At 41.3% G+C, this 268239-nt stretch overlaps 2 protein-coding genes and 4 long non-coding RNA genes across 7 annotated transcripts; 2 read left to right on the top strand and 4 right to left on the bottom strand.

Annotated features, from left to right (window-relative positions):
• Positions 1–3523: 3523 nt before the first annotated feature.
• On the bottom strand, positions 3524–5545 carry SMIM32 (small integral membrane protein 32). Its single transcript, XM_086852170.1, has one exon. It carries the CDS (start codon positions 5543–5545, stop codon positions 5225–5227), a length of 321 nt encoding a protein of 106 aa, XP_086708296.1. The 3' UTR covers positions 3524–5224.
• Positions 5546–9599: 4054 nt separating this feature from the next.
• On the bottom strand, positions 9600–14479 carry LOC147650356 (uncharacterized). Its single transcript, XR_015276826.1, has 2 exons — positions 14427–14479; positions 9600–11863 (listed from the first exon to the last, which is right to left on the bottom strand). It is a non-coding gene; the product is annotated as an uncharacterized LOC147650356 (long non-coding RNA).
• Positions 14480–37801: 23322 nt separating this feature from the next.
• LOC147650355 (uncharacterized) lies at positions 37802–52387 on the top strand. The gene is made up of 2 exons (XR_015276825.1): positions 37802–38131; positions 52093–52387. It is a non-coding gene; the product is annotated as an uncharacterized LOC147650355 (long non-coding RNA).
• Positions 52388–53311: 924 nt separating this feature from the next.
• Positions 53312–149282, bottom strand: TRPC7 (transient receptor potential cation channel subfamily C member 7). The gene is made up of 17 exons (XM_086852167.1): positions 149182–149282; positions 131094–131194; positions 128294–128406; positions 125102–125258; positions 123743–124763; positions 115456–116233; positions 96454–96636; positions 82430–82594; positions 77258–77474; positions 72357–72590; positions 70286–70550; positions 63902–64097; positions 60704–60925; positions 58189–58269; positions 56474–56527; positions 55131–55206; positions 53312–54408 (listed from the first exon to the last, which is right to left on the bottom strand). Coding segments are annotated over exons 5-17 (2616 nt in total). The 5' UTR covers positions 123745–124763; positions 125102–125258; positions 128294–128406; positions 131094–131194; positions 149182–149282; the 3' UTR covers positions 53312–54265.
• A 16935-nt stretch (positions 149283–166217) lies between these two features.
• Positions 166218–178660, bottom strand: LOC111935411 (uncharacterized). Of its 2 annotated transcripts, XR_015276633.1 has the most exons (4): positions 178577–178630; positions 177207–177251; positions 169081–169114; positions 166218–168692 (listed from the first exon to the last, which is right to left on the bottom strand). It is a non-coding gene; the product is annotated as an uncharacterized LOC111935411 (long non-coding RNA). The 2 variants fall into 2 exon arrangements; XR_015276632.1 differs by lacking the exon at positions 177207–177251 and having other exon boundaries at positions 178577–178660.
• Positions 178661–179847: 1187 nt separating this feature from the next.
• On the top strand, positions 179848–186597 carry LOC147650354 (uncharacterized). The gene is made up of 5 exons (XR_015276767.1): positions 179848–183699; positions 183802–183993; positions 185102–185211; positions 185642–185907; positions 186279–186597. It is a non-coding gene; the product is annotated as an uncharacterized LOC147650354 (long non-coding RNA).
• Positions 186598–268239: the final 81642 nt, after the last annotated feature.

Genomic DNA, 268239 nt, shown 5'->3' with positions numbered 1-268239 from the left:
TTAATTACTTCATTATAAAGAGTTGTTTGGGTTTTTTTCTTGTAGAATGCAGTAGCCAAAATGGTATCATTTTGATATACTTTGATAACAGAAATACTTCAGTTGGTAGTACAGAAAATTGTTTATCTGTAAGACTTCAGCAGTCTGGTGATTGTTGGGGGTGGTTGGGGTTCTTTTTACCACTGTGGCCAGCTGTAACATTTTGAAACAACTCATTGGGTCTGAATGTGTTGAGCTTTGAACTAATGACCAACAGTGTTTCAGTGAATTGAAGGTTGCACAGGTATCTCTTGTATCATTACTGCTGCAATAAAATGTACATTTAGAACTGTATATTAGCTTATTTTTAAAGATTGAGGGGAAGGCAATTTTTTCCCTTTTTTACCAAAATAGTACAGAAATAGAGGTTGAAAAGTGGTGTACATATATTTTTTTTTTTTTTTGGCAGTGTGAGTAAAAAACATTGAATCCTAGTTCCACAATGACAAATAATTTATTTAGTATAAAACTGAAATGAAAATATTGATACAACTTTGTCCTGTCTGGGCTTCCTGCTTTGGGATTTAATTTTACCAGCAGACTGCCACCTGCAGTAATACTCTGAAATTCTGCCATTTTCTCAATAATGAGTTTTTTTCCTCTCAGGATGAGAATCCTCTGGATTCTCATTCCTGAATGAAAATCCAATCACTCAGGTAAAAAAACTATATTTTTAATTAAACTTGATATTGTACTATTTTTATGGGCTTGCTTCCAAAACAATGATTGTGATGAAAATCCCTGGAAGATTTACTGTGATAGTATTACACAGATTATACAGCCTAATTTGTGAGCAAGATCTCAGATGAGAGATCTTGGTTTATTTGCTTTCCAGAAGCTGGAATTCTATTTTTAAGTAAAAATCAAGAAAACGAAATACTTTGATTATTAAAAGTTTTAAATAATGTCGAGATGAAGAGGGTTTTTTTTTTTTAATCTTACTGGTTTTTCTGAGGAATTTGGAGGTACAGTAACAACTCCAGGAGCAGGTAGCCAAAGTAATCTCTGAAATTCTTTATTCATGGGATTTTCACAGATGGAAGAAAGGTTTTGGGTGAAACACCCCTCTTCCACCCCCTCTCCAACCTTCACTGTGTGTTAAATGTCAGACGCCACTTCTGTTCACTGCTATGTGAAAAGCAAATACCTCAGTGTCATTTAAAGTAATTAAACATGGGCTGTCCTGTGCCCTGGGACAGGAGCAATCCTTGTCCTGGAGGACAGAGCAGGTTTCTGCCTGTTCCATATGGAATTGCTGAGCTGTGTTGCTGTTGGAGCTGCCCGTGCTGTGCTGGAGGGAGCAGCAGAGGCAGCACCCAGAGGTGTCCTGGGCAGGTGTGTCCCTGTCACCACCTGCAGCTCCTGCCCCACACAGGGGCTGCCTTGGCTGTCACCAAAGGGATGCTCAGCAGGGACTGAGCTGCTGCACTGAGTGGGATTTGCACAAACAGGCACCAAAGTGTTCCTGCTACAGACGATGTGGGACAGCGAGGGCAAGGGAGAATTCTCATAACAACAAAATGGTAGGTGTTGTTTATACACACCAGCAGATTAATGGGAAATCTTTTTTATTTCAGACTTAGGTCTTGAAAATAAGCTTCCAACTTGTGTTCAGAAATAAGTGTACTTAGATAACATTTCCCTCCCCAGTGACAAATGCTGTAAAGCCACTTCCATGGAGATGTGAGGTGAGGGTGTTGAAGGGTGACATTCTGGGGGATAGAAGCTGTTGGGTCATCTCCAGCCATTCTGTGTTCCAGCTTCTTGCAGGACTCCTTTTTTCCACAAGACATTGGAAGAAAAACCCCACACCTGTTTCTGTTCTAAGGAAAATTTTACTTTGTTGTTTATAAATATTTTTTTGTTTTTTCCATTCTCTTTTTTGAAATAACTGTTGTTTGCAATAACAGAATTTATTTCCAGGACTAAATTGGAAGTGCTGTGTAACCCAGTCACTCCTGCAAGTCCTGATTTTCTGAAGTCTCTTAGAGAAACTGCTGATGGCCAGCTCAGGAGTCACTTGAGACAGCTTTGAGCTCTGTGTGTGACTTTGACTTCAGACACAAAACAGACAAAACAGGCTCTGTTCTGTAAAAGCCAGATGGAGACTATTTGGACTGCTGGTCCAAAATGTTAACACAGTGTTCAGGCAGAGCAATGGGATGAGCAAGCTCCCAGTTATGGAAAGTTCTTGATGAGGAGCATGGAGCTGGTGGTTTCTCCTTGGTTCCTCAGTGCAGGGCTGTGGCAAACTCCTCATGAGCACTGCCTGTGCCAAAGGCTTGGGCAGCTGCATTCAAAACCATCCACAACTAATAATGTTGTGATTCATTCACAGCAGAATGAAATAGCACAATAATAATAATAATAATCCATTCAAAGGGTGGCATGAGCTTCAAAGTGTCTCACTGCTTCCAGGTGGAAGTGATGAGTTCTTTCCCTGGCCCAGAGGGAGAGTTTGAGCCTTCTTCAACACACAGCTCCTGATTCAGCAGAGCCCTTAGCTATGGATGTGAAGGCTACAGATGCTCCTCAGGGTGTTACAGGAGCTGCTCCTCTTTTGAAAGCAAAGCCGATTATTGAGAATTTCTCTGAATGGGGACCGCTCTCCTTCTCACAGCCTCGTGCCCCAGATTCCTGGAGTTTCACTCAGCTTTCATCTGGCAGTGTATTGACCTCCAGTCTGCCTTGAAGAAAAGCCATCAGGAGGGGGAGGCTGCTGCAGGGCTGTGTTCAGAGGCTCTTTCAAAAGGCACAGTGAGAAAATGGGATTTGGTAAAAGACACAGGGAATGGTGTGTTTGTGTCAGGGGCAGGGCTGTGACTGGCAGAGAGTGAGGGAAAGGGAGAATCCATGTGGGACCCCACACATGTGCATCTAATAAAACTGTGGCTCCCTGGTGTGCCTGTGGTTGGAAAGTGGGTTTTTTGGCCAGCTTGAATTCTGGGCCTGGTGGAACAGAATGTTTTCTATACATAGGTGTTTTACATTGGCTAAAATTGTGGTGGTGCCCCATCCCTGGAAATTCTCAAAGCTGGATTGGAAGGGGCTTGGAGCAACTTGGCATTGGAAAATGACCCTGCCCATGGCAGAGAGTGGTACTGGATGATCTTTAAGGTCCTTTCCAACCCAAACTGTTGTGGGATTCTATGAGTCTGAGTATCATTAATAGAACTTTCTTCTGCAATAGAAATTATGCTGGATATCAATGAGAGCAACACAGGGCGTGGATAAAAGCGTTCCCAGAAAATCAGTTAACACTCTCAGCATGACAGGTTCTTCTGTACTATTACTCCAACCAAGTTATGGAGAAAAACAGGATAATTCTGGAGTTATTCTTGAATGTTTAAATAAAGAATGCAAAGCAACATGTGCTCTGTCAGGTTCTGAGGCTTTTGCCAGCAGAAATTCTTAGACCAAACTCATTATGGCTGGTAGCTGAAAACAAGCTGTCATTGCTTAAAAATAAATAAGAAATGCCTGATTTGATAAAACTTCATTTATTCAAAAAGGGCTGAGAGAAATACACTTGGATTTATTGTTGCTTTCTGCATTAGAGTAACTGCTTGGAATTACACCAGTTAAATTTGGTTCAGAGGAAGTATTGGCCACATAACAAGGAATAAAATACTGAAATCTCTTATGTAGTAGTTCAACTTACTTGAGCAAAATAAAACATGGTAGCAAAGACAGTGACATGGAAGTGTTATCAACTGTTAAATTTTTGGGTTAAAAAAGAAAAAGCTTGTAAACTGACTTCCACATATACACATTTTGTCTGTGTTCTCAAGTGCAAGCCTGTATGTGTGTGTAATTGCATTGTAAAATCTCCTCATTTGGATGAAATAAGTTATGTACACATATTTACATGCAATGCCTCTGGTGTACTCTGCAGGTCAAGAACAGGGTTAGGAGCAGCATCTGAAACCACTTTGAACCCTATTTCAGATGATCCAGTACTCAAAACAGCAGCTAGAATAGGATTTGGGACTGGGTCTTTCTGGATATCTGCGATCCTCCTGTATGTTGAGCCATAAAGAAAAAAGGAAAAGAAAAGAAAAATCCCTTTTCCCACTGTTTGTGGGAATTATGGACACTTTTCCCAGGTTCATGCAGCTTGATCTGGAATTCTGCTGTAACTGCAAGTTTACAAAAAATCAGCATCTCCAAAATAGCTCGTCAGCTACCAGTGTTATACAGAAGCTTTTATTTGCTCTGATTTTAGAACAAAATTGGATAGTTAGTAGTTTGAAATGGTGGAGGTTGCCAGTGACCAGTGTTCAATCAAGCTGTTGCCATATTAATAATTCATGCTTCTAATTGGGCTAGAAGATGAAGAGCAAGGAGTGGGGATACTGTGCAGTAAAGCAACTATTCCTATAAAGCTGTGTTTTATGGCTTTCAGAACTTACCCACTTTGTGTGCCAAACTTGGAGAATTCCCTTCACCCCTGCCATTAGTTTGCATAATATTAAATATATTCATTTTCTTTACCCACTTCTCCCCATCTTGATTATTTTGGTTTCATGCTGTGGCAAATAATTTCCTTCACAGCTTACGAGAGTTGAAAATAAATTCCATAGGTAATAAGTGTTTCACATAAGTAGTAACTTAAGACTTGATCGATGACGCATTCAAACATCAAAAACACCCTGAACAGAATGACAATCAAAAGCCTAAATAAACATTTTTCATTTTCTTCTCCTGCCTGGCAGGCCTCCCACGGCATCACCATGCAGTTCCAGCAGTTGGGAGAAACAGGTCTGGAAAGTAAACTCATCTCAGAGTGGAGCTGTTAGGTAAATACACTGGGTTTTTTACATTTGATGCTTGGTTTCATAAACATGGGGGAACAAGCTCCACCAGATGCCCAAATCAGAGATTGCTGTTAATACAATTATCCTTGTATGGACACTGAAAGGGTGGATGATGACATTTGCATACACACAGAGCTTAATCTGGAATCACGGGGCAATTTTTTACAAAAACCTGTATCAATTTGCTAAAGCATTTTCCTCTGTTGTTAACAGAGCTTTTTATTTACAGCTACTCAGATTGGCATACAGCGTAATTTTCAGCAATCTCCTCGTGCCCATTGCTCCAAAGGGGGTCACATCCATGCACATGGCACTAACACCTTATTGCACAGGGCTCCTGGTGCCTGCTCCTGCTGGAATGAGAAGTGTCAGACAGCTTGTGTCCTCCACGGGTTCCTCGCCTCCCTGAGCGATCTGTCGTAAGGAAGAGTAGCAAAAAAAGAATTTTTCAGCTGGCAGTTTATGAAGAACACAATGAATGTCACAGTCAAGAACAGAAAGAAAAACAGAATTATATAAGTCACCAGGTCTGGCTTATTTATTTCCCCTTCTTTTAACACCCTGGCTGTCGACATGTAAAGAGCGGAGGAGCTCACGGGTCTCGGAGTGCTGCTCAGGTAGGGAGTGTTGGTCTGAATCATTAGGTGAGCTTCAGTGGCACTGGTTGAATTGAGAAATTCACTGTACATGTTCTTGCTTAAATTTCCTCCACGGCAGAAGTAAAGCAGGAGGGCAAACGCAGTCAGTCTTTGGCATAGGAAAGAAATAATGTTCCTGCTTGTAAGAGGCTGCAGCCCAGCCGCATGTTGTCTATACACAAATTAATTCACTTGCATGGCTCAGCGACTTTCTTTTAAGTCTTCTTGGCTCATATTTACAGCATTTATCCACAAGTATTAATCAAAAATGATACAGGTACCTCGAGTCCTGGCCCTTGTTCCCCCAGCACGCCTCGTTTGGGGAGATGCGCTGGCTCATCTGCTGGGCAGCCGGGATGTGCTGGGAGCTCTGGGATGTGCCGGGAGCTCTGGGATGTGCCGGGAGCTCTGGGGATGATGTGCCGGGAGCTCTGGGGATGATGTGCCGGGAGCTCTGGGGATGATGTGCCGGGAGCTCTGGGATGTGCCGGGAGCTCTGGGGATGATGTGCCGGGAGCTCTGGGATGATGTGCCGGGAGCTCTGGGATGTGCCGGGAGCTCTGGGATGTGCCGGGAGCTCTGGGATGTGCCGGGAGCTCTGGGGATGATGTGCCGGGAGCTCTGGGATGTGCCGGGAGCTCTGGGGATGATGTGCCGGGAGCTCTGGGGATGATGTGCCGGGAGCTCTGGGATGTGCCGGGAGCTCTGGGGATGATGTGCCGGGAGCTCTGGGATGTGCCGGGAGCTCTGGGGATGATGTGCCGGGAGCTCTGGGATGTGCCGGGAGCTCTGGGGATGATGTGCCGGGAGCTCTGGGATGATGTGCCGGGAGCTCTGGGATGATGTGCCGGGAGCTCTGGGATGTGCCGGGAGCGCCGTGCCACCGCTGCAGCTGCATGGGGCGAGGCAGAGGCTCTGTCAGCGCCGGTGCAGCCCAGGCAGGCAGCGCTCAGTGTCCGGGAAGCGGGGGCACGGTGCGCTCGCAGCTGGCTTGCAGGAGTGGGATGCACAGAAATCCGGGCTTGAGCGGCACCCGCACGGAGAGGCAGCTGCTGCCGGGAGATGCTGCTGGATTTGCCGTCGCGGTTCTCTGCCTCGGGAGGCTCCGTGCTGCTGAAATCCTGGCGCTGGGAAGCATTAGTTGACTTTCTTAATCCCAGTTGAAGGCGCTCTGTGGAGCCAGCGTTCAGGCTGGGCTTTCTGCTTGAGCTTTCCAGGCACTCCTTTCATGGCTTTGAGGAAAAATAAAATTTAAAAAATAATAATTAAAAAAAAACAAAACAGCGACGTCTCTTTGTTCAAGAACGAAACACCAAAAAAAAAAAAAAGCTTCCCTGGGAAAGGGCGAGGGTCGGCTGGGCTGAGCGGAGCTGCGGCTGGGGCTGTGCCGGGCCGGGGCTGTGCCGGGCTGTGCCGGGCTGTGCCGGGGCTGTCCCGGGCTGTCCCGGGCTGTCCCGGGCTGTGCCGGGCTGTGCCGGGGCTGTGCCGGGCTGTCCCGGGCTGTCCCGGGCTGAGCCGGGCTGTGCCGGGGCTGTGCCGGGCTGTGCCGGGGCTGTCCCGGGCTGTCCCGGGCTGTCCCGGGCTGTGCCGGGCTGTGCCGGGCTGTGCCGGGGCTGTGCCGGGCTGTCCCGGGCTGTCCCGGGCTGTGCCGGACCGGGGCTGTCCCGGGCTGTCCCGGGCTGTGCCGGACCGGGGCTGTGCCGGGCTGTGCCGGGCTGTGCCGGACCGGGGCTGTGCCGGACCGGGGCTGTCCCGGGGCTGTGCCGGGCTGTCCCGGGGCTGTCCCGGGCTGTGCCGGGCTGTGCCGGGCCGGGGCTGTGCCGGGCTGTGCCGGGCTGTGCCGGGCTGTGCCGGGCCGGGGCTGTGCCGGGCTGTGCCGGGCTGTGCCGGGCCGGGGCTGTGCCGGGCTGTGCCGGGCTGTGCCGGGCTGTCCCGGGCTGTCCCGGGCTGTGCCGGGCTGTGCCGGGCTGTGCCGGGCTGTCCCGGGCTGTCCCGGGCTGTGCCGGGCTGTGCCGGGCTGTGCCGGGCTGTCCCGGGCTGTCCCGGGCTGTGCCGGGCTGTGCCGGGCTGTGCCGGGCTGTCCCGGGCTGTCCCGGGCTGTCCCGGGCTGTGCCGGGCTGTCCCGGGCTGTCCCGGGCTGTGCCGGGCTGTGCCGGGCTGTGCCGGGCCGGGGCTGTGCCGGGGCTGTCCCGGGCTGTCCCGGGCTGTGCCGGGCCGGGGCTGTGCCGGGCTGTCCCGGGCTGTCCCGGGCTGTCCCGGGCTGAGCCGGGCTGGGGGCGCCGAGCCCCGGCAGCCGCTCCCCGGCTCTCCCCCGGGCAGGGCAGAGCTGCTGCCGGTGCCGAGCGCTCCGCAGCCCGGGCTGCAGCTGCCAGCCACACCGAGCTAAAAAGGAAGAGATCTTCGGATAAATTCCCGCGAGTGCCTGAGGCTCTGGCTGGAGGTTTGGAGCAGGGGGAGGGTAGCAGAGAATGGGACAAAAAAAGAAGAAAATTACCTCAAAACCTTTCTTGCTTGCTTTCTTTCCTTCCCAGTCCTTTATTGTTTAAATCTAGAGTAATCAATGACCTCCCCCCCTTTTTTCTCCCACTTCTCTGTGATCCCAGCACCCTCTCCAGCCTGACAATTAGCATGTTAATTCTTTTTTTTTTTTCCAGCAAATTGCTTTATGCTGCTATTAGCTCCTGGCTGCTTGCCAGCTTGCTCTCACAATCTCCCATGCATCAGATAAGCGCCGTTAATACTTTTATTTTAACGCATTGCAACTTGTAAAGCGGGCGGGGGACAGAGCTGGAGGCGAGAGGAGCGAGGAAGAGTAACTGGGCAGAGGAAAACATCTTCAGCCCCAGGGTGCTGATCCCAGCAACTGCTAAAGCTGCTTGTGCTGAGCTGTTGCAGCCAACAGTGCCGGTGGTTAAACATTTCACTTAGCATAATAAATATTTCTGCTGAGAGAGGGCAAACGGAGAGAAATCTTCTGGCCGGTTCGATTTGAATCAAATCAAATCAAATCAAGACCCTCTGAGCCCCTCGTCAGCATGTTCCTCATCTCCTGCCAAGCTCCAGGTGCTCCAGTTAAACCCACTGTGCCTCCAGCAGCTCTGCTGGGGTGGTAGAAAGCCAGCACATTCCTGTTCGCATCCTCCTGCATCCAACCTCAGAAAAAACATTACCTGCGTGTTTACTTACGAGTCCTGGGGTCCCCTGCATTCACAGGGACATCTTCCTCTCTGGAAGGTTTTCCTGATTCTTGTTCTTCTCTCTTTCCCCGGTTTTTCAGGCCAGCTGCTCTGACTGCCTCATGCTGCTCCCCAGGGTGGCAGCGGAGGCTTTTCCTGCCTGCCCCAGGGCTCCTCCTGGGAACACATCCCCTGCCCGCAGAGCCACAGGAGTCACACCTCTTTACTCTGCCGGTTCAAAGAACGGGACGCTGAAGCAGGCAGCCAAGGGGGCTGGAAAAATCAACAGAGCCACGGAGTTTGCCACTATGGTGTTGCAATGTCTCCTTTCATGTCTCCTTCAAAGAGGGGAGTCTGTGAACAGCGGCATGGCAAGGCTGAATGTCTTCCCAGCACCATCCCATCTTCAGCTCTCCTCTCCGAACTGTTTTTGAGTTTAACAAAGCTTTATCCTTTTTTATTTATTTCCTTTATTGTTTTGTTAATATATAGGAAAAACAAGAAGGCTTCTGGGGCTGAATCCTACAAATAGTGTGTACAGTCTTAACGTTTAACAGGTTCTCTGCAAATGTTACCAGCTCTGTAATAGGGGGAAGATACTAGAGAGGTGTATAGGGATGTTATGGTCACTGATGTGTTTCCTCCCTGCACACAAGTGTGGTGCAGAAGAAGGGGCTCTGCCGGGGGCTCCTTGGCACCTTTCACCTCCCTCCCTCCCTCCCCTGAGCCAGTGGGGAGTGTTCCCCGAGCCGAAGGATGTGTCCCCGGAGGGGATGGCACAGTCCCGTGGATGGGATGGTTCCCTCGCTGCTGGGACAGGGCAAAGGCGCTCTCTGCTCTGCCTGGTGAGTGCCTCCAAACAGGCTCCTGGGGCTGTGTCCCTTCCCTGCACCCTCCTTCCACCCCTCTTCACATGCAGGCTGCATGCAGACACAGAACCAGAATCTTTATTTTTTTCCCTTTCGCTGCTACAAAATGTTCTCATTCTTGTAAGATTCCTGGCCTGAAGGTGCCAGAGCTCAGCTCCAGTGCCAGTGCTGAGGATTGCTTCCAATGGTCCAGTGCAGCTGCCAGCGTGGGGATAAATCCTCAGGGGTTTTACAGGTGCTTTGTGTGCACACAGGGAGCTCAGAACTCCTCTTGCTTTTTGGCTGGCTGGCTGGTGCTCATATAGAAACTGATGAGAAGCCTTGGGAGTAAATCAGGTGTATTTTCTGTGGCACTGTATCCAGGCTTAATCTTAAAACAGCTTAATTGCCATAAATAACACCTTAATTTCAGAAATAAGAGCTGATCCTTTCCCTTTATTCTCCTTAATTTGGAAGAGCATTTAAAGTCTTCAGCTCCTTGTAATTTTTCCTCATTAACTTATTCCTTATTTAGTAGTTTCACTGGGTTTGTTTCCTGGTTTTTCAGATTTTTTTAATTCTTTCCCAAGGCTGCCAGAATTTAGTGGCTTATTTTGTTAGTTTTTATGTGCACTGCCTTAGTACTGCAAGGACAAACACAGAGCTTCTGCCACTGTCTAGAGTTTAATGATAATAAACCTTAGAGTGTTGCAACCGTTTAGAAACTGGGTCAGCACTGCTGGCCCCAGTGGCATCGTGGGGACAATCCTGAAGCTGGAAAGGCTTCTGCCTTCTCCTGTGTCACCCCCATCTCTGGGTTTGTCTGCCCTCAGCTACATTCAAAAGCAGGAAATTTTGTTCAGATGTGTTGGAGCCCCAGCAGACCTGAAGGAATTGGTTGATGGTTGTGCTCAGTGGCAGTTCTGGTCCAGTCTTGTCAAGGTGTGAAATAAATAATGACATAAACTGTCCAGAGCTGAAAGGAGGGACACAGAGCCTGTGACACTCAGCCCCATCCAGTGCCACTCTCCAGGCTGGCAGGACCATCCTATTTGCTTTAACAATCCTTAAGCCAAGCTCCCACCAAACACAGCAGAAATCTTAGCAGGTGGGAATTGCTGGGCGTTCATCCACACTCTGCAAGGCTGGAGCCTTTCCCCAGTTCCAGCCTGGTAAATAATGCATGATCTCTCTCTCATATGCTTACGCAACCCCTACCACGATAAACACCAACCAGGGGAAATGAAAGTGGAAAGAAACATTATCTTTCTCTGTAATGCAACCATTTACAATCTGCCTTACGATCCTTCTGCTCTGCACAGTGAGCAGCAGTCAGGGGGATGTTTCTATTAGCAGACCAGAATGCAACAAATCATGGGCTGTAACTTTCCAGTGCTACATAAAAGCAGCTTAAAACCAAATAAAGGAAAGAAAATGAAAATAATATACAGAGATTATTTCCCTTTTTGTTCACTCCAAAGGCAAATACTTATTTCCAGGTGCCTGGGATTCAGATATTTAGGAACATATTTTTAAGTGCAGGGCCATAAAACTTAGCACTAGACACCTAATGTGGGGATCTTGCCTTTGGTTCTTAAACATGGGGCAGGATGCCTGAAGAAATTGGCTCAAGTGCAGAGAAGCCTTGAAAATGTTCTGTTTCAGGAGAGTTTGTGTGTGCTATTTCCAACTAACTTTTACCGTCAGGTTTCTCCAGACATGTTTGCACCAGCTGGAGGAGGAGCATTTAGGGAGTTTCCAGAGAAGTCTGAGGCAGTGGGGCTGGAACTGGATGATCTTAAGGTCCCTTCCAACCCAAACCATTCTATGATTCTATAAAAGGGAGTTTGTGAGCATTTGGTCAGTAGTGCATCCAGATCCTTTGTTCTTCTCTAGGCTGGGAGCAGCGTTGTGATTCATCCAGGCATCAGATGGGCAGCGAGCACCCCATACCTCCCTCCATCCCAGAAAGATTTGCCACTGCTCCAGTGGATGTAGGGAAACCCTGGCTGTTCTTGGATGGTGGGAGCACCCCAGCCTCCCTGCCCTGCCTTCAGTGACCCAGCACAGTGGGCAGCTCCAGCAGCTCCACGTGGATTCTGGGGCGTTCCGCAGGGTGAAGAGCGGCACCCTTGGTGAAAGGCTGTGTGTGGTCATGCATGGATTCCCTGGGTCCTGACAGAAATTGTAATTTTCTCTGTGCAGTCGCCTTCTTGGTGTGTTCAGAAGGCAAAGCAAAGCTCGCTGGTTTCATACAGCCAGGAGATGTGGGTGGGCATCCAGTGACGCTCCTGGGGATGCAGCTTCCATACATCCACACATGCAGAACACGAGCAGGAGGTGCTCTGGAAGAAAAAGCAAAAGGTTTAATTGGAGAGAAAGGTAGCTCCTTTACACTTGAACTGATCTCAAGCCAAGCAGCACTGGTTTGTCAGCTGAGCTGGGAACAAAAGGGGCCATGGATGCTGTGCTGGGCTCTGCAGCAGCCCAGCTCTGGGCAGGAGAAAAGCTTCACCCAGGCCAGGGGTGTCAGCTCAGTCCTGGGAGGACACAGCAGTGCTGCTCTGCAGGCTGCAGGCTGTGTTTGCTGAGGACCACGTTAGTCCTGTCCCTGCAGCACAAGGACACTCCCTGGGGCTGGTTCTGGCCCAGCCTGGTGCTCCCTTGGACAGGGGCACGTTCAAGGACAAGGCTGTGTGCTGGTACTGTGTCTGTATTCCCAGGGTTTAACCCCAATTACTGGGGGTTGAATTTTAGTTAAGAAAAGAAAGGAGGAAGGGTTACAACTCACTACAAGGTTTCAGTTTTGAATGTGGTTTGCTTCTGGTGTTAGCAGTTCCTCACCAACTTGCAATATGGATAAAAGTAAATATCAGTCCCATCCTGAACAGATCCTCTGGGGATCAGAAGGAGATCTGGGGAGGCTGTGGAAAATTGTGCTTCTCATCTCTCTCCTATTCATGCCTCTTCTCCAAATGATTAAAAGGAGTTTTTCTCCAGGCTGCTGTACAAAACCCATCCCACCTGTGTGTATGACCTTCCTCCTGCCTGTTCCACTGGTGTGCTACAAAACTTCCTATTAAACTGTGATGTTAACTTCATTGTAGGGAATTCAGATCAGAAGTGGCTGGGGGTCCCCATCACCTCTTGAAAAAGTGGTGAACTTTCAGCTAGAAATCCTCTGGCATTGCCCTCCTTCTCCCTACATTGATTTTGCCAGTCTCAGGTATTTGGGATGAGCCAAGGATTGTTCATGAAGCTTCACAGACCATCACAGGGTTCTTTTATTACCAGAATCTTTGCTTATGGCTTCTTGCTGGTACAAATCATCTGTCTGGTGTCAGAAATTTTTGCTCCTCTCTTTCTGACCCCAGGGCAGGGTCTGTCAATGTGGCTGTGGCTGTCAGGCAGCAGGTGACAGCATGGGCAGATGGGGTTCCTCTTTCTTCTCTGCTTATTGATTTTTGCTCTGTTTTCCTTAGGGTTGATGTTAATTGTAAATTCCGAGGGGAGTCAACACCAAGTAATAAGGTGAGTTATTAAACCAGGGTGATCCCCTAGACATTCAGATGGAATTATTTGTACAAACCAGGGATGTTCCTGCCTTCCTGCATGCATGCCAAGTCTGGATATCTCTGGTCATGTTCTGTGCACCAAGATGCCTATTTCACAATATATTAGTTTTCAAACTCCTCCTTAGTTTGCAAAAGACTTGATAATACTTCCTTACCCTGCAGGGACCTAGGGATTAGTCAGTAAATGTGACAAGGTGCTCTGATGTGGTTAAAAAATAAAAAAAAAAAAAAAAAAATACTAAAGAACCAACTAAAACAGGAAGATGGAAAATGCAGCTGAACCCTGGGGGTGATGAAGCTGAAATCTAAATTAGGTATTGACACTCTCTGGAAAGTTAAACCAACATCCCACTGAAGTATCAGTCCCTCAGTGTGGCTGGCTACTGCTTTAAGACATATTTCCATCTATGAATGTGAAAAAATAAAAGGAAAATTGAACACAGCGTTCCCCAGCAGGCCAGGGATTGGGGAATTTAATTGCTTGTGTGCTGCTTGATAAACAGTTTTGTGGTTTCTGATTTGTCATTCAGAATAGTCTGACTCAAAAAATCATCACATTGCTTGTTTTTAACTCCAGGGTCTTTTTGGTGTTATGATAAAAACCTTTTCTAAAACACACAGAGCTTTGAAAACAGGGCCTGGCCATAGCAGCTGATGTTCTGTCCTCAGCAGAGACAAAGTTTCCATCAGCTGAAATCTTGTTTGTGTCCCAAACTGAAGTAAATTATCTGTAGAACAGCAGAACAAAAACTTTGTTTTGATTTCTTTTTATGAAAGCCTTAATTGAGAAAAGCAGCCTCTTCCCTATTTTTCTGCTCTCTAAAAACACCTGCAGACATACAAGGAATGGGTAAATTTGTCATTTCCATTCCTGCAGAAGAGCTGATCTGAAAGACTTGAGCTGTTCACTGAAGACACTCACCCAAAAAGGGAGACAGAAGGCTCTCAGACCTGTAAATCAGGTTTCTGTGTCTGTTTATTCCTTGTTCTGTGGTGGAGAGTGAATCCCAGAGAAGGATTTGATACATACTGTCAGCACTGTATATTTCATATACATTTTATTATAGAAGTGACAGTACCTTGACCCTCCCTGAGCAGACCCAGCCTTGGATCAGATGAAATTTTTCTGGTGATCCAGATTTCTAAGTCTCTCCACAAACCTTGGAGCACCCTCTCCTTGTGTCTGTGAGAGGTTGCTGTTCAGACCTTTGGGGAGAGTCAGAAGAGAAGAGAACCCAGCTGTCCCTGGAGAGATGGAAAAGAATCCCTGGGAGTGGGAAGCCCTGCAGGAGAGAATCCACCCTTCCTCACCCCCGTGCTTGGCACAGCTTACCCTTGTGAGTCCTCTGTGTCCTCCTGCCAGCCCTGACAGCTCTGGGCTCCTCTGCCTGAGATTCCTGTAATTATCAGGAATCAAGGCAAGGTGCCTGCCCACGCTGCCAGAGGGGAAGGGAGTGCAGCGAGCTGGAGCAGCCTGTGCCTGGGGAAGCCCTGGGGAAACGCTCCATGGCAGGGCCACGGCTCATCCCTGAGCATCCCTGAGGTCTGCAGCTTGTGCTTGTTCAATGTCCCTGGAAATAAAATCTATCAGGGTGTGACATAATAAAAAAGGGTTATTTTAATAATCCGAAACCTTATTGCTTCTGGAACATCTGCTCATTCATGGAGCAAGCAAATTGGTTTTGATTTCATTGCCATAATTTCATGGAAATTAATTTGATAAACTCAGACTCCACTATCAGTTAGAAAAGCAATATTTTCTTTTTCCCACTTGTAACAGTGCTCATAAGGCTGCATGAAATATAAAACCAATAGAAATATTTGCAACTAATTTCTCCCATTAGTAAAGTAAAAACTTCACCTGATTTTTAACTTTGCAGAAGAAATCAGTGTTAGCAAAAGATGGTTCTTATGAGGTGATGGAAGAAGATGTTACTCAGTCATGTTCCTTGCCTAGATAGAAGCAGATACATTTCTGCTGTATTTTAATTAGTTCTAAACCTATGTAGGTGAAGAGTACAGTACAGTATTGTTATTAAAATTCATGTTTTATAATCAGAACAGTTAGTACAGTCTCTGAGAACAGCAAACTAAAGAGCTTTATTAACATTGTTTAATAGTGGAGTTGTCTAACTCCTGCTATCATTTAAGCCATTGCTAAGTTTTTAAGTAGAGAGAAAGGTTGTGATCATAAAGTGAAATTATTGCATTAAGATGATAAGGAGAAAAGCTGTGATCCTTCTCAAAGGCTACATCAGGCCAGCTATTAATTATGAATGCTCATTAATTATAATGGATTTTCTGCCACAAAATCTCTTTAACTGATCTCTTGAACGGAACTTCAGCAGGGCAGCTGTGACAAATGTAGGAGGATTGCCCCTTTTAAAAGGCTGGGGGCTCCTCTCTTGTGGCATCCATCCTGAAACTGAAGCAAAATGACTAATGAAGTTAAGAACCTCATTCTTTAGAAGATCAAAGTCATAAAATTCCATTAATTCCCTTTGAGACAAATATCAATTATAGCAAAGAGATTTTTTTTTTGTTGCATTTTAAAACTCTCTAGTTGTTCCCCAAGACCATCTTCCTTTGTATTTTGCTATAAACTAATTTACTGAAATGTCAGGAATCCAAAAAAAGTATCTCTAGGACAAAACATTATATATTCTTCTTAGAATATATTCTTTTTAGGAATAGAAGTAACACCCTATTCCTCTTCAGCAGAACCCAGCACAGGCTGTTTGGCTACCAGAGAGCTCTGCTGGCATTCAGCTACACAAGATCCATGTCCCTAGAAAAGGGGGAGTAAATTTGGTATTTTTGTTTTGTGTTTATGGTTCTCATCTTCCCCTCCCTGAGCTGCCTCCATCCTCTCTTTTTTGGGGTTCAGGACTCTTTGCTGAATTTTTGTAGGGTAAATGCCAGCTGAACGCCTCCAAATCACCCCTCCCAAGTGTATTTTTGTGTCCTCGTTCAGTTTTGGGGAAACCTGGAAGGTGGGGAGGGACAGAGATGTTTAACTACGTGGTCACAACACAACTAAATTTGGCTGTACTTTTGAATCTCTCTTTAACTGCAGTTTTTAACTCCTCCAGTGCCAGGTTGTTTCTAGAGCTGCTGCCATGGCTTTTCACTGTCTGGTGTTGCATTTGGCAGAAATATCCCAGACCTGTGTGGTTCCCAATCTGTAGCCTGGGGGTGCTCATCTTTCAGTTACAAATTTCTACAGAAGTATTTTTTTTTCCCTTTGATATTTTAGAAAAAAAATCGTAGGATGAAAATGTTTCATCAATATTTTTAATGGTTATTTAGAGAATGAAGTGTTTGGACATGTTGAAAATACTGCTGGGCACCTATTTGCATGTGTAGGTGCCTAAATATCTGAGAAAAAACAACCATCTGGTGTCTCTGGACTCAGATCCTCAGAAAAGATGTAGTCTACTCAAGCAAAGAGAATTTAGTCACATACATTTCTTTTGATGGTTTGCTCAACTCTTAATATCTCCCTCTCTAATGTGCAGAGGAAGAATATGGAAAAGGCTTTGGACTCTGATGCCTTTGTACTGTCTGAGTGTGTTTTACAGATAACATTATGGAAAACCAGCAGGAAAAAACAAATATTTTAGACAAGTATTCTGCTCTCCAATTTCAACATCCCTTAGAACTCTATAAAATAAATAATTACCTACCTGGTGCCTAGATAGCATTGCCAATTATTTCAAAGTCAATTAATTTCTGAAATAATTCTGAGCTACCTCAAATTGTTTCTCCTCCTTAAAGACTCGTTTTCTTCCATCCTGTTCAAGCAGAATTTCAGACTTCATATTTTAATTTCTGTAGAACTCCTGAGTTGTCTATAAGGGAGAATTTGGCCTCAGCATGCCAGAACACAAAGAATACAAACCATTCTGCTGCTAGGAACCAGTCCTGCTTTGTGCACACCTTACCTGGGGCACGAGACAGAAGCATTGGCACTTAAATGCAGAATATTTTCTGATCTCTGCACGGTGTCACTGCTGCAAAACAATACAAAATCCTGAAATTCTGAGCAGAAGACCATATTTTTTGCCAGATTTGGGTGGAAGTTCTTGCTGGCATCAAGGCAATTCCCAGTGGGTGACTGCCAGCAGAGTTTGGGGTTTTTTATGTTTGGTCACTAGATTAAATGGACACCAAGAAACCCTGGTTAAAAAAACCCCACTCCTAAATATAAGAGCTGTTCCAGCTTCCACAAGGCAAAGCCTGGGACAGGGAATTAGTAAAATTATATTAATTTCAATGCTGATTCTTCAAATATAGGGCAATGTCTTGATTCTGCACCTGTTACATGACTTTCTTCCCTCAGTGTTGACAGTATTTAATGCCAAAATTAATGAGATACTCATTGATGCTGGGCCAATTCCCTGACTTGCACATTGTCAATCAGGTAGAAATCCAAATGTTCACCCACTCTCTAAACCATTTTATGTCTGATTCCGTCAGAAGCACATGACACATCTTGTGGATCATGTGGAATAAAATCAGATATTCTTTCCTTTTCACTCTGATGGAAAAGAAAGCACCCCACGATTCTCAACTGTATAATCGTTTCCTATAAAATAAATTACTTTATCTGTCTTAATACTGTCACATTTCTGTTCTCCAGTGATCTACTTCTTCCATCTGTGTGCATAACTGTAATCTTCTCTACACCTACTCTATGTATGCTCAAGTGTCAAAATCCAGCCTCAATCATTCCTGTCATCAGTCTCTTGTTCCTGATGGGATAGCGGGTAAAACGTCACTGCTCCTCAGACTTCTTTGGAGATTTCTGGGCTCACTTTGCAGAGTTTACATGAGCTATCAGAAATACAGTGTGACTGCCTTTTGCTTTGGTTTTTGTCACCTGAAATTTTCCACTTATGGAACGACAGGGTATTTTCACTGCTGTGTGTGTCTTGTTTCCATCATGACTGATGCTGCAGTGAAGCATAATTTCAGGAGGTATCCACATCACCCAAATCCTACGAAGGTTGACTTGCTGTTTCTTATTGAGTAATTCTGTGTGACTCATCCTTTGTTCTCTGACACAATTTTTTTCACTCATTTGCAGAATATTGTTCAGACAATTGAGCTTACTCAAATCACCATCTCTTCTGGTGAGGCAGCGCAATCACTTTTCCCTTTCACAAAGCCCTTGCAAGTTGACCCATCAGTTACCACCATCTTGTTTGCCTTAAAGTACAGATTATACTTGGCCAAACAAAACAACTGCAGGAAGAAAAGAAACCCTTCTGGAAGCTGTGCATCTTCATAGCTTGACGTGACAACGCTCCTCTCCCGCTGAGCCATGACCTACTTTGCTCACAAAATGCTCTCATTACCTTCCCCCAGCCAAACACAAGGCTCAGGAATTCTCTATCTCAAGACCCAAAGTGTCAGTCATTAACAGTCCTGCAATGTGGATTTCCTTGTGAATCCCTGTGTCAGGGGCCATGCTGCTTTTTGTATCTCATGTAAATAAAATAATCTCTCTTCTCCTGCAGCTGTTTGTATCATTTCCTGTCTCTGCTCCAGACTCCAGGCTGCCCTCAGCATCCACTCCTCAAATTCACAGCTGGATAAGTTTTGTCATCTCATGAAAGATTCTGGTACTTTTTTGGACTGATTTTTTTTTTTATCAGCCTAATTAAAATGTTTTGCTCTGGTAGTTAAGAAAAAAAAAATTCTTTTCCTTTTTTTTTTCCCTTTTCCTCTTTTGTTAATGGAAAGGAACCCTTTTTCTCTACCCAATCTATTCTGTGCATCAAAACTTGGTAGGATGCCTTCTCATGGAGAAAGAGGACAAGAGTTTAAGCATCAACAGCTGTGGAAATGACCTACAACATATGGGACATTTGGTAATTATCCAGTCTGAATTATGTAAGACATAATATCATGCAGTTCTGCAAAAACTTGAAAGCAGAGAGAAGGAAAATTATGGCAAATGACTGATTGCAAAGATAAAGATTCTTATCTATAAATTCATATTGTTTGGATCTTAAAAAATGCCTAAAATTTCCTTGCTGAATTCAAGTTTGTTACAGAGCAAAGGCTTGGCTTTGGAGGATGTTAATTGATAAAAGAAGAGATGTTTGAATCATAAATATCCACAGCTGAGAATGATGTACAAATGTATGATTTCAGGGACTGGCTGTGAAAGAAAGCCTGTGCTGGGATTTCTCTTCTCCAGTTGGAGAAGGGAAAATTTCTGACGCGTGTCAGAAGATAGAAGGGTAAGCTGTGGACTCTGAAAACCCTCCCACCCCCAGTGCGTGGTATTTGATGTCCAAATGAGGCAGGCATTTATACTTCCAGAGGGTGAAGTCATCAGAGCAGAACCAACTTAGAGCAGGGAGAACTGTGAAGTTTTGTGCTGAATTGATCTCAGTAATGAAAAATTAAGTCAGCCTGTCCTACCAATTATGGATGTTGAGTTGGACACTACAGGGAAAGACTCTGTGTTAGAAAGGCTAGCCACTCCTGGGATTTCTACAGGGAATTTCTTTCCCCAAAATTATTCAATGTTGTTGACTAACATATTGGAAAACCAGCTCACATGCACAGTGTTTAGGGACCCTGAATGAATTTACAAACTCTCTCTGGGAACTGGTCCAGTATGTAATTTCCTCCCTAACCCTAGAACTCTGAGTAACATTAAGGAGTCTTACTGCTCATTTATCAGCTTGAAATTTGGATACCACTATACTGTTGGGAAGAAGGACTGTTTTATAATAATATAAACCATCATTTTTGAAAACATGTGGCTTTGTAATTAAGATGTGTGCAGAAGTGGCAGAGTGAAGGCCAAGGTATTCAGAGATCCTGTGTTTGATGCTACAGCCCAAATGATGAGTCCTGAAGAATTCTTTTCCAGTAAGGCATAATCTTCCACAATTTTAATGCTCAGAAGTTGCCATTTGCAGTAGTTCTCAAACTCTTTGCTTAGCACTTACAAATTCATTTTGTATTGTATTTCTCCTACTTACAGTATTGCTTTACTTGGATTTACAGAAGTCACCCTTGCATATAGAAAGAGTTTGTGCTGTATCTTGTGATCTGTGTACTTGGGTTAATACATCTTTTATTATTCCCAGTTCCAGACATTCTCCTGGTGAAGCTCAGCAGCTCTGCTTTCTGAAAGCAATGCCTGAATCAAGGATGAAAATTGTCCTCTGAGTTATGAGAAACCCACACAGCCCAGCGCTGCCTTTCCTCAAGAAACTCCCAGGCAGCTGCTGAAGCGTTGCTGTGCTGCCCCTCTACCCTGTGCCACACACTGTGTCGAGAGAACTTTATCAGAAATAGTGACATAGAGTAAATAACTCCTCTCTGAGCTTGCAGGAGCCTCAGGATCTTCTGTGGCAGCAGAGCCAGAAGGTGATGTCCTGTGCTGTTCTTACCAGCTGGCTGAGGTAAAAATATGCAAAAATAAAAAAAGGAGAGGATACTGGTTTGTAGCTGAAACCACAGTCTGCTGCTGGAGGATATTTATTACAAGTGGTTCAGACACTGCTTGCCCTCTTCATTTTGAGTTGTCTTTGCAGTGGATTTTCTCTGCAGTGGAGTTCATTGATTTCATCAAGGCTACTCACACTCTTAAGTACAAAGAGTTCTAAATGAGGCTGAGAGAATTTTACCTTAAGCCTTGGACTGTTTCAGACCTCTCTGTCCATCCCCTAAAAGTTTTATGCCACCAGAGTAAAAAAACTATTTTTGTCAAAAATCTTCATCTTAGATAAGAGATTTGAGTTGCTGTTTAAAAAAAAAAGTGACACTATCTCTCAAAATGCTGCAGATTCACTTCACATATGCAATTTTCATTCTATTGACGTTTTTGACATATGGTTATGTAAAACATCTAATAGCAAACTCTATCCATTTACACCTTCCATAAGGCAGTGACTTCAGGAGTTAATGTGGGATTATTTTTAGCATGTATTCAAGTTTATTCATGCTGAAAGGTAGTACTTATCTTTTGTAATTTTAGAGTCGTTATTTGAATAAAAACATGAGTATAGTTCTATTTTAACTGTCATGTGACATCTGGGAACTGGTTCAAACCTCTCTCTCTCTTGGAGAGGTGGAAATCTTAGCAGTTTTTCTTTCCAACACCTCAGTGGTACACACAATACCTGTGTATGTGTTGAGACCCATGTCTGTAAATAATATGAGTAACAAAATATGAGTAATCTTCTATACACTGAGAGAACATTATAACAGAAACAATGAAGGCATCTATCGACCAGAGAAAGTGCAATTTTCAGTGTTCTTTGTAGGAAAAGCTTGTTGAAGTTAAATTACCCCTTTGAGTACAAATTCCATGTTAAGCTATCACTAGAGACACGGTTAGATAAAAATCTATGGCTGAGTATTTTCCCTCTAGCTGGGTAAATATTTCTGTTAGCCAAATAACTGAGCCCTTTTTCGAGTTCAGAGATGATCTGTGCAGAGGTTGCAAGTTTCTCATGTTTTGGGGTCACTCTTTATATGAGCCTTACTCTGTTTCTATTCTCTAATGGAATAGTGAAAAACAAAGGGTCTGCAAATTTAGTGTGTAATTTTGGTGGAAAGGGTTGAAGTGTTTGTCTGAGAGGACACACAGGGATTTGGCTGGGGCAAGCTAATGCAAAGGCAACAGCAGGAGGTCAGCAAAATTTCACAAAATTTTATTTGTTCCAAGTTTGATTTACAAGAAGAGTAGTATAAACCTCTTACTTAGAGATGATTGTGGTCTGACAGTGGGAAAAAGCTTCAAAGTAAAAATAATAATTAAGTTACAATGATAATGAGGCTGTAGTTGCTCAATACCAAGTGATCTTTTTGCCTTTGCTGGCAATGCATGATTGTACATTTTGATATTCAAGATAATCTGGGTTGCTCCAGCCTTGGGGCCTGCACTGATGCTGTATCATCCTGCAGAAGAAAATACACCTTTATTCACAGAATAATGCCTTTCACAGTCTCTTTCTCAAGGCAGCACACCATATAAGTATTTGTGATACTGGGTCCATTGACAGTGATGTTTGAAGAGTCATTTTATGATCTATTTCTTCTACTGATCTATATTTCCGTTCAGTGCATTCTGAAAGCATTTTCTGAGTCCCAGTGAAGCAGCCCTGCACGTGGCCCTTGCCTGGATGGTACCTCTGACCCTCAGGCAGTGTTTGGCAGCTGCTGTCACACAGCTCAGTCCATCGGTGGAGAGCACATTCACTTGGGAGTGACCAAGGCACAGGAGTGACAGAGTGAGCCCAGCTCACCCCTCCCAGGAGCAGAGAGGTACAAAGGAGCCGTTCCTGCAGGATCCCACTGTTTCCTTAGGCCGTGTGTGGGGCTGGGGCAGGCACAGCAGAACTGTGCTCTGACAGGGGAGGTTGGACCTCAGCTCCTTCCCAAGGGCTGCAGCCACCTCCTGCTGGGATCCCAGCCCCTACACGTGCCTTGAGGTCTTCTCAGCATCTGGTCTGACCCCAAACACATGATGGGCAGAGTGGGTGACTCCTTCAGCTCCCACAATACATGAAACAGCCTTTAGTTTCAGCTGGTTGAACTCACTACTGGCTGCAGATTTGGTGGCAGGATGGAGAGGAAATAATAATTTTGTTCTTATGAGCTGCTAATTTTCACACCAAGTGTGTGTATCTTCTTCTAATCCTTTGCCTGAATGGAATATTTCCATCACTTGTTATTGGAACTAATTCCAGAAGACTATAAAGAGATCCTGAGCTGAGTGATCTATTGTAATTCACTGAGAAAAGACTCAGCAACCTACATGGATACAAAAAGAACTGAAGTAAATCCTCTTTGTCTCACTTACAGGCCTTTTCTCTTGAGTTTGGAATTTCTTAGTGAGAAGAAACTGCAAGAGATGTTCCCTCCCTCTTAGCATTGCTGCTGCATAAGAAATAAACTTTGGTAGAAGTATTTAAATGAAGGAGCCATTTGCATGGATCCTGTCAGCTTTGTTACCATTTCTGATCAAACTGTTCCAGTGGGAGGTGTCCCTGCCCATGGCAGGGGGTTGGAACAGGGTGGTCTGTGAGACCCCTTCCAACCCAAACCCTTGTATGATTCTGTGCTCTTTAACACTCCTCTGACCTACATCTCATTTGAGAGTGGCCACTTGGGCAGGTTGTTCCTGAGAGCGCCAGGATCCAGCCCTCCAAGTTTTGCAGGTGGGATTTGCCCAGGAGCAGACAGAAGAAACACTCTGTGCCCAGCTGTCTCATCCCTGCTGCCAAGTCAGGACAAGCTCTCCCTTGGCTATGGAGAGAAATCAGCCCAATATTTCTCCACTTCCTTTGGGAATACCCACTGGTACAATAAGATGGTGGAGTCTAATAATTCTTTGATGAGAGAAACAGTGGTTTTGTGTCTATCTTCCTTGGGAAGGTGTCACTGCCATTCCTGCTGCCCCTTCAGTGTCCAAAAATGCCCTTTCATCCTCAGGCTGAAAGCATAAACAAATGGGTTTGTCACTGGCCCACCCTCACTGGTCCACCCTCACCTAGAGCCAGAGAAACACCCAGTTATCTGAAGAGCTGCACTTTTGATCCCTCCTTGAGAGCATCTCTTCTCCTGTCCAGCCATCCCTCCTGTACCACTGCTGAGAGCCCAGCACCCCTGCAGGACCCACGGTGGCTGCCACTTGATCCCAGCAGGAGCAGCAGAGCTCAGCAGCAGCCAGAACATTATTTCTTTACCCCCAGGCCTTCCCCAATTTTTTTAATCTGTTCATTGCATTAGTAACTGATAAACTGAGGCAATCTCCTTTCTTCTCTTTCCACCTGCATCCTTCGTTTCCCTCAAGGGCTGTGTCACTGCTCCTGCATCACAACTCACAGAAATTGCTCTGCTCCTACTCTTGGTCTCTGCTTTCAGTTTTTCTGCATTTCTGAAGCAGAGTTTTGGGTGGAATTGCCTAAATCTGGAGGAACACCCCCATGAATCAGACCCATTATTTCCCTGATGTTTTATTCTTTTGTTTGACTTCTCTTTATATATATTTGGTGGGAAGTGACATGATGAGACAGATGCAGAAAGCCAGTATTGACATGTCCCCAGGGGAAGCCCTGCTGCAGCATGTGGCTTACACACACACACTGGGCCCTGTCAACCCCTCTGCTCCTTGCTGCTGACAGTTTTAAGTCTGTCAGTAGTGAAAGCAAGGCAGGAGCTGGTCCCTGACCCTGTTGCAAAAGTCTTAATACAAAAATTCATCCCAGGTGGGCTCCAAGCCCATGGCAACTGGCAGGAGCTGCTGGCAGCAGGTGGACAGCAGCTCTGGGGCTTTGGAGACCTGTGTTACACATGGCTTTGGTTTTTAGCTTTGAGCAAGAGAACAGCCCAACATCTGCTTTTGCAGTGAAAATTATAGGAAGCTCCTGGCAGTGCCATGGTGTTTCTAAATTGATTCTCACTCCCTCTGCCTTCTCGTGTGAAATAAATTGGTATAATTTGTTTTTGAATTAACATAAGGTGGTTTTATGGATACAAAATGTCTTTGCCAGGCTTAATCCATTTACAGCTTGTGAGCAAATTGTTTAATTAGTGGGAAATATTTATTCTAAGTGCATGTGAATACTTCAGCCAGGATCTTGTTCCAAGCTATGTGAAGCCCTGGAGAGCCCAGAGTGAGGCCAGGATAAAGGGCCATGATGGGTCAAATCCTTCCTTGGACATTTTCACTCCAGATGAGATCTGGTGTCTGGTATGTCTGACACAGCTCCCTGTTTCAAAGGTCAGGGTGATTTTTATCCATCTTCATGGCAGTGTCTGTGTGCTGTGCAGGAGTGAGGCTGGGGGCTGCACTGGGAGTGTTGGTGTGTTTGAGGATGGGCAGAGCCCATCAGGGGACAGCCCTGGCTGGAAGGAACAGGGGCTCTGTGCTTTGGGCCTGCCTCAGTGGCTCCCAGTCTGGTTCCCCAGGGGCCCCCAGAGCCTGGGCCATGCTGGGGCTGTTCCCCATGCCCTGGGACACCCCAGCTCCAGCCTCACCCCATCCCCTCCAGGCTGCATCCAAGAAAGGACACAGTGGCATGAGGTAGGAAGGACCCACAGCAGCAAAGCAGATCTGCAGTGATCTTGCAGGTAGAGTCTTTTCTTACCTCTGTAAGACACCCAAACACCTGAGAAGTTTTAGGCAAAATAGAGCTGTTCTCTTAGTTTACTTGCCTCTTTGGTAAACTAAGAAAAATGGGGGAAAAAAATCTAGCTCTTGTTTTTTTTTAATCTATGTATCTGGCTTTATTTATACAATCCATCAAGAGGTATCTCATCAACAACATTATTTAAGCTGAAATAGGACACTATTAGTCTTAAAAATTCATAAAATAAACAGGTTTTGACATTTAATTTGTTGTAGCCAGTAAAAGAATAAATTATCAAGCAAACATTATGAAGAAACATTTAAGCAAAGTAGAAATCAGTGTTCTTTATATGGGAACTTAAACCAGAACCATATATTTTGCGTGTTCTGTTTATTTTTGTGTTGGCTAAGATGAAGTGTGCAGTTTGTATTGTTTGCTTAGGGAATAATTTAAGCATGGCTAAGAATGGAGCATCTGTCGAACAACCCTTTGGTCAGTAAACAGTGGAAGATATTTTTTATTAAACATAGCCCAGCCCTCCCCCCTTGCAGGGATGGATGAGAACAGTAGGCACATGAATTATCTCCAGCAGAAGGACCAGGCTGAGCAGAGCAGGAAGAAATGGCTGCTTTGTTTCAGAGCTATGCAGGTGTCAGAATGAATTGCACTGAGGAGAAAAGAAATGAGGGGTAGAGACAACGCAGCTGGGCTCCAGGAAAAGTAATGAATGTCAAATAAGTGAATGCCTGAGGTACCATCCTACAAAAGAAAGCAGAAGTGGAATTGGGCTGGTGGACAATAGGTTTCCCATTCGTTTACCCAGGCTCATCATTTCACTGAGTTGATTTTGGTACAAAAAGGACAAGCATGTCTCGTTTAGAGATCTGCTGTGCACAGCTGCCTGCTGAAATCCATGAATGGCCAATGCAGAGAGGCCATGCAGGACAAGGTATTCCTCAGGGGGAAACACCTGCACAAAACTCTGACTGTGCTATCCAAGGGCAGCTTGGGACTCCACCAGCTTCATCAGGCAGTGCTTGGAACTGCCTGACTCCAGTGCTGCCTCCTCCTGCCCTGGCCTCCTGCACTGGCTCTTGTGCAGAAAACAGCCTGGCCTCAGTACCTGGGATAAATCAAACATCATGGTTATAATTTTAAATGTATCTTCCTTAAAACTTATGAACTGTTGAGAAATTTTGTTGTTAAAAACAGGTAAGACTGATGGAGGTAAACACACTGCTCTGATTATTTACTTCTGTTAAAATTTCACTAGCTTTTTAAAAGTGTTAATAATGAAAACCACACTTATATAAGTGTTACTCAAAGGGACACATGGGATTTTGCCTGTCTTTCCCTGTTTTGCTTTCCATCCCTCCATTTATTCACCTGCATCTCTCACTTGGTTCTGACCTGCAGAGATGAGCTCCCAGGGTGAGCTGGGGCTCCTGGCTTTGCTGTCCTGCAAATAGGAGAAGACACAGTCAAAAGGTGTTTCCACACAGAGCAGAGCTATTTTGATTATTTCTAACAAAGCATGTGAAACTTCCAAGTTCAGGTACAAATTATTTAATGTGTTCTTCATTTGGTCTAATGGGACCTGTGGTACAAAGGAGAGAGATGAGGCTGGGACTGAGCAGCCTGTGCTGGGATCCCAATGTGGAACAGCAGATGCTGGAAGTTCTTGTTTAATTAGTGGGAAATATTTATAATTAGTTATAATATATTAGTTATATTTATAATTATTTATTTATAATAATAATTAGTGGAAGTTCTGCTGAGAGATTTGATTTGCTCTTCTGCACTGAGTGCTATAAAACTGGGAGCTGGGTGAGGCAGACCAAAGCAAAGAGGTGGAAGATGGGATGAGGGTAAGATGATTAATAGAAATATACTAAGCAGCCTTGTATGAGATCCTGCTGCGTGCTCTGAAATGTGGGATTGTGAGGATCATCTCTGGTTTAGGGACAAATCTGCTTCTCTCTGGTAGCAGTCCCACTGTGGCCTTCAGAAGCACTTGATTGTCCACATTGCTTACCAGGTTGGGAAGTGAAACTGGCAAAGAAAGGAAAAGGAAAAGAAAAGGATACAGAGGAAAAGAGTCTCCTGCTCCCTGAAACAGGCTGAGAAGGAGGGACTGGAAAAGAGGAGCTACAGCAGCAAAGCATTAAATAGAGACCCAGACAGGCATAATGATAGAGATAGACTTTTAAATCAGTAAGAAACTGTGAAGAAAAGCCTGTTCAATAAAAAAACTGCCAACAGGGAACCACAGGGACAGTATCCACTAAATGACATCATTTACCACTCTGCTTGTTATCACTCATTATGCTGTAGATCCTATTATGTGCTGCTTAATGTGACTCTGGCCCCTGCTGTGTCAGGCACAACACACAAAAAGAGGGGAAAAATAATTTCTTGCCCCAAGGAGTTCACAGTGGAGTATAAGGAGTATTTCTATGAAGGGTTGCATTATCAGTTCAGTGCTGGAGGTTCTGGAAGACAGTGACAAGTGGACAATATGTTTCTCAGAGTTCAGAGTTTTATAACAAAAGCAAATTATATATATGTAAAGTAGAAATTACAGTTGGCTGAGTGCACTACAAGAAAACCTTGGAGGTGTGGCAGTTCCATTTTGTTGAAGGGAAGTGATTCATTTTAGTGGCATAGGGATGCTGGAGATTTCATTAGATCTTGGATTTTAGTAGGCTACAAATCTTCACTGTTCTAACTCCTGTGGGATCTGAACTTTCATTTGGAACCTGACAATCCTTGGTAACCACTCCTGCTTTGATATGGTTGCTGCTTCTAATGAAGAATCCAAAAATTCAGCAAGTGATAAATGCCGGCAAAGAGAAGAATTCAGGCAAAGCCTTGTAATAAAAAATGATCTATTTTTAAATAGCTCCAGAGAGGCTTTATAACACCATTGCAGTCTAAGGGAGCAGCAGGAGTCAGCAAGAAGGATTGGCCAGGAGGAGGCTGTAGTCAGCACAGCACCTACATGTTGGCTGAATTTAGGATAAATAAGAGTCTTCACATGTCTTTGGTAGGAGGGAGTTTGAGGGTATGTTGCTGGTTTTAAGCAAAAATTGGGTTCTTTTGTTGGTTTGTGGGATTTTTTTGTTTTTGTTTTTGTTTTTTTTTCAGGGAGCATCATTTCCAGTTAATAGGGATATAATTGATGATAGCAGGGAGTGAATTTGTGAAGCAATGAGTGCCAGCAGATGGCTTGTAGCTACAGGAGGATGCATCCTAAAACTGAAATGTCCTTAACTACCAAAAGTGATGATATTATCCTGAGACCCAAGAAAGAGGGGCTTCTAAATTCATCAATTGCAGTACACTGGGGTTGGGTGTTCTTTGCAATAATGCAGGGTAAGAGACAAAGCTCAACAAATTTCAGGGTATAAATTAAACTCCACAAAGCCTTGTCAGGCTTTTTCATGTGTAGATGTATGTTTAATTCATACATGTAATTGAACAAATTCAGGAATGTGTAACAACAAGGACTAGGCTGCCCTGGACTCTGCTACCAACTCCTGAAAAGAAATCCAAGCCTTAGGCTTTGCCATTTGCATAGAAAATGTATTTTGGAGTCAGACAGTGAATGGGTGTGAAAAAGGTGCAGATATTGCAGTGCAGAGGACTTCAGTGGGAAATTCACACCAGCACCCTCAGGCCTGGTCAGAAGAAAATACCTGCTCAGGGGATAGGGGCTGAGGCCAGACTAAACCCCAGTGCTTAGTTTAGTCACAGGGACATTGCTCTGACTCAGTTTCACCAATTTAGGGTTAATTTGATTTATTTTGAAGAATGTAGCTTATTCCATAGAACTTACCATATTTCATTTATTTCCACAAGTCCCCATCAGCTGCAGAAATTTCCTCCTTTGTTTCACAGCATTTGACAATAGAAGAGAATTTTCCTCTCTCAACTGGCAGAATAACCATTATAGTTAGTGAAAGATACTGTCCAACAGGGTTAAGCCATCCCACTCAGATGGCTTTAACTTTGCCATGCCAATTATTAATTTCCATTAAATTCAAAATATGTTTTATGCTGATAAAGCTTCTTAAAGCATTTTCTCTAAAGCTGTATTAAAGAAAGTGACGCTTACATAAGTCCTTTGGAATACCTAATGTGCCGTGACTTTTGCTATAAATATGTGCCAGTTCATAATTTTCACTAAAGTTCACAAGTGGGGAGGTATCGATTACTTTATAGTTAAAAGGGAAAAGTCTTGGATACTTGCACAACGTCTGGATAAGATTGCAGAACAATCTGCTGTTTTCTGGCCAAGTGGGTGATTATTTTCCTGGATTTCCTACCTTCTCTTTCCTCCTGGGTTTTCATATTTTTTATGCTGGACAGTAATTTGCTGCCTGTGAAAGGCGCTTTACTGATAGGATTCAACTAGAAAACTCTCTCTCCCCCAAGTCCAAATAGGTTTTTCACACCAGGGAAAAACCTTAAAAAAATGTGAGGATGAGGTGGGGGGCTGGAATATGAGTCCTGGCAGCTGGCTGTGGGTAGAGCTGCTCCACAGCAAATCCCTCCTCGATGGGATAGACTGGATTTAATGGATCTGTCTGCACAATGGAGCAGCATCTCACACAATTTTCCCAAATTCGTCCTTGTTCGTCTCTGACTTCTCCCTTAACGCTCCTGCAGCCTCAGGGTGATGGGCTGCTGGTCCAGCATCCACAGCAGGCTGAGAGTTGCTTTGGGATGTTTGTCCACACTGTTGCAACCTAATTAGCCTGTCTGCTAATTGATTCCCTGCTCCTCTCGCTAACAAGCCCAATGAAGCAAGTGAAGGGCTGTCAGCCTGGTGTGTTTTGGGCACCTTGGAGCAAATGCAGTGTTCCTGGCTGCTGGTGAAACTGCTGTCAGCTGAAGGACACCCTGCATGCTGCTCTGTGGCAGCAGCTCTGGGGCACTGGGGTTTGATGCTTTGCTTTTCCCTGACATTTTCTCAAACAGAAATAATTTCCAAGGTCTTGTGCTCTATTATAAAAGTCCACAAAATCATCTTTCTCTGACAAAAATGATTCAACACTGTCCATGGTCTTCTCACCTCTTCCATGGTTCAGGCAGTTCACAGCCATGCTGGATGTGACCTCCAGTTAATCCTGAAATTTCAGAGTGTAATGTTTATTTCTGAACATCAGAAAGGAATTTGCTAAGTAGGGGGAAACCAAGGTCTGTCACACGGGGAACATTTTAAGAAATCAGAAGTGTCATTCTTGTATGACAAATGACACTTAACAATGATAAAATAACATTTCATAGCAGCAGAGGTTATTTGTGGCTGATATTGCAGAAGTCTGGAATTTTGAAGGACTCAAAAAGAGGGAAAAGTAAAACATGATTCTTTACTTAAAATGAGAGAGGGGTAGGAAGTGAAGAAGATGACTCTCCTACCTCCAAATGGAAAGATGTCCAAAGACCCACCTGGAATGTCTGAAGGAGCAGAAGAGCTGATACTGCTGAGTTGCAGTTTTTATACTGATTTCCATCACTACACTTTCCCTCCAGTCTGAAATTACCTTCAGGTCACTTAACCCAGTTTGCTGTGGTAACTGGGTTAGGCTGAGCAGGGAGATACTAATTTTGGTGGGGAGAAGGACTTGAGGCAAACGCTTGTGGCACTGATAATTCACATCCTGGTAATTCACATCCTGGCTGTTTCATATCGGTTTCTCAGGGAAGGAAAGCCCTGGGGATGTGACTTTGTTTATCTGAATTAGGCAGCTCCAGATTACTTTAATGTGGTGCTGACTTCATCTGGAGTGCTCCTGAGAAAGGGTGATTAACCACTCAGCAGAGCATGGCCCAAGGCAGCCGAGATCGGATCAGCTCCAGGTGCTTGGTGAAATGCTGGGAAATTGCTTAGTCTGGTTTGAAACTGCACCAGAGCAGACTGGAACAGCAGCATTTGCTCTTGATGGATGAGCCCTAATTTATTTCCAATGCAAGAGGCTTTGGTGACAAGGTTACCCTATTAATAATGTTCAAATTGTAATTTTATTAAATACCCTTCTCCTGTAGAGGGAAAAATAATTGTTGCCTTCTTTGATTTTTCCAGGTATTCAAGGGTATTCAACTAATCCTCGTGTCCAATGCTATCAGTTATTTTATACAATAGGTCTTATATTTTTGTATAATGTATGAATATATGTATATATTTATTTATATATACACGTACACACACATGTATATAGATGTTTATTTATATATACACGTACACATATGTATATAGATATGTTTATCAGGAGAGAACTAATTCATGGAGTGATGCTTGATCCATCTAAGATCTGAACAGGTCCACCAGAGCCATGGACAGACAGCACAGCTGTACCTGCTGCAAGGTGACAAGTGGCACTATCCCTGTGGGACAGTGTGTGCCATCTTCAGGAATGTGTCATCACAGCATTTGCTTCTAAGAGGATTTCCTCTGGCTCACAAGAAATGGGGAGATGCTTTGTTCCTGGCAATCCATGGACAAGAAGGGGCTGAAATCAGAGACAGCAGTGTGGGGAGGGGAAGGCACAGCCTTGGGTGTGTGCCCCAGTTTCCAGGGCAGGGTGGAAGCTCAGTGGCTTCAGACTGTGAACCTTTTCCTAGAGAGCCTCACCTATGGTTCTGGTTTGGAACAGAAGAAACATGGAGAGATGGTTTCCCATCCTGACTCCCTGATTTCTGATTCTCTTCTCTGGGGCAGGGGGCACATTAAAACCCGGGGCTGTTGCTGACAGCTCCAGCAGCACGGGCAGCGCAGCGGCCGCTGCTCCCCAGCACTGGCTGGTGTCTGTGTTCTCTCACTGTGCCTATGGCTTCATTAATAAGGCACTGACCTTTCCTGAGCAGCCTGTCAGCAGCAGAGGTTTCAGCCTGACACTTGTTGGCTCCCAAATGTTACCTGGTGCCTGGCTGGGGGAAAGGCAAGCTGCAAACACAGCCTTGGAAATCCTTCTCCTTCCCTGGGAGCGTGTGGCAGAGCGGCTGCAGACTTTTCTCTGCTGATTCTTGAGAGTGATGGCTTCCCCAGCAAGCAGCTGGGACCTGACTTGTGTTTGGTTTAAAGGTTTAATTTGTAATAGAAATTTGGCACTTGATTTTGAGAGCAGCTCACTGTGAAAAACCTGCTTATATTTTAAAATTTTTTTTTACTAAAGAATTTTGTTCTTCTTTTGCAGCCTCACTAGGGATGTATCAGTCAGCAGAAGGCTGGCTGATGTCTCAGATCCAGGCTTTTTGTCTTAAAAAAGGAAAAACATTAACATGAAATTGGGATGTCAAAAGTGTGTGTTCCTGACATGTAATTTAAACAAATTTGTGGGGGGGAAGGATATTTAAGTCTCTCTTCAACCCTTCAATAGACAGGTTAGAAACTTTTGTGAGCGGGTTTGCTGCAGCATGATGTGAGCCTGCAGCAGTCCTGCCAAAAGCAGCATCACCTGTTTTACAAGTGGGTGTATGGCAAACACTGTCTGGAAAAGCTGTTTTGAGGGGTGTCACTGGAGGTGTTTCAGGCAGGATGACCCCTGGGGTAGCACGGGGCAGGTTCAGTGACACAACCTGGGGCAGGTTCAGTGACACAACCCAGCTCCTTTCCTGGGCTCGTCCCAGCGAGGGCTGCAAGGAGCAGCTGCTGTGTGAGCACTGCCAGAGGGGTTGGCCCCATGCCCAGCTCTCACCCAGCACCTCTCCAGGTCCAGGCTCTGCCAGGCTTGAAGATGAATCTGCAGGGGTCATCTCCCCTCGGGGATTTTGGCAGCTGCAGCAGACAGTGCCCTGCAGTGAAGCAGGTCTGCCTGCTTTTCCCAGTCCAGGGCTGTATCTCCTCTTAAATCAGATCCAGTCAATGAATCCTGTTTCCCCATGCCCTCAGAGACAAGCACGAAGAGCTGGATGGAGATTTCCTGGGGAACACCAGGAACTGGCAGCAATAATTGCTCAGCACCTCACCTAGAAGACCACCCTTGCTCAGAGGATGTGGAGATGCCCGTGACATGACAAAGGTCACCAGCAGGAATGTGACGTGGGGATGGCGAGTGAGGCACTCCAGACACCTACCCACCTCTGGGAACTTACACTGGAGTGTTTATCCAGACAGAGGGGGAAGCCGTGTGCAGATATTGACAACCATTAACTCAATTCTCACTGTAAAACATTATTTACATATTTACCTCAAAAATCCCCTTCCAAACAATCAAAAAACCTTCGTAGGGAAACCAAGAAATTTCTAAGGGCATGTAGTAATAGGAGGGAAAGGGAATAGCTTTAGCTTAGGTATTAGGAAGAAATTCTTTCTAGTGAAGGTGAGGCCCTGGCACAGGCTGTCCAGAGAGCTGTGGCTGCCCCATCCCTGGAAGTGTCCAAGGCCAGGTTGGATGGGCTTTGGAGCATCCTGGGATAGTGCAAGGTGTCCCTGCCCATGGCAGGGGAGTTAGAACAAGATGATCTTTCAGGTTCTTTTCAATCCAAACCATTCTGTGATTCTACAGTTTTATGAAGCACTGGTACGAAGAGAAGATGCTTGCAAAGGTTAAACAAGTGAGTTGTCCTGCCCTAGAGAGTCAAAGAAAATTCAGTTGGGTCGTAATTGATTTTTGTCCCTGGAAGAAGTCTGAGACAGACCCTGACAGACATTCTGTCTATCCAGACACCAGGGAAGGACTTCTTTCAGTCTCAGGGATGTGACTACACAGGACTCACAGGGCTGAGGGCTTGAGCTCCCTCATTCACTGCAGTTATCTAATGGGAGGACTAACGTGAAAGGTGGGAAGGGTTCTCAATTACCAGTTTATATGGATTAGTGCATTTCTGCCTCTCTGGAGCACTGCTGCAATGACATACCGAGGAGCAAAGTGCAGAAGTTTTGGTTCAGCAGGTCCCATCATTGCTGGGTTAGAAGCCTGGAAAATCACAGGTTGCAGAAGCAGAGTGCCTTAACCTTAACTACAGATGTGCTCCATAATTACAGTGCTGTTTATGTGCAGAACCAAGTCTGCTGTGGGACACTTTTCTCTGCTGGAATTAATGAAAGAATCCAGCAGCCCCATTGACTGGGCAAACCAGGAGTCAGCAAAGTGCATTCTGTCAGCAGAAGGTGATTTTAATACTAGGCTGTGGTCTATCATTAATTGAAATAAACATCTATTATTTGGTTTTGAGATTCTTTCCAAGAAGGAAAATACAGTTTGGAAAGGGTTTCAGAGCTGATTACTTTGCACAGCCTGGACTGTGCTTGAGACAGGCACGAAGAGGATCTGGGAAAGGAAGAACAAAAGGTGTTGAAATCAATGTCAGAAATTAGAGAAAGAACAGGCAGGGAGGGAACAGAAAAAGAAGCAGAACAAAACCAAAGAAGACAGACAAAATGTGATTGATTGGGAGGGAGGGTGGCAAAAGACGGCTGAGTGACTGGTGGGGGTGACAGCACAGCTATGAAGCTGTGGAGTGGGTTGGAGACATTGTCCCAGGGGTCTCCAAGGGCAGCCTGGGGAAGGATTTGCCAGGCATGATGTTGGTGTGGTCATTGCTCTCTGAGGTGGAGGTGGATGAGAGGACCCTGGAGGTCTCCTCCAGCTCTGGTTGTGCTCAGACATCCCATGGCCCCCCGTGCCTGCCCTCCCCTCACCCACAGGGACTGCAGGTGGAGATTTTACAGGTCAGATCTTCTCCTGGGTCTCTTGCCAGTTCACACAGGAGGCAGAGCCTGTGTTCACAGCCTGAGCCACATGTCTCACATGTCATTTGATAAATTCTTGGATAAATTCCTTAACAGTATTTAACTCCCATGAGGTTTCTAGTCTTTGGTGTTGAAACTAATGGGGAACAGTAGCAGAGTGACCACAATATCAAACGTGAGATCAGAGGTGTGGCACTGCTTATGTGCTCTAAACTAGTGACTGCTTTCAGAGTTTTTGCTCAGATGTCCTGCTGATGAGGGAATGTTTTCCTTCCTCCTGTAAATATTTCACACCATTGGGAAATCAAAATCTGCTTTCCAAACAGTGCCAGAGACACTGCCTGTTTTCAAGGAGGTGCTTATGGAAAGATGCTCAGCATCTCTTACGTGGTTCTCTGCTCTCCTTGAGCGGCAGCACCATGCAGGATGAGGCCCCGTGTTGGCATCAATTTCTGAATAAACTGCTCTATAGAAATGGAGCATCTGTTTCTATTAGCAACAGCTGCTTCTGCATGTAAGAGTGTGTTAGTGAATTTAAACACCTCATTATTAAATTGGGTTTGTGGGTTTGGGAAGTTTGGGGTCTATACGGTGGGGAAGGGGCTGGTACAGGAGAGCAGGCTGCTGTCAGTGGGAGAGAAGGGAGAGCACAATTCCTACATTCACCTGTGCAAGAGCCAGGCATCCTCTGCAAACCTCCAGTAAAACCTCCTGTAATACAGGGTGTTCTGTCAGCCAGGTGTCAGGAAAATTAATCCACAAACACCAGAGGTTTATGTCCAAAAAAAGGAGAGAGAGGAGTCCTTTTACTTTATTCGAATAAAGGGAGAGACTGTCATTCCTCTCACAGGGATGTGCCTGGCGGCCCAAGAGGAGCAGAGGCGAGTGTGGCTGAGCCCTGTGCCCAGGGCCCTGCTGTGTGTCCTGCTCAGGACAGACGGACACTGTGGATAGCGAAGGGGTGAGGTAACATGGGAAAGCACTTGTGGGGCAGTTCTCGTTCAGAGCAACAGGATGCTGCCAGCGTGTTCCTGCAGCTATTCCCGGCAGGGACGGGGAGAAGGAAATGCTTTCTGCCGTGATGACTAAAGCAGGGCCAGGAGAGCCACCGGCTTCACCTTGGGTGGGTGGGGAGGGATGGGAGCGGGGCCAAGCTGCTCGTTCCCTCAGAGCTGGGGATGAAGCCCAACATCTGCTCTGCCCCCCGCTATCCACACGTCTGCAGCCTGCTTCCACAGCAGGAAAATAAATACACCCAGCGGAGAGGCTGGGAGAGGCTGGGAGAGGCTGGGAGAGGCAGGGAGAGGCAGGGAGAGGCTGGGAGAGGCTGGGAGAGGGAGCGTGGGATGCTGCACAGCAGCTTCAGCAAAGAGCGGCTCTTGGTCACAGCACAAGGAAAGGCTGGAGAGCAGCCACGAGGCAGCCGTGAAAGTTTTTTCCTATTTAGCTGCAGGGATTTTGTCTCAAGTCTCGAGGAGACTTTTTCATTTCCTTTGGAAAATAGGCTGCAATCACCCAGAGAAATGGCGTGTGACAAGATTAGGGCAGGAATCACCAGTGAGATCAGCATCCAAAGTGAGCCACAGGCTACACGAGCATGTTTCACTAAAGGGGGGAATGTTTTGTTCTGCTGTGCATCTGTTGAACTATCGTTATTTTCTAATAGAAGAAAACAAACCCATGAAATTCGGAGAATATACAAGGTGAAAATTACATTGAGGTTCCTCTCAGGCTCTGAATTTCCTTGCCTACAAGCTTTGTCCAGGCAGAACTTATCATTGTCTGCCATAGAAACGCTAAATCCTTCTGACTCAGAAAGATGTGCTGGAATGACTAAAACTAATCAGACAGGGTTGTTTGGTAGCTTATAGCAAACCTTAAAAGCTGGGCCAAGCTTATAGCAAATTCAGCTAAGTAGATTAACATGTGTGAATGTCTCAAGCTGTCAGACCCTTGCACGGGACTTTGGGCACGAGTCCTGGCACTGCCTGCTCACTCCAGATCCACTGGGCAGGCAAACTTCTCCCTTCTTGGGCTTTTGTACTTCAGCTCGTTTCCATCAGAAGGGGGAAGGGAAACACATTTACGTATCCATGGTTGCAAAATCTGGCATTCCAAAGGCAAATCAGCTCCCTTTGTGTGTTATTGGGTCAGCTGTGATGAAATGAGGGGCAAAGAATGTGTCTGAGTCCTTCAGCTTTTGAATGTGCAATGGGAGAAGCATTTAAATGGCACCAGGAGGTCAGCTGTGATCTTGCTGAAGCAGCTGCAGAAAACCTCTCCACTTGATGCTCACGACTCAGCTGCTAATAACCACTGTCACAGCCAAAGTTGACAAAAATTACATAAAGGCTACTTTTCTGCAGAAAATCAGCTGGTTTATTTTAGCATCCTCCATTGGTACAATTAGTGATCAAACCCTGTGAGCTGAGCCAGGACAGAGGGGTGGGAGGGGGGAAGGTGTGCAGGCAGTGCCCGCTTCTCCAGGTGACAGCAAACAGCCCTAGGGGTGGGGTGGAAGGAGGGCACTCATACAACTTCTTAAATTCCTCTAGGCAAGTCTCCTCTGGAGAAATCTGACATAACATGGATGCTTTTAAGGTGTTTTAGTCATCTTTTAAAAGCAGCACAACGGTGAATGCCTGAAGAGAGCAGCACCTCTGCTGTTTGGGATGTAGGTGGCAGCTGAGTCCTGTGAGTTTCCTGGGTCTCTGAGGTTTGTTCAGCAGGCAGCTTAGGGAATATTTTCTGGTAGGGCTTCTGAAAGATCTTGCTTTTGCATGATGTTAAAAAAATAAGAAAAATTGCACCTCTCATGTACTCTGGCTTTGTTTAAAACTGAATATTTGCTGATTTTCTCTTCCAGTGCTAATCCTGTGTCTTATTGCTGTTTTTTATCAACAGCCCCTCTGATGGAAGCCATTGATACTCTGCCCAGTACAGCAGATGGTAGCCAGGAAAACATACTCCTGTGAGACCCTGCTCCAGAAAAAGACATCCCAGGGCTGTATGAGCTCCCTAGGTCAGCAGTGGAGGTGCTGCCCTCTCTGCTGGCTGTCCACAACCTTCACCGAGGTTGGGAGACAGGGGTTCATGCTGGGAGAGAGCTGGGATCATTCCTCCCAGGCATCCATCTCTAATCACCCTCACCTTCCGCAGTGGGAAGGAACTAATGTTAAAACCTATTTGCCTGGAAATGAGTTTTTCCTGAGCAGCCTAATGCTCAGCTTCTAGGTGAGTTACTATTAATGTGTTTATATTTACCTAATTGCAAGTACTTTCACAAACGATTTTGTTAGCAGTTACTGGGGCTAAAGTAACACCTGAGGTTATAGTAATGAAAATGTAATGTGACACGATTGCATGATATCACCACCAAAAGGACTGATCTGAGAGGGATTAACACCAAGATCCCAATTGTGGCTGTGTAGTTAGGAGCTCTCAGTGCAAAGAACTGCTCTAAAGTGTGGACAGGCAAGGGGCATGGGGAGAAGGGAGATGGTAGGGATGTGGAGAAGAGGAGAATGAGGAGACCAGGAGACCAGGAGACAAGGACCCTTTTTCAGAAGCATTGTCAGGCTATGGGGGTCATGGCCACTAACAGAAAGAAACAATTTTTTTTTCCAAGTGACTGAATAAGGCATCCTGGTTTTACCTGTCTTTTTCTCCTAAGATGACATGAAAATTGCAGGGTAGTTATTACAGAATAAAGAGAGTTTCAGTCTAGAAGCAGAGTCCTTAGAGGGGAATTCTGTGGAGAAGGTACAGAGGAGCAGGTATTCAGCATCACTGGTGCAGGGCACAGCCCTTTGCAGATGCCCCTTCCCAGCAGGTAGGACTGGAGGGTTTTCCTCTGTGGCACGGATTCAGAGGGACCAGGGAAGGTGCAGAGGTGACGTTAACCAGGCAACGGGGACATCTGGCCTCTGCCTGGGAGTGCTTTTGTTTATAAATCAGTATCCACTTCCCAGGAAAACATTTTTGATGTTGACCTCAGATATCCTCTCTGGGAGCTGGCCCAGCCTCCTGGCTTGCCCAAGAGACAATAGAAGGAAAACAAGCACAATAGGTGCATGTGCTAAACACTTTAATGAGCACTTCCACACCATTCTCCTGCATTTCCCTGCATCCCCATGAGTCAATAAGCACCTCATGCAGCTTTCTAGATAGTGTGCAATAAACTGATACAGCCACGGACCAGCCTGAACATCAGCTCTCATTCACTGAATAATTGATGGAGGTGTGATTTTGTGCCATGTGTATTGTCTCAGTGACTATTCCCACTAATCCTTGTGCCTGTGTAAGCTTCCTACAATGAGATTATGCTTAAAATATTTCAGATACAATTATACTCATTTGTGCAAGAGGCACTGTGACAATTTTTGCACATGTACAAATGCCCACTTGATTGGTCTGCACCTGCAAACAGCAAAGGGCCCCTGAATTTGTTACCCTGTGGCTCTGGAGGATGTGTATCTTGTTTTCTCTGGTTCATTTTGAATAGTAAGTTAATGATAGAGCACAAATCCCCAGTGATTACGCTCTGGTCTCCATTGACCAAACAAAATGTCCTCCTGTGGCTCTTTGTGATGATGCTCTGTGATGCACAGGGAATTCAATAAAAAGTGCTGCCAGTTCTGTATTAGAAAGTCAGCACTTATAGTAGTTACTTGGGACAATTTTATCTCCTGGAGACAGGGCTTTTAAATTATGACTAATACATGGTATCTGGGAGTCTTTCATCTCCAGCTCTCTCTCAGATATTTAGCTCAGATATGCTTACATTGCTCCCAAACCACTCAGCCTTTGTCTTCCAATGCACACAGCAGAAATTTTTATGTTTATGTAAATGGAAAATTATCCTTCAGAAAATTTATTTATGTTTTAATATTGTTTACATACAATCAATAACAGGATCTGGACTGAGGTATGTGGATAACAGAGTCTTGTAAAGAGAAAAGATGTGATCAGAGAGGACTTACTTCCCACTCATTTAGACATTAATAAATAATAGACATGTTGTTTTGTGATGAAATTCTGCTTCCATGCCCACTGAGACCAGCTATTTCAATAAAGTTGGTCTGACTCTGAGCTCTGTGTTGGTTGCAGCAGCTCAGGACATGTTCTGATTATTCCTGCCTGTCTGCTGACTCCCTCTGACAGTTTACCAACAGCTTTTCCATTACCTGAGCCTGTGAAAAGCTCATATAAGTATCTGATTTCATTTATTGTTTTCCATCATGCTCTAGGTTATACTCAGTGCTCATTATCTTTGGGGGTTTTGGAAGCATGTGACTACAAACATAACTTAGTGTGAGTATTCAGAATGAGGGATTGTTGGGAATTTTTCAATGAAATAGCTTTGCAGAAGAAAAAGAGTTCTCAAACTGGCAATGCAACACTAAATCCAACAATTGTAGTGGGAAAGGTGATTGCTCAGGGTATTGGAGAACAGGATACATTTTTCAAACTGCCTCCAGCAAACACTCTAACTTGATCTTTGCACATCTGGGTTGGTATCTGAATCAGCTGAACCTATTGGAACAATGTTATTATTGAAACGGGGATTTTAGCCTTAATCTCTTGGACTATACCCATGCTAATATAATCAGCAATACTTCCTTGCTCTGGGCACTGCACTCTAGCAATATCCTTTCTTCTCTCCTCTGGGTATCTGTCTTCTTGCAAAGCAACCCAAGACTGAGGCAAGAGTTTTTCTGCCCTCAGTGAGTGCTGTGAAGTATCTGGTGCACTCTCAGCCGTGTCCCACAACCTGCTGGCCTGGCCTTGTTACTTCTGATGCAGGGACCTTCCATTAATTTCTGTTGGGGAAAATTGAAAAAAAAATTTAGAGAGTTTTTCATCTCATCCCTCCACCAAATCAGACCTTTCTGAGTGTTTTAGATGGTCAGAAGACTTTGGCAGAATGAGGTTGTTTCTTACTGCCCTTTGTAGCTTTAATCACTGTTTTCCCTGTTGTTCATATGATGAACTCCAAACCATAGCTTGGTTGGCAGCTCAGTATCTCTTTAAATCACTACTGGTTTCTCCTATGTCATTAATATTTTATTTATGTTGTATTAAATTCCGCATCAGTCTCCATGCCAACAGTTCATGCCAGCAGCAATGTCTGACAGAATAATTTAAATCCTCAGAGATATGAGCAATTCCTTTTTGAAAAGCACCACAAAGTTGGATTCATTTTGTCCTTGTTTTTCAGTGTCAAAGAGTCAGGCCTGGACATAGAATCAGAGTGGTTTGGGTTGGAAGGGACCTTAAAGATATCTTGTTCCAAACCCTCTGCCACAGGCAGGGACAACTTCCACTCCCCCAGGCTGCTCCAAGCCCCATCCAACCTGGCCTTGGGCACTTCCAGGGATGGGGCAGCCCCAGCTCCTCTGGGCACCCTGTGCCAGGGCCTCAGCACCCCTGTAGGCAAAAATTTCCTCATAATATCCAATCTAAACCTGCTCTCCTTCAGTTTGAGGCCATTCCCCCTTGTCCTAGCACTACAAGCCCTTGTAAACAGCCTCTCTGCAGATTTCCTCTAGCCCTTTCAGACACTCAAAGGCCACAACAAGGCCACCCCAGAGCCTTCCCTATCCACACCGAACAACCCCAGTTGTCTCAGCCTCACAGGTTCCTCCTCTGGCCCATGTGTGTGGGGACACCAACAGGGTCAGCCTTCCACACAGGGAGAGCTGAGCACTAACACTCATCCTGGCATCGAGTGCCATCTACAACTGACACCAAATCCTCAGGGAAAGGCAGAGCCTTTTGCTAGACCAGATGATAATTCTGGGGAAACAGAAGGTTTTGAATAGAGAGTCCCTTCCTCAGGACACTTGCAAACTTTTGTTTGTGGAGTTGTACCATTCTGGCCACACCTCTGTTACTGCTCTCATTCCTGTGTAAATGCAATCCATGTAATTATTTAATTGTTTCCTTGTTGAATGGTATATCTGAACAGTAGGTTCCTATCTGCTTGGCTGCTGTCAAGCAAATCTCTGACACTGGTCTGGAGATAAAGCCAAGGAGAGGGAAAACCAGCAGCCAGCTTAACTCCCCCTTAACCATGTACAGTGTGGTCTCTTGATTTATTTATTTATTGTCATTTCAGCCCTTAGCAGATCTCCAGTAAAGAGCAAGGAATTGCACTCAGTCAAAGAGATTCAGAAAGAGCAGACATATCTGTTGGGACTGTGTGGCATCCATCCTGCCCTCTCTGGGGTGTCACACCAGCACCAGAGAAATGCAAAAAACAATAATAAAACAGTAAAAACTTGAGTAGAAATAAAAAAGAAGAGTAAGCTATTCATGTTTAAATAACAGAGGAATATGCAGGACAGTATAGCTAAAAATGGATGGAGTCTCAAGGGAAAGAGCAGCAAAAAAATCTTGAGTGTGTTTCTTCGTCTTTAACAAAAAATGGATTCAAGGGACCCCTAAAGAATTGCTATTTGAAATGCAAAGTCTGGATAAAATAATGTGTAAATGGGAATAATCTAATCCCACATAGGGAAGATTTGACACAAAACACTTTAGACTCCCGGGGCCCAACAAATTCAAATTTTCTCCCACCATATTCTCAAAATCCCAAATCTGCAAGACTTGGGGAATGCCATTAATCACAGGTGTAGCCAAAGGCAGAGATGCAGGAATCACAACTGCCTTCATAAGCCTCTGCACCAGAGGGGATTATAGAGAAATGAGTTTACTCGAGGCACTGTGGAGTTGGCACATACCATCCCAAGGAGCAATTTATATATTACAATATACAGCGCATCTCTGAGAGTGGAGGGGAAGGAAAGACAGACCCAGGCAACAACTGCAGCTTATGCACATGGCTGTATTGATTTTCCATGCCAATTAATGCCAGCAAATACATCTCCAGAGACCACACAGCACGAACTGCAGGCAAAATTGCCTCTCTCGAGACTGCAGCTGCCTTTGCAGCCTCATGGTATCAACCCTCCTTGTTTGCTTCTGCTTCTTTTATTAAAAACCCACAGTGGGAAAGAGACTGGTGCATCTTCCTGCCCTTGAAATGCGGTTGAGGGAGTATCCATCTGTTTCAACAAGCCAAATCTATCCTCTATCTTGTTATTTTTGTGTTTTGTTATGTCCTTTGTGAAATATAATGAATGGTCTTGCTTATTTCTCCCAGCTAGCAATTACTTTAGAGATCAAATTTCAAGCAGCCTATAACCTTCTGACAGGGCAGGATTATGAAAGACCTGCAGAAGTGTCATGCAGACTCTGCTGTGAAATCTGACAATTTAAGAGGTTCCATCCTGGTCCAGACAGTGATGATTTTTGATACCATTTTAAAATATCCTTATTTTTCTTCTGCTCTTACAGGTTTTGGAGAAATAAATAAAATCTGCAATCCTTTCTGCAGCTGGGAGGGCATTTGACAATTCGCTGGCTTGGAGGGTGCTAACAGCCATCCTTTACATGTCTTGTCTTGGTTAAATAGGTATTTGCAGCTGTGGGATCATTGCTATATTTCACAGTTTTGTTCTATTATTAGATATTGGAGGAATATGAGAACACGGATAGTGCTGTGTTAAACTACCAGTTCCTGCATTTATTGGCACCACCTGGGAGATTAAAACAGCTGCTGTCACTCTGCAGAGTTATCTTCAAAGCAGGGGAGATATCATGAATATGTGATCAAAGCACCCTCACTTTGTCCCATTGTGCAGTAATTACAGATGGAAATGTTCCCTGAAAAGGCAGCCTTGGCTTTGGTGAAACAGCAGACAGAAGTTTCGCCCTGATGTGGGAGAGCAAAGCCAGTCATGGAATCACAGCATATCCTGAACTGGGAGGGAACCACAAGGATCATTGATTCCAGCTCCTGTCCCTGCACAGGACAGCTCCAAAGACCTCACCCTGTCCCTGGGAGGGCTGTCCAGGCACCCACTGAGCTCTGACAGGCTTGGTGCTCTCAGGACCACTGCCCTGAGAGCCTGTTCCAGAGCCCAGCCACCCTCTGGGTGAGGATACCCAACCTAAACCTCCCCTGACACAGCTTCATGCCAGATCCAGTGGCTCAAACATGGGAGATGCTCCAGGCTTGTGCTGGCCTCTTCACAGGCCACAGCAGGAGGGACAGCAGTGCCCTCCAGGGCTTGTGAGTCCTGGGGTAGAAAGACAGCTCCTTAGTCACACTGACCAGAACTACATTTACAGAAAAACTCCTTCGGTGATTTTTGGGCTAATTTCAGCTCATTTTGCTGAGCAAGATCCTTCTTCTCCAGAGCTTGGTTGGGACCTTTCCACCCAAGGAGAACTCTGCACCCGAGGGAAAGCATATTTACCTTGAAAATAGCATGGTAATCTGTCCTTTGGAGGAGAATGGGCAGGAACTGCTGGACTAGGATGGGGTATGAAATCTGTGGCAGAGCCACTGGCTCATGTTCCTTGCACGTATGGGCAAAAGGGACTCAATAAATAATGCAGCAAATGCACAATAAATAATTTAGGCACCATGAGGCTTGGATGAGACACACAAGAACCGCTCCTAAATTTAAAGAGCCTCTCCCTTTCTACATGTCAGGATGGCATCAGCCTCTGGGACCTGTGTTGGTGGCATCCTGAACCTGCCACTGCCCATCATAGCTCCAGTGCAGCAAGTGACACACACTGAAAGGCAGCAATGCCAGCAAAGGCCTGAGTGAGCAATTTGAACGTTAATTTGCATTTATGTAAAGTGCAGCTCTGTCACTGGCTGCAGCCCAGTGCAAGGTGACATGTTCTAGAGGTGTGTGTGGTGGCTCTGGGTCAGTGAGTTTACGGTGGGTCACCTCTGGGACCTGCATGGTGTTGCAGTTCAAAGTCTGATGACAAGTTGTGGTTAATGATAAATGTGGTTTTCCTCCTTTAAAAACTGTGGGAACTACTAAGGGGGATGTGAAGCTGGAGGCCAGTGAGAGAAAAGCAGGACCCAGGCAGGAACTGGATCACCACAGCCCCTGTTTTCTGATGGAACCCTCAGAATAATTATGAATAAAGCACTGTTTTCCAAATCACTTTCTAAAATAAACCATCCAGATGGCTGTAAGGGAAGACCTAGTCATCAGTCTGAGTAATGCTTATTTTGAGTACATTAACCATGAAATGTGTACAGTTGTGCTGGATTGTGCACAATGAGGCTCAAACGGATGCAGAAGCAGGAATATCACAAGTGACAGACAGTGGTGGTTCACATTGTCATTCTGGGCTTGGTCTGTGGGACAATCCTGAGAGCTATTTCAGAGCGTCTCACATGTAATGTGTAGAGAAGAATGTCTTTTCTTTCCTACAGCTCTATAGGTTCCTGGATCACTCCATGTGTATGAGGAGATAGTGCTAAGAAAAGGTAACTGTTGTCTCTGTCTTTTCTGGGAGAGGTGGACAGGAGAGAGATTTTCTAATACTCTGTGAATAAGGTTATTTGGCTTTTCAGACAATACTGGGATTCTTGCCCCTCCTTTACCCCAGAATTCAATTCAAACTTGATAAAAATGAAATCTGAAAAGCAACACTCACACAGAAAGGCAAAACTCTGGTGCTGTGCAGGGCTGTGCTTGATTGCTTTTTATGGGTGCACTCAGTGGGATGGCTTCCAGCAGCATCTGTGCTAAGTGGTGAGGAATTGTCACTAGGCTGAGGAACACTGGAAGGGTCTTTTTGCTTCTCCTATTCCTCAAACCTGGAGTGAAAAGCTCTCCACAGGGAACACCCCCATCATGTTCTGGGGGCTGCTGGAAAGTGCCCCCCAGTGCCAGGACAGATGGAGGGGCCATGCAGAGCCCCCGCCCCACTGGGTCCCTTTCATGGGGCCCACCTGCACACAGCAGAGCTTCAGCTGAGAAAAATACCACCTGAAACTCAGTTTGGCCACTGCACCCTAATTTGCATCACCAGACCTTGTGCTAAAACACAGCCTGAGTAACAGCAACTGCCTTATTTATTTAATTTTCCTGAATGCAATTTTTATTAGCTGTGAAATCAAGCCCTTTCTGGAAGAATGTGAGCAGCCTTCATGCATAGGAAGATTATAATGGTATAGCAGAAAAATCAAGCCATTGGAAGCTCTGGAAGCATAAATTCAAACCCTCATTAATCTCTGTGGGCTGCATCTCTGCAAATCTGAATTTTTACAGAACGTGGGTGGTGTTTTCAAAGTGAGTTGCTGGAACTGGTTGGCTGGGAGGATTGACTTAGATAACAATATGTTTCTGAGCCACAGCCCTGTGCCCAAGCAAGATGCAGGCTGTGCTTCAGGCTGAGCATTCGGGGGGGCCCTGGCGTGGGGGTGGCTCCAGGTGCCCCCATTCAGAGCTGTGGGAAGCACGAGGAGCAGTGGCACTGACATACAGAGCTCTTGATAGACCTGTTTGGATTTTTGTGATCTTCTCTAGTTCAGTTACAGTGTGCTTTTATGTCTGCTTTATTCCTTCTATTTATTTTATGTTATTTATATTATATCTATATATAATATAAATACATAATATATAAATATATTATATATAATAATTAATATATTAATATAATTATTAATTATATATCATAATAATTAATTACAGACAATATGTAGTATATAATTATATAGTTATATATAATATGATATTATATATATTATAATTATATATATATAAAATATTTATTTTATTTATAGTTTATTCCATTTGGCCCAGTCAAAGAAGTTAAATTGTTTCTTGAAAAAAGGAGTAAAGCACTTATGGAATTCAGGTTATGACTGAAGTGCTGTCTTTAATCAAGGATGGACTCTGTGCCTCGAAAGGGGAACAAGAGGATTAAGGCTTAATTCCAGCTCCAAGAAGGATGAATGCTGGAGGGATTCCCCATCAGATTTTGGAAAAAACTGTCAGTCATTCTGCTATCACAAATATCTTGGTACCTCAGATGTAAAAATTGTCCACGTTTTGTTAGAAATACTACTAAAACTGGAAGAATGAATGAAGGAAACCCTGCATATGAGATGATAGCAGAAACATGTTTTTATTTTGTAATTTAAATCAGTTTGGTGTTGGCTTATGTAGGCACAGATTGGAAAAGAACATAACTTTTATATTTTTAAATAAGTTTAAATAGCAGAATCCCTACATTATGGAAGCAGCAGCTCAGGCCACAGTAGATCCTACACACAAAATTCAGCTGGAGAGGGAATTTTCTTCTGGAGCTCTCTGTTTTGTACAGGTACAAATGAGAGACACTGAAAGCTGTTGTCCCCTGGGAGACAACACCACCAACAAAAAAGAGTAAGACAGTAAAAAGCAGAAAACTTCTCTGAGTGTTTCAAAGTTAGCTGAAGATATATTGACTTTCTAACAAGAAATCATCAGTTCAACATTTTTTAATAGCAGAGTTTAATAAGCTCCAGATCCTTGTAGCTTTACGGGCTGTTAAACCATGAGGCAGGCTGCTATAACGAGCTGGAGAGAAACCCTGCAGAAAGAGGAATTATTTTTCCTGTAGCTTTGCTTTTACTGTGGAACATCCCAGAGGCTGAGCTGTGGATTTCTTGTTCATGAGCACAACCTGCTGGCTCCTACTGCAACCAGCAGCAAGAGACACGGCTCCATCTCTCTTCTCCATCCAGAGCAGTTTGCGTTTGGGAGTGCTCTGGGTTGTGTTTTCCCCTTGTGAGTGCACATTCCCACTGAAATCCCTGTGAGACATCCACAGCTTATTCTAAAGCATGGAGAAAATATGGGGGAACTCCTCACAGCTCTCTGTATGTACAGGAGCTTTCAAACAGTTAAAAGCCAGGAAAAAAACTCCTGAAAAAACCAACCAACCAACCAAACAGCAAACAGTTTCTCTCCTCTCAGAGTGCCAGGTACTTGGGGGCTTTATGGGCTGAGGGCTTACTGCAGCCTGTGGCATCAACTGAGATTGCCAGGCACAATTATTCCCATCCCATTATGATGCTGTCTCATAGCCAGGGTCTGGAGTCAGGGGTGGCTTTTGGCAGACTCTGTAGGTGTACCCATGCTTTGTTTGTCCCCAGGGCTTGGCTTTGAGCCACCACAGCTTGGGTGAAGGTGTTCACAGGCAGCAGTTCCTACTGGTGGCTGCAACTCCAGTTGAGAAAGGGCTATTATTTTCTCTTATGCCTGCTGACATCCTTTTTTTCCTCTCCTTTAATTATATTTTTAGTTGCACCTTTCCCTTCTCATCATTTTCACTTTAGGATGGATGCAGAACATGATCACCACCCCTCCCCTCCATATTTTTCTAAATATTTGAAGAAATCCGGCAGTAAAACTCAGAGTGCATGGACTGTAATTCACCCTAAAGGGCAATGAGGCACAGCTCAGTCTCCATGCTACAGCTCAGCTGCCATTAATGCAAATTTCCTCCCTCATTCTCATTCTTCTCCTGCCTGCAGACACCTGCTCCCACCTTGTTCTGCTCTGAAAGCAAAACCTGCTGTAAGTTTGTGGCTCAAGTCTGTAATATCATCCCTTCCATCCTACCCTGGAGGAAAGTGGCAGCAGTTTTGCCCCAAGACCCTGCTGCTCTCTGCAGTTCCTGTGCTTGTGCTGGGCTGCCTCTGTCAGCATTCCCTCCCCTGTTTCCCACAAGGATTCCTGTCACAGCAGGAATGGTGGCTCTGGGGCATCACCACAAATGTGGCTCTGGTGCGATGCCTAGATGGCAGCAGGGACCGAGCCAGGTGTTCCCAGGGACACAGCACACACTCAGCAGTGTTTAATAAGCACAAAAGTCTCTTCTAGTTGTGTCTTTTCTCTCTGCAGTGAATGTTGCCTCTGATGAGGTGTCTGTTACTCATTCCCTTCATACTTTGATCTCACTGAGGCTTTGCCTGAAAGCTGGGAGCTGGAGTACAGCTCCTAGGTGTGCTTAGAGGCTGCCCCTCCAACAAGCCTGCTGGCCTCCAGTCACCCAAAGGCTTGCCTGAGGTCTGTGACAAAAATAATAGTCCCTAAACTATGGGCTCACTTGGCTGGCTGCAAATGCAGAGCTGGGAATAGGAGTGTGGTCTTCTGAGTAGCTTGCTGAATCCCTGTCTGTCTGTCCCAGCTGCCTGCAGGAATGACAGACTAAACCAGTCAGCGCTGCTTCTAAACACAAAACCCAACAAGCTTCTTTTTAGGATGAGCTCAATTTTTTAATTCTGTTTGGGAATCACGATGAAGATTTGGCCCAAAGCATATTATTGTACAGAAAGCACTTTTGCATGAAACCAGCTTTTTAATTTCATGGGGGTTTTCATCTTCAAATGAAAATTTTGGAGTGAGTTACTGCAATCCCTGCTCCAGAGTCCTTGAAGGGATCAGAAGGATGCTGGGTACCAGCACGATGAGACTGGAGCCCTGCTCCAAGGGGAGAGCAGAGCACAGTGCAGGATGCTCTCAGCTGGTGGAGCACAGGGACAGGTTTCTATGGGCCTGTTTGCAAAAGTGCCCTGCTATGGAGTCTGTGTGCCACCCACTGGGATGTAGCAGGGAATAACCCTCATCTCCTGCTCCCTCGCCACACGGGCGTGCTGTGCTGCCAGAGCCGTGCCCACTGCTTTCACAACAGCCTGAACTCAGGGCTGTGACTTCACACACAAATTCATCTCCTCACCACATCCCCCATGCTCCTGCTGTGTAAGCCTAAAACCTAAAACCTTGCAGCACAAGAATTAATTATTAGTAAGGGAATTAAATATTACTCTGCATTACAGTAAACATTAGTTGTATATTAACAGGATCATTAGCTGTTCATTAGCTGCTTAAGCTCTTCAAAATCCCCTTTGTCACACAGCAGGTTTGTGTTGAATGTCTGTCTCAAATGACCTGAAGCAAGTGGCCTTTCACCTGTTGTAAAAGCATCACAAATTCCAGAACCAGTTTAGTTATTTTGCTCCTTTGGTTATAATCTTCCCTTCTATGTGACTTGATTTAAATTCAACAATAGTGAAGACATATGATTGATATAGAGCCATTAAAATCTCCCAGGGATGGCAGGCAATGACTTCCCAAAATTATATATGATCAGTGAGACAATCATCTTTTTTTTTTTCCTGTTGCTCTTGTGCTGCCAGCATCAGGCATTGGCAGATCTCATCCCTCACTGAGGAGTATATGCCCTACAAAGAACATGGACTAAGAGAAGGCAGGGCTAATGAGTATATTTTCATTCTAATAAGATTCAGAACTACAGCCCAAATTTTGTCCCCCTCATTTCATGTCATTAAGGGAAATCACTGAATTTCTCTGCATCTGCCTTCCTTCACTGGAAGCTAAGGCCATTTCATTTCCCCTGTGCAATCGTCATCCTTTCTCAATTAAAATGTAAGTTTTTGAGGCAGTAGTTTGTGCAGGCTGCTGTCCAGCACAGCTCTGCTACCTGCAGGGTTTGCAGTCCAGCCACAGCCAAGGTGAAATAGGAGTAACGGGACCTGCTGCCTGCAGCATGTAACACTGGAGTGGTGAGACATTTGTGGCCAAAGCAGGGGCAGAACTGTTTTTCAGGTCACAGGGAAAGTATTTATAGTGTCTGGAGAGAGGAAACACCTACCCTGCCCATCTGAGCCCAGCCTGCCAGCCTTGGCTATGAAGCTGTGGCTTTCCTTTCCCTGCCTGTTGTTCAGTGAGGGAATCCAGCTGAGGAATGAAATGCCCTGAATGGCACCTGAGGAATGAAATGCCCTGTTTGTCAGGCTCCTCCTGGGCCTGGCAGGCAGCAGAGGGGTTGTGTGGCAGGTGATGCCCACTGTGCAGGGCTGGTCCTGGCTCATCCCTGCAGCCCAGACCTGGCCATGGTACAGCAGAGATCTGCTCTCAGCTGGAGCTGTGTTTGGAACCCTGTCCATGCTGCTCAGCTCTCCTGCCTTTGTGGTGATGGACTGTGTCCTGGCTTGTCTTTACTGAGTGATAATTAATTTCTTGTGTCTTTTAATCAGGGCAATTTCTTTTGGCCTGCTGGAAAATCTTTCCTCACACAGATTAATTAAAAATAAAGCCTAGCTCTGACAATTTAATATGAGCTCTGGTCAGGATGCAGGCAATCTTGCAAGCCACTTTTCATGACACCATTCTTCTTAATATTTACTTTTAAACTATGTTTTTAAACTATGTTTTTTGGGAACTGAGGACAGTATTTGTTAGTCATTGTCCACAAAGTTACAGGCAAAATTAATCCAGTTGGAGAGCAAAGATGTGCATGAAGTATCACATCTGCCCTGTGTCTGCACAGCCCATCTCTTGCTGCTGAAAGCAGGGGCACAGTGCCAGATGTCCTTGGGCAGCTCCTTTGTTTTGGGACTTGCACCTCTGGGGAGCAGAGGCTAAACACCAGGCAGTTCAACCCCATGAAATACCAAGTCCTGTTAATTCTTCCTGCTGTTTCTTCCTCTCTGTTAGCAGCAGCTGACTTGGTTTGGCCTTTGCAAGGTGTGGAACAACTGTCTAGAGACTTGTGCAGTTAATAAATCAATACTGGCTAGTGAATGACTTTGTTCTGATCTTCCTCAGGGTGTCTATTTAAGTTCCAGTTTGATTGGCTTGTGGTATTTGCAGAATTACGACAATCTCTTGGAGGATATTCACCTTTGTGTGGATGACTTCAGATTCGTTTCATTTTTATGTGACCTCTCTTATTTCCCATAAAAAGTTATAATTCTGTATGTACAAATGATTTGGGTAAAGTTCCATCCCTTCACAGTATGAATTTGTCCAAGGGATACCAAAACCTACATTACAAAGCTTCAGGTCAGAGGTGTCATGGACTGGATCAAATCCAGCCCAGCAGGTGGCTGATGTGACACTGCATGGCCTGGAGGTGCCCCTGGAGATGGGAAATGGGAACCCACATGTCTCAGCTCTAATCCAATCTGGGGCTCACCTACCTGGATTTTTCTGCTTCAAACTCTAAATTTTCTCAGGATTCTCTTTCAGTGAAGCTTCTTAATTTTAACTTCTTATGACCTTGGAGAGTAACTCACAGTGAACAATTTCCTTGAGTGTGTTACTGGGACCAGGTGAGAAAAGTGCTCAGATGTAGTGGGATTTTGCCTGTCATGAATATTTATATAAAGTCTCTGGACTTTGATACTCTCAAGAATGTAAATGCAAAAGGGGAGGAAGCTTTTTATATATATATATATATAAATACATCTTTTAGTCTACCTTTGAAGTCCTAGTGAATACTGTGCTCTTTCTTGGCAGATTCCTGAGTGAGAGCAGCATGCTAACTCCCTGTGTCAGGACTGCACTGCTTCACCTGTGCAGAGGCTGGAAGGACAGAAGTTGATGGGCACAGCTGTACCTTCACCTGGGAGCCAAAAATTCAGCAAAGTTATCCAGAGTAGAGTGTTCTTTGTGCTGACCAGAGCATGCACTGAATGCAATATTTAGCAGTAGAACAATATTCCTGTAGGTGTTGCTGTACTGTAGATCAGGCATTTTGCTGAGCTTCATTTAAATATACAAAATAAAAGTGCATCTTAGGACTTCAGCTAAATCTTTTTGTGGGACTTGCATTCAATACCATGAGAAATTTAAATTATGTGGTCCTTGTAAGTTCTACCTAGGACAATTTTCCTTAAACCCCTAAAACAGGAAATGGGAAGGGTGAAGGAATACTTTGATCAGGACCCAGGTGTAGACCTGTAATAAGATTAAATTTTAAGACAGTGCTGTGACAATAGCATTGGTTTTTCTAATGGAAAAGAAGTTTTACACAGTGGCTGGAAAAGTGAGTAGGGAGCAAGTAGTATTGCCATGAAATATATTCTTTCTTCTTATGAGGACAGTCAAAAGATCAAGCAAATATTTCACTCAGTGTACAACAAAATATTATGAGGTAATTTTATTTTTTTTCCATTTTTAGGTAAAAATATTACAGTATACAAGATAATTTTATTAAAGGTAAAAATACAGTATTTTTTCTCTAAACAGAACTACGTACAGTACACTTTTTTATTTTGTTTTCTTTTATTTTTGTACAAATATAACTATTATTCTAATAGGCTATATGTATTCTCATCTGGCACTTAAGAACTGATCACAGGTCACCTTCTGGCTCTGCTTGTTTGTCTCAGCTGAAACCTAGATGTTATGTTCATTTTATAGGTGTCTCATGTAAACAAACAATCCAGTTCCATGGTTCCCAAGTAGTAAGGTGTGCTTTAAGTAGTTGAAATCTTGTAGCCAACCATGAAAATCCAAGCCATCCATGTTTGCAGTTGTGTCGCACAGACCTACAACTTTCCTGTTGAAAAAGTGTGATCCTTGTATTAACACAGCCTTAGAACAGTTTGAATCCATTTCTCATCATCTGTAAGAGCCAAAAACATGACAACAATTTCTGCAACGATTTTTCCTTTATTTTCTTCTTCTTTTTTTTTATTTTCGGTCAGAATGTTCAATTAAAGCCTTTTTGTATTAATTTCAAGGCTGGAAACTACTGGGCAATGTTCATTGTGATTGATCTCTTCCTATGGCTTGCAGTTCGACCTCTGGAATCTGAAAGCTGAGCTCAGTTGCATCGCTGTCTCTGGATTAATGCTGTTCTTTGAACTGAACACATTAGCACAAGGTATTTTATCTCTGGGTATCCTTGGAAGTGAGTTTCACATCATTACGAGTATCTCAGTACACTGTTGTCGGAGATGGGATCGACTAAGGATAAAAGAGAGGCTAAGTGCATACAAAGAGACCATATCCATCAGCAGACTAACTAATACAGCTGAAGAGGTGGACAGGAGTGTTTGGCTGGAAATCCTTTCATCAGGTTAAAGGATATTTTACCCCACAATCTTGATTTTGTTTTTCCAATGTTGTCAGTGTCTACTTGTTATTCACTGCCTTGGTCAGTTCAACAGATGATTTCTCATTAGTTTGTCATTAGCCACAGTGCTCATCAAAGTTATATTCAAGGTTGCCAATGTAAACATAAAAGGAAAGTACACACCCAAGAAGAGGAATTGTAAAAATTTTGCAGGTATATGCTTGGCACATTTTTTCTTCAGACTTCACTCATTTGTGGTCAGTACAGACTGTTGGTGTTAATGAGCACAGTTACATTGTCTTCTCTGGAGTTAGATGAATGAAGATCTGGCTTTTTTTTGCCTTTAACTGGAGGTGCCTTCTCTATGGTAAATATGTTTCTGATGTCAAGGGGCATAGATTTTTACCATTAAGTCACTTTTGTATCAGAAAAGATTTAACTGGTCACTCACCAAGTGCAGGAGAAACGCAAAGTGCTCCTACCAACACTTGCTTGCCAGCAGAAGATGAGTGTGCAGTACTCATCTTTCACATGTTTTTTGCCCTCCTAAGATGCTGGTTGAGAATGAACAATGTTTAGAAAACAAGTTGTCTTTCTCTGTATTCACCATCAAATGTCCTTATTTAAGGTCTTCCCAAACTTGTCACTCAGCTGCTGTATTAGTTTTGCCAGCTCACCAGTAGCTTGGGACTTTTCCTCTAGGAGTTCATAGCGGAGACTGGAAATATCTTGTTTGATTTCTTTAAGTTCTCCTGAAAGAGGAAAATGTTCTTGTTAGCCATACTGAACTAAGTCACTCTGTTTCCAAGACCTAAGAAAGCAATAATTTCAGTGTGTTTGGTCAGGAATGTGTGTGGAGCTGCATTTGATCTCCCTGCATAACACTCTGAATATCTGTAGTTATAAGGAATCACCTGTACATCCAGCAGTGGTACCAACAGCAACAGCAAACCTGTGTGGAGAGTTCATGCTTTCTCAAATTTGGTCTCTCTCCACAAATTGGTCTCCACCTACATAGGGTATTTGCAGGAGGGTAGCATTTAAGAGGTGTTAGAGGTTCTTTTCCATCTGCACACAAATTCCACACGCCACCACAGCAATATGAATCTGGATCCCATTCAAAACAGTGTCCTTGGGGCAGGCCTGGGCAGTGCAGCCAGAAAATGTTTTACATAGACAGCAAGGTGATGCTGGGTATTGGCAATACCCTGGTAGTTGTAAAGGAGGGAGAGTTAGAGCTACAGGGGTGAGCAGGGCTGGGTGAAGATCCTGGGATATGTGTGTTCTGCTAAGGGAAAAAAGGGATCTGGAATTTCAAGGGCACAAGGGTGGACCAGAGTCAGCACTGCTCACCTGAGCAGTGAGCAAGCTCTCACTACAGAGGATCTTAACTAAGCTCAACCCTTGTACAGGCCAGATCAGCAGCAGTAATAGCACATGCTTGTTAGTGGGTCAATTATAAAATTTCACTTGCCTTCATTGACCTCGTCATTTTCCCGGTCAACCTGAGCCTTCAGCACATAGCGCTTAATCAGACGCTTCATTATCTTCTGAAAGGAGAACAGAAACACTCCTTTAGTGGGAGACTGTCCACATTCCAGACTTATTATGAGAAATTCAAACATCTGGTTTCACTAGGGATAATTTATTATTATTATTATTATTATTATTATTATTATTATTATTATTATTATTATTATTATTATTTCCCATTTTATATTGTGAACATTGTACTACAGTAGCTGATTGACAGCCACTCCCTCATGACCCCACATATGAAGCACTTTGGGGTACTTTTTGGGATGCATGTGAATGTAGATCATGTCCCACAGACAGAAAGAAAACACAGATGATCCAATAGAAAGCTAAGGAAATAGGTTCCAGAGCCTTCTTTTAGCATGTTGGTGTCTAATAGTACTTTACAGGAAGAAATAAGTGGTTAATTAATGATGTTAGCAAACTCATTCACAGTGCAGCTGACCTGAGGTTCACAGAAAGACTGCTAGCCTTGCCATTGGGTTTTTAAGAGAAAATAAATTTAGAGAAGGACAGAGAAAAGAGAGGCTGAATGAAGGTGGGGAACTTGGCTTAAATGAGAAAAGTGTCTTACAGAAATGGTGGATTTTAAGAGACATATATAGTGAAAAATATAGAGCCATGTAAACTTACAAAATGGAGATGACTGCTAGGTAGAGTACATACAGAATTAGATGATGGTTATGGATATGAGCTTGCAATGTGCTATTATTCCAAGAATGTCTAAGTTCCATTTATCTACAAGGAAAGTAACTTTGGCAGTTGTGGGCTGCACACTGGGCTACAGCTGACAGCCACATCTTCACTGCAGAAAGGACGCCCCAGTGGGGAAAAAATATAAAAACCTATAAAGGAAAAAGAAATAAAAATATATAAACATAAAAAGAGCTGCTCTCTCAGAGACAGAGATTTAGATCCATCCTCTGCAAACACAGGAGAGCTCGGTATCTTTGATTGACCAGATGTCCAGTATTAAGGAAAAAGCCATTGACAGCATGGACTCACTTCTTCACAGAGCAATCACATCTCTGCTTGGAACATCACTTAAAAATGCTACGTAGGGTGTGAAGGATTAAGGAAATGGAACACCTGCTCTTTTTTCTGAGTAGCCAAATAAGGATTATAGCAGTGCAAAAAGCTCGTGAAGATCAAAGAAGGATCCAGTCATTTGTATATGCCATGCAGCCATGGAATATGGGATGACTAAAACTTGTATGTCAGAGGCATCTGGCTAAGCAGGTGAGTCACTAAGGCAACCGAGATGAGGCACAGTGCACGTACGGTGTGTTGGAGATGGCCAAGGTAGCAGAATCCAGAGGGAAGTAGGGCTGTCACCTGAGAAAACATAAATGAAGTAATGTTTGGGGAAAGTAGGGAAATCCTGGATCCAAAACTAAGTAATTTTTTTCAAGAGCAAAAGTCAGAAGAAATTTAGACTAAAACAATGACTCAGAACACAGGCTCTTATTACCTGGAAAAAAAATGATGCATCACCTCTCTTTATGCCAGTTCCCATATTCTCTTTGACAAAGGTATAGTTTTTCCTAGACTAGTTTATTCCCAGATCATGGCAGCTGTGTTGACTTGTTTCTCATGCTTTTCAAAATGTTTAAGTTGTGTATATTTTTGTTATCCTTCTAGAGCACTGTCCATATGTAGTCTTAAATACACAGACTGCACAGGCTGCAGACACATCACTTGATAAACACTGGAGAATGATAAATGCTGGAGAAAACAGTTCAGCAAGAAGGTTTTCAAAGGTTTTCCCAGCTGTAGAAGAAAAACTTGCCAGCCAGATTACCACACTGTTCCTTCTTCTTTATGTTTAGATAATCAAGACTATTATACTCTCCTTATACTATTTGGGCAATTTCTTCCTGCAGCAACCAAAATGTTCTAAGGTAGTTTGAAGAAGAACCTGGCATTTTAAAAACAAAATAACAGGTACTTATTTTTCTATTTATCTTTCACAGCCGCCTTTGGCTTTTTCAGTATTGGAAATAAGGATCTAATTTACCACAAACACTAGGTGGTCTCATTGAGAAATAATAGCTACATTAAAAGAACCAGTCCAGCAGAGGCTGACACATCACCTGTGGGTTTGAACAATGGGAATGTGTCAGAAGAACTGAAATACTACTTTGAGCAGGACACAATCTCTCATCCTTTTCATTTGATGGAATCAAGCCAACTAACTCCAGATATCAGAGTGAATGTATCCCATTTCTAGCTTAGATTTTTCCTATTGTTGCAGAAAAGTCTGAAAATATTTTAAAACCAATAGAAATTTCTTACTGGTCTGCAAAACAGTTTGGGAGCCCGTTATGCTGGAAGCTGTACCAACACAAGACAAACCACTTCTAGAACTGCCACTGCACATTTTAGCCAATTTAACTATGATTTTCCTCATCTGTCTTTAATGTCTGTCACTTCAGACACATCACTTGTCATCAGATTCTTTTTCACTTTATGTTAAAAAAGAAGGCAAAACTCCTGGGGGACACAGTCTGTTTACTTAATTGCCTAGCACAGGTTTGCACAAGAAATAACACATCTGCTGGCACAACACTCCTGCTGGACAGACACCTGTGGCTCCCTGTGCCACCTCTGCAGCCACAGGGGTTCTGAACCATAGCACATTGCAGGTTTAGCTTGGCAGGATGAGCCAGAGGAAGCACATGCAAATGGTAATGCAGCAGCTGGAGACATGACTCTGAGCCCTGGGAAATGAAATGCTGTCAATACAAGATGGGAGAAGTAAGGTTGGATGATGTATCCTGTATTAAGTTCAACACCCTCGAGTGGAATTAATTAGCATGACAAATGCTAACACGTGCATATTTCCAGGGGTGAGAGGCTGCCTTTGGCTCTGAATACCCCAGCCCAGCCCTGTGCCAATGCCCAGCCTGGCACATCCCAGGGTGGCAGCCTCTGCGAGAAGGCAAACGTGACCCTTGCAGATTCTCCCTTGGCTCTTGCTTTCATGCTGTGATTACCTGGTATCTTGTGGGCTTGTTATAAGCGTTCTTCCCAGAAAAACTCTCTGTGTTTTGAATGCTAGAGTGAAAACGAACTTTCTGAAATTATAAAACATCATGATATGATTAAATCAATGATAGCTTCTCATACCCAGACAGCCCCAAATGAAGCTTTAGGAAAACATTACAAAATGGTTTTATGTACAGTAAAAGCCAGAACATTCAGGCCAAAAAAATAAATTTTTGGAAGACAGAAAAGAATATAAAAACCACATAAATTAATGAAAAAATCTAGATTCTAAATTATCTGGGCAGAAATGGTATTCACACACAGGTTTTAGACAAGGTGTTAAGAGGCACAAAATACTTTTATCGTAATGAGTCTGATGCTTATCAATTTAGAACACAACTTAAGAAAGATAACTACTTCTATTTGGAATGAACGAGACTGTGGTACAAAACCAAATTCCGAAACACAATCAATTTCCACTGGTCCTTCAAAACAGCAGTGTTCTTTGCTACTTCTTTTGGCTCAAGAAAAATATGTATTTTTTTTAAATAGACTATTTTATTTTTATCAGAGGCATGACAGCTGTAGAAGCTTCCAAGGAAACTTTTCTGGACACTACACACAATATTTGTTGGAGGTTTCTTTGACTGTAATCCAAAAACCTCTGAGGTTTTTGGTCCAAGACTAACAAAAAAAAATTTAAAAAAATCACTTATTCAGAGGAATAGATATCATAGACTTGTGCACCTAAATGGAATTCTATGTAGAGGGAAGGCCCTGGGTAAGGGCTTTTCTTCCCTGGTTGAACCAGAGATCCCAATAATTTTTTTTCTTTCAAATCAGGATGTTTATAATGATTTGATTATAATCAAATTATAATTAAATTATCTGAAGTAATAATGTAATTTTTTTAAAAAAATCTTTCTTACTTACAAGTGTGTCATGAGCTTACAGAGACTCTTGAAGATGATGTGTGAACAAAATCAATAGGCAAGCGAGAAATGTCTGATACTCTTAACTGTTTATGCTAAAGCCATGGAAAATATGAATTTTGCATGAGTTCCACGATAAAGGGCAAGCCAGACATTTTCACTCATCTGTCTTGGGGAAGGAGAGGCTTAGAGAAAATTTTATTACTTTGTTTTAGGCTTTGAAGCAGAAATTAAGTTTCAAACAAAGTCAGCTTAGTGCAATTTGATTCAAATAACATTTAAAAAACATTTTTAAATCATTATTTGAAGTAGTTGAAGGAGAAACATTTCTTTCATTTTGAGACTCCACTGTTCTAGTGGTTCTTCCAGTAATCAATAGCAGCGTTAAATGCGTTTGTAGACATGCTTGTCTATCTTGGCAATGCTCCCCATGCTGGTAGTTAAATTATTTGCTAATACAGAGTAAACCCCATGGACAGATTTCTCTTTTCAATTTAGGTGCTGGCAGAGACTGGGTGAGCACCAGACCTGAGCAGTTCTCTCAAACTCCTGGGAGGATGATCCATCCTCCTTGGCGGCCATGGGCTTTGTCTGGAGCTGGACAGCTCGGTTGTTTGCTCCTCCAAGAGATCCAGACGGACCTTAAAGCAGCCTGCATGTCCCAAAGGCAAACTCTGCAACTTCCCTTCTCCTCAGTCTGTGTTTCAAGGTCACAGCTGAGGGTGGCCTGCACACAGGAGAGTGTCCCCATTTCTCCCCTCCCAGGTCAGCATCACGCAGCTCTGCTGGGAGAGCCTGCAACAAGGGGCCTGAGCCAGACAAGCTGTGAGCCTGTTTGTGCCTCGGCTTCTGCCCCTCTCTTTGACCTTGCTCATTTGGCCTTGGAGTGCCTGCTTTTACAAAAGTTTAAAAAGTGCCTGCTTTTATAAAGATTGCCCTTTTCCTTGTGCCTGGTGCAATGAGGCCACTCCTTTGAGAGGACCCTCTGCTTGCAACGGTGAGGCCTGTGAACAACATGCAATGATGAGGTCTGTGAACAACATGCAATGAATGATGAGGCCTGTGAACAACATGCAGTGAATGATGAGGCCTGTGAACAATGTGCAATATGAGGCCTGTGAACAACGTGCAATGATGAGGTCCTGTGAATGTGCAATATGAGGCCTGTGAACAATGTGCAATGATGAGGCCTGTGAACAACATGCAATGATGAAGCCTGTGAACAACATGCAATGATGAGGTCTGTGAACAACATGCAATGAATGATGAGGCCTGTGAACAATGTGCAATATGAGGCCTGTGAACAACGTTCAATGATGAGGCCTGTGAACAATGTGCAATATGAGGCCTGTGAACAACATGCAATGATGAAGCCTGTGAACAACGTTCAATGATGAGGCCTGTGAACAATGTGCAATGATGAAGCCTGTGAACAATGTGCAATATGAGGCCTGTGAACAACATGCAATGATGAGGTCCTGTGAGCAGCTGTGCTGTCCCTGAGGTCCCCGTGTGTCATGCAACCCCCTCCAGAAGCTCCCTAGCATGAATCCTTTCCACAAAGAAGCTGAACAGTGGAGATAAAACATACCCGTTTTTTGGAATTCAGCATCCCCATCTCAAGGTCATTTTCACAGTTTTTGGCCTTAGATTTGCAGAGTTTTATGAGGCACATTTTTATTCTCAGTATGAGATAATAAAATGATTTAGGGCTTGGCACTAGATTAAAAGGAGCAGGTAAAGTCCTTCCTTCATCAAAGTAGGATAGCCAGAGCTTGGCACGTGCAAACTTCCACTCCACATCTGCATCCTCCTTGGGAAGGGAAGAAGGGAAAACAAATCAACATCCAAATTAGGAAATAGAAAGGAATTTAGCTATGACCAGGACAAACATACATGTAGGAGTTAACTACAACCTACAACCAGATTCTGCCTGCCAGATCAAGGCCCCTGCACAAAATGTGTATTTGTAGGCTTCTCTGTGATAATCTCAAAACAAGGAAAATTTAAACTGTGATGCAGAAACAGAGCATATGTGCCTTCCAAATATTAGACTGTTTCCTTGTATATCAAAGGGGTTGTCTCAGTAACAATCTGGGGTTTTTTTGCTATGCTGATAATTGAATGTGTCAGAACATAGAGACATGGAAAGCAGAAGAAACTTTAATGAGCACAACAACAGCAAAGACTGAGATGAACTGCAAAGCTCTGTGTCATCTCTTACAAGATTGTTACCATCATTGGCCAGGAATCCCCTTAGGGAGGCTCAGACACTGCTTTTTCTATCATCAGCTGATTTCCTCTTGGATCCTGTCTGCATTCACCATCGTGTATCCCTACACACTTTAATTCTCCTACTATTCACCTCCTGCCACTGATGAAGGTGGAGAAAAGCTCCATCATTCAGTGTCTGTCACTCTCCTTTATGAATGTCAAAGTAGGCCAGGATCACTTCCAAGTAACAAGGGCAAGGCTAGGAAATATTTTATGGAGGAAATCATTCACTTGGCATTTATACAGCAGGATGATCAGGGCCATGTATCAGGAGCATTTATCAGGCAGACAAAAGAATGAGATACAGCTGCTGTACTGTGTTCACTGGTTTACATGGAGGGCAGAAGCAGCAACAGAGGTGTGGATCTGCCAGCTCCCTGTACTCATGTACATCTGTGTTCTGCTGGAATTCAAAACCTCTGATTACCCTGTACCTCTAGAACCTGGTCAGGAACAGGCATGACAACATGGAGATGATTTCTGCCACAGTTACAGCAATGTGTCTTTACCAGAGCAGCAGCATTCACTTCTGCCATCTGCTGTTCTCACAGTTCGGGGTTGCACCTCACAGAATCCTTCAGGTGAATTACAGAATAAACCACTAGTGAACAGTTCTAATCCCTTTCTGTTAAGCAGTTAAAAGTACTACTGATGGGAGCAGTTCTGTTTCATGGCTAGCAAAAGGACTTTTTTCCATAAATCCAAATTTGTCAGGAAGAACCAATATCTGATAGTATTTTCATAAACAAAAGAAAACCAGAAGCACCTGAAGAGAGATGTTAAATGGAAGGCAGGAAAATACAAGACAAAAGGTCTTGTCACTCCAACTGATAATAAAACATCTGCCCACTGACCATAAAGGAATTTAATTCCCAAGTAATGTCCATCCTAGGACCTTACTGACATTGCTCTGGTCAGATAAACACTTTGGCAATAGGGACTTTCTCTGCAATCATCACAATCCCTGGGGATATTGAAGGATGTGTGGATGTGGCACTTGGGGACATGGTTTGGTGGTGGCTTTGGCAGTACTAGATGAATGGTTGGAGTTGATGATCTTACAGTTTTTTTCCAAGCTACATGACTCTGATTCTATGACTCTCTTTAATCTCACTTCTAATGAGTACTGAACTGAACTAATATGAGAAGAACTAGTTTTTCCTCTATTAGGAGGATCTGGGCCAAAGAGCCCATACTTGTTTCTCTTGCTGATACTTACAAGTAATCTTCAATAAAATTTTGAAAATTTCCATGCAATCAAGAAGGATGATAAAGCAATTTGCCAAGAAAATGGCCATCACAAAGTTTAAACTGGAAAGTTAATATAGGACATCTATTCAGATATTTTCAAGTATCTTTTTTTCTTCAAGAGTATATCTGTCTACTACAATAAACAAGATAATGCAGTAAGAGCTGAGACCCCTTCTGAAGTAAAGCTTGTTTCAGTTGAATAGGATTCAGGGAATTGCTTGATCCTAAGTGATTAGAAACCTTTGGAGAAATGACTCTGCTTTCTGCAGTCCTGAAAGATTCTGGGACAGAGAGCATATGTAAGGTCTCTCTGACATTTAGACTGAGTTACAGCACACACAGGATAGAGTTTTATTTGTACTACAGTTCATGGATGAATCAGACATTACAGTAAGAAAATATTTTCAGCCCTGGCCTTTTTCAATGTCAGGTTCTGAGGGAAGATTAGGACAAGTAATTAATACAAACCCAACTGCAGAAGTTTGACATTTAACAAATTAGAAGTAAAAGGTGACTCAACATTAACATTATCCAATTTTTTTCTGCCTTTATTTAGATTAGCAGGGAATTGTTTATGTCCAAAGCATTTAGCAAATCCACTCTGCTAATAGCCACACTACTGAGCAGGGCTGGGTAAACCCTGCAAATGCCTTTCTGCATAAATCTATTGATATTCCTTGAGGGCTCTGTTTATATGCTTTAAAAGATGTTTTTTGTAAATGTCCACAAAGTCATGTTTTGCAGACCCCAGAGACTTCTCAAAAAAATTGTATCAAATTTTATGCCTGGTAATTGGAAAATATGGAATTTCTAAATGTTTTTATGAATGCATATGAGCTTCAGATCTATGTGGGCTGGAGTGTTTAAGCAGTAGAGAGCAGGGTAAAAAATCAGAAGAAATATTACTCTGTCATAAGTAAGCAATGCAGCCAAGGCAACACACAAGGATAAATTATCATAACTAACTAAGGGATTGAAAAATATCACAAACCACTTTCATTAAATATACATAGAGGAAATTTGATTTACTCACAGAGGGTCATTAGAAAACAAGGAAGCTGAAATAGGTATTGAAATTATTCATTTTTGATTATTAAGTCAGTCATAATTTGGGGACAGACTCAGCCTTAACTCTTATACCATGTAAGATGTTTCCAGGATTCTAACCTTGGATGTCGAGTAAGCTACGGCCTCCTTGGGTTTTTAGCATTTTCATTATCAGTAACAATTAAGCACATTGAGTTTGTAATCTGATTTATCTTACCTCAATTTCCTGATAGGAGTTGTTGATCATGGCTATTAGCATATTAAGCAGCACAACCACCATAGTCACGTTATATACTCCATAGAGTACATATCCAATATTCTCAATGAATTTATGGTCGTACTTCAGCACCACAGATATCACTTCAGATAAGCCAAATATTGACCAGAATAAGGTTTTAAAACTTTCTTCTACCCTAGAAATAAAACAAACAACCACTTTATAGAGTTGACATCGGGTTAGCCAGGCCAGATGCTAATAATAAAAGCAGTAATTCACAAATATAAATATGTCTTGGCATAGTTATTTCAACCCATTATGCATCACCCAGGGAAGTGCCAAATCACATTTCCTGATTTGATAAAGAAATATGATTTCTGATTAATACTACAAAGTTACAGTGTGCCTTGATTTGCTCCATCTATTCTTATCAGGTGCATTACACTTGGATTTTGTATCCCTAATAGGGATAACAAATCCATGGGCAACTTGAAGTTTGAAACTTTTTATGTAGGGCTTTTGCTTCTACACACTCACTCTTTTTTCATCCTGAGAAGATAGAACCAAGTCTGACCTCCTTCTATGCAGTTTCCAGGGCAGAAGAGAAGCGTGTCTTTTACCCAGGAGAAGGGATTGAAAAGTTCTGCTTTGTGGCATTAATATAAAGAACACAGAGTGCAAATATAGTCAGACCATAGTCTGATTTTCTTCCCATTCTGCTTTGGGACTGCAAACATATCAGACACCCAAGCATTTGTAGGAAAAAAATGGATTTAAGGAGTGGTAGAAGATGTTGCAGAGAGGCATTTTGATTTGCTTATTATCCTTGCTTGAAAGTAGAAGAGAAAAAGAGGAAAATTGAAAGGTTGAAAGATAGGGAAAAGGGGAATAAGCCAATGACAAAGAAGAATGTGGCCAGACTAACAGGTCAAAAGGAGACTCACATCCAAGTAGTTGGGGCTGTAAAAGTGGAGGGGAGCAGCCACATCTGAAAAGGACAGAAGGAGGAGGAGGAAGAGGAGGGATGCTGGCACATTTTAAAAGCATTTTGCCTAATATTTAACTTGGAAGGCATTTTGCCTTTGCCGAGCAATCCTTAGCCCATTAACAGTTAATTGCCTCCTTTATCCTCCTTAGTGCTAGGAGGTAACACCTTCAAATGAAACAATGCCATGTAAGATAATTTTGATGAAATGTTTTTTGCTAGGATGGCAGATTAATCCTGCTAAATCTGTTTACAAAAACATCTTATAGACACAAACCATGGCATATTCAACAAGAAAAATAAACTTCACATCAATTTCAGCATCAATTATACCATTCATTAAAGCAAGGGAAATTAATTTCGACACTTGGAAAAGCTGGTGCAGATTCCTGGACAGTTCCTTTCTCCTGAAACAAACGAGTTTTTAATTCCCTTCATAATTTGTGGTACTCCATTTCATTTATAAGTAGTAGTAAAACTACAGTAAAGACTACAATACTTAGGCTATATTTTGTCTTTTGGGGTGTAACCTTGAGTCATGTTTCAAATAATTGTTGCACAGCTTTATTGATCCCCAGAGCTACTGATCCACACTCCCTGACCCCTGTTGCTCTGTGTGGCTGCAGAGATACCTTTGGGGGATGATCTCTAACCGTGCTGTACTCAGGTGCCATCACTGCTCCACCTGCTGTGCATTTCCTCTCCTGTTTTCTGCTGCCCTCATCTGCAGCCGAGCTGACCTGGTATTAATGTGTCAGACTCCCTGCACTCTACAGAGGCAATCTTCTTCAATAGATGTACTTTCCAGTTAAGGAACACATACTACACCAGTGATCTCTGGCATTGAAACCCACACTAATAAAAACTATAACTCCCAGTCTTGAGCCCAGCTGCCCCCTGCTATTAACTTTCCTTTTTAATTTAGAAGGTCCGCTCAGTTTTCCACCCTGCCGGCAGATTTTAATACAATGTGTCAGCTCTGCTCCTTTTCTTCAGCTTAAACATAAACCTCTTTTCTGGAGCAGTGCCAGATTCTCCTGGAAAAGTTAATGAGCAGTGAATGCTGCAAGCAGCGTTGACCTCCCAGAGGTAAGGGCAGGAGTTCCTCTGGAGTGTCCATAAACCTCATTTCCAGGGTCACACAAGGCACCGGTGGCCGTGGTGGTGGGACTGGGAGGCTGCTGGAGAGGTTGGCCTAACCTGTAGCACCAAAACGATGTCTGGCAGTGTCCCCAGGCAGATGCAGGTCTCCCTCTGCCAGAGGAAATGATTTAAGGAGAGCTTGTTCTAGTCCATCACTACCCTTCAAAAAGGCTGGAGGACTCTTTCCTTCTCTGTTTTAGATTGCTGCCAGATTTCACGAGATCTGGCACAGGTTGCAGGGAACATCAGTTGGGCTTTCTGTTTTTTTCAAGAGCTTCTCACTAAAACATGAGCGGGGCGTTGGGAGCCAAGTTCTCAAAGATTCCAAGATGCCAGTGTGTCCCCTTGTTGCCAGCTAAGCAATTTACCCCCTTCCTGCAAGGTCAGCAGGTGTTTTATCCTTCTCAAAGGCAAACAAATGAAGGATTTAGGAAGTCAGGAATCCTGCCCAGACTGACAGCTCCCGGCAGCAGGTGGGGCTGGCAGTGACAGATTGGCTGATGCTCCTTGTGGAGGTGGGTATGCAGCAGTCGCCCTCTTGACTGTGGTAGAACTGACTGCTGCACTGGGGAGACCACAGAGATTTTTTTTGTTTTGTTTCATGACACTTATTTCAGTAAAATTTCAAGATTTTGTATCGAGGAAGGTGATGCTTCCTAACAAACCATGGCCATTTATCTCTGCAGATTTTCCTCTCTTTTGTAAACATCAGTGTGCTGTTCATCAAAAAGGATCATGGCAAGGGTCTCATTTCATATCAGTCTTGTGCCCTCTTATTTAAGAAAGCTTAAGGCATCCTTTCAGATTTATCTCCTTAAATGATGTTGAGAACTAACTCTGCCAAAAAAAGCAATGCAGTCAATGTAATCTACAAAACTATCACATTTTGACAAAACAAAACAAGTAGGAAAAAACCCTCAAGCCTCAAAGCAGCTTTGGCACTGAACAGTGAGTCACATTCCCCTTTGGGGAGACAGACAGAAAACCTTGCCTTGTAGCCTTCAGCCTGATTTCTGATGCAGAAAGCAAGATGAACACAATCAGCCTTGCCTCCATTTCGATTTTGTTTGCATAGCATGTTCTTAATTACAGGCTGTTTCAAGAGCTGTGTGCTGTACACAGCCTCTGATAAACAGATAAACATAGCTGGCATGGTGGCAACTGCTGTGGAAATTGTCTGCTCTTCAGCACTGAAGAACTTCCAAAAAATTTTGAAAGTATGGTTAGTTAAATAATCTCTATATTTAACTGTGTGGAGTAAAGACAACTGCATTATTTCCTTTGCTTCAAGAACATCAAAATGAAAGAAATGACAGAAACTTTGTATAATAACTCAAATCAGAGGCCACTGGGGTGCTATGTGCTTGCTCTGTAGATGACAACAGAGGAGAAATTGAGTACACAGTTTCAAAGTACAGTAGCAAGGGAGGGTGAAAGTTAAACCAAACATTCACCATTATCATTAGAACTAAGCAAGCAATTCCCTCAGCATACACTCTTTATTTCTGCTTACATACTGCCCTGGGAAGGTGTGTTTTTCTTAAATGTGTAATTTGGAGTTATTTTAGTGTGCAGCTCTTTGTTTAAGGTTTCCCACTGAGGCAATCCAGGGAGCTGTCAATGCTCTTTGGAACTGGCCACAGTCAATTACCTGCATAAATCCAACGGGTCTTTTTCTGTCACAACTGTCCAAGTGACCTCTGAGAATCAGGTCCCACAGTTAAAGAGTCACATTTCTGACTACAAAACTCGCTGCAAAATTTCACCCATCCTCATTAGAATTCACAAACATGCCCCCAGGAAATGCCTGCTGAGTTGCTGAAGGCACAGAAGTGTTATGAGGACACCAAGGTAAGCATTACCCCTTTTTGCCCCAGTGATTTTTCAGTGAATGAACAGCTGAGCTCTGTATCCAGCTCTAATACTAAAATCTTCCTCCTTTCCATGACTAAGTTAATGGCAACCAGAGACCACCACCTTCAGCAGGGCCAACAAGCAGTCACAAAAAAAAGAGCAGGAAGCATTGCTATCACTGTTTTCTGTCCATCTGCCAAAATAACCTTGTAATTAGCTTATTAAAATTGTTTGAGACTCTCTACCTCAGGGCTTCTAGTTTGTTGTATGGAATGTCTAAGAAGGATTTTCAGAATGAATGTAAATCTATTCTCTTTGTTTCACACGATGAAAGGGCTCATTTTCACTGATCATCATTTGTCACTCCTGTGTGTTTAAATAATCAGAAGAAAGTAAGTATTTTTAAGTCTCTTCCAAATTCTTGAAAAGGAAATTTATGCTCATGGAAAATTTGCTTTGTAACAACATTAAGTCCCTCCAGGATAAGTAGTCAGCAGGCTGAAGTTAAGGAGGATCTCTCCCCAGTCCAAATATCCCTTGGGCATTTAAAGCAATCTTTACTCCAGTGAGGAGTCATCACTTTAATGAATGTTTGATCATTATTTCAATCAGAAGACAGTAACTACTGGAAGATGCACTTAGATAATGAGTGCTAATAAGAGAGCTACTGTGCTGAATTGCACCAGTGTCTGGAATTTGTCAGTGCTGTTCTCCAGGGATGTGCCCAGGGGATGCCATAAGTGAGGGCTGCTGTGCCACAAGGCAGTCAGGGATGGTACTGACTTGATTCTCACTAAGTCTTGTGCTTCAAGGGCATCTTCTTTTCAAATCTGAAGCCAGTCACATCCCACACACTCAGTTCTCTTCTCCCAAATGACTGAGCACAGATAGATGTAAATGCATCTGGTCTCACAAATCCTTCCACTAAAATGAACCTTGAGACTCTAGGAGAGGTCTAGAAGGCAAATTTGGCTCAACAAGGGAAAATAAACATTATGTTACAGGTTACATGTTGCTCAAGAGGGGTGGTGTGTAAAACTGGAAGACAACAGCCACTTGCAGGACAGAAAGGATGCTGGAAAGGTCATTACTCCAAGAGGAGTGATGAGCCTAGCTCCAGGCTCACTGTGTAACACATTCCAGAATTGACACATTAAATGCAGCATCAAATGTCTGCTGTGCACACAGTAACCCCTGTGGGCTCAGGCACTGTGTCTTTGGAGTGGTTTCCTGCAAGTCAGCTCACAGCAAGGGGAAAACATGACAAGCTTCCTGCAGACAGGTGTGTGGGAAGGAAAGCCCCACCCTGTGTCCCTAAGGCAAGGCAAGGTGGATTTGTGAGACACAAAACTGACAGTGCCAGAGCTGTGCCGGTGCCACATTGCAGTGCAAGGGAGGAGGCTTTCCCCTGGATGCATGGGACACATCCCTCTTACTCAGCAGAACTGCCCCCTGCTCTGAAAACTCCTTCAGGACCCCAACTCTCCCCCACAGGACTGGGACTTGTCTTCCTGGGGTCTTGGAGAATCAAGACTGCATTTTGTCCTGCCACCAAAGGGCTGTAAGTCCAAAAGCAGCCTCACTCTGAACCTCATGCCACTGGCATTTGCCAACCTCCTTCTCTTCCCAAAATCCCTGACAAGGTGAAGGAGGAACACCCAGCACAGACAGCTCTGCAGGGTTGTGGGTGCTGGCAGGTGAGCATGGTCCAGGCAGACCCACTGTGGAGAGGAGCCTGCTGTGATGCTCTGTGCAGCTTTTGCATGGGAAAAGTTCCTGGCCAGGACTTAAACCTCACATCCCAAGAACCCTGGGTGGTTTTGCTGTTTTCAGCACCATGACCAGCAGGTGGCTCTGAAGAAGGGCACCCAATAATCACAGCTGCACTCAGATAATGTCCTAAAACACTTCATACAAACACAGAATATTCTGAGTTGGAAGGGACCACAAGGACCAAGTCCAACTCATTGAGTCCAACTCTTAAATGAATGGCTCAGATGGGAATTGAACCCACAACACTGGCTCTCGGAGAAGCAAAAGCCTTCCTTGTTTTACATACATTTCATCTTACGGGTTTAAGAACAGTAATCTTAGTTTTAACTTAGTTTTAACTTAGTTTAACTTCTCCACTGCTTCTCTTGACACATTGAACTGGACATCTCACAAAACATTTCCCTGATCTGCTATTTTGATTTCCAGAAATAGCCAGTCCTGAACTGCTCCTGTCTCTACACTCAGGCCTAGAGCCCCTGCCAGGGCTGCAGGCTGTGGTACAAGTTTCCCTATCAAAACCTGGGTGTGATTTCCCCACACAGCTGCAGCAGAAACTACCTGAACAGACCTTGCATCAGCAGCAGGCCAGAAGGGGCTGAGAGAACGGGCTCCTTCCCGTGGCTACTCACGTTGTAAACGCAGGGTTGTACTTTGCACCAAGGTAGTAAGAATAAAGGTTGAACATCCCAATCATGAAGGCTAGGAACACCATGATGAAGATGACCATGAACTTGAAGATATCCTTCACAGTCCTCCCCAGAGAGATCTGCAGGGGGCCGAAGCTTTCGTTGGCTGGAAGAATGTAAGCAATGCGGGAGAAGCTGAGTACCACAGCTATGGCATACAGGCCTTCTGAAATGATCTGAGGATCCGAGGGGAGCCACTTGTTCCTGGCTAAAACAATACATGTACACTAGGTGTTAGTAACAAAAAGGGTTAGATGGAAGCTACTATGATACATGACCCTTTTCCAGACTCAATCTTGCATTTGGGTGGGAGTTAAAGAGAAAAAAACAACTTTGGAGCAACTGTTCACTGGACCACAACACGCTGTACAAAGTGAATTAGTTGCATTTTTCATATGACAAAGGCGGGAAATCACCAAATCACAGGGATTTACTGAAGCCATGCAGTGAAAAAACCAGCATGGTTTTAAACAAAATTGATATTTTCTGTTTCCTAATTAAATATCAACTCTGCTGTGCCTTCTCCATTTGATGCTCTTGAGATGGAGAACCAAAACCACAACACAGTGGAGTGTAGCTGTAGATTTGGATACAGGGCACTGTGTCAGTATTTGGAAAGGAAGCATTAGGGAGACCAAGATCTTTATCCCCACCATTAGATAAGAAAGTTAGGATTTGTTCAGATAAAGCAGGTATAAACATTGTGTACCATTTTCATGTTACCTCTAAATTAAAACCAGTTTCTGAACTGGTTAACTCTAGTTACTCTAATATTTTTACTTTAGAAAGTCCCAGATATCCATAATTTACCTAATCTGCTGAAATGTAAATATTTATACTAATATGCCTTATAAGTGTCCTTGCATCAACTGAGGTTCTTGATGGAAAGATTGTGACTCACAGTTAGAACATGTGACATCTTCAGGGCCACAGCAGTACACTTAGGCATTATTTGCAGTAATTTGAGCCAAAGGAAAAGCAGCAGATGGAGGAATTCACAGGATCTCACTGGGATATTCTGTTCTGGACCCCTTGCACCTTTGTATCATGAACTCACTTTAAATGGGTGAGCAGAAAGCCAGAGAGGGAAAAGCCACAACACCATCTCTGTGGCCTCTTGCTTGCAAGGGCAGAGAGGGATGCAAGAGGCTGAGCTGGTGGGGCCACCCAGATCCCGTGGCTCTGGAGCTGCTGTGGGTCAGGCACGTGGCTCTGGGGCTGTGTGGGACTTGTCTGCAGTGGAGGAAATGCTGCCTCAGGTCTCTTCTCTAGCCCAAGCACAGCACTAGAACAACCACCACACAGCCCTAGGGAGCAGGTGGAGCTCCTTGGTGCTCAGTCTGGAGCTCCTGCAGCCTCCCTGTGAGCAAAAATCCCTATGGATTCTGCCCAGGGTGCCATCTAGAGCTTGCAGAGCTCTGCAATGTCTCCTCACACACGTGTGAAGCTCTATTCATTTTTGTACAGCAAAGGAAAACCATTTCAGCCATCCAAAATAACATTTTCAAGGCACTGCTGTGGCTTGCATTTCCCAATGTCAGCACTTATAGGTGATACAGGCTCCACAAAAATGTAGGTTTTGATGAGCAGCAGCTATTTTTATTGCTATTTTTATTTATTTTTATAGAGGTGTTGGATGTAACAGAAATGCAGAGTTACTGCAGCCTCAGATTCCGTGTTTGTTCACACATCTCCTGCCTCTCTCATTTGGAAAAACCAAACAGATTAATTAATCTGTAATTCTGCTCACTCTGAGATTATGATTATCTGTTGCTCAAACTACATTTTCAGGATGTGATTGACCTGAATGTAGCTGTAGCACAAGAGCAGAGGCTGAATGAGGTTCAGATCCTTTCTGACTGCTTAGAAAGATGGCTGGAATGGGCAGATCTAGGGAAAATAATTTGGTTTGTTTAGGAAAAAACTATATAAATAGCAGAAATAAATAGCTTTCAGTAGTGCCACACATTAACCTAACAGAACAGGAAGTATTAGATAGTAAAAAGTATCTTACCATAGGTAAAGTAAGCAACTTCAGGGGGAAGGGTGACATTATTGAGGTCGTCATCTTGAACGTACTGATCTACGTACTGTTGTGCCTCGGACGCTTTAAGAAAAGCCATGAACCTGGCAGTGAACGATGCTACGAAGATGGACAGCATCCCAAAGTCCAGCAGATTCCAGAGATGCACCACATATTCACGTGGACCCTCTTCCCAGATCTCCTTGCACTCTGACCATATCATACCTGTGGAGGGATCAGAGCATCTGTAACTGGCAAACACAGAAGGTGTTTTTGTATTCACACAGATCTGTTTCCTGTTTGCAGTGGCTTCTAAGACTGAAGCAAGACTCTTTAATTAAACAAATTTATTGAGAATGTCACCTTTTCTTAAAAAGTAATACAACCTTTTAGTTAGTGTGTCCTTCCATGCTTATGAAGCAGAAATCTCAAAATGTCACTATATAAGTCAGTGGGAAAGCTGATTTCTGATGATGGCAGGAAAAGCACCGTTCAGAAATTCTGATGGCACTAGAAAATTCTGCTGCTGATACAGTCAGAAAAAATGCAGATTTCCTCTCTTGTCCCCAAAATGACCTTCCTACATCATTGCACTGAAGATGGCACTGCTTGTCTGCTGCTCTTTTCCTCCTTCCCTAAAATAATGGGTGTGTCCATTTTAAGAATGCCAACAGAACAGTTCAAGAATAAGTTTAGTATGATTGAAAAAGGGTAAGACAGAAGCTCTACCCATCCAATTTCATAAGGCTTTCTGTATTAAATAATGAATTTCCATATATTAAAGTCTGACCTACCACTTTGAAAACACTGAATTTAGCCCAAATTTATGATTTCTGACAACAGACTTACAAATGCCAACTTACTAAATGCTAAACCCAGTGAATTCAAGCATTTGACATCCATGCCCTGCTGGGAAGATATGGGGTGGACAAGTGAATTCAGTCAAAGTGCTCAGGTCAGATTCACCAATTTTCCCAAATTTCAGCACCAGCAGGACTCCAGGGCTGAAATCTTACTCCTGAATAGCTAAAGTGCTGGAATATTTAACCCACTGATAAATATTTCCTGTGCTCTACCCAGTCCTGTTTCCATAGCAGCAGCAAAATTCACTTTTAATCAAGAAGGAGCAGCGCCTGCCAATTTCCATGTGACCTCCTGCAATCTTCTCCTTTCTGTGAACTCCTTTCATCCTCCCTGCTGGAAGCTCTGGTGGTGTGGCATGTAAATGCATTTGCTTGGCTACTTCTGAACCTCCTGGAAGCACAGGGTGTCCCCAGAGGTGCTCTGGGAAGCCAGGTTACAGGGAGGGAAACAGGTCAGTGGGAATTTAGCCGGAGGGTGGAGGAGTGGAGTACTGCTGCTGTCACTCCTTGTGCATGGGGAAGGATTTAAAGAGAAAAAGGAAAGCTGGGTTATCCATAGCACCATCAGCCAAGGTCACAGAGAGCCCACGACCTCCACAGCCCTGGAATCTCCCTGGAGATCTACCCTGATATAGGTTATGCCCAGTATTGGTCTGTCTGGGAGAGAGCCTGAGATCTGCAGAATGCTGAGCAGGGGCGAGTGAGACTTAATAAAAAATAGCCTAAGGGAGAAGGTGGGAAAATTGGTTTCTCAGGAATTTTCCTGGAGCAAGGATGAAATATTAAAGAAACATTTCTACTTTGAATAAAAACCATTCCAGAAATGATGGATAGGAGCCATTATCCCTGTGCATTACACATGTGTGCTTTATGAAGGTATTAAAGCACTTAAGGAAATAACACATGCGTGGTAGCATTGCCCAACAAAGCACTTGCTCACCAATGACCAGAAATTACTCCCATCCAAATTTATTTCTAATTTTGCTCACCTAATATACCTAAATCACAGATTAATGAAGTAAGAAGTGTTTAAAACTGAGAAGTCTGAGTAAAATTAGAATCCCTCTGTAAAAGTAAGATGCTACTGGCCTATAATTTCCACTGCTCTTTTCCCCAACTTTGTGGCAATCATTTTTTAAAAATGTCTATTCAGGCCAAGTAGAAAAGATATAGTAATTACTTGGACAGTACTGCTGGGTAATTGAATATACCTTGTGAGAGAGTAATTCAAAGCTTCTCCTTAATAAAAGTATTGAGAAGAGAAAAATCAGGTAAAATGCAGGGGATGGGACATAAGATGAGGTGTAAGAAATAAGGAGAAGCAGTTAGACAAAGCAGCTCTGCCAGGATGTGATTATATTCCAGTGTGGTGTTCCTGAGGCCCCCAATGGCTCTGGCAGGGGTCATTTCCCTGAGTTTGATGCTCAGAGATGCAGGATATGAGCAGCTCCTGGGTCCAGCTTCTGCATGTCTCTTCTTCCCACAGCAGGGATAATCAGAAATGTCACCTTGATGGGAAATTCTGGTTTCAGAAGGGGAAGGAGAGTCAAGATACAGGCACAGACCATCTAGAAGAAAAATGGGAGTGTGCAAGAAGTGCTGCTCACCACCTGTGCACAAAAAGGAACAGTCTGACAGATTTTTATATCCTCTGGCCTGGTACATAAATCAGGAGCAGCTGATGTTGCAGAGTTGCCTTTGAGCCTTCCTGGGCCCACCAAAGGCCATTGGATTAGGAGATTAAGAGTGTTCAGATTGCATCTACCCAGACTTTAACTGCTGCTTTTGCAGTGGGGATTTAGAAATAAATCCCCTTGCTTTCAGTGCACATTTCTGCCCCTACTGCCCACAAGGAAAATGCCAGCCTTCCTCATTTGAAGGCAAGAGATGGGAAGGCCTGGCCACAGGGAAGAGGCAGCCAAGGCATGTAATGAGCCCTGGATGCATGAGCCAAAGCTGCTGTGCACCATGTACAAAGGGATGTTGGTCTTGTTTAACCTCATGAGATCCCCATGGTTCCTTAAACTTGTCTGGATGATGCATCCCATCCATCAGGTGTGTCAGCCCCAGCATTTACCAGCATTTAAGGGGGTGCACTTGAACCCCCTGCCTGTGTCATTAAGGCTGTATTAAATAACACTGCTCCCAGTACAGAGCCCTGAGGGACACCACTTGGCACTGATGTCCATCAGTGGAGAGTGGCTCCACAACACAAAGTGCAACCCTACAATAGCTTTCTTATCCATCTATCACCCATCAAATCCATCTCTCTGGTTTAGAGAGAAGGATGTTGCAGGGATCCATGTCAAAGACTTTACAGAAATCCAGTTAAATGACATCTGCAGCCTGCCCTTGTGCACTTACACAGTCACTGTATCAGAAAAGGCCACTAAGTAGGTCTATGTTGGCCATTTTAATCATATTTCTACTTGCATATAGGTATTTATAGTACCTATAAGATTTTAGCACCAGAAGTTTCTACCCTTAGTGCTTTTACAGGTCCAGGGTCACACACAGGGCCCAACAAGTGCAGGTGTCTGCAGGCCATGTGCACCAAACTTTCACCTCAGTATTGCTGAAACATTACTTGAAGCTTTAAGGAGACAAGCAGGTAAAATGGCCAGAGAAGACTGTCAGTGCAGATGTAGGCAGTCATTAGAAAATCTCATTATATCCAGGAGTCTGTACAATGAATCACCTTTCTTCTCCCAGAAAAGTGAAAACCTTCACTTTAAATGAAATGTTTTTTTCTTCATCTCTCAGGAACTCAACAAGCAGACAGATACCTACTGCCCATAAGAAAAAGAATACCTAGTTTAAAATCTAATCATCTTGTCCAACTGCTTTATTATAATTTTAAAAATATATCTTACAGTCTTACTCTATCCAGTCTGGCATCTATTCAGTATTTTCTAGCCTAATATCCTGTATAGGATTCTGATTATTGAGGGGACGGGGGACAAAGAAACATTGGCCAGGAAGTCATCAGATAGAGCAGCCATATCCTATTTTTCAGGGGAATTTAATGCCATCAGTACTTATGGAACAGTGGAATTACTTGTTGCAAGAAAAGAATGAAAATCATGGTGGTGAGCAAAAATAGCTATAGAGGAGGTAGAAAAAGATTCAACAGAGTTGATAAGCTCAATTTCCTGATAAATTCTCCCAAACTTGTTTAGATTAGTGGTTCAAACTAAGTGACCTGCCATGAGTAAATGATGCCTGAAGGAAAAGTGAGACATCCGAATTTGTCTGAAACTCCTTAGAAATTTAACCTGTGCATGTGGCGCACTTCTGCACTCAAAGGGTTCACCCACATGAATCCTTACTTTGTAATTGTTGAATAACTTAATTTCTTTTATGAGATTTGAGCACTGCACTGTCCATTCTCACCAGCAAAAATTTCATACTAGGAATTTCATAAAATCCAGCTCTTACTTGCCTAGCAGGTTTCGTCACTAGATCTTGGAGTGCATTACAAAAAAAGCAAATGACATTATACTCATTTTGCAGACAAAGACACTGAGGTTCAGTGAATTACAGTAGGATCCCATGGCAGGTTAATTAATCAGACTCATCACACCTTTTTCTGCTCACTTTGTCCCACAGTGAAGCCACAAGTTTCTATTATAATATTACCTTCTTTAAGATGTAATGATTAAACCATCAGAGCTCAATAGGCAACATCTATAGCATTTACAATGGAAAATGGAAAACTCAGGTAAATGAGAATTTGCTAAGCATCATGCAATGATTTCAAAAGTGGTGACCAAGATCAAAGTCTTCTTTGCTCCTCTTTTAGTCAAAACTTTTGACATCAACCTCTAGACTCATAGTGGGAGGTTTCAGTTTTGTGGAGTTTTCTTGGTTTGGGTTTTTTGTTTGTTTAGCTTGGGTTTTTTTTTTGTTTGTTTGTTTGGTTGGTTGGTTTTTTAATTTTTTTTTCTTTTTCTTGTCACTATGTATCATGCTATTCCTAATGAGGCTGAATTTCCACAGAGGACTTGTAGACATTTTGGTTTTACTTACCCAATACCCACTTCATGATCAGCAATTCTGTCCATGAGAACTGGGTTGTTTTGACCCTGAATATTTGTTTTGGATGATCTGTGATGGTCTCATTGGGGAGATTTTTGACTCCTTCAAACCGATCAGAAGCGTTCACTACTAACAGTCCAAGGAAGATTGTGAAAGAAACTGCATGAGCCACAAACTTCATGAAAGGACTCCGAAGGGTACGTCCCAGCTGCAATGGAACATATACAGTCATAAGGTTTTTTATGAAAACACCTCCTAGAAGTTTTTTCACTATAAAAATCTGAAACCTTTTGCCCACGGTGAAAAGGATTCAGTAATTGATTCTGGATCATTAGCTAAATAGGGTTTAGATTTGTTCAAGTTGTTATTTGCTGATACTAGACATTATGCATTGGGTAATTTTCTATGCATGGCAATGTGTTACAATGCCCCTTTAAACCCACATGCAGTATCTCATTGTCCTGGCCATATGGCGAGTGGAAAATGAAGAGACAGGGCATTTATAAGAGAGAGATGTTTGTTTGTGTCTGTGTTATATGAATGTACTAGTGTGTCAATATAAATTCTAATGATGGACACAATTGTCATCCTTAAATCATTGTTATATATTAGGATCTTTTATTAATGGTGAATTCCTCATTCATTATCAGCATGCAAGAAATAGCCTTCTGTTTAAATATTCTTTAGTAATGCTTTTCATATGCTTTGCTATGATAGTCTTCTCTCATAATTAGTACAAAAGCTAGAGAATTACTCCCAGAACACAAGGATTTATTTCAAGACACTAAGCCAAGAACAGGAGCAGCAGGTCTCTTCACTACGGATAATTGTTCTGTTCTTCTTGAAAACGTCCTTCATTAATGAATTTAAATATCACTCTTTTAATTTTACATTTTCTGTGAACTAAGAAAACATTACTCCAGAAAGATAGAAAGCATTTTCAGGAGCACTAGGGCTGAAGCCTGTAGTGTTGGACACAACAGGAGCAATGGAAAAGCTGGCCTGGATGGGGCCTTTCCAAACTCCCCTCAAAGCCAATTGGATTTTTTTTTCAGTATATTACTCATTGATTTATTCCCCTTGATGCCAAGGTATCATCCATTTTTTATTAATATCCACTGATTTGATAATAAAACTTCATAGGAAAAAGGACGTAAAAAGGAAATTACTTGTTTTCATATTTATCTCCAATAGCAGATTAATTCCAAGGAGCCCTGGTCTCTGCTTATGGCAGAACAGGAAATATTTCAAAAGAAGAAGTCTCTAGGTCTAGCAGAAATTCAAAGGAAGTCCTGGGATTCAGGGCTTTATTTATTTTTTTGATTAGAGTTTTTAAAATGTCAATAAAATATGTTATAAAATTGACAGAATGGGAAATCCTGTTGGAAGATGTGCATGTTTCTAAATACTGGAGAGACTTTTCATTAAAGAAAATTAAAATATCTGATCTTTCCCAAGGTCCTTATTAATATTCTCTGAGGCAAATAAGGATATGTTTAATTTGGTAGATACTGCACTGATTTGAAATCCAGGTTTATTTAATCTTGTCTAGGCAGACATAGAAGTGAATGAAGAGTGTTGAAACCAGTCTCAGTGGTCACCTGCAGTGAGGTCACCATTAGTGTAGTTCTCAACAGTTTTTTATGGTTGATGTTGTGTAGATTTATGCTTTGTAGTAGAATTTATAATTCCAGTACTGATGAGGTGATGGGACAGGTCTGAAAAATGTAACACAGTAATATTTCAGATGTTTTCCTCCTATGAGCTGGGAGAGTTCAGATTTCAAGAGTAAAGTGGAACAACAGCCATGGATCCTTAGCATGAAGTTTTTAAGAAACTGCATTTGCAATCTCTATGAGACTCATTTCTACCCTGAAATCACTGAAAGAGAAAAAGCACTACCTATTGCATCATGAATCCTCTCCACATAATTACACTTTTTCTGCTGTCTATAGAAGTGTAAAAAAGAAAGACCTTAGATTAAAGTAGCATAGTCTCAGTTATCAGAGAAATAATCCCATGTATTACAGAACCAAATGAATTCCATGGGTAATTTCCTTTACTGCTCTCATGTTTTAACAGAAATCTGCATTTAGTTAGCGTTCCATCAGCCATTTGTCCCGTTTATTACTGCAGAAAGCTTACCATTATTTTCTTGAGCTGATGCTTTTTATATCTTCTCAGAAATCTGATTTTTAGCTAAGGGCTACAGGTGTTGACTAAAATATTCCATAAAAAATTAATGAAGTGTCAATTCCTCCAGCCAGTCGAATGCTTTATGACAATAAGATTTTTCAAACAACATGATACAGCTAAACTCAAGGTGCGTAACTGCATGAGTGTATCGCTTTCTTGATTTTTTAGAAAATCAAAATACCACCTTTCATCAAACCAGGATTTCAGGGTAGTGTCTGGCTGTTACTACTAAGATAGAAACCCTGACAGCGTGTGAATACAAAGGTTCACTCTTAAGAGAGTAGATAATTTCATGACTTAGTATCGTATCTCTATGATAGGAAAATAATGAAACATACATTCATGTCAAAACAAAAATATGTTGTGTGATATCATTACAAAATTTTCCAAATGCTCATAGAGATGGGAACAAAAAAAGGATAGAAACCTTATAAAGAAAAAAATCCATTACTATGCTCAGAACTACAGCCAGAGCAGAAGCATGAAGGATGCTACTGTAGTGATCTCGTGTGTATTAGGGGTAAAAAGGTGCAGATATGGCTTAGGCAGAGGCAACCATTAAAGTTCCAGTTCTTAAACAGTTCAGAGTCTGTTGCAGTGGGAGCTGCAGCCCACAGATCTGCAGCATGGCTTCAGGAAAATCAGAGAACAGCCCAGACAATGAGGGCTGTCTATGAGTGACCTCTCAGGGTTGCAATGTTTGAACATGAACTTCAACCAACCTGGGAAGAAATAAAACACATCTTGAAGCTCTGCAGACAATCCTAACAGTGCCACTTACTCTTGTCATTGCATTTTCGGGCAACAGATTGTGCAATTTTTCTACCCAATCTCTTTTCTTTTTTGATCACCAATGAAAAAAATTTGGTGTCCAACATAAAAAGCAACAGTTTATTTCAGAGTCACCCAGGCCCTCAGGACATGGATGAGTCAGGAAGGATATTTCAGGATAGGATAGGCTGAAACTTCATGGGTCATGTGAACAGCCTGTGCATCCAGAAGTGAATTAATGACAAACACTAAAACTGGTTTTAATAAAGTCAGCTCTGTGCAACTGAGTGAAAAAAAAAAAAAAAAGAAAGGTTGAGGTACAAACTCCAGTCAATATATGTATCAAATTTTTGTGGGTAGTATTTGGTATGGTACATTCTAATCCCAGAGAGCTTTATTAAAGAAACTTTTCTGTTGGGGAGGACAGGCTTTAAAGTATGTTCCTAGCTAAGATACATCATAAAAATGTGACACGCAGTAGTGCTGCCCAGGACAGCTCCTATTGCAGTATTTCACATTAGAGATTTCCTCCATTTTTCTCACTGCCTTGGTCCAGAAATGAGCTGACTCACGCCCGGGCACCTGTGTGTCTCTGAAGACAGGCTTGATTTAAGTTAAATATCTTAACTGATTATTACTATGGAAAAAAATATTTGCCCAGTTGTGTAACATCAAGACTGCCTCCATCAGTAAAAAGCCAAATAAAACACTTGTAAAGTTGACCAGGACAAAACTGGGCTGCTCAGAGTGGAGATGCTGCCTGTGTAGAATTTTCTGCAATAACACTGTGAGAGGATATCAGGCTCTTGGATCAACCTGCAGCTGCTGAAATTAACAGTGATGATTTTGGGTGAGGTACCAATTCTTAGGGAAAAAATTGCGTTTGTTACTCAGTTATTTCTATCACAGGCCCCAATCAAAAATCAAGAATACATTGTTCTGATCAAGGTAAATGCATGCATTAAAAGACAATACCTGCCTGAAAGAAATTTCAATTGGACTTTGTGCTAGAAGGTTACATGTGGTTTTTCACAGTCTAGTGGGGTGAAAAGGAAGGAACATTGAAAAATGAGAATGCATGAAAGGTTTAGGATAATGAAATCAAAGCTGATGAAAAGTATCTTTCCCCCCTGTCCTGGTTGAGGGCAAATTTGAGAGGAAACCTCTGAATGAGGTCCTTCCAGAAAGCAAATTCAAGCAGTCCCTCCCCCAACTGGTTTGGGAAGAGATTTCCTTGGAGAAAAGTGGAAAAAACTGTTTACCTAACAGAAGTGAAATAATATTAAACAATAAAACTTTTTGCTGTTTGAAGAGATGGCAAACCCAGAAAAGTCCTTTTCATGGGGTGTAGCTCGGCCTGCTCAGTCTCTTATCAGAGCCTCCTGCTCTGGAAAGTGCCGAGGCCCAGGCCCCGGTGGGCCACAGGGGTGAGCTCCTGGGGTCTGTCTGGGGTTTCACTCCAGAGCAGGTTTGAACAGATCCAAAGAAAAAGGGGAAAAAAAACCAGTCTGGGGGATTTCTCTGCCTCAGTTCTCTAAAATCTGACTGCAAGCACAGGAGAGCTGCGTCCCGCTGTCTGTCCTGGGGGTACAAGCATCATAAAGTCACCCCAGGACTCCCCCCCTTTTTAAATTTTAATACACCTCCCTCAAGAAATTAAAACCAAGTAACTTTCTCAATAATTTCTTACTGCTGCTGTAAAACTGTTTTAGTTTTAGTTTTTAATTTTAGTTTTAGTTTTTTTAGTTTTAGTTTTGGGGGTGGAGGTTGTCTCAATTTCTTTCCCTTTAGTTTTTATGTTTTTCTTTTAAATTCTCCACTTATTTCTAGTCTAATTGTTCTTCCCACATATTGCTCACTTCAAATGTGGCTTCTGTAATTCTGAGACTGCACCACAAGTGTTGCTGTTGGCTGGTGTGCCAACTCCCAACACGTTCAACAGGGGTGAAGGAAATTAAACAGCTTCATAAACTTCTGCTAGACTGTGCTCTGACATGAGGGAATCGAGGTGGTAATTCCACACAACAATTCCTGCTACGATCCAGCCAAAACCTGGCTCTCACATGCACTTCTCTGTGAGCACCTCCTGTCTGGCACCCACGAAAAATGAGAGGCCTTGTGTTGATACATTCCAAGTGCTGGGTAAAAATGCCTGGAATGAACCAATGAACCCTGCACAGCACCAGGAGTTTGTACCTTGCTGCAGGGAGCGATCCAGTAGGCTATGGCGAGGAAGGGCAGCCCGATGGAGACCCCAAAGACAGCCAAGAACTTCACAGCTATGGATTGCTGCCGTAAGCCTGAGAGGTTTTCGTACCACATGGTGAGCAGCTGCTGCTGGCAGTTGGGGTGAGCAACAAACTGTGAAAAAAACAGAAATAAGGACATCAATGGCATTGTCTGAAGAGGTTGAGATTTCAGGGAATAACCCTGAACTTGCCCATGGAACATGACAGGTCATGTCTTTGTTGTCCAACAGAGAAACAGAAACCTGCAAACCAGGCACACTGGACCCCCAGGTACTGGCAGAATGTGCATCGCTTCTGCTCCCTGTCTCCTCTAGAGAAAAGCTAGTTTTATATGATTAAAAAGCAGAATGTCTGAGCCAAATCCCAAAATCCATCAGTGGTCAGCACTGACAAAATGCTTCTGAGTAAGTTACCTCTTGGGGTAAGACAGTGTACCCTGAGATTCAGAAAAGACACAGAGGTGCTTGGGAGTCAAGCTGAAAAACACCATGATGACTTTGCTAAGGACAGAGGCCTTTGACACAGCAGCTTAACACAGTGCTAATATTATATTGTTCTATTCACTTTGTAAAGACCAAAAGGGAGCCATTCTGCAGGGCTCTCCTGCAAGTTATGAGATCTGGCTGGTGTTTTGCTACTTTAAATGCTTTATCTCAGAGTACCTTTCAAAATATGACAGCTCATTCTTTACTGATAGGACAAAAGGACAAATTCAAAAGCCGAAGGAAAAGCTGTGGTGCTCTGGTACAGAAAGTACCTGTTTTGTACCCTGTAACTGAGACTCTTCTTCAGTTTACTGTTCAGAAGTAAAAAAGAGGTAAAAGAAAAGGCGAGCGTCAGAAAAGTGAAAAGGGCAATTTCTTGATGGTAAAATTACAGCACCACCAGATCCTACCTAACAGTCTTATAATAAAAGATCAAATTTCTTTAGTTCATATTGTTCTTTGAGGTGATTGAATTTAGAATGTGGCTATCTTTAATCACAAAGAAGGATAATTAAAATGCAAAATAACAGAAAGAAAAAATGAAAAAGAAGTATGTTGTTGATGCAGCTAATTGCATTAGTAGAACCAAGGGTTCCATTTATTAGTTCAGTAACTGAGTAAATGCTCCTAGGAGGGAAATGTAAAATGCTCTACTCTTTCAAAGAGCAGAACTTTCTGGAGGTGAAGGGGAGGATGAAGTTGGTCAAGAAAAGAATGAGAGGAGGAAAGCAGAGGGACCATGCCTGGCAGCTGCCCCTTGCCCTGGATCAGCCCTTTAAGCTTCACCCAGCTGGAGGATTTCAGCTGTCATCTGTAGTTTTCTTGGGACTGAAAAGCAGAGAAAATTCTAACTGTGCTCTCATCTTCACTATCCTGAACCGATTTGGGAACTTAATGGACTCTTTTTTGAGATGTTTGCATAACAAAACTGTTATTGTTCAGGAGGAAATACAGTTGCAAAGTAATTAGGATTACTCTGGAGTAACACTTTTCCTTCATTAATAGCACATTAGCAGCTGTTTAAAATACACTTTTGAGATGAATTAGACTTTGGGGTCTACATTTCTCAAAAAGAAAAAAAAAAACCAAAGAGACTCTACACCTTCCACTGAATAAATCAATCAGAACTAAGAAAATTGATGGGTAGGTTTAACCTCCTTTATCTTTAGAATATTTTCCTGGAAATATTAACATTTTAATATGCTTTTTTTTAAGCTGCTTTCATGAAAAAGAGGGCTTTCAAAAAAAGATTATTATAAGTCATGAGTCCTTGTCCTTCTGAGCATTTAAAGTTTAAGGCTGAGGTGATGACAGGAGTATTACAAGGAGGCATTACATTCCTAATGCCCGCTGTTTATGTTTGTCCTAGTGCTGCTTGGGCTTGTTATCTTCCTGGCAAAGGGACAGAAACATGAAATGGAAGGAAGCTCGTAGAGAATTGATCCCTTTTGGAAATTTTATTTTCAGATATCATGAATTCAACAACACTTGTAGTGACTCATGGAAAGGGAAATGACCATGGTGAGTGTGCAGACTTCTGGGATGAAGGGCCTGAGCAATATCCAAACTTCCTCCTCCTGTTGAATTGATCACTGCATTATGAGAATTGATTCAAACAAAGAAATCCAGTTGTCCTTGGCAATGAGACAGCCAAAGACTTCTGGTTGGCATTTCAGAGCCTTCATCAGACATTTTAATCTGTCCATTTTTTCACTTGGTCTGGAAACAGCTAAAATGAAAATACAAATATAGGAAATTTGAGAAGGAATTGCCATAAAACCCAGTTCAGTGGAACAATTTATTTTGTACAAGGCAATAAAGACAGGCAGAGGGCCATAGAGCCTAGAGGGTGTTCATCTGCCATCTGTTTGGCCCATATCCTCCCATTCCCCACACCACTCAGGATTTTGCACTCCCAGGCCTGCTCCTGGGTCAGGGGTCTCATCAGCTCCTCTGGACATCTCAGCCCTCACTCTAGACACACTGCAGGCCCTACAGAGGAAGCTTACCAGATGAAAACCAGGGAAGTGGTATCCTTAACACTCAGGGAAAACTGAACATTCTCAAAAAGTTGAACAAATTCAAAGGAGAAGAAGGGAAGGAAAGGCTGGAAAGCCTCATCCCTTGCTCCTCCTCTAACAAACTGGGTGCAGTTACTAATAAACACCCAAAACTTGCTACTGGGACTGGGAGGCAGGGCAGGACAAAGAAACCACAGACCGTACATGTCTTGAACAAACTCCAGGACCTTTGTAAACTCCCTGTAAATCATTATCACCATGCCCAGCAATATAGCTATTCTGCCCCTCTTCTGCAAAAGCTACATGTTAGAGACAATACTGGAGCTGTCTCCAGGTGAGAAAAGAAGCCTGGGGACCAGAAAGGTCTTAAAACCTCAAAAAAGCCGAGGGACCAGAGACACATGAAGGCCTCTACCAGAGAGACATTATGAGTTCAAGCAGCATGGATGTGACTGCTTTATCCCAAAACAAAGTGAAACCAAATGCAATCAGTACAGGCTTTCTCCACTTTCTCAAGCTCGATGTTGGCAACCAAAAAGTATTTGTCCTGGTTTAGGGCAAATTTGGGAGGAAACCTCCAAATGGGGTCCCTCTAGAAAGCAAATTCAAGTGGCCTCTCCCCCAGCTGGTTTGGGAAGGATTTCCTTGGAGAAAAGTGGAAAATGTTTATATAATAAGAAAAGTACTCACAAACATGAAAAAATGAATAATGGAATATTCTCGTTCTCGTAATCATGGAACCTCTTGTTGTTCTGAGGAGATGGCAAATTCAGCCAGTTCTGTGGATGGGAGAGAGTCCTTTTTGTGGGGGTGGCCTCAGGTTTTGCTCAGTCCCTCCAGGGGTCAGGTCAGCACAGCTTGGGGAGCCCCAGAGCACAGTGCTGGTGCTCCCAGGCTGAACGAGAGCTGAACAGCTCCAAAAAAACTTCTGGCCTCAGCTAACTAAAACTAACCAAACTAAAATCAAAGGAGAGCTCTCTGCTGCTCCCTGACCGTGCTGCAGACAACACAGTCTGAGAGAGAGAGAGCTGAAGATCCTATCTCTTATGTTTTTGAATACAGATGCAAAAAAAAATCCCACTGCTTTTTCTTCCCCCCCCCCCACCTTCCCTCTTGGATCTAGTTTTAAAGGCTCAAAACTTATTTCTGGGCTAAACAGATGAATGGGGATACAATTCAGCATCATAAAGTCACCCCAGGGCATCATCTTACTCTGATTATTACAAAAATAAGGGAAAGATAAGTTAAGGGTCAGAAAGATCAGAGCATGAATGAGTTTTGATCTGTTATTTGTTTACAGCAAGCAGTACAGTTTTCATTCTTTTCTCTATCAGGCATTAATGAAACACACAGTGACCCTTGGGCACTGCCAGCCCTCTCTCTATCAACATTTCAGAAACTGATCTAAGATCTCCTCAGAGATGTTACAGAGCCATTTAACTTTCTCTCTTCCCTGGGAATGGGCACTGACACCAAGTTAAAGATTACACTAATGCTTTGGTTAGTGACTTAGGCACGGAGGAGAACAGAGCTTGAGACAAAAGCGTCAAGGCAGAATGCTTCAAAGCATAATGACAAATGGTGATGTGTGATATTGAATTTCAGAGGACTGAATGCTGCAGTGCTTTTTCAATGTTCCCATTAAACGTTATTTTCCTTTCTTCAGTGCTGGAAAATGAGGCGAGGAGGCTTTTAGGGACAAACTGTGGATGCTCCTGTGCTGCAGACAAGAAAGAGTGGTGTGACCAGGGCTGTGCAGAAGGGCAGGATAACTCTGATTGAAATGGAAGCACTGGCAGTGGAGGGGATTGCCTGGCTCCAAAACCAGCCACTTAAAAGCATTGAGTGCTTTATCTCCCGAGCAGAGTCAGTAAGGTAATGCATCAGGATCTGCGAGCTCAAGCAAAATGTTTTCCAGTGCTCCTGCATTCAGAAACCACGGTGGGAGCTTTGCTGCTCCCATGGCCCTGCGATCCCAGCAGATGGCAGTGGTTTTTCCTGATACTGTGCATACCTCTCGATAGAGGAAGGAAATTGTTCTTTCCTCCAGAAGATTAGTCACAGCTTTTTTAGTTAAAAAAGGCATAATAAAATCACATATCAATCAGCTCAAATAATGAGGTCACCAAAGCAGCATTTTTGAGAGGCAGTGAAAGACTTAGGAAGGTATTGACACCTCTAAAAGCCCCTGTCATGTGCTAGAGGGGATTAAATGAGAGACGTGAATATTTATCTGGAATATGGAAAAAAGTTTCTCAAAGACTTCAGTGAGTGTTGAAAGGACCCAAAGGAAGAGTTTTACATATAGGAATAAAGAGAGTGTTTCAGAGACCACTGTGGATACCATATTGTGATCACTTTTCAACATTTCTATCTAATTTGATGTGTGACAGCTCTTTCTGGTAGCTTAATGTGTTATATGCATTATGGGGAAACACTTTTGTCTAATGACAGAATGAGAGATTTTCCTGAGCATAGTTGTTCATAAAAGTAGGGGTTTCACTCCACAGATGATAAAGTACTTTCATAAACATATAGAAAGTTACTTCTGATAAAGAACAGTGTAATAGAGAGACTTTTATTTTATTTTATTTTATTTTATTTTATTTTATTTTATTTTATTTTATTTTATTTTATTTTATTTTATTTTATTTTATTTTATTTTATTTTATTTTAGAGGAGAGGAGAGGAGAGGAGAGGAGAGGAGAGGAGAGGAGAGGAGAGGAGAGGAGAGGAGAGGAGAGGAGAGGAGAGGAGAGGAGAGGAGAGGAGAGGAGAGGAGAGGAGAGGAGAGGAGAGGAGAGGAGAGGAGAGGAGAGGAGAGGAGAGGAGAGGAGAGGAGAGGAGAGGAGAGGAGAGGAGAGGAGAGGAGAGGAGAGGAGAGGAGAGGAGAGGAGAGGAGAGGAGAGGAGAGGAGAGGAGAGGAGAGGAGAGGAGAGGAGAGGACTGAAAAATGGTGTCAGCAGAAATAAGGAAACTTACAGCAAGACAGCTAAAAGATAGAGGTCAGCCTCAGATGACTGGAATTAATCGTGTAGAAAGAAGCCAGTATCTCTTTTATTACTGAAATAATTCTATTTCCCTTAAAAGTACAGAAATCTACCACTGAGGCAAAAGAATTAACCACTCAGACAGGATCATCTCACTTTGATAATGTATCCTCCACTGAATAGCCAGGGGCTGTGGTAGGAAGGCAGAACTCATCAGTGAAGCAGTGAAAGCAGATAAAACCCTGCATATCAGAACTAACAACATGAACCTGGGACTATGAAGTCCTGAGGTGCTCCTGTCGTGTCCTCTCAGCTTGTGCCTTCCCTGTCATCCTCATGGCAAATTTTGGTGTGTTTAATCACTGAGTGCAAGCTGAAAAGGAGCTGCATAAATAGACTTTCAGGAGAACATTGGGGATGTCAAGAGACACTGGCAGGGGCAGGGATGAGCAATTTCTCTTTCTATCATGTAGCTGCATTTGTGTCCTTGGAACAACCTTTCTGGGTTCATTATTAAGCATTTATCTTTTGATGTAGCTCTTTGCTTCTGCAGCCCTACATTTATTAACACATTTTAGGCTGCAGCACCTGCTCACAGGAACCCTGGGCTGGGTGTGTAATGCTTCAAATGCCAGAAATCTGAGGGAAAATGCTGACTCGAGTCATCCAAAGGGTTTCAATTGTCACCTTGTGTCCCTGAATTACAAGTGAAAAAGAAGGGGGCAGCAAATGGGCTGCATACATGGCTTTTCCCATTTTTCCAGCCCTTCCCATGGCAGGAGGGTGCTGTCAGGAGCAGAGGAGCATTGCTCCTGCAGGGATCCACACATCAGATGGAGTCTGAACCACACACACTGTGTGCTCTGCAAAGTTAAAAGTACACCAGAATTATCATGAAGATTTCCTGACACCTCACAGACAAACACAGCCTGAGCTGAGCTCGTGTTCCCAGCAGGACCAAAGCCAGGGCTGCTCTGGATGGGGAATTGAGGTTTCCTTGGCAGCTTTGCTGTGCTTGAGCACAACCAGAGGGAGGGAGGGGGAGCTGGGCTTGCTGCATAGGCTGTGCTGTTTCTCCCAGCAGAGCCTTCACCAAAGGAGAAATGAAGCCATCCTTTTCCAGCAGGTCGCTGAAGACTGTGGGAGTATCAGCAAACATTGGCAGGGGTGGAAAAAAACTCAGGGAAAGGTCAAAGCAGGATATTACTGCTCTTCCCCTGAAGGGTGAAAGATACACACAAAGAGGGTCAGATGAATTAAGATGTAAACATATGCCCACATGCAAATGACAGGGGGAAAAAAAATCAATTAATGTATTAAAACAAAACATAGTTTATTTGCTTTCATAACACTTTTCCCTTTTGCAGGTTCCTTTGCTATTTTAGGCATTTTTAAGACTTGAAGCCTAAATAAAGGGTCTGCATTTACACTGAATAAAATACTTTTCTTGAAGTGAAACATACTTTTTTGGGGGCGGAAAAAAAGGTGGATAATGTGTCAAAACTTTTTTTTTTAATCCAGTACAAGTCCCATTACAGACTTGCTTCACTTGATGCAGAGCAGAAGATGACAGAGCTCAGTGGGAATTACTGAAATTTGCTGGAAAACACACAGTTCAGGGAAAGACCAGCCCAGGCAGAAGTGTTTCCTTATCTCCACATTGTACTCTGCTCTGTGAACCTCCGAGTGAACAAAGAGCCCTTTGTTTTGCAGAAACTGTTCTGAGACCTTAGCAGTAGCAGGTGGGATATTCTATCTGATACTATGTATTTATTTCATGCTCTGGAGTGCGAAAAAATTTGCCTTTAGCAAATGCTATTAAATTCTGACAGCTGAAATTGTCAGAGGGTAAATAAGGGCTGTAACTTGGTTCACTCTTTGCTGTTGTGGCTGCGAGAGAGGCAAATAAAACTGCAGAAAGTTTAAGAAAGAAACAGAAAAGTACATGCCCTACTGCTAATGAATTAAAAATAACAAGTTCTATTCCAAAGACCCATGCTGTGACACTGGGACCGTTTCACAAATAAAGACCTGCTCTAATTATAGTTAAATTCTATCCTTGGCCACGGGCCCTGCTTTAGAAACACTTTGCACCAGACTAACCTTACAAGAGAGAGTAAAAACAGGTCCAAATTCCTTTGCCCAGCTGCAAAAGAAAGATTTTCGTGGATGAAAGAAAATTCAGCTGATCAAGTCTCGTTTCAATGGGATCTAACCACAGCATAACAGGAAACACTACGTGACAAAAGTCCTCTGAGATATTGCTGCAGACACCCAGAGAACAAGGAAATGTCCCTGCCCTGAGGATTGCTGCTGCTTTCCCTCTGTCCCTGGGGTTCATTTGACTGTCTAATGGCATCACACAAATATTCATGAGTTTCTTGCTCATCCTGCATATGAGCTATGTGGCAGGCTTGGTGAATATTCAGACCTGCTATCTGGAGTCTAACTTCAGCATTTTTAAACCTGTAGCAAAGGGAAAAGGTTTGGGCAAGGCCCAGATGAGCCAGGGTTATCAGGAAAAAAACCCAACTAATTGTCCAACTTCAGTCTCTGACTTACTTTTTGGGCATAAACACACAAGTATTTAGTGCAGTTTTAGTAATAAATTGCACCTCTCACAAAATCTTTCACATTGTTTCCTTCTGAACCAAAACACCTTTTTTATTAGAGCCATTTGGCAGAGGGCAAATACTTCACAACCCAGGACACTCACACATTCCCCAGTTTTATTAAAATCCAGTATCTGGATCCACTTGCTGGATAGACCTGAGTTATCCAGTACAGAATTATAATTCTGAACACTTAAAACCTTCACATAGCTGGTTTACAGGCACATCTCCTTCCTGTGACTCATTCTGCTCTGTAAAACCAGGAGTGCTTGGGGCAGATCTGCTCCCTGCTAAATCAGAGTGCATTAACAGGACTGGGATCTCCCCTTGCAAAGGTGACAGGGACAGAAGAGGGGCAGTGAGGGCCATCCCAGGGCTGCTGTGACTGCCCCACAGCCCCTGTGGGGCTCAGCTCTGGGAAGATCCTCTTGCATCTGGCATGATCCTGTTAGGATGAGTGACGTGGGTGGAAACAGGCTTTGACCATGCACAGCTTAAAACCTAATAAAAACAAATTAGTCTAATAGAAAACAAAAATAATAGGGTAAATAAAACTGCCAAGACCACTGCAAATGCAATTTACCCATTGACACTAATGTTCTTCAGTGCTGACTGGAAAGGCAAAATTAATAATCATAGTGGAAGGGACTTTTGTTGTTCTGCAGTTGATTTTATACCATATGAAATGAAAAGACAAGACTGATATGTTTGATATGTGTATCTAGAAAACGCAGAGTTTCCACAAGTTCTTTGATTGGTTCAGTTTATTCCTTTCTCTGCCTTAAGTTTCTTTATAATTTTAATTTCCTGAGACAAAGATAGGGCTTTTTTGGGCTCAGAATTCTTCTCTAGGGTAGGGAATAAGGTGGTTGACTCTTTGGAAAACTTCAGTTTCTTCTTCTAGTGAGCTGCATGTTTTCTGAAGAGATTTATTGTTACAGTCTGATTTCTCATTTTACATATATGAATAAATCTTATCACTGAATTATTTATCTGAAAACAAGAAACTGAATTGCAAGTCCCAGCCTTTAACATTCCAGGATTTTCATATCTGTGCAAAATCAAAACCCCTTGAAAATCCTTATTATTGAATTATTCATCTGAAAACATGCCACAATAAAAAATTACCCAACAACAATGTCCCTTCAGAATCTGCAAAAACAGCCACAGAGGGCATGGAAGGAAAGATTTAAAATGCCACAGCTCTTCCTCCCCCAGGAAAGCCAGGAACTATTTTTCCTACATGGTGAAGGAACTGGGCTGGCACTGGAGCTCGAATGGCTCTAGTGCAGATGGATTTATTCCCAGCAGGGCTGATGGGGAGGCAGACTGGCTCCTAGGGTGAGACTCCTCTCTCCATCAGGTACAGAGTCCCAAAAATGTGCCCTAATGCAAACATCACAGTTGTGTGACAAGAAGCTGACACAGGAGAGCCTCACCCTGGGACAGTGTCCATGCACATCCATTTGAACACCACCTGGGAAAAGACACTCAATAACTTGAAATACTGATTCATTTGTATTTATGCTAAGGGTTCTACTCATCCATATCTGAGTTTCCATCCCAAATGCACCTTTACAGGTCTGTTGCCTACGGGGAATTAGGCAAAGTCAAAATTGCAGTCAGCTAAGGTCAGGTTTGTAGCAAACTATATTAAATGCTCTTTTCCCTGGGAATTTTATTATTAATTATTAATAAAGGTAATTTTAAACCCTTTCCTCTGAGATGTACATCCACGCAGAGGTTTTGATGTGCTCTTGTGCTCACTTGTCTGTATCTTGACAGACATTTATGACCCTGTGACACTTTGCAAATGAAAATAGTTCAGTCTGCATATTACAGCTAACTGGGAATATTGCAGACAATATTCAGGATGGAGAAATGATTCATTGAAACCTTAAGAGGATGGATGGATGGATGGATGGATGGATGGATGGATGTGCAGGAAATAACAAAATGAGATTCGTCACGGAAAAAAAATGAAAACATCTGGGAAAAAGGAAATAATCAGAGTCAGATTTTGGTGGGAGGAATGAACCTTGCTAATGAAATACTCAGATATAGAAATGCATTCTGTGGGGAAGTAACTCCTTCCCTGTACAATCTCTGTCAAAACATCTGCAACATATAATTAAAAAATGTAAAAAGAAAAATTACATGGATAAGTTTTAGAGTCCAGAATGACCACAGTGTTTCCACTGACATTAAATTACATTTTACAGTATTGACTGACTCTCTTCTGACAGAAGCAAGAGATAATTTTCTGCCCACCACCACTGTCCAAGCCACCAATGACTTCACAAGACCTCAGTTAAATACTCCTGAAACTAAAAGGTGGAAAAGAAAATCAATGAGGGATTGCAGAAACAAAAATTCAACTTTATGAAAGCCCTTTTTTGATTGAGGAGATATCCTTGTGGCTTCTCATCAGATGCTAAACCATAACCCTGTCCTGTTCCAGGCCATATCTGTGTGTTTTATAGCCACTGAGGCACTGAAAGATCAATGTTTGTCCTGTGAGAAATCCCTAAACTAAAGTTGTGGATGTGAATCATCTCATATGGGTTACCCAAATGTAGTTTTCCCTTGGTGTTAAGGCTGGTGTGCAGGCTGTGGGCCGGGCCCTGGTGTGCCCTCTCCCCTTTCCCTGCAGGATTCCCTCCCCAGGGCACCAGGATTCTGCAGGATAGCTGCAAGGGGGGAGCACAAACACATCTCACCCACCATGGCACCTGGCACAGACACTCTCCTTGCTCTCCTTGGCCAGAACTCCTTGTCAGTTCTGGGTTTCTCCTGCCTTCTCTTCTCCACCTGATTTTCCTGTGCTTCCTGGGCAAAACCCAAGCTGTCCCAGGTAACCTTCCTAAGGATGCTCCAGTGGAGTTGTGTTTGGGGCAGGTGTCTGTCACTGCACATTTTGGGGGACAAAAAACCCGCACAGGCAGGGCTGCTTCTCTTGCCCATTCAGGGACTAACCTTCTCCAGCTCCCATTCAGGCTTTTGCAGCAGTTCATGAGAGCTGGGACTTCTCATGCCCTCAAGGATCTGAGTCGTGTGACCAATGCAGTGAAAAGTCATAATCTAATGCATCCATGAGTATTCTGTTCAGAGCATCCTCCATATGGTAATTATTAATAATATAGTTATGAAAAAAGTTCCTGTTCCAGCTCTCTCTTAAACAGGATTTACACAGCCATCTGGTATTCTGTTCAATTCTTTTTTTTTTATTTTTTCTTTCCCCAACCCAATTTATGTGTCTTACTGTTAATTAAATTAAAACTCATGAAAGAGCTCTTGCTTTGTGGTGGTTATGAACAGAGCTGCTGAGAAGACTGAGATGGGCACTCAACATTTGCAATTAAAAGAACAGAGCAATGATAATTTTGCAATTGGGAAAAAAGAGAAATTAATGTCACCTCCTGCAGAGGAGCAACAGCTTTACACCTACAGAGAAGCCACAGCTTTACACCTAAAGGTAAATGTTGACACAAGACCCCTGCCAACATTAAAGAGAGACAAGAAAGTATCATATTGGTACAGACTAAAATGAGAATATAAAATATAAAGGCATCTGTGCAGCTGATATACAGCAGCAAAATGGTTTTGTTGTGGGGCATTAAAACTTTGTTTTTCTCACTGTTGGCTGTACAAGGGTAGTTCCAACCTCTGTACCTCTCACTAGTAGAAATCATATTCTGGCTGAATGAGTTCACACACAGAAAAAAATGTGTGCTACCCTTACATTTCAAGGATCTGGGTGAAAACAAATTGGTTTGAATGTTTCAAGAAAAGAGAAAAAGCATTAATATAATTTTTTTAGTCAAGAACACAGTAGGCTTTCAGGTGTTGTAAACCTGCATGAGGAGCAGCTGAGGGTATCCATGGCCCACAGAGCTCATGGTCCTTGGCATCAAAACTTGAACATAGCAACTCAAGTGACTTCTGGTTATAATCCACCAAAGCCACCTGCTCCACCTTAATGCTGCTCTTTATTTTGCCACTTCTGTGAGCAGCTGCTGGACTCCTCTGGAGTTTGCTGTCACTGTGAGAGCTCCCAGCCTGTGCTCCAGGGGCCAAGTGAACACCTGAACAGTCTGATGATGGCTGCAGCATGATCAGAGTGCTTGGCTGCCCTTCCTGCACCCAACCCTCCTCCTGCCTGTGCCCCTGCAGTGCTGCAAGAGACAGAAATCTCTTATTGGCTGAAGAGTGCAAGTGCAAAGCATCACTAAATAAACCAGGGGAGACCAAGAATCAGTTTGTTAAATATGCATAATACTATACCCTCTCTATTATAGGATTTCCTTAAATTGAAAATGGATTTCAAAGCACAGGATTTGTACACATAACCCTAAATATCTGTCAAGTGTATAAAAAGCTTGCACGTGAAATGCTTTGCCTCTTAAGGAATTAACTACCCTGTTACCATAACACGATGTCTTTGTTCAGTGAGTGTGACCAATATCAGCCTGTTATCATGTCACTGCCAAAGCCCAAAGCCATTTATCTGAGCGTGCCTCTCTCTCCCACAGACTGAACTATCTTGGTTTTGAATTAGCAGTTAAATACTCATCTTACACATAGACACACACCAGCTGCTGAAAGGAATGTGCTGAAAACTGCTGAGCTGAGAGTCACCATGAGACTGCTGAGTGCTCGGGTTCACATCCTGTAATTAGTTTGTCATTACCAGTGTGCAACAGGTTATGAAAGGACATCCAGAAAGGATGCTCAGGTTTCCTGGGCTTAGGAAGATATTTACACACTGAAAGATCAACTGTACATGACCTCCCTCGGGTGCCTTAGGCCAATGTTCATGCAGTGTACAAAGTTTCACATATAAATGGTAAGAAATGGGGGATTGTCCCTCTGGAGCCAGGTAAGCCAGGGGGAAGTGCTCAGAGCGGCACAGCAGCTCCAGCTCGTGCTCTTGGTATCAGAGGGATGACACAAATCTTTGGAATGATAAGTGAACAAAGCAGCACAGGAAAATTCACACACTGAAAAAGCTTGAGGATCTGTCAGAGGTCCCTTGCAATTCAGAATGTTCTGTGATTCTGTGACTGATGATTCTCAGGCCATGGATCACTGGGCACTGGTCCATGATGAAGTACTCTCTGTGTCTGTTAGATTAGTTCCTTTTCTGAAAGAACACCCGAGCAAGCTTGGCCTCCTGTCACCAAAGTAAAAGTTTCAATAACTGAACTTGACCCAGCTTGTTGAACTTCTGACTGAGAGTGAACTGAGATGTTCAGCTTGGTTTTGGTGAAGGAACAAAGCAGAGACACAACATCCTAGGAGGAAATATTTGGCTCCATACTACGTGCTCCTGCATGAAGGCATTTAATTTCAAATATGTTTTAAGATTCTCTTTAATTAATGGCTTTCATAACAGGAAAAGACCTTCTCCAGCCAGCACAGCAGCACAGTCAAGAGGCAAAATGAAGCAGGTGGTGGGTTTGGGAGGGGAAAGAGAGAGCAGATGTTAGCTTGAAAATTTGGAACACTCTTCGAGTCCCGTAGCAGGAGCCCAGTTTCCATCAATGCATATTGTAGGAGCAATTAATTGGGACCACCCAGGCCTAGAGTCTGCCAGAATAACATTTTCCATTCACACAACACACTTCTGTAAGGCTGAGTAGTTGTTTCAAATACTTCTAGAAGAATTTATTTTTCATTTTGCAGATAACCTTCTCTGTATTAAAGGGTGTGAGAAAATGCAAATCAAGCCACGAGTAGCTAAAATTCTAGGGACAGTCCTGGTCCCACTGAAATCCATCTTTTGTTTATTTTTCAGGTGGCATCAAGGAAGCATAATTAAATGTGAAGCCATATGCCCCAGGGACCCAAAGGAAGAGCTTACCTTTTTGACCTCATATTTAATAGCAAGTTTAATCCTGCTCAAACTTGGCCGGTGGTGCTCAGGGCACAGATGGATGTTCACATCTCCATTCAGAATAGCCTCCACTTCTTCTGTGTCTCTGCACAGGTCCAGCACCCCCACCACAAAGTCCTTGCATTGCATAGATAGCTTCCTATAGTCGTTCTGAGGAAAAACAGAGAAACGGTGTTTTATTGTGCACTGAGAGCTGGGCTGCAAACAGGCAAATGAAAAAAAGGAAGAGAGAGCAGTTGTGAGAAAGGTTATTACTTCTGCAAAACTACTGCCTGGAAAAGCATTTGATTTACACAGCATGTCAATGGCTTTTCACTAAAGTACAGGAACTCCTCCAGACTTAATTAGCAATGTCTCTACCAGCAGCAGAGTTTGCATGGCAATAGAACAAGTTTTACAGAACAAGTAAATAATTTCCAGGGAAATTTTGATTTTAAGCAATCTGCGTGGTGTATCTCTAGGAATGTGAAAATATGGCCAAAAAAAAAATGGTCCTGCTAACTGGTTAAAATATACAGCAAATTTTCAGTTTGGGTTCTGTCCTACTAATTCTTTCATAACTTTCAAGAAGTTTCGTATCGCTACAAAGAGCTGGAGCATCACACAGATGTGTTCAAATTAATTATATAGTTATAATACCAACTTCAGTCTCAAACCTTAGAATTTAGTTAAACATTCCTGAAAGAGCATCCAGATGATTGTTGTCACAGCACCTCTCTGTGCTTCAGAGAAATGGAACTTCAGAAACTCAACATGATTTCCTGTGATATAATTTCACTTTGCAAACCCAAATTACACTTGTGGGGAAAGAGATAACCTGTACCTGACTTGACAGAGGGCTAGAAGAGCAATTTCCCTGCCTTAAATTAAATTGTGATTGATTTTCACATGAAGACACTTAAAAAAACGAGGAAAGCGCCACCATCTGAGTAAATGTTGTAAATTAGAACACAATTAAGGTTACTATTAATATCATAACAAAATGGTGATATTAAAGGCTCTATGCAACAAATAGGAATGATAAGCATAAGACAGGCTCTAACTGACTTGAGAGATCTTTTCAAAATAGGTTTGATGAGTTAATTAAATTCAGTACCTTATCTAATTAAGCCAGCAGCCAAAAGAATAAGATAGCTAAACCCGTCTTTGATGAAATGATAAGGGTAACCTGACTTTGTGCTTCTGTATTTCCTAAATTATCAATTCTATCATTTACACATAGCAACATATTAGCCTGCCTTGTTACACGAAGATCTCAAAGCACTGTACAAACATTCATTAATTAGTTAGAACAGCACTGTCTAAAATACGTAATTAGAGGTAGCTTAACTTCTTTGGCCAGTTTTTCCTCTTCAGAACTGAGATTATAATGAATTTCTTAAACCAGTTGGTTTAATGTCTTTGTCATAGGTTTGAGGTTACTTCTCCCGTGAATGCGTGTGTGTCCCAGCTTCACTTTTCATGCAGGGAAGAGCTGGGATGAGCACAGAATAATGCAATAATCACAGGGAACCAGAAAGCCCCTCAAGGCTCCAAGTGGGACATGCTCACAGGAAAGGGAAGAAGCCATTTCTGATCCATGTTTAGGAGAAGGGGCTGAAGACAGCTGGGGAATAACAGGGATTTTACTGCTGACACCTTCTGCAAGGTGAAACTTGTATGTTTATGTCCTCTTATGTATCAAAAAAGTTTATAACTGAGTTCCTCTTTTTGTCTTTGAGTGCTGTAATCAGACCAGGTGTTCTAATTGTGTTGTTAATGGGGAGGAGCAAGAACTTCAAATGTTCATTTAGAGGAGACATAGGAGTACAACAAACAGATCTTTATTGGGGTGAATGCCCCATTGCAGAAGCTGGGGCACCAAGACTTCCATAAATGTACCAAGCTAGAGAACTAAGGTTTAAGATGTCCTCATGTCTTGGGCAGAAAATGATGGTCCATTTACATCTAAATCTAGTTCCTGAGCATTTTGTGGAGATAGATAGGATTTGTGGAGTAAATGTTTTCAAATACAGGGTGAGGTAAGGTCGGAAATGTAAATGAAAGACAGATTGCACTTTATGGCTTCAAAGCACTCCTCTCAAATCAATTCCATGCTTTAATCTTCCCCACAAGATGAATTTCAATAAATTGAAAGCTTGCCTCTTCACTGAGAGAATAGATGGCCAAACAAAAGTATCAGCCTCAAAATAACTACAGAAATAGTGAAGGACAGCAAATACAGATAGATCTGAAAGCATGAGTAGGGTAGGAATAAAATGCCTTGCTGCCACAGGTAATGGAGATGCTTAATTAGCCCAGCAGCTTTAAAAAAACCAAGGCTGAGAACTCTGCTGAGCTTCAATACCATTCTCTAGGTAATGTTTGCAAAGTTCAGAAGCTTACCTCTTAACCAGCACATTTTAGGTAATTCTCATCATTACTTCCACATCATCTGAACAACTAGCTTGGATTAGATTAGATTAGATTATTTTCCCTCTTTTCCTTTCTTTAAGGAAAGACATTTAGTAGCAGCTAGAAAAGTGCTTCCAAAGCATCTGCAAATGGCAGGTTCTCAGCTGGCAAACTCTGTCAAGACCCAGCTTTATGCACAACTCCAAGCTTAATGTTTTTACTGGTTCTGTACATATGTAGAAACTATGGATGGTATCCTCATTCAAAGTTTTTTACTCTGATTTTTAAGTAGACACAAGCAGCCATACATCCTACCCAAGATACATAGAAAGAATAGAATAGAATAGAATAGAATAGAATAGAATAGAATAGAATAGAATAGAATAGAATAAAATAAAATAAAATAAAATAAAATAAAATAAAATAAAATAAAATAAAATAAAATAAAATAAAATAAAATAAAATAAAATAAAATAAAATAAAATAAAATAAAATAAAATAAAATAAAATAAAATAAAATAAAATAATAAACTGCCGTCCAGCAATTTTGCAGCCAGGCAGGAGGGCAGATTACATCTCTCAGGAGATGGCTCATCTGTTAAAACAAGTCTCAAAGATCACTGAACCTGCTGTGTCTTCTGATGATCCCTTTTACAAAACCATTTGTCATCTTTGTTCTGGCTTCCTTAATGCTCACAGTCATCACAGAAAATCCTGATCACCCTGATGGTGAGAACACACTCAATGACTCTCCTCATGTCAGGGTATTTCTCTCAAGCACATATTATTCTGTATTTAAAACTGAGATTAACAGAGGTCTGACAGCCAAGCTTCTCCTGATCCTGGCTTGCAAAGCACAGCTCTGGTGACGCAAACAGAAATTCTGTACCTGCACCTAAAATCCTGTCCTGTGAGTTCTGACGCACAGGAAAAATCCCAAGGAAGACAAGAAGATTTATTTACAAGCAGCATCCAAGCTCTATCGATGTTTGTGCCAGCACCACATATTTCACATGTTTGCCTGTATTGCACACATTTGGAAGCATCCAAGATGCTGCATTCCCTGCAGGAAGGAGAGCTGGGACAGTGGATGGAAAGCTGCACCCCAGGGCAGAGATTAGCAAGGGGTGGGAGGAAGAGGTGAAGGACAACAAGGATTCATTTCCAGGTACTTCCAGACACTGGTGAGTCGTTCCAGCACTTGAGGAAATGACCTGAAGCCGGGTCAGGAGAGGTTTAGTTTGGATATTAGAAAAATATTCTTCACCCAGTGAATGGTTGGGCACTGGAAAAGGCTCCCCAGGGCAGTGGCACAGAACCAAACCTGACAGAGCTCAGTGAGCTCAGCACTCTCAGGAACATGATGGTATTCTTGGAACTGTTCTTTGCAGGGCCAGGAGCTGGGCTTTGATGGTCTGTGTGGGGCCCTTCAAACTCAGACCATTCTGTGATTCTCTGTGATTGTTATACCAAGGTTGTTGAAGATCGTAGCCCTGAGAACCCCATGACTCTGCCAGAACACTGAGGGGCAGATGGCCACTGTGTCTTGGGGTGCAAAGGGACAGTCCCCACTTCACCACTGCCCTGCCAGCCAGGTTTGACCCCTAAACCAGGCATGCCATGGCCTTCCTGTCAAAGTGAGTTTTGTGGAGAACCATCCTGGACAGGAAGTGGCAGCAAGTGAGGTCAGACTTGCACCACAGCAAGAAACTCAGGGCTGGAGACACAAAATCCAGCTCAGTTCTCCTGGCAGTGCAGCAGAAGCAGACATGGGCAATGACAACAACCCAAACCTTCCCAAGCACCCCAATTAGGTGCTGTATTATGGAAGTCTGAGGATTATGAGGCTCATAAAACAGATGGATTTTTACAGTAATGAAAATTGCAAATCACACATGAGAGATGCTGGGGCCTCATCCTGACAGGCTGAGCGCTGTCAAGCCTCAGGGAGGAAGATGAGGGATAAAACTAAGTAGGCAAGAGAGCCATCCTGTTTCAAATGACACATGGAAGAGAATTTTATTTCCAATAGAGGCAGTGAGCACATCGGGATCAGAATAACGCCTGAGAATGTGACAATATCATTTTTTAAAAACTAGAACGTAATAAAAGTATTCCAAATTAGTCATTTCCTGCTTCTTCTAACCCTGTTGTGCATGTGGAGTTAAAAATTTCTAATTTTGCTGTTTTGAAAAGGCTGATGGTACTTGTCATTCACTGCAATTTCTCTGAGTACCCTATTATTATCTGTTGATTATGTTCTAAATGAACTCTGTCATGTCTCCACATCTGTTCAAAACCAACCAGATTTTTTCAGAAAAAAGCTGTTTCAGGTCAGAGAGATGGAGTTTGAGTAAAAAGTTAAGTGAAATGAGAAAAACTAAGTCCAGAGACCTATCTGGCATTTCTGGGTAGCATTAAATTTGCTGTACAAGTGAAAGCTGTAGGCACATTGCATGGAGTCTCTTTTTATGTTTCTTTGGGCTCTTGGCTCTTTGTATTTAATCTCCATCACACATGCACATATATCAAGGAGAGAAATATTGCAGTGCTTAGATTAGCATTTTGAGAAGGGACAGCAGAAAAAAAAATGGAGAGATAATTCTGTAAATATGAACAGAAAACTCCCCCAAGTAAAGATTATTGTAGAAAGAAAACAAAACTGAGAGAAAGGAAGGGGGACAAAAGCAGAAATATTTCATGCAAGATTTGAAATGAAATTTTTAAATAAACCATCATGTCAAATATTCAAAATGCTTATAAATATTTACCAATTAGATATCACGTGAAATATGCACAAACCTGTACAGAAAAGCTGTGGGACAGATTTCCTTCTGGGTATTTACACTGTCTTTGGCTGGCCATATGTTTGGGATTGAGAAGAAGCACAAGGCCTGTGGGAGGGAAGGTGATGAGAGAAGATGCTGAGGAAGGGCCCTGCCCTGATCCTGACCATGTAACTTTGTTATCCTCTGAAATGCACTGAGCACCCTCCCAAAGAGCTTTGCCAAGTGCTGACACTTTTGAATACAGTTGAGTGCATTCTTATTGTTTGCAGACGGAATGCCTACATGCACAGGCTGTATGCCAAGGCTGTACAGTTAATTTTCCAGAAAGCACATTCAGTTTGTTTATGTTCTCTTGCTTCTGAAGTGGCAGCACATCAGAGAATTATTGGAGCTCTGCGTATATTGTGCCATACCCGTAGGCATGTCTCTGAATTTAAAGTCCAGTGCTCATTTAAAACATTTCCCTACTCAGGTGCAGATTGCTAAATGTTTCTAGAGGTAGGAACAGATGTCCCAGTTCATTTTTGAAATGATCCAGACCTTGACTTCTTAATCTCCAGGGAGCATAATATAATAAGCAATCTGTTCATATACAAGAGTTTGACATTTCAGAAGTGTGACTCTGTTGCTTTCCAAGCAATTTAGACCCTTCTAAATGGAACCAAGACAAACCTGGCCGTGGTTTATCCTCTGAGCAGTGCCAGGTTGCAGCATGGCAGAGCAGAGGGGCCTCCAGGCAAAGGGGGACTTTAGATTCTGCCAGGAGACACTAAGAGATGTGGCCAATATAAGGACAAACCAGAGTGCTGTTTGTCCTGACATTATTCTTCTCCAAAAAAGCCCAGAAAACAACAGGATCATTTGACTGAGGACCAAATATTTTCTGACTTCCAAGAAGCCATGGGAATAACATCCCTTGCATCATTACGAGGATTTCAATGGCAGTTGCACTGACTGATTTAAAATAAGACTGGTTTTTTGGGGTGTCTCTTTATTCTCCTCATCATCTACGCTGCCAAAACTCCTCTCTAAGAGAGCACATCCCTCCACTGAGGAGATAGAGCAGTAAGGAATCAATCAAACCACAGACTTTGGATTTCACCTTACAGCTATTGACTGTAAGGTGAAATTGACTGGTAGATACATCAAATCCTTAAAGAAGCTCAATGAGATGGTGGTAATGATTCTAGTTGTGAAGTTGAAAATCCTTTAGAATTTGTTACCATGCTTTTGCAACATCATTTGCAGGTCCAGGTATATGTTTAATCGTCAGCAATAACATTCCAAGAACTCTAAAGTGTGAACTGTCAAAAGCAGCAGTAAGGACAGGTTTGCACCTCCCTGATTTGTTCCTACTCTTTTTCACTTCAGCTCTTTTCTGCTCTAGCTCTTAAAAATTTACAAATTCTACCAATAATTTCTTCTGGGAATTTATTCATATTTTGGATAAATGGAGCTTCTCTGAGACCAAAATTAATGAATAAATTTTGGAAGCCACTTTTCTATCAATAAAAACATTAGAAAAGGAAAAATATTTTACTTTGTCTTCCCCTTGGAACAATTCCTTTTAAAGGTGTCTGGGTGGTTTCTTTTAATCAAAAATTAGGGGATGGATTATTTGGGGAAGCAAAGACAGGAATCAAACATAATCCTCAAAGGAAGTTAAGGACAGAGATTGAGCACAATTCCTGACTCTTCAACCAAAGTTTTAGATTCCCTAGCATAAGAAATTTAAGAATCAGTCAACTCTCAGCCTTTTTTATTATTTCTATTGATTTTCTTTACTATATGAAACTTAAAATAATTTTCCTGTACGTGTGAACTCCCTCTACACTGAAACTAATGGATGACAAAGTTCTCACCCTGAACAGAATACAGTCTTTCTTTTCATACCTAGTGACTTGCCAGAAAAACACCTCCATCTCCTCTACTCCTTTCCCCAAAGTCACCTTCAGCCTGGCAGGTACCATTACTGAGCATCCCTGCTCAGGAACATCAGTGCTATTCAGCAGAGATCTAACACCCCACTCCAAGTCTCTGAAAGTATTTAATTAACCTAGAACAGAAATTATATTGGTTTACAACTTTTTTAAAAAAATGAGAATATTTTAAGTCTCAAGGTTGGCATAGCAGCTTTTCAACATAAGATGGCATTTGATGCTTGAGGTACTTCTTTTTTCTGTCACCTCAGCTTGTTTTCAAACAGACATTCAAATAAGTCACAGCTTTTGATTCCTCAGCTAGGTGAAAGGTGTTTTTTTTCTTCCAGGTTTTCCCTAGCTCATTTGAATGTTTATGCTGAAACACCTGTTTTCAGAAGATAAACTGTCAAGTCCCTGGATGTCACAAAAACAGGACAGGCTAGACAGGTATTAATGAAATGTGCATGCCAAATGTGGGGAAGACACAAATTTGGCCAAGGAGAGGGTCTGTCTCCTGTGTCCTGTCAACAGCTTCTCCTTAAATGCAAACTATATATTTCAAAATAATACTCTGATAATTTTCTGGTTAAAGGAGAGTTTAGGATCTCTTCACATCAGCAGTAAAACCAAGTTCATGATGATGCAGAGCAATGCTCCAAAACCTCTCCACTACATTCAGACATTTATTGCTCCCTGTGTGGGGAAATGGCACTGAGGATCACTGGCTACCTGGGAGAAAAAGCCAATTCCCACCTCACCACAACCTCCTTTCAGGTCATTCTGCAGCTCTGATGTGAGAGATTTATCAAAACACAAAGTTACCTCTGGGCCAAGCTTCTCATTCCTCATGCCATCCATACTTTTTCTCTCTGACATTTTCCCATGTATATTATATTCCTGATGACTTTGCCAGCTTCACTGGGGAAGATTTCTATTTCCTATACAATTTGAGATGACATAGCTTCCTTGCACTAAAAGAATTAGCTGCTCTCCCTCAATTGTATGGCTTTGAGCTCAGCTGCTTGAAATCTTTGTGTTTCCTGAAAATCAGCTGGGAAAAAAATGAGAAAATAATGGATTTAAATTCAAAACAATTAATTATTTGCTCAAGACAGCTTCATTTATCCCTTAGGCTGGGGTAACTTTGGCACCTTCAACTTGCTTAAGGAACACACTTATATGTTCAAAGGTGCTTTCAGTCTCTTCTCTCATAGGAATTTTGGCTACAAGCAGCACGTGCAGATCAGGAAAGGATGAAAAGAAAAGGCTCCTGCTAAATCCATCCTGCAAGTGAACGGTGGCTTAACTGCAAGCCACAGTGCAAGTGATATTCATAATTAAAATAACCTTATGTTTTCAAGGTCTCAAGCAGACAACAACCACAGTTCTCAATGTCCAGCAAGGAGAGCCTCTTATAAAACTGGTCACAAGCATCAGAGAGGGTGAAATTCTGGTTCCCACACTCAAGCAGCAACCAAGCACTTTGGAAAAATGTGATCCCAGCTGCTGAGCCCTGGCACAGAGCACTCTTGACCATATGGAAATTGTCCTCTCTCTAAGAAGAGCAGACTTAGAAGTCGTGCTGCAGAACCTTCTTGAGCAGTATGAATATTAGAAGTGAATAATTATATCTCTTTGTTCTGAAATGAGTTCAGATCCTGGGGTTTGGACAGTGAGAATGAAATGACACCCAGTGGGCAATGAGCTGTCTCCATGCTGCACTGGTGACAATTTCCCTGCAACAAATGATATTGAAAATTGCCTTTTTTGATCATGGAGATGCCAAAAAACCCATAGATACTACAGTACCTAGCACCATTTTAAAGCAATGTGAAGTTGTTTGTATACCATTACTGTTTATCCACAACTCTCTGAATAGTCTGCCTGGACTCGGTGAGGATAAGTTCATCATAATTATCTACAATAACAACAATTAACAACATAATGAGGGATAAACTAAATCACTTCCCATCTGCATCCTATTTGATGTCAGACTTGAGATCCTCAGAATGTGTTACTTGGTTTACATTCATTAATATGATATTGATTCCCTACAGTGCCCTGGATAAACGTACCTGACTGCATTCTCCCATCTGCTGATCTAACATCATTATTCTATTCGGAGCAATCATCCTAATTACTCTCATTTGTAGTTCCAGTAGATATCCCTTCCCAACGTGAATAATGAGCAGCACTCTTTGGAAAGCAGTCATCTTGCTCATAATAAACCTCCCAGCTCCTAACTATTCCCAAAGCCCCAGTGCTGATACCAGCTGAATGCTTGGCCATTTGGTGGTTCTAATTAAATGCAAAGCTTACCAATGTTGTGTTGGACTGATATTACAGTAGTCATCACAGCCTTTTCTGTCTGTTTTCCTCAACAAGAATTGGATTTCGGCTTTCTGAAAAATACCTTCATCTTTGGTGCTCTAAGGTGGACCCCTCTTGGTGCCACTCATTGCTGAGGGGAGGAAGAAGAAGGGGAATTGTGTTGCTGTGTAATTCCACATCAGTAAGTGCGCTGAGAAAATTCTCTCAGATGAATGGTGAGTGAGTAAGGGCAAGCTCAAAGTCAGACAAGCTCTGTACTCCCTGCAGAGGGCCCAGAGACTGGGATGGAAAGACCCAATAAGTCTTGCCTTTCCAACAGCCAGCTCAGGGCAGCAGGAGCCCTCCTCACTGCACTGCCATCGAGTGCATGCACCAGTTTGAGCACCAGGACTCATCTGGGCTTCCACGCTCAGTGGGCAGGAAAGGAAAACACTCTGTCACTGTTAACTAAACATAGGCAAGTGGCCAAATCGTTCTCCCTACTGATCAGAGCTCTCTGAGCAGCTGGCAGCAGACCTGGCAGGGAAATGCGGGATGCTCCGCTCTGGAGCAGCTGCGAGGGCTCCGGCTGAGCACCACAGAAAGGCCCCGGCACTGGGACAGGGCAGCCAAAGGAGCAGCAGCAGGTGGCACAGAGGACTTTGTCTCACCTTTATTGCTTAGAGACTGGAGAGACAAGGGTTCATTCTGTGGGAAAATCCAGATTATTGCGAGAGATTGTGGTAGGGATGAATCCCACCTACTGATACACCAGCCAATCACACCTCGATGTGGTATGTTGTTCTGAGATGTGATATGTTGTTCTGGGATGTGATATGTTGTTCCTCCTCTGTATAAAGAGAGGAATCCATGAGCAGAGGTCAGCCTCAGACCTGCTTGTCACCCCACTGCTTCACTGCACCTCATTCTTTCAAAGGGTAAGGATGAAATCATGGCTTCAACAAATCTGAAGATGACTCAATGGTCAAATGGGTCATGATTTTGCCAGCTACTGAGTTTTTCTCCCATGTTAAAACCGTTATAAATATCAAAATGTGACAAAATTGTGGTGAGCTGAACTTTTTTGTTTAAATTTTGAAAGTATTTCTAAATTATTTGTTTCTTCTCTGCTGGGTTTGTGATGGTCATTGCATCTGTTAGAGTCAACCTTCCAAGCACCTGTACTCAAAAGCTGCTGCAGAGCAGTGCTTGCACACTAAAAACACAATGCAGGCAGGTCATAATTCCTAAACTCAAAATAATCTCTAAAACCAAAGAATTTTCTTAACTCCTTGTCTCTGAGAAGCAGAAACTGGCTGAGGAACAGGTATCAGCATCACTTCTGCTACAAGAGCTCCCATTAACCAGTTAAATGCCCCTTAAATCTTCACACAGTGACCTATAGGCCTTTCCTCAGCCATATGTGGTAAACACGACTCCACAACACACATGACATTATATTAATTTAATTTGACCTTATTTCACTTCCTTTATATCATAGTAACACAAATTAATATAAATGTATTTAACCTTGCCTTCACAATTCCCCCCTAAACACAGCAATTTGTAAGGAAACACTGAAATCCCAGGAGTAAGATTACCTTAAAGCAATTTCAACTGGTTCCAGATTTTACATTTATTTTTCAACCTGTTTGGCTTAAAAGCTAAAAGTATGTAAAAATGCTTCTAAATTGTTTGGCAGTGGTTAGGAAACTGCTGTGCTACTTCCTTATATGATGCTTTTCTACTGGTTTCTACTTCCCAGATGTTTTCTGCCATTAAACATTATAAGAGGATTCCATGTTATTTTATATTTTTATGACCATGTGTGTTGCTCACCTAAACTAAAATCCTGCTCCAGGGATGTGTTCAATCAGGCTGGAAGCAGTAAGATGTAAGTGCTGCAGTTTCAATGTTGCTCATCCTTAACTGAGTAGGACTAAAAATCACTTCCCAGGGAGCTGTAAAAGGGTAATAAACATTGCACTGATGCTGTGCTCACTGGCATTGCCAAAAATCTCACTTGCAGAAGCATCACGGGAAACAAAAGTATCCCAGCTATACTCTCTGGGAGAGTCAAATATTTCCAGGGTTGCACCTGTCTTGCCATCCTCAAAAGCTGAAAGTTTCCTTCAATTTTTGGAGATTTTTTTAGGGGAGCAAAATCCTTGAGGCATTAATTCAAATGTTACATTTTCTTACACTGGTGCATTGTCTATGCTTTGATTTGTAGAAAGAGTCTTTTTTAACCCTTTCACTCTTTCAAAAGAGAGAATGGGCTGGCTCCCCAGGAAAGCCAATAAAACCTTTTCCTGCCTATAAGGTGTTTTGATAACTTTAAAGAGGTTATCTTTTAGCTGGGAGATTTTAGCAGCAATGTCATTCCTAAGGGAGGTGAAATAACCTCATGGGCAGTGGACACTATTCAATTTTATGTGACTGCTCAGGGGCTTGTGCTGCCAACAGAGTTACAACTTCCATGAAAAATGGTCTTAATTTTTCCAGGTACAGGTGTGGTTTGTGGGTGACTGAGTTATACCCTTCACTATGAATCACAGCACCTACTACTCTGCTTGACTGTGAGCAGACACAGATAGATGCTAGCACACCTCCAGACACAGAGATACAAATCTGGATCTCTCCAGACAGCTCTAGACATCACAGCTTTGGCAGCGGTTCTACACCCCTCTGAAAAGCTTTGAAGATTTTCTTCACATGCAACATTTTAAAACCATTTTTCTTGGGCAATGTGCCAGGCAAAAAATTATTTAATCACAGAACCTAAAAAAAGCACTTACCATAACAGCTCTCAAAATATAAACGATATTTCTTAATTTATAAATATTTAAAGAGAGCAACACGAGATTCACAAATTTGCTGGGTTTTAAGGGAAGAAAGACTATATATATCCTTTTTCCACAGTCTCTGCTACATGTCCATGGAAAAATGTAACTGCAATTAATTAATTTAGCTCTCAAGACAAAGCTGGTGTAGCATTTATTATTGGTGAGTTTGTCTCAGAAAAAGATCAGCAAAGAGAATGAGTTCCTTCTGCACGGACCGAGTCCCACTCAGTGAGCCAAACACTAATTTCACTACAAGGTTTAAATATATTCTCCTTCTCCCAGGCTATTTCTATTATGGCTTTTAATTTCCTCTCTTATTTTAATACCTAATTTGTTCCAACAAGAAGTTAAACTTCTACCAATAGGAAATTTGTTTTCCTGCTTTACTGGGACTTGATTCTTTCCTGTATTATGAGTTGGGTAATTGGTTGTATCTTTTTATGCATTTGCTTTGCACAAGTGAAAATTAAAATAAAAAAATCATAAGTTCTAAATGTGCATGCTGTCATGGCAGTGGGGAAAACAAGCTTATAGATGAGAGGGGGAAAAAAGGATCAGTTCTTTTTAAAGAACCAAACCTCATCCCTGACTCCATCCCTCAGAAAAAATAATGTTCTCACTAGAGATTGACCTGGAAAAATTCATATCAAAAAACAATCACTTGGGAGTAGTGACTTTTCATATATTCATAAATATCTGTGTTGGTGATGCTTAATTTTCAAAACAGCCACTAGGTAAGATTGAGATCTGTGCAAGAGAAAATAAATACAGTAGTAAAAGGCAATGAATACGTTCTGCCTACCAGACCAAATTTCTGAAGTTCCCTTCTGCCTTCTCTTCTTAAAACCCAGCAAACTGAAATATGAGGAAAAAAAATGAAAGCTGCTTGAATGAAAAATACATCTCTTTAAAATATGCAAATCCTGTCTGGAAGAAAAATAAAGAAAAGAACAGAATGTCTGATAAATGAAATGAAAACTTAAACAAATGTCATACAAACACACTAAAGCCTTTAAGAGCAGATTGCTGAAAGAATAAATATGAGTAATAAAAAGTATTCTCAAACAGAAGCAAGATGTCTGACAGAGAATATGTTGAGGGCAGAGATTAAGAAAAGATTAAAAGATCTCTCAAGGAAGAATAGGTCAGAGCAGAAATATTAAGTGATGGATTTACAAGAATGTTCATGGGGCTAGTTAGGGAGGTTCCCACTCCAGTTTCTGGTTTCAATGGGAGATAAGTTGCAGGCACTGGCTCCCATTAGTCATCCTGAGAACAAACAAATCCAAGAGTCTGTTCAGCTTGGGTAGGAGCAGAGTTTCCAAGTGCAGCCCTGCTGGTTTACAGTCTGAGGGTTTTCAAGTGTTTTTCCTCTTTCCAAGTTCACTGCTATCCTCCATTCTCTCAAAGTATTTCCCCTTTCTACTAATTCACTCTTTAAGGTTTTATGCCATTTTCTATCTTTTTTTATCACTCATTTCAAAGGACCAAGAGTCTAATAATGATTTTTTAAACTCCCTGTGCCATGGAGCCAGAAATACTGAGAAAATGGACAAAAAGTTTAAGTTAACCATATCCTGTGAAGTTAACAATATATAGTTAGGTAGAATGAAAGTCTGAGCTGTCTTACTGTGGCAAGAGGAATGTCAGATCATCCCTAACAGCTACAATGCATTACTCATAACTCTGTTTTGTTACTCTTTCAAACCTCTTGAGAATGGAGGGATTTGAGCCTCAGCTGCTTTGCATGGCTGCAGCCCCATGGAACAGTTCCAGCAGGTTCATCCCTGCAGGCTTGAACTGCTGCCTCACCAGCCCCCATCCCACAGCCACTCGCAGTCCCTCAGCCAGATAAGCCTGGACAGATGCTCACCTGCACATGAGAGCAGGCTCACTGCCAGGATGTGCTTTTGGATCCAAACAGCTTTTAGAGAAAGTGTTTTAGAGGAAAAGAGACAATAAGAAACATATCAGTGAGAAATGGAACGTGTTACGCTGTAGTAAACACACTGACAGTGTTGGTGGGAGCAGCAAACAAAGACCACACACCATATGTCTTCCAGGTGGTGATTTTGATCTTGCTCTTAGTAACATTTTAATCAAGAGGAGCTGAGATCTGATTTACTGTTTATGGTTGGTGAGATCTTTCCTAAGCCTCCTTTGCGAGTCTCTAATTTGATTTGTCTGGATTGCTAAATGGAATGATTTGCCTGATTTACCTCATCACAAGGATGCTTCCTGACATACACAAGCATGTGGTCTAATTTGAGAGCATGCAAGGCTGTAAAACAGTCCTGGCTGTGGAGTGAGATCTCACCAGAAAAAGGAGTACACAGTCACTGCCTTAGGAAAAGTAAACACAACTATCATTCTGGGTTTCACTCAGTTTCCACAATGTGGACAGTTATATTAAGCTGATGCTGCTATTAAAGACAGCTGCAAAGGCATTTCCTGCAGGCTGTTTGCTAGAAATTCAATCTCCTAAGGCTTTTGATGGACATATAAAAACTCTTCTGTTGACTCTGCTTTTAATATTCGAGTATTAGAAATGAGTCACCTGGCTGTGAACAGCTGGTAACTGAGCATCATCTGCATATGCTTTCACACCAAGCTGCCACCAGGGAGATGGATTTCTCTGGACAGAGAGCAGAGCAATTCTCATCAGCCTGGCCCAGGGGTGATCACTGGATCAGACAGACAAATCCTGGCCATGTTATTCATACTGCAAGTGACATCAGACTTATTTATATGAGCAAAACAAACAGGATCCTCTGGTAGATGGCAGAAAGATTATTTGCTTTATGACTGAGGTCCAATACCTGCAAGCTTTTAAAGAAATTGGAAAGTACAGATGGGTTTTTTGAGTAAAAAAGGGAGAATGAGATGGGAGAATTCTTCCTGTGTGGAGTAGAGGTATCCTAGCTCTGCTAGGTTGACAAGAAATGCTTTTTCCCCTCAAAACAGCTTCACATACTAATCATTAACCTAATGTCTGTTTTCCACCCTTTGTGGAAAACTGCAAGGCATAGTAACTTTGTCCTATATTTCTGTTTTAATTGTACTTTTTATTTGTAATTGCTGTGTCCCTCAGTTTCCTACTCAGTTTTCCCTACACTCTGCAGAAACATGATCACTTGGAACCCTTCAATCCACACAGGATCCTCTCTTTGTGCTTCCAAGAGCAACCCATCCACTGGACTAAATGAGCCCCCAGTCTGCACTGCCTTTGCTCCAGTTGGTGTTGGTTTGATTTTTTAAAACACAAAATTTAAACTGGAAGAAGAGAGGAAGTTATGAACTGGTTATTAATTTTGAGCTTTCAAGTGGGATTACAAAAATGGTAAAGCAATTAATTATCTTTTTTCAGCTTGGGCTGCCTCCACTACAGGAGAATATCATTGCATAAAGAGCTGCAAACATACACAGGGACTCTGAAGTTCTCTCTTTTCTGAAATCCATCTCTTAGGGGTTTCCCACCCACCCCATTTCTACATGAATTTTCATAGAAACAACTGGTTCCATATTTTCCATTTTACTTTGGGGAAGGACCCTTATTTATTTCTAGACTAATACACTACATATTTCATGGCTTTTTTTTTCTACAATTAATAAGAAAACTTTATTTTTGTCAACATTTTGCAAAGCTGTTTCATCTGATTTGTAGCATATTACTGAATCTCAGCAATTTAGGGGGATTAAAAGTCTATTCAGCTTCTGCCACAATAAAAGCCAAAAAAACTGGCCTACCACAGATAACACAAGTTTTCTTCTTTAAAGTGATCCATGTGTCTGTTTTGTTCCACATTGCTCTACACAAAGAGGAAACTTACTTAAAAAATTTCATGTTCTCTAAAAAAATAGCACATGTATTGGCTTCTCATTTTGATGTGCTGAAAGGTGCTATTGCATAAGAGATTTGGGGCAGCAAGCAGCAGGCAAGAGGCCCTGCATTTATATTTTAATTAGCTCATGCTAGCAGTTTTTTCAGAGGTTACTAAATTATTATTTGTCCACCTACATTATTAAAATTTTCAAGGACTCTTTGTACTTCCTGAAAACTGCATTTCTGCAACTGCACATAATTTTTAAATAATGTTCTTAAATAATCCCAAATGATAATTTTATAAATCTGTTGAGTGCCAATTTAATTATAGAACTTTAGGAATCAAACAAATTAAGATTCTGGAAAAGTACTATTTTAGTCACAAAAAAAAGCTCTCTAGAACTTGTCTAATTTCAAAAATTTTCTTCATTTTTGGGCCTCTTAAATACATTTTCAGCAATTGTGTTCTTTCCTCAAAATAAATCCTTAAATTGTCATGTTCTGTGAAAAATCCCCCACTGTTTTATTAATACCCTATTTCACATCACACTGATTATGTTAATAAGAATAAATATTTTTACATAAATACATATCTCTGGGGGTTTTTCTGTTACAGTGAGAATACATTAGAATCTTGAGAAATTTCTTATTTCTGGATGAATTAATATGCTTAAAGAATGTGAAATCTTTGAAGCAAACTAATGGTATGGGTGGGTACTTCACTGACATATATGGATGTGTGCTGCACAGGCCCTTCCAGTAACACAATGAACTTGAGAAACCTGGAAATGCAGTCATTTGGCAAATGGTTTCTAATGTTTTGGGTTTTTTCCTGGTATTGATTTATTCCCATCCATTTGCCAGAGCAGAGCTATAGCCACCATGAAACTCTTCAACATTTGATTGTTGGTTTGCTCCTGGAAGATTGGTGTAGCTGCCAGTGCCAGTTTAGATCCTGCTGGCAGCTCCAGGAGTAAAAGGACAGATTCTGGTAGAAATATATTTACTCTTCTGCAGGAAGACACTTATCAGGACTGACAGGCATGCAATGCTGAGGCTGCTCACGCTCCCCTCAACATACAGCTTTCTGTGAAAAGAAGCTGGAACATTAATGAGATATTAATGTTGTTAAGTGTGGCATGAGCCTCCAGTGCTTTCACACTGGAGCAGCCCTCAATCAGATGCACTGAGCCCACAGAGGTTGCTTCAGTCAGACTGAATGAAAATAAAACTTTCCCTTCAAATTATTGTGTTCTTGCAGTCTGATGCACATGAGGGAAAAGAGTTTGCAAAATTTTACCCTTTTTTTATTGCCCAAGTGATCTTAGTTGGAAGTTTTTCCTGTTAGAGTTATTAAATGGTTGCAAAGCCTGAGAATATGTTTTCTTCTTTTAAATTGGAGAGCATAGATTCATAGGATCATTTAGGTCAGAAAAGCCCTCTAATATCCAGCTTTAAACCCAGCATTGCCAAAGCCACCATTAAACCATGTCCCCAATGTCCCACACATCTACACATCCCTTAAATCCCTTCAGAGATGGTGACAGCCACTTCTCTGGGGAACCTTTTCCAGGGCTTCACCCCCTTCTCTGTGAAGATATTTTTCTCAATATCCATCTAAACCTCCCCTGGCACAACTCGAGGCTGTTCCTCTTGTTGCTTGTTATGTGGGAGAAAAGACCAATCCCCACCTGGCTACAACCCCCCCTCAGGGAGCTGTAGGGAGTGAGAAGGTGCCCCCTGAATCTCCTTTCTCAAGACTCAGCCCCTCTATCTCCCTCAGGTGCTCCTCATCAAACTTCTGTTCCAGATCCATCCCCACCTCTGTTGCTCTTCTCTGGACCTACCCTAGAACCTCAATGACTTTCTTGGAATGAGGGGCCCAAAACTGAACCTGGGATTCAAGGTGGCCTCACCAGTGCCTGGTGCAGGGGGATGATCTCCCTAGTCCTTTGCAGGATAGAGCTACAAATCCTGAAACAGACGCTTTAACACATGAATAATTTTCTAAATTAAAACAATGGATTCCTGGTGAGCATCCTACCCCAGTGCACTCACAATGTGGACTTTATTACCCCAGAGTCTGATCATGGTTCTAGCTGCACAATAGTCGTAAGTCAGAAAAAAAGTCTTATGATGATGGCTGAGCCACTGAAAATGAGGGGTTCAGTAATGAATTTATATTAGAAAGGGAGAAAATGCTCTTTATGTCATGTAAATGACTTAGAGAAATACTGCAAATGGCATTGGACATTTACGAAGTCATTATGATAATGGAAATCTCAAATAACTTTAAGAGTTCCACAAGCTTTACTCTTACATTTGGCATGATGATAAACTTCATAGCAATTTATTGATTGTTTCTCTTTTCCTTTTTCAAGAAATTCATCATGTATAGATGCAGCACCAAACCATTAAGATGCAATGCAGTTTAAATTATTTTACAGAGGACCAAAAATTCTTGATTTATACCTTTCATCATTGTAGCAGAACTAGATGTACTGGATTCTTAAAGCAGTCTCTAGAACTCTGCCTCTAAAATAGATTGCTCAAATAAAAGACTTACCTTTCTTACAACAAATGAGTCTCCATTTTTTGAATAATCTAATTTTTATTCCTGCTGCAAACTAGAAATTCTAAGCAATCACAGTGTGCAACACAGAAACTTAAGCTTCTGCTGTAATACACAATGCTCAGTTCCAAGCATTTATTAACTGGAGAATGACAGTGATCTGAATCTACGCATAGCTAACACATCTGGCAGTCTCTCTGCCAGTCTTACTCCCCCACCCCTCAATCAGCAACCCAAAATTTGATCAAACATGTAAATTACACAATAGCCTGAACACTCTCAGCCCAAGGAAAAAGGCACAGTGGTGAGTTACCTTAAATTCAGTTTCAATGTTGGCTAGCCTGGCCAATTCATTGCTAAGCTCTAGAGCAGTAAGGACAGGGTCTTCACTGGACAGAGACAAATAAGCAGCACTGGCTAATCCTTTGTAGGCATTCATTCTTGAGCGAGAATGACTAAAGGAGTCTTTCCTCTGCTTTTCCATACATTCATTGCACTTGCAAAAATAGTCATGTGGCCTTTCAATCCGTGCGCCTTTTAGAAGTAAGATATGAACAATTTCATACTCCTGGCAGTGGGCAGCAAGTATGATGGGGGTAATGTCGTGGGAGAACCGAGTTCCATCTTCATCGTAAGCATAAAAATCATCATCCCTCAGTTCCTGCTCGAGAGGGCTGAGTGTGAGGCGCTGTCCTTGTGCGAAGGCTGGGTGGTTCAGTATTGCTTCTACAATGCGCACGTATCCTTTACTGATGGCCAGCAAAAGCGCGTCCCCGACTCGAGCGAGATTCTCCTTCTTGAGGAGCAGCTCTGTCACTTCCAGGTGCTCATTCCCCACTGCCAACTGGAGGGCGTTTTGTCCCATGTAATCGACACAATTGAAGTTCAAGGTTTTGGATTCCTCCAGCATTTTTCGCACAACGGGAATGTTGCCATATTCTGCGGAATCGAGGAAATGTTCCTCCTCTGCCGTGAGGCTGGTGCCTTTCTCGTTGAACATGTAGGCAGGGCCGCGGATGGCCTGGCGCCGGCCCTTCTCCCGAAGGGTCGCGTGCCTCCGATGCATGTCTTTAGAACTGCTGTGTCTCAACCTGCAGGAAACCAGAAAGGGACCTTGGTTATATCCTAGCAGAGTCATGGTTTCACAGAACTTGAAATAAAGGTGGAAATATGTCATCATGACCAGATCTGGCCGGCTTTTTATGGTGTGAGCCAGTTGCTTTACATCATTAAGGACACACATGGAATAGAGATCAACTTCTGAACAAAAGTTCTCCTGTGATTTGTCCACCCTTCCTGATTGCAACAAGGATGCTCAGCACATTTTTGATGAATAGAGAAAGAAATGCACATACACATAATTTTCCATTTGTACTGTTTAGAACATCATTACATCGTATTTAGGATTAATGTACACAGCACAAGAAAATATTTCCCTGAACTACTCTTCTTGAATTTTGTCCTTGAGGGCACAGGCCCTAAAGAAAGTTCACAGCATGCTCCCTTGTCTAAACCTTGGATCAGGCCAATGAACTATGTTCCATAAAGTTAAAACCCATGTTTCTAATTTTAAACGCATGGTAACAAGGATAATTATATTGCATATTCTGCTCAGATTCAGCTGATACAAGCAAACCATCTATTCATTTCCTGCTTTTTTTTTCAAGGTACATAATACCATTTTTCTGTTTCCTGATCTAGAGCAGTATAATAATGAATTACCTAATTTCTTGCTGAAATAAAGTTGGCCGCTACTCCAAATTCAAGTACCTAAATCCAGGGCAGATTCTAGAAAAACACAGGAATAACTCCTGATATAGTGTCATATCAGTCCCCAGTAAGCATCTAAGAGCTACTGCAGAAAGACAAGACACAGGTCTCTCACCATGAACAGAGGGCAGGAAAAAAAGGGTCATTCCCCACTGATTGTGTGGCTGAAATGCCCTTCACTTGGAGCTGGTGAGATGAAGACAAACTATTCTTATTCCACCTTCTCTGGAAGTCCCAAAGAAAGCTATGCTATGTGCAGTTGGTCTCATGGGTGAGAAAATGCACTGTTGTATGACATAAATGTAAATCCTAAATATATCTGTGTCTTTAAAACATTCATGTTTTGCATTCAGAGCTGTCTCAATGTTGCTCTTTTAAAAAAAATTTATTGCAGCAGCATTTCAGCACATTCATAGTGCCTTTTAGAGTCTAAGCATCTGGAGATAATTGCCATCCAAAGCCCACAGAATGTGCAGCCTGAGTAAAAAGGTAAAAACAACACCTCTTTCACAGACTGCATTTGCCCTCAGCCCAATAGCAAGCCGTAAATCATTTGGGTAAAATCTTCGGGAGCCTCTGAGCTGCAGTGGACAGATGTAACAAATAAGCAGGTGTTAATGCTCAGCAGGTGGCAAAGGTTCATTCCTCCACACTCCATCTGTTCTCCAAGTTGGTTATGACCTTCAGTCAAGGAAAAGTTCATGTGCTGCTCTGAAAAAATACTACAGAAGTTGGAAAGGGCTGCAGTGAGTGACGAGAGGGAACTGTGCCAGGAGACAAAGTGGAGTAGGTACATTGCCTTCAAGAATAGGTAACAAAGGAGTAAAGGGACCAGCAAGAACCTGGTAAAACACAGGGTTATCAGAAACCCAAAATCCCTAAAGATCCATGACACCAACATTCTCAAGGTAGCTGTTCTTGGGGAACTAACATATATGTATGTATCTATCATTTTAATTCATCTCTTTTGTGTTGATCTGGACTGAAGAGTTTCAAATTTTACAGCATTTTTTAAGAGTTACATTAAAATTTAAACTAATCCTAAGAAATTAATTTTGTGACCACAAAAGGTTGAAAGAGAGGTTCATAATCAAGAACTTCTCCCCCTAAGCTTTGAGGTATCACTGTAACAACTTTATAAAAGCTAGTAGGAACTGAATATATCATCCCAGGCTCCACTGAGAGATAAAGTGCTGTATGAATCTTAAAACTATTTCCTTCCAGCATGGTTTGAAGTTGAAGAAGTACACAGAGATGAGGGATACAAGAATAATGAAGGAGATATGGTTAAGTGAATTAATTCCCTAGACTGCATGAAGTTTACTATAAGAGAAAACAATAACATCTAAATAAATAAAGTATGCAATTAACATATTTGACAGGGATATGGAGTTGTCTAAAGCCAAAAAATGCCTGGGGTAAAATTGGGTAGCCTTTGAAGTCAACATTATAAGTTTCATTGATTTCAATGGAGTCCAAATTTTGGAAACATATATGCATACACACTTATCTTTTCCTCAGCAATTGGCTTTCATCTCAGAAGCAGTTCCAGCGAGGCCAGAATGAGGACATGTGGTTAAAATGAAGTGTTTAACCATATGTGCAAATGTTTTTCTAAACTGGAGCTCCTGTCCTTAGCTATTCAGGACAGTGCTTACGTTTTAAATATGTAGTGAAACCTTGCTGAGTTCAAGCAAGGACTACACATGCAAATAAACACTTCTGAACTGTGATTTGGTTAAGTGGACAGTTATAGAAGCAGAAAGCACTTAAAATTTTTAAGATTTGTGAGTTCCTGAGGGTTGTATTAAATCTCTTAAAATGTTAGGCAACCTTTAAAGGACGAGCTGGTGATGACTTAAGCCATCATTGCTGGGATCAAGTAGAAACCAGTCCAGTTCAGGTAGGTGCTCAGTAATCACCCATGAGTGCAGCAGGATTGCACATATTTTAAGAAGTTAATTTTATTAGCTGCTTCAAGCTGGAGGAATTCTACTGGGCTTTTTTGATATTCAAAACCCATGTATGGTAAGACATTTGGCAACCTTATATTTTTCGTTATATTTAAGTATCAGTACTGGAAACAACTCAGAAATATCTATAATTTCCAGCAGTGAGGAATATATTAGATATTTTTCCTGATGTAGAAGTACAGTTCTTGACACTTTACTTTTTTTCTCTTAGAAAAACTTTTCTCTTTGGGTATGTTATTACTTCTAAAGGACAACCCTGATGGTGGGACAGATAATCTTATAATCACACCCAAAGTAAACATAAACCCACACAAAATATTACTGTTGGCCTAGTTAAGATTTTTGCCTGAAAAAGAGGTTAGAGATTGGCCTAGAGCTAATTCACACCTGTTTGTTGTATATGTAATAACCTGCCAGAAAAAAAGGACCTTCATTTCACTTTCTTCAATTCAGAGAGAACACTGGTTTCATACACAGTTTCTAACAGCAGAAATTGCATCAGAAAAGGAGGAAACAGGAAAGAACACCTGCTCTTCAGAGAGATAGTGACTATCCAATATTTATCTTGGCAATAAATGTTCTGCAGGGATGTCCCTACAGCACAGAGCTGATCTCCACTCCCTGCAGGTAAGGGCAAGAGCACCATCATTCAGAGGGCTTCACCTCAGATGAATTATTACCCCCACCTCTTGTGCATGGGATGAGAAGACCAATATCTCACCTACCACACTTTATCATCTTTATAGAGAAGTAGAGATGAATAAAAAATTACACTTTTTACTTTAAATAATTTCATTAGACATGCTCAGCTGCCAGATCCCCTTCTGAAAATAAAAGGTATAATTAGGCTTGACCTGAGCACTGAATCATGACAAGAGGAGCAGCAGTGCAAAGAGCAATGTGTGCAGTAGCTGAAGCTCTTGGAAACTGAACCTTACTGCAGTGTCACGACTGTACTTGACACCTTGTTCTATTCTGCTTTTCAGTTATGTGCAGGCAGATTTAGAACTAATCATATTTACTGAGCGTGTGTAATCTGCTCGCTTAATAAAAGTAATTGTGACTTGATTGCATTTATCTTACCATTTTTCTTCAAAGGTGCTTTGGATTGAAATGACTCTGTATTTGCATACTTTACTGAGACAGCTAGCGACCAAACTCATCAGGCACTGCAGTTAAATACTGTGTTTTTCTAGGAAAGGATGCCAATGCATGCAGTGCTCTTGGAAACAAAATGGTCCAGAAAAAGAAAATTAAAAATTTCAGGGCCTAAGTACTGCTTGCAGCAAAGCACATCCAGCTTTTCATGGCTGAGGGAGCCACAAGATGTCTGGACTCCTGTGGGGAGTGGAGAAGAATAGCTCTTTCTGAAAGGTGATTTAGCTCGTAACAAATCTTCCTCTGGGAGCATTTCAGTTTCTAATTAAAGTGACTAAGAGCAGCTCCTTGCAATTGGCTCTGTCGGTGCTGAGACAATCAGTGTCTGAGTGGGGAACATGGCATAACATGAGATTTCTTCTTAATGTGGTGGCATTACAAACACGCTGAAGATGAAACTCTTTTTTTTTTTTTTTTTTTGGCAACCACACTCTCTTAACTGATCTGAGTGCCTGCACGTAGGACAGGGTGAACATAAGAAAGCAGTAGAGCTGCTTCACATTGAGCTTATTCCAAAAAATGGTCTCTCCTTGACCTTCCTTTCCACAGTGCTCCAGACTCTGCCATTCAAGACTTTGTGCTGCCTCTCTAGTCCAACACAAAAACCTATGGAAGGGCAGGGCTACCACCTGGAGCGAGGGCTTGGAGAAAATGTTCAAAGACTCAAGTGCCTTAAAAGTCTGATTTGCAGTTTTTACACATAGTTTTGAAGCAGAGCTTTGAAAGTGTGTAGGAGAGGCTGAATAGTACCTGCTTTAGTTCTTAAAACATCTGAAGTCTATAAAAGATATTGAAATCAATAGGTATTAGGAACTGCAGCAATTCTGGAATTCTCAGGTGATATCAACCTTTACTTGTCTTTAAGCCTAAATGAGCAGGACATTTACAAAGGTAGCTTTAGGAACATATGGTCTCTGACTACACTTTGGGTTTGCTTTCACTGAGTGGGGAGAGGTGGGCAGGAGTCTCCCTGCACCCTTGCAATGTCCCCCTTTGTCCAGAAGCTACAGAAGAGACTTTAGATATGTAACCATTACTATAGCTCTGTAGAGATCTAAAGGCTCTATAAGCACCCATCAGAGCAGGCTTTGATGAGACATTGACTCTGCCTTGTTGAAAAGAAAATTTCACTTTCTGAAAGCCATTTTGAAAGCACTGCCCTCAGTTCCTGCAGAGCCTCAGAAACTGTCAAATTGACACTTTACTTATTATTTTTCTTTCTACTTACATCAATACTTCTAAAAAGAATCAAGGCACATAAAGGCTGCAGACTCCCTGAGGCCTCTTTGGAATTGACACAGCTCTTATATATCAAAGGACCATTTTTCTCTGTTAACCCTTGGTTCCACACAGAAAACCTGGCCAGCCAAGACATGCCATAAACATGAACAAAATAGAAGGAAATTGGGTTCTAAAAGCAAACACAAACTGATACAGAAATCAATCAAATTCAAAGAATAATTCAAATTGTTCAGAGTAAAAATAGCAAGATGTTCAATATTTTAATTAAAACTTGCAATTTATTTTGAAGTATACCCCATACTTCAGGCAAGGACCACGGGCTGAACACAGCTGCATACATTTATTATCCTATATACAATAGGCTGCTCTGGCATTCCAAATGCTGCACAGGCTTGTATTGCCAGAGTCCTCTGATACCCCCTTTTCCTCCAATATCTTGATCAGTCTTCTAAGTCTTGCCTTAAGTCAAGGTTTCTTTCCTGTAATACAAGACTTTTAAGTATTCTTTTCCACATATTGCTGATTTACTATGTAAACAGACTCAGTATAATTTGGGATGGCTGCCTTGATTGACAGCAGCTTATTTCAGAAGTTTTCTATGCTTTGAAAAGCTGAAGTGCCACTTCATTTATTCTTGGATTGTGACCAACATTGAAAACTCCAGTTCAATACTGTCAGCAATGTGGTCATTCTTCTACGTGAAAAGTTGAGTACATGTCTAGGATGTATTATTAAATATTTTATTAATAGATTTTTAGATGTAATAGAAATGTTTAGCCTATGCAGGGGCAGATATCCATTCATTTGCAGAGTAGCCCTACAAACCAGATGCAGGAAGTAATATCCCCTCCCCTCCCCATCATTCCCACTGCTCATACAGATAAAGGAAAAATTTAGAAAGAGGTCTCTCTCCTTGTGGAATTACAGGAGCAGTCAGCAAAACCGCACCTTTTCAAATCTTTTCAGGAAATGGCAGTATGAGAATGTTTAGGAAGACAAACCAGGCCTCTGGTGCCAATAAAAACTGCTGATCAATGACACACAAACACTTTTAACATCCTCATGACATGAAGCATAAGGTCTGAGGACAATAGACTAGAAACATTTAGGACAGACCACCAACTCTAACAGCATCTACATTTTCAAATCTTCCTGGGTCTCTATTAGAAAGAAGACAGCTCTGTCTTGTGATTTGAAAAAAGAAAGGAAATGGAATTTGGCTTTCTACCAGCTATCTTGCAGAAAAAAACCAAAACCCCCATCCACTGCTTTTCAGCTGTCTCATCCTCCCCTTTCTTATAAATTAATCATCAGCATTTTCTTTCCCATCCCATAGAAATGTCATGCACCAATACAAGACTTTTACAGCAGGAGAGACTGACAAAAAGACTGACAAAAAAAAACCTTTGTCCTTTTATTCAAAATTTTCTTGCGTTATAAAATAAGTACTAGGTTAGATTTTCCCCCCTTCCTTCCTTCCTTCCTTGTTTCCCCTTAATCTCTGGTTGTGAAGTTGGCTAATTATTACAAATTTATCACAAAACACATGAGACAGATGTACCAAAATAAAGGCTATTTTTACATTCTCTCCCATTGTTCATTCACTAATATGTCTGACTGCCAAATGAACTGTCAGAAGAAGAATTAGTTCTACTTTTATTTTTTAATCTGGCTTTAGGATCTAGGAATAATTCATCCTCTGTTGAAGTGCTTCAAAACTCAGGCTTGTATCATACTAGAGAACACAACAGAGAAATACCTGTTCATTCATAAATTTTTACTAGTGATGAGAGCAATGAAAAATCTCAAATTATTCAAGCAGGGGGCAGTGTAACGCTGATTTTCAACAAGCAGTTCTATTAAAAAGAGAAAGAAAATCTTTGAAAAGAACTAGTAATCCTTGTTCTGGCTGTATTTCATTTTCCCCTATTGATGCACCCTTTTCAATGCTCACTTCATATATTATCAGTTATCTCAAGGCAGGAAACAACGTGGAGAGGAGTCCTGACAAGCACTAGACCTTGCAAGCTGCAAGAGGTGTACACAGTGTGTTGTCCTCCCTCTCCCTTTTTGAAAAAAACTTTTTCTTTTCTTTTTTTAAATTTCGCCTTGCCTACACCGTTTTCACGAAAAACAAACCCTTAAACATTTCACCCAGCTGCAAAAGAAGACAACAGTATGGCTCCAAACCATGTGGCTGGTAACAAACAACAAGCCCTTTGCGTTACACTGAAACCAAGCACAAATTCCAAGGATAAAAAGCCAAACCACTTCCACTCGCAGCCAACCCTCCTCACTCTCACCAGCCCATCCTCAGGAGCCGCCCCGAGATGTCTCCAACCCCCAAAAACTTCCCAATGCCTGAGTAAGGAGAGGCATTAGAGCCAGGGCTCTTCTCAGAGGAGCCGAGAGGAGAAGGGCTCGGGCAGGGGCCCCATCCCCGGGTCAGCATCTTACATGTGCGCGTTGGGGCTGGCTCCGCTTCAGTGCCGGGGTGCGGGGCGGGCGCGGCAGCCCATGGCAGCGGGGCTGGACACCGGGCTGGACACGGGGCTGGACACCGGGCTGGACACCGGGCTGGACACTGTGCTGGACAGCGGGCTGGACACCGGGCTGGACACCGGGCTGGACACCGGGCTGGACACCGGGCTGGACACTGTGCTGGACACTGCGCTGGACACCTCGCTGGACACCGGGCTGGACACTGTGCTGGACACCGGGCTGGACACCGGGCTGGACACTGCGCTGGCCTCGGTGCTGAACACGGCGCTGGCCGCGGTGCTGGATGCTCTCGGAGCTCCGGACGGGCTCTGGCCCCGGTGCTGGATGCTCTCGGAGCTCCGGACGGGCTCTGGCCCCGGTGCTGGATGCTCTCGGAGCTCCGGACGGGCTCTGGCCCCGGTGCTGGATGCTCTCAGCGCGGCAGGACGGGCCGGGCTCTGGCCGCGGGGCTGCAGCCGCTGCCGGAGCGGCCGAGGACGCGTCTCATCCTTATCCCCTGGGAGCCGCTGGGGCAGAGCTCCCCGGGAGCGCCCGGGATTCGCTTCCTGGAGGAAGAGCCGGCTGCGAGGCTGGCATGAGAGTTGCGATGTCCTCCCCGTCTTCCCTCCCCCTCTTCCCACGCCGCTGTCCTCCCGAAGGTGGGGATTCGATGCTGTTTTGGGCGCGCCCCCTTCTCAGCCGGAGGTGGGCGAGTCCCCCGGAGCCCTCCCGAGGGCTGCCCCGGAGCAGGCGTGGCGAGAGAAGCTTCCCGGAGAGGGCAGGGCTGGCTGCGGGCTGCCGAGCGGGCGGAGGGCTCCGTCGGGGCTTTCCCCTCACAGCCACGCTCCTGCCTCACCCCGCGGTGCCGCCCCGCTGCTGCGAGAGGCTGGAGCCGCTTCTCCCCATCTGCCATGCCCAGGTAGAGATTGTTTGATCCCTTACCTAAGGGATCATGTCTTTTACGAAGTAGCGGAGTAGGGCTGTGTATATGCATGTGCTAGGAGTGGAGGGAAAGGGAGAGTGAAACCAACGTGCAAAATAAATGCAATCAATTCCCTCCATTGCGTGGCGGAGGAGAGCTGCCAGAACAACTTCAAGCTGCATCCCGGAGCACTGGGGCATCATTCTGCACCCCATTCCGAATGGTAAGAGTAGGTTTCTTCCCCCAGTCACCCCCCAGTATGCTCCCCCACTGCAGTCACACAGGGCTCTCCAAGTCCATGACCTTCCATGTCCTTCCCCACTGATGCAGCTCCCCTGCCCACCTGCTTTGCCTCACCTGGATGGAGGGATCCCCCATGCCCCCATTGCAATTACCAAATAATGCCACCTCACCTCACCTCTCCTGCCGTGTCTCTGGGAGTTAAAGCCTGGAGGAACCCCTGGAGAGATGATGGTGGGAGGCAGTCCAGGGCTCTCCAAACACCACTCACGGGAGGATGGCACAGTGATGATTTGACCCAAGTTGTCCTTCTGCCACCCCATCACAGCACTGCATGAAGTGAGAGCACTGATTAGGAGGAGATTTTTCACCATCTTTCAGTCTCAAATCTGTGTAATCAGGTGAGGATGTTATTTGATTGAAACACCTGAGGGCACTGACCATTTTGGCAAGGACCGCAGTGAGCTTGGTGTGGCTTCTGCAGTGGCACTAGAAAAGCGTCCCAGATGATGCCTTTCAGAAACCTTTAAAGGTGGCTGATGCAGGATTTTCATCCTGAGAGGTTTTGTCTTGAAAAGGGGGAGAGAGTATTAACCTCTAATGATCATGGGCAGCAGCCAGACCTGCAGAACTCACTGCACTCTGTTTTGACACTGTCAGCACCTCTGCTCTGTAAATGGTCTTGCCCTGTTTAGGGCTTCTTGAAGTTCATTTAGAAATTAATGAGGGTCCGTATTGGCAAACATATGAGAAGGAAGTGGATGTTACCAGGCTCATGGGAGAACAGCATTGTGTGGGAAGGGACAACCTGTGCAGATTGGAAAATAAAATGAAAGAAAGCAAAAGAAAGACTCCACAGCTATGTACTCTCTTATGCAGTTGAGATAATTTTGAAATTATATGATGCTGCAAAGACACAAATCTCTGCTTTAGGTAGCAAACACAGCTATAATAATATAAATAAATAAATAGCCATCATAGTATCTTGGTACTTGTCAGCTGTTTTTGCTGGGGTAGAATTAATTTTCTTCCCTGTATATAGTATGAGGCTGTATTTTGTGTTTGGGCTGGAAACTGTTGGTAATTTGGGGATGTTTTTGTTACTGCTGAGCAGTGCTTGCAGAATCCAGGCCTTGGCAGCTTCCCACTGTGCCCCCCCAAAGGGGCTGGGGGTGCATAAGAAACTGGGAAGGGGCACAATCAGGACAGGTGACCCCAGCTGACACAAGGGACATTCCATACCATAAGACATCATTCTCAGCATTTAAGGCTGTGGGAAGAAGGAGGAAGGGAGGGATGTTTGGAGTGGAGTTTGTCTTCCCAAGGGACTGTAATGCTGGATGGAGCTCTGCTTTCCTGGCCATGGCTGAGCATGTGAAGTATGGGTTAAATTCCCTTTTTTTTGGGGGGTTGTTTGCATGTGTGGTTCTTTACCAATTAAACTGCTGTACCTATTAAACTGTCTTAATCTGCACCCATGAGTTTTGTCTCTTTTACCCTCCTGATTCTCTCCCCCATCCCACTGGAGGGGAGTGAATGAGCAGCAATGGGGATAAGTTGTCACCCAGGGTTAAACATGGCAGTGAAACTCTTTCTCCTTCAGTTTTTCTTTTTCTGCCATTGACTTATCTGTCACCATAACAAACTAATTAAAAATCTAATGTGTTTATAGGCTTTTACATTAAAAGTATTCCTTTATATTTCACTTCTAAGTGAAAGGCTTCTAAGGCTTCTAAGGAATAATTGTAAAACATCAATTTATTCACTTTTTGGGGATTTTAAGTGGGTAGGGAAATGGGAAATAGGGTTAGACAAAACCAGCCTTTTTTCCATTTCTTACACAGTTTTGCCAGGTAATTTGAAAAATATTAATTTTAGGATTGAGCATGGAATTGATTTGACCAAATATATATATATCATATTTCTCCTACATATATCCTGGAAAATATTGAGGTATGGAATTTATGTACTGCATTTCTGCTCCACGTGTCTGTACAGATGCAATTACATCTGATCCTTTTGTGCTGTAACTTCACTGGAAAACATTCACCATTCCTATTTTTGTGTTCACATCCTTTTTCCCCCTTTATTTAAAAAAAACAAACAAAACCCAGCCATAGGCCCCTAAAGCCCCAGCAATGTCTAGCACTCAGTTATCAGGAGGGCCTTCTTAATAATCTTAATAATCAACAGCTTACCCTCTTCATAAATCTGCAGCTGATAAAATACTGACAGCACTCCCAATTGCAATTAATTGTGCCAGATTAACATGCAAAGCAAAGAAAGTGAGAGGGAAAAAGGGGACTGAGGGTGCCTATAGTCTGTTATTATCAATGCACATTAAAAGTGTACCAAGTACTGAGGTAGGTTTCTGGTAAGCCCAGCTTAGAGTCAGTGGAAACCCACAGCATCAGAACCAAGAATTCTTACACATGGTTCTTTTAAAAGGTATTTAGCAGAAGGTTCTGAACTTCTGCAAATTGCCTTTCATCATGATTAGCTTTGCATTTTGCTATTGCAACAGTTTCATATGAAAAGAGTGTGCTGAGAAATCCATTTCTAATATTATACAAAACTCTTCTGACTGAAGTTGTATTGACTAAAAAATCAGAGAAAACTTGTGTGATTTTTCCTGCAAATCATCAAATATTTGCACTTTTGTAGAGTGTACCAAAAATGTTCTTGCCTCACTGGGGGCAAGAACAATTCTCTTATGAAAGAAGCAAGTTATTATATTTTTCATCTCACCTGTGCCTTTAACTAAAGAAAACACATGGTAATCGTTGCATCCTACAAAACCCAAGCAAGTGCACATTTCTCTGAAGAATCAAAACCATGGAAAGAATTAAACAATTTTAGAAGTCATGGAATTTATAGTTATGTCAAGAAATTGAACAAACATTGAGACTTCAAATTTTCTCTCAAGGTTTGTAGTTTTGAAAGTTTTTCAGTTCTTACTGGGTTTGGTATTCTTTATCCTTAAATTCTGTTGTATTCCCAGACATATTGGAGGAAGAGAATTGCAAATTCTTAACATATTCATGTTAAACAAAAGTCTGCTTTTGTTTGCTTATATCTGGTGTTTCAAGCACTTATATGGGCACACCACAGAAAGGCTGAAGAAATATTTCTGGGGAGAAAGCTTAAATTAAATGGAAGAAAAAAAGGTTTAGAAATCATAATATTAAACTTTTTATTGATTTGGGAGTAGTTAATTGCCCAGTTACTCATCAGAGTAATTTCTCCTGTCTTTTAATAATTTCCACCCCTTAATTGCTGTCACAGCCAATCAAAACAAGACAAATGGAAGCTCAATGATTTGTTGGAAGAACTTTTGCTTCTGTTGATAAACATTTTGTCATTACCATTGATAAACTATTTTGTCCAGACACTAGTTGTTTAGTCACTGACAAGCTTGACTTGCTCCTTCCTTCAATCACATCCATGTATTAAGCACCAACACTTCAAACCACTTCAGCTGAAATACAAACAATAAAGAAAAAAGCATTAAGGGTATGAACAAGATTGGTAGAATTTATCCCTTTTCCCACCTTTTTTTCACACTGCTCCCTTCTCCCTAGACCTGAAAAAACAACCAGAGGACCAGGAGGGAAGCAGCAGAGTTCTGCTGAGCTTTTGGAGAAGCCAGTGAAGAAAGGAGGGGGAGGAGGAAGGGCTCAAACTCCTCAGTACTTTTAACTCATTAAAGCATGCTGAATTTTCTTGCAAGCCCACACAGAACCAGCTGTAGCGACATCCTACCACTAATACTCCTCTAGATATTAGTACATAGGCCTATCTTGCATAATAATTTAAAATTCAAGAAGATAATTCCAACCTATATGTCATGCACTTCTATTTCTGAAATGTTACCCACCTGAACCAGCTTTGACCCAGGGTTGAAGGGCAAAATATTGCTTTAAATCATTATATTACTTCCACCATCTGATGAATTTTCCATTCTCCAGAGCTATTGGCTGTGATGACTGGCAGCTTACAAGGGTATCTATGAATAGCAACGCTGTTGGCTGTACAATCTCATTTGATATCCTTCCACATAAAAAAATGAAATAAATGCCAAAGTCTCCTCACATTAGAAAACATAATAAGCAGAATACATTTTTATTACTCACTCTCTGTCTAGCTGTTAACCTTTATATTGGAGACAGTTTTATTCACTTTAGTGCCTTTTTTTTTCTCTTGAAACTTCTTTTACTGACCTAACTGCTTCAGGACAACTTTACTAAGACTAACAGCAGTCTACTCCCAACAATGAAAAACTGATCATAAAAAAGTGATAACCCTCAGATTAAAGAAGCAGCAGGAGAACAAATGTGATGAGTTCATTTAAGATACTAACAGTGATATTATTGGTCTGACAAGAACTTATTTCTTTTAACCCATTTTATTTCAAGAACAATTAATATGGTAATCAGATCTGGTGCAATTTTTTCTCATTATAAGGGCATAATAATTACATATATAAAAATATTTTGTTAATAAATTGGACAGTTAACACTTGAATCAGAAGAGACTCTGGAATGCAAGTAAGTTTAATTTCCTATAGACCCTCATTGGCATTATAAAGTTACAAATACAGAAATAAATATTTACAAGTTAAAAAGCTGGAGAAGTTTAAACTGGAAAGAGAAATTTTTCTCCCTTCTTTTAATAAACATAAGAATTTCATTCCTTATATTAAAGATTGTTTTCCTTCTAAAAGTTATGAGTAGGTTTTATCACAGCCAAAGACAGTGATGTTTCTAATCATGTCTTCTGTACATATCTCAGCTGCAGAGGCCATTGTAAATGCATTTTTTGATGCACATTTTAACAGCGGTGACAGTTCTTTATTTTCTCTGTGTGACCTTACTGCCCATGCATTCTTTGTTGGTTATAGAAGTGCATGTGCAGCTGTTTGAGGTTTTGCTGCTGTTTCTCACCAAAGCATTGGTGTGATCCATTGGGTGATGAACTGTTACCAACCTCAGATATTTATTTCAAAAAAAAAGCTTCAGGTAGCCTTTTTGCTCTTCTCATGTTTTACTGCTTCTTCACAACCCTTGCCAGAGCTTTCTAGGGCTTTTATTATTTTCTTTATCACATTTCTCTCTTCCAAGGGTTTAGTCATTTTTGCTCTTCTTTTCTGCTCATCATGGTTTCCTTTCTCCTGAGGGTACAGGTTAGGGATGAGTTGCCAGATGGCCATTCTTACACTTGAGCATATATTAATTAGCCCTAAACTCTTTCTATTTCCCTTCTGATTCCTTTTGCTCTGCTGTCTTTTGTAATCAGATTTTATGCAACACTTCCTGCACGCTTCCCAAACACATTTGGTTGCAGACCCCATGGCCATTTTCCCCCGTGATACTTTAATTTTCTGAATCTCACTCTAATTGCATTTAGATTCCAGAGCATACGTATTTCTCTCATGGTGCTGTCCATCCACTCTCAACATTTCAACTCATGTGGTCTGAATTGCTTATATTTCAATTAAATATTACTCCCTCCAGAAGTATCATAGAACAGAACAGATCAGAAAGATTCAGTCAAGTGAAGTTTTTCTGGAAGAAGGAAGATGTAGAAACTGAGGAGCAATACGATATCTCCCACCAATATTTAGAAAAAAATAAATTATTCTGCGTACAGGTAGAGCTTATAATGTGTTTCATTAATTTTTTTCTCTCTCAGACTTTCTCAGGATTTTTTATAATGTTCAGGTCATTTTATTTTTTGTTCCTCTCTTCACAATATTGTAAATTGGCAGAATTTCAAGGAAAAAGATTTTCATTCTAATTGCATAGTACAGAACATTTACATCTGTTAATGCCAAATCTTACTCTATGCTGAAATGAAATAACTACTTAAGGGAAAAGAAACCCACAAGGTACAAAATTGCATACAATTTTGTGATTACTAAAGAGAATTCACAGAATTGTGATTGTTCAATATTTTCATTTCTTTAGAAGTATTCTTAAGGGCAAAATTATTGATAAAACTCTTCACTAAAACATGGTACATACAGGAAAAACAACATAAAGCTTATTGCTAATTCATGTTCATGGGAATCAATACACATGAAGACCTGAAACAAAAGCCGCAAAAAAGATGAATGCGTTTTTTGTTGTTTGGAAAAAAAAAAATCTCTATGTAATAAATACTTACAGAATGTAGGAAAGGCAGAAAATAAACCAAAATATTCCATTTAAGGATCAGAACACAATGGGAAATTCTCTTTTCAGATTTTTTTGGAGGGGGGAACAAACCTGGAAAAGTACAAAATCACAAATTATTTTTACATGATATTAATTATAACTCAAAGAGACATTTTTGCTTTCTCAATGTAAGATATTTTATACCTATTTTCACTGTCTGATGCTAGAATATAATCTGTAAATATGGCATCATTTTAAGTCAAAAAATGCAAAATATTGATGTTTTAGTATGTTTTTAAAGCAAGTGTTTAACCACATATTAGAGAAATAGCCACTTAATGGAAAATATTATATTACAAGTTCTCAGTTCTAGTAAAAATTTTAAGCACAAAAACCTTTTCCACTTTTCACTCCCCAGAAATATGCACTGTTCCTGGCCCTTTCACAGCTGTATCTTGGATACCTCTTAGGGAATGAGTACAGACTCCACCAATGACAGTCCAAACCCTCATGCTTATGCTGTGGGTTTCCAAAACAATCAGAGTAATAATATTATCAGACTTAATATCAAAGAGGGTTTTCTGTCACCCTCTTTTCACCAGGGATAATTTGAGCAGTTTAGTGCTGTGGGATACTCAAGAACAGCTCTGAACATCCTTCACCAAGGCCTTCTGGCCAGTGTGGTCCTGATGAGCCTCTTGTGCATCAACAGTGTCCCAAGAGCCCAGCTACACTTCCCAATTCCTCTCCTTCACAGCAGAAAATTCCTCACTTTCACAGCAGAAACTAGATAAGACTTTTCAATTTCTTTGAGCATTTGCAGAAGCCAAGAAGCAGAACCCGAATTAACTGTGCGTGTCTGAAAGAAGGTTTTCCACCTAAATGTTTGTGCACTGGAATCCACATAACACAGGACAGATGACGATCTGCTTCATTCAATTTCACACTAGTTGAAGTACAAGCTACAAAATGAAAAGCTTAGCCTTTGAAATCAGGGTTTCCATTAAATTTGCACTTGAGTCCTTGCAAGCATGCAGAGCTCAGACTGCGCTGGTGGCAGTGACATTGGTACGGCACCAATGCTGTGAACTTTTGTAGCTAGCAGCCTGTATGTCCTAAAGCATCCTGCTATGTGTCCTGGGCCTGAAAGTCAGCTTCTCAAAACATTGTTCTGGATCTGCCTTGGCCTTCCTTCCTCTCTGAAGTGTAAACAGTGTTATCACCAGACCAAGCTTGTCCAAAGCCCATCGCTTACGGATGCTGGTGTGATGCCGGTGCTCTTGGAGTTATCAGCTAAAGTAAACGGGCTGAAGATGAACTTTCCAGCAGTATTTAAGAAACTTTAAACCTCAAAAAACCCACAAAATTTTAGAACTAGCCATTTAAGATATTTCAAAACCAAGAAAGTTGTTTGAAACCATTCACAACCAGCTGCTCTTGGAAATAGCACAGTGTGATCAGCAGTACTTGAGAGCAAGGCCACACAATGGTCTTTTTTTTGGTCTTGAGACAGTGACAGAGATGAAGGATTGGCACCAGCACAGATCAATGTCTCTATCAGAAGGAAAAACATCTTGAAATAACTTAAAATTTCATACAGGAAAATAAAGTCCCTCTCAGCAGCATCTAGAGTCAACAGGAGGAGGTAAAACAATCCAGATTAACCACTGAAAGCTGCTGAGTGAAAGGTTTATTAACTGCATCAAATTTAGCCTGGAGGAATCTCATGCATTTGTTTGACATAATATGTCTACACATTGCTTGAGCAAAAGAGAAAATTAGCAGAGATGACAGCTTAGTTCACAAAACCACCAGTAAATTCCTTGTCCACAGGATATTGAATGAAATCAACAGACTCCAGACACTGTATTTATTTAATTTGTATCTTCTTTGATCTTCCATCCTGAATACTTTAATCCCTAACAGTTTTTCTTTCCTTAAATAAAATCCACAAGAAAAAGGCTGTTCTGTGCAACATTGGACTGTGTTCATCATGAAGCTTAGATTTATGGGTGCCTCATATTCTTCCGTGAATTTTCAGAACAGAAGAAAGATGAAGAAAAAATATCTGAAACAACCAAATATCTTTGTGTGTGTGTGACTTATTGTCTTTTAACAAAATCTCTGTTAATGTCATCTTTGTTGTGCTATGAAATGTGATTGGCACAGTGGAATTAAAAAAAACAAACCAAAAAGCAAACAAACTCAAGAAACTAAAATCAGATCTCAACAGTATTTCAAGAAGTTTCATACTTGTTTAAAATGAACATAATAGTAGAAAACAGATGCCAAACACAGGAACCTGCTTGTGGATGAATCCCAGTAAAGTCTTCTGAGTGTCTTCCAAGTAAGCAGTGGTCAGAAATAGTTTGCAGAACATGGACAATTGCTAAGCCTTCAGAAATACTGTGATAAAGAATATCCATGTCACACCAGCCAGACTGGGAGCTTCAGATGTGCCTAACAAAGTCCTTACTTTCAGTGATAAAAAAATCAGCCTAAGCAATATGTTACACAGATAGGCATCTTTCTGGGAATATTCTCTAATTCAGTAAAGTCAGGTTTTCTTCCAAGGACAAGTTAATTTGTGCAGTAAGATTACCTCATATCTGTTAAAAAAATACCCACAGAATGAAGATATTACAAAAACGTTCATCTGGAGACTGCTTGAAGTAGTCATCAGTATCAGATACGTGATACCTGGCTTCCAACATTAAATTCTATTGTATGCTCTAAGTAGAATATGACAGATGATAAACCCACATCATAATCTTTTTGAAGGCTAGCAGTCAATTACTTGCCTTAAATGCCCATTACCAGTTTGGCCACTGCCTTTGTTTCCTCTTGGACAAGAAAAACTGAAGAAAAAAATAGAGCTTTTATTCCTTTACCTCATCTTTTGTAATGTACACCAATACTTCAATTATATGAGATTTCTCTTATCACTCTCAGTGCAGTCCCTGACATATGAAGTGAGCTCAGTGATAGGAGTTTTAAGCTGACTGTGAGTTTTGATATTTGGATTAAGAAGTTGCAGTCTTAATCAGAGCATCTTTTCTCCAGCCTTTACAAACCAGGCCTGCACCCAGCAATGCAAAGCCCTGCAGTACTGATATTCCCATCTCCATTTCTCCTGGCTGGTGGATTCAGCACAGGCAAGGTGCAGGATGAGCTTGGAGCACAAACCCCAGTATGGCACAGGAGATGGGAAGTGTCTGCATGGGGAGTTATTTGACTCAGCCACAACTTAACTCTTCAGAAATGATGTCAAACTTCCCTAGTCAGGAATATTAGGAGGAGCATTTTACAGTTCTAAAGAGTCAGAATCAGCCGCACACTGATGTTTCACTGGGATTATTGCTTGGTACCCAAGCAAAAAGACATTACAGCCTCTCAGCATCTACTTAGCACCTTTGTGACTGAGGGGTTCAACACCACAGATTCCTTCAACATCAGTTCAAACGGGGGCAGACGTAACCCAGGTACTATTGCAATAATTCAGTGTGTGCCAATTGTCTTCAAACACATTTCTATTCCATTGCATTAAACTACCCTGATCTACTTTGTTTTCTTCATGTGCCTAGAGCACATATTTCTTGCTCTTTACTATACTGGAAAATGAGTTTTTTGAATTACTCCCTCAGTGCATTTGATATGCACTTCATTTTAAAGGCAGCAGCATTTGAGCATTCTTGAAACCACATACTTGTTTCATGATGAAAACAAAATGTCAATGGTGTCATCTTTGAAAGGAAGGGAAATAGGTCTTTCATTTCACCTTGTTGAGTACCTCTGTAAGTCATTTAAAGTAACACTTGACATGCTCCTGTTTTGCAAGGAAGGTTGCAAGATAACAGGATTTATGAACAATAGATACATGATACATTATCACAAGAAAGCAGTAAAAATTTAACATACCTTTCAAACAATGTTGAAAGGCTTGGAAGTCTCTCCTGTCTTTTAAATTCTGAATTTCACAGCAAATCTTAGTGAATCTAACTGGTATGATAAATACCTCATGTTTATATTCTGATTTTAATCCATGTAATAATCAACAGTGACATTTAAGAATTTTGCATGAGGTGACTGAGTTTTGAGCAATTTGGTCTCCGTTGTGGATAGATAAAAAAAATATACAAATATTTGAGAAAAGAGGATCAACTATGACACAATTTTTTCAAACATCAATACTAAAGCATATTGCTTTCTGCACATAAGGCAATATAAAATGGTATGCACTGAACCTGCAGAGGCAGTTTCTTTCTGGAACACATCTGTGGTTATTTAATATAAATATAACCTTCCACATAACCTTCCCTGCCATTAAGAAACAGGTGGTACTGGCTAAAGGACATTGGTAGAAAAACATTCTCTTCTTTTTTTGATTAGAAATTTACTTAGGAGGAAAAAATGTGATCATTGAAATCGTGCTGGAAAGTAGGTTCACTCTTTTCTCCTTTCTCATCCTGTTCAGCTTGGACTCAGGGATCAGATAACTATTTATTCTTCAAACAGTGCCACAACTACCCAAGTAGGTTAGAGGATGGATCCATATGTGGTAAGAGCAGGAAAAAATGAAAGAAGATACTTTTTACTCAAACACAGGTTGGGAGGATGATAATCTGACACAGTATGCACCAGTTTTTCAGTAAAAACTTTTGAAATTATGTTTTTTTAAAAAAATGCCAGTCATTGTTTCAGCCAGTTTGGCTTATATTCCTCTAACCTACTTTGTTTTGATTATATATGAGCCTTCTCATTTGACCTCAGGATTTAATTTCTCCCCATATTAAAGCAAAGCTCAAAGAGTGGAATAAATAGTGTCACACACACTTCATATGCACAGTGCTCTTCCCAAGCCTCAATACACCAGCCTGGCAGCATTCTTATGCTGTGTATTATTTTCAAAACCCTTCAGATCACATTTTAGGCATCATTTTTGTCTTCACTTTGTGCTTAAAAACAAAAAGCTTTCCTCAAAAGGCCTTTCCTAATCGTTGAGGAGAACAGTTGTGGTAAGGCTCCCTGTTCCTCCCCAGCCTGATGCCACTGCTGGCTGCAGTTGCTGCACAATTCATGCTCATTAATGTGAACAGCCCACTTACCTGTCAGAGTTTGTACTATTTGCCTCCCTCCTCTATTTACTGTTCAAAGAAGCAGTCAAGGGACGCTATGAATGATGAGGTTTAATTATGCTGCAACTCCATTAACTGAGATCCCCCAGAAATTACCCAGCAATTATTCACCTGCAGCAGGTCATCCTTCCTTCTGTCATTTCCCCCCAATGAATCAATCCAATGAAGCTTCCATTGATCCCTCACAACTCAGCCTGAGCTTTGCCTTCCCACAGGTTTCCTTTCCTTTTTCATTACAGAAAAAAATTGCTGTAGCAAATCTCTGCCTCCTTTCTGTACCTCCTGGGGGTGGGATTCATCTTGCCTGACATTAGGGGTTTACAGAGAGAGGATGTAATGGCAGTCTGAACTGGACATACAGTCTCTCTTTCTGTCAAAGGAAAGAATTAAGCACTCCCAGGGTGAGATGTGCTTTGTTTAGATGCCTTAAATCTATTCCCAGCATACCTCTTCTCCTCCTGACAAGACCCTAATGTAGGCAATGATTTAAGGTATACTTACAGACAAAAAAAGTCATAAAGACTTTTAAAGAATAAAGTTACTATTTACAAAATACCTGATCTGTAGTAGGGGAGGCTCAGATTGAACACTTGCCACAAGGTGATTGTCCTGTGTGCATCCATCCAGCAAGATAATCCTGAATTTGGAGAGTTCACAACTGACTAACTTTAGAATTAAATTTATTCATCAGATGAGGATGTCTTTCATCTTCCTTAACCTCAGAACACAATATTTAGGGCTTTTGCTTAATTTCTAAATTTCTATCAATAAAAGGGCTAGATAATTTACAGTCTACCTAGCCTGTTGTCCTCTTATCCCAAATCAAGCCTGACAGCTCCTCTTTGCCTTGGCTTTTGTTCCAAAACCTTAGATTTGTTTAGAAGCCTTTCCCTGAAATATTATCACCCTAAATCTTTCTCTGTCCTAATACTGCACTTTAAACCTCAAACCGATTTCAGTCCTTCTTGTTGGAGCCAGCAGTCAATGACCCATCACTTTTAAATTCTTCTTTCAAGCTCAGCCAGAAAAAGCAGTCTCAGCTGTAGAAAAGTGAGACCAGACTGCATGAGCATGAATCCTGATTGTTCTAACTCTCTTTTTATGCCAACCAGCAACAAGTCAGTATTTTGCAAATAAATTGTCTGGGAAGATGTCTGCTGTGCAAAAATATTTCCTGAAAAAATTACCCAAATGCAATTACTGTGGATTTTGCACTTGCAGTTGAGCTTGCAGAGCTTAATGAATAACACATGGTGGCTGATGCTTTATCTATTATCATGATTTCACAGTGGTGATTGGAATAAAGATTATTAAATGAAAATCCTTTTTATAATGATCATTTAAACAAATAGGCAGGTCAGATCTTCTTGATCTTTACAAAGCTTGTTTGTCCTTTTTCTGGAATCAGCAGGAGTTTTGTTACAAAATCCATGAGATTCAGTAAAGTTTCAAATTAAGCCAGATTAGGTTTTTTATCTTCTGATAATCACACACCAACTGAGCATTATTGGAGTGGCACCCATAACCTGATGGTATAAGACAGCCTTCAGCCTGGCACGGTACAGACAGCAGCCAACACCTGGAGGAAACAAAAGGAGTCTGTGTTGCCCTTGGAGTCATTTTCATGGACCTGGACTGAACCATCACTGGAAAACAGTGCCAACCATATCAGCAACAATGCTACAAAATGCTGATTTCATCAGTGGTGTAATTTTCAACTCATCTCAATCTTTAGGAGGTGCTTCATTGTACTAAGACAAGGCTTGTGGCCAAGACTCATAAAATGTATTATTAAGTAAGTCATCTTTCTATGAACAGTTTTATTTGTTAGCATCTGTGCATCTTAAAGCAGTGGAAAAAGAACATTTTGTGAACTCTAGCCATATGCATTCTGTCCACAACCAACTTTGATAGTCAGATAAAAAGCCCTTATCTCCCTGAAACACAGGTAGACAGTCTTGTCAATAAGAGATGATTCATGAAAGCCATTTGCCTTATGCTTTTCTTCAGAGAAACTTGGAAAGGTGAGAAGGTGCATCTTACAGAGATTTATCAGGGTGATAATGGGAGAAGAGAGAAATTTTTCTTTTTCAAAGTTCTGATGGAAACCAGCACCATTTTCTCCGCCAGTTCAGAACTTTAAGAGAATACTCAATGGATGACCGGTGGGTTTGTCCATCTGTGCAGTGCACACAGTAAAAATAGGAACCCAGGGGACTTTTCAGCAGTCTGTGGCTCAGTGACACCAGTAAATGACCAAAGGCTGTCAAACCCAGTAAGCAGAAAGGGCACTGAGTTTACAGGGCTTCCCTTGAGGCTGGTTACCCAGAGCAATCCAGATATTGTGAATGATGCTCCTCCTGAAGCTCTCCTGCCCCTCTTTTTCTCATAAATAAAGATGCTGAGTTGATAACTAGAGACAGGTTTATGTATTTTGGTTCACATTTACAACAAGCACAGAATTTTTTAGATGTTTTTTCATTATTATTTTGAAAAAGGCTAACCATGGTCAGAGCCTAATGCTTCCTTTGCTGAGAGAGTTCCATGGGAAGATCCAGAAGGTAGCACTGGAGGTCCTGCTCAGGCTCAGATCAAGGAAATGCCTTTTCAAAATCCTTTTCTGAAGGGTTTTCTTTCAGGAATCGAGAGTGGTTTTAGCTAAACCAGCCTGAGTAATTTGTACAGACAGAGGTCACTGTGGCCACTTTATGCTTTCAGATTTATTTCAGTTTTGAGAAACTGTGCACACCACCTGCTTCTCCAGTCTGCTGCTTTAACTATGAGAAGGGTGAGAATCTTTTGTCTCTACTCACTTTGAATACTGAATTAAATAAGGAAAATCTCCCTGCTTTGTTCACAATAAGTCTTTCAAATATTACTGTTTGAACTGCAGGAATAAAGAGCAGAAGAATAATCATTCCTTATAAAAATGCAGGGACCATAAGATTGTTTTACTCTGTCAAAACCTAAAATAAAAAAGTTTCAAAGAGAAATGTTTTTGCAGCATGGGAAAAAATCCTTGTTACACCAAATCTGAGTCTGTTAATTTTAAGGTGGCTGCCAAGCCAGTTCCTGTCTTTAAGCAGAAATCCTGAGCAAACATCCCGAGCAGCTTGTGTGTGTGCCTCACCTTGTTACACAGAACAGAGAGCCCAACACATCACTACAGCAGCTTCACTGTTCCTGGGGCCAGGATCAGAGCACTGCAGTGCTCACCCTCTCTTCCACTACGGCAAGTGATGCCTTGGGGTGGCTACCTAGAACAGAGGCTAGGCAGGGTTAAGAGAATAAAGTGGATATTTAATAAAGGCTTTCAATAGGTGCACCTTGGGCAGTCAAAAGCCTCCCAGAGGCTGCACTCAGGATGGACAATGGTCAATGGTTTTTCAGATAGATAAAAGTTTGGTCTATTTGCATGACAGGGGTTAATCCTCCAATTACAGCTTCAGGTAATGAACTCATATACCCCCAGTTTACTTCCTCCCAGTTCACTTTTGTTTATACTTTCTGGGGCCTTAGGCAATAGAGGGTCCTTGAATTTTGGGCCTAGAGGGATTGTTTTGTCTGACCAAAATGTGAAGACAGTTAACTAACACTTTATATGGAGTTTAGATTTTTGCACTAATGCAGTACAGGATTTAAAAAATATTAAAGCTTAAATCTTAAGGCATCACAAGAAAAACAGAGTGTTTGCCACAAGACTGGAGCCAGCCCTGTGTAGGTACATAAACATCAGAATGCAGTTTCCAGATATGGCAACTTGGTGATGTTTTGCTCTGAACTAATTTTCTTAAATGACCAGAAAGCAAATCCAACATGAGTTTTTTTTTTTTTTGGGGGGGGGGGGAGATTGAAGGGAAGGATACAACTGCAGCCCCTTGTAAGCCTAATGGGAAAACAAGTTCCATATGAAATGAGGAGTAGATAACTATGTGTTGCCTAAGAAAAGGAAAACTTTCCTCCTAGAGCTTATGTTTTTTGAACTACTACTAGTGGATTTCTATTGAGGCAAAATGATGGGAACAGGGGAAACTGAGCAGGAGAAGCTACACAGGGGTTTGTATCAACAGCAGGAAAATACGCCAAATTAATTTAATATAATCACAAAATGTTTTGGGTTAGAAGGGACCTTACAGATCACCTAGTTCTAACCCCCCTGCTATGGGCAGGAAATATGGCTTTTTTTCATGTTAAAATAGCTATTTTGGAGATGGTGAAGTAGTTATTTAATGAAAGGGAAAGCAATATTAAATTCCTATTAAAGAGGGATTTAGAATAATACAGGAGAGTTGATGTATTTCTTAAGGGGAAAAACTTAAGTGCTTTCAGAGAAAAAAGTTTCCTGATCATGTTTCAGTAGATAAATACATGGATCACAGAAAGCCATTGTTTCTGTAAACCAACAGCAATAGACACAGAGAGATGAGGCAAAACTGCAGGGGGCTTCTTAATGGTGCTTGAAGGTAAGGAAAAAAAAAAGCAATAGCAAAACAAAAAGAAAAAATCCCTTTGAAAACACACAGAGATTGGAAAGAATATGGAAATCAGATTCCTCTTAAATGGTGATTACAGGTGATTTCTAGGACATGCTCCCCCACAGTCTGCTCTGGAGGAGGTCACAAGTGCACGAGTCAGGCAGAATCATGCTGAGGACAAAACCAATCTGGCTTCAGGTTTGAAAACCCCAAAGTAGCTTAGGGCAGAAAACTCACAGAAAGTGTTCAGCACCAGCCTGGATGGAAAGTAAAGGAATTTCTTGGCTGAACAAATAATGAGGCAAGACACAAACCCAAGAGAGTCTGGTCACAACAGTTATGCAGTTAATGAAGAAATTTTAACAAGGACTGCTGTGCTCATTTTAAGCCACACATTTTGAATTCACAGAATAAAAGGCTGCTTGGGGTTAGAAGGGACATCTGGAGCTCAAATGGTCCAAGACTCTACTCAAACAGGGCCACCCAGGGCCAGCTGTGCCCAGGACTGTGTCCAGGCAGCTTTCCAGTATCTCTAAGGGTGCAGAGCTCCTGGCTTCTCTGCAGCCTGTGCCAGTGCTCAGTCACCTTCACAGCAAAAATTCATTTCCTTGTGCATTACCAGCCCTTGTAGATGGTTTGGCACTGGACATGTCTTTAATTCCAGTGGTGTGAAATATTACTTTCAATCAACTCACCATTCATTTTCCTTCCAGAACTGAGTTTTCATACCTGTAAATCTCAACAGCAAGTCCTACACACAGCTGTAAAATTGGGTAGTGGGTAGGACCTACTGATTTTAATTCTCTTTTAACATCTTTTAACCCTTTGCTGAACTGCTTCATTTAAACTGGTGCCACAGTCACTTAATTTGCCTCTCCAGCATTACCAGTTGGTGGGACTTTGTTTTGGTTGCATGCTTTGGCTTTTTTTTTTTTTGTTTTTTTAGGAGTTATTGTTTGGAGGTTTATTGTAACTTAATTGTTCTCTTTTAAATGGTGGAAGAAAACATCCACATCACAGTGATGCAGCACAAATGCCGGGCACTGGCCTTGAGGGTATCCTGGCTGTGCCCCAGCAGGCAGGATGTTGGCAGCAGCTGTGTCACAAGGGGCTGCTGACAGAGGTAGGCCAGGACAGATAGAAGGGGGCTGGTAACGCTGCTAATGGCACAAAATCAGCTCTCTGCTCCAGAAAAATGAGCTTTCTCACAGGACAGATGAATGCAGCACGCTGGGAAGTTGCGTGTGAGGACGTGTGCTTTTACAGATAAGGAGCAGACTCATGGCAGGCAGCTGACCTACATTTACAGCTGAAGAGGTAGAGCTGACCCACAGGGAGTTGCATCTAACCTACCAACACAGAGGGAGTGCTACTCAAATGGACTGTGCCTTTTAAAGTGCCAAACAAAGCTGGAGCAGCTACATGGGGACAGGCTTTGTTCCTGCTGCCATACATAAAAAGCAAAAGAGATCAATACTTAATTAGCAAGGATTATCTGTAATTGACAATACCCTTTATGTAAGATGAAATTTGCACAGTTTCCAGTGCAATACGCACTCCTTAGTGACTAGCAAAGTTTTTTCCTTTCCCAGTCTCATTTAAGCGATACCAACCCCACTTCTGTCCTGGTTCCCAGCAAATGGATCAGCTGCTCCAAGGTAAAAATTCTGTTCAAAACCAAAAAAGCTCTGCTCTATTCACAATTTCAAGGCAAGATTGTTTTCATAAACACTAGGCTTGTCTGTTTAGAGGTTTGATATGTTATTGACAGCCATAAAAGTCAGGTTATGCAGATGGAAGAGATGCTGCCTTTTTTAGGTACAATTAGCATTTCATTTCCTACCAAACAATTTCCCCATCATGTTGAGCACCACCAGAGCAATGGGAGTATTCAAAAGAATGCTTCATTGCAGATTTTTGCTACTAAAAACCCCCAACCAAAACCAGAAAACTCTAAGCAATTTCTGAACTAAGGAGTATTTTGTGGTCTTTTTTGTTGTTGTTATTGTGGTTTTCTTGTGTGCAGTAATTAATTCAGTAATTACTGAATTAATAACAGGTAGCACATCCAAAGGTTTGAACTCTCTATATTTTCTAGTGTTATTTAATTTCTCTCTTGAACTTAAAAAGTTACCTCACTAAAACTCTTCCTGCAGAAGGAAAGTTTGTATTGAGTAACATAATAAAAAGAAGACCATTAATCTCCTTGGCTTTTTCCAAACCACTAGGGATGATTTCCTATTCCCCCAACTCCTTGCTGCATGCATACAGCAGCCCAGTTGAGCTTCTGAGGAGCCAGAAAGGGGAGATGAACCTCCTTCTAGAACTGTGCCTTACTGGGATTTGGGTGGGCTGCTGAGGAGAGGGCTGAGGGTCAGCAGCTCATCAGGTCACAAATCCAACCCCAACAGTCTGAATCTCTCACATCTCTAGAGGGTTATTGTACACAACTCTTAGCCACATCTTGCTTTGAGAAAACTTCCAAGGGAATTCCTGTCAAAACTGATGCATCTCTGTAAAAAGTTTGGGATTTTATAAGAGGTTTTCTCCCAGCTGATCCCTCTGTGAGCTGAGGTCCTGCAGGCTCTGGCTGATAACAGACAGAAGGTGACACCTTCCTGTCACAAGGCTACGTCATCATTACGGTGCTTTTCTGGTTACTGGGGGCTCTCTGAGGATGTGAAAGGACAAACAGCCTGATTCTGCTGAATCCTAGCCCAAAATTAATGATCCATACTTTAGCATGGTAAAGGAGACCAACACCTGGCATTGTAATTTTCAAAGCTTCTCCCCAGCAGGATTTAACTAGAGTTTGCCACTGACGTCAGCTACTGCTTTAATAGACCTGGTGTGTCATTTATGCTGCTTTTGCCTCCCACACAATTTCTGCAAATCATGAGCAATGTTCATTTTGCCATTCAGTGACAGCAGAATGCCCCAACCACACTGTCTGCCGTGTGTCAGTCTAGTCCCGGTGGTAAATAGACCCAGAAAAGCAGGCTGCAGGTTTTGAGTCTCTAATGGTGACATTTGGTGCTTGTCAGAGGTGTGTTACCCTGCAGTGGAACTACAGGATCCTCACGCTGTCATAATAGCTGAAATAGGTTACACTGAAAAACCCAGTGGTGCTTCCTGTGCTAAAACAAAAGCTTCTAAAAAGCCATCGTGTAACTGTCTTTTGCAGAGGGAATACAGAATAAAAAGAACAAATATCTATGACCTCTAAGAGTAATATTTCTGCTTTTAAAATTAATTTACCACTTTGCAATTTTGGTTTTCTGGTCATACTTTGATTAGAATAGAGGTAAGTGGCAGCTGTCCCCTGGCAAACAGAAAGGTTCACACCTGATGTCTACAATGGGCAATTCTAATACCCTGTGCATATTGAATGAGAATCTGCAAGAAATGAGCTATAATTACTGTCCTGTAGTAGAAAGTGGCTTTAGAAGGTCCACAGAGTGACCAGTTACTTTCTAATTTAGTAATATTGCTAATTTTATCACATTGTGTGATGCTTAGGGTGGTCCTGTGCAGGCTCCTGTCCAGGAGCTGGGTTTCAGTGATCCTTGAAGATCCCTTCCAGCTCAGGATATTCTGTCATTCTGTGTTTGTGTGTAACTACTGGAAAGAAGCTTTAGAGAGACGAGTTAATAACACTTGAAGAACAAGAGTTCATAATGTATTAAGTTGAAAAATGAGCTGTGAAAGGTTCCAACAGCAGGGGTTTGATTTCCATGGTAATTGGAAGTACACAATAGAATTGTACTTTAAGAAATTATCTACAAGATTGTGGTTTCTGTGTTAGCTACATCCCTGAGACTCATGCAGCCATCCTTAAGCAAAAGAACAAAAAACCCCAGAGGATTTTCAGGCTTGTCACCTTGAGATAAATACCAAAATTCAAGTAATTTCAAAGGGAGCTTGAAAAATGCAGCAATCAAATGAGAAGTATTGGGCAACCATTCATATTTATTGAAAGCATGAAAAATATTTATTTTCTGTATAATCAAATCCACACATAAGCAGCTGTTTCTACTATTGTATTCCAATAAAAGTAAATTAAATGATGTCTGAATTGATGGCTTTTCCTTGTGAAAAAGATAAACAGCCACAAATAAGTCTATGGAAAGGAATCAAACTATGGGTTCAATTCATATTGTTTAAAGAGAGCAGGAAAATCAAGCAGCCATGTAAGGACAGACTATGACGGTAACTTTCCTTCATTCCTTTTGCACTAAAAACTCTTTAATTATCTTCTTTAGGGTGTTTTTTTTCTGAGTCTTAAAAGATTAGGAGTGATAATGTAAGCCAGTGAGAGCCAAAGAAAAGAGAAAAAAAAATCTCTTGTGAAGGGGAAGTTTTAGACATGAACAAATCTCCATTAGCTCCACGTATGAAAGCATTTTTAATCTGGGTTGTTTCTTTGTGCTGCGCTGCCCAATGAGTCATGGATAGATGGAGGAGTTTGCAGTGCAGCAGACATGAAAACTGTTCCTTACGAGCCAATATGGGAAATTGCATACAGAAACACTTTAAATAAAGACAGACACACAAAAGAGTGGCAAGAAGCTGCTCCTGCAATCTCACTTCAGCATCCCCAGGCTCAGACACCCCTGCAGCACCTCAGTGATGCACTGACACAGCCAGCACAGGAACAGCCTTTGGGGCTCTGCTCCCAGTCACTGAATCCTGAGAGAAGGCTTTGTTTTCCTTTTATAAAAGTTTCTACCTTCATTACTATTCAGCCTGTACATGAAAGGAGAGAGTGGCATCCCTCAAATATCCCTGGCCTTGAACAGAATATGGCTTTATCTTCTGTCATTTACTAAACTTGTTGCTTGACTTTTCAACCAAATGTTCTCAGACTAGAAGTTAAGCATTCCTGCATTTTTATTTTTCAAAGAGAAAAAGGCTTAAAAGTCTTAACATGTGTGACCCAGTCAGATAATTCATTGGCTCCATAAGAAAAGATGAAATTCAAGCTCTAATCAAGTCAGAAACAGACCTCTCTTGACTCAATAAAGTCAGGCTTTACTTTGGACTCCAGCTGGATGGACAAGGTCCATCACTGCATGAGAGTTGAAGGAGCAGGTGGCAGCAATGATTTGGGACTTGGGACTCCAGACAACAGTAATGCAAAAGATTCTGATCCAAGTGTCTGTCCTTGATATTTGGCTCACTAGAATGTCCTGCAAAGGGCACAGAAGGAGCAGTTTACTGGAAGAGCCAAGGTGGGATCAAAACCCTGGGAGAGGGATGAAAGACGAGAGCTGCTGCTGGCTGCCTCACTGTCACTTCCCCAGCAGGAAGACAGAAGTCAAGACCACTTAGACAAATATTTTGAGATGTTGGAATAAGTTGATTATTGCTCTTATTTTCAGAAGGACTTGGCCCCTGTGCAAAATAAGTTGACTTAATGTAAGCACGAGGCTTTGTCATATTTCTGGTCTCCTGCTTAGTTTGGGAATCAGAGGCAGAAAAGGCACAGGGGATCTCTGTTTCCTCAAGGTGTCTCAAATGACCTCAGAGATCTGCTACAAGGACACTTACTTATATTTTGATGAGATTAGGCCTGCATGATTACCCTTTTAAGGCAAACTTTATAATTTACAAGTACATCAGCATTTGTTTACCCTGACTGTGACCTCTAATACAGAAGAAATTCTGACAATTCTGTTCTAGTTGTCAGACAGCAGCAACAGCAAGAGCTGAAACTGAAATTAGGAGCCAAACAAAACCCAGTGTTTTTATGCAATGCCAAAATGTGTCTTCTTAAATTTTTGATTCTTTCCATTGCCATGTGGGAAGCTAAAGCTGAATAAAATAAAATGATCCAACCTGCAGTAAATTACTTGCAAATGAGAGATCCAAAGTATTTTTCTCCCCAAAAAAAAGGTAATAAATGGAACAGCTGCACTAAGCAATAAAGCAAAAAATATTTCTAATTTATGGAATGTTAAAAAAGCTATATTCATTCAGTTACTCTGGAAATGGACTCTAGTAATAAATATGCTTTAAACATAGCCAGGAAGGAAATAGAAACTGACTTAAAATAGAAAACCTCACTATATAAACATTGCTGAATGACGGTGTCTAGATCCAAAACAAAAAGTTCCAGTCCCTGTGAGAGAAATGTAAGAGTGACTCATCCAAACCACTGATGTAAGAACAGCTCTATACCACACATGGGAGAACACCACAGCATTGAGCAGTCCCCACCTATAATGCATTGCTGAATGTTTAAGATGTTCTTTCTTTAATACTTTTATTAGTACAAAATGTTACTTGAAGTATTTTTTATATTTGACTAACAAGACAAAGAGAGACTCCCCAAGTCACAACCTAACTGTGGCAGAGATAGAAATAAAAGTTACACTTTAAACATAATCCCCACATTTGCAGAGTTTTCCGTAGCTGACTGAGCTGTTCTTTCTCAAGGACACCAAAGCTTTCAGCTCCTGAACAATTTGAAGTGCATGGCTTGAGTACCCAGCAAGAGCTGCTTCACTATAGAGATCTGTCCTTGTAGACCTCTTAATATAAACACAAAATCTCTTCTTAAGCTGGAGACAAAGAGTTCATTCTATGAAAAATTAAACTAGAGTGAATAAATTACTATTCATTTCTCATCCCTTCTCTAACACCAGGAGATCCCTGCTGCAAAGCCTGGTGATGGCGTTTTGGGACAGGGACACACACACATTGTTTTGCACTGAAAGAGAAAACTCACTGGGATGGCTTGTAGGCAGTAGCCTTAAAAATCCCAGAGAGCTGGAATAGTTTTGGAAATTATTCTGTGTAGGTAAATGTAGGGAGAGAAAGGACCATGGAATTAAAGAAGAGAGAGCAGTGGAACAGCAGAATGAAAGGACAAGAAAGTAGAAGTTATCCACAGGTCTGCCATTTATATATACAAACAAAATTTAGTTTTTAATAATAACAGAAATTTAAAATAAGTTTTAGGTACTTAAAACAGTGACACAAATGTATTTTCCTGTTTCTCAAGCAAGGCAGCATGTTTTACATTTGAAACAGAAAGAAAGAAAGTTGATCCAGTTCCCAAAAATGAGAAAATTTAGCTATTTAACTAATTGCTATTTCTCTAAAGCATCGTAGTGATCTTTATGGAATCTTCCTTTAATAGCTTTTATCAACTGTTTCAAGGCCAGTATAGCTAAACCCAGGAATTTCCATAATCGTCCCAAATCTTCTATTATCTTACTGTAGACAGCAGTCATCCAGTCCTACTTCCTAGGCAACACCTTCATTTCCCCTTTTAGGTCACAGAGATTTTTATGTACCTTATATCCAAAACTGAAAGTTTTCCAGAAAATAGAGCTTTTCCTAGATTTCCCAAGGCAAAATGTTCTTCAAGTTTTCATCTCTTTACCATGTTTTTTTTCTTTTTTTCACTCTGAATTTTACTGCAAGATCATTTTCCTTGCCCGGCCTGTTGGTGTGACATCTCTATTTCTACATGTTTTACTGCCTTCCTCACTACAATTTCTGCTGGCATAAACAGAGTGTTCAGCCTTGCCTGGTCCCTCTGGGCCAGCTCATCCCCCCAGCACAGAGCACTTGGCACAGCTCTGAACCATCCACAAGCCCTCCCTCCATCTGCATGTCAGATTTCGAAAGACACATCACCATCTTGCTTACCATCCTTCTTCCTTACTGAGCTTCCCAAAACTTTGCTAGATCACCTCATTGTTTATTCTCAACCCCCCCATTTTTACCACTCATGGAGATTCAAGATTTTTTGCTCTTGATAGGAGTCTGCCTTCGGGCATGTGAAGATCAGCCCCTGTCATACTGACAAATATCTTCCTATTACCTTGTTTACTCTCATCTATCTGTCAGCATCCATCATATCCAGCACTCATATTCTTGGAATATTATATTTTTCAGCAGGTATTGTCTTTTTCTGTTCAAGAGACCAGTGCTGCCGTGAATTTTGGGTGTTCTTCCCCTTCCCCAAAGAACTGCGTGAGTTCACAGTAGTTCACATAAGTTGAATTTAATTTCTCTCATTAGGAAAGGGACCAAGGAGCAGTAATGTAGGATTTTCTCAACTTCAGGACTACAGAAACAGGGAAAAGAAAAATGCAAGAGAAATTGCAAAACCTTTTATGTTAAATATTGATTTATTTTATCATCTGAAAGCAAAATGCATTTGTTTAGCTTGAAAAAGGAAAAGATGGCCAGGCTGGACATGGCTTGGAGCAACCTGGTCTAGACAAAGATGTCCCTGCCCATGGCAGGGGGGTAGAACTGGATGAACTTTCAGTCTGTTCCAACCTGTCCTGGTTTAGGGCAAATTTTGGGAGGAAGCCTCCAAATGGGAGCTTCCCTCTAGAAAGCAAATTCAAGGGGCCCCTCCCACAACTGGTCCCAAAAGAATTCTTTGGAGAAAAGTGGAAAAAACTGTTCATTTAACAAGCAAAGTATTCACAAGCATAAGAAAATGAATAATATTAAGCAATGAAACCTCTTGCAGTTCTGAAGAGATGTCAAACCCAGAAAAGTCCTTTTCATGGGGTATAGCTCGGCCTGCTCAGTCTCTTATCAGAGCCTCCTGCTCTGGAAAGTGCCGAGGCCCAGGCCCCGGTGGGCCACAGGGGTGAGCTCCTGGGGTCTGTCTGGGGTTTCAGTCCAGAGCAGGTTTGAACAGATCCAAAGAAAAAGAAAAACCAGTCTGGGGGACTTCTGTGCCTCAGCTCACTTAAATCTGACTGCAAGCACAGGAGAGCGGTGTCCCGCTGTCTGTCCGTGCTGCGGACAGCACAGGCCGGAGCAGCCTGCGGGGCTGTGAGCGCCGCTCCTGAGCACAAACTGCGGCTTCTTCTGTCCCCCCTTCACTCTAGAACCAGTCTGAAAGGTGCAGAACTGATATGTCACACAAACAGAACACACAGCTGGGGATACAAGCACCATAAAGTCACCCCAGGACACAACGCAAACCATTGTGTGATTCTGTGGACGGTGGAGGAACTCGGTTTGGTTTAGAGCTGAGGTACAAAGGTCGCTCCTGTTCCAGCAAGACTCGCGTGGGCCCAGTGCCACTCACAGCAGGGAAATGCAGACCTGCAAAGCTGAACCTTCATGTGCACATTTCCCCCTGATCCTTTACCTATAGAGTGCAATTAACATTTCAAGCTAGACAGAGCATTATCATTTTGATAAGAGGGCTAGATGAAAGAGATAAAATATGCATTTTAATTCTGGGTTTTGTTCAAGTTATGTTTTTATTCGTGACTTGTGTTTTTTAATTACTCTGCATTACTATCTCAAGAAAATGTCATGCATCAATCCCTAGAGTCTTCCAGCCAGAAATCTGAGGGTGTATCTCTTAAGGCAAAGAACTGAAATTCACATTTGCTGTACTATGCTCTGTTCAAGATTCACGCTGAGGAAAAACAGTCAAACAAGGACCCTGATTGTAAAGGGGCAGATAAATATGCATACCCAAAAGAACAGAAATAATGATACAAAGCTGAGCTTCCTTCAACAGCAATTTCCTAGGAGACATTTCCTAAAGCATCCTAGGATTTTCCATGTCTGTAAACTCATAGGAGGTCACCATCAGGTACAGGCTGCAGAAGTACACCTGTACGTTGTAGCCCTAAGCAGTACAAAACCACAATGAGATGCCAGTTCTTTCCAAATGCAATCCCTCTACACAGCCAGCTGAGAGAGTGACTCTCGCTTCATGGAATTGAGAGGGCTCTTTGTGCTCTTCATGAAGGTCCAGCAGAGAAATGCACAGTCAGTACTAAATTACTGAAACAGACTGGTGAAAATACAACTTCTTCAGTAGATGAGGACTAAGCACAACTGCATAATCATCCAGGAGACCTCTAACACCTATATTTAATCTTTTTAATTTAAACATAAAGCTAGAAATCTATATTTTTAGATCCAATGTGAGCCCTTAGTATTTACAGTCAAAACTACACACAAAATACTAACCATGGAAATCACTTTAATTTTCCAACTAGTTATTATTTCTATACTTCACTATGGTATGTTTTAAGTGAATATGAATTTTTCTTCTCCTCCCCAGATCTAGATAGCAGATATGAATTCCCTCACAAAGCTCCAAGGACATGCTTCAATTCATAAGAAAAGAAGTAATAATACAAGTTATAGAACCATTAGTGAGAGAAAAGGAATGTTGTAATTATTTATACTATATTATATAATATATTATTCACAATATAGATATTCTTCAGACACTGGAGTACTCTCAACTTCTCTACAAAGAGAGCTACTTTTTATACTTTGCTTTTGAGAGAATATTCACTTGATTGCATAAATGTAATGTTCAGGTTTTGCAAATACTTGCTTGGATTTTGAAGCGATGGAAAGCAGAAAAAGGCAGGCCCTCCAGGGAAAAAGCATGGCTTGAGGCCAGATTTTTTAAAAATATATCATCAAAAAGATTGTGGTAACAAAATATGTAGGGAAAGAGTCCCATGACTAGCAGCAAATGCTGCCCACAAATACTGAGTTTCTCAAAACTTACCTGGAATTTTAAGAGACCTGTTTATGAGTTTGGTAAAACACTCCTCAAGCATCTTGCTAGCAGATAGTTTCACTGATTATTGAAGATTTTCTTTGTACTTACCAGTTGAATCTCTTGATAACATGATGCTCAATTGCTCCTACCAGTGATCTTCTGTCTCCCACTTCTACATCAGGCCTCCCACACAGACATTCCCAAAACAAGCTAGTAAGTGCAACAAAGATCACATTATGTCCTCATACTTGTGTATTAGTTTGATTGCACACAGCAGAATGCTTAGCACCAGAGCTTAGGAATCTTATAATCACCACAGGCATTCTCTCCAGTGCAGATGGAGTTTCTCAGAGAAAAGCACTGTTTTTCCTGCAAGGGCTCTCTCCCACCACTTTGCCTGCACTCTCTGGAGAAGGCACATCCACTGCAGCAGGGCTGCCCTGACAGCTCCTGCCACGTGAGTCAACGTTTAGGAAGGAACCAGTTCATATTCAAACACCTTCTACAGATTGCATCTGAAATATACCATCCAGACCAAACAACTGGATTGTTCATTAAAATCATCTGATTGCAAGCACTTATCTTTGTGTTCCCAACAAAAGAGAGAAAAAGAAAGAAGAGCTGCTTTTTTCAGCCCTTTGTACCATCATCTCTTTCTATTAGAGTCTGTGTATTGCACAGATTTTTACCATGATTGGTTTCTTTGACATGCATTTCTATTGCTTTTCATTTGAAAGGAGAAGGTGACTAAAAATTAAATGAATTGTTCATAAACAGTCACCCCTGTTTTGAGGAAAGGTTATAATTTCTTTGGATTCTTCGATGCTGTGTTAACGATACCTTTTCTTCCATAGGCTTTGTGCATAAAAGGCAAGCTCTTGGAGAAAAAATTGGAAAATAAACCTTCTCCAGTCCACCCTCCCATGATGGTAATTTAAGAGATAACTGTTTTCAAGATAAAGCTGATTTCTGATAACAAAAGATCCACTGTTTAAAATTGGAGTCTGAAACTCTTAGCAGATGATTGACAAGAAAAATGGACAAGAAGGATTGGTCATATTGGCTGATGGGGGCTTACAACAATGAAAAATAAAGTAGCAATCATAAATCAAAATTACTCCATTAAACTCTTTCTGGGTTAGAACTGTGTTTTCTTTGTTCGTATTTTGTTTTAACTATTGGTACAGCAGGAATGTAGGTCATCTTGTATTCTAGATTGCATCCTAAAAACAAAAACAAAACCAGCCAGCTCCTTGCTTCACCCTTCCTCTGTCTGTTTGTAGTGCAGACATTCTGAATTGTGGTATATGAGATATGTGGGTGGTAGATTTTCCCTCTCTTATCTATTATTTCCCTCTCTTTCATCCATTACTGCTAATAGAATCTAGTTGTTCTTAAAAGAAAATAAGTTAAAGGAATGTAAATAGACAACAAAAAGAAAGATATGCTTGGGATTGGCATTTATTATTTCTTGAATGTTGCCTTATTCAGGAATATATTTATAATAATTTGTAGGTAAAAGTTCAAGAACAATGTTTTAGATTCCTATTATTTTTTGCTAAGGGTTGCTTTCATACTCAAAAAATTACAGAGCAAAATAACTAACAACTCAAAGGTGTCAGCACCTACAATCTCGTGACAGATGTAGAAAAATGATGCATGATTAAGTTCCTTGCCTTGAGAAAAAGGACATATGCTAGTTGCTTTTTTAATTATTCCATGACATTGTTCACCAACTATAAGTATATTGATCAGAGAAGAGGCAATAAATGTCACCCAAAGTCCCCCATTAATTATCATTGTTCTTTCTCTACTCAATTATTCCTATCCTCAAAACATTTATATTCTGCATGCATACCCTACCAGAGTATGGTGGGTGGAAGAGTACTGAGTAAAATAGAATAGATGAAAAATAGATGAAAAAATAAAGCAAGGAATTCAGATATGGCCAGGAGGTGTTAATACCTACACCCTGGACAAGAGGCTCTGGAAAAGTCTCTTCAAGAAGCATTTGGGTGCAGTGCAACAGCAGCATACCCAGAATTACACAGCAGATAATGGGCCTGCAGTCTGTTGCCTGAGGAGCTGACTGACCCTTGCACTGACTCCATTCAAGTTATGTTTGCTTTTTTACTAATAAATGAATGCTTGGATGGATTCATCACAGATTTCAAAAGGCTTGCCAAGGAATATCTTCATTTTAGGAGGTAAAATAGCCTCTTTATAGCTCTATATATGATTAATCCCTAGCAAATTTCCCTCAGAAATACTTTTGGGGGGAAATCAACAAGGACTGAAGAATTATGTGGTGCTCAATCACTGTCTCATCAGCCCATAACTAGCTATATAATTAGCTCTCAGTTCTGAGACCTCCAACTTGCACAAGCACAGTTTAGTGGTGATCAGTGTGTAGGATGTGTTTAGACTCTTAAGGACTCTGCAGAGTAAAGTCTTTCCTTTGGCAGGACCTTCCAGAGTGTTCCAATGACAGCAGGAGAGCAATGAGCTACAGCCAGCACCAGGTCCAGCTCCTGGAGCATATTTTTCTTTTTATCAACACCCTCTTCCCCTGGAGATGTGGAAAGCTGGATGCTGCTCCACATGTACTTCTGAGACTCAGGGACATCTGGAGATCACATCTGTTGCAGAAGACAAGAACAGCTGTGTGTCTGCAGCACACTGGAGCAAGGAGACCCCAGAGGTCTCAAATAAGTGTTGAAAAACAGACCAGAAAGTCCAGTTCTCAGGGGTTGCATATGCCAGGGTCACAGGGGACAGGAGCAGCAGATGTTTCTCATGCCCCTTTGGGACCTCCCTGTCCTTCTTTCTCTCCTTTCTTCCAAAATACTGGCACTGCTGGAGTGACAGGAATATAACAGGAACATACAGCTGCATGTTGTCCTGTAGTTTGTGGTTTGGACAATCAACATGCACTGACTTTTTCCTCCAAACTCAGTTGGTCACATCGTTCTGATCATCCTTTCCTCCAGTTATGTTCTGCCAAGAGTGCAGGAACAGTCAGGTTTTTCTGGAAGGTGCTGGTCATTCCTGAGCCACTTCTTCCAGTACTTCCAGTACCTGACCTGATCTGTGACCCAGACACTACACACATGCTCCTGTATGATTATTGATGAATTCTAGATAGGTCTGAAAAGCTATAGCTTAAATGTGAACCTGAAATCTAATTCTGAGAGCTGCTTGCAGAAATAATCAACAAACACAACTTTTTTCCTTAGCAGAAAAAAACAAATAACCATTCCATTTCACCCAGTTTTAACCAGGAGTTAAAGCTGCAACTGTTTGAAAATTATATTTTCATCTTTCTCAGTTCTTTAATATTAAAATGAAAAGGGTGGATGACTGTGGGAGCAGAAAACATGACCTACAGCAGATCTGAGGTAATTGAAATCATCTAGCCCTGAATATAAGAGACTTGAAGGAAAACAATAATAGCTCCAAGATAAAGAAAGCAAATTATACTCCATGACATACTCCACAGACATAATATATGTGTTGTTTTGACAAACATTTTTTTCTGTATGATTACAGCGACTTTTATCAAAATAAGAAAACCTCCATTTGGGAGGCAAGAGGGGAGGAAATTGATTAACTGTATCTCTTTTAATCCCAAATATCTGGATTTAAGAACCTGAAGCTGCATGTAGCTCAATGGTGACACATTTGTTTGGAAATTATTTCATAATGGCTCATCTCACCTTAGGTGGGGAAGGGATAGATTTGTCACTTAATTGTATGTATGAAACATCACTCAAAAACTCTGCAAAGATGCAATGGAAGCGACAGAATGTTGAGAAGTGAAGGGAATAAACTGCAGATTATTGCAGCAGATTATTGTGAGCCCTGTTCAAGTTGTACCCAACAGTACCTCTTTAGAAGTGAGCAAAATCTTACATAAGTAGGGTGTTGCATGGGACTCAGGCATATCACTCAACATCTCATTAATTTTTTTGTTATCTATTCATTTTGAGAAAGGACTTGGAAGAGGGAAGCAAAAAAAGGAAACTGAGATTCAATATATTCATTGTTAATCTGTATCTCATGCTCCTCTAGGCATCTTCACCTACATATAAAAATTCATTTTTAGTACATTGTTTGCCATTCTAAGGAATCATAGAGAACTATATGGTCATTAATCAACCAAAGATACACCTTCCATTTGAGACAGACATACAGCAAGCCTTCTTCAAGCCAAGCAATCATATTTTGTCACTTTATCATTAAAGTACTTTGTTATTCCTATGAAGTTTTTAAACAATTGTATTTCATAGTACTTTTTCTCAAGTATTCTTTCAATGAATAAATCTAACAGCAAAACTTAATTAACAAGACAACTTACCGCTAGGGAATCTGTGAGCTTGGTTTTGTTGTTTAAAAACCAATCCTGAAATAGTATTTGAAAACTAAGAGAAGCTGAGTTACTGCCACTACTGCAACAACAGGAATATTTAGTAGCTTTATACTTCCACTTGTAAAAAACCCAAAGGAACAGAGAAACTGTTTTTAGCTCCAAAATGGAAAATGTAGGAATTTACCTTGAAGAAAACCTGCCCCCTTGTACATGTCAGTCAAACTCCTAAAATCTGGAAGAAAAAAGGCCATAGTGATATTTTCAAAACACTTGCAAAGAAAAGTAAGGATAATATTTCATTGCTAAATGATAATAAAATCAGCAGCTTTTCAATTACCTAGAAAATACTAGCACAGGTAAAGGCAGCTAAATAATGGTGAGAACCTGGGAAGTAGCTGGGTTCTACACACCTCTTTTGTCCACTGAGGTGTCAGCTAAAATAGGTGAGAATTCATTTACCTGGAGCCAGGAACCCTTGGGAGGAGTAACCAGGCTCCTCCTCGACTTCCACCAGCCCTGGCAATGCACAAAATAATGCATTTTAGAGGCATGAGTTACCTTATTTTCTCTGAAACATCAATAAGAAAGGCAGAAGAGTTCTCTACTCTAAAAACCAAAAAAACCCAAAGAAACAAAACATACAAAGCTGAACATCCATAAATATAAGAAGGTGATGGTGACTGCTGAATTTCAGGCAGGACCCAAGGCTTAATGCCCCAGTTGGCATTCATGGAACTTCCCTGAGGACTGTCCTGTCTGCAGCTGCAGAATGATGCCTGCATCAGGATCCAAACCATTCTGCCCTTACCTGGCAGCTCTCAGTGTGTGACAGATATAAATTAGTTCACAGGGCACTTTCTATTTATCTGATTTCTAGTAAATATCTAGTATCTTATATCTAGTAAAGATAATCCACCTCCTATTTTCAGAAATAACAATATTTTCATGCAGCATTTGCCAATGGACATTGCCACAGACATTTGTACCTGAGCACAAACCACTCAGCTGCTCTCTCAAATGCACCAGCACTTCCCCTCAGCCTGGGTGATAGATGCAGCACAATCTTTGTTCCCTCCAGTGTGTTGCACAGTGCAGGGAAAATGCAGGAAAGGGGATGATACTCACCCAGCAGCCCAAGGTGGATTGTGTTTTCATAACTGATTAGTATTGCTGTGCCATTGCATTTCTCATTAAAATCCCTTTCTTGAAGCTAAGTACAATTTGCACCATGTTTTCCACTTGTTTGAGCTTCAAGCTGTCGCTCAAAAAATTAATTTTAGCTGGGTTCATCTTTCCATCACAATTTTTTTGTCACAGTGGTTGATTAATTCTATGTCATTGTTTGCTCTTTTGCAAGATTAATTGCAGGATGAGAGAATAGATGACTTTCTGGTGAGGGAATATATGAAGTTATTGTAATTCCACAATGCTGGAAAGCAACTTTTTCCCCATCTCACTTCAGGCAGCAAGGAAATGATGTCATGAAACTAATTTGGTCTGTTGCTGGATCAATAGCTGACACAAGGAATGAGTTCCATTTAAAGTCTCCAAACCCTAAAAGTCTGAAAAACATATCTGAGCCCTGGGAAGACACAGCCCAGACAGACTGACCAAGGATGGACAGGTCTAGAATTTAAACAAGCATTTCCTCTGGAATTGTGTAGCATTTTATGATAGGAGACACTGTGACAGAGGTTTTGCCCAAGTGGGGCTTGTGCCATTCCATCCCAGGCAAGTTGGCATCTCCAGTTGTAATACACTTAGGACACAGCAGATTTATCTGAAGGAAGGACAGGAAGGGGGCTTTGGGATGCTTTTTTCAGTCTGTAAGGACACAAAATAGACATTATTTTGTATTCAGTCAACCTTTCATTGGCTCCCTTTAGTATACATTTATTTCCCCACAGAGCTGCTTGCCAGAGCACATCTCCAGTGCTGTATGATACCCTCATGGAGTTCTTTTCTATACAAACCTAATTTATTCAGCTCTTATTCCATTTATTCTGCTTACTGATCCTTCGCAAAAAAAATACTACCCACTTAGATGACTGAATTGATATTTCCCTACTGGTTTTTCATTGAAGTTTGAACATAGTCTTTCTGGTCCTCATTTACCCTATTGTATAAAGAAATAAAAGGTTTTCCAGAAATGTCTATGCTCCCCAGATGTATAACATTGCAATTGCTTGTCCTCTCCTGCTCTGAAGGCAAGGAGAATATTCCTCCAGTTTCTATGAGAGCAAGTTTAGGCACTGCTTGTATAAATTGATTTCATGAATAACGAAGAATGAACTGCTTTGCATCATAAGGCATCCAACCCAAAAATTCATGGTGCTGCATAAATGTAATAATATTGTCCATAGTCTGTGAGATTTTTACTATTTGAATTCAATCTATAAATACAGATTGAAAGTGGGTTTTCAGTGTTCAGCAGAACTGTGCAAAAAAGCAAAATGCTTGATGTTTTAAATTTCTGTTTATTTTCCCCAATCAGCTCTAGTGTTTTGCATGCACAAAGTTGTGTGTGCATTGCCAGGAATATTACTCTTTTTTGTCCCATGACAAATGTGAGCAAATCCAGACCTATGGGGACAATACAGGTAAGAGAAGGCAGTAAAACACATCACTTCCCTGGTGTTAAACCTCTAACAGAAGTCCCAAACCACCTGGGAACAGCCTCTACTCAAAACTGCCTTGAACTGCATGAATATACAAATATAATCTGAATGTTAATCTGAATTTTGCAACTCTTATCAAAATAGACCATGAACACTAAAGCTACCTACCCCTCTGCAAGGACATAACTACAGCTTTGTTTATAGTAATTCTCCTTTTTTCTGAATTTAACCATAAAAATAATAAATTAATTTTTTTTTTAAAGAATGCACTTCAATGGAGTGCTTTAAATTTTTAGTCTTTGAAAGTTGAGCTGCACATTTTATTCTGAAAAAGACCCTCACTCCTGTTTATCCAAGAAAAATACACTGGAATGTTGGAAGCATCTGCTAGGCTTTCATAGTAAAAGCTGAGTGTAAACAAAATCCACCTCTCCCTAGAGTATAAACATAATAAAATATTTAGAATTTCTGTAAACAGCATGAAGCTACTCATGCAGCAATGAGTGAAAAGCACTGGAGTGGCTGGACTGAGCTACTGGAAGAAGTGTTTTGGTTGCTGTGTGTATGGCTGTGTCCAAAGCCTTCTCTCCATGAATCCTGCCGGGGGAGGATCCCTGTGCACAGAGAACAGTAACTGATCACCTGAGATTGGTGTGCCTCGAACACAGGGGGAATAAAATCCTAGAAGCAGACATTGTAAAAGTGCTGTCAGCTCCACAGCATGCAATTGCTTCCTGATTTATGTGTTGGGATTGCTTTAGGAATCCAATTGCTTTGGGAATGCAAGCTCCAGACCAGAACCCAGCAGCCTGTCCAGTTTATTTGGTTTACTGTTTTCCATATTCAGACTTTTCCAAAGTGTCCTGCCATATGTTGTGAGGCAAATCTGCTTCCTAAAGTCCAGCCCATAGAGGAAAGTAAACCTGGTTTGACTTTCCCATGTGTTCTATGCAGAACTGATGTACCCAATTGAATGAAATCATCACTGATGTTACAGCATCAATCTTGTGATTTTGAAAGTCTGGCTTTGGGGACTTCAGAATTTAACAGGAACTACATGATTCAATCCCATCAGGGAAATCCCACTAATAACTGTAAAATTTCAGTATGAAAACTGAAATTCAGTGAAATACTGTGGGAGCAGTCTTTACATTCCTTATGTCCAGGTAGCAAAATCACATCCTGAGTGGAAGAGGCCAAAGAAATATGTGAGATGTTGTAACTTACAAAGAGTACTCTTTTTAAAGTTATTTTACCCACTGGAATATTTAACACATCCCTCTCCATCATGAGCACTCCAGTGCCACACTGAGATGTTCAAGGACACTGAGTAATTTCTGAAATTCCTCTTCAGACCCAGCTCTTTGAGCCTTCCTGCAGCACAGCAACATGTCTGGGGGAGAATTTGCAAGCTCTTGTCACAAGGCAGCATCTGATAATCAAAATATCATCTGTGCTATGGTTGGCAAGTCAGGAGATGAATTAATGAGCCATAACATATACATAAAGAAGAAAGCATAGATGAAAAAAACTCATGGTTTTCTCATTCAGTGAAAAGCTTTCCTTAAGTATTTATCAATGCATCAGGATTTCAAGAGAATTACTCAGATGTTTAAAGGTTGTTATTTGTTTAAATATCTCGTAGCATAAGGAAATTAAACTTAATGAGCAAATTTCGCTTGTTCACAATATGCAATTTTTTTCTAGTCTTGGGACTCTTGGGCATTATACTAAACAATGTTAGAAAGCAGTAATAATTAGGTAGAATTGCATCCAGAAAGTAAATCTCTCTAGATATAGCAGTGTAGGATTTTACAGGACTTTCCCTTCCCTCCAGGCCATTTAGTAAAAATGCAAAAGGAAAATATATGTCAGTAAATGAACAAAGTCTCAAAACAATTTACATTCTTACATACCTCTGAGGAAGTAGGACAGCTTTATTAGCTACTATAAGGTAGCACAAGTAACTGCAGATTCAACTGCCTGGTTTTCTGAAATTTGTCAGAGAGCTTAATAGAAAGATAAATGAGAACTTCAAGCTTTAGGCTTCAAATCCTTGAGATATGTCAAGCTTCATCTTAAATACTAAACTTCATCCCTCATACAGTCTCCAAATTCAAAGTGAAGCTATAAAGTGTGATTAAAGGTTTTTATTTTGCATCCTAAATTCCATTCTGGTGTTCTGTTCAACATATTTGATTCCTGGGAAGTCCTTTGTGCTTTGAAATAACATTGCACCTCATATCAGACCAATCTGCCTTACTTTTCCTAAAAATGTTTTTAATTTTTTTTGCGGCAGCAGAATGGTGCTGACATTTCATAGTTTTCTTTCATGTCAGGAATTGGGATGACCATATTATTTTCCTTCTGAAAAGGGCTGTTTGGAGATTTTAATTCCTCCTCTGGCTCATTTATCACAGGAGGCATCACCTGCTTCAAATTGCAGACCGTGATCTCATGCCAAGGAATTGAGGATGTGGGTGACATGGTTTGTTTAGAAACAGCAAATTCCTGTCCCTGCAGCTAACACTGGAATTACATAAACAACGTGGATCTATTAGTGTTCTCTCAAGAAGGCAGTGTATGTGTACACTAATACACCTACCCACACATACATTTATCCCTATGTTATCTATACTTGCTGTTAGAATGAGAAGTTTGCATCTGTGTAATTGAATTTTCAGAAAGGCAAATGTCTAAACAAGAAAACAGAGATCTGCAGCAAGCCAGCTCTTACTCTGCATGACCACAATATCTGAAACCACTGCAGCATACATTTTCAAATATCCCATTATCCAGGAAATTGCTGTTTGACTTATAAGCTTTTAATCATGGCACTTTTTTTTTTTCCCATTGGAAAAAGTCACCACAGTTTCCTGCTTAAAGGAAAAAGATTCCCAAGCTGAGTTGAACACCTTAAAAATAACCGTGTGCCCCTGGCATTTCAGGGAAAGAAAAGAAGACAAGTCTGAGAGAGAATATCAAGATTTCAAATTTTATAAATAATTTTGAAATATGCTCTCCATGGTTTATTTTAGAAATTTCAAAAATCCTTCTAAGTAAGAAGTGCTTTACATACATATATTTATGTCAACTACTTTAATGCTCTATTTTAGTTCATCCAGAAGATATACTTTCCTTACAGCCTTCATTTCCTTGCTAAGAACATACTCAGTACACACCTTCTTCTTGTGGAAGAAATGAGGGTACCAGACTTCTCTATCCTGCATGTGTAATCCAGGAATTGTTCTTCCCCTGCAGATAGCAATAACTGGTAGTAGTGATTTGGTTTTCTTGGAAAAATAACAACTGTAATAGCTCTCTATCAAGGCTGTTAAGAGCAAGGCTTTTTTTCTCCAAACATTTTGCTTTTTCCTACCTTTGTATAATTATCCACATAGTCAGATCAATTTATTACCCCATGCATAAGCACACTCACTCTCGTTTTCCTTTCCTTTGGGACCTTTACATTAAGATGATAGCTCAGACTGCTCAAACAGCCCAGTTACAAATGCCCTTTGATCAAATGATGACTCAAGGAGACTCAAAGATTACTTCTGCAGGGAAAGTCAAGGCAAATTGATCAGTGCTGTCACTGGAGAGCAACAGCTCCTGAAGGACTAGATTTTAAATGCATTATCTTTAATGTAATCAGAGGAGCATTTAATTTAATTTTAAAATGCCTTGCAATATTTGTTAGTGTTATAATTTCAGGTGTTGCAGGGACAAAAGTTAATCACACTGACTAGACAAACACTAATTTGTTTAATTAAGGCTACTCGGCTTTCTTTGTGTAATATTTTTCCAACTTGGTCTGCCCATACATTATTTTTGAAATAGTAGAAGCCCAGATGTAAATAATCTTTCATGGTAGAGCTGCTGAGCCTAATGAGGTATGAGGGAGAAACTAAAGAAACTGAAGGAAACTAAAGAAACTGAAGAATAGAAAGATCTTTTTCTTACCACCTCATGACACATTTTAGATTTAAATGAGAGGATAATAAACATGTCCATGGCATGGATTTTCCAGAAATAGATCATAATCCACTCATGGATTACCCAGGCAGCATGAGTGAAATTTTGGTTTGCTGCCTAGACTCTGCTCCCAGAGCCAGTGATTAGGGGGAGCTTGCAGCCTTCTGCTGTTTTCCTGTGTTGGCTTTGCCCTTTCATAGGAAGGGGGTGAGTTGCAGCAGTGATGGTGGGGAAGGTCTCCAGAGCCCTTCCCTTGCCAGACTGCAGGAGGGGTATGCTAAGGGAACAGGCTGAGAGCACTTAAACCCTCCCAGAGCTGCCCAGGCCGAGAGCCCCACACCCACACAGGACACACGACACAAATTCCCACAGCTTTTATCAGGCTGGTACCAGGCAGGCTGTGAATGCTTGGACTGAGCCAAAACCAAACACTTCCTCTACTCTTAGGTATTCCCATAGGCTCTAGAGAGCAAGTTAGCATCAAGCTGGCTCTTCCTTATGACTTTAATTTCTGTGACAGAGATTCATTATCCTTCTGGTTTAGCCACCCTTGGATGATGGCATTAAAGTAAAAGAGAAATTTAGAAACCAGTGAAAAGAGGACACCTGAATTTAAATAGCTATAAGGCAGAGCAGAACAGAGAAGGAAAAATAGGGAAAGGATGTCTTGAAAAGTGGAGTTCTGAAGTGAAAGACAGTGAGTAAGATTAATGCTATTTTTAAGGATCCTCCAGTGTTTTTTTTTCCCCATGTAACAGTCCACAGGCATTTTCCATTTAAAACCTTTAAAATGGAAAGAGATGGGGTCTGAAGAGCTTCTGTACTTTCCAGATATCACAGGACATTAGACATAAATCAGGAACCAACCACAACCTGGAGAAAAGATCATAATAGTTATAGAGGAAAATCAGGATTGCACAGAGGAAAATATGAATCAAACAACAGAGTCCTGACCAACAAAGCCAGGCCAGCTAGCTGTGAAGCAGGTGAGGACACAACTTCCCTGCCCACCTGTAGGATATGTGGTTCCCTAGAAAAATCATTTGCCCCTGTGTTCTGTCTTTCAGTGCAAGAACTTGGTGTCCCCTTGTGCACATGTAAAACCAGAATAAGCACTGGGAACTTTGCAGGGTGGTTTTAGATTTACAGTTGTTATACAAAAGAAAAATCTGTGTGACTTTTCTCTGTCCATATTTTTCATTTTTCAAGTGCATTTTTTTTTTCAAGAAACTTCATTGTCAGTAATCTACTTGTAGTACTCTGGCATTAAACAAGTTCTACAGCAAGGAAGTTTTGTTTAGAGCCAGCCTTTACTCTTTTCTTATTTACTCTCTGTGAAAGCTACACTGCACCCCACAAGAACCAGACTTAAACACAGTAAATCTTAGTGAAAAAATGTCAGTTAAATAAAGCATTTATTCACTAGCATAGCATTATCAAACCATTGGCAAGACCCAAGATTTAAGAGATCAATGTAAATATTTTCTGGTATTCCTACATCTGCTTCCCTGTAATAATATTGTGTTTGAAAGTTTTCTCTTCAGCAGCATGGGCACAGAAGCAGCTCTTTTTTCCAGGGTGTCAGTCCTTGTTCCACCGCTGCTCACCTTCACACCAGTCATCTTCTCAGTCAAGCAGAAAAGTGCAAATGGAAGTAACGCTTCAAGTCAAGAAAATAATAAAAAGAAAGTTCCCTGAACATGACAATTTGGATAAAAGCATTTCTGTGCATCCTCCCTCTTTGTTGCAGAAACGAGAAAGAGAACGTGTTTTATCTGCTTTTCATTCAGAGCTCCAGCTGTGGGTACAGCTGTGAGAGCTGCTCCCAGAAAAAGCACTTGCACAGGATGAAGAGCAGAAAAGGTATAATTTTTAGATAAATTCCTAAAAATGCAGAATCAGACTCTGGTATATGTGGAGTACTAGTGCCCCAAGTATAGCTGATTTCCAAGAAATGTTTAGTCCACTCCCAAAATCTGCTACTGTTTGATCTGATGGGTTTTTTTTCTGATTCACCTAAATGTAGCTCTAAAATTTTCTCAGGAATCTCAACTATAATGGATCTCTTCTGTCAAAAAGCACTAAAAACGTTCAACCTGAATTTGTACTCGGGGTCACTGAGATGGAAAAAACATAGACTACCCCAATTTGCTTGGGTTTTATTATAGGTTTGTAGCTAGTCATGCCACTCACTTGACTTGCAATACTGTTTCCTTTCACCACACACACAGTTTGAGTAATGAAAAAGGGATTCAATCTTCCTATTTCAGACAGCTGCATAATACTATGAGAAAATCTAGTTTGCATAAAAAAAATAAAAAGGCAGGTTTTCACTAATTTTTCTTCAAGATTTCATTAAATTAGACAAGAGCAGCTGCATTTACAAACTGTCCCTTTCCCAGAGCAATCACTCCAGACCAGTCTCTGGACTTGCAGCTCAGCACCATGATCATTTTGAATAAACTGATTTTAAGGCTTCTCTTCTTGGGTTGGAAGGAAAACAAAAAGAAATAACTTACATAAGCAACCATTTTTTCTCCCTTTTAAATTCAATAAAGCATCTTAACTCTTAACCCTGATCTTTTGTGAATGTCTTGTATGTCATGTCACAGAAAAAAAAAAAGGTGAAAAAACATTCACTCTGTACTTGGCAGGCCACTCTGTGTTCTGCAGGCACAGGCAATAAGCAACAAGGTTGTAGGATTTATTTGTAATAATCCTGGTTCCACACCATTACCCACCAAAAAACCCTCTCCCCAGAAAACCCCAAACAACACAAAAAGCTATCTGAAGTCTGTATTTCATGAACTCAAAGCAAGTACATTGCACCTGATAAGCTGAAAGGAGAACCAGAGGAAATGATTTCTGGAGGCTGGTGATTTACAGGTGAGCAGCAGCAAGGCAGCTCCAGGGAGTGGAAACGAGAAATGCATTGAGGACTTTGAGACAGAGAAACTGAAGGGTAAGGAGAGGAAAACAGGACATCTCCTCACTGGGAGCAGACAGAATCTCAGCCACTGTGGTTTCCTGTGTGCCAGTGGGAAAAGATCTTGTCAGAGTGAAGCAACAAGACCTCAAGGTGTATAAATTTCTGGCCTCAAGTTGGTCACAAAATCCCTCCACAGCCTGGAGCAAGTCACTCCAGAGGAGGAGAGCAGCACAGGTTCAAATGACACCTTGGCAGAAAGCCTAAAAAATTCCCACTGGAACATTTCTCCTGCTTCTTATGGAAAGTTTTCAGAATTTCCAAGTTAGCTGATTATGACTTATTGTCCCCATCACAGACCTGCTCAGTGCCACCAGGTCACCGCAGCTGGCAGTGCCATGAGGTACTTTGGAAAAATAAGACTGATGGCAGCAACAGGGGCAGGAGAGAAATCTGAACCAGAGTAAAAGCAGAGCTCATTTAAGTCTCTCTTGCACTGTGCTGCAAAAGCTTGGGAGGGAAGAAGAGAAGGGGTAGTGGTTTAAACTTATATCAATTTATATTTAATAGAAGGAATAATTTTTTTCATAGTGAGTGGTAAAAGAGTGGCACCTGGAGAGGTGATGGGTGCTGCATCCCTGGGAGCATTCAGGGTCAGGTTGGACATGGATCTGAGCAAGCTGATTGAGTTGGAGATGTCCCTGCTCTTTGCAGGGGGATTGGCCAAGGTGAGGTCACTTCCAACCCAAGCTATTCTATGACTGCATGATTAATTTTTCCTCAGAAGAATGTAGGGTGGGCTGAACCTACAGAGGTCAGGTTGGAGGAGGAACCTAAACAGAGCTCTTCCTAAATAAAGGTATGGTATGGTTTAAAAAAAAAGCAAAAATAAAAACAAAACCAGAAAGTTGTGGGACAGAGGGAACAGTGGGAAAGGATTTTAAGACTGTCCCAGGCAAGTAAAATATTCCTTCAGTATTGTACCATACCTAAATTTTTCTGTACTGCACTCTCTTTGGCTTTTGGAATCAGTTACAGTTTAGGGTTAAAAGCAGAACATCTGCTGAAGATTTTTCCCCTTGCTTTACACACATTTTCTACCACAACAGCATGAAGATTTAGGATGCTTGATGTTTATTCCAGCTTTAATTTTCTTCACAAATTCTTCATCTCTGTGGCAAATTAAAGGAGCAGATGCATCCCTGGGAAGGTTTCCAGACTGATTTTGAAGAAAGTGAGACATCCAATACTTGCTGAGCTGAGCTGGGGTTTCTGATCAATGGTAATACCACACACAGGATTAAAGAGGAGCTTGCAGTAAATAACTGATGAGTAGAGTAGCATTGCATGCTTAGGGTGCAGATGGTTTTTGTACCTCCCCATGGACTGCTGCTGAAGATATAAACTGCTGATCCCCATCTAAATTATCACTCAGATCATCTATATTGCCTTATCTTTTTATGCAGCTGGATACTCTCCTTTATTATATGGGTAAGAGATGAAAGCCCTTCCAAAACACAAATACACATGTAAATGTTGTATATACAATATTATTAAACTACAGTGTTACAATCCAAAGTGTTTTCTACAAAGACATGACTGATTTCAGATTTATGGCATGCAAATAACAAATCCCAATAATTCCTCTCTGCTTCCCTGGGCACTGCAAATAAAAAGGAAAATATCAGCTCTTAATTTTACTTTTAGTGCAGGTCCAAACTAAGTGTTGGAGAGCATTTCAAACACTGTAATATTCATCTATTCAGCTTATTGTATGTGAACTCCCACTGATTTTCTTGAGGTAATAAGCATAAATAATGCATTTGAGAAAATTCAGTTACAAAATTAAACTGATCATTGTTCATCTGATGAAATAAATTCTATCCCTTAAGCACAGGCAAACAAGAGGTTTGGGAGTGTGGTTTAATCTCAGAGGGGCTATGTGAAAGCTGATTGAGATGGTACAGTTTTTCTGCATAATCATGGTTTTCACAACAAAGCTGAGTTTTATTGGGTACATCAGGTAGAACTACAAATACACGCTTCCAATGCTACTAAATGACCATTTAACTAAAAAACATCATTTTTCAATAAGAAGCCAAAACCCCTGTTATTTCTAATACCAGAAATCTCTTACTTCAGCGGCCAGTTGCCATTTTCACTACATGAATCCTTGCCATTTCTCAGAAAAAGATATTTCTTGATAAGACTGTTTTGGTTTTAATCATGTGGGCAAAGCCTGAGGGGAAATTGTAATATAAGTTGTAATTCACTCGTCGCATTTCAGCTCTAGAATTTGTTCTGGTGTGAGATTGTCCAAGAGAGCTTTTGTTTCATCATCTAAACTTTATATTTCCCTTAGTATGGAGTAAAGAGACATTTTTTGTTGCCCTTGTTGAAGTTACTATTCCTGTGTTAAGATCAAAATTGCAAATATGAAAAGAATGGTTCCATTTATAATAGATGAAACAAAATAAATTTCTATGAATTATTATGTTTGAAATGTGTATTTGTTTTCTCAGAAGTACAGTTCATTACACAATCTGAAGCAGGTATACTGAACTGCATAGTTAGGACCTTCAGTAGAGCCCTAAAGGCCAGAATTTACAGTTCTACCATGTGCTACTGTATTAAAAAAAATAAATTTAAAATGCTGCAGTTTCATTAGGAAAAAGGAGAAGAGATTACCAGGTTCTTGTGCACTGCACTTACACCCAGAAAGTGCAATTCACACCCAGGGAAACACTTTCAATGCTGGCTTTTGGAAAGAACTATCTGATGAATTCAATGTGTAGAAGTGAGAGCTCTCATACCTTCTGAGGAGAGCTCTGCTGATCATGGAATTGGAGATCTATAATTTAATGTAAAATGTAATTTCAATATAACCAGCTTTAAGCAGTTTTTCCATTTTTACTTTCCTCTTGCACCCACTTTTTCATTTGGCTTCTGAACTGACACCACTGGCTAGCCCTGGAAGGGGGAGAGTGTAAGGTGGGGATGGAGGAGAAGCAGGACACAGCACAGCCAGGACATCCCATCACTTTTGTGACACACACTGATGCCAAGATGGAAAAAAATCTATGCAGTAATAAATCTCTATGTGTCTTGTCAGCTCTAAAACACTTAAAACATCCACTGCCATTGCCACACTGTACTGCAGGGCTTGGGACATTCAAGGGAATGTGAGTGTTAGAGTGAAATTAAAGTATCCTCATGTAGCTCATTTTATGCATTATTTGAGGGAAAACTTAATGAAGGGCTTTCTATCACTGCAGAAGACCGGGAGGTACTTTCAGAAGTGCACTTCATCTCTGAGCTCATGTACTGAGCCCCAGAATCAGATGTTTTACGAGATTAGCACTAAGTGACTATACTTACCTTCATCTTAGTGGCATTCCTAATGGGATTGCAACTCTTTGCCAGGTGCTGGTGAAGCTGCCCTCCCGTGTGTGTCACCCCGAGGGCACCCTGGCTCTGGGGACACTGTCTCACTCTACCTTCTCCTGTGCTGCACCAAGGAGTCACTGCCTTTCCCAGAGCTCAGCCATCTGCTCTCCCACTGCTCCAGCAGCAGTGGAAAATTCCTTTTTGTCTGAAAGAGGAACTGCATGGTAAATCTCAGTGACAGGATCAAGAAACATCTTAAACCAAATTAGCAAGAAGCGAAGCAGAGTGAACAAGTTATAAATTCTATTATCCATTCTAAGTGTCCCTCTGGTCTCAAATCTTGCTCTTTGCTTTTAATCTTACAAAATAATAGTTTGTGCTATTAGTTTCCTAAGGCTTCTTCTGCTCCTTTTAGGAGGAGAAATTCAGAAGCAGTGGAATTGTGAGGAGTGGTGTCTCCAGCCAGATACAGTGGTGTGACCTATTCCAAACTGCAGTACAGCCCTCAGCATTGAAATTATTTGCATAAATCAATCAATTAAATACAGTTACCAGCCCTGGGTAGCAATTTCTTCCAGAAAACACACACCCACCTGTCAGGAGATGGATATCAAGTCCTTTGCAAACCTAGAGGAACAAAAACATGAACCCACTAATGAGTTACAGCTCTTTCAAACATGTTTGATTTTACTTCTACTTGCTGCAGGACCTCTTCCTTTCCTCCCTTCCTCTAACTATTTTTCCTCCTTAATTTGCTAGACACAAACCTCCTTCCCAATAGATTCCCACAGATTCAATGATAATGTGATGACACAAAAACTTCATTTGCAATCACTGCTCAACACCCAACCATCAACACAACAGGAGGACAGTGTAACACAATGAAATCCATGATAATTAATCAGATCTGGTAATCTGATCCTTCACTGCCATCCTGAACACAAGATAGGATGAGTTTCTTCCTGTTCTGGGACTGCAGAGGGAATTGTCTCTTATGTGTCTAACTCAAGCATTACTGCAACAAGAATAATGTTGGAAAGATTGAAAGATACTTCTTGTCACTTGAGCTTAACTTGTACTTTCTCAGCAGCTATATAAAGGCATCAAAGACACTTTGTTCATGAAAACAATAATCCCAAACTGCATCTACCAGTGTATTTGAAATTATTTTCTGTTCAGCCTGAAATCCTAACTTTTAAAGGGTGTATTCAGGACTCTCCCTAATGTTCTCCAAGCTATAAAGTCTAAAGACTTGATAACTCAAAGGGAAGATTCTTGGAAATCTGAGGAACACAAAAATGGTGTTACACAGACAAAATTTTCCATCTTAAATCGATGATGGAAAATGCCCACCTCCCTTTTGTTATCCTAATTGTCAGGCTGTACAGCTGTGGATAGTGGCAGGAATAATAAGCAAGAGGCACAACCAGCAGGATTTTCCTCTTAAGGATCAACCTGTTCTTACCCAAAAGGCATCCAACCATTTCTGCTCGCAGTACAGAGCTATGCCAAGTTTGGGAGTAAACATTATAAGTAGAGATAGCTTAGTAAGACTTGGAAATAACTTTAAAGAAACACTTTACAATTAATATGAGATGGAAGATGAAGCAAGAGCAGCCTTGTGAGAGGGGAAGCTTTTGGCCTGGATCAGAGGAAGGAGTTAGGGAGCTGCAGTGCTACATCTAACTAAGGCAAATCTACAAAAACAGCATCTCCAGATTGCACAATGTGACACTGCTCAGCATTGTTTATAAGGAACTTTGTCCTTAAGATCAGTTTCCTGATATCCACAGGTCAGCTAAGCCCAATTACTGAGACAGTGAATTAATCTCCTTATGGACTATTTGCCTTCCTTAAAAATTGCCTTGGAATTTAATGTTTAAGACAAGATTTCTCTTTTCAGAAACACCCACCCACCCACCACACACTGAGTTTGCCAACAATTAACCAGACAATCTGTCTGTAAAATAGCTAAATATGTTCTAAAGAAAAAAACTCTTTCTATTTAAACAAAAAAAAAATTACAAATCTAACCAGTGTGATTTTTTTGCCGTGTACCATTTTTTTGCAGACAACATGGCCTATGTCTTGTGTGTACCAATTACATTGGTACCAATTAAAGTTGTGGTTAAGACCCAACAGCAAAGAGCTTGATCTCACAGTTTCCCTTATATCTTCTTTAAATTAATGTTCTTTTCAAAAGTTGTTCAGCCTTGCTGAACAACCTCGTGCTTCTGTTGATAGCAACCTGAAATTTGAGCTTCCAAATACAGACCTGTGGCTTTTTTATCTGTCCATTCACTTTGGTGTGAATCTTCCAAATATTAAATTTCAAGAACAGATTAAAATTAATTAATACAATTAAAATTAAATTCCATCTCATCAGCCATCATGCAAACTGAGCCAAGACATTTCTCTCAATGCATTCTGCATTACAGATTTCATCTGCAACAGAGCTACAGGGAAAGCAGCTTATGGATCCACACCAGATTCCAGGAGGTATGGCCACACAGGACAGTGTTTGCAGAATAGAAATATCTTTACATCTTACTGTAAACTTGTCATCATGACTGCTCTATTTTGGATTTTTCTTGCATTTAATTTCTTTAGCTTATTTTTTTTTGACATTTGCACTTCTTTAAACTATGCCTGAATAAATCTTCATGCCCTTTCCACTTGCTATAATTAATCACCTTCACTAAAAAAACTGCAGAAGAGAGCTTGAAAGTATTGGAAAATCTTCTAAACGAGACATTTTGTGAATACCAAAGTTTGAAAGAAAAAGCAACAAACTAAAAGAAGCCAGAGCTGAGCATGTTTGCAATTCTGTGCTGTAGATAGCCCTGGGATGAAGGGCTTGGTCTCTCGAGGTGTTGAGTGTGTTGGCCATAAATCAGCATTTCACAGCCTCAGGGTTCAGCAGATAAACAGCCACAGAGTTCAGTCTCACTTGTCCCCAAACAGTTGCTCAGGAAGTGAGGTGGATTGGAATGAGATTACAAAATTGTTATGCACTTCAGCAGTACTAACTCAAATAATTGTTAAAAAGAACGTAAAGCAATGATCATCATTTTTTAACAGTTCTCAGATTTGTAATGGCACAAAAATCAGCCTAAACTTTCTAACATACAAAGTGTATCATTTTTCAGCTTGGACACCTCAGAGTTTCTTCAATTAAAATTCATTTCAATGTTTATTTCAATTCCTGAATTATTGACAAGTGTTGTATTCAAAGAATTTTTTACTTCTGCAGCAGCATATGTGCACAAATCTGCAAGACAGATGATGCCTGCAACATTGCCAAGCAGAATTTTGACTGGTACAGCATGTTTTATTTTTGAAGACTGAAATGTACTGGTCTAAGAGAAGATCAGTTCCAAAATTCAGGATAACATCACATATTAATGATCCATCATAGCATACCATGGATGCTTTATTTTTCACCTTTCTCCCTCCATGTGATATCTACATGGTTAAAAAAACAGTGAAAAAAAAAATGCAAGCTGAGGATTGTGTAGTTTGACAAGTTTTTATGACTTCTCCCACTGAAATTTACATACAAATGTTTCCATGACTTTTTTATTAAATTGAGAAAATTAATTCACATTTTCCTAGGAAATACAATATTTTTGGAAAACATGACCCCAAAGAAAGGGAAAAAAGAAAACCCCACTATTAAAGTTATATAATCAAAATTACATTTGGAATGCAATTTTCATTTCTGTAGTTTACCCTACCTGAAAGTCAGGTCTTACATGTCGTGAGCACAGGCAACACAAGCAACAAGAGATGTAAATTCACTACCAAGCAAAGGTTTCCATTAAGGTACCTAAATTCTGAATGAAGCCAATCCACACATCCTTGGAGCAGGGAATTTTTATACAAATCTCAGAGTGAAATGGTGGGAAAGCAGTGAGGCAAAAGCTGTCCAGCCCCAGTTTGATCTATTTCAGAAAACTTAAACGCTTTAGGTTAGTCAGATACCTTTTACCAGTTACCTTCATGTAACATTTATTGTCTCAGTTGCTTGGATTTCCTTTTAAGCCCTGTTTATGTTACATTTAAGCTGTTTAAACATCATCCAGGTGTGAAAGCTGTTCTGTTATTGTTACAAACCATTTAAAATGAGCCAGCCTGAGCCAGCAGGGCTGGGTGTCCAGGTGGGCACAGCAAATCTTTTACTCATCTCACTCTGCACTCAGCAAAGGGAGTCCCTGGAGCTGCCCACTGATCCCACCCTGAGCCAGGATTCCTGCTCCGAGGCTCAGTCAGGAAAACACATTATCCTGGGGCAGCAGAGCTGTGGTAACTGTGTGTGGCTTCCACCAAATCCACTCAGGGTTCTCATTTACATCACCCAGACCCTCCCCAAATACTGCTGGAGTCGCACACCAGAAGTATTTGCTTTACACCAGTGCCTGCTTCCCAGTACCCCCACCAAAACAGCCTCCAGTATAAAGCATAATAGTCTCATTCTCCATGAAAGAAAAAGCGTTCCTTAGTCTAATCAGCTCTCAGCTGATGCAAACCAGAGAAATCCCTCTGAAGCCAGGGGAGATGAGTGACCTCACTCCAGCTCCACTGGAGGACCCCACACTGAGCACTGCCCTGCCTCTGATTACCTGCTGCCCCACAGCTGCAGCATCCTGCTGGGGTTTTTTTTTTGGTTTTGTTTTGCTTGTGGCTTTTTTTTTGTTTGGATCTAGTTTGGTTTTGTAAAGATAGTGTTTCTCTTTTCATCCTCATGCCTGAAGAGATTAAAAATTTCTCAGCTAGGTGCAAAACACACTGATTTGCTTAATGTTTGTGCCAGCTCCATCCTACCAAGATCCATGCAAAGCATGTGGGAAGGAGAAAGCTCTAGTGGAGAAATGAGCAACTTCCATATTGATTGAATGTGTGTCACAATCCTTAAAGAGATTGCTCATCACTTTGCTTGTACTTGAACACCCAGATCCTTTAAAACTTCCACAATCTAGATTTATATGTGTCCTGATTATGTTCTCAAGTTCTGAGAAAGAAATCTAGTTTGATGAATTTTAGCTCAACTTGAAGATTTCAAGAGGTTTGATGCATTATCAGCACCTTGATCTCCTCTGTCTTTGATGCCAGTAGGAGGCAGAAAGGTTTAAGTAGCCAGAGGTACTTGATTTCTGCAGAGCATGCCCCACTAATGTGCCCATCTCACAAGCAGAGCAGTGAAACTCCATTACCATCTGTGCACATTGCTTTAGGAACGTGGGGTGGAAGTGCCTTTGATCAAAAATACAGTCAGAGTAGGATTTTCAAAATATTCAATTCCCACTGAAATCCAAACTCTACCCACTAGCTTTAGAGAAAATAGATTTAGGCCAGAACTGAACACCTTTGAAAATCCAAACCTGAAGTAGAGGAACCCCATGTGGTCACCACTCCCTAAAGGAAAAAGATGCAGGTAAACCAGGTCTGACTGAATGTGGAACTTACTGGAATTTACCTAAAACCATGCTTGAATCTTTGCTGATATCCAACAGTTTGTTTTCAACTAATTTGTGATTTTTCCTTACTTCCCAAACCATGAGTTCTGGGAGCAGCTGGGAGTTGGACTGTCATAAGTGTTGTTTCCATAGCATTTCCAGTCTGACTGGAAGCCAAAAACATTAGAAAGCTCATGAGACAACCTGTTTTCAAGAGTTCTCAAGCAAATTTTGGCTGATCCACTATGTTTTGATGACTTCAGAAAAGCATCCAAACTGAGGCATATCTCATAGCCAGGCTAGGACCAAACCCTGGAGAAATTTGACTGCAACAAGATGTGATTTGAGAAAGAAAAGGATGGCCAAAGATTTTCTGTGGTTTATTAGAAGCACTTAAAGGCAGACAGAACAGAGATAATAAAAACAGAGATCCTAAAATATAAGATTGACCAGTTGTTTTCCAGTTCAAGCATTCAAACACTGCTAAAATCCAGACCCCTTGCCACATAACAAGATTGCTTTGGGCAAAATTAATTTAGGAAGGGTTTGAAGATGGGGAACTGTGTACTGGGATCTCTATCCTGGACAGGATATGTTTCTATATGCAAGAGAAGAAGAATTTTTTCCATTTTACCCCAGGAAAGGGTGGACTCCTGGTTCCTGATACAATACCTATAGCACAGAAAAAGCTTTTCTAGCCATGTACTAGCAAGAGCAAAATTGAAAATCTGCACTTGGGGTTTGTATCAGTAATTCACATTTTCATTCCAATGTCAGAGCCTTTCCTTCAATAAGGTGGATATTAGCTTGTTAGGTTTTCCTTGAGTGTTAAAACCATACAAAAATTCTCATTGATTCCTCCAGAACACTTCTAGTTAAGGTCAAGTGAAGAGAAATTCATTATGGTGAGAGCTTGCGGCAGTCAGGGAAGTAATGGATTTCCCTGGAGTTGGAATGATGTCCAAGGCCTGACCAGAGAGAGATGAGCTGAGGGAAAACTACAAGTTCAGCCTATCTTTGGTCATTGTGAAGCCCTTCTAGTTTTTTGTGAGCAGTTTAGAGCCCTGGCTCTTTCTCTGCCAGCCAGAGGAAAACATGGAAATATGTTCCTTTCCCACCTCACTTCATGTCATGGGCAGACACACCGAGCCCTCCTTCAGCAGCACCTTCTGAGAGCCCAGTTCCATCAGAAAGGTCAGAGGGACCCTGCTGGAGAGGAGCTCCCAACAGCTTCAGCTCACTGCTCTCGCTGCTGCCTGGCCAGGGACACGTCAAGGGCTGGCAAGAGCCTGCAGCATTCAGCTCCTCCCCAAATCCCCAAAACACCTGGCCTGCAATGTGATGTGTGCCCTGCTTTTCAGACTCCCAAGACTGCTTCCTCCCCTCACAGAAGATGCCTTCTTTCAGAGCAGAAAGGACACAGCTTCAAACAGAGATCTTGCTGCATGTTCTTGGTGGAAGCAGAGCTGCCTGCTTTAGATGGTGCCTCAACAAACAGAGGGGGAAAAGCTACAAACAAATAAAAAACTGAATGCATTCATTTACCATGCTCTTCATGAAGTACTGAGTGTATCATTTGGTGTAAATCAAAGAGAAGATGAATGCGAAGTGTAATTCCAACTTCTCAGCTCAGATATAACAAACTATTTTCTGGTTCCAAATCTCAACCAGCCACCATGCAAGAAAATACATATGCATGTTAGTATTTCTTGCTTGATCAGTGTCAAGATTGCTTCCATTTTTTATTTCAAAATAAACTTAAGGAGATGCATTTTTAAAATTCACTGCCAAGCACAGATTCAGTTAGAAGATCAAACTCCCAATTGATTGCATCCTTCACGGTCACTGCAGCAAATCCAGGGTACCAGCTGTGTTCGTCACCCTCTCAGAAAGCAGACACGGTAAATTACCAGATCTTTAGTTTTATTAGCTGCACCACAGGTCCCAAAGAGACCTTGGCGCAGTTTGTTTTTCTTCCTGCTGTATATAATGCCTCTGGCTTCTGCTGTATGTGCTACTTCACTCTGCATTTGAATTTCCGATTTTAAGTTCAGAAATGTGGCACTCATTCCCCCAAATGGACTTCAGAGCTCACAAAACAGGCCAGTCCTTGCACATAAATATATTGATTTTAGGAGCACACTTGTATTTAGGATGAGCACTTTGGCTTTGGAGCAGTATTCCCTGCTAATGTCTCATGACCCAAGTAGTGACAGGAATTTTTCTCAGCCGAGTATGTGGTTACTCATCACAAGGTGTAGCTGCAAATTTCACACAGCAGGACTCCTTTGTCAAAACAATCCTCTGCTGCAGAAGTCTCTTCTGTGGGAACTCCACGGGGCTCTGAGTACTCTGACACTTCAATCAAATTCTCTCAGCTCCCAACTCATTTTCAGCTCTCTGTGCTGAGCAGATTTGCTCTGGAATGGCACAAGGAGAAGGTTCCTCACTGCTCCAGCAGCTCTCATGGTCTGCTACTCTCAATTCCCCATCAATGCACTCCATGGAAAGCAGTAAGGAGATCAGTACAGATCCAAAGCCAGCTTGGAAAATATTTAAAAGAAATAATTCGACATTTTGCCTGAGCCTACTTGCTTTTCTTCAAATATAAAATGTATACATAAAGTGTATTCAGTGATTTGTAATCTGTGTGAAAGAGTTACTGAGAAAATGCATTTCCAGCATGAAATCAAGGTAATTCCTCAGTTTCACAAAGAATTTCATTCCTATCTGTACTTTCTTTACTCCCTCCTGTTATCAGGTCCTAAACTGGATAAACGAATTACATGTTTCTCAATTTTATTTAAAGTTACATTTAATACCATGTCAAAGTAGAGTCTGATGCCACCAGACTGCTTAAAGCCCTGGAAAATCCTCTCTCAATCCATCTAATTGAGTTTCCCTTTTCTTGTCCCTGCAGATCAGAGGTGTTTCTAGTACAGTTTTTTTGCTTTACAAACTGGTTGAAGCAGCATAAATAATGAGAGTGCAGTTGCCAGTTCTGCTGCTTGCTACAGAGCCATGGCTGTGGACAAAAGCCACTCAAAAACAGAGACTGATTGAATTTAGTCCTGAAGACTTATTTTTTGCTTTTGATTTTTAGATACAGAAGGAACTATCTATATTAACTATATGAACTATATATATGAACTGTATATAACTCTCTATATATATATATGTTATTTTTACAAGGAAAAAAGTCTTTAATCTCATAGGCATATGCAGGATTGTAGCAGAATAAGGTTAGAAACATAGATTAATACCTGGAAGATGTATTCCAACAAGTTTCTTTTGGAGAGGAGAGATTACTGGAAGTAACAGTGAGATGTTGTTTTAGTTTATTTCAACGGGAAAATGTGGAGAACAATGAAGAGGAAAGGGACCCTAACTTTGCCCATGAAAACAACCTGTATAATTGTGTGATTTTAAAAGAAAGTAGAGTTGAGCCAAATACCAGAAGACCACATACCGTATTTTCAGGGTGAAAGTGAATAAAATTCACTTTCATTTTTCAAAGCTTTTTTTTTTAAAAATATGTTACCACAAAATAGATGAAAGTTACATCAGACACAAAGATTTTCTTGTAATCACTGGAGAAGTTTTTGTACAAGAAGACAATACAGCAACTGTTGGTTTAAGGTGGAGAAAATCCCAATGAAAATTGACCAAGAACAAGGAAATTGAGATAAAAACACCTGATTGTTTTAGAAGAAATGGCTCATTACAAATATAATTTCTGAAAACTCATTGAGTTATCAAATTGCTTCAGGGATGGCAATGGATATTTCTTTATTTGAAAACACTTTAGGCACTTGTGAGGCATAATTATTAAACAACAACCAGCACAAATTAATCTAATTATCAGGTTGTCTAGCAGCACAGTGACACATGGAGTTCAAATGAATAAGAATTTTTTTTTTTTTCCAGATGAATTTACATGATGAGTGGCATGGTCACTTCAAAAGTAAGAGTTCTTTAAATATATATGAAGTGTGGCACTTCACCTGAAGTCACAGTTTATAACCCAAGGCTAAAAATCATATAATATTAAGTCCTTTGGCATCTTCTATCAGTATCTTGCCTTTCTTTGTTACTACTTTAGTCAAGCTGGATTCTTAATGTAGTATTTTACAATAGCTGAGCAATTAGAGACAGGTAATAAAGTAGATTAATTTGGTAACAAGGATTTTTCGATTTTTAGCATTGATTATTCAGCACTATCATTAGCAAGCACTTCTTTTTCCTCACTAAAAAGATCATGCAACTCACTGTGTTAAACATAATTTTGTTCCAGTTATTCAATTAATGTCTGCACATATGCAAAGATTAGAACTTCAGACTAATCAACTTTACTGTAAGATTTTCCTTTTTTCATCCATCACTTCAGCAAAATAAGAATCCATACATATCCCGTGTCTTCTAAGTAAAATAAATGTATTTGAACCAGGAAAGTTAATTCAGTTACTGGAACTCAGTCTTCATTCACATTTAGTGATAAACAACATCAGAGCAAACAACTCTGTCCTTGAAGCCATTCCATATTGCCCTTCAATACTCCTATCATCCTTCAGACACAGCCCAGAGCCTCTAGAACCAACAAAGGCAAATATGTGCAGGTGGGATCACTCCTTACCTGAGTGAGCATAATCTCCTGGAGCATTCAGGGTGTTTATTACACACACAGGGTGTTTACATTCAGGGTGTTTATTACACACACAGGGTGTTTATTGCACATTCAGGGTGTTTGTTACACACACAAGGTGTTTGTTACACACACAGGGTGTTTATTACACACACAGGGTGTTTATTGCACACACAGGGTGTTTATTACACACACAGGGTGTTTATTACACATTCAGGGTGTTTATTACACACACAGGATGTTTATTGCACACACAGGGTGTTTATTATACATTCAGGGTGTTTGTTACACACACAAAGTGTTTATTACACACACAGGGTGTTTATTACACATTCAGGGTGTTTATTACACACACACAGGGTGTTTATTGCACACACAGGGTGTTTATTACACACACAGGGTGTTTATTGCACATACAGGATGTTTATTACACATTCAGGGTGCTTATTGCACATTCAGGGTGTTTGTTACACACACAGGGTGTTTATTGCACACACAGGGTGTTTATTACACACACAGGGTGTTTGTTACACACACAGGCTGTTTATTACACATTCAGGGTGTTTATTGCACACACAGGGTGTTTAATGCACACACAAGGTGTTTATTGCACATTCAGGGTGTTTATTACACACACAGGGTGTTTGTTACACACACAGGGTGTTTATTACACATTCAGGGTGTTTATTACACACACAGGATGTTTATTGCACACACAGGGTGTTTATTATACATTCAGGGTGTTTGTTACACACACAAAGTGTTTATTACACACACAGGGTGTTTATTACACATTCAGGGTGTTTATTACACACACACAGGGTGTTTATTGCACACACAGGGTGTTTATTACACACACACAGGGTGTTTATTGCACACACAGGGTGTTTATTACACACACAGGGTGTTTATTGCACATACAGGATGTTTATTACACATTCAGGGTGCTTATTGCACATTCAGGGTGTTTATTACACACACAGGGTGTTTATTACACACACAGGATGTTTATTGCACATGCAGGGTGTTTATTACACATTCAGGGTGTTTGTTACACACACAGGGTGTTTATTGCACACACAGGGTGTTTATTACACACACAGGGTGTTTGTTACACACACAGGCTGTTTATTACACATTCAGGGTGTTTATTGCACATTCAGGGTGTTTATTGCACACACAGGGTGTTTGTTACACACACAGGGTGTTTGTTACACACACAAGGTGTTTGTTACACACACAGGCTGTTTGTTACACACCACAGCAGCCCCTTGCTCAGTGGCTGTAGGGAGAGCCACACAGCAAGGAGCAGGAATGGACAAATACTTGAGACCACCTGCAGATCTTGGAAGATCAAAGCTCATCCAGGCTTGCTTCACCAAGGCTGTCTGTCACTCCTCACCTTCCAGAGGCAGATGATTCAGACTTGCATTTTAGTATCATTTATTAAGAATTTGTTTTATGGTTCAAACACATGTCTACTTAAAATCTGAAGACAGGAGAGCTTGCCCTAAAATCTAGGTTTTTTTCCCTTGATGAGAAACAGTGCAAAAGTCAGGGTATCCTCTTTGAAAAGATGAAATTAACCACATTCACATTCCACAAACTGATACTGAAAGCCTTTAATTTGAAGTTCTCCTTAAGAAATTATCCTTTTCTGATAGTGGAAGCCCATTTGTGAGTAAATAACTCTTTTCCAGTTTCTCCTGTAGAACTCAAGCATTAACAGCTCTTGAGCATATCTTTTATATAATGAGTATGTACATTTTGTTTGTGTAAGTTCTACACTTACTTTCATGAACACAGATGAGGTAAAATGAGATTGAGAAACAAATGAAAGATGGAGAAAAGAAGCTATTGGTACAAAGCCTCCACGCAGCCTTCATTTCCTTTTAATTTTCTGTGGGTACAATAGCTGCATCCTCTGTTTGTGTTTTTTTCTGCTTTCCACTCCCACTTTATCACATTCTGCACAATAATGTCAGAGTTTCTGTCTTAACTGTGCTCTGAGACAGCTGACAGCGTGGCAAGTAAATTCCAAAATGGAATGGGTTTGAATATTGGAACATGAGATGATTTTGAAAGAAAGAAATAGGATTAATTTTCTTCTCCCTTCTGACCATTGTTTGTTTTTCACTGCCAGCCTTGGGGTGAGGCTTCAGAATGGAAAATCCCCAGTTCATGTGATGATCCATTTTTCCACTCTTTCCCTTGTTTGTCAGAGCCCTGAGTGTTTTGCAGCATTATGTCTCTTTTATTTAAGATCTAGGATGCTCTTAAGTAAGACAGATAGTCTGTTTTCAATGCTGTGGCATGTGCCTGTTTATGAATAATGAGTATGACAGACAGACTGATTAATAGGCATTTTCTATGTGGGAAGAGGCTGGAAAGGAGGACATTGTGTGGAATAATTATTAATGAAGTACAGTCAGCACCATGCAATGGATAAGGACTGTGCAGGGAAGAAAGGGGAGTACATAAAGGGAAAACAGCCCAAAATCTCCAGAAAGACTGGAAAGTAGGTGGTCAAGGAGAACAGCACAAAAGAGGAATAGTATGAATGGAAGGCAGTGAAAAGTGAGCCAGAGTCACATAAACTTAATTCATGAGCACAAAGAGCCTCTCTTTGATTCTATAATGCAGGTAAATGACAAAGATGATCACAGCAGTACCTCACTGGCAAAATTGTAATTTATACTTTATCCTGACTGAATTAATGAGCACACAGAGTCAGCATCAGTAGAGCCACAGCCTGAGTCTCATACTTAAATCTGCCACTCAAACACTAAATCACAGTTCTCAGATTAAAGATCTGCCAAAGTGAGCACCTGCTGGCATTTCCCCACTGCCAGTATCAGCATCTCACAGCACCTGCCAAAAAGTGCCAGGCTGAGCTACTCTGTCTCAGACAGACCATACAGCAACTCCAATAACTGCAGCTAGAGAACAGATATCTGCAGCTTACCAGCAGCAACCCTTCCTATCGATTTAGCCATTCCTGACAAAGAAAATGTAAGCATTTTTCAGGATTCAAAATAACCCTAAGGCAGGTTTGCATCACCTGACACTTGTTTTTACATGTTTAAAAACCAGAGCGTGCAGTAGTTCATCTCTAGTGACAAACAGTTGTCATGGCTGTGTTTTAGCCATTCATTAATAGCTTCTAAAATGAGAGGAGAGGAGAATGAATATGTTAAAGCAAGTTTGGGAGTAATTCTAACAGAGAGAGCAAGAAAATAATTGAAACATACCTATCTATATTCACAAAAGAAGCAGTGTCACCTCTATAGCTTGTACAGTGGTCCTCCAGCAAAGCAAGTAAACAAAAATTTGTTTATAATTAAAACAAGTAAGATCTGCTTTTATTTTTCCCATTAGTTTCCTACTAATTATTTCCCATTGTATCTTTTCAGAAGTAGAAGAAATAACTTTGGTATATTTTTATTTTAAAAATGAGAAGTTGTTCTGTATGTCCATGTCCATGGACAACCATCCATGGCTAATATTGTTCATCACTGATCTTTATTAACCAGTAGTATTTTCACCCTCTAAAAGAGGTTGTCAATTAATCTGAAAATAGGGTTATGCAATAGCCTAATTTTTAACAATTTTCTCTTTTTTTCTCCTGAAATAATAACTTTTCTGTGAATCCCCTGTGAATGCCCACTGTGTCAAGCAGAGACTCAGTACCAGCATAAGACCTTCAGTTCCTATTCCCAGTCACAGAGAATTTTAAAGTCCCTTCTCTATTGTTATCTCATAGGAAAATAGCAGATCTTTTTCCCCTGTTACCCCACTTAGCCATGAAAAATGAGTATATTGGAAATCCTGCTTTACTGTGTTTTTTTCTCAAACCCTCCTCTTCCTCACTGAAGGTACAATGGAGAAATATTGTAATTGTGGCTAATTGTGCTGTGACCAAGAGACCCCCAGAGCTCTGTGAGGGGCTCTGAGCCCCCGGCAGCCTGGGCCAGCACAGGGTCAGTCAGCAGTGCCAGGACTGCAGGGACACTCTGGCCACAGCTGCTGAAAGGCCATCTTTTTATTTAAAATGCATGAATACCTGGAAAGAACCTGTAAGCATGTTTACTCAGTTTAACATCTGGATCATAAATAAAAAATATCTGGAGAATGGGATTTCTTTGGGGAGCAGGGAGCTAAGTGCCTTGCCACTAACCTATTTTAGCATTTCTCTTTTGGCTGCAATTTCCATTTGGGTATCAGCAACCTTCACTCTTTTCATGTTGAGACAATTTCAGTGCCCAGTGCAGTTTGATCCTTTTAGATCTGATTTGTACTGGTTTGAACTGTCTTTGTCTGGTTGGATGCAGTTGGATCTGCTTTGAACTGGTTTGCTCTGGTTTTATCCAGTTTGGTCCAGGTGGAATATGTTCCCTGTGCATCAATCCTCACTCTAAGGGGATCTGCAGAGCTCAGCTGGAAAGAGCTGCAGTGGATTTTACCCTTCTGTTTTCCAAGTTATTTGTTGTTCTGCTTACACTGCTCACAGGTTTTTCTGTTCCATTTCCTCTTGGTCCCCATGCCCAAACTCTAGGATTATTTTATTGAATTCAATGAATACCCGCCTCAGTGATATGTGGAGCCAGGCAAAAACCTCATTTGCAGGATGTAATTTCTGTTTCCAGTGCCCAGTCCTGTCAATCTGCTGGTCTCAGGCTTCCACAAAATTGTGTATCATCACAGATACATTTTTCATGCTATCCTGTCTAATCAGTGTGAAAGGAAAAAGAATTTTATTTCATCTACAGTGGTTCAGTATTAAATAAAAAGTTTGTTAAACCTCACTGAGATTCAGCAGGCACAGATAAGACAAAGCTTTAATTAATTTTTCAGCATCAAGTCTTTCTGCATCAGATTTATTTTAACCCTTTACCAGGAAACAACAAAGGCAGAGGATCAAGGAGGCCACAATGCAGTGACAGGCCCCACGAGTAGGTGAAATATGAAAGGAGCAAAGGAAAATATTTTCCCTCCTTCCTTTCTAGCCCTCCTCCAGACCAAGCTGCTTGGTTCTTTGCACAATAAAGGATGATCTTCCTGAAAAATATCTCACATTCAGCCCCAGTTCCTTGTGAAGACTTTTCCTTCCCTAGGTAAGGACCTTCCCTCCTGCAATGCAGAACACTGTTAATCTGATTTTTGGAAGATGCTCTGATATAGACAATTACAGGTCAAGTTTTCTTTGTTGGATACAGAAATTTGTCAACTTTAGAGTAGTGTGAAGAAGGCCCATGTCACCCCAGAGTGCTTCCTGGAGGTCCAGAGTTGGAATGGAAGAAGAATAAAATGGCATCCACAGAGACCCATAAAATGCTCACTCCTCAAGTCATTCCCCAGCTGCTGAATGAGCTGTTTCAGCACATGAGGCTCGAGTGCTTGTGAGCTGGGTATGAACAGAACCTGCTCCTGTTTCTGCCCACTTTGGATCACTCCTTTCATCCTCTTTTTCTTTTTTGCCATACATTTCATCATGTATATAAAGTGAAACAATTACTTTTGGTTGTTTAAAGGGCAAAAAGCTGGAAACCCCATTGATTTGGTGCTGGTTTAGTTTATTTGTAAGAACAAATTCCTGTCTGTGTGAAAGGGGTATGTGGATAAAGATGATGGCATGTTCTTTGGAAGAGCACAGCCTGCTCAGAAATGTGGAGTATTTGCTGTTCGTATTTCATGTGCATATCAAAATCATAAAGTAATTCCCTTCTAGACTTTTTTACCATTTCTTATAATTCTGCCCATTTCAATTTATATCATTGTCCTATAAAATGTAAAATCTTCTGAAAATTGCTTGGAAAGGGACCATATTACAAATAAAAACATCACAAAACAAGATGAGCTGTATTTCTTTTTAACAACTCATCATCAGTTGTCTCAAGAGACTACTTGTGTCTCTGGAAAGAAAACCACTTCAGCTGAAATAATTCCTCAGATTTTTAATTAGTACATTCCTCTTCAGGAGTCGTCTTTTAATTGCTAATTCCTTCACCTGCCCCTCTTTCTTAATTCTTGAAAACAATCCCCTCAGAACTTCCAGCAGTGATGTGCTTTGCTCAATGGCATTTAAAGATAAATCATAAAAGAAATAATAAAACTGACCAGCTCAGAGATTAATTTAGAAAGAATATAAAATAAATCCCAGCTATTTTCAGCTCTAATTTTATTTATGCTAATGCAAACAGGAAAGAATAGACACAGTATTTCCCTGCAACATAGATTCACAGAATGGTTTGGGTAGGAAGGGACTTTGGAGATCATCTGGTTCCAGCCCCTTGCCATTGGCAGGGACACTTTCCACCAGGGCATGTTGCTCCAAGTTCCATCCAGCCCAGCCTTGAGCAGTTCCAGCTGAAGATGCCCTTGCACAGCCTGAGAAGCCAAAAGAGACCCCAGGGAGGCTCCAGCACTCTGCTGCTTTTGAGTAGCAGCTCCTGCCACAGACTGATGGGCTTTTCAGGAGGATTTTTTTGTCACTAATTGCTCTCTCCTCCTCAGCAGGTCCCACGAGGAAACCTTGCTGGTTCCTGGCATATCGCCTGTGACCTTTCCAGGAGCAGGGAAGTGCCTGGATGCTCACTGGAAATGATGCTCACCTCTGATTTTCGCAGGTGTAAACCTGTCATTTGAAGTTATCATTTGGGAAACCTGAGAAAATTGTTAGAAGAATATGAATATTTTATGTCATACAATGATTCCAGTTCAATACTGGAGATTTCCCAACCACTCTTCACACTGTGCCTTCAAATCTACAAGCAAAACAGTAAAGAGTTCTTATACACAAATATGCACATGGTGTTTGAGTAAATATTCTGCTTTGAAAGTATGAGAACTATAAGCAGCAGGAAAAGTAATTTACTTAGAGAAAATGCATAGTCCTCTTTTAAACTCCTATATAGGCTGTTTTTTGGAAGACCTAAAATTGGAAATTTCTGCACAATAGGCTGCCTGGCCTACTGCTGCTCAGTGATTATTTTCATGTGAACTTCAAGATCCTCTGCTTTATTTAAAAATACATATTTTATTTTCTCCTTTATGCAGGAGTTTTCTTTTTTCTCAGCAGTAATTCCATTTGTCTGGGTACCAGTATTAGTAAACCCAAACAAGGCTGTTTATTCTCCTGCAATTTGAGTCACAAGAAGAATAAACCCAGACACCAAAGTGCCTCTGAGCACTGCCAGAGCAGCATCTCGAGATATTGTGAACACTCACACAGGTTCTAAGATAAAAATCAGAAACCCTCCAAATCTCTACTCATAGACACAAGCCTGAGCAATTTAATCTCCACATCTGCATTTGGTGTTACTGTAAGTACTAATTGCTGTTTCATTCTTTATACTTTCGTTTATAGTTTGAAAATATTTTTCTACTATATTTTATTTAAAAAAAAATATATTTTTCATGAGGACAGTGATTGGACAAGGTTTTCAATTGAAAGAGCATAGATTTATATCAGATATTAAGAAAAACTTATTCCCTATGAGGGTGGTGAGGCCCTGGCAGAGGGTGCCCAGAGGAGCTGGGGCTGCCCACCCTGGAAATGTCCAAGGCCGGGTTGGACAGGGCTTGGAGCAACCTGGGACAGTGGAAGGTGTTCCCTGCCATGGCAGGTGGATGGATCTTGATGATTTTTAAGGTTTCTTCTAACCTAAACCACTCTATGATTCTGTGATTCTAGGGAGGAGCATTGTCAGGCTTCTACTCCAGGACACATCACCTTGTTGTAGGACGAGGAAAACTTCACTGACTCCACCAATTTTCATCTGAAGCACAGAATCACATATCAGGAAATCTGGATCATCAGCCTGATTTAATGGTATAGAAGGACTAAAGCAGAGTGATTCATCACAGGGACTGATTCCCAGGGCTCTGCTGTGTGAAAGGCTCGGCTGGATATGCGCCAGAAGAGAGAGGGAGATAAAAATAGTAGACATATTCAGCAAGCATCCTTTTATTTTTTAAGTCACCAATAAACACAATAAATATTTATGCTAAAATAATGTTTTAACAGCTTCTAAAAAATGAGAAAATCCCAGTGTTGGGTAACAGCTGACTGCTTCAAATCTAACACAGCTGATCAAGCAGAGTTGATGAAATTGAGGAAAACTGAACACTGGACTCAAAGTCACACACACACACACACACACATGCAAATACTAAAAAAAATAAGGTCTGTGGAGGAGAATTTCTGACAAAGAAATTTTGATTTTGAGAGGGTAGAAAAAGAAATGACTACTTAAAACTTCTCCTTCCTGCAAAGAGGTGACAGCAAATCAAGTGCCTGGGTGATGAAAATTTTGCTGTAGATGTAAGGGATGAGTGGAAGGATTAGAGTCTGCAGCTGCCTGGTTTTGCTGGTATCTGCAGATGGAATTTGGTCCTGGTCTCAGGAACCTTTGGTGATTCGGGGTGGGCAGGAACTGCCTCTGGCAATGGATTAGTGAGGATTAGAGGCATAACCAAGAGCAGTGGGTGAGGCTGAAGTGGGGTGGACAAGGGTGAGACTTGATCTCAGGGCACAGATCTTCAAGTCTGGCTGCAACAGTGAAACAGCTCCTCACATCTTGAAAACTGTGAATTTTTAACTCTTCTTCAGGCTCTGTGCTCCCAAGAAGTTGGCAACATTGGTAACACCCAACATTTTCATATATCACAACTAAGGAATTAACCCTACTTAGTAAAAGATATTTTAAAAAAAATTATCTTTTTCTTCTACTTCTGCTTGACATGGAGCCAAATAGCTCAATGTCTAATAAAATAGAAGCTCTATAACTTCATATAGTTGAAAGATGTAAAACAAAAATAATTAAAAAGTGTATCAGTACAGATTTTTAGTAGCCCTGCTTTTGAAAGTAAAGCTTTTACATTAATTAGTGCCTCCACATGCTTACAGACTGGGAGATGTCCCAGAAAGGAGTTTCTAGGGATTGGAAGCCTCTGGCAGACTTCAGGAAAATATAATAGGTCAGAGTAGAAAAGGCCATTAATACTCTTCCCATCCCATTGTGAAAAGAAAAATAGCTTCTGTAAATGAATATTAAATCAAGACCCTAAGCAAGGGGAAAATTACATTACCTTCTGATTTCAAATCTTTATAAACAGCAGAGAAAAGAAGGATGGCCAACATCTTTGGCTCAGAGGCATCTCATTCCTTTTCAAACCTTCAAATTTGCATTTTCCCAGATTTGCAGGGCCCCTTGCATTGCAGTGGCATCTGCAGAGCAAGTGAACCTGGGAGCTGACATACAATAAATTCCATCTGAATATGAGGAAAAACCTCTTTATGTTGTGACAGAGCACTAGAAGAGACTGAGCAGAAGGATTGTGGAGTTTGCTTCCCTGGAGATACTCAGAAGTGACCCTGGGCACCGGTGGCAGGTGTCAGGGTCAGGGTTAGCTGCTTTAGCACTGGGGGTGGGCTGGATGCTCTCCAGAGGCCCCTTCCAGCTCCTCCTGGGATTAAAGGGTTTAAGAAGCTGCCAGGATCAGGACACAGAGCACATGGGGGCAGTAGGTTTTATTACTGTTTCCCAAGTATTTCTTTTCAAAGTCTGTGGTGACCATTCTGCTGTAGCAGAGATTCTGTAGATATTAATGTATCTTCCTTACAGTGGAGAGAATATGTTTTTCTATTGCTGAAACCACACTGATTGCATATTAAAGCCACTAGTATTTAATATTTCATTTGAAAATTTCTTAGCTGTAGAAACTACCTAGCAAGGGTCCCCTTATACTCAAGACATGGCTCTACTAAAAAAATTAAAAAAAAAATTGTGCTAGTCCAGAGGGCATTTTGAACCTGTGGTTCAATTGAAGTGGATTTTTGGCCATATTTTTATGAAGACCTACAATACTGGCTTGTTACCATCCACCACGCCTCATGTGGAAATAAAAATCAGAAAATAATCAAGTACATGGAGACTAATCATCAAGTGAAAGGAAAATGATAACTAGACAAACCAAAGTGCTCTGGGGCAGGACAAGATAAACATTTGTTCCCAGGGAGATGACAAGTTGTACTTTGCTTGGCAGCTAAGAAAAACACCAATATACACCAGAGGAAAGAGCCCAATTAAAGCAATTAAAGAAACACCAATCAGGAGTTGACCAAGTTGAAAGCTTTTCAAAATGCAAACAGTTACGTTCATGATTGATGACATTCCTGTGTGCTGGGGTATTTCATACATTTTCTCTCCTGATACAGCTCCTGTTTGATCAGTCAGAAAATAGTATTTAGCATAAATGTTGCTGTAATGTACTTCATACTCCATTACAAGTTAGACAAGTATTTCCATAGTGAATTTGGGCTAAGAGAATAAGTTAGAATCATGTTTCTACACCTTGTACCTCTCTTGGTAATAGTTTGACAGTTTTGTTACTAAAACCATAAATCTGGTTGAATTCATCATAAAGGCAATGTGAGAAAAGCAAAACCAACTGCTCTCTCGACTTTGAATTATTTTTAATTTAGGAGAAAGGATTACTCCCCTGCTCAGGAACAGGACTGGGTGGATTACCCCAGGATGCCTCAGGGTGATGACCTAGGTACAATCACAACGAGAAACTTCTTGAAAACTCCGCAAACTGATTTTGCAATGTTCCAGTTTTTCCTTTTGTACAGAAGCAAAACTTAGCTTGGATGGAAGTTGTTTACATCTTATTCTGGTACATTTACCATGGCACAGCCATCTGTTCCCAGCCTGCTGGCTCTAATAGTACATCAGGAAAACAGTGACCCACAGGTTCCCTGCGTCAGTCGGGGACAGAGTGGGCTCAGGCTTTGTGTGCTCCGTGTGCCATTTGAGCTTTACTGCCTTGGCAAAACTGGAAGGACACACTGTGAAAAAGCCCAGAACTGAATATCCTGCCTTGCTTCAATAAGGAAGGAAAGGGAAGTCAGTATTAAAGACTCTAAACATGCCATAAACTCAGTGGGAAAAACCTTTCTGATGATTTCCCAGGAGGTACAGAAAGGTTAATGCAATTATTCACTTATATGCTTTTATGGCAGCTTCTCATCCTCCTCCTGACTCCACCAAACCTCTCTGTACCACAGTAAGAGCCAGCCACCAAACCTATAACAAATCCTTCACATCACACCACTGTTTTTAGAAGGATAGAGGCAGGCATCCCAAATTAGACAACAGAATGCTTAAGCACATGCTTAATTAAAACACTGAGTGTCGGGAGTAAAATATGTCTTTAAATGCTTTGTTCAATTGCACCATAAAGCAGAATGTCACTTTCTAAACCAAATTCCAGCTATCATTTCCCTTCCTACAGCCTTGTGAGCAGTCTCCAGCCAAGCTGCTACACAGGTTCCTTAAAGCACATCAGGGCTTGATTCCCTGCCAGCTGCAGCTGCTGCAGCTTGGAAAATGCCTCTGACTCACATGCCAGCCCCCAAATAGATTTTCCTGCCCCAGGGCCCTCTTCCACTAATAAACATAAATTACAGGGTTTGCCTTTATATTTAAATTTTTCTTATCAGCCTTAAGGAACTGTAGAAACATCTAAAATTTCAGTTTTGGAGTAATCATTGTCAACATGGAGGTTGTTGTGCCATGCACAAACATTGTGCCATGAAATTTGCAAAGTTAAACAGTGCAATTTTTATTACAAATTTATATCTCTAATTTTTTTTTGTAAGTTTCCCTTAAAGCACCAGCCCTTCTTCAGATTAGTCGGGTTTTTTAACCAGCTCTCAGAGTACCAGTGGATAGTCCTGTGCCCCAGTACTAGGGAAAGGGAGGAGTAAACTGTCCAATATTCAACAGTTTATTGAATATTAAAATATTAATATTAAAATATAAATATTATAATATAAATAATATAATATAATTATAAATATTATAATATAAACATAAAATGAATATTAAAAGAATATTCAACATTCTTTTTCCCTTGAAAGAGCACTTTTCTGTTTCAAAATAACCACTCTGCCCTATCCTTCTGCTTGACAAGCCTTCTGAAGCCTCAGCATGAGCAGCCTGAGAAGCACAGCTACATCCTCTGTCCTCCACACACAGCACAGGTACTGCCCAGGTGTGCTTCAATAACAATTCCCAAGGCAAACTGCAATATTTCTTTGAATATGCTACACACAGCTTTTAAGGATTTCCATTAAGCTCATCTTGCAAGAAACAATCTACAAAATACCAGTCACACACAGGGAAAAAACCAGAATCAACATAAATATATTGCAGAAAGCATTATGCTGAAAAATGCTTTTTAATATTTTAACCAGAAGCTTTAAAAGGGGAAAAGAAACCCCACAAAATGAACAACAGAAAAAAAACCAAACCACAAAACACATACACAAAAGAGTCAGAAAATGTCCTTTAGCTGTTAAAACACCTGTGATTTATTCTGGCAAGGCAGGTGTCCTGGGGAGGGCTTTGGGGTTTTGTTCTGGTTGGTGACAGCTCCGTGATGATGCTTTAGGTGGTTCAGGGTAGGCTTGGGCTCAGTACTCCCCTGGATACTCAGCATGGCACAAAGCCTGGAGGCACTGACCTGCTTGCATGGGTGAGGTGGGCAGGCTGAAGCTGGTTAGGAGCACTTTTATATCTGATTTAGACAGTCTTGAGTTTCCTCTGCTTAAAATGTGAATTATCCTGATTTGTTTCCTAATAAACCTTGGTTTAGTCTGAATGTTGATCTTTGCAGGGAGCTGCTGTAGTACAAGGCAGAGTGCTGGCCTGGGGTCTGCTCCCTTTAGGAAGCAGTGATTGAGTGTTGCTTTTAAAGAAATATCCTACTGAACCTGATTTAAAATTTTGTGGGAGGACAGTAAGTAATGTGATCCTGTAATCTGACAAATTTTCAAACTAAATACAAAATTCTTATCTCTGCAGCTTCTCATGGGTGTTTAGGTATTGTGTGCTCTAGAACTGCAATGTTTCTGAATTATGGCAAGTGCCAACAGGAGAACAAAAGTAATTTTCATGCAAAAAAAAAAAAATTACTTTGGTTGGTTGATACTTTGTTCCTTTCCCTGTCATTTGGAAATGATAGCATTGCTGAAAACTGCAACAAATTAATGCATATTTCCAAGGTGGATGCACATTTTTAACCATAACAAGGAATGCTGATTAGTTATTAAAAAGAAAGTTTATCAAACTTTATCATATTTAGTCTGTATGAATGTTTGTGAGTTTAAGGGAGTGAATGAAGAAACTGGAAGGTGATTTAATTTTAGGTTTTCACTCCGTTTCCTTTACTAAAAATATAACTTCAAAGAAACAAAGCACAGTGTTAGGGAAGAACACGGCAGCAAAGGCATTTTTCCAGCTGCACCCCAGTGCTTGAGCACTTGGGAGCTGCTGCTGAACAAGCAGAGCTTTGGTGGCTCAAAGTCAACACCAGCAGTGACCTGAAGAAAAGGGTTGGAGCAGTGAGGAGAATGCTGCCCTCCCTCTCAGAAATCTTCCCTGGAGCTCACAGCAGACTGCCAATCACTTAAAGGGAATTTGGGGTTTTTGGAAGAAGAAATAGGTTCTGGGGAACGAGATTCTGGAATTAGGCTCTCCAACAGGAATTTTAATGTAAGTTTAATTTATAGAAGCAGTAACACAAGCTGGCTGCTGAGACCTGGATGCCAGGGCCTTGGAGGTACCCCCTGGTCCTGGTCCTGTGTTCTCATGTTGCTTTTTCCAGGTTCAGAGGAAGGAAAGATCCTGGCTATAGCAAAATAGGGAAAAAATTAAATAGAATAGTATTACTGTACTTGCCTATTTTAACAGACTCGTGTAAAATGAGAGTTACAAAAGCTGTTATTTGCTTTCTTTTTTACTGTTTCTGGGATCAGTGTGGGAATTGTTCACAATCGCAGGTTAATTTATTAAATCCTCAAAGTAATGTTTTAGCATTCACTGATGATGCTCAGATGAGTAAGTAAACCAGAGGGTTAACAGCCCAAAAAACTGTTATAGCATTTGCAATGCATAGCTGGTTCTAAAAGCTACTTCACAAAGCAGCTGGTGATGATACAATGATGCTGCACAAGAAAAAGATTGTTATCCAGCTGTCAACTGTCTTACATGTTTTCATCCATCAAGTGCTTTAAAGGGGCACCTTCCTATGCTGCTGTAATTTAAGCCTCATGGCTGTGACATCTTAGGTCTATTTTATGCAAATATGAATTATCTGTATGCCAAAAAGCATACAGATATGTATATATATAGATCTCCCTAGTGTGATCTTGAAAATTGAAAAATTCAATAGATCTTTCTATCCCAACTACACAGATGCATATAGAAGAGCATTTCCTGGCTAAAGAGTTCCCCTGAGTAGTAAATATCTAACGTTCTTTTCCTGGGTTTTGTTCCCTGCTTTTGCTTTTATGGATTTTATCACAGTTCTCACAATAAATCTTGTGTGCATTTGCAACAACAGCTCTGCAGAGAGATTGGTTGCTCCCTCCTTTCCAGTTATCCCAATACTCAGGATTAGATTGTTCACAGTTAAGAGTAAGGCCACAGGCATATAAAATGTGCTTTCTTGGTTTTCCTACTGTTGCCATCACCAAAAAGTCTTGTTTTATCTTCTCAAAGCTTATCTCAAAAGGTGTACTTTTAAGAGTATGTATCTACTTTCATTAAAATAATACTCTTTGCAGTTAAATATAGATCTGGAAGTCTGAAAAAATCAGACTCTAAAGACTCAAAAAGCTTGTTTTATCTCCCATAGCTTGTGATGTTCAGTTAACCTGCAAATGCTTCAATAGCAATCAGGGAATAGTCCTGAGCCAGTTTTTGATTACTCTTGCAAGTGATTTTAGCTGTATTTAAGTATTTGGATGATTTAATACATGAAGTCTAACAGCCATAATATCTGACTGAGGCCTGCCAAATATTCATTGAACTTACTGACTTCCTTGATGGTAAATATTCATGAAGTAGTGGTAACTTGGATTGATGTTTTAAGATGAAAATGAGTATTAAAAGCCAGATGTTGCCTTGCACTGAGCTGTTCTCTGCACCTTCCAAGGAACGTGATGGAGCAGAGCCAAGGCAGGAGGAGCAGGGCTGATCTCTGCTCTGATATTTTGAAGCTCTTGCCATGAGTCTGGATGGCATTTTCAAACATGAATTAGCTGCAGGAACATGAGCTGGATTAGGAACAAGTGTGTAAAGCAATTTAAATGCTATTGCCACTGCATTCCTAGCCTTTCTGCTGATGCTTTTCTGGGTTGTGATGGATCTCTGCCACTGCTGGGTTTCTTGGGACCCTTGTCTGGGAAGGAAGAAAGCAGGAAGCTGTTCCCAGCCCATCCTGGCTCACTGAGGTGATGATGTTCATGCCAGTGTGCACAGAAGCTCCACACAGCCTTTTATTCTTGTGTGGCTTAGCCTGATGTCAACAGGAGCTGGAATGCTGAGATAAGCACTGAACTTTGGCTTATGGTCAGCCCTTATAATTGACTTCAGTCTGAAGGACTATGGTAAATAGTACTGAGTGTATTAATATTGACCTGGCTGCACAATCAGTGCCTGTGCTTCAGCTGGGAATGTATTTGAACAAATCGGTCTGGGCCTGTGTGTATTTTATAATACCATGTTTAATGAGCTGTTCATTCTGTTTGTATAAACAAACTGTATAACTGTATAAAACAGATAAAACAAAATATATTGTCTGCTCCCAGAACAGATAAATCCTATTGCTGCTTCTCTACTTAGTTGACACTGCCTAATAGCAACACTGCCCTTGCTGTCAGGGTGTGTGTAGGAGTCTTTCGGCCTAATTTTGCACTCTGTTAACACCATGTTTCTTTTCAATGTTTTCTCTCATTGTTGCAGCTAATGTTTTGTTGAGTTGTGTCTATGCTGATACATCCTGGTGCAAGGAGCACCAATTTACCTCTGTTTTGCTGTTCATTATTTTCTAGATCTCTACTGCAATTCACAAATCCATGCCAATGTTGCTTTTCCACAGTCAATACTTCCCAGGTTCTCTTGCCACTTAATTGGAAGCACCCTGGACAAGAATGACAGATATGCCTGAGGAAGAAGTAGTGTCTAGGGGAGAGTGTTCAGATAAAGCTGAAATTAATAACTAGATGAGTTTATGATGATGCTCTTGAATAAAGTGGCTAATCAATAAAGCACACTTTAACAAAAACACTCATCCTTTGTAACTGCAGGACTTGTCTGTGGCTGGAAGGGAAAAAACATGTGAGAAACTTTCTTTTGGGGTATTTACAAGGCTCTTACATTTAAAGTTAAGGTTTTAAAGCAATCTTTGAGACATATTTTCCAGAAATGTGTTGTAAATATTTTGTAGTTAGAATAAGAAAAATAAGTATGGACGGTTCTAGGATGTGTTGTTGGAAGAATGCTTCTATGCTGCTTTTCCATTACTGGTGGGGGTATTTTTATGCTGCTTTTTTTTATTTTATTTTATGCAAAACAGCCTAAAGGGCCACAGCTGCTACCAATTTACCAATTGGACAGGCTGGCATTAGGAAGGGTACACTGCTACAATGACTTTTCTCTTTTTTTTCTCTTTTTTTTTTAAATAAATATATTTTTCTGATTCTACATTCAATACTATTTCTGAGACCCCCCAAGCAGTCTCTTTTTGCATGCAGAGGCTTCCTTACAGCTGTCCCATCAATGAAAAATGTGACTTCTTAAGTGCTCATCAAGTGCAGTGGATGAGAGTCCACACAGGCTCGGTCATAACTCTTAAATGCCATTTTGCAGTCTTTTTCTCTTGGTATTTATATTCTAATGGTTTTATTCCTTGCAGCCAAGTGAGGCAGGTTACTTGCTATTCCAAAGTTATCAAAATTCTTTGTTGTTTTTACCCTTCTGTATATCTATCCTTCATTCTGTCTGTCCTGGGTTTTTCTTTGCAATGAGACAGATTCTGTTTCCTTTTTACATTGTTGGTTTTGTTATTGGCTATGAGATTCAACCCCAAACTGTAGATAGCAGCTACAAAACAATATCCTTAAGCACCTGTAAGCAAAGTGTGATCTTCATTGCTTGCCTGTGGCACATGCTGCTCTCCCCATGGGGTTTTCCTTCTACTGAGGGAAGTTCCCTCACATAAATGAATTTCCTTGGGAATTTCCTTGCCTGGTACACTCATGGCCATAGAATGGTTTAGGTTGGGAAAGATCTCTAAGATCTGCAAGTCCAAGCATTAACACTGCTAGGTGCAGCACTAACCCACGTCCCTAAGCACAAAACCCACTTGTTTTTTAAATCCCTCCAGGAGTGGTGACCCCAGCAGTGCCCTGGGCAGCCTGACCTCACTTTCTGTGAGGAAATGTTTCCTAATGAACCTAAAATCTCCTAATAAATCTAAACCTCCCCTGGTGCAACGTGAGGCTGTGTCCTCTTGTCCCATGAACACCCAATTGTTCAAACCCTAGATTTTATTAAACTACAAGGGTAAATCATGCAGAGACAATTGCATATGTTGTTCCGTGGTAACTTCTGCCACTCCTTTTTTAAAAAATTTCCATATACTTCCTGAAGTGGGCTCTTTATCAAGGGTGGAAATTCTGTGTCCATAGCTCCAAAGTGGGAGTTTATGGTAGCAAGGACACATTTATCAAACTACATCCTGTGACCTGCTCTTAGCAGAGTGGCCATGGCAAGCTGGGATGTTTGGGATTTGGAGAAGCAGTGCTATGGGTTTTCCACTTGCCTTTCATTTCTGATCTTCCTGTGTAATTAATATTATGGCCTGCAACTCTGAAATCAGCATTCCCAGGAAGGAATTCTCTTCACTGAGGCATCTGGTGGTTTTTATCTGCAAGCAGGAAGCTGGCCAAACTCATAAAGCATCTGCCTTGTTAGTCCTGCTCCTCTGCCTCCACGGTTAGTTTTATAGTTGCATGATGCCTTTCCAGATTGGTTTAAATTTAAAATATTACATGGAACACGTTTCAAAACAAAATTAAAATGACAGTATGGTTTGGACTCTATCCTAAAAATACTTGTTTTCCCAGCTCCTTCAGGACACAGGCTCTGCTCTGAATTGTTTGCTGTCCTGGGTTTCAGATCCAAGCTGGGCATGAGAATACCTCATGTGGATATAACCCAGCAGCAGGAGATCCCTCTAGGCTGAGACAACTTGGCCCCAAAGTAACACAAGGCAGTGCAGAGCCAAAGCTGGAATACAGTTTCTTTTGTCATAATATATGTATTTTGCTGTACCTTTTGTGTACACTTGAAACAATAAACCACCAATAACCACCAGATGGGGGAAGCTGCTGAGCTTTTGGACCCATTTTCCTCTGCCACTTTCCCAGTCACTAATGAACATTATCCAAGGAACTTTTATTCCTGTGGGAAATATTTAATTTCACATGTACGACTTGGGGACATAGTCAAAATGGGAAGAAGTGGAAAAACTTCCCCAATGCCTCCCCAAATTACATCAGTGTTCATTTGTGCCTCCATGGAATAATGTAAATATTTCAGTGACCTTGTTTTTCCTTAATATTGTTAAGTGAGTGGATCCCTGCAAGAATATAAGTGCTATTCCACAAACCTTGCCTGTGGGAAAGACCCATTAGAAAAATCAGCTCTATGTAAGCCCAGTAAATTTTGAAGCAAGGGAAGAAAAGTGACTGCAGTAGTGCCAGATGGCAAAGCTCCCATTGTTCCAGTAGGATCAATATTTCAGTAATTGTCCTGCTTCTCCATAGAATGAGAAAGGAGGGAAAACATGCCCATGTGAGAGAAGTGGTATATATACATAGTATAGCTGGCACTTGTCAAATTTATTTTAAATTTCTGATGAGCATCTTCTTATTTCCTAAAGTGTAGCCTTGGTGAAAGCAGGAATTTTACAGCAATTTTCCCATTTTTATTGTGTGTTTTAACTTGACATTATCAAAACATGTAATTTCTAGTATTTTTCAGGTTGTGTGGGAGCATAAGCTCAGCAAATCTGTATGATGTTAACATTTTATACACATAACTTTTATGTGCTGAAAATTGGAGACTTACATTTATTGCAGCTATTTCAGTGTTTGAGTTCTTATTTTTTTTAAATGCATCCAATATGAGGCTCCCTTGAATGGACTAAAGTAATTCTACTTGTTTTGCTGCTGGGAGTGTGAGGGAGAGCCGTGGATCTGGGGCAGTCAAGTCTGTCTCTGTGCACTTGCATCCTGAGCCCCTGCTGGTAAAGGGAACACTTTTTCCTTTGCTGCAATGTCTAAAATGGCTTTTCTCAGCCTCTTGTAAAAGGAGCAGGCTTTTATCACATCTCTTCTTGACCTGCACATTCCCACAGGGATGCAGTTTCCTCTCATGGAAGGCTGTTACACAGAGCTGTAAAATCACAGGTGGCCACACGCTGCCACAGCAACAATGTGTATTTCCACCCTGGGATGCACTTATGTGAGACTGGCAAATTCCCACTAAATCATGGCCTTTGCTTAAAGCCAGCCCGTTTCCAATTGCAGCAATTAACGTGTGTGCACTGAGCTGGGGAATACAGGGGGCTGTGAAAATGAATGGCAGGCATTTGCAGAGCACCCACTCCAGCAGGTGAAATGGAATGTGTGTAGGAAATATTCCCTTACAGCTGCTGCATGGGAATGAGGTGTTCAGGCAGATAAAGCAGGCAGGCTGCAATCACCCCTGTGACTGCCAGGAGCATGGTATGGATGGATTCTGTCCCGGGGGTTTAGTTGCAGAAATGAGATGGAGTTTTGTGGCTATTGATTTTGCTATTTGCTTCACCAGTCATTTAAATGAGTGTGGAAGGGAACTCTTGTGTGTTACCCTGCTGAGAAATCATTTCCATAAAGTAATTGTGGTTTGTGTCTTTCTAGGCATCCTGACTGCATTTCCTACATGGGAAGTCAGGACAGGGAGAGGTGCAGGATCAGTTTGCTTATTAACCTTCTGGCTTTCTAATCTATTATTTCCTGAACACTTTTTTATAACATACTTCATGTAATTAATACAAATCCTCTTATAAAGGCAGCAAGAAGATAATCTGAGCCTGGAAGAAACAGTTTGGGCTTTGGTTTCTCAAAACATTACTCCTTGGATAAAGAAATTTCTGGAATTTGATGGGTCCAACAGCAGCTGATGACAAACAGCCCTTGGAGTGCATCAACAGGGCCTTCATTTCTCTTCCTTTTTCCTCCTCTTCATAAGAACCATTTTACTTTATCACTTGAGCAGGGTTTGAGATACTTGACCATACCTGGCTTTTCTGAAGCTTGTGTCAGGAAGAAGGTCTGCCACCGTAAAAAGCACAAATTTACAGGATCTGTGCTAAGGCCAAATCTTTCACAAAGAAAAACCTCTCTATCTGCCTGGTGATGTGCAGCAGAGAATACAGAAATAACACAGATGAGACTTTAAAGAATAAACCTGCTGAGCCAGAGAAATACTGAAAACTATGGCAGAAATCTGCTCTGTCCCAGTTGGTCACGGTGCACTTGTGGAGACAAACAAAAACAAACAAAAAAACCCAAAACAACCAACTGCCCAACCTTCCCACTCCCTCAAAAAAAAACAACTCCTCTTCAACCAAAGCTTTGTACAACTGTGAGGCAATGCGAGAGTATCCTCACCTATTTAGTAAAAGACTAATTCAAATTTTTCATAAATGAATGTTTTCTGCATATCTGTGTAAGATGAAATGATACCTTGGCTCAGGTTGGTATGGTAACAGCAAAGAAGCAAGTGTTTATTTACTCATTAAAACTGTGGGCAGGGGTTTTAAGTTCAAAGATTCTGTCCCTTGTGCTTCCATCTTTAAAAGAGCATTCAATTAAATTGTCTCAAAAATATGTCATTACAGTTTCTGGACTAGTTTTCAGGTCTTTTTAAGATCAGAAGGATGAAAAGAAGTACCTAGAATGTTAATTTTCCTATTACTTGGGGAGCTGCAACAAGGCCACATTGGGAGATATATAATTTAAGTGCATCAGAGGCTCTTTATGAACAATTTTCATTGATTTTTAGCTACATATTCAAATATATTAAAATTACTATCTTGGACTGCCTTGCTGTATTTTACTGGCTTAACTTCTACATAGTCTAAAAGAAGACTTTTTCCTCCCTCTACATCTTTTCCCCTGTAATTGCAGGAGATAGTATTGATGTTTTTCCTTATTTTCAAAAAAACATACAGGGTATGACCTTGCATTTATTTTGGAAACAAAATGTATTTGAATATTAGAGGAAAGCCAAGTCTTGTTTCTTTAATCATGTTGTGTAAATGGATTTCAGAAAAACTGAATATCAGTGTAAGAAGCATAAGCTTTATTATCAAAGCTCCATCCACCTCATGGGACTTACTTATCTGTTCATCCAGGTTTTTGCCTGAGGAGATTAGAAGAAAAGAAAATTTAGTAGGAGCTAGTCTCCTTGAATCACACATTTTATGATATATCATATATGCTACAGTATTTTAATGCCCAAGATTTGCTCAAAGCTCAATAAATGGCTTCAATTTATAGGTGGCAAAGCCAGCAACCTTTCTGTGGAAAAGATCAGTGAACTGAGTGTATGGTCATGTTGTCAAATGCAAGGGATGCAGTAAAAATGCTCCCCTGATTATGGCAGGCTTTTCATGAATCTGAGACAATCTCCAAAGGCTGACTTCTTGTAATCACTTCAGAATCATTTGCCTGAGATTTTAATGTTTAAATTGAGGTGTCCTGACCTGCAGGGTAAAGATTAACAGGTAAATGACTCTGACAGTCACCCCAGATTGTTAGACTGGATGAAGAAAATGGCCTTATAGCCTAACCCAAGCTCACCAAGCAACAAAAGCTTCCCTTTTCATTAAAACCTTTGCATATTGTACAGGAAATTCTTGGAATGGAGCCAGCTACAATTTATCTGGGTTTTTTGGGGTTTTTTAATGATCAGCTCAGCCACTGAAATAAAAACATAGAAGTAGACAGGAAGGCACTAAACCAAACTTCAGGTGTGAGATAAAGTGTTGGGTCTGCCAGGAAACCAGAAATTTATTTAGGATGGATGCCCAATGATAGATATACAATACTATTTGTTTTGCCTGGAAAAGAGATCTGTATTTCCAGGTTCAGCTACTATTTTAATAATTAACATAAATAATATTTCTTTTATGGGTGTTAAAATTGTCCTTCACTGTAGCTTTTCTGAAGGCCAAATTCATCAGTGTACTGGGACATAATTGGCAAAAATACCTGCAGTAAAACTTTGTTTTGCACAAGCTAACTCAAACTGATAAAGCTGTTTCTTGAGTGTCTGCTTTTCCCTCCTATTAAGTCAAGTTCCACACATTCTTCTTAGGGTCTAAAATCCACTTTTCATTTTTATGCCCTAGAAGTTTTTGTAGTCACTGTCACTGGACCCAGCTACACAGATTTAGCTTTTCAACCTTCTCTAATAAGTCAGTGCACCTCCATCTGCCCCAGTTTATGTTGCTCTCCCAGTGTGTCCATCACCTGTTAATGAGGTGAGCTACCAGCAAAACTCTCAGGAATGAGATTACTCTTCTCTGATTGTTGAATCACCTTCATGATGGGTTGGGCTGGGACACAAAAGGATTGTGAGGAGTAGACAAGTGGGCAGCTCACAGCAAAATGTGTGGTAGTTGTGGTAGATCTGAGATGGGAGAACTGATAATTCTGGCTGACTGATAATCATATGTCTCTTGAAGCATTAGGCAGTCTTTTTTTATGTACTCTAGAGCCCAGTCCTAGAGGCATCTGCAAGACAGAGATAATCAACATATTAACTTTAACTTAATTATCAACTGGGAAGCCAGCCACAAGGAAAGAGAAGTCCTTACAGTCCTTGGTGCTCAGGAGATCTTTGATTGCACCTGAACCTACACAATTTTCCTAGGGAAGGAAATCGAATTCCAGTAAGTGAATAAGAGTGGTTTTAAATTTGCCGCTGGCAGAATTTTAGTTATACTATTTGAAACTACTTCCTTGCTTGTCTCATATTTGGGGTTTGGTAGACTACTCATCAGTAGTTTGTTAAAGTCTCCATTATGTTGTATGTATCAATGTCCATGGTATTTTGCATAATATGTTTTGTGAGTTTGGAGGAATAAGGGTTCAAGGGCAGGCTGGGTGTGGCTCTGAGCAGCCTGGGCTAGTGGAAGGTCTAGGGGGCTTTAAGGTCCCTTCCAACCAAGGCATTCTATGATTCAATGACATGGTTATATTTAGATGTTAAATGAACCTGTTCTTTGCTGGCAATTTATCTGAAGCCCTTCTCTGTGCTGGGACAGCTCAGTCTCGGGGTAGGTTTGGCTGGTGGCCACAGAGTTCCCTGCTGAGGCACGTGCTGGGTGCCTGGGCTGTGCTGGCTCCATCAGCATGCCAGCCCTGCTGAGAGAGTGAGACACCAGGGCTCTGCAGTCCACAAAATCCATAAAAAATTCTAAGGGAAAATGAAACTACCTGGATGCTGAAAAATCCTGACATCCCCTTCTGAACCCTCGCAGCTCACACTGAAGTCTTGAGGATTTGTCCATATATACATTTATAAAGGAGAGAGGATAAACCAGACTAAAGTGAAGCTCTAGTGGCATGCTGGCCCTGCCTGGTGCTGTGTTAGCAGTGATGGCTGGAGAGGAGCAGGCAGCTGCCTGCTGATGGCTGCACAGGGGCTGTGCCTGCAGCAAACCTCAGCTGCTCTGGCACCACAGCACAGCAGCTGAAGCAGAGTTCATGTTGAAAAAATGTTTTACTGTTGAATTACAGTTAATTTAAATAAAGTCTAGCTGTCTTCTTTTGTCCCTGCCAGTCTGGGAAAGGCAGATCACGAGCCTTTGAGTGCTGCTCTGCACAGCAGAGCTCAGCTCAGGAGAAAGGTTGTGGAATCAGTCTCTTTTCCTGCAGTTTGGATCATGCTACAACTTTTTTTTTGTTACTCTTATAATTTTGGAGATTTGCTTCTACATCAGTGTGATTTTCCTTTACGAAGGCAAAGCATATGTCTATTTAATTTTCATTATCTGAATTCCTAGCACTACTGCTCTCAAGACATTTTGGCTAGACAAAACAGTGATTTAAAACATAAAGCAGCATTAATGCCTATTTTCCAGTATTTATAACATTTAGTAAGCATACACACACGATGAATCATGGCAGTGTCTCCTGCAGACAAAGCTCCCTGGAATAAATACTTGATGCATAGTCAAGCAGAGCCCTGTTTATGCAAAGCAGAAAACACAGATACAAGTGCTTCTGTCTTAAAAGGTAATCCTGAGGTAAGATGTTTTAGTTAGATGTTTGTTCCAAATAACAGGAGGGAGAAAAGAGGTAGGATTTTTAAGGAACACAAAGCAGGGTTTGTGTTTATATTCAATAACACTGATTTTATATTTTGGGGTTGGGAAAAGGCTTGTCTTACAAAATCAACCCAAGTAAACATTGCGTACAAAGCTGTAATAACACCTGAAATAACACTCGATGTGGCTTTCACCAGGATGGCTTGAAGGGTACATGCTTCATTGATTTTCAGAGCTTATTGCTTGTAATATTTCTGCAGCACACTCATTACAACTCCTGGCTGTTATCGGGCTCGGAGCAGGCAGCTGTGAGCTGACAATAACATCTGATGCTGCAAACCCCGGCTTGAGAGAGATTTACCCTTTTCAAAGTGATTATGTAGATCAAACCAGCACTTTCCTTTTGGAATTCTCTTGCAGTGCTCTCATATAACATTTATACAGTATCTTATTGCTCATCTGAAAGGCAGCTTGTTCCAGGCATAAAGGTTCACATCTGTGCTGCTTTTGTAAGAAAAGAGTTCTGCAGAGGTTGATAATAAAATTAGTACTGTCAAGAACATTTTAGAGGATAATCTGCAGCCTAAACCAGTTACCTGGATGTTTGTTTATCCTGCACCCAGGTAAATACCAGCAGGGTCTGGTTTTTATCTTCTGGACAGTGATTGATTTATTTTTCTTCAGCAACATGACCTGGATTATGATCTACTTGGAAATTGAGCTGAACCTCCCCTTTTTTGTAAGAAAAAAGTTTCCCTGAAAGTACAGCTACCACTTCAGTTCAATCAGCAAACTGGAGGAGTGAACTGAATTCTTGTGACATAATTAATAATAAAATGTATGTTAAGATAGAGATAGCCCCATAAATCAAAACAGTTTGTACCCTAGAAATCTGTGTTGGTCTGGTGCAGTGAGTTGTTTGGCCTTTGAAAGAAAACAGATACATATTTAAAACTCTAATATAAATAGTATGTATTTGTATAATACATACATAATTACAATATATAGTATATACTACATATGTATCTGAACTCTTATTTCTGATGCATGGATGCAATTCCTGTTTGTACTGTTTGAGGCTCTGGTGTTATTCTGCTTGGAAAATGAAGTTAGGTTGGTTTAGACTGCCTTGAACCAGTATAATGGAGGGTTATGTGTTCTAAGAGTAACAAAGAAAAAAAAATCAGTCAAAAAATTTCTCTGCTTCTTTTTTCCTACTATTACAGGTACAATGTTTTCCATTAAATTAAAACTGTCACTAACAAATTGCTGCTCAGATTTAGGGTGCCAGAGAATGTATCTGACACAAACAGCAAGAAGGAAAACAATGCCCACATCAGGGAAATCTATAATGACTGGAAACTCCTGAAGGGCTGTCTTGGGCAGGCTCAGTCCTGAGCACACTCGTGCAGATCCACCAGAATAAGATCTTGGCAAAGCATGTGGCATCTTTATGCTGAGAGGCTTGTGCAGGACAACATCCCAAGGCTGCCAGTCCCAGGCTGTGCTATCTGCAGGAAAGGGAAAGGATTTTTAGCCCTGGATAGAAATCTCTGATACTTCCTCTCACAAAAATGTTGCTTTCCTTCAATGTGCCTTGCAGTGATGTGTGGTGAGAGGCAGCAGTAATTCATCAGGGCAGGAGCTGCCTGTGGGACACAACATTGAGTTGTCATTGTTTTCCCAGCTATTAAAAACTTGTCTTTGTTTTAAAAAAGTGATGAAGAATGATAGCAGCTATCAAATCAAGGTGATGTAAAATCAGGTATTTTGCCTAATTCTCTCAGGTTGTTCAGTTACTGAATTTCAGTCCTGGCCCTTTGCTTTCCTAATTGTGAATTTATCTTATTGCAGCACAGAGTTCTTTAACACTGCCAGCTCCTACCTGTGCTGGGCCCTAGTGACAGTCCTGCCTTGTCACCTCGTTGTTTGGCAGTGAATGCAAATTTGAGATAACAAACACCTAAGGGGTGACAGCCATGAGCTGACTGGGTTAATACTCTGCTGCCAAACTCCTCTATACACAGGAACTTCTGACTCAGTAAAGACCCACCTGGCCCTGGCTGTGCTCAGTGAGGGGCAGTCACCAAGGGGATGGCACTTCCCCAGCTCTGCACTGGTTAGGGTTTGACAAACCCTTGGATACTCCAAAACCTCCCCATTTCCATAATCTTCTTGGAGAGAAGAGGATGTATGTACTGCTTACCCTGTATGTACACCACTGTGACAGAAAAGTTTGAGCAATTTTTAAGTGCTTTTTGGTATCTTAGCTTTACAAGATAAAGGGTTTATTTACACCCTTACAAACATTCACATATCTCTGTTTATACATGTGCAAACGAATAGTATGCATGTTTTGAAAGTGTAGTGTTCAGGACATATTCATTTATACTGGAAGCCTTTTCCTATTAAACTTGAGTTCTTTAAAGGAGGGGGAACTGAGATGTGATGGACATGGTTACTAAATATAACTACCCCTCTGAGGGCACAGTTGTGCCTCTAGTTTGTAATGCCAAGGAAAAACTCTATGTTAGACTCCAGAGCAGCAAATTATTGCAATCATTTAAGTAAACAGGCTGGTTCTTTCATTACAGAAAGTTTCCTTGCTGAGCTAGATGTACAATGTATTTATTTTTTCATGACTATAAATGTCTGCTACTGATGGAAACAGTCAGCTGTCACTACACTACAAATGCAAATTGCAAACTGATGGTTGAACAATTAAAATCTAGTGCACAGAGCTTATTGCCACTGGAGGACTGTAATTGAATTTCTATTGCTGTCAGACAGGTTGAAAATTATTGTAATGAAGAGCATCAGTTTTCTACTTTACATCTTGTTGTTTCCCAGCCAAGGAGCATTGGTGTTACAGAGGCTCCCACAAATAGATAATTGAATAGAAAGCAACAAATGACAAAGGAATGCTACCTGCCATTAAAGAGGAAAGTAATTAATGCTCTTTAGCTTGATTCCCACATGCCTGTGAAATCCAGGGATCTAAAATCGTGGTCCTTCTGTCAGTGATCCTGGCTGTGTTGGTGTGCATGCAGAGTGCAGTCAGTGACCAGACAGCTGTGTACCCAAATCCTGGGTGATACTGTAAATAATTGGATAACTTGATAGGGTTCCTCTTAATACAGAGGAAAGTCATGGCTGAGTGACACATGAAAGAGGTTTTGAAGCAATCTTTGGTTATATGTGTGAAGGTAGAGATTTTGCTAGAACCTCCTTTAAAATATTCAAGGTGTGCACATACACATGATCATGGAATCTTAGTTTTCAGAACTCTGAATAATCTCTGGAGTGAGCAAATGAGGAAAGATTAAATCATTACTTACAATGTGCATTAGTTGGTGCAAAACTCCTGCTTCTTACATAGCTATTTCTGCTTCTGATATTGCAGGAAAAGGTATGAAATAGGGAGCTGTTTAATATTTGTTTCTCTGAGTTTCCATTTGGGGAGGTTATAGCCCATAATGAGAGTGCCCTGTGCTGCTCTCTGGAGGAGGCTTCCCTGCCATCTCAAACCTGAAATGAGTTTTGTAACCATTGAAGGTGGCTGGGATGTCCCAGCACCCCTTCCTCAGTAATGTCTGAGAGCAGATGTCTCCCTGTGCCAGGAGCTGAAAGGGATGGGCTTCTGCAAGACCTCCAAAAACTTTGTGCAGTGCAAGAGAACTTTCTCCAAGCTGTAGCACATATTGGACAGCCAAGGTCAGACTGTAAGAGTGTCTTCTGTGCTGAATGTTTGGAGCTTAAGCTGCCTGGTAACAATGGATCTCACAATCAGAAATCTCCAAGAGGTGCAGCACCCTGTAAGAAAAAAGGGAATTTTGGTCTGACAGGGTCACACATGCCATGTCTGCTTGATCTGCAGCAGCCTTGACTGTTTGAACAGATGCAGGTATGGAGACCTTGTCAGCTGCTGCAATTGCAGAGGACATTTGGCTTTGGAGATGTCAGCTTTCCTGTCAAAAGGGACTTGAACATTTTTCAGCATCTAAGATGGATTGGAGAGTCTATCAAGGGGATAGGGCTATTGATGAAGCATTTGGCTGTGAAATCTGTTTGGCCAGGCCCGTCCCTGGTAGGGCAGCAGCCTGGAGCTGTGCCTCAGACAATACAGGTGTGGATCCAGCAGTACAAAAAGAAAGCACCTGCTTCATCTAAGCAGACACAAAATTTTTGTTAGACTATGTTATAAAGGCCATATGTTGTGAAACTTATTTGAATTTAAAATATTGCTGCTGTGAGTAATTCTCTGTTTAATTTTCAATTAGCCCGCTCAGCATGATTGTGCACATATTCCAGTATATTAAATGTGAAAAGAAAATGAACATTCTGGAATATGAGCAAGCAACATTCTGTAATCATCTGAATAGGCATTTTACAATTTAAAATAGTGAAGTAGAAAAATAAAATTGAGGGTTCTGCACAGCTTTTATATCTATTTTATGATCTTCAGAAGTCCTGCATATATTCCATATGTAAGTGTATATGCCTCACCATAAAAATGCAATTTTTCTGCTTACTCTTTAAGCTGCATAGCTCAGATGACAATGAAGGAAAAGTACTCTTAGCCAGTCCAACAGATATTATTCCTGAGTTAGTTATTTTCAGTCTCATGTAACACAGTTTTTTGCTCTTGTGATCATCAGTGCTCAGAGCTCACTTGTACCCAGCTTGTGGCTGAATTCACTTACTTTGTATCAGCAGTGAATCCTGAACAGAAAATTTCCTATGTTTGCTTTAGTTTCCATAGTGGAAGTGTAAATCCATCTGAATGTCGTAGGGGAATTCTATTGTCACATTGAATATTTAGTACTCCTTAACAGAATTCAATGCAGTATTTATTATTTCTGTAGATATCAGCAGTTGGTGGGACCATGCAGCTCTTATTGCTTCAAGAACCATTAAATCAAGGCAGAACAACAGCAGTTCAAGACAGATGTAGTTTTCTTCAAGGCACTCCAGTGCCATAAGTGTTGTGCTAATGCAGAGATGGTAGTGACAAACAGCTTCCTTTTGGCAAAACCAAACCAATTACAATTTAATAAGTGTTACACACCAGCAGCTAAATAATTCAAGGTATTGGCAGAAAGTTTCTGTTCTATAAGTCTTTTCAGTCCAATGGAGTGAGATGTAAATAGATCTGAGGAGCAAGATCCATCTCCTCCCTTATTAAGAGGTTATTGTACATTAATAGAAAAATAGAAAAATTAAAACCACATAACCTAGTGCTTTAAAATTAAAATGCTCTTTATTTCATGGAATGGTTTCATCCCTGATGAATGCTAAAAGTCTAAGCTTTGCTTCAAGTAACAAAGACCATTTTCAATGATGAACGATGTACTCAGAGTGGGTCATTTAACAACTTACACACAGACTGTACACTTTTCCAGGCAAATAGTTTTATAACCAGTAATTGCTTGATTTTGGTGCCTGACATCTCTCATTGAAAAAGATCTTTGGTCATGCTGAAAGAATACCAGGATAGCTGGAAAGCTCAGCTCTTTCTGGGCTCCTGTCAGCTGTGTGATGTATTCCAGGCTGGTGACACCTCCCTTGGCAGCAATGGTTGGGGAATTTAAAGCACTTACCTCTCTTGGGAGGACTCAGCCCATTTGATAAAGGCAAGTGATTGTGTTATCCTTTACTTAGTGGTATTCTATGCCAAATTTAGAGTAGACAACAAAGAGCAGGAAAGAGTTGTCAAGTAAGAAGCTCACTTATCCCAAAAATGCTCATTCTTGCTTACACTAGTGATTTTACAGTAAAAAACCAGGCGAAATTGTCTGGTGACACCAGATGGAAGGTTTGGTATGGAAATTATTTGAAATGGCTGGTTGCTGTGCTCTTCATTCTACTTTTAGCACTAAAAGCTATTGTGTGCCAGCCTCCCTTCCTGCTTTATACACCTTTTTTCTTGGAGAACACCAAAAAATCAAAGCAGTAACAACTGGGGGCAAATTGGTATAACCTGGAGAATGTCCAGCTCCCATGGTGTGGCCCAATCTCTGTGAATAAGATAAGCAAATAATCCCCATTAAGAAAGGATTTGTTATAACTTCCAGTTCATTGGATTTGTTCCACACTGAAATGACATTTCATGTGGCCAATTTCCAGGAGCACTAAGCCAAGCTTGCCTGCACTCTGCCTAACCAGGCAAGATCTTCTGTGTGATGTGAGGTGTGTTGATCAGATGCAGTGCTGTCTGCAATCTCTGGGAAAAAAAAAAAAATAAAAAAAATCTGGCACCAAAAGAAATGAGGGCTCCTTGCTGAAAATGATACCTTGATTGTCAAAATCATGTGTTTAAATTCAGGTGGTTTTTGTTCTAGGCCTAATGACAGATAATCAACCACTTTATTTTCTTAGAATAATTCACAAAAAGGCTTCAAATTTGCCAGACTCAAGGGGTTTTTATCTTGAATAGATATAGCTGCTTCTAAGAGGAGGGGGGGAAACTGCTTTTGGAACATTTCTCTGGAAAGAGGAAGACAAAATCTCATGGATTATCCTTACTTCAGCTAGAAAAAAGTCATTAATACTTCAAATTCTCTTTTTTTCCCCCACCAGATCTTTCTTCTCTAAAGGGAACTCTATCACTGTTAAAAACAACAGTAGTTTTCAGCTTCCATAGGTCCAATTCTCCTATAAACCTAAAAAAATAAGAATTCCTGAGGTGTTTTTGTGGTTAGACTCTACAGCAAGATCCATGTGTACAAGATAAAACTGCCAGATCAAACAAACAGATTCAGCTACCAGTGCTGGATGAGCTCAAATGCTTATTGGCATAACTTGATATTGAACCCAGGAGAACAATTAATTAAAAGGCCTCAGCAGTGAGTGCTGAAAACCTTATCTGCAATGGATGTGTCCTTGTTCTGTGTTTGGTCTTATCAGCACAGAGAGCAGCTAAGTAAATATTGCTATCTTCACCACCTCTGTCTCAATTTAAAAACATGTGGAAAGTTCTGCTGTGGTTTTCACCATCACTGATTTTTCTAAGAAAGGTTTTTAAATTCATATTTAGAGCCAACATATGTGCAAAACCACTGACATCACTGCAAGCATGGATATGAAGGAATGAGTGGGATCCCTGCTTGTGGTAGATTTGTCCATTGGTTTTGTGACCAGGAAAACTAACATTCAGCTTGACTGCCATGATTAATTCTTTCCACAATACTCTTTACATTTTACCAAATACTTTAATTCTTTCTGCTGTAATTTGGCTGACAGGCTCAGGTATGCTCACAGTTGCTAAGGGAATTTATTGCACACAGGTTATGTTTTTTGCTGAGATGAAAAGTGCTGTTATCCCGTGGAATTTTTCTCCTGGACAGTCAGAAATGCTCCCCAGGGAGACTCTGGGTGCCCTGAGCTCCTATGGATGGAGGCATGTTTAGTGCTCCCTCAGCTGTGGTGACATTAATCCTGCAGCTGTTGAATGAAGCATGCAGAAGGAACTAGACCTTGTTTTGAACCTTTTTTAAATACAAAGCCTTTAAAAACAATCTCTGCAGAATTTCTACTCATCTGCCTGCTCACTCTCTCGTTTTCCAAAGGTTCCTGTTTTAGAGCCTTTTCCAGCAGTGAGAGTGGTGGAAGCACAGCAGGTTCAGAAGTGGGAGGGCACAAGTTCCTAAAATTTACTGGAAAAAAATAAAGAAAACAAAACAAACACCACAAACCCACCCCTAGATCTGTTACCTGTGAGTGAAATGAGAGCACTGTTTATTGTAAAATAATCTGGCATGTCCTGTTCCACGTCCTGAGTGCCTGTGCTGTGCCTGCAGAGTCTGAAGAGCATTTCTGAATGGAGCAGTGCTCACTGCCCCAGGCACAAGGTGTCTTAGACATTCACCAGCCAGTGGAGCTCCTTCAGGTGCTGCAGGGGACAGGGATGCTGTGTCAGTCCTGCTGGGAGACCTAGGAGATGTTGGGATGCTTCTGTCACTGGTAATTAACCTGGAAAGTCAGAGGCTGTTGGTAGACCCAGTTACACTGAGCTGCCCGAGAGTTTCAGAGGCAAAAAAGAACTTGTGCTCCAAGTCCTTACAGCAATGCTGGATCCCCATCCTTGCCTAGAGGGAAGCAGGGCTGCAGTGTGTGCAATGCATTGGCTCCTCTGTACCAGGGGTGACATTAAAGTGTCCTGTGCCAACAGCACTGACATCCTTTGGGGGGGATAATGGAGGGTCTGTGCTGTTCCCAGCTGCTGATCTCCCTCTGCCCTGCCAGTCTCTGTTAGCTGCTGCCTCTGCCAGCAGACAGCCCCATCGCTTTGCCCCAGCAATAGCTGTAAAATTAACTTCCACATATCCAAAACAGGGATTTAGCCATGTAATTTCTTCTGACATTAGTGGAAGATACATGATTAAAACTTAGCTCAGTGGCCTGAAATTGTCCCTGTGGTGTTTTCACCTTATCCCAGCAGCAGTGATGCCTCAGCATAGCCAGGGCTCTCGGAGGCAGATGGGCAGGGAAGTGACCCTCTACTTCTGCTCTTTGCAGAGATTCCTCATCCTGCTTGCTCTGGACACACTGAACATGAGAACTTCTTTGCAAAATGATAATTAATGAAGCAGAATGAGGTGTGAGAAGGAAGATGGATTAAGGGGAAGGTAGAGGAGGAAGGACCGGCAGAGCTTGAACTGTGGTCCCTTGATTTTATTCTGTCCCAGCTTAGTTCTGTCTTTTCTAGTATAAATTTCCAGTGAACTGAAGCACATGCTTGTGGCCACCTCCCCAAACAGCTGTGGCTAGCCAGAGAAAAGCTGCATAATCTCTAAGGCTTTAATCTTTCATCTATATTTCTCATAGAGTGAGCAGTCAACAGGGAATTCAGAAGCACCAGGACAAGTCTTAAGAAAGACAAAATAATTGTCCCAAAACAACTCAGCTCCTCTTCCCACTCACATGAAAAATGCTTGTATACTTCTTTGGGGGGAAATAAGATTCTCTCAGCTACCTCCTCTGCCTGGGAAATATGTGCTGCTGCTGCCCCAGGGGCTGTTCACAGCAGTTTCCCTTCATTACAAAGAACAGGCAACAAAACTGAGGAAAGCTCAGAGAGGATGGATAATCTTTGCTCTCTTGAAAGAAAAAAAATCCAGGACTTTGAAATACCTCATTCCCAAGAAGCATTTTCATTTAAAATTTGGCCTTTTGATGTATTTCAGATTTCAGGAAGAAATTTTTTTCCCAAAAAGAACACTGAACAAAAAAAATCTCCAAGTAATTTCTTTCTCTTTGCTCAGTAATAAAAATGAATGTTATCATTGTTTCTAATTTTGAAGCTGAATTATAAATCTGTAGTTATATGACTGTTGCAAGCACTGTGTACATTATTAACTGCCTGTAATAGAACCAGTCTATTTTATATTTTTGTAAGGTGGTCCCTTTGCTCCTGTCACATCATCATAGCAAAAGTAATTTCAGAGTTAATATTTGCAATTGTAGAATGAGAAACAGGAGGACTCCCCTCGTGGCTTTTAACCCTACACCACATCTTCCTAAAGAAAAGGCACTTTGTGCCTGGAGCAGCTCGGCAGGGGTTAGCTAAGATGAATTTGAGAATTGTTTTGGGGTTTCTCCCATCCTGAGGAGCATTCAGCTGTTCCCTGTCTTAATGGGTTTCTGTGTTACCTGCCTGGTGACAAATAGCTGTCACCTCTGTGTGACAAAGTTCTGTGTGTCCTGAGGACATAAAAGTGCCCTTGTCCTCCCCAGCTGAGCTGCAGTGGAGGTGTCACCTCCAGCTCCCTCCTGCCACCGCCCAGGGCTGTCACTCCTGTCTGCTCTGGCTGGTTCCTGGGACACATTGGCTGGAATGGGAGGAGGTGGAGTGCAGCTTGTGCTGCAAAGTCAGACATTCACTTCTAGAATAAAGCTTGAGAAGATTTTCAGTCAATTAATTGCTCTATTCTTCCTCTGTGAAGTCTTTCCCTATGACCATGTTGGTTTACCAGGGAACCAAGGAAAAGCAGTAAAAATACATGGGAAAAAAGGAGGCAAAACACAAAGTACTGAATCATAACATTAATCTAAGGACACAATAGATTCCATAAGTTAGAGACAAACTTCTTGTCAGAATATCTTGCTGGTATTCTCCCCTCAATATAATAGAATATTTGTGTTCAATTATCTGTGGTGATAAGTGAGATCTGTGAGAGCTATTAGGGAGACATTATTCAATTTTGCATTTACCCAGAAAGGAGATAATGATACCAATTTCATGCACATGTTCCAGTTTTGCAGCCCTTTCTCACTAGAACAATAATCCAGGAGCATTTCAGAATCTTCCTTTGGCTTTACACCATCCACTGTAACATGCTAAAAGAGCTATCATTTCCAGAGATAACAAATTATCAAGCATAAAGCACTGGAGCAGAACAAGGCAGTGGCAGTGGTGTTCCAGTTGGTTAAACAAAGAACAAGTTGAGATGCTGGAGTGGAAGAATATATTTAAAATGTATTTACAGCATCATAGCTCTCATGGACTGATAACTGTCCATGGTGACTTCACTTCCAGAAGTCACTTCTTGCTTCTTTCTCACAGCATGCAACCTGATTTTATTTACTGTGTGGTGGTTCCATAGGCAGCACTCTGACAGCTCTGAGCTATAGTTGGTTCCTTTATTTGGAAATAAAAAAACCATAATTACTTCCTGTGTCTGCACAGGCTGGAATGGAATCTTTTAAAGAATTTGGCACGTTCCAAAGCAGAAGATGAGGTGTGCAGTGCTGCAGGTGCCTGGTGGCTCTTGAAGATCAGAGTCTCACATGTGCTGTGGTATTTTAGCACAGGTAACTACGTGTTTGAGGTGAGAACGAGTCAGGGATCACAGCTCTGCTGCTGAGTGTTCCCAGCTTGGGTTGTCTCACTAGTTAAGACACATCCAGTTTTGTGACAGTTACTCTTTGGAATACAACACAGCCTAATTTTCTAAACTGTGAAGCAAACTGTCACAGTTTGGGTTCCTCCTACCCTTCCAATCACAACACATATTGTATTAGTTCAGCATGATTCACACACTGAATGTTTATGAGCTCCCTCTGAGTGTGTTTTACTGAAACAAGCCTTGACAGTTGCTAAAGATTTTCAGTGGTAAAAATATATTCTTTGTGATTCAGGCTGTCCCTAGGCTTATTAGAACAGCAGAGCAATATGTGTGTCTCGAGATATCCTGGGCAAGAGGTGCTTTCCTCTGAAGAAGCAACTCAATCTGCTAGAGCTTCTTTTAGAGAAATACCCAAGCAATTAATATATTTGCTCATTGCCATAATTCCCACAGGAAATAGTAAAACTGAGAGGTTTTATTTGACTTGGTTACTGCTCTGGAAATGCTAAACAAAAGCAAAATTAATTCAAACCTGAAGGCTGGGGTTAAACCTCTCTGAATTCTGGGAACCCAGAGCAAGGTTTGCTCTTGTTTGGGAAACTGTCCTGGGAAGAGGTTTTTAGCCTAATAGAAAGTTGTGTTTTCATGTGCCCATTTTCTTTTGCTCCTTCTCTCAGGAACTTCTGTATTTGCTCTCACTGTATTATGTCTGGTCCCAGGAGGAGCTGCCCAGGCCATCTGAAAAGAAGTTTCAGTTTCACATTTCATTTTAATACCAAAATGTGAAGGTATTGCAATTCACCTAGTTCTTGTGCCTGAGTTCTGTTTGAGAATATCTCTGTATATAAAATCTACAGCAGTACATAAAGCACTCCTACTCTTACCTATAATCCCAACACCCTTTCTGGAGAGCTTGTGTCCATCTCCCTCTTTTCTTATTTTAAACTAGGAGATCTTTGGGGCAGTGAATTTTCTCACTCTGGCATCGTGTGTTGTTTATCACTGTTGTTAATACAAATGTTCCTGCATGAGAAAGCAGATGGAGGAAATGAGCCCAGTGTGCACAAAGGACTGGAAGGAACTCCCTGTTAAGGAACAGCACAGTAGAGGCACAGAGAGCAATTCCTTTCTTCCCAGGTACACAGAGACAAGTGCATGCTACCTTGAGCAGCTCAAAAGCAAATAAACACCCCACCCCAACTAAAAAAGAACTCCAAGACAACCCCCCCAAACAAAAAAACCAACAACTATTCATCTTTAAACATTTCTCACACTGCTCAGGAGCGTGAGCAAAGGGAGAGGCAATCTGGCAGACCCCAGGTTGGTTTCATCCCTTGCCATCCAATGTTAGCCTGCTCTCCTGGAAGGCTCACACGTATCCTGGGTTACTGTTCTTATTAAATGAAATGTAATTTTTGCTGAGTTTCTTCTTTATGCCCTAGTTTCCACTTAAGAGTACCAGCCATTCAGAAGGAAAGCCTCTGTATTTTCCTCCTTTGAAGGCCTATAACACAGGAACCAAGCTCTATTTTCCGGCAAATCTTATAGGGTAATGAAGGTAACAGCCTTAGAGGGATAACATTTCTTCTCATCCCTTTTTCACCATCTTGTGAAGTTATTATGGCCACCTATTACTCTGATTTTCCTGTGAGTTTTGCTGGCAGAAGTGACCTTGCATTGCTGCTCTGCCCCAGGCAGCTCCTCTGGCTTCTCAGATCCCCCCCAGAGCAGTGAGCTGTGGATCCAAGCAGGATAAGCCTTTTCTAGACAATGGCTCAGGCCTGAATTTGAAGGAAAATGTGCACAAGCATGAGCTCAGATATCTGTAAAACTCTCCCACAGTCTGACTGTGGAGCTTTTAATATGTAAATATCAACCAGTGTCAGAGGAGATGATCTGGTTCCAGGAGGGTGAATGCAAGTGTGAAATTCAGTGATGCCATCTCAACACATTACTGAATATTGTACAGAATAAGGGTAAGAAATTAATTGGGCATAAATTGAAAAGCTAATCAACTGGTCCTGTGATTTTGTGCTGTGAATTTCCCCCTATGGTAGTGCTGCCCATTTACTTAAGAGCTAGACTCAATGATCCTTGTGGGTCCCTTCCAACTCAGAATATTCTGTGAATCTGTGTCCTGTGTTCACCCAAAATAGGAAATGAGACCTGCAGGGCTGTGAGGTTACAGAATCCATGCTGGAACAGTAAAGCACCTCTTGCTATGCACAAAGCATCCCACAGATCCTTATCTCAGGATAATTCCTGGCTTCTGTAATGGGATAAGCGTTCACAGAAAAAGGTTTTCATTGTCAAAATCAATTTTTTGACTCTGTACATCTACCTCTTATAAGCTATCACTCTGACAAGAATTAAATCCCTTTAAATCCCAAATGCTTTTGGATTACTGACAGCATGAACTCCTAATTCACCTGTCACCCAAGAAGAACTTGGTTTCAAGACAAATGTCTATCACTCCTGTGTATTGTTTTATGTATGAAAATCAGTGCACAATTTCAAAAATAGCTGTTAAATCACAGATGAATAGATTTCCACTTCTCTCTGCAGTGTTACAATGAATGCTCTTTCTGGACTTGTAAGAGGCCGAGCTCTGTGTGTTTCTGTAGTAAGGGGAACATCCAGGTAATCAAGGTTTAATTTTAACTAACATGGTGCTAATGAGCTGTAACCCCTGAATGGGGAATAGGAGGTAGAAGAAAGAATAAGGAAAAATTATACAAGATCCTTCAGCTAAATATAGTGTGGACTTAGTCCACTGAACTGAAGTGTGCAAACAATTAGTACAGACATCCAAAAGATGTGACAGCTTCTTTTCTGTGCAGTATTAACACCAACAGCTTTATCTTAGCAACATATGAAATTTAGTGTTAATAGCAAATGAGTCACTGAAGTAATGTATTCCAGAACTAAAGAAATTTAAAAATGTAGATTTTTAACAGAAGGGTAGCACAATAGAAGATGTGTCAGGGAAGTGCAGTGAAGTACTGCTGCACACATTCTATATTCTGAAATCACATATGCTAAATAATACATTTTTATTTTCATCCATATCTCTAAAAACTAGCAAAAGAAAACACCCTTATAGATACATGGGGGTAAAAGGGGCATAAAGTTCAAGCACCAGTTTGGGACTATAAATCCTACCTTCTACTACTTCAAGTATTTTTAATAAATGTTCATGTTGAGGCTGCAAGGTCTGTAACTTTGTATACTTTCCTTGGTAAAAGTCCCACGTCATAATATATAGGCCACTAGAGAATGAATAAAGACAGTATAACTAGGCCTGTTTCAGACCAGAAGATCTTGCTACCAGATAACACTATCATCTATTAGCAAGTGGATAATTATTAGTAATTAATGCCAATAGGATTAATTGTGTTGTAGTATTATCTTAGCTCCAGTCCTAAAGATGAGGTTGTGAATATGATCTGCTGAGCTCATCAGTCTCCTGTAAAGCTGAAAAGTCCTCTGTGCTTGCAGATGGCAACTGTTAATGTTCAGATCAGAGGGCTGGACTTCTCATACCAACAATATCCTTATCACATCTGTTATAAACCTTTTTGCTGCTGTGAGTTTCTGACCTGTACTAACCCTGCCAGCCTTACCAAATAAGAAAGTGTCTGGAACAGAAAAGCTGACCTTTCCTGCTCTTCACATGAAAAGATGCAGAGAGCAGGCTAAATGAGGTGGGGGAAGGAAATAATGTTTGCTGGCACCTTCTTGTGTAGGTTTGAACCTGCTTTGGTGAGAAATTATTTGTGAAATGATCGGTGCTGGCTGCATAAACATTTCAGGAGCTGCTCTGCTCAGAGGCTTTCACAAACTGCTCCCCAGTGCTCCTCTGGCTCTGTTCTTCCCCTTCAGAGCTGAGTCACCCTGTTACTCCCCTAAAGGAAGGTGTTCACTGTTCAGGAAAGCAGGGACTCTGTTGAAGGAATGATGCTGTGTCTGGGGATTGCAGTAGCTGCTCTTTCTCAGAGAGCTGTAACCACCAGTGCCCATGTTGCCTAGAAGAGGTGGGTGTTATGAAGCAGAGAACTTTGCATTTAAACCTTATTTTGGGGTGTGATGGAGAGTGAGGAAGTATTTTCTGTTCTCTCATTCCAGTGTATTTTCTTTTCCTTGTGGGAACTTATAGAATATTCTGCACCGACTTAAACCTTGTCCATGCTTGGCTTTCTCCTGCTGGAAATGTCCTTACTCATAAAAGATAAAAGCTTCTCTGAAATGTATTAAACTCTTCAAACCTTATTACATTTTGTCCATCTAGCAGGAGATTTTTAATACTGAATATACAAAGCATGACCACATGTAGATCTGTAGACTCTTGCAGGTGGTGAGAATGAGTTGAATTGTCTTTCCTTGGCAAAGTGAGAGAAAAACAGGACACCTAAAGGCTCAGCCCAGAGTGAGTATGCTGTGATGATAGACTTACTGATTTCTGTGGAAACTAGAATTATTTCTGTGCATATAACAAAAACTGATCAATGTGATAGAGGATTCTGCATTTCACAGTGATGTCTCCACTGAGAGGTCTGTGTGCTCTGCTGGCTATTCCCTGGGTGATTGTAAGCCTTGAGACAAGCACACCATGGTGAAAATCCCATGTTTTTCAGACAGAGCAGTCAGTGCAGCACATTGTCACAACCTGCCTGCCCAGGAGGGGTCCCATGTGCTTCCTGCACAAGCAGGATGCCCACAAGGACGAGGGCACACAGCAAAAAACACCACTGGGAATCCAATGAATCTTTCTGGTCTTCTGCTGGCCTAAAAAGTAATGGTGCCAAAAGAGTGATAGGGTCAGGAGAATTGTCCTGGGTGGAAGAACATGTTGTTAATACAAATGTTCCTGCATGAGAAAGCAGATGGAGGAAATGAGCCCAGTGTGCACAAAGGACTGGAAGGAACTCCCTGTTAAGGAACAGCACAGTAGAGGCACGGAGAGCAATTCCTTTCTTCCCAGGTACACAGAGACAAGTGCATGCTACCTTGAGCAGCTCAAAAGCAAATAAACACCCCACCCCAACGAAAAAAGAACTCCAAGACAACCCCTCCAAACAAAAAACCCAACAACTATTCATCTTTAAGCATTTCTCACGCTGCTCAGGAGTGTGAGCAAAGGGAGAGGCAATCTGGCAGACCCCAGGTTGGTTTCATCCCTTGCCATCCAATGTTAGCCTGCTCTCCTGGAAGGCTCACACGTATCCTGGTTACTGTTCTTATTAAATGAAATGTAATTTTTGCTGAGTTTCTTCTTTATGCCCTAGTTTCTACTTAAGAGTACCAGCCATTCAGAAGGAAAGCCTCTGTATTTTCCCCCTTTGAAGGTCACATCATTATATCCAGATATTTTGTGCTCTTTGACATTTTTAATGAGCAATGCTTGAAAAGGCTGCTGGTTCTGGCTATTGTGTGAAGCAGTACCTGAGACTGACATTAGCAAAAAAGCTCTCAGTCCAACTCAGGAGTGATATTGCTGATGTGCCTTTCACATAAGGTGTTTTATCCCTTATTCTTACATTCAGATTAATGGATTTGCTGGGATTATTCCCTCTGGGCTAATAGCTACAATTTCTTTGTACATAGAAAATTTAAAAGGAGTAGTACATTTGATTGATTTGTTCAGGAACTAGGTGTGATTTTTGGGAATATATTTGAAGTGTCAGATGTTGAAAGCTAATTGCATATTTAACTGCTGAGCTGCACTGAGGTTTAAGTTTAGGACTGAGGGCCAGATGAGTCACTAGGTTCACACGAATGGCTAAACGCTAACACAGCAACTCAGCCCTGTTTGTTCGACTTCCACCTCATTTTGTTGCATTGGCTGCATTTTTACCTTCTTTCTGCCACCAGACATTCCTCCCTGTGAACAGCTGACAGCTCAAACTGATCTTTGAGATGAACCAAGCTGTCTTGAGAAATTGTGCCTGCCCCATCTCTGCAGGTGTTCAAGGCTGAGTTGGTTGGGCTTTGAGCAACCTGGTCTAGTGGAAGGTGTCCCTGTCCATGGTCAGAAGGGTTGGAATAGCTGATCCTTGAAGATTTTTTACAACCCAAACCAATCTCTGAGCCCATGCAACTTAAGATTTTGAAGAAAAGTTATCTCCCCAAACCTTGGACTCCTTGTTAACACAGTACCCATGATCGACTCTCTCCTGCCCAGCTTATTGCCTGCACAGAAATCTTGGTAAGAACTTTGTTTTGGTAGAAATTTAGTTTTGGTAGGATTATGAGTTAGGGTGGCAAGTAAATCATCAGCCTTGAGGGGGATTGCATAGCTTCTGTCCCACAGGTGTGGGGAGGCAATGGACTCAAGGCTGATTTACTCCTGGTGGGATCTGCCTTGGATTGTTTACTCACTGAATGTCTTCCCATCTTTTCATGCCAGCCTGCCGGTTCTCTGCTCAGTTTTCTCTCTGATTTTTCCCTGGGTAATTTTTCACTCTTGTTTTTCTCACTTATCCTGAATGTCAAAGGAAAGACTTTCAAGGAATGATATGGTACACTTGACTATGTCTTGGGACAGAAGAGAAGGCTAAATATAGTTTTAGAAATACTTTCTTGTCCCATACTTCATCATTCCATGAGTTTAAGACAAAACTACCATTTCAGTGAGACTCTTCATGGGTCAATGAAAAATGAATTGAATTCCCCATCTTCCCCTGCAAGAATAAGCATTAAGCTGTGAAATGTCACATCCTTATTAGAATGCCAAAACCACTACTGTCTGTTTTAATATTTTCATGAAAGACAGACACAGAGTAATTATTGTTCAGAACAAATACTTGTTACAAAAACACCCCCAACCATTAAACCCAAGAAACCCTGCAGCAAGTCACTCAGTTACCAGTGGTTTTATGTTAAATAATTCTAAATTATATTCCAATATCACCAAATGTGGCATAATCTTTCATATGTGAGGAAAGCGAGGGAAGAATTGCAAGAGAAGCTGGACCAAAATATTTTCCAGTTTCCAGTATTTATGTTGCAAACCTGTAGCTGGGGACATGAGTGTGCCTATACATGTCATGTCATTAAAATATGACATTGTTTAGTATACTCAGATTGCAATCAATCACATTCTATTTCAGGCAGTTACTTGTTTGTCCCGTGTTACAGGCACATTATGCCTATATCCCATAATTTTAGCTTTTATATAGCCCATTTTATGTATGTAATGCCAGAATAGATTAAGAACTGCAGAGGTGTGCAAAGGGCCAAGCACAGAACTAACACCATGGCAGCTTTCTGTCATTGCCATCTTTCTGTCCTCACACTTCTCTTTCAGGGTTCTACCAGATCAACCTGTCTTGAGAAATCTGTTTGCTTTTTATTCCTGTCCATAATTACTATAATTTTATCTGAATGTGATCAGTACTTTCAGGCAATTGTCTTACAATACATTTCTAGTGCTCTTTCTACATTTTTTTCTTTGATTTGCCTTCTGAATTAAAGCCACTTGAAATACCTGTGCTTCAACTGGTTGTGATTTAGCAGTAAAATTCACTCTAGATTTTGCAAATCTTTTTACTTCTCCTTTGAAGCACTTACCTTCAGTTCTAGGTTCCTACAGTATCAATCTTTCACACAAGGCAGTGCCTGTCTCCCTGAAAGGAATGTCTGTTTTCACTACAAGAATCCAGCTAGGTAGATCAAAAAAAGATTTGGCAGTTTTTGGCAAGAAGTCCCAAGAGCATCCAGCTAAGAACCCCTGTGCTAGTGCAGAAGTGGGAAGGCAGGTTCATCTGGCAGTGCTGTGGGGAGCTGAGCAGAAGAGGGGAGAGGAGGAATCTGCTCCTCCAGGCTGGCTGATGCTCCAGCTGCTCAGACACAGAGGTGTCTGAGCTGCAGATAATCAAGCACATTCACATTCACAGCAATGGTTAACATGAAGAAAAGGATGTTTCAAGAATCAGTCCTGTCTGCCACCTACATTTGCCCTCTCCAAATTCCAGGAAATATATTGAATTCAAACTTTGTAAGAGCCGAGTCTGTGTTACGGTCCCTGGAACACGGGGAGCAGATCCCATCCTCCCATTTATAGCAAGGAGAAGCATTAAAGAAGCATCTCCACAAATTAAAAAATGTGGAAGAAAGACCATACCAAACACAAGCTCCTCTGATCCTAGACCAGCCCAGAGCACAAGAGCTGTGGGTAGCGAGGTTTGTCCTCTTGCTGAGGATCCCCACAAGAGCAGGGCAGGGAGGGAACTGCAGGGGTGGCTGCAGGTGACATTCTGCAGGTGACATGCCCCAGGGATAACGAGTTGCTAGGGGTGACAGTATCAGAGCACTCCCCTTGTGAGTTGCATTCCATCCCCTCTATGCAAGGAGTAATATTTCAGGGTTGAGGAATTTTTCCTTATTGTGTGAGAAAAACTGGACACAAAAATTTTTTCAAGTTAGGGAGTCACTTTCCTCAGCCCATCTTCCTTCAGGGGCACCCTGACCATGGAAAACTGAATTTGCTGAGCCATAGTAATGAACTGTGATTGTTGCTGCTTGTTCTCGTGCCTTGTACTGGCTCTTCAGCTTGCTGTGTTTCTTGACTGCCATTCATGAGCTTAGCTTCTGTTTTCTTGGCAATCATCATGATAATTATTCATCTCTTTCATGCACACTGCACACATTGCTAAACTCTCAAAATAAGACACCTCAGTGATATGAATAGGAGGCACATAGGTAGGTTCTGTTCTGCATCATGCTCCTGAATATTCACAAGGTAATTTCAAAATGAAAAATAAGTGCAGCTCACTAATGAGTTATAGGTCGATGTTTCCTCATGGATATATACTTCTAGATAAATATTCTGCCTGTTGATCACTAAGGAAACATGTCATGTGCAGGGAGAATCAGCACAGCAAGATTGAAACGTAAAGAAAGATAACTTTCAATAATCTTTATTTATTTATAAACAAATAGAAACAAAACTTATCATCAGGAGAAAAAAACCAAAAAACAAGCCAAAACTAAGCCACACCAAACAATCTTTTCCTTACTGACAAGATTTGGTTTTAGTTTCAAGCTTTTCTGATAGAAAAATAAAATAAGAGGGAAGATTTTATAACCATTACTCTCTCCAGGGGAGAGTAGTTCAGAGTAGTTTTACCAGAATGATCTGCTAATGAGACTTTGGCCTCAAATTCCCTTTCTCCTTGTCAGAAGAGACTTTACTCTCTTATCTTGAGCCCTATGAAATAAGACAAAACACAATCACAAATAAAAGATAAAAATCACAGCATTAATAATCCAGTCCAGGATTTGCAGGATGGCAAGCTCCTGCTGGCAGATGCAGAGTGACTCCAGTGCCCTCTCGAGCCGTGTGTGCACTGAAGGTGTGTGGGAGCTGCTCCTTCATTACGGAGCAGATCAGAGATGATATGAAAACTCCCCAGCAGCAGCTGCCTGCTTGAAGAGTAGGAGACAAAGTAAGAGCTGTCTGGCCTGTATCTTCCCTTTTAGACTTCTCAATGGTGCTGAACTCAGTGTTCTGGAAAACCTCTAGGCACCCTTCACTCTGCATTACGTTTGTTGTCACTGACTTACACAGCTCCTGGATCTGTCAGGATTTCGTGAGATAACCCTGGGACTCTGCCAGCTGCCCACTGAGCCACCCTGTCACACAGCAGCTGAGGTGACACACCTTGGGGCAGAAACTTGTCCTCTCTGACCCTGGAGTTGCCATGGACCAGCCCTAGGGGCTGGCTGGTTTGGGAAGATATTCCTGATCATCAACGCAACTTCATCCCAAGAATTACTGTCGAGGGTGTGTGGCCTGTTTTTAGTAAAGAAGCAGAGAAGCAGGGTCTAAACTAGAGGTGAGCTAAAGACCACCTGCTCCTCCCCACAGCAGCCCAACACTGAGTGGGCTGAGTTGTTTGAAGCTGCATCTGGCAGCCCATGGGCTCTGGTACAGCTCCCTCTGCCAGGACAGCACCGTCCCTCCCTCCTGGCAGAGATGTGGCTTGGCCAGGGCACAGCTACCCTGCAAAATGAACCATTCACTGCTTCTGACAGGGTGTCAGGTGTTAAATCAGCCTGGTGAAGCATTGTCCAAAGCAGGTGACTGCCAAGGGTAGAGTGGAAATCCTTTGTGTCTGGAAACAGCCATCTCTGCTGCCCAGGACTAGTTTGTTTCAAATCCCAGGGGCTTGGCCTTGCCAGTGACTCAGCCTCTCCCTCACTCCCAGCTACGCCCTGTATTTTGTCCTGGCTCCCTTCCTTCCCTCTTATAGAGAAGTGGACCACCTTCCTAAGATGATAAAGAAATAAATAAATTTATTGTGCACTCTACCTGGGTAGCAGCAGCAGCAGCGCTGTGGGAGATGTTATTTACATGAACTTCATTAATATTTATAATCACATTTATAGAGTTGTTCAGCAGGAGGCTTGATCAAGTCAGTAGTATGTCTGGAGATCAGTCTTTGGTATACTACTTTTAATGAGAATAATTTGCATTTAATAAAGTGCCTGAGGTAGCAAGTTTCAATGCAGATTTGATTTTTCTTAGTGTTTGGGGAAATATTTGGATTAGTGGTTTGATTCCACATCCATTTTCACTTGCAGTGGTGGAATGAGAACAGACATCCAAATCCAAGGAAGCAGGCTGACAGGAACAACATGAGAATCTGCCAAAAAATAAAAGGGGCACTTTCCTTGTAATCTCTATAACATGGGTAATGCAGAATTAGAGTTGGACCCTGATTGCCTTGAGAGTCTGCCTTACTCTCTCATAATCCCTGGAGATAACTAGGAAGGGTAGCTGGAGAAGCCTGTGGTCTTCCTCTGGTGCATTTTAAATAAGTTTTACCTGTTAAATCCACTTTTCTGTCCCCACAAATATTCATGCTCAGGCTGCTCTGGTCTCTAAATGTTCTAATTTCACCTGCCTCTGTCTGTGTGGATGCATGGAGACACTGTTCAAACCAGGCAGTTTTTAGGACCAGCCCTTCAAAGGCATCTTTCTGCCACTGCAAAAAGCACCACATTCACTTGGCTGTAGTTATTTATAGGCCCAGGCCTCTCCACAAAAAGTTGAAAGGGCAAGGAGTTAATAGATGCAGAGTGACTTCAGATGAAGATGGTGAACAGAAATAGATCCAGGAAAAAAGCACATCAGAAACCTCTCTCACTCATCCTGACCTCTGTATAATTTGAGGGAAGGGATTTATATTATTTTTGTTCTCTTCTATTGGCAAAGACAGATATATGCTATATCTAGTTATATGCCCCACTGTTTCTCATTATTTCATAGCTTTGTGACATATTTTAGCCTCAAAATACTTTTTCCCAAAAAGAATTAGCATTCTACCAGCAGCAGTTTTTCACCAGGGAAGGTGGTTTGGCCAGGCCACGTCTGCAGTGGGATCACCCTGATGGTGATTGTTATTTCTTGGGAGCATCAGTGTGACCTTTGTAAGTGGTGTTAGTGAGGAATGAACCCCCAGTCAATGTTGCTGTTACCAGCAGCACCAAATCCCTGCTCACCCAGAATCTTTTGTGGTACCTGTGGCTCCTGTGCATCATTTGAATGTTGTGGGGCACATCTCACAGAGCAACCTGCTGGCACAGAAGATGCCCAGTTCCAGCTATTGCTTTGGCTACATCATTTCATGTTTTGAGTTTTGAGCCAGTTGCTTTGCCATAAAGTAGGATATGACAAGGACTTGCATGTTTTCTTATACTTAGCATGAGCCATAAACTTTTGGATGTACAGTTTCCTCCAGCCATTCTCAGATGGTTGCTGGGCTTCCATCTCATAGCAAAACCATTACAATAAACTTTACTATCAAAATTACAGCCAAATTCAGTGTGTATGTTTGTGGTTTTAATGTTCTTGACCAGAAAATCATGGAGATAAGGATATATATGCTTATATCCACAAACTTATATTGTTGTTTATATAACCTGGTATGTCAGCCTATGGCAGGGGCATTGGAATGAAATGATCTTTAATTTCCTTCAAACCCAAACCATTCTAGGATTCTGTGATACTGTGGAGACTTGAATAATTTTAAGCAACCATCACAGTATTTTTTTTCTGGATAGGCATTTTCTGTTCACCCTATTTCTACATTTTGCAGTCATTTCAGCAATTTTTCAGTAAACAATAAATGAAGGACTCATTGAGGGCTGACCTTGCAGAGATAAAAGGAAGAGGAATAAACAGAGGATCCGTGCCTGTAGGTGCTTGCAAACACTGAAACCTTGACAAAGGATGATTTAGAGCCTGAGCTGGCTTTACGTAAATGCTACAATCCTTTTGCATTCACACCTCAGTGCTTCTTCACTTCCTTGGGAAGATATTTCTGTGTCCGAGGTCATTAATCTCCCCACACAGTGTACTCTAATGCTCGAGATTTGTTAATACATTTGGCAGTCCTGCTTGTTGCTCTTAAGCATATATTGAATTTTTACACAGCAGCTATTTGTATAATTCCTGTAACATGCCAGAACAGCTTCCAGTCAGTGACCTGGATTTTCTGACTGTCTGGAAGAATTTTTTAAAAAGAAGGAAACATTTAAAAGATCTTACCAAAATATTTTCTACAATTTCATTCTCTCTTGCATTGAAATTTACCCCCTTGCTATTATGAGCAGCTACTAATGTACTTATTAAGAATTATCTTCATGATTTAGATAGTTTGTTTTGAAGTTTGGGGTCTGACTGTTAGATATACTGGGGTAATACCTAGAGAGCAATTTTAATTACACTCTGGATGATCATTTTATGGGCTCTTCAACTTTCCACAGAACTTTTCCCAGTGCATTTGCAGCACTATTTTTGTGTTAATTTCTCTTCCCTCACTGCCTTTGGTGCTGAAAGTCCACTGGTTATTGAGAATCCCAAGGGAAAGCTGATACCAAGTGTGGCTTTAGTACAGCACTGAACCTGCACTGAGGAATCAAACTACTGTGGGACAGGAGGGGCATCTGTGCCTCAGCCAGACTCTTCTCTAATTCACCTGTACTCCCTGCTGACAGCTTCTCTAAGAGGCTTCCAAATCTTTATCTTCATTGCAGATTTTCTAAAGGGTCTATTATTGATTTGTCTCAGTTTATACTTCATAAAACAATTGGGTATTAATGGATGCTCTGCATTCCCTGCCATGGTGCAGGCAGTCTCTGTGTAACTGCCAGGGGAAGTGTTCTTGGCTGTGAATTCCAGTGTGGAAACACATTTACTGTATTCTGGAAACACACTTCCTGTGAGGGATTTCAGTTAATCACCATTCTAAGTGCAAAATGTGGGCATTTTCTAACACAGCAGAGTCATCAGAAGGAAAGTTTTAGACTTTCTTGTGATGATAAACAAAGACAAGCTGTCCACAGGAGGGGAAATGTCTGGGAATGATGATAACATAGAAATAAATGTGTGTTTATAATTGACATGGAAAAATTAAGGCAAATCTTAATATTTGTATGTACTTCCAGGGTTTCACAAACACCAATTATTAAGGCATGGTGGAAAATCATAGATGCACATCATTAGGACAAAACATTTAGATGTAAGTGTGAATTAAGACTTACAGTGTGAAAACTGCATTAACTAAGGTAGATTTTGACTGCAGTGGATTGCAGTGCTGCTGTCCACACTGTAAATAGGATGATTGCACAGTGGTCACAGGAAAGAGTTTCAAGGTCAAGGACAAAACTTCTACAAAGTCTCTTCCCATTAATAAAGCAAGGTGAGGGAGGATGTGATCACCAGAAAAAGTTGCTGCTGCACTATTACTTTTATTAATCTAGGAGGGCAAGAGCTGGTGATTGGAATCTGAAACCGAACAAACCTGATGTAGAAATGTGATGGATGTTTTTATCAGTGTGCACCATCATTTCCTGGAACAACCTGCTGAGGTTCTCCATACCATCTTCTTTTTAGCAGGGTTTTGTCCACATCATTTCAACTCTTTACCAAACCATTATATGACAATAGGTAAATATTTTGGTGGTTCATCTATTAATGCCAATACTGCAACCAAAGGGAAGGGAAATGAGAACCTTCACTGCTCAGTTTTGAAGAAGACTAAATATGTTGTGAAGGGGGTGAAAAGTCTAGGATTCATCTCAGAGAAACAAATGGGGAGATACCAATTAATATTGTCATCTACTGTTTGGCAATATGGATTTTTTTGTTCCTTTAATCATTAACCAGTAAATATAAAAATCAGAATGAGAAACAACATCAGTGAGATTTGAAACTAGTTCCATGGAGTCAGCAGTGCTAAACTGGTTTGCATAAATGCTGAAGAGATGGAGCCCCTGGGGCAGGGGTGAGAAAGCTCTGGGTTTTCACTGTCAGAGTGGGTGTTTTGTGCCTGCCTTGCATGGAGAGGTCACAGCAGAAATGCATCACGATACAGTTAAGGGACATTGAAAGGTATCTGAAAATGAAAGCAGTAAAGCATCAGAGAGATTTGGGTGAATGTTTCATTTGATTCTCATCACATTCAACTAGTTAACACAAATGAGTATTTTTATAATCAGGGTTCAAAGGTGAGAAAAGAGAAGCAAACTGCAGTCAAAATGGGATCATTTCACTGTTGAGACACATGAAACCTTGAAATGCTGCTTGACTTTTATAGGAAGCTGTAAATCAGGCCTGGATTACTTGAAAAGTTCAAGAGCCCTAGAAAATGTTTTAGCTAAATGCAGCTGAGTTTTATGATTTGTGCTTTTATGCACTGAAAATGAGCAGTGCCATGAAGTTATTTCAGAATCTCCCTAAAGCAGAACATTGTACCTGCCAAAAAGAAAAGTAGGAACTGATGATGTTCTGTTTGTCATCTGTGTAGATGTAGCTGTGCTGCTCGCCAGGGTGAATGCATGCAAAAAGACACAGAATTGTAAGGGCTGTATAGGTATTTCTCATCAGATTTTAAAAAAATTTAAAAAATCACAGAATGGATATTTATCACAAATTCATCACAGGTTTGGTCACAACTGTAGAGTTTTTAAGGGCATTGAGTACTTGGTCCTATACAGGAAAGCAAAAGAAGTAGCAATTCCCCTGAAATACTGATATTGTTACCTATTTTCAATTCAATAATATAATATTAGCCATTCTGATGTCAAAAGGGGAATCTAGGAACTTAGGTTGTAACACAAATGTGTTGCGGTGGTTTCTGGCTGCTTTTTCTACTTTCTATAGCATAGGAAAAGTGGAAGTGTTATATCATTTATTTACTTTGATCTATTAATAAAAGGGACTGCCATAAGAAAATGCAGGTTCCCTTTTACAGAGAAACAAATATTGTTACTGAACCATAAATAAAATCCCTATAGCGATGCCCTGATTGTCCTTCAATACTTTAAAGCAAACCAGCCTGGTTTGGAGCAAAGAACAGTTTCCTTTGCTTCTGTCCTATTTATTGACTTTAAAGGCTTGCAAAGCCACTGGCAAGCAGGGATGAGAATCTGAAATGTGCCTGTTACAACCTGGCAATGTTCTTCCTTAGGTTTTAGGAAATTTGAACAGGAATCAATTTTAAGTGCTGAAACATTTTGTGAATTGATACACAGCAGTGGTGTGCTGCCTGGTAAAGAATGCAGGGGAAGGGAGAAGAGGTTTCCATGCCAGCAAATGTGTCTTTGTACCAGGGAACGAAGTGTACAGACCCTGAGTATAATTTATATTTACCATGAGACCTAGAGATGTCAGAAGACATCATGTTAGTCAGGACAATTCAGATTGAAGGATTTGTACTATGCTTCTATAGCCAGAATGTCTCAAGTGGGAAAAGACATTTTGAACACCTCAAAAAGGAGCAAAATTTGGTTCTATTTCACTGGCAGCTGTACATATCATTTGCAGGAAAATCACCAGCAATGTCTTTGTTAGCTTTATGCATTATTTGCAAACAGCAAATCCTTTTAAAATTGTTTATCTTTTCTAGATTATCATTAATGCCAACAAGATTTCCCCTTGGTTTAAATACATGCTCAGTCTGGAGGAGAAGAGGCTCAGGGGGGAACCTTCTTGCTGCCTACATCTCCTTGAAGGCCAAGTAGGCACTGGTCTCTTCTCCCAAGACTTATGACAGGAGGAAATTGCCTCAGACTGTGCCAGGAGAAGTTTAGATTAGATAATTCAAAAGATTTCTTCACTGAAAGGGTTTTTAAGCATTGGCATTAAGCACTGGCATTAATTGTCATTAAGCATTGGCACAGAATGCCCAGGGCAGTGCTGGAATACACCACCATTCCTGGAGGGGATCAGATGTGTAAATCTGGCACTTGGCACATGGTTTAGTGGTGGCTTTGGCAGTGCTGGGGGAACAGCTGGACTCGATGATCTTAGAGGGCTTTTCCAACCTAAACAATTCTGTGTTTCTCTGCTGTCCTCAGCTGTACATAAGCATTTGGACAAGAGCTCCATAATGACCCTCTGGGCTGATGCATCAGGAACAGAACCCAGGGTGGAGATGAGTTCAGTGATGGGTTGGAAGGCAACAGAAGGCTGTGCAGCCTCTAGCACAGGAACTTATAAAGTCCAGGTTTGGTTTAACAGGTTATAGCTGCAATTACTTCTGTGGTAGGGAATGACAGGGCCTGTACAGAGAGCTAATCAAATAAACAGCACGTGCATTTCACAGCAATAACTGATTTGATTTACAGATGTGTCCCAGGAAACTGGACTGAAAGGTTGAAATTATGGTGGCAGTCATTATTGACTTTGGCATTAACTTGCTGGGATGCAAAAAATCACTCTGTAGGAAGTAAATTAAAACCCATGAATGAAATTAATTTAATTTGTACTACCTGACTAGTAGACTTTATATTCCATCAAGATGTGATACAGTGTGTACTTAGAGGTCATTTTTCTCATGGTCATTTGAAGGAAAAGGAGCAGCAAGCAGAGACTGAAGAGTGGACGTATCAAAATTAATTTGAACCATGGTGCTTTGGATTTAAACAGTTATAGCCACAGATTAATTCCAGCTTATAGGAACTTCTGCTGAGCCATGAAATGTCCAGGTATGGAAATAAGGAGTTTGAATAACAGCAGGTGTGGTTCTGTTATGAAAGTGTTCATGGCTGAGCAGAGCATGGTACCAAGATCCCTTGCCCAAGGCTGCAGAAGCATCAGGGAGGTCTCCCTTAGCCTCCCCTGGGAGTGGTTCAGGAGAGCTGACCTTTAGACAGAATGTTTCAGAGGTCACCTCCACCCCTTCCTTTCTGTGATTTTATAAGGAACTTGCCTTTTTAAAGGAAAACCAGCTACTTTATTCTGGGAGGCAGAGCTCCATATCCTGGGGTGGGGATGTGATGTCACACTGGCTTTCTCTTGGTGCATATTCTGCCTGTGTATCTGCTCAGGCAGACAGTGAGGCTTCTCGTGAAAATCCAATACAATCAATCAGCTTTGTGACAATTTCCTTTTTTCCTCCTCATTCCTTGCATGTCTCTCTGTCTCCTTTCAATACTCTGGCAGTTCTCCAGACTAGAAATTTGATGAAAGAGCAGGGATGTGTTATGAGCACTGGCAAGTTTTCTCATCTTTGCTTCCTTGTTCTCTGCTTGCTTACCTCCACATGAGCAATGTCAAACCACGTCTCTGATTGGGGTAATGAGGACACAGTATCCTGTCAGAAAAAGCAGATGCTATTCAAAGCTTCAAACCATGAGAGTATCTAATGAACAAAGAGCAGTAATAAGTGTGTCTTCACACACCTCTGAGCCAGCTGCAGAGAAAAGCCCTGGATATCATTATCAGTTTCCAGTACTGAAGTATATGGAATTACTGGACATGTCCCTGGTTCCTCATTATAGGTTATGTCTTTTCATTTCTCAGGAATTAAAACATCCCTTGGAATCTGAAATCTTCTCTGAAAGTTGACTGCTTAGTGCTGTCAAACCTAGTAAAAGCCAAGACAGGTTTGTAAGCTCTTTTTGCCCTGGGATTTATGTAAGGTAGACACGAGTCAGTCAAGTGCACTTGCTCCTTAGGGCAAGTGTATCAAATTCTTTAAGGTCTTGGCCTCTTGTCCTCTGTTTCTGACATCTTACCCTGGACAGTTTTCTCTGCCAGATAAGAGTTTGAGAAATCATTCAGATGTGCAGAGAAGCAGAAATGTGCTGCTCCCTGCTGCCATGGAGTAAGAGGCAGCTCTTGTCAGTTCCAGGTGGTGAAATGCAGGAATGCCCAGCTTTGCAGGGCTCTTCCCAAAAGAGAACACAAATGAGAACAGGACTCGTAGGGCACCCTACCCCTCTGCAGATCAGCTGGGGAGTGAGTTCCTCCAGACTAATCCTTCACCTCTGCAGACTCAGATCTCTTACAGAACCTGTAGAATTTAAACCTGAGCTGTGTGGAATAACTTCCCACGACTGCCAACACTGGAACACTTCATATAGGGGAGCATTTTTCGTTGCAGCTCACTGCTCTCTGTCCAGATACATTCAGCAAATGGGTCAGCTGGGCTTGTGGCTGTACAGGTGGGCAGATCCTGGCACTGGTGAGGGGCTGAAAGAAAACCTGGGGGACGATTACTTGGCTTTGAAAACCTGACATTTTCTTCCTGAGGCTCAGAAGTGGATACTCCCTTTCTTTAGTGGTGATGGATGTCATAGCTGTGCCAAGGAGACAGCCCTGGGCAATCAGAGTATGGGGAAAGTCTCTGTCAAGGATACCCTGTTCCTCCAAACCTGGGCAGCTTTAACCATTCTAATTCACAATCTCTGCAAGTCTTGTTCTCAAAAGCTGCCAAGTGAAATGTCACATAATGTATCTGAGAAGATTTTGTATTCAAAGCTTACATGAGCTTTGGGAATGTTGAAGAAAGAAAATCTCATCAAGAAGTAAACAATATATGTAAAAATAGAAAGGTTTATTAGTTTAAAATTTATACTTTAAATTATTATTATTATTATTATTATTATTATTATTATTATTATTATTATTACTACTATTATTATTATCATCATCATCATCATTACCAGTATCATTATCATTATTATCATTATTATTATTACTGCTGCTGATGCTGCTGTATTATTATTATAATCAGTATGGTGATCTCCATCCAGAAATTCATGTGTAACTTTCTTACACCCAAGAAAAGGCAAGCTGGTTGAATATTATACATTTAAAAGTTTAGTGTCATCTATGCAAGTTTCTATATGTTTTCCCTTTAACAAGTACTCCCTTTGGTAATGTTGCTCATCTTTCCCAGATCTTCAGCGTAATGTGGTGTCAGGTTATATGGTTAATATTTTGCTCTAGTGCTCTGTTAAGCCTAAAATTCACCTTAATGAGATATCCCGGCAGTGTGGCTTATAAAACAACCTACTTGCCCCTTTTTAGCGTGGCTGTCACAGTAGAGCCACCTGTACTGAAAATACAGGGAAGGCAATAATTATAACTGAGCAAAAGCAAATATCCCTGACAATCCTGTAAATCTGAGAAGTCTCACGAGGCTAGGGGAAGGCAATGAAATGAAAGGGTAGCTCAAAGCTGGAATGAAATGTAGAGGACTCTGAACGTGTGTATAGGCAGGCTCAGAGCTGGAATAAAAATAGATTTGCTGTCTGCCTTTCTAGAAACCCAAGGGAAGGTGCAGCTATACTTTCCCTTACTGCCAAATCTAGAGCTTCTGCAATGATGGCAATATTTCTATGTGACACTCCCAAATAAAATATTGCAGAACTAAAGTAGAACTGTAGATTTCCAGGCTGAAACACATATGTGAGGTCCTGAGGCCCATATAAGTACACAAAGGCAATATCCTCCGCCTTTCTGGGTGTCTGTCCTGCATCTCAAGGCACTATTGCTCCTTCAGAAAAATGGGGATTTTCCTTATCACACAGCTCCCCATCTCCCAGGCAGCTCTGTCCCAGAAAGCTCTGAGAACACTGGCAGGAGAGAAACCTTTCCAGATGAGTCCTGTTTGAAGAAGAAAAAGAGAAATCCAGAGTTCACCTGTGCTGCAGAAATTTCTGTCCCCAAACTGCTGCATTTTGACCTAAAAGCCTTCTTGCCCCAGGCTCCCTGCTCTTGGCACACTGCTGCTCTAACTGTGCAGTCTCAGAGAGGCCCCAGACCAATTCTGGCTTCACACAGCAGAATTGGAGAGTCTGAATATAAATTATCTCTTCTGGACCTGAAACCACAGAATTTTTATTTCCTGAATAACAGGCCCCTGATGGAACATGGCAGAGGACATTTTACTACTGTGGAATATAGAAAAGGGAGGAAAAAAATACTATAGTCCAACTTCTCCTGAAAACAGGGAAAGGGGTGGAAGAAGCCAAGCAGAACATGTTGTCTTGCCTTTATGATCTTTATTAACAACTGTGGAATCACCAGCTTCATATTCACTGGCAAGAGGAAGCAATTAGCTAAAGCATCTCACACCATTTTGTCACTGCCCCTTCCAGGCCTGAGACAGGAGTGACATTTATATCCAAAAACTGAAAGATTCACTTGCAAGAGGTATTAGTGTGTGCCAAAAACTATGAGATACAGAAAAATTGATTCAGGGATATTCTGCCAGGAGCCCACTTATCCAGGGTTCAAAACAAGTTTAAACTCAGGCATAATTGTGGAAACCAAAATAATTATTTTTATTATTCCTTTTTTTCTTAATTTATATTTTTAAGTCTCAGGCGTAATTATAGAAACCAAAATAATTATCAATGCTTTGTACATACACACAGAATTTTGCTTAACTGCAGTATGGTCAAGGGCATTCAGAGAGGGTTTTTTGTTATTAAGCAATAATTTTTTGGTATGGCTTAAAATGAGGTTTTTGTATGAAATTGAGGTCAGACAACAGGGCAACAGAGTGGCCATGGGGCACATGCCCAGTTGTGCTGCCCAGTCACCCCTCCCATCATACCTGGATCCTTTATAAAAGGAAGGAGAGAGCATTTCAGTTGAGATATTGTTTTCAATAAGGAATTAATTTTCCAAACATGTATCCAGCACTTAAAAGAGTCATTTTGATTGCAGCCAGGGAAGAGGCTCCAGACGGATATGCACTGCCCACTGCAATTAGGATCACAGTGTGACTGCTGGCCATTAAATGCAAAATTTTAATTTGTAAAGATGTAGAGGGTGTCAGTCAGACACTTCCTGAGTAACCAACCTGCTGCTTTGTGTATAAAAGCACTGAAGACACACATTGTGTATGCTATGAAGCCTCAGTGAACCCCAAGGAATAATTTAATGCATTATTAAAAATCCTCAAATTCAGAAAAAGAATATTAACTGTGTTTGGTGCTGAAGCTGAATATTTAATGAATAGAATAGTTTTGATAATAATGGAATTTCTTATCTCTTAGTTTCACATATTTCAATCTAATTTAAATAATGAGGTAAAGGTCACTGTCTCTGCCCTTTGTTCCAGGAGGCAACAGCATCTGATTTCAGCTGATTCTGTGTAAACTGACAGCAAGTTGTTGACTGAAACACATTTAAATTATTTCTTTAGTTTAATGGAAATTCATCAGTTCATTTGATTCCTAATGAAATAATGGAAATCAATGTGTCACTGTGTGCTCGTGTGCAATTTCAGATCTGTATAATTAATATAACCTTACTCTTTTCTCATAACAGAGTTGTTCTAACTGTAATGTGACCAGCACATCTGGGTTATCTCCTCTTTGAGGAATCTGCTCCTGCTCTCATTGGCTCACAAAGAGGGGGATGAAGTTCTTGGCTAGAGGAGAATAGAAAAGGTGCACGGCTTAGGAGTGATTACTCCTCACCCTTACCCCGAGAAAATGACTGCACTCTGGGCTAGAAAAGCTCACTGAGTGGATATTTGGAAAGCATCAGGGACACCACAATATCATCCTGCTCTGAAATCTGCATGTTCAGGCTGGAGCAGGGGCTGTGCAGAGGGGGATGTCAGCACTGGGGAGGATCACAGCAGTTCTCCCGCTGCCCAGGGCACCATCCTCTGCTGCTCAGAGAGCTCTCAGAGGAGCAAAGGGCAGGGACTGGCTGCTTTCCATCTCCAGGGAGTGCTCTGCCCTGCTCTGGAAGGTCACTCATTAATAAGATCACTGCCACCATGACACTGTTAATAGCCTCGGCTCTCCCAGGGCTTGCCAGGTTTTCTCCTGCCCATTACTTGGTTCAGTACAGAAGAATAATTCCTGGTACTTGCAGAGCACCTTGAAAACCTGCCCAGGTGCCCAAGGGTGCACAGCAAGGGGACAGTCACCTCACAGCAAGTCATACTGCCAGAGGCAGAGAGCAGATGGGCCCAAGGAAGGGACAAGGAAGCACAAAGCACCAACAGCAGCATGGCTGTGCTCTTTCATTTACCTCTGGTGCAGCAAAGGGTCAGATCTGAAGAATAGTTTTTTGGGTGGAAGAAGTTCAGGAGATGGCAGAACTTGGTGTTTGAGTGATGAACAAAATGCCACTTAGCAGGGAAGCACAGGATTTTCCAGCACTTGTTATGTCTAGTAAGGAACAGAAGTAAGCAGTGACAGATTCCCTGCAGGCCCATCCTTCAGGTGCTAAAAGATGATCAAATATACATCTCTGCCTGACCTCCTGCTGTCACTGTTCTGTGTTTGATATGAAGGCCTCTCAGAACTGAGGAAATTATTGCCCTGTTCAAAATACCAAAGCACAGACAGAAGGATCTGTGGGCAGTGCCCCTAAACACCTGCTGTATTTGAGGACTTGTGAATCTCTACCTTCCATCCCCCTCTGACACATCCAAGTGACATCCCAGTCTGGGGGTTAGGCATGTGTAAATCAAGATGCATTATTGCCAGCTGAACTGGAATTTCAATTTTTAATATCACTGTTCCTTTTGCAATACTTTGCATACTGAAAAACACATTGGGTGGGATTTCTGCTGCTGTTCTGTTTTGTCTGGCAGGATGCTGGTGCCATCTACTGCTCTCTCTGCCCAGCACTGCAGTGTCTGAATTCAGAGACATTTGCCTGGAGGCACCTCTCCCCTGCTAAACCTCATGGGATAGAAACTCACTATCCTGGCAAGGAATATGTCCTTAGTAGTTGAGAAAAGATTAGCAAAACTTTGCTCCTCCAAATGCCTCCAACAATCAGTTTTTAAGTTTATTGGGAAACAAAATATCCCCAGTAAACTAAAAACTGTTGTCTTACTGGCAGGTATGTAGGGGTATGAAATTACCTGGCTGGAATCCTACAGTCACTACTGTACTCCCAAAACCACCACATCTTACAATCACAGAATTGTATTGTTTGGAGAAGCCTTCTAAGGTCATTAAGTCCAACCATTACCCCAGCACTTCCAAGGCCACCACTTCACCATGTCCCCAGGCACCACATCCACACACACCTTTTAAATCTCTCCAGGGACAGTGACTCGACCACTGACCTGAACAACCTTTTCCAATGCTTCACAACCCTTTCAGTGAAGAAATTTTTCCCAATATCCAACCTAAACTTGCCCTGACACAACTTGAGGCTGTTTCCTCTCATCCTGTCACTTGTTATCCGTGAGAAGAGCCTGACCCCCACCTGGCTGCAACCTCCTGTCAGGGAGTTTTAGAGGGTGAGAAAGTGCCCCCTGAGCCTTCTTTCCACCAGGCTAAACACTCTCAGCTCCCTCAGTCACTCCTCATCAGACTTGTGCTCCAGACCCCTCCCCAGCTCCGCTGCCCTTCTCTAGACATGCCCCAGCCCCTCAGTATCACAATGTGTCTGCCCTTGGCAGCTGTGCAGGATCAGTGAGTGCAAACAGGGCTTTGAGAGTCTGGATTTGGTCCTGTCAATCTGTGTCTTGGTCACACTCATTGCCACAGGCCAAAGAGAAACCTGTTAGGTGTAGTCAAGCTAAAAGCAGCTGGTTCCTGAGAAAAGTCCTGGAGCTGTAATGCCACCCTGCCCTCCCTGGCACAGAGTGTTACAGCCACCTCTGAGAACTCTATTGAAGGGGATGATCCTTTATTGTCTGATTAAGGGAATTCTGTGCTGCTGTAGAAAGATGCCAGTGTCTTACCATATTTTTTGGATGTTCCATTACCTTTGTAATTTTTGCTGGGTATATTTTTATCCTATTGCTGTATATTTTTAGCCACGCTTCCATTTGCAAGGGACACACAGTATGATAGCTGTCATTACATGAACACTCCTGTCTGGCTTTCAGCTAATCATGCACTGTCCCCTCTAACATCAGCATTTAATGTCTCACTATAATACCTGGGGCTAAAAATAACCCCCCTCCTACCTGCAATGTGAAAGCTGCTCAGTGCAGAAGCACCAGCACGTTTAACTTCTGCAGTCCCCAGCTTTATGTGTGTGTATATATATATATATATATATATATATATATATATGGCTATCTCTTTAAAAGATACTTCATTACCTAGCTTCTATTGCTAGGGTCTGCATTTACATGGCAGAAAGCAGTGTTTATGTGTAACCTTTGCATTAATAACAGTAGGGAAAAAAAAAAGAAAAAAAAGAAGTGCAGTAGCATGTGAAAGTATTAGTGACAGTGGAAAAGATGTTTTTTGTCATTTTTTCTAAGATCAACATTTTTTTCTTTCTGCCTAGTCTGTGCCAGGGATACCTTGGATGCATTTGAGGTTGGATACATTTCCAGGAGATAACACCAGAAAGGATTTACACAATACTGGAAAATTCAGAAGCATGTATAGTTGTGAAACTTCTTTACCACTGAATTTTTCTTCCTTATGCTTTCAAAAAGTGAGACAAAGGCTGGGCCTCAGTGGAGCTGAAAGCTCACCCTGGGACTGGGTGATCTCTCCTCATTGCTGAAGAGAGATTGGATTAATACTTCTAAAGCAAAGCCAGCTGCAAGGGATCTCTATAATCTGTAATTTGGTCTGACTGCACCACTTGCTTTTACCATGAGTGTGCAAACACATCATCAGTTTTTGCTAGAGATGGGCTTTGTTTACTTTTGACAATGAACAACTGTTCTGTGAGAACAGTAATTTGTGCTTTTCCACAAAACTTTGGGAAACAAGAATCTGAACAGATTACCAGCACAGAGTACTGCCTCTGCCAGCACATGAACCTTCAGCTATTTGCTTGTCAGGCTCCTCAGGAGCCAGAGCAGTCATCTCCAGGCATGGTGCCTCTGCACAGGCAGCCTTGGAGAACAAAAAAAGGCAATTAACTCTCAGGTCTGAAGCAGGGAATTCAAGATGTGCAGAATGCTGGAAAAAAGGCAAGTCAGAATGTAACCAAACACAGCAGTGTGGTGCAGAGCAGCAGGTGCCTCTTACACCTCCTCAGGCACCCCCCAGCACACAGTGACTCTTCTGCCGCAGCCAACAGCGTTTCTGTGGCTGTATCCAGCCTGTTTGGGCTACAGCATCACAGCCTTGAAAATAAAAATGCCTTTATTCTGATTCCCTGCAGATTAAATACTCTGGCTGTGTTTCATGATGTTTCTTTGTCTTCTGGACCATCCGAGCATCCATCACCATCTCCATTATTACAGAAAGGTCAGTAACCTTTGGTGCTGCAGTAATTTTGTGTTTGTTTTTCTTATTTCTCTGCACACAAAGCAAAACTCCTGAGTTTCCATTTCATCTTGATCTCCAAAACCTGAAGGAAAAGCAACCAAGCCCATTAATTTTTTTATCTCAAACAATCTTACCTGTTCAGATGTTTCCTTGCTTTTCCTTCTTCTCCTTATTAGCCTCTGCCCTTCCTCAGATTGATTCCTGCACAGTTGTCTCTACTCATGAGCACCATTCCTTCTGCTCCAGGGGATTTGTCTTAGAAACTAGGTGTGTGAATTTGTGATTATTCCTCCCTAGATTTCAGTTGTGCCCATTTAACTTTATTTTATCTTTCACAACTCTGCATTACCTGTTTATTTCTGGTTATAATTTGTTGTTAGCAGCTGTTCTGTCACCAGCCATAAATTATGTTGCTGGTGTTTCAGTGATGCTGAGTACACATGTAGGATCAATACAGCTGCTGGGCAGCCACTGAAAAGGCTGTCTATTGCTGTTGTGATTAATTAAGCTTTGAAAACTTTTAGAACTAAGGTCTGATTTACAAACTTAAGAATTTATAGTTGTTTCAACATAACCTGAAGGGGAGCCTCAAAGGAATTTTGCTGAGTTGCTCAGAAAGACCTAAGGAAACTCTCTGGAGACTTCCCACTGTAAAGAAGAATTGGGATAGCACAGGCTCAAGTGGCAAAGAGCCAGACTAGGTCATTTAAACTGTAGTTCAAGTGATGTATATTAAAGTAGTGCTTTTCTAGGTGGTGATGGTGTAGGAGCCTCTCTGAGGGGAGCAGAGTGGGCATGATGATGATGACGATGATGATGATGATGATGATGATGATGATGATGATGATGATGGAGCCCATTGTGGCTCACAGGGGTCTTGTGTCAGTGATGAAACACTGCTGGCAAAGGGGATTTTTCAGCTTTCCAGCTAAGTCTGGACAATTTCTGGTTTATGATATTGCACCTGGACCCAAGTCCTGGGTATTTTAGCACCTAAACTGGCATCTGGTGACTTCATTCTGTGATTTATTTTCAGCTGGAAATTTTTCTTTGTCTTCATATAGGCTAAAAGTAAGTATAAGCATGCTGGACCATGGTCTAGAGACCAAGTAGTCTGCCTGACACCTGTCAGTAATACTGAAAATAACTATTAGAAAAACTATGTTAGAATGGGTTTGTTTTCCACTTGTGCTTAGTGTTGCACACATCATGTGTGTAAGCATACAAAGAGGGGTAAAGTAAAGGCAAAGCACACATTTTACAGCCAGCAGTTTGTAAATAACCTGGTTTGCTGAAGGAATTCAGCAAGAACCCCGAAGAGGGCACTGTTGGCTGAACAAAAAGTTCTTTCAATTCAATTCTGTTCATTCCAAGTCTGCCCTACAAGAAAATCCTCGTTACATTTGGCCAGGTACCTAAAGGTAGTGCTGGGAGCCTTTGCCCAATAGCATTTACACGTGGCTGTAACAACTAATAAAAGTGCTCTTGGTTAAGTCAGTTCTGGTCAGTGATAACCATTTCTGCCTACTAAACCCTGAACCATTCTGTTCCCAAACTCTGCTGAGCAAGTAGGAATCCAGCTAATGCTCTGCCTGTTTGAAATTCCTGAAGCAGGGGTCCACGGCCATGTAAGCACCTGATCCCAAATTCATGAACTTTTTCACAGCAAGTTTTGTGCTACAAAACTCAGGGGTGGGTATCAATGGTCATATGGTTACTGAGGTCCCAGGACCTCCCTCCTTTACCTCGAGGTCCTGCCCACAGCTGCCTCAAACACAGAGCTGCACAGCAGTTTCCACACTTGATATTCCTACATAAATTCTTCCTTGTGTCTAAGGGAATCAACAGCCAGATAACAAATACAAAACCAAACTCTTCTTCTCACAGGAAGTTTGTAAGCAAAGATGAATATTGCTTTCAGATTAATCATTGAAGTAGAGGATGAACACACAAGAAAACTCTAAGAATATGAATTGAATTCAAAGGCTTGGCTGGATATGTGTCCCAAGAGATGTCTGTGTGTGGGAGGAAAGGTCAGGAGAAGCCTTTGCAAAAGATCCAGATCAAAGAGCTCTCCCTTGCTGACAAATCTGGTTGCATAAAGGACAGCCCCTCTCTCCCAAGTTCAGGCTTCTGAAGTTGTCTTTAGATCTGTGAAATCAAAGGCAGTTTATTGATCATATGCCTTTAGATCACAGTGATTTCCAGGTCATCACCATAGCTTTGAGCAGGTAGAAGTGAATGGGAGAATTTCCTTAGGTTTGCAGGGGGGAGAGTTGTGAATCTGTCTTGGTAGGGCAGTCAGTGCCATAGCTGATGCCTTTTTTGGGACTACCTAGAAACAGGCTAGGCAAAATTAAGGGAATAAAAAGCAGTTATATTTATTGAAGGGCCTGAGGGTACCTTTTTTGGGCAGACAAAGTCCCCCCAGGGGCTACACCCAAAAATCTATGACAGGTCACAGGTTTTCACACTTTTATAAGTTTGGTTCATTTACATGTTGGGGGTTAATCTTCCAATTACAGCTTCAGGTAATGAAGTAATTTACTCCAAGTTTGCTCCCTCCCAGCTCACTTTTGTGTACATTTCTTGGGACCTGGGACAGCGAGGTATCCTTGATCCCCAGGCCTGAAGAAGAACTGTTTGTTCTGGCCAAAATGGGGGAACAGTAGCTAACACTGTATATGGAGTTCAGTTACACTAAAGAATTATGGGATTACAAATATGTGAAAAATATAAAAGCTAAAATCCTAAGGCATCATTGCCAGAGCCCTGCTGAAATGTTCCTGTAATGAGCTGGCCAAGCCACAGACCTTTCTTATGCAAATGTTACCTTAGAAGGGTGATTTACTAGAGGCTGTGCCTTTACCTTCAGATAAAAATCCCAACACCTGTTGGAGATTGTAGAGAGCCTTTAGCCACGCCAGATGTCACCTATTCCAAAAGCTTTGACTTTCCCACTGCTGGTGTTTCCTGTGCCCTGCCTGCCTGTGGTGTGACTGACACAAACACCCTGAGCACACCAGGTACCCCCGTGCAGCTCCACACTCAGCCAAAGGCTCCTTCCCAGGGCCATCCACACCTGTCAGAGCTTCTTCTACACGGCAGCATTTTCTTATGCAGGTTAAATCTTCTACTTTTTTTTATCTTTTTGCTCTTTTCTGCCTACATGAGAGGAAGGAAGAGAAATGGTGAAACAATTCAGTTCTCACAGGAGTCTCATCAGTCCCTCTCTTGCCCACTGATGGTGCTGCATGAATCTGTGAGCGGTAAAGGACATTCATGTGTGACTTGATCCAGGATTTTTGCCTGTATATACGCTTTCAGCTTTGCAGGGCACCTTGTCCACAAGAAACTTCATGTCTCCCATGTGCTGTAAATATTTGTCCTTCCACTCTACCTTGGCTCCTGGGAGACAGATTGCTTTTTCTCACCTTCCTTTCAGAGGTGAGTAATTTCTGCTCCTGCATTTTAAAAACATGCAAAAGAAACATTATATCTTTGCCTAAGACATGAATAATATGCTTTCACCTACATTTAGACAGGAAAGCAGCAAAGTGTGTAAAGACATCACTCAGGAGAGAAAAGTAGAGGATACAAGGAGTTTTGAAAGCTAGAGAGCAGCAGCGTGCCAGAGAGAGAAAACCAGCAGGAAAAAGGAACATTACAGAGGGCGGTGTTAAATGGAAAGCTGCTGGGGTCGCAGAACCAAGTGAGCATCTGAGATTAACAACAGGCTAAGAATTAATGAGGCAGCAGAGCTGTCCTCAGCGAGCAGCAGCAGCAGCGCCTCGTGCTCCACGCATTGCCTCTTGTGCTCTCCTGCTCACCACACCTCATCTCCCATCGATGCAGAATCATTTTGCAAATCCATATTAAATCGAGGGAGAGAGCACTTCATGGGCAATTCGTTAGGTCATTCCATCACTGAAGCTACAAAAGCCAAATTTCACAGTCCTGAAGTCTGATGGTTCCCAGATGGGATCTTGGGATCCAGTCAACCCAAGCAAAAATCCAGAGAAATGGATGGTATCTGGCAAGATGAATATTTGACATATTTGCATCCTCCTGTCCTGTGGCTCTTTGGTCACTGTTACTGTTTGCAGAGGACAAAGAAAGGCCTGAAGCCATTTCAGTCTGCTGTGATATTCTATAGGGATCAATCTGAGAAACTACAGATTTGCTGAACTAAAAAACAGAATTACAGCTGTACTCATCACTTGGGGTGTTTTAGATTTGAATGTTTTAATATCACCAAAAATTTAAATAAATTTTAAATTAAATATTTATTTTTTAAAAAAAAATTGAATGTGACCTACAATGAGCCTGAAGACTTAAATGTAGCCAGCTTTAAAAAGAGAAAACAACAAAAACAAGCAACTGTGGGCTTGCTTACATGGGTATAGCTAATATACAGGTTGCTATGATGCCTTGGTTACTGGTAAAATGTGTGCAGGATGATTACAGTGTCATGTGTGAGCTTCAGTGAGAAAGTTTATCCATGCTGATTTAACACAGTCCATCCCCTGCATTTCTCTCTCCCCACTGTTTCTTTGTGTGCTACGTCCCCTTTGTATTAGAATTTAAAAAAAAAAAAAAATTCAAAGCTTTTTATATCATTTTGCTCTATCTTCTTCCTGCTCTAAAAGAACTTGACAATTCTGGCTTGTAAAGAATGTAATTCAAAGTTGAGGTAATAGGGCTTCAACCTAGGCACCACAGGGTGGATCCAAATGAGATGCAGAGGTAAAAGGTATATCTGAAACAGAGAGAGACAAACACATTTATTCCAGGATCTCTCTCAGCAGGCAGAGGTGGTGGAAGTTCTCTGTATCTATAATCAAGGGCTCACTCATGTTGCTTTCTAAGTCTGTCATACATTCCTAGTGACTTGAGTAGGAGAAATATCAAGAGTTTCTTGCATAATTATGCTATTAAAAAAAAAAAAAAGGAAACATAGACAAGAAATCTGGCATAGACTGTACTCAACAACACACCAGAAAATAGCTCATAGTGCTCAAACTGGCACCCCTAATTCAATCTCTGAAAATTCATGGTTTAAGAGTGACTTGAGTTTTCTGCAGATCTGCACCTTCCTCTGCTTCTAAAATGCAGAAAGAAGGAGCACACTTCAAACCAACACTCTGCTCCACACCAGATGCTCCCAAGTCCTTTCCCTCCTGTCTCTCTTCCCAGCTCAGGTCAGAGATGTTCTGTAACTCATATGCTGAAGTCATGGAAACTTTTAACCAAGTGAATGCAGGCAATTCCAGACTACTGCCAACAACAGAATAATTTACTGAGAATTATCAAAGTTATCACCAAAGCCTGCTTGATCAAAGCCTCCATTGAGAAATGCCCTTTGGTGGGAATGAAAACACAGATCAGAGCTAGGTTTCAAAGCCGTTATTTGCATATTATTTGTTCTGCTGTTACACAATAGCTCTTGTAGTCTCACCCTCTGGGACTGGGAAATGAGTGGATTCCTCTGTTCATGGGCTACTTCTAAACCCAGAAGAACCATGGTGATTATCTGCTCTGATCTGTGGCAGAATTCAGCACAGGAGCCTTCCCCTGTTTTTGCTTTAGCCTTCACCTCCTATCTGAGATGTATTAATTTAATTTCCATGTGTGGGTTCAGCTTGCTTAGTGGTGCCAGAACTGCAGGCTGCTTACTGGGGAAAGTTAAACAGGAGTGCAATTTCAACAGAAGATGAGACAATAGACTTCAAGGGGCTAAAATGCTGTTTCCAACCTCAGAAAACCTCCCAAATTAATCACCCTTCACATTTGCTCATGCTAAAGGTTAGAATAATCCATTCCTTTCCATTGCTGTAACCTAGCACACTGTTATCACTCCTAAAACCTTATTAAATTTCAAAATATGATTAAGTGGATTCTTGAGGGAAGCTGGTGTGGGGGAACTGGGGTGGGTTTTTTTCTCCTGAAAGGTTAAAATATTCATTGGAGTATCAAGCACACAGTTTATAGGAACTCTTCTATTTTATGGAGGTATATGAGACCCAGAGGCATTACATATTAAGAAAACCTATTGATCTCTAGGTTTTAATAAACACTAAACTACTGCACTTGTAAAAAAGTGGTTTTTAATCGGGAATGATTCCATTATGATGAAAGAAATATCACAGTGTTTCAACCTGCCTTTTTTCCAAAATGCTGCCATCACACACAGTGACTTGTTGAGCCAGCTGCAGGGAGCCATGAAGGGGACAGCAGCTCTTTCTCATTAGGAATGGCAATCACATGAAATGGGATTTTACTCTGGATCCGAAGAAAAGCAGAAAAGGTCAACATTTCTGAAGGAATACTCATGCATTTGCAGATTTTGCTCCAGCAAAAAAAAAGAAAGTGTTGTACTTTATGACTTTATTTTGAACTTGTGGATTTTATTTTTAAAGGTAAATGGCCCAGCTGTGGTGAGAGTGATGAGTGCAGTGGGGGGGACAAGGTGCTGGCATCTGGCACTGAGAGCTGTGGGAACAATCAGGGAATGCTCACCTTGCTTCACCACCTGATGTGAGAGCACTACACCTGGCTCCTCATTACCTACAGGCTTTTTGCCCTTTTTTAATCTATATTAAGGCAGTGTTTAGATGATGTGGGTACTCTGAGAATGTGATATCTCTAGAATCCTAGGCTAAAGCCTTCGATTGATGTTGATGTTATTGGGTGGCTTTTTGAACAGCTTTAAAAATCAGAGTGAGGACTATTGAGCTGGGGGAAAGAGGAGAAGTTGTTCAAGCAGCACTTCTAACACATTCATGAGCTGCAAGGCAGCTCCCAGAAAGAGATCATTTTGTGTCAGGAGACACCAGATGAAAGGACAAGATCAGGAACATTGCTTAGGATATCCTATGCCTTCCTTAACAGCCAGCTGGCCTCCTTCCAAGGAAACTCACACAGCCGCTTCAGCTCAAGGCCAATTTAATGCTCAGAACAAACTTGGATTTGAAGTATTCTCAGAACAAGGGTAATGTGAGAGGACTGAGTGCATCAGCAGCACCATTTCCAGCCTCTGAGAAGCACCTGCATGCTGCTCACAGCACAGGTACATTTGCAGGCATGGGGGACAGGCCACGTAGCTCCTCTAAGGTTCCCTCAGCAAAAAGATGTTTGTGCAGAAACACACTACATTGTGGGGTAAAGGAAACAAAAGGAAGAAGAGAAAGCAGTTCTTGTCATCTCTGCTGTCTGAGTGCTGCCCTGGTACTTTAGCTAATCTCAGTTTTGGAAAACACTTGACTTCAAAGTGACATATAAGGCAAAATTGCAACAATTAAATATTAAGTATGTAACTCCTGTGTCCAGCACCCTATATCTGTTCTTGCTGATACACACATCTGTTTGCTGCCTTTCCACCAAGTCACATATTTCATTTCTTAAAATCTTCAGAGTTTTGGGCTATTCTGTTATTTACTAAGTTATTTATTTTGGTGTAGATTATGCTTCTTCAGAGGGTGTACTTCATCACTGCTTCTGAACTCGTTTGACACTTCTCTTCTGGCACATCTGTCTCCTGAATAAGACATCTGTGACATAGGCTGCTATAAATCATGGATGGAAAAAAGCATCAGGGACAATTTCTCTAAGGGCAGTAACACTGAAACCCTCTATGTGCAGGTTTTGTATAAAGATGTATTTTTAAATGAAGGTAAAATTCTATTACTTCTAAAATGCAATGAAATCACTTGATGGGAATTCAGTCAACATTTATTCCATAACATTAGCCCCTGAGCATTTTATAAGTGCATAATGTTTTAGGACATCCATGTGGTCATGAGCCAAAAGCTGTGCTGAATTAGGAATCTAAAAAGCTCCAACTGGTATATCATTATTAATCTCTAATTCCCCATATGCAAGGTGTAACAGATAAAGAATCCTGTGTCCTGAAATTGCATCTGACAAGCGGAAGAAAAATGCATGTCAGCAGTGGTAATGAGAAAGGGAGGCTGAAGAGGGAAAGGATCTCGCACATGAAGCATGTTAAAAATGTTTTAACAAAATAAATGTGCATGAAAATTCCTAATACACCAGTACTGGAGGTAGAAGCCTCTACATTTCACAGACTTTATGAAGTGATTTGGATGTCAAAAAAGAAGTGACATTTAATATCCACTTTGCATAAGTGTTAACAACTGTACAAGATTCAAAAAATGGGAAGGTATGGAAGTATTTATTTCACCTGGCACAGTATGTTACAATGCAGTAATTTGCACAGTAAATTTGCACAGTATGGATGTCAAATTTATTGTCTTGTCACAAGAATGTTACTGTCCACCAATCTGAGACCCAAAAGGCATAATCAGAGCTGTATCCAAGGAGAAAAGATTCAAAATTTTTTAGTCAATACCTGTCAAGTAAATAGGGTTTGAGAAGTGGGACTCTGTCATTTAATCCACTCTTCAAAGTGTACATGCAACTAATAGAACAGAAAATATACTGCAGGAAGCTTCACAGGGCTCCTTTTCCTTTTTGGAAAGCCCTGGAAGGTGCTGAAGGGTCCTGGTTGTGCAGCTGCTTACAGGTATAACCCCTGTGGAAGAGAACAAGCTTTAAATTAAAGCTGGATTTGGGAAAATTAACACAAATGGACATTCAAATCAACATGTGGACAGCTCTGGAAAGGAGAAGATGTGTGTGCAGATGTTCTTGCCCTCCTCCCATGTCTGCCATTGCACTCCTGTGATGGTGCTGACACCTGGGTGCTGCACCAAACCCCATCCAGCTGCAGGCAGGACCCTCCCCATGTGCTTCCTCTTCGGGAATGTGAGGCTCTCACCTTGAAGCCAACCTTGCAGCCCCTTGTAGTTACAAATGTGACAGTCACTGTGATGGCAAACTTCCCATGGAGTTATTTCCTGGGCTGCCCTGCCATTTCTTTGGTCTCTGTAATTAATCTTGGGTTTAGCTGCTGTAGCTCAAACAGCAATTGTCCTTTACAAGATTACACTGAAAAATGATTTAACACTGTATTACACTGAGCAAAGGGTAATACTAAATACAGGCAAGTATGCAAACATTTCAGTAGGCAGGTAATCACTGTAGCCAGAAGAGTATATTTGCTAGAAGTTCTGCAAATATTTAGCATTTAAAGGTTGCTGCTGTTATTTTACAGCCTTATAATGTCTACCAAATTATACTCTCCTAGCCTGAAAACTAATTTTTTCTTCAGCAGAAGTCATGGATGCAAAAATTTAGCTTGGATAACTTGGTCCTCTGCAGTTATGTGTGGTCTTTTCTGTAAGCAAGCACTTCAAAGCACTTCGTGAATGATGCAGAATAATGGAGTCCAAATTGAAAAGGACTTCAAAAGTTGTAGAATACTCTGTCAACACAAATCCTCCACACTGTAGGATTTATACAATGACTTTTTCTAAAGAAACTAATTCTAACCATTGAAGCATCACCTCTTGTAATACATAATCTTATAATTTTGTGTGACAAGGAAAGAAATAGATTATTTTCCTCACTATTTTGGTTTCTGACTGCTTATAATGATCAGTTCCTACTTACATCAGCAGTAACACCAGTGTGCTTTCTCATACAGAGAATAAGACATGCAGCATGGTAGTAAGAAAACTGATTATTTACTTCAAATGTATAAGTAAGCCTTGGAGTCCCCAGCCCTACATCACCAAATCCTTTTTCAAAACAAGGAGATAAATCTGTTGAGACAGATCCCCTGTGTTGAAAGCTGTCCTGCAGTCATATCTTCCCTGAAATGTTAACAATTTCAAACCCATTTGTCTCCCATAGGGTTTGGATCTCCTAGAAAGTCCTTGTAATACTTGCATTGAAAGTACACCCATTACCTGTCCCATTACTTTTCTTTTTTAAGTTTTTAGTGTTTATTTTTGACAATGCAGATGACTCAGCTGCCTTCAGTAAAGCACTTTCTGAAGAGTTATCAGCTGGAGGCATCACTAGGCTTTTTCAGGTCTAATTTCATGAGTTTATAATGACCAAAGGCTGTTTCCACACAGAAGCCAAGATCCCAAAATGGTTCTGCAGGTCTGAGATAGACAAGGAGGGAGTTCTTGCTCAGCTTCACTGGAGCAAATAAGGAGTGGCTCTATTAGTGTTAATGTACCTGCATCAATTTGGAACAGATGTAAGGAGAAAATAGACAAGCAGGTTATCTCTCCACCACTGCCCTTTAATTTGTAATGCCAGAATTATCAACAAGTTCTTCTAATCATTTGTTTTCCACTGAAGATTAATGCTAAGTAATAGGGTTCAAGGGAAAAGATTTTATCCTGTAAGGCCCTAGTGCTATTGGAGTATTTTTCTGCAGGGAGTACTCTAAAGGAAGCAACATGAAGGACTAGAGAGGGCACCAGATTTGGAAACTTTGTTAATGAGGTTGACATTAGTCTCCTGCATAGTAGAAAGGTCATTTCAGTTCCCTGCCCCAGCTTCTTCATCCAGACTCTCTGTCATGAGGATGCTCCTTGGCTTCCTTCAGTCCACTATCTGTCCCTCTTATTCTGAATATCTCTCTCTCTTCCTCCTTGTTATGGTTTAAGCCATACAAAGAATAATTCCTAAAATAATTTGAGAAGCAAGCTCCCCAGAACAGAAAGATATTTGGGGATTTTAAAAACCATTAAAATTAGATTCAATTGGGTTGTCTTTTGGTTTTCTGAGGTATTAGAAGTTACTGGTATGGGGTTCAGGGAATCTAAGTAGATTAGAAGATAGAAACTTGCATTTAAAAATAATGACAGTTATGATTCTCAGGAGAGTGGAGAATCTTTAAAGGAAAGTACTTTGAAGCATAAGGAATGTTTTAAGAACTGAGAATTTGAAAACTACACTTTGCTTTTCTGAGAGCAAAGCAAAGTTGCTTTTGCTTTTCTAGAGATATTTGTGTGTCTTACTCTCAGAAGCCAAACTGTGCTTTAGGTTAGCAGCTGGGTATTCCTAAACAGCTGGTTGCAAATGAAGAGTTCTCTTCTATCTCCCTCACATATCCCATATCACACCACAGCTTCCTGGAGGCTGCAGGTGACTCATTTACCTTGAGGCCACCCTGTACAGCAGCACAGAGACATTAAACAAAGGCAGGCCGAGACAAGGGCATGGAGTGACAGAAGGTAAAATGGCTTCAGACTGAGGATAGGGTTAGATTTGATATCAGGAAGAAATTCTCCCCTGTGAGGGAGGTGAGGCCTGGCACAGGTTGCTCAGAGAAGCTGTGGCTGCCCCATCTCTGTGAGTGTTCACAGCCAGGTTGGATGGGGAATGAATCCCATGGCAGGGGCTTGAATCTAAATGATCTTCAAAGTCCTTTCCCTCACAAAACATTCTATGATTATAATAAATCAGCCTAAGGGCAAACTGGAACCTTAGCAACCAGTGGCTGCTCACACTGATAATTTCCAATAAAGATTTTTCATACTCCCAAAGCTCTCTTCCCACTGAGAAGTCTGCTGGGGTTTTGCTCTTTAGTTTGGAGTTTTTATTTTTTTAGTCCTTTATAGAACTCTGAAGTTTTCAGCTGCAGGTCAGCAGAGAGTCTTATTGACTCTCCATGAAGTCCCTTCCACGTGTGGCTGTGGATACCCAGCATCAACAGCAATCCGTATTAAAGACAAGAAAATATTGCTTGAAAGGGGACCAACATCTGATCATTTGGATATGGTCTCTACTTTCCAGAAACAGTAAGGATTTGGACAAAAAATCAGTGCTGAATAGATGGCTACAGAAGCTGTTGTGTAGTGAGACAAAATAACTTCTTGTACAGCTCTAGTTGAAATGTGAGTTGGATTTCTTCTGTAAGTAATAAACATTATAACTATTCATATGTGTGGGGATAGAAGGAAGAGGTGTGATTACTGAGCAAACTGAACTTTAGCAGCACCAGGTAAATTAAATGCTAAATACATCTTTGCATCCCAAATCACTGTATAGGTAAATAGTAAATCCAGAAAGGTTAATGTAATTTCACATACATCAGTGGCAGATGGAATCAAAGGTTTTGATGAGGCATCAAAATTCCAGCTGTGCCAAGAGTGGTTAATGACGGTGTAAAATTTGATTCCTCTTTTTGAAAACTGAGGAAATTTGAAGACAGAAAGACCTGGTTATTCTTTAGGATGTAAGGTAATCAAAAATTGAAGAGCAGCAGTTGCAGACATTAATTTGGGTTTGTGCAATTTGTGCAAACTCAAAGAGATTCCTCAGTCTTCCTCCTCAGAGGGATCTGTGGATGTGTATGTGCACAATCCCTCACTTTAATAGGATCAGCTTTTAGTAAAACAACGTGGTGACCTGAAGAGAGAAAAGCTCCTGGGAAGCAGCAAAGTGCTGAGCAGCCTCACTGACAGTTTTCTGTTTGGCCATCCCACAGGAAGCTCTCAGCACTTTTTATTTGAATCTCTGTTGTGAATCCCTGAAGACTTCATCAGAAGGAAAAAAAAGAAAAAAAGTTCCACTGCTTGTCACACTCATTTTTTTCCTGAGAGTCTCTGAGGGATAGAGTGTCTCTGCAAAGACAAAAGTAGAACCCATCCTTTGTCAAAAAAATAGTCCAGAAAGTTAATACCTTTATCTCCTCCCACAGAGCACTCGATATCTCTAAGAGTTTTTTTAAATTTAGTTTTAAATGGAGCTATACATTTCCAAAGACTGGGTCCCTTTATGTGTGCAAAGGGCCCATTCTCTGCCAGTGGAATTTACTGTGCATAACCTTTCCTCCACATAATAAACTCCCCCAGGAGAACAGGTCTCTGCTTTTGGAACCTCCAGCTCCACCAGCCAATTGAAGGGTCACCCTGTTTTCAAGGGACTGGTTTCTTGGTCTGTTCAGCTGTCCCAGTGTGACAAAAGAAGAAAGGGCTGAGCAGGCAGGTTCAATAGGTTGAATTGTAATGTCAGAGAACACACCACCTTGTCCATGGGAAAACCTTAGCAGCAAAACTGTGCAGAATTAAAAAAAAAACAAAACCCAAAAACAAACAAACAAAAAAACACCATAAAAAGACATTTCTCTAAATTATTAGAGTGAAATAAATTAGTAATTTTCTGCAGTCAGCTGTGTTGTTTCAATGACTGAGTTAGAGGAAAGGTCTTCACCCAGGTCACGAGACACTATACATATGAACCATGTCTAAATGTGGATTTCAATTTTGCAAGATGTATTTCCCTTTTTTTAATGGATCACTAAAATCTGACATTAAACTGCTCTGGCACATTAAGGTCTTGCTACTACTTAGAGGTAGAAGCCCAAAGGGTCAAGTTATTCCACACATGTTGCAGTCTACAGAGATTTCTCCCTGGGTTTTCAGCAGGGACAGCTTTATTTGTGAATTTAGAGTAAGAGGGTGGCTCAGTGACAAGGATTTAGGGAGCATCTCCCAAAAGGCTTTAGACAGACCTGAATACTACTGCTCCAAGCTACAGTAATGAGATGTCTGGCAGAGGCAGACTGGAGGCTGAGCCTGAGCAGATCCATCACAGCTCTCAGCAGGAGCACAGTGCTCTGCTCAGAGAACTGCCTGACCTCCAGCCACCCCAGGGCTTGCTGGCCTGAGCGAAGAAAGAGCTCAGATCACTCCCTGCAGAAATGTCCTGAGAGAAATGGATTCTAAATCCACTGGGAATGAAAAGACTTTGTAAAGTACTTGTGAAAATCCCTGCTAGGCTCCTCTCTTTGCAAATGCAAACATTTCAATAGTGACTCCTAGGGTCTCACTGCTCTCAGTCTTACTTTGCCTTTAAAGCAGGGAATTCCTGTCCTCCTCAAACATATTAAAAAATAAGGAGCTCAACCAATGTAATAAACCAGGGATTGCAGAGGAGTTCATGAGGGAGAGAGCATGCTGATACAAATATCATAGTCTGATTAAGCACTGATTCAAAAAGAATTTCGAATTACAGTATAATATTCAACAGCAGTAGATGAAGACACACAGTTTTCACAGAGTAGATATGACAGTGTTGCACAAGGCTGCAGTGCCTTATAAAACTCTCTAGTCTATAGAACTTGGTATTTTCTCCCACAATGAGTGAGATTTCAGTTCATATGGCTGCTTCTAGGAAGACAAGTCACAAGATATGAGTGAACTCAAGGCATATTTAGAATGTTGTTAAGTTTGTGTACCAAACTTAAAGAAATGTATTTTATTTAACATGGATTTTCTTGTTTTCCAGTGCACTATCAGACTGGGTTTTTTCTCTGCACTCTTGCTTTAGGGAGTTAATGGATGTAGATGTTTGGATGCTGGACCTCATTGAAAGTGTCTCCATTTCCTGTTGCTGGCAGAAGGGGGAACTAAGGCCCTGACAGTGAAGGACTAGAGAGGCCTGGGTTTGGGACTGTCCACCTCTACAAACTAGTCCATGACCACATCTCTAATCAGGACAAAAACTTAAATACACAAATAAGTGTTTGTGAATGATTAAAAGTTTGTTCAGCCCCTGGCACTGCTCCAGACTGCTCCAGTTCCACAGTGTCCCTGGCTGAAGCTGCCTCCAGGGCATCCCTGCAGGGCAGGCTGTGTGTGGGCAAAGAGCCAGGGAAAGGAGCTGATGTGATTTCTACTCCAGGCTCCATGGTGGCAGAGCAAATATATACTTTCTATAGCTCCCCAGTTCAAGATTGTTCATACAAATAGCTGTACCTATTTTATCTTCCTCTGGCTTCCCAACAGGATACCTTTTTCAGTCAGAAGCAGAAATGTGCATTTCTAAACTGCAGCAGGCTTATCCCTGGAATGAGGTCTGTGTGATGACCTTCCTCTAACTGGATCATTTTTTGTGGTATTTTCTGCAGATTGCAGCAGGTAGCAAATAGTTTTAGTCAAAGCTTTCAAATACAGTAATTTGATGTTCCAGATGGTGCTGTATGATGTTATTTTGACTTTGCTACTGTATTATTTTATGCTCTTTTTGAAAACTAAGTACATCATGTGAAAAAATTCTCATTAAATTATTCAAATATTTTCTTATGAGACTATAATACAGGTAAAATGTGGAATGAAAAGAATTGCAGGAGATGTTCTTTTTCACCCGAGAACTATGATTTTCTAATAAACATAATATCCCTTGCTGAAGAAGATACCTATTTATTAAAAAGAGTCATTGTTTGCTTTTCAAGGTAATGTCTTGGACTTTTTTTTGCTTCTTAAGACTGAATGAATAATGTGTATTTACAGTCACTGTGTATAAAGCTGCATTATCTTTCATTACTCTTGCAGCCTTTCTAGGGTGTTAGGTTGGGAAATGTATTGTAATTAAAAACTAGGAGCTGGCTTTAAAAAATAGATATCCGTGGCTGTGCCTGGGAAAGAAACATTATTTCCTTTGTGACAAAAGAATAATAATCCTGGCAGATGGGTTGCTGCAGAGCTGGAAGAAAAGCTCTGTTAGAGTGGGACTGACAAAGCCATCTGTGCCGAGCAGGAAGTCCTGTCGTGGAGGAAATAAAAAGACACTGCTTCAGTTCAACTGGTTCCAGATAATCCCTAATTTAAGCTTCCCTTCTGACTTGCTAGAGAAATATCATGGTGCCAAGATATTAATGGCTCTTCTAGCTTATTGAAATGACCTTGTTGTTGTTGTTACTTCAGCCAAGATTATTTGAGAATTGAATATTTTGCCCTCTTCTCTCTGCTAGATTCTACCAGCACCTGAATTCCTTGGCATTAAAACAGAGCAGGTCCAAGGAAGTCCTGTTGCTGTCATGGCTGTGACAGCTATAGATGCATCCCACTGATACAGGAGGAGAGGAAATGTCCCTGTATTTGCAGAGTAAGATGAGTCTTTGAGGAGGATTATCCCAAGCAAACTTCTCAATAGAACCTCAAGAGAATCGTTTCAATTTGAGTTTTGTTTTGTTGACTATTCAATGTTAGCCAATCTTTTCCTCTCTTAAAATAGATTAATGGATTTCCTACCAATCATTCTTTTTTTTTTTTTTCCCTTCTTTCTTTTTCTGAGGTTTGCAGCTGATTTTTCTAGGGAGAAAGGGGTACAGATGTAAGTATTATGGCCTTCTCTGGTCTGTTTTACAAATGAGACAGATTGGATCCCTATTTGCTCTATTTATTTATTTATTTATTGCTAAAAAAGTCCATTTAAAGGAGGTGAAGCAGAAAAGCTTCTTACAAAAATAATTACTTAGAGGTTTTCCAGCCATGTGAAAACAAACAAAATCTAAAAACTTATATCTTCAACAGGGAAATGCAAAACCCTTGCATTAAGGTAATAAGCCTTACTTTGAAAAGACAGAAAGGTGCAAAACAGAAAAATCAGATACAAATCCCATGGTTTCTTCTTGAGGAGGAAGATGACACTAAATTCCAGACCTAATCAGGATGCTGCTCTTCCAGGATTGGTACAGTCTGACCCAAGCAAACTGGAGTCTGTTTCTGATTTGATCTGACCTGCAGCACCAATATTTGGTTGAAAGGCAAGGTATTAGCAGGGTCATTGATGCTGTGATCAATGCTGTGTTTGAGAGCAGCAAGAGTCTTACAATAAACAGCAGGGATTGTTTTCCCATTTCTGTGGAGACTGAAGTACTGCAACAGCTTGCAGACATTTTCATTGTGAGACCTGACTTCTCCTGGCATTCCACTCCCAAACCTGCTAAAGATGTAAACCTGGGCATCCTCCTGAGCTTGCACCCAGGGATGCTCTTTGGAAAGCTTCAAAGCATGTGAACTTGAGCATTTCTTTTGTCTGAGGCTGTGTATTTAAAGGGAAAACCATCCTCCTTGTTTGATTCCCACCCAGGAGATTCTGGTACCTAACAAATCACTTCTAGGGGAGCAATAATTCATAAAAAAAATAATGGGTTCTGGGTAGAAAAGCTGGTACTTGATTTAATTGTGCCTTTTTTCTGGGTTTGTAAGAAGGAACTGGACAGGAAAGGAAGAGCAATATTCCACAATTTAGTGTTTTCATATGTTGCTGAGAACAAAAGAGCTCACAAGAGTACTTGAGCCTCACTAAGCTAGGTTCAAAATTTTTGCTTATATAAAGGGAACAAATGCTTCAAAAGCACAAGAAGGTTTAGCTCTTCGTTTTCCTAATCTGCTTTCTGAGTCCAGACTCAAGTTTCTTTGCTTTGCTTTATTGACCTGGAAATTAGCAATGGTAAACAGACCAATATAAATCACCTTGCTATGATTAAGCTCTTCATGGTGCCTCTCATAAAACAGCTCTGGGGAGCAATTGTAGGAGTCTTTGTAGTCAAATAAGTACCAAGCAGCCTTGGTTCCATGGATGAACAGAAACCACATTGTTATTTAATGGTACTAGCAAGGTTAATTAACAAAGTGAGATGATTAATTCACTGAGACATCTCAAGTAAACACAAGAGTTTGAGTTTAATCTCTGGATGTGCCTTCACTGCTAAAGCTATTTTATTTTTATTTTAATAGGGAAAAGAAGATAGAGTTGGTGTTTCTGTCAAGAATGTGTTTGACTCAGCCAAAAACATCACAGAGGCTGTTACGGTGCTTTAGATGTCCTGTCCATGTTGTAGCATTCACAATTACTGCTTTCAGAGTTTGGATTTACAAAGGGTAAGGAAATAGATTTATAGAAAATTAGACCTACAGCCTTCTGTTTACATTACTATCATTGCACCATTTCAGTGAGGAATGTAAAAACTTAGTTCAAGTCAGTGCAAGCGATGCCCCCTCAAGCAGGGAGCAGGCGAGCTCCAGCCACAAGGTTGCTCCTGTCTGCCACAAGGTGCCTGCTCTAAGTCCACAAAGGCCAGCATCAGCCCCTCCTAGGTCAGACACAAAACACACAGGCTGGGGTTCAGATGAGACATGGCATGACACTGTGCCAAGGAAAAAGTAGTTTTATTGAAAATGTCCAAGGAAACTGAAATGTAGAGAGAATAAGTCCTCAGCTTGTTAACTCCTCTCTCAGCAAGGCGGGTTACTGAAGAAGAAGGTGGGATTCTTTTCTCTTCACCCTTAAGTTAACTATAATTCCCCCACTGATACTAGAGCTGATGTGTTGAAGCAGATATTAGTGTTTCAGTTGCTTAATTATTTGCTGTTTTGGGGCCTGACCTTTCATTTCATCCAGCACAAAATTAATGGCACATGAAATACTCACTGCTAAATCTCAGGCCTGAGGTACTGACCTAAAGCCCACTGACACTGAGCCTGGTTTTAAGATCCTCATCACCCAGTGACCAAACTGTAACTCTGCACATACTCTTCCTGCTGCAGTAACCATGGATTATTCTGAGACTAGCAAGCAAAATTAAGTGAAGTTTTACAGAATCATGTTATTCCGGAGCACAATAGGAGCTGATTATCCATATACAAGTAATGAAAGTTTTCATTTGTGTGGAGAACCTAAGACAAAACTCACTGTTAACAATTGCCTCTAACTGAGGATTTATTAGTCACTATTGGAGCCTTAAGACTAAATTGGACTCTTTAAATACAAATGTCTTTATATTTTAGCTCAGTCCCAATTAATTTTTTTATTCTACTTGAAGGGCAGCTTAGTAACCATTAAGTATCTTCTACTCCTAGAAGATAAACTAACCTAAGAAATGCTGTGTCAGGGAGTCAAAAACAGGAGGCTGAAGTGAATCTTACTACTGAGGGAATGAAAAGCAATTTTTATGTTCAGTGTTAATAGTCCCTCTTTGCCTGTTTAAGAGACCTTCTGTAGTAAAACCCATTAAACAGGTGATAACAGCTTTTCAAAACAGGTTGAATTAAATGTTGAAATTTCAAACTGTGTTGAGTTTCTGTTTCTGACGGAAGAAAATTAAGTGGAAGATGAACAGAAATGTTAAGAAACTACTTCTTATACCTGTGAAAGTGCTAGGATGGGAAAATTACTTTCCTTTGTTAGTAATCAGTCCATGGTTCAGCTACTCAGAAAGGGGATATTTCATCCACAGTAGAGAGAGTGGGCAGAAATATCCCAGCATTGGAAGAGCTACTCTTGAGGGAAGGTTTTTAATTGTCTTTGGCTGAACACCCATCACTGTCTTTTGGACCAGGGAAATTATTTTTTAAGTGCCTTCACCTTTGCTTACAGAGAATATAACACCCTCCTTCTGTTCTACCAAGCATTCTCCATTGCAGCAACGTGAATGAAATTTATAACATCCTAAGCATCATATAGTTAGGCAGCCTGCACTCAAGCCAATTCTTTCAGAAACAATACCATTTTAAATAAATGCAGTCCCAAGTGTTCCCTTTAGTTATCACCACAAAACAATGCAGGGAAATGTTGTTTGCTGCAGCTGACATGAAGACTGATGGTGGCCCATTGAAAAGACCACTCACTTTCTCAAAATGCAAATACCTGCAGAGCAGATCTGGAAACAGCTAATGAGCAATTGCCCTTGGAAACAGAAGACAGAAGACATTCCATCCTGATCTTTTATATATTCAGAGGCATGACTTCTGGGTAATTCACCAGAGCCATAACTCACTATATGATTCATTAGAAGTTAAAAAAAAATGTTTGAAGTTGTCATAAATAAGGTAATAAATGTGCAAACTATACGTGCAACTCTGATGAATCTGCAGAAGATGAAAAAAGCAGACTTTTGTGCTCTTTAGAAAGTTCCAAAAATGCTTTAAAAATTCCCACACCACAACACTCCAACACAGGTATGTCCCAGTTTAGCAAAAGCTCTCATAAACTGTTTGTCACCACAAATGTATCTGTTTAATTCTCAAGTACATCTTCTGTAGTAAATTGTCAGATCTTGTGACTAAAGACTAAAATAAAAGCAAAACTTCTGAATAATCATACTATACATCTTAACTATTCTACCTAACATTAAAATGTTTTGCTTGACCATGCATGAAGAGTTTTTCTGACAGCTTCCAAGATTCAGAAAAACTTCACTACATTATTAAACTACATTTAAAAGGAGAATAGTCTTGCTCTGGTTCTGAGTAGCCATGCAATAAGCTTTCAGACACTGCACAGCGGTGGGAGATTCTCCAAAACACAGACTGCAATACACATTGCTTTTTGAAGACCACATTGCTACATCCAGGTGCAGTCTCTATGTAAAGCCACTGCAATCTGTGCCTTGAAAAATGGAATGTTCTGGGCATCCAGTACCCTTTTCTTCTGAAGCAATTTCACTTTTGAAAGGTCACTGTTTTGATGGTCAAATTCCTTTTTCTAGTTTATGGATTGAATTTTCTCCCATTCAGATTGCCTGGGAGCTAAGCAGCACCAGGACTACTGAAAAATAAGACAGAAGCTTGCACAGGTACTTGAGGAGGAGGAAAATATTAAAAAAATGCAAACCAAGTTGATCCAAAGTCCTACAAATCTGGTACAAATAAGAATAAATGAAGGATAGTTGACTTATGGGAACCTTGCTCTGATTCCTGATCATGTTAATTAATAGAAAACCAAACTCTCCAGGTTGATATTTTTTACTCTTTGCTACATTTTTTATACATGATTTGGACTGAGATCAAATGATGATCAAAAGGGTGATCTTTTAATGATGACCATCAACCTTCAGCTGTACATTAATCCAGTGCTATAATTTTGGAATTATACTAAGAGATTATAGATAATGAACTCAAGTTCTTATTTCAACTAACAAAGGTTCAAGTTATATTTCTGTACTGTGTTACATCACTGTCTAGAAATGGCGACAAAATAGTAGTGAAACAAAGGAAATGGTCAAAGGAGTGAAGAGTTCTGAACCAGTATATCTCTTTCTTCTTCTTATGTGCACATCATCACAGATATATACTTTTTCCCAGGCAGTGTTTCTGCAGAGCTAAAAGGCTTCTAGATTCAACTGAGGTCCACATCACGCCATGAAATTAAAGGAACGGGGTATAAAGATAAAACACAGGAATGACTTATATGCTCCATGAAAGCATTTTGTTTCATATCATTGTAAAAAAGTCTTTTGATTACAGAGAAAGGATCTAATTTCACAAGCCTTTCATGTAAATAATTCAGCTCTAAGAAACCATGCCAGGCCACTTTCTTTTTGATGCTTTGCGATATGTGCGCAACAGCAATCCTAACAAAGCAAAACTTCTTGTGCTTTTGAAAGATGCTGACGACTCTCCAAGAATATTTATAACTTGCAAAGTAGCCTGAGCCTGTTAACTTTGGGTGCATTATTTAAGTTTTTATTTTCCTAATCAAGGAAATTTCTTTGCACATTTCTGAGGAATCAGCTGTGTTGCTTGCACTGCTGAGACTTTGTAATTCCCTCCTTTGCTCCAAAGTGGACACCAAAAGACTCCAAGGTTTCCAGCAGGTAAGAGGTCAGTTCCCACTGTGAGCCTGTGGGTGTGAGCCTATTTCAAAGCACTGTTGCTACCCCATGGATAGGAATATTCTGCCTGCTGCAACAGCTGCCAGAGACACAGAGAAAATGGAGAAGTAAATGCTCACAGGTTCTGGGTAACCTGTCCTTGTGTCAATCTAGGCTCTGTTCAGAGACTCTTGTACAAATAACATCATAGAAACATGACAAAAACCCTGAATAGTACACAATGGAGGGAAACCTGTGCTATGGGGAAGGGAAAACAGCTCAAAAAAGAACTTGTTAGGTCACCATGGGATGCCAGGAAAAAGATTTGGGTTCCTCTTTTGACAGATTATTGTACACTATAGAAAAAAAAACCAAAACCCAACAAACAAACAAAACCAACCTCCAAACCAGGTATACTGTGAATGAAGAGGCCAGGAATTTAATTCTCAGACTTCTACAGGAAAGGCAAGCCCTACAGGAAGACTGCATTTTCACATGGTTCAGAGCTAAAATGTTCAGGTTTTGATCAGCAATTGAATTCTTTGACACTACATTTTTTATGATAGGTCTCACAGGGCTTTGGTCCCTTTCCTGCTCACTGTGAAATAAAACTGTCAAACCTTGAAAGCTGCCATGGAACAGAATGTGCATCCTCCCAGCAGCTTTGCCTGTCATTGACATGATTATTTCCATGCTACATACAGTGTGAAACAAAGCTGAGAGATGAAATGATAAACCTTTCCTCTACATTCTTCTTCAGGCTTTTCTCCTCACTTTTCCTCACCTTCATCCCCTTTCACCCTTCAGATATCATATCATATCATATCATATCATATCATATCATATCATATATCATGTCATATCATATCATATATCATATCATATCATATTGTATTGTTTCATATCATATTGTTTCAATATGTGGCTTTTAGAGTCAGAGTGGGCCAGAACCTTTGGGTAATTTGGATAATTTGGAGGCTGAGTGCCTGTGTAGCTGCAAGCTCCCTCCTGGCACTACCCCTCACTCAGACTTGTGGGTGGCTCTCACCTTAAGTGAGAAAGAGTTGTTTAAGTTGGATTGGCCTTGAGTTCAAAGAGACAAAAAGAACAATTCTATAGTGTGACACCAGTCATGGTTGGGAGGGAAGCCCAAAGTCTACTGCTGGCATGTTCAGCTGGCTCTCAACTGTTGTACTTGGGAGAAGTGAGTCAGTCAAACCAGGAAAGCCAGATCAGAGGCTCTAAAAATTGTCAATTTCCTTCCAAACATTCATTCCTACTAACCACACCAGCTTTTCCTTTAAACCATCTTTCTTATGTGTGCACTGTGTTATGTGAAAACCACATGATGCTTTGAATTAATGATTTCCCTGCATGGCATTTGGAAGATTTACATCCTCTCTGATTTGCTTTCCCTCTAGTTGGGAGGGTCCAAGCCAGCCTTCCCTACTCCTCTTACTGTGCTGCTGCACTTTTTATGTCATTGAGTCCAGTCTCCTGCCTGCTTCTTGGGGATTTGATTTCCCCACCTTCACATCATTGTCTCATGCCCTTGCATTTCTACTTAATGCAGACAGTTGTGTGGTGACATCCAGGCTGTTCCTTAATATCCACAGTGAAACACTGTGACTCCAGCAACAGGCTACTCCTGGGCTGGAGACAGAAGTATCTTACTAAATATTCCTACTCTTTTGTGGCACTTGTTTTCTCAGGAAGGAGCTTCATTCTGTTCTCACAACTGATTTTTTCTAGCAGAATCCTAACACACGGATCTTTTGATCTGAGGTTCTCAGAATTTGAACTTATTTCCCCTGGTGCTATATGGTTTCAACTTCCATAAGTTAACTTTTGTGAATGCAGTACTTGAAATTCCCACAACTGTGTTAACTCTCTTGGTTATACATATATTGAGAGAGAAACTCAGTACAATTTCATGCATAAAAAGACACAAGTACCAAATTTAAGTCTTTTTATTGATCTAAACATTGAGGTGTTCCTGCCTTACAGAAAATATCTTCAGGCATGTTAACTCTGAGATGAGTATGTGGTCAGAAGTATAACAGAGTGTCACAACATAATATGGCCATTACAGGGAACTGTTTTAATGATCATGAATGTGACTACCTTGTAATAACATGGCATTCTCTACACAGCTAACAAAAATACTTATGAGCTGCTGTGTGACTTATGTACCCAGTTTGCCTCACACACTGCAGTGAGTCTGGGCTGTGTTTTATAGGACTTGGCACAAAACAAAGCTATTAAAAGAGTGAGCTAGAGAGCCCACAGGGGAAAGGATCTCTGCTCTGCCTAGAGAGGAAAAGAGCCGGCTCCTGCCATCATTTATGCACCACCTATGGGTCTTAGCTCATACACTGAGATGTTCATCCTTGTTGACTCTGGGTATTGTGTTATGTTGTGCTCCAGGGCTCATTCCAAGTGTTCTGTGTGTTGGTCAAGTCAAGGTAAAGGCTGGAGGATATTACCCAGCAGCCCCAAAATGAGAGCCAGGCTCAGGAGTGGCACTGGGGCTGGACCTGCAAACTGAGCAGCTGTACCCGTGGTTTCCCACATGGTCACTCCTTGCCCGCTGGGAGAACTCTGGAATTCTGACACAAAACCAGGAAGCAAAACACCAGCTCTGTAACAGCCTGGCTGCTGCAGCAAGCCTGTGAGTGCTCATGCAGGAGCTCTGATTATACAGACACTGATTTAAAAGCAATGAATTTTGGGGGAACAGTCTCAAACCACTTACTTGACCATAACAAGAGTTGATGAGAATGTGTGCCTGAGGTGAACAAGAGACTGTAATGGTAACAATCTCCAGACCCCACTGTTCTAAGTAAATAATAACCTGAGTTGTGAGATGAGCTAACAGCTTCAGACTGTCTTTTGCTGCCTAGTTAGGTGAACTGTGTCCATCTTTCCCTTTACACTTTCTGGCAAATGAAAGACACAATCTATGTTCTGAGAGGTGCTGTATGGGAGCAGAGGAACATAGAGGAGAACAGTGTTGAAAATCCCTGGAACTATGAATAAGAAACCTAAGTGGCAAAAATATTTAAACAACTCAATTTTCACTTTTTTTTTTTTTTTTCTTTTAAGCAGGGTTTTTTAGATAATACCAAATCTGCTCTTTGTTTTGCTAATGTCAGACTGCATAAAGAGAGGAGCATATTTTAAACCACAGAGTGTTTCTTATGAGGTATCTCATGCAGTGGGCCCAGAGAAAACATCCTGCTCTGTCTCCCCTGTCTTGGCTGAAATGATGCCAGGAATGATGGGTCTCAGAACTTGTCTGTGGGGTAGAGGTTTGAACTGGAGCAAGGGTATCATTAGATACTGTTAGATTGTGGTGACCATATCGTAGCATTTCAATAAACAATCTCTTTATTCTCTAGCTCTTGAATAATCTGCACATAAGCCAATAGAACAAGTTCATATCCTGATAAAGAATTGTGCACAAATGCTGTAGGGCACAAATACTTGGGGAGGGGAGATGGTAGGTCTTTATGCAAAATGTCTTATTCCATTCTGTTGTGCCATGGATCCAGATAATGATGGGTTCAGGGATTTTTTTTTTCCTCTTTAGAAAAATGAAATATATTTCTGTGGATCCTAACAATGAAATTTACATTACAATGCATGGCCTTTCTAACCTTCTGCCTGCAGTGTTCCAACTTTCCTTGTTCATAGTAATGATTAAAAATCTCACAAGCATACAGTATTTTTAGATATTAAAAGATTTTATAAGTGGAAAATCTTAGATTAATATCTGAAGCTAAAGAGCATATAAGGACAATTAAATATACAATTCTCACTTCTTTACATTTTCCTGTTTGGTGTATTGCCTCAGGTTTCATTGCTTGTGATCAAAAGATGAATACAAAGTTCAGACAGACACAAATAGGTCATCCTCTCTTGCCTGGCGGTATCAGTATTGTGCAGCTGTAGTTGAGGTTTGCAAGATCTTTAACAAAAGTTCATTTCTCATTCAGAACACAGACAGATTTGTGTTGCTGAATCCCTTTCACATCCACTCACCACACAAAAAAGCATGTGCTAAATTGAGTTCAGCCCATAGCAACAGTTCTTCTGATAACCTTGGAATGCAGACTGCATGGACAGAGGACACTTAAAGTCTTTAGGAGGAATACTTATTAAATAAGCCCCTGCTTTTATAATAAAAGCCCAATTTTAATAAAACACTCACAGGCATTCTCTTTCAAGTAACTACTGCATTTATAGAGCCAGGTGCTCCTCTTGCTTTTATCTCACCACTTCCAGCACAATCTCAATTTATGGTTTTAAAATTTTTGCTTTCTGGCTTTTGTCCATCTCTCCCTATAACTGGGCTTTTGTGTTTAACTCCATGCTTGCCATCATGAAATCATGAAAATTCAATTGCCACTGCTGTTTGGATGCTGCCATTTCAGTTGTTTAATTAGAGTGCTCCTGGGACTTTCTACCCTATTCTCTATCAATCTAATCCATATTTGATTCTGAGGAGAAGTAACAGTGGGGAACGACAGAACTGAGGTGAGATTTCACACCTCTCTGTTTCCTGGCTCTGAATGGTAGGGTGCTGTGGGAGGCACACAGACACATTTCTACTTTTCCTTCCCTTTCTTCAGCACTTGCACCATACAGCAAAAATCAGACTACTGTTTTTCCGGTCAAGCTTTCTAACAAATGGAGTTCAGCATTATGGATGTCTCCTGGAAGGATCCTGTGATGGGCTTACACTTTATTCAATACCATTTGCCCTGCCCACCTTCTAAGTATTTTTCTTTATCTAACAATGATAATGAAGCAGCTCTACAAAGGGATATCAATGGGAATTAGGTGATACTTGTCTGTGTGCCCTCTCTGGAGCTGACCCACAGGGCTGGCCTGCAAAAGAATCCAAGAAAGAACAGATAAATGCTCTTTAAACAGATTATCATCTGCTCTTATTGAATAGAATAAAACAATATAAATAAAATGCTGTATCACACAAAACTTTCAGATGATAAAAGGTGAAAAACATTCCAACAAAGCTGAGTGTATATGGAATGTTTTTAGAGACTTAGCTGCCTCTAATTTCAGCACCATAGCTGCATATCTTTATCGTTATCCTTAACAAAACTCTGGCATGTTCAATTACCAAAGCCACTGAAGACATTTGCTCTTATTCATTATAGTTTTACCCCTCTGAATTTTTTTCATCTCTAAGTTTCATCCTGTTCTTCCCTTTGGATGCACTACCTTTTAACAAAACACATCCCTATAAGCAATAAGGTTTTTCTATCATTCTGCACCTTAATATGTTATGACCCATTCTTTAGAAATGTTTTGCACACCTTCCCTCAGAAATCAGTTATGTTGGCTCTTAGTGAAGTTGCTGTTTCTTATCTAAATCGCCTCCAAGTTCCTTCTGGTGTTTGGATGCTTGAAGCAGAGAACTAGATCTCCAGCAGGCATAAATCAACACATCACTATTGATTTTAATTATGCACTGTGTCTTCTTATACTGGCAGATGATCCAGCCTGGAATTATAGTACAAGAGATGCCTTGTGCATTTCAAGGAAGGAGGCACATTGTTTTCACTCTGGAAGCATCCAGCTGTGTTTCTTGTACCATTTTCTCCAACAACAACATTGCACAGGGCTAATGAGAGTGTTCTAAATCTCGCCCTTTAACAGAAGAGGTGTTCTTGTGACACAGGAGAGCTTCTTCCAGAATTAACCTCCCCTGGTTCAAGATACAGTCATAAGCTGCCAAATCTGTATTCACAGTGGTGGATCTGAGCCTCCCAGATAAAGTAAAAGCCTTTCTTCTAACCAGTGTCTCTGGGATTTAGCTTGGTCCCTTCTCTTCAAGCCATGATGAAGACATGAAGACTTGATGAAGAATTGCTTAATATTTCTTCCTTAATGGTAAAGAAACACTGTGGATTTAATAAATAAAAGGCTGGTTCTAAATCCCTGCTCTGACAGAAGACAAGCATGCCAGTATATTTTTGTGATTTATGTGTCAATTAGACACTTCTCATCAGCCAGCCTGAGACAGGAATTGTATTCTCCTGAAAAGAGTCAAAATCTTTCTTAGTTGCTGCGCAAAATGCATCTTATTTGGTTGCTGAATCTGATGTTTACACATAGGAACTGACATTCAAAAGCATAAAAGTACAGAAGAGTTAAAAACAACTAACTACCAAAAAATTGGCATGGTTCTCCATCTGAAAAGAAAAAAGGGGGGAAAAAATACCAAAAATCCAGTTAAATTTGATGCTTTTATGCTAGATGAAGGACATTTGATACAGCAACGTAAGTGGTAGCAAAATTCATTGGCTAAAATTGTTTTTACAGTTAGAGATGGCAATTACAAATAACTTATATTCCCAATGAAAATAAAACAAAAGAAACAAATGATAATTAAAATCTCTTCTTCAAACACAGTTCATAGACAGAATGAATAAAAGAGAATTTTTTTTCCCTCCCATGAAAGCAGAGTTGAACTTTTGGTTCCTTAAGCCAGTTCTTAAAGCAGTTTGTACCTCCGGGATACAGAATTGACTGAGAAGAGATGAAAAAGGAGAATGAGATGAGGGAGTAGTTAGATTGGCACCTCTCTATGATGAAGTGAAAGTTGTGGTCTGTTCTCTCTGGTCAGTGCCTGCCATAAAATATGTGTACCCCATATACTGGGATCAAATTCTGAGCCTAATTGTTATAGACTACAGACTGAATAATAAGTTAAATTCTGCAATCCAGTCTGATTATGTGCAAATTCAATGTGACACAGTCCTAATTTGAAATGTATAACTAAAGGTCATAGCACCATTTCCCAGTTTCAGAGATTGATTTTTTTTTTTTTCCCACCCTAACTCAGCTACTCAGATACATTTTAAGGAAAATTTTATTTAGGAGAACAAATCACATCATTTTAAAACTGCTTTTCATATTCATATTTACAGAGCAATGTTGACTAAAAAGAGTATAAACAATGACTTCAGGGAGGCTGTTTTCATGAGTAAGATTGCACCTTGTAAATATGAATTCTGGAATTAGACCTGACTGGCAATTTTTGTCAATGCACAGTCCTGTCCATAATGATATCCAGCACTTGCTTTGACCCAGGTTTATTAAATTTATCATAGGTAGCTACATCACAGCAATTACTGCTGGGGCTGAAGATAGGAGATGGTGAATGCTAAACTGTGCAACAGAGCTGAATTTTGAAGACAGGAACTGTGTTTAGGCAGATGTTGATTTCACAGAGCAGCTTTGCCATTCAACGAGTGTGTGGGGAGTGATGCACAGCTGGATGGATGTGGAAGGTGCCTGATGAGCACTGTAAAAATGTGGTAAAGAAAGTCACAGGTGAAAACTCCTGTTCTTTACATGTGGTAGTGAGAACTCAAAATGATGGAACCTGGGCTCCTGCTGCAGAAAACTGTGGTTCTTCAGACCATGCTTCCTGATCCAGAACCTTCCATAAAGGAATTATTCACTGCCTACCTTGGCAAGCCTTGGACACAGCTGAACACACCTAACTCAGTCAGCAGAGGACCCTGAACAGATGCACTGCAGGTCCTCAGTAGAACTGTTACCTTCACATTACAGGCTGACACTTCCTTCCCATGGGATGAGACACAAGAAAAATGTCACCTAACCAAGAACTGCAATGCAAGACAAATGTCCAAAGTATCAGGGAATTAATGCAGCTCTCTGAAAGCAAAACTAAGCAAATAAAAAAGACCCATATGTTATCTCATGAGAATGGAAGAGTAAATAAATGCTATCTAGGGTTTACCAATCAAGAAAAAGGCATGAAAAAAACAGGCCATCAG

The sequence above is a fragment of the Cyanistes caeruleus genome, chromosome 15 (assembly GCF_971803275.1).
Source record: "Cyanistes caeruleus chromosome 15, bCyaCae1.hap1.1, whole genome shotgun sequence".
Taxonomy (NCBI): Eukaryota; Metazoa; Chordata; class Aves; order Passeriformes; family Paridae; genus Cyanistes; species Cyanistes caeruleus.
The sequence above is the reverse complement of the archived record's forward strand: the minus strand, read 5'-3'. Positions and strand labels throughout refer to the sequence as shown.

Excerpts from the sequence above, each read along its gene's own strand:
- SMIM32 (XM_086852170.1), bottom strand. The coding sequence starts at position 5,545 with ATGTACAGTGAATTTCTCAATTCAACCAGTGCCACTGAAGCTCACCTA.
- TRPC7 (XM_086852167.1), bottom strand. Across the intron at positions 70,551-72,356 it reads AGTTGCTTACTTTACCTATG|CCAGGAACAAGTGGCTCCCC; the intron begins GTAAGATACTTT and ends GTATTGTTTTAG. Across the intron at positions 55,207-56,473 it reads TTGGCCATCTCCAACACACC|AAGATAATGAAGCGTCTGAT; the intron begins GTACGTGCACTG and ends TTCTCCTTTCAG.